The following is a 288,358-nucleotide window of genomic DNA, read 5'->3' on the forward strand; positions in this document are numbered from 1 at the left end:
AGTTTTATCATTTCAAACAATTTCAGATTCCCCACCCCTCTCTACCTGCTAAAAAGCCTTCTCTATTCTCTAAGCTATTTTATCTTAATTGCCCACAGTTTGGGCAGAAACTTTTAAGCAGTTTTACATTTTGCAAAGTCACACTTACATAGCTAAATAGCTAAATTTTATTTCATTTTCTATTTCAATATGAAGAAAAACTTCTTTTCTGTGTGGGTGGCTGAGCTCTGGAACAGGTTGTCCACAGAGGCTGTGGAGTCTCCCTCACTGGAGATGTTCAAGAACTATCTGGATGCAATCCTGTGCCATCTGCTCTAGGATGACACTGCTCAAGCAGGGAGGCTGGAAGAGATGTTCCATTGTGGTGCCTTCCACCCTCACCCATTCTGCGATTCTGTGCGAGTGCTGCAGGGCCTCGGCCGCTCTGGCCCCATATGTAGAGAACACCCTTCCAAAGGGCACACTGCAGGGATCCCACCACCTAGGCACAGCCGAGAGGGAGTCGGACAGTGGGGCAGTGTGTCCTTCTCCTAGGGCTGTCCTCGGCCACTCCTGCTCCAGGCACTTCCCCCCCAACCCCTCAACAGCCCCGTCCACAAAGGACTGCGGGCTCCTCACCCCGCTGCTCCTTTGGGAAACCCCTGCGCCCCGTCTCGGGTGCCCTCTCTGTGGTTTATAAACTGTGTGTGCTCTGCGCTTCGCCTCGCACCGAACGCCCCAGGTCTCGTTGTTCCCATACTTGACGCCTACACAGCCGCCGCTTTGGCCTTCCGAGGTCACAATCCCCGAGCAAACCCCGGGACCGGGCAACCGGGCGGGCTTTCGGCTCGTTCTCGCACCAGCCGGGGGTTCTGTGCCGAAGTTGCAGGAGGGGGCGGTGGCCGTGGGGCGCAGCCGGCAGGGAGCCCCGGGGTTTAGGTGACTCCCGAGGGCCAAAGTGGGGGAGCGGCACCCCCCGGCCCTTCTCGCGCGTTGCAGGGAGCGCGGGGCCGCCTCCGCAACGCCCGGACAGCGCCCGCCCGGCTGGACGCGGCTTCGAGCACCGGGCGTCAGGCGAGAGGCGTCAGGGAGTGGCGGCCCTGTTAGACGCGCCGTCCCTGGCCGCAGCCCTCGGGCGGGGCACCGTCCCATCCGCTCCCGCCTCCCGGCACCTGGCGGATCCGCAGCCCCGCCGGCGCCTCCCGGGTGCTGCCGCCGGGGACACCCCGCGGGCCGGGCCGGGGCGGGGCGGGTCCGTGCCGGCGCTAAGATGGCGGCCAAGGGCTCGCACTCGCACGTGAAGCTGGAGGCGGAGATCGAGCGGTGCCGAGCGGAGGGGCTCTGGGGGCGGCTCCGGCTCCTCGCACAGCAGCTGCTGCCGCCGCCGCCGGCGCGGCCCCCGCGCAAGGCGAAGGCGGCGAGGGACGCGCAGGACGCGGGTAAGCAGCGGCGGCGGCGGGGGGCGAGCGGGGCGGCCGCCGGTACCGACCCGCCCGGGCGCGGGGCGGCGGCGGGGCCGGCTGGTCGCTCTGTGCCGCCGCCCGGGCTCTGCAGCGCCGGCCCGGCGGGTTGACGTGGGCGGGAGCTGCGGCTGCCCCGCAGCTCCCGGGGTTGCGGGAGCGGGCTGAGGAGCGCTGAGGTGCGGGGTGTCGCCCGGTGTCCCGTGTCAGCGCCCCGGCTCCGCAGCGGGAGGGAAGGAGCGATGCCCGGGAGAGGCGGTGGAAGCTCAGGAAGCGGCGCTCGGGAAGATCACACCGCGCTTCCTCTTCGTGTCAGTGCTGCCGAGCCCTTCGGGCAGCGAGGAGCGGCTGTCGAGCGCTCGAGATGCCGCCCCCGCCGCGGTCAGCACCGGCCGCAGGTGGCGGCTGCCCCGCTCCGAGCCGGCCCTTGATGCAACCAGCCCGGCCGGGCCACCCTCCAAAACCTGCCCCGTTTGGAAATGTCCGTCTGCAGCTTCTCCATACGTGTCGTGCTCGTTCCCTCTTGCCCCCTGCCCAACCCTGTTCTGGATGCCCTCGTGTTACCTCCCTCCATTTCTGAAGGGCCCTGCTTTATTTAAAAGGCTTGGGCTTGTCCAAGTACCCTTTCACATATAAAACAGGTTTCATAAATAGCAAATGTTTCATAAATAGCAAATGTATTCTTCCCCCCCCCCCCCGTTACAACACACTACTTTGCTTCTTTTGTAAAATGAAATCACTTGCAATAAGTGAGGCAGCCTAACTTGGACATGTAAAAATCTGTGTTTGTGGTCAGCAAGTAAATTGCAAAGAGGACCTGGTCCTACCCGTGGCACTGATACAAAGGGTTCTGCCACTGAAGTCGCAGGAGCTACATCTATGAATAAAGCCCTTCTGTAGAGGAGTGTTCCTGGTATGTGGCCCTGGAGTTAATTGAAGCTTGCCAGGGGTTCCTTAAACTTCACGGTGGGAAGCATGGTGGGGGAGATGTTGGTAGCTTAATACGTGTTTATTTGTGAGGCTTTCCAAGTGTGTACATGATGCAGGTCGAACCCTGTGCTGAGAACCACAGGGCCAACCTTTGAACTTCAGTCGTGTTTCAGCAGTGCTTCACAGGTGCAGAGATCTCACTGCATTTTGGGGGCATTAATAGTTGAAAAGTTCATAGTAGTTTCTTCCCTTGTAATTAAGAGGCATAACAACAGTATGATTGCTGTAAAAACATGATTTGTTAATTTGCTGCTATGTCATCATAACTTGCTGGTTATGAAAGAGTAATGTTTTGTTATTGCTGCAGAACTTTTCTTTCAGCAAGGGACTGGGTACAGTTTTGTGCTTCTAGAAACCATTGTCTGCCTGGATTAGATTTTTTTAATAGTAGTGTTTGCATTGTGAGATTGTGTGTATTTATTTCTTAATTGTATGTAGTCTTACCTATGTCCTTAAGTTTGTTTTAAGATATTAAAGACTACCTGAAAGGTCTTTAGTGTGTAGAAATTATTGCATGCAAGTTTAGGGGAGAATATACTTGAACATTTATGCTTCCCGTTTTATGTACCTGTACGTTGTTTATGCAAGTTAGTTGCAGACCTGCAAATGAGCAGGAAGAGCTATCTTTATAATTTGATATGCAGCTGAACAGTTAGGCCACAACAACAAAAAAACCTAAAGCACCACCACTCCCACACACAGAGTTGATTATTAATGCTGTATGTAGTGTATAGGTGGAAAGTGGGGATAAACTGTCCCATGGCCTGAAAATATGAAAAATATGAAAATGTCATGTTTCCCATATTCTAGAATTCCAGACTTTGAAATGTGGAGTATATATGAAATGTAGGGCTTGGCTCTTTGATATGCAAAGATTTTGTTACCCTGCTTGACCCAGCAGTCCACTGATTGAGGTACTACTTTTATGAATAAGGTAACTGCAGAACTGGGCCCGTCATGCTAGAAATCAAAGTACTCTGACAGATGAAACTTTTTTTTTTTCAGCACATGATTGCTACTTTGCATGATGCTTCACGCTGTATCCAGTGCTGCTGCTTGTATTTGAGTTTCTCTTCTGTAGAACTGTGAACAGGAATGGATTTTAACGTACAAAGAATGTGGCACATTAGTTGTGGCAGAGGATCAAGCCTTGTGTGTCTTTAGTATCTAAATTGTCTTTTTTTCTGTGAACTTTCAGGTAAATTCATTACTGTTTTGCAGTGAAATTCATAGCTTTTGTATAGTCCAAAGTGTTCATTTCATGCTTGTACATTTGTAGATCTAAAGCATGCACTGATGTGTTTGCGAAGATTGGTCTTACACTTTTGAAAGTGAGTTTTGTGCTGAAAATTCTGAACTGTTGTATTAGTGCCAATGCAGGAATGAATGGTGCTGCCAAAATTAAAGGATTCTTTAGGGAAAAATCTTCAAGTTATAAGGAAGTGAAGTTTCATTTTTTCTTAGGCAACGTACTGTTTCCAATAGATAGAAGTTAATGGAACTTTTTTTTTGTGTCTGCCATTTCTTCCTTCTTCTCTCGTTTGAGTTGCCCTTTATGTGTCTCAAAGGTGCGTTTGTTTTTTTTGTAATTCTTTTTATCATCTACGGCACTAAGCAATGTTTCTTGTTGTTTGGTGTGTGCTTTCAGAGGACCACGGGAGTATGCTGCTAGCAGAGGTTCTGCTGGAAGAATGTTTGAAGGAAAACTTTGCCAAACTGAAGGACTCCATTCCACTGGCAGAGAAGAATGAACCAAAACTGAGTGAAGCTAAACAGTATCTGACCAATATCTTAAGCAGAGGAAAACTAAGAGTAAGTGGGCTCTGTCATCGTAATTCCTGCCAACTGGATGTTTCTTTCATTTGATTATTAGCCTGATACAGGGTGTGATTGTTGCCTGTTCATGTCCCTGAATGTACAGTGCTGTATTGTAGGCATTACTGAAGGACTGCTAATTCCCCTTGGCAGTATCTTCTGTTGTGAGACTTACTTTTTCATATACAAGTTTTGCATATGTTCTTTTTTTTCATATGTTCTTTTTTTTTTTTTTTCATTAGAAAGAACCAGGATAAATATTTAGGATTTCTCTGGGATGGGGGGTGTGACCACATAACATGACCTGCTGCTACTCCTGATCTGAGGGAGCTGTGTATACCTATTCAGCTCCAGATCAGAGAAGAATGCACTACAAGTTGCTCTCAGGAATTTAGGGTTGTGTTATGAGTCCAGGATTACAGCCTTGTACTACTTTCAGTCTCTGCCAGAGAAGTTATGCTTTTGTTTTATTTTGTGGTCTGGGTTCATAGTTGATGGCTGCTTGTCAACTCAATTGCAGAGCTTCAGGAGTGTTTTAATACTGTGCCTCAATGTCTGCTGCTGTTTTGGTGTCCTTGGACACAGTTTCATAACCGGGTTTAGAAGTAAATGAATTACAGGTCTGTTCTAGACTTGTATTACTTTTGGTTCAAAATTGCCAGGCTAGTTAGCCTGGAAATGTATATTATACTTTTAACATGTTAATTTCCAAGGAGAAAGTGTGCAGTCACTTTTCTGGAGGAGTTCCCTTTTCTTATCTTCTTGAAAGTCAACCTATTTAGAAGTAAAATGGAGCTAGTAAGGAAGGGGAGTCTGTCCAACCCTCTTTCTAGTTTAGCCCCATTAACAACCAGAACTACTGAGTTCTTCCAGGTCTTCATGTTTAGTTTGGCTGCATGAATTGCCATTACTGTTTCTTTGTTAACTGTGACTTAGCCACTCATGCAGCATTGACCCTGTGTTGATTACGTGTATTAAAAAAGGGGCAGGAAGGCTTAGGAACCTTTTCATGCTTTCCAAAGGGTCTGAACAGATGTATTTTACTGAGGTTTTTGTTAAATGTGTTTTCAGTCCTTCAAGGAAACAAATCTTAGAAATAGTGGATGTGCCTTCTGTTTTTTCTGCTGCTGCATGAAAATTCTTTGACAGCTTAAGAAAACTGGGGAGCTTTCTCACCGTCTAATTAAATATACAGAGGAGAGGGGAGCACTTGCCTAAAAAGTCATGCTTTCTGCTTAGTTTAAAAGCAGGAGGGTTTTTTTGTGTGTGTGCAGGTAGTTCTGACAATGCCAGCCTTTTATGTGATGTCCATCAATTCACTAACCACAGATCAGGTCAGCTGAAACCAAAGACGTGGCTTGGAACTGTGTGTTTGTAAATGAAACTATAAAGTGGTTGCCTGACCTTTGTTGCCTGCTGCTATCGTGAGCACAGCCCTAAGATGTCTAGACACTTAAATCCTTCCTACTCTGGCGTGTGGAGCTAGCAGTTGTGAGAGGAAAGCACTCTGAATGTGCTTAATTTGTTCTGGAGTACCTCATTTTTGCTGTCTGCTATTTTATCACGTAAACACTCTTTCTCTCCCTGCTCTGTTTCAGCCTAAGTATATGACTGAAGCTATGCTGATCCTAGGAAAGCTTCATTATGTGGAGGGATGCTACAGAGATGCCATCAGCATGTATGCGAGAGCAGGCATTGATGACCTCTCAACCAAAGATGAACCTCTGTACGTGCTGCGTTTGATAACTGAAGCCTTTGTTATTAAAGGTAAAGGACCATGTATGTGTACTTACATGCTGGTTTTAGGGTGAAGTTGAAGATATTTCTCCAAGTGATTTGATTGGAGCAGAGTTAGGGCAAAGATGTATGCTATGGAAAATCCTACTGGATATAGTCTGTGTAGTTTAAACTTAAAGGCATTATGGAATTTTAGTCCATGGTTTTTAAACTTGGCTGGCTTGTAAAGGAAAGCTTGAAATTGGAAATTTTGTGATAACTCTTGGCTGTAAGTCAGCAACATGCTTTAGCTGTGTGTCCATTTTGGGAAAATCTAAATCAAACATTTGGCAGAATTGGGGCCTGGACTTTATCTTACAAAGAGTTCCTTTACTTGTAAATTTCAGTGATTTATGTGAATTAAGCAAGGACAATGCCTCCAAGTTTTAAACTTTGGACTAACGGAATATGTGCTTTCAAAGTAGGTAGTATATTTTTGCAATGCATGTCACACAGTATTAGACCTTATGTACAAACAGGAGTCTCTCCGTCCCCTTGTAACTCTACAGACATTGCACTGTTTGAGAAATTCTAAATAAAACTACCTCTATGGGTAGTGAAATTGCATTTCCTTTTTGAGTTGGGGAGAGGAGGACCCTAGTCAGTTTTTGACTTGGGGGGAGAAAAAGATCAGTAATCTTCTCCTTCATTTGCTTTCAGTTCCTTTGTAAATGTTGCTCAAGTACTGCTACCTATCTACTGCTTTCTACTCTTTTCAGCATGTCCACCAGCTAATTAGGTGAATGAGAACTCTGATGATCAGATACCTTCAACTGGTATGTAAAATAGTGAAACCAAATCAACCCAAAATACTGTTTGATTGGGCTGCTAGTATTACTGATAATAATTTGAGTGTTTCGTGATCTCAGTGTCATTCTGCTTTTTTGAAACCCTACTTGTGCTGCTTTGCTTGCTTTGATTTTTGTTTTCTGTGGTACTGATTGAATCTGCTTCATTAATGAGCTTTTGTGGAGAAGAACTAATTTACCTGTAACTCATGCTCACACTTGCATGGCTCAGAGGAGCGAGTAACTGCCAGTGCATTCTTAGCAGTTTATTTGAGAGCAGCTGCTGGTGCACTCCAGTCTGAAGGACATACACTGTCCTCACTGGGAACTGGATAAGACCCTTGGTGAGGTGTGAGTGTAATGATAAGGGGTGTTAATAACACCTGTTATGGAATAACACCGTTCATATAAGACCTCTTGTATTGTAATGGCTGCCTAACTTGCATATGAAGATGTGGAGGTGTTTGCATCAAGAGCATCAGGCTGCACTTTTTTTTGGTTTTTCCCCATGTCATTTAGCATGGAATGTAAATACTGCATTGCTCCTATAAACTATGTGGAGCCTCTGCCATTGCAGAGCAACCTCTGTGCTGTCACTGTTCCACAGTCTTTATTCTTTCTCCATGATGATTATTTTCAGATTAGCCAGGATAGCAAGGGTATAGTAAGTCACTCAGGATTCTACCAAAGCTTCTGGCAGAGAAAAGTGCAGCAGAGTGGAGCTTGTCCAGCTGAGTCTGGAGAGGACACTCACAGCTAGGATCACTGTTCCCTCATGCCGTTTGCTCGACTTCCCAGTCTTAAAGAAATAATCCCTTATGTTAGAATTTTGTACAGGTAGCTATGGCAATAGCAGTGTAGATTTAAATTTTTATTTTAAAACGTGTTTCTGGGCTACCTCTGCAGGGCAATTAATAATGTGGTGCTGAATTGTTTAAAATTCATATATACTTTATGCTACAGATTTTTCTTATTTCTTTTTAATTTGGTATCTCTCCAGAAATTGTTGATCCATACTATATTATTGACTTTGATTGAACTATTGGTTACTTATGCAATCTGAAACCTTCTTTAAAGATGAAACCTGCTTTAAGGCTTCTTTAAAGATGCTCTTGAATGTCACTGGTAGTAAAATTTTTGCAGGGGTCATGTAGGCAAAAATCCAGAAAAGCTGTAGTCCTGTCTGTTTCAGGGCAGAAGTTAGGTTTCCTGCTTAATTTCTTATTCACGTTTTCAGAAATGGGAGAAAGCAGTTGGTTTAATAGAATATCCCTGTTCACCAGCATTAGTTGAACACTAGAACTTTGTATCACCTCATAGCAGTAACTTGAAACTACCTCGGTTTTGTGTAGTTAATACTGCTGTGTTGTGCCTGTATACAGAATGGCAGTGTAGGTTCTCAAGCACCAGGGATTAGGCTGGAAAGGTCACAGAAGAAAGAAAAGTCAAATCAAAGGCTTACTTTTTTTAATGCTGGCACTCTTAATGTTGGAAACAAACACAAATGTAACAAGAAAGATGTGAGATACACTGGGAGGAGCTGCATAGATGAAGTCAGTGGCAAAAATGAAATGTGAACCGGCAAAAACGAGTTTTCTTCTTTAGAGTACCTTTTAACCTCCACAGCACTGAAGGCTGGACATTGAGCTAAATCTCTGGAGTCTTCCTCTGAAGGTCCAGAGTATATAGTAAGTTCATATTATGGTAAGAAGCAATATGGATTTGCACCCTCGTGATTGAACTGCAGGTGCTGAACAGGGAAAAAGTTTCTCCCTTGCCTTGCTCAGTAGACTTCCACTCAAAGTGAGTATCAAGAAGTAAATATTAAAATTCTTTATAAATGTGGGGACAGGCACAGGAGAAATGGCAGAGAGGGCAAGGCTCTTCCAGTTTTTCAGCTGACTGCTGCTTCCTGTTCTGTTTCTAAATCCCCATATTGTGAGAAGTTCTGTAAGCATTGTGAGTGGAACTCTGACAACAGTTTGATTTTTCACTATGACTAATTTTACCATCTATGGTTAGTTAATAGGTGGTTGGTTCGTACTTGTCTCCTTCTTCCCCATCCTCCATGAAGTTAATCCCTCCTCAAAACCTCTGCTCAGTTCACAGTACTGCAGGTAATCTCTGATGCAAGCAACTCTCTGTGTTGCATAAAACAGTATTGAGAAAGCAAACTGTGCTTCTAATTCACTTGGGACACGTTGTAACTTTGTTACCTGGTGTTGTCCACTTGAAACGAGCAGGCAAAAAAGACTTCAGAACAACATGTGGAACTGTCAGAGCCCACTGTTTTCCCTCTGTCCCTGCTTGCTGCAGAAACCCTGCAGAGATCTCTCTCTGTTCCCAGTGAGTAAATCTTCCTGACAGTAGGGTAGGTCACTACTTAAGCCTTGCGAAGGACGGTACAGCTCTAGCCAGGGCCTCAGCATACCTAAGTTCCAAGAAAGAGGTTTCTATGATGTCGCAATGTTTTCTGTGCTGCCTGAGAGCATGACGAGACCTGCGTTAACTGAGTCTGGTGTTGCCAGCCTGAGTGATGGAGGCTCAGGCAGGGTTCACGTGACGTGTGGGTCTTATGTTTGTAATGACTGAGAGGGACTTTGCCTTATGGTCATGGATGTGTGGCATCAGAGCTGCTGTGCAGTGAGTCAGCTCTGCACTGAGGAGTTCCTGGTGTCTGCCAGACCAGCTGCCAGCCCAGGCAGTGGACTTCCTCTACTTGGAGTGGGGTAGCCTGGAAATAGGAAGCTATCTTAATCTGTACAGCAATGACATGGGATTGCAAATGGTAGTTAGTTTGCAAATGGGTTTCTAGTGAGTTAAAGTTTTAAATGTCCCACTGCCTATTTTTCTCTATTTTTCTCCTTTTCTCCCAGTCCATCTTGGAGTAATTTTTGTATTATTGGCCATTTGCAGATTGGGGTGGGTTAATTTGTGCGGCTTCAGTCTGAACTCTCTGTACAGTCAGAAGCTGGCTGTTCTGGGGTGATTTATCACCTCTTCCAATGACATCTCACGTGGATGAAGTGCATGGTATTGTACAATACAGCCTTCTCTCTAGTGACTGTGAGAAGAGGCTGTGGACAAATTGTAAATTTGTTTCTAAAAGTTTTTGGTGATTTGTTTTAGTTTTTTGTTTTGTTTTGGTTAGATTTGGTTTGTTTTGTTTTTTTTTTAACTTTAGAAAAGACATCCTTTGTATCAAAAGGCTGCAGTGTGAGCTTGGTTGTTTTAGATCTTAGAAAAATGCATATGGAAGAGAATGAGGTCATACTGCATCTCTAAGAAGCCTTGATCATAGTCTGTGTTTTATTATAACAACCCCAACCACAAGTCTTATGTATGAGGAAATGAGACTGCGTTAGTGCAGTGGCTTGGAGTAATATATATTTTGTTCTTGGATCCATTTTTGTCATTTTAAGGGGTTTAAGATCTGTGGTGTGACAAAAAGCCATAAGATTATGAGACAACAAACTGTGCTGGATTGAGTTACTGGTCTTAGAGCTCTCCTAAGAGCAGTGAGTGGTATTGCTGAATGCAAAACCCTCATTCGACCACGTGAAGGTTTTTCCTGAGCTTGAGAATAATAAACAGACTGGAACATGCTTCCAGGGTTCTGAGTTCAGTCCAGCTTGTTATGGATTATTTTGTGTTTGTTCATTCTTAGGACAAATTGCTGAGCTTACATGTGTTCCTGTTTCTTTTGTGATTGTATCTTTTAAAATTTCAGTGACAATGAGGTTGTATGCTTGGAAGTATATTACTCTGCTTTCTCCTCATATGAAATCTTTGTCTTGGGTTTGTAGTACTGGAAGTGGTTGTTTGGAGGTTAAGGTGGTGTTCTGGAAGGAAAATGGTGATATCACACAGAGACAATAAAACAGAAAACCTGACATTTTAGTCAGAAGGTTTGAAAACTACTTGCATAGTTTTAATCATGGTTTTAAATTGATCAGCTGAAGCCTCAAAATTTGAATAATCTGTTTTAAACTTCCTTTGTGATTGCGCTGCTTAATTAGTTTCTCATTTTGTTGGCTTGCACTACTGTTAAAAGCAGTAGGTTTGTATTCAGTAAATATAAGTTTGGTATTAAAGTTGTTCATTCTGGCTAATCAGGATGTATCACACACTTGTTCATACACTTCATTGGAGTCTTTAATTTTGACATATGCTTGTGTGTCATTTATTTTTCTAATATGGTTTTCTACATGCTGATGAATTTCCTAGGTGAGATTTTTATTCAGCTGCATTTGTTTGGAAATTAGAATAAAATGTACAGTTATTGCAAAGCTGTGTTCTTATAAATCTACTTTTCCCTCCTCACTAAAGAATTTGATTAAGAGTCTTTTCAGTTTAACAAATGAATTTTATTAACTTAGTGTTTCTGATGAGCGTTAAAGCTGATAGATTTCTTGTCATGTATGCATTTTTTTAATTTGTAGATTAAAATGTGAAAAAAAAAGCTTTCCTATTTGGTTTTATTTAGCCAAAGCTTTGTTGGCTCATTGAACTAAATTAGTGGAAAAAACTGAAAGGGAGAAAGGTAGGTTTTTTTTGTTTTTTGTTTTTTTTGTTTTTTTTTTCCTTGTTTTATTTTTTTCCTCTCTGGAAGAGAGCACCTCTATTTTAAGAGTTTGATGAAGTACTGAAATAGTCTTTATTTTAGATCCTAAACCACTAACTTTTCCAGTTCAGTTTTTTTACTAAATGCTACCAATCCCATAGTGCAAGGATATATTCCATTCAAATAATGTTAATAAGTTATTATGTGTTATCGGCTTAACTTAAGCAGCCTTACTTTTAATTAGAGTTTCCAGTTAGCTTCTCTGGGATGAGACTTTTGTCCACTTAGTTTTTGATAAGTGAGATGGTAATAAACTGTGGAGTGTTCTGGAATACAGACTGTGCAATGATTCTGAGTGCCAGCAGTTTGAACAATTCCAAGTGCAGATTAACTGAGTTTAGAAACATTGTGTAGTTTTGCAGGGTCATGATTTATTTCATAATCTTCTTTTGAAAGTGAATTTACACTTTTAACTTCCTTTAATGCAGGAAGCATTTTTAATTCAGGCCACGTATTATAAACCTCTTAGCCTGTTAACGGGCTGTACGTGCTCTTTCTGAGCCTGCTTCTCGTTTCAGATGGCATAACAGTTTTCAAGATGTCTTCTCCTTTTTCCAGACAAGTGTTTGGAATACTGTTCTGCTTTCTGTATGCCAAAAAATCCCCTCCCAGTGGTTATACACACTTTTTGTACTTGGAATCTTTACTGCAGGCTCATTTTTAAGAGTTCTTGACCTTCTTTAAGAAAAGCTTTATTGTAATACCTAGCTAGAGATGGTGTGTGTGTATCTTACTGTGTAAAAACATACCTTGTCTTGTCAACTGAGACAAGTGTAGAAAATGGATTAATGGAAGGTTGATGACATTTTTTACATGTTCAAGTAAGTAATTTGCTTTATGTTCTCTCTGGGCACAAATGGGGAAAAGTACAAAAGTCAAAGCAGGTTGTAATTGCACAAGTCAAGATAAAGATGGTTCATTTCTGTATTATAGTTTAGGAGCCACATAACTACAAGGAAAATACTCATATCTGCTAGTGGTAAAAAAAGAGGGAACCCAGAACTTCCTTCCCTCCTTCCAGTACAACTGATGCACCACCCCCACTCTCCTTAGAAGCTGAGTTTTCATCCTGCCTGCATTGCTATTACTGACTGACCTGAGGGCAACGTGCTATAATGTACCCTTTCAGCAGAAATGGGCAGTAGGTTCTAAGGTGCAGGGGAAAAAAATCCCGAGAGCTTCAGTTCTCTCCCTGTCTCTCCCCATTAGTTTCAGTGTCAAGTACGATGTTGTTTAGGCACTCTTGACATTATGGCATGTATACTTTAGGCTTTTACTTGAAAGTCTAAATCTTCTCTACCCTTATAATCCTGTTTAAACCAGAAGGGTTGTTATCTTAACATGTTCTGACTTCCCAGGAGTCCCAAGTCACTACTGTCTGGAACCTGTGCACCAGTGCTGGCTGAGGTGCTTGAATTCATCGCAGCGTTGAGAAGGGCAGCTAACACTTTCCTAAAGACAACACCAGTGTTCTTCATAGTCTTTAGGAAAGCTTGTTGATCGTGAAGAGCCAGAATTATATGGGGCATGAAGTTAAGATGAGAAAAACATAGGATTGGGTGACAGTTGAAGGAAAAGTGATCTAAAACTTTGATTTCAGTTTTTTCATACAAATATGTAGCTCTTCAGTGATAGTGGGCTTCATGAGGGTGATCAACACTTGCCAGTATGCAACTGTGTTAAGCTGTATACTGCTTTTGAGATGTTACATTGGCTTGCACTAGTCTCTGTTCGTTAACTTCTGTTTCCTCTACTGGCAGCTAGTTGGTGAGGTTACTTCCGTCAGTAATTTCAGCTGCTGCTGTGACTGAGTAGAACTTAGTGGGACACAGTGGAAGACAAAAATTATTTTGGTTTGGTTTTTTTGTTTTGTACTTTTTTTTTTTTTTTTAAAGGATCAGGCAGGGCAGGGCACAAATTCTTTTGTTGGTATCTTCTGATGACAACAAAGGGTTAAGAATCAGCTCTCTGAACACTGAAGATCTATGGGGAGATGGTTTCCTTTAAACAGAGCCTAAAAAATAAAATCAATTTTCTTTCCTGGCCATTAGAAAAATTGAGTCCCAGCCAAAAGGATGTGTGATTCAATAGGACATTAAAATGTGAGTAACTCAGGGTAGGACATTTTGTTGGCAAAACTTGTTTTCAGTTTTGCTTTGCAAAAGTTGCATCTTTTAAATGTTAATCCACATCAGAGAGAGAGAGGCTTTGTTCTATACCTGGTATGCACTTCAAAGTGCTAGTTTTCACAGTTCTGACAGTGAGACAGGAAGCATGCTGTTAATTCATGTTGGCATCAGAGTAGCTGTCTGATAGGCAAAATCCCCACTTTGTAGATATTGATGTCTTGATAAAAGGGCCTGGTATCAGCATGTCTTATTTGGGATTTCACAACAGGAGGGTAAGAGTTTGGAGTTGCTCTTCAGTTGTGACAGTGATGACCTTGAAAGTGTTGCATTTGGTGAATTGTATACCTTGGTGCCACTGCTTTCCAACTTGTATGTGATAGAGTTGCCAAGCCCAGCCCTGATGTTCTTGGTGCTCTTAGACTTTCCTATTACACTCCCTGAGCTCTTCTCTGCTGTTGGATCAGATATTTCACTTTTTTGGAAGTAGCTTGTTTAGCACAATCAGCTATGCACAAATGCAGCATGGGTGTGACTTTCGACTTCTGAGGAGAGTTAAGTTGCAGACCACTAAATGCAGATTACTGAAATTTGGAAAGTGGAAAAAGGAAATAACATCTGATGAATTCTGTTAATGTGATTTGGTTTCTGTGATGGTAAAGTTTTGTTATTCTCCGCAGAGTTGCAGGTGCTGGTTGCACACAATGCATAAAACCTTCTCCACCTTCTGCACTACAGTTTAGTTCTCTGAAACTGGGGGATTAGTGGCACCAGGAGGTACAAGACTATTTGCACATGCTTTTCTGAGGAAATGGTACAAGGAATGCACAGTGTTTATAAGGTTACATGAGGCAACATGCTATACTCTTACTTTCACTAAAAGAAAACAAATACAAATGTACTCTCAGATGGCCTAAGCCAGAGGTAGCTTTTAGATGGCTATGACGCCAGTGTCATGCTGGGGCTGTGTTGTGTAGCATGGCATGTGTCCAGTGGCTGTGGGAAAGTTCCATGTGCTGGTTTGCCCTGGAGTAAGCTTCAGATGTCTCTGACCGTCTTTTAAAGAGACAGGGCAACAAACCTGTTAGTCCTCACAGGCTCTATCAGTTCTAATAACTTTAAGTAGAGTTGGCCTGAGTGCTTGATATGAATCAGCACAGTAAAATAAGAATTACCCTTCTTTTTTCTCCCTCCTGTTCCCAAAATACACATATAATCATAGAATCATTTAGGTTGGAAAAGACCTCTAAGATCATAGAGTCCAATCATTAACCCAGCACTTCTGAGTTCACCACTAAAGTGAACACAGGGACCCAAAACAGAACGCAGGATTTGAGGGATAGTCTGACTCAGTGACTGCAGCTGGAAGAGAACTTTCTTACTGGTGATGCTGCCTGACTGTGATGCAGATAAGCTCAAGCTGAATGAATTCCAATACTTGGTCATCAGCACCATCTGACTCCCTTGTGCCTCTTCTACTTTTCATTTTTCCTCTTCTGCTTCTTCCTGTTGTATTTAGACCCTGAAAGTTTATAGATTTGGATGGTGTTGACCAAGTCTTTAGATGTGGGACTGTAAGAGATTGCTATGTTTGCTGTGCCTTAGAGCATTGCTCTAGTAGATGTATCTTCATGTCATGGAACAGAGGTGGCCTCTTGTGCCAGAACAATTAATATTTTATAGTAGTGATCCCCAAAGTGGAGTGTGTGTGACCCAGTGAGTGAGCATGATGATCCACTGAGGTGCAGGAGAAAAATACTGTATCTATTATTTTTTCTTAAAACAAACAAAACCCCACCACCACCACCACCAAAAAAAACCCCCAACACATTGAAATTAAGCGTTATTAATATATTTTATTGCCAGTGGCGCCCTCTCACAGTCTGTACATCAGAGGTTCCCATGTCATGTAGGTCCTATGAAAATATCTTGCAAAAGAGAAGGGTGTTCCACAGTGCAGAGGGGCTCACAAGGGCCTCCTCACTTGTTTGTTCACTTTCAGTGTATTACAGTTCACCTGTGCCTAGCTAAGTGGATTTATGTATTATATTGTTTAGTTTTAATTAAACTAACCCTTATGAAATAGACAAGTCACTTAAAAATTCCCTCAAAGAAACTGTGGATTTCAGGTAATACTAGTAATAGGAGCACAAGTGAACAGTAAGAAGATGGCAGAGCCTACACTACTCTTATTATGAGCTCTTTGATCAGGTAAAAACAATGACAGTCTAATTGGATGCAATCAATGATGTTTGAAGTCCAATTTACTCAATTCAGTACTTGTAAAAAATTCATTAAACTTAAATTTTTAGAAGCTTCTTTTGAGGTTTCTTATGCGAAAGCAGAATATGAAAACCCACATACCATTGGGGAAAACACTTGTTCTTCCTGCTGTGGAAAAACAGCTGAAATAATACACAAAAAGCAATATGGCAGCAAACTAAAATGCATTCCTTTGAAAGACTCACAGAAGACATTGCCAAAGACATGAAAAAACAGGTATTAGAAGACATTGCTCAGTGTGAGACGCTTGTATACAGTTGCATGGAAGTACAAATGTTTCTGACATGTCTCAGCTAAAGGAGTTTGCCAGATTCTGATCCAATACTGAAATACACTGAGAACTACTTGACAGCACAGTGGGACGCAGAAGTGCACGAAATGCTATAGGATATCATCAGTGGGGTTAACTTTGTAAACACAAGACTTTTAAATAGAATTTTTACAATAATATGAGATGGGGAGTGACCATGAAAATCTTTTGTACCACACCAAAGCTCAGTGGTTGTTTCGTGGAAAATGGTTTAAATAGTTGTCAAACTTCAAGGCGAATTATGCCTTTTTGCTTTTGCAAAAGGTCAAGTGTTTTGAATTTGCAGACCTTTTCTGTGATGACGTGTGGTTGTCAGTAGCATGTTACCTAGCAGGTATTGTTTAAAAAATAAACATAAATATAACCAATGTGTGTATATAACTATATGTGTAGCATGTTGGGTGTGCATGCTCAATATTTTTTTTTCCTTATAGGGTATATGATCAAAGAAGTTTGGAGATCAGTATATTACAGGTTAAAGCTAAGGTTTAAAGACATGCCGTGAAGCTTAAGAGCAGCTAGCTGATAGGCAGCAAGTCTGGATATGCTCTGAAAAATGAGTGTCTTTGGATTAAGACTGCTGATTTCTGCTATGCATAAGTGTGATGCAGAGCCTACGTGGCATTGATCAAGGGTAGGTGACTAAGGTTGCATGTCAGGGGAGTGCTGCTGCCTTTTGGCTTCACAGCCACTCCATCAAAACGCTGTCCTAGTTTTAGCCATCATCTTTAGCTGTAATTACAAGTCTAACCAGATAGAGTTCTTAATTGGAAAATAATTAGAGTAACATTGTTAGGGTTGGTTTATTGCAGGTAGCAGGGAGGCTGGGAGTAGGTAGGGGTCTTGAGTTCTGCATTGATGCAACTGAGCAGCTATGCACAGGTTACTGACATTTTCAGCTTCGTTCCCAGCTAACGGGCAGAAAGGTCTTCAGATAATTTTATTAGGGTTACTGGAATTTTCTAGCTTTCTACCTTTGAGACTTTTACATAAAAAGTACCTCAAGATTATAACAGATTGCTGAGAATATGCAATAATCCTATATAATAGGAAGCAGCAGTGAAAGAAGCATGTGCAGCTTTCTTGAAAAATAAAACTTGTCCTTTCCTCCTCACCTTTCATGGGGTACTGTATGAATGAATGTGTTCAAAACCAAGGGCTTCTAGGCCTTTCTTCCCTGTCTTCTTCTATTTGCATTGCAAATAAGCCCTGCTGAAAAAATCATAGCTTGATTGCTGGGGAGATGAGTGTCAAGACCAGGTTGTGAATTATTTAAACTACAGTGAATTGTGGCAGAAATAGTGTATTGGTCTTGCCTATGTCAACCTAATCTTGACTGCTGCCTTGGCTTACTGAGGTCCAGGCTATTTTGCTTTCCAAGACACCGTAATGAAGTGGCTTGGTTGAGGGCTGTGCTCTGAAGTTCAAACCTTAGCTGGTGGGGCAGGCTTGTTGTAATACCATCTCTAGAATAGTTTGGTTGTGCTTTTGAATTCTGACTTTGAAAAGTGTTTAGCATTCTGCTGGACTTTGATTAGTCAGCATGCATGTGTATATATTTGAGGAGCTAGTCTTAAAAATAGTCTTGTTTCAATTCTAATTGATTTCCTGGAGCAACACTTCTGAAGGCCACATGCCAGAAATGAAGTGCACTCTCTGCCTGGGAACAGTGACCCAGAATGACCTGGCGTTTGTCAGAGTGAGAACGTGCACACAACCAGTCTCCTTGCAGCAGTTACCATGCAGCATGTTCACGCATGGCTTACCTCAAGACAAATGAGTTAACCTTCCTGTAGCTAGAGTAAAACTACTGCATGCACTTAGCTTAGCATCGTGCTGGCTTCTGGCCAGGCTGGCCTGTCTGTGTGGCACAGGAGTTTAGATGCTGTAACCTTGCTCTGCAGACTGGGGCTGGTGCTGTTGGCAGGGCTGTAAGTTGTATCCTTTATGGTGAACTTACCACCTGCTGCCGCAAGAGAGGAGCCCCGAAGAGGAGATACAAGGACTCTGAAACAACATCTCAGCCTTGGCCATATTGATCAACATAACTGGTCTACTCTGGCCTCCAGTTGGGAGGTCTGGAGATACACTATCTATTACACTGATGATACCTTTGAGAAAGCACGCAGGAACACCCTTGAGGAGAAAAGGCAATGCAGAAAGACTTGTGTCTTGCAGAATTTACCACCTAAGGAGTCTTTCAGCTGTGCCTTTTGCAATCGGACGTGCCTGTCTCGTATTGGCCTTTTTAGCCACCAGTGCACTTGTGACAAATGTGGGTAGAGACCTTTCCCAAATCTTCGTTCACGAAGCCCAGCCATGATGATTGAAGTTGTATCCTAAGCTATCTTTTGTTTCAGGTTGCCATAGATGTGTTCAACACGAGTATAGCACTGGGGCACAGCACAAGAGGTTGTCTTCGTGCTCCTTGTGCTGTTGTGTTTCTTTGATTCCTTCTTTAGATTGCCAGGTAGCTCTCATGCTCCTTGGTTATGGGGTTTTCGCAGCTGCATGACTGTTGGTGAAAGTTGTGCACTGCTGCTGACCCGAAATTCTTACACCTATGAACCTACCATTCCCCAGTTGTTTAAATTCATCCAAATACAGGAGACTTGAAGTCCATGTAAAAAGGAATATTAAAAGAAACTGTGAGAGAATTGGCATATTCCTTCTATTTGGAAGGAGGAGTGCTGGTATTTGGTGAACTGGTTTATGAACCAGAGGAAAATAAAGCCACCTTAGCATCCTCTTCTCCCTAGTTGTTGTGCAATCTCCATGTATGCACTTTAGCTTTCAAGACCAGGCTGGGTAACACCCTGAGCTGGCCCTTCTTTGAGCAGAAAGTCAGACCACGAACTTTCTGGGATTCCTTCCAGTATAAATTTTCGTCTCATTTGTGTTGCTGAGAATCAGATACCACATGCCCATGTGCACATGGATGTTCCAGTTCTGGTCCAGTTCTGAACATCAGTTCAGAGCATTGGAGCTACATGATACGATGTCTTCCCATGGCAAGGACTGAGTGAGATTAATGTGGAAATAAGCCTTCATAAAATTTCCCCTTTCAGATTTCTATAAATGAGAACTGTGCATTTCAGCTCTAGGAAGAAATTAGTTCAGTGATAGGTCTTACAAACCCTATGGATTTGGGTTTCTTTCTGACATAAATGCAGCTTAAATTTGGGAGCAGAGAAGAAGGGGCAAAGATTACAGAAAGGTGAAGAGCCAGAGATGAATCTTTGGGAGAACTAGAGAAGGTGAATGAAAGCCTTATCGTTATGCAGGAAAGAAAAGCAGTGTTTCTATACATAGAAAGTTACTGCTTCTGAAGTGGGTAGAGTTTGTTCTTTTAAAGGATCATCTGGGAACATGTGTCTTTTGAAATCTTGGGCTTGGGCCATAGGCTATTAGAAATCTGTGTCTCCACTATATAAAAAATTACTAGGGTATGTATGTAATATATATTTAAATTTGGGCACCTCATTCATATGAAAAAAAATCTTAGCATAGATAAGTTTTAAGCTGGTATTCTCTTACCACAACTGGTTGTGAAAAATACCCCAGTACCTTTACCAACTACCAAGAAAGCATATGGCTTTATGCTTTACTTGGAAGCTAATTCTGTCTTAGCAATAGCTCCACTTTTCTCGCTAAATCTAGTGTGGAGGTAGCATGCATGGCTTTCATGCTTGGTTTCAAGCCATGGTTTCATGGCTTTCCTGGCTTTCTGACACTTTTTGGAAACTGAGTTGAATTTAAAATGTGTGTTGTGCTGCAAAATTTTTTCTGTGCTGATGTTCCCCAGTTATCAGGGGGATGGAGAAGAGTTAGTGGAATTTGTGCTCTCAGCACTGGAGGGCTTGTCAACAGTCTTATCCAGCTACACTCAAGCAAATCTGTAATTGTTGAGGCTTTGTATTGTGAGAACTGAATTGGTGGCTGCAAGAATAGGGAACTTACGTTGTTTTTCTTATGTTTTTTTTCCCCTTGTGTGCTGGATTTGCTGTCTGCTTGCTTTAATTTTTCTCTTCATTGCATTTCTGTGGTAGGGGAGAATAGCCCTGTTCACATTCTGTAGAATATTTTATACTTGAATGACATCAGGTCAGTGTGTATGGTATTAGCAGAAAGAACCATGACTAATGCCACATCATGTGGGTCATATTTCCTTCTCGCCCTTTCCAAGTGGTTGTGTAGCATAGTATCTGTTTTAATACACTGTATATTGCTGTATGCTTACTGTGGCAAGAACCCATTTAGAGATGTTTGTTCCCCTGTCTCTGATTAGCCCCAGCTTTGTTTTTCTGACTGCATGGATGGGCATGTTTGTTGTCAGTACTTGATGCTGGCAAAGGCTGCTTGCTTTCCTCCCCTGTGACAGAGCTTAGAGATAGTAACTCCTTGCAGTGGGCTGTACCATGTATGTAAATGGCTTTTTATCTGTTCTCTCTGTGTGACATCTCCCACGATAAACACCCCCATACAGACTGTGCTAGGATGGCTCTTGCAGTTTGATTAAATGCTGCATGTGTATGAATGTCAGTGGATTATACTGGATTTTTCTTCAGGGCCCTGAGCCTCACTTTGCACTTAGGGGGATGGTGGCTCTGAAATGGACACTTGTTAAAATTTATTTTCAGTTAAGGGGAATGACTAGAAATTTTGAGGTGGATAAAACTGAGACAGATCTAAGAAGAATATTTGTAGGCTATTTGTTCTAGCTGTAGCACTGGATACCTGTGGTTTGTTTTTTTCTACAAGGAGAGTTAACGTCCTCTTTTCCCCTTCATTCATTGCATAGCGACAGGGTTGGAAGATAGAAGCATTGAAATAATAGGAGAACAACCCATGATATAAAGGCAGAGACTTCATAGATGGACTTAGGACAAAATCTGTTATATCTGGATGCTGTCCAAGGTGTACGTCAGAAGAAAGTAGAGAACACAGAATGGGCATTAGTTAAAAGCGGTGAAATGATTGTCAACCCTGTCCCACACACAGTGTCATTTTGAAGTAAATTCAGTCCTCCTGCTCTACTCTGGTCCAGATTTTCAGAGGTGGAGGGTACTAACATGTTCCACCAAGATACAGGTTTTTGAGGGAACGTGGTGTGCACATCTGACTTGGGAGAAGGCAGGAGTGGGGAGCCACCTCCCGAGCTTGAAGCAGTGAGGCATCTTCTCTTCCCAGCCCACTGAACTGACTGCTCATGTCTGGCTCAAATGTAAGACATGAGAGAGGGAAACTCCTAGCAGAGTAACCAAGGGGACAAAACAAATGTTGAACATTAGAAGTAAATAAAGCTAAGACTGCCTAGGAACGTCAGGCTCCTCCAGCATGAGTGCCTGTACTGTAAACCTGGCTGCCTGTTCCTGCCTCACAGCAGTTTGTTGCCAAGACTCCTGAAATGAGCAGTGCTGAGGTGCTGTGCCTCCCGGGACTGCAGGAGCCCAGGCAAGTGTGGCTCCGGGTATGCGTGGTGGCTCCTCATGTGGGGCAGAATCCTTTACCACATGCTGTAGCAGTCGAAACAGATTCCTTGGAAAGGCTGTCTGGACAGCTGAACTCTCTTCTTCTTTTATCACCTCTGTGGATCTGTGTCAGGAACACATACTCTTTGTTGTCAGTGGTGTTGGATCATGACACAAGAAAGTTTTAGTAGTACAGAACCCAGGGTTTTTTCCTTTCTTTGGAAAAGAGGGTGATCTTGTGGTTAAGAGTCTCTTGTGCCTTGCCAAGAGCTTGCTGTGTGTCCATGAGCAGATTGCGTGTGCTCAGATTTTCCAAGAGAGGCCTCATATTTTCCAGCTTTGTTTCAGTATAATTTTCCAGTTGGTTTTTTGTTGTTTTTTCCCCCCTCCCTCTCAAAACTGGTCCTTATTGAAAGCTTCACTTGAAGTAGCAGATGCCTAGAAATTATCAGATTCAGTGCCAGGGTTTCACTGAATAGAAGCACCCAAAATCTATAACTGTCTTTGGAAATATAGGCCATAGTTTCTCTCTTTCCTTATTTCTACCAGAGGGACTATATGTCCTCTCTTCCTAAAGTGTTTGAAAGGCACTGTAGGAGTGTGCAGTGGCACTGTGTGTTCAAGCAGCATGACAAAGATGCCCTGCATGTGTAGGAATTGTATTTTCCTTGGGGGTATTGTCCTGAAAGTCATCAGAACAAGAGGGAAACCCACATATGGAAAAACTTTCCTGTCAGCTGATAAATTAAGAATAATATGGCCATACTGCTGTTGGTTGGCTTCAGTTAAAGGTGTTGACATTTTGCAGGTATGTCACTGGAGCGCTCAACCAACTCAATTGCCTCACGTGCTCGACTGTGTGAAAGGGAGGAGGAAGTCATGGCTTGTTTTGAGAGAGCATGTGTCATTGCCCAGGTGTACTTGCAGGAGCTTGAGAAGGTAAGAAGAAATGTGCTTAGGGTGTTGCCTGGTGGCCTGGGTGGAATTTTCAGGGGTTTGACAGCAAAAATGAAAAAATAATGGGGAAATGTCATGTGGTAGACAGTGATCATAGACAGTATGAGAACAAGCTGGAAGGAGTGAGATGTCTCGGTAAAATCAGCTGCAGAACAGCAGTTTAGCTGGTTTACCTGTGGTAAAACACCAAATGCTTCAGATATGCTTGGGTTGTATCTCAAATTTAGCTTATAATAAGGAGGGACTGCAAACTTGCATGGCAAGTGCTGGCATCAGTGTGTATCATTTACCTGCTGTATAAATGATATACGGTAGTGGATATAGCGATCCCTAACAAGCTGAAAGAAACCTTTTTGGGTCAGCCATAGCAGTTTAATTGCTGGTGCCTCACCTTCTTCAAGTGAACCAGGAGGAATCTAGATCATTTAGAACCTACATCCCCCATCCCTGAAAGTGTTCAAGGCTAGGCTGGTTGGGCTTCTGATCAACCTGATTTAGTGGAAGGTGTCACTGCCTATGGCAGGTGGGTTGGAGTTAGGTGATCTTTAAGGTCCCCTCCATCTCAAGCCATTCTATGATTCTATGATTAGTAGCAAGTGACTGCTTAGTCAGTGGTTGGCTGGGATGCTGAGCAAGATGAGTACTGTGAACCCTCCACTGAGCTGTGCAGGTAACATGAGCTGCTGATTTGCCGGGTGCATGCTTAGAGGTCTCTGACTCTGCAGCTTTGCCAAGCTGATTTTACAGGACATATCATATACTTCCATGCCATTCCTTTGCCACATGTTATGCTTGACATCAGCTGTATTGACAGCAATGCATGTTATCTGTTCTCTAACTTAAAGGCCTTTGGCCTTCTGACCAGATATTTCTGCTCTTCTCAGTAGCAAAGGTGTGTTTCTTTTTCAGGTTTTGTTTTTAACTGCATTGAAACAAGAAAAAATGAGCTTAGTGCATGTATAAAAATTCATTTAAAAAGTCAGCTACCAAATTGTCTAGTCTTGTTTCTTTGCAGGAAAAAAATGAATAGCTTTTTTATTTCAAATTAAGTAATGTCCTTCCATTGTTGGAAGGATGAGTTCTTGCCAGTACTGGACATTAAATTTTTTTACTGGCAGCTTGGTTCTGCAAAGAAGTGAAACAGTTTGAACTGTAATTCATTCACTTAGAGTCATAGAATCAGTAAGGTTGGAAAACACCTCTGAGATTACCAAGGTTAGTGATTAACCTAACACTCTCATGGTTCACCTCTAAACCATGTCCCCAGGTGTCATGACCATACGCCTTTTGAACACATCCAGGGGTGGTGATTCCACCAGTTCCCTGGAAAGCCTGTTCCAATGTCTAACCACCCTTTCAATGAAGAAATTTATCCTAATATCCAGTCTAATCTTCCTCTGGCACAACTCGAGGCCATTTCCTCTTATCCTGTCACTTGTTACCTGGGAGGAGACCAACCCCAACGTCTCTACAATCTCCTTTCATATGATTGTCTTCTAGACATGGAGACAAGGGTGCAGGAGTACTAATAGATGTAAAAGTTCATAGTCCTTCTCTAGTCCTAGATGTAAAACCCTGCTTTGGAGAGTTCACACAGGGCAACTTTAAGCAATGAAAGCTGCTTGTTACTAGTAAGGAAGCAAAAGCAAGAAGGATTTGATAGGAGAAACAGGAAAGGGTAAGATTCTTCCATCGGTACTCCTGATGGCTTACTTACAAATATTTATGTTACATAAAACTAGATATACCTACTCAAACATTGTGTTAATATTTCTGGACAAGAGGCTGGATCTCTGTAGTTTGAGTAGTACTTCTGAAGCTGTTGGTGTTAATGTGTGGCTTTGTACTTACTTTATTAAAGGTTGGAAAGTAATAAGTGATGGTGTTTCGAAACTCTTATTGCACGCAGAATATTTCATGGAAGTCATTGTGTAGTTTATTTTAAAATTGACTTTGAAAGGTTTTTGAATATTTGATGGAGGAAAGTTTTCAAGTAATCTGAAAGGAATCTGATGGCAGAAGCTAATGTTTTATTGTTGTAGATGTCACTGGCTCATGAGAACCTGACTAGTTCAAACAGTTGTCTGTAATGCCAGATGTCTCTCTCCTCCCCTCACAGACCTTAAACAACACACATTCAAGAAGTATGAAGGGCAGCAACATGACTTACTCCGAGTTTGAACTTTCCTACTTTCTGGAAGCAGCTCTACAGAGTGCCTACGTGACTCATTTAAAGAAGGGGTAGGTGGATGCAGATGTTAATAAAAATAGATAATATTGCACGTTTTGTCTCAGAACAGATGTAGACTTATTTTTTTCTTATATATTCTGTTATGACTTTTTTGCTGCTGACTCACCTAAAGCTCCCTCAGCATCCTTCCCTGTTCTCCTCCCTTAAGAGTCCTAAGCCTCTTTTCTCCAGATCCACAAGTAGGGTGGAGTAGAACAATTTTCTTGTCTTGCCTCAGCTTTGCTCCCTGTGGAGGTGATGGGAGTTAGACCGTAAAGAGAGAGTGGAATTTACACGGCTGTGTGCTCTTAAAATGTGCAGCCACAGGGCCTGATTTAGAGTTCAGTGAAGTCTTACAGGTAGTTTCTTTCATTTATTTGTGTGGTTGTTTAAGTTCTTAAATGACCCAATCAATACCCCAAATCTGTGAGGTTTTACTATGGAGAATACGTGTAGGAACAGTGTTGCTCTGTGGTATTTATTATGCATCTGAAATACATCTTCCAGTGAACTTCAGAAGGGCGAGAGGAGTTGGTTATCTGCAAGCCTACAATGAATTTCACCTGTGGAAAACCTTCTCAAGAACAGCAGAAAAGACATAGTAAATTGCCACTTCCAAAGGCCATCAGTGAGGATATGCTGTTCCCTAAACCGGGCCATGCATTTAAAACATAATCAGCTCTGGTTATCTGATGGAGAAATTGTCATGTGGGAGAGTGTCTCTTCCACGTGTTGTTGTGAGAGTCCATCCTTTCCTAGTCCTGGGGGTTGACCAGCTGTGGCACAGCATGTGCTTTCCTAACCTTTTGTTGTTCTCATGGCAAACAAAAAGCTCAGGTCTTGCCATTAAGCTCATTAACTATGTAATAAAATAAAATCTCATTTAGAACATATATGGCACTGATGTCCTCTAGGCACCTTTTGAATATCAGACTCACTCATGTTCATTTTAATCAGCACATTTTAAATTCAGTCTTCATCAGTGATGAGTTCAATATATCTAGTGGGATGTTTTAGCTACTACTGTAGGCCCCACTTGCTCCGTTCCTGTGTTATTTTAATGATAACCTTAAAAAAACCCAACAAATTCCCCCTCAGAAAAACCCTGAACATAAACAACCCACAAAAAACCGTACAGGAAAACAATTTGAAGCAAAATACAGATGTGAATTATGCAGGGCTTTGATTATAAGTTGAATTGCTGCAATAGCAGCAAAATGTTCTCTGTAGCTGTCTCCTGATGAAAGAGCATCCCAGTCAGCGCAATGGAGCTTCTGTGGCTGGGATGGAATGGAATCCCATGTGTTCATCACCTCCTGCAGTGCAAGTGAGAAGCACCAGCCAGGGATGGAAGGTTCAGTGGGATAAAAAGCCCGGTGGGACACCACAGCTTGTCTTTGCCACCACAGCTGATACTAATGTGTGGTTTCTGCCACGAGAGGGCATAAGCAGCACTGGGATATATTAAGAAAAGAGGATGGAAGTAGGAAGAAGCTTTTTAGGATGCTTCATGAGTATAATGAATTTCCCTAACCGATACTGAATAGCTCAAAGAAATGCTTTTGTCCTCCTTATTGCTTCCAACATGTTCTGGTAGGAAATAAGCCTTGGATGATGACTGCTTAAGCTGTTGGGGGGTAGGTCCTATCAGGTGGGATGTCCTTTCCCAGTGGCATGCATGTACAAAAGGAATGGTGAGTGCTTTATTCTTGTCTCAGCAAGTAGAAGAGCTGAGGGATATAAATGGTGGTGCTATGCTTTTGTTCCTGCTGGCAGGAACAGACATTACCTTCTCGGAACATGGTCAGGGATGCCCTTTTCTCTTGCAGTGTGCAGTGGAAAGAAGCCACTAGGATGAAAGAAAGGTCTGGTCTGCCCTTCAGGTGTTGAGCTGCCAGCTGTTAGGACCAAAAAGTGTTGAAACTTTACAAGTCCCAGATGCATTTAATAAGGTGTTAACTTAAAAACATTGTGTTGCTGAAGACACATTTCCTGCAGTTGTTGGCCTTGCTACAACCCAAAAATAGTTTTCTTTTATTCTTCCAGTGAGCAGTGTTGATACTGTAGATGCAGAATATAGGATGTCATACTGTAGGAGGCAGCCAGTTGTCTTCCATGTTAGCATATGCACTAGGTTTTGGTTTTTGATTGTTTGGTTGCTTGGTTTTTTTTCTGATGCACATATGTGAAGATTAGGCTAATTTCTTGCTGCTTTTTTTATCAGAGTATTGAACAGGTATTACCACTTCTTGCTGTTATGGGGTCTTTGGTCAAGATGCTTGTAGTATTTTTAAGCATGCTTCACCTATGTAAAGTAATGGATATGTATACTGCTATCGTAATTGCAGCTGAAGTATGTATGGAGTTCCACAAGCAAGACAAAGTCAGAGCTTTCTACAGGATGTGGTTGGTTTTGGAAGCTCTAGATGGGACACTTGAAGAAAAAGAATTTCTGAAAAATTATTATTAAGCATTTATTAGAGCTCGAGTTTCCATATGATCTCTCAAGTTAGGACCTAAATTACTTTGGAAAACCCTGGCAAAAATGCCTAATAGGGAAAACTTACATAGTTGTTTCTCTTCCCTTCTGTCAGTTTTCTAGAGTGCTTAGATCCCTTTTGGAAATTTTGTAGGCTTCTGTTGCAAGGACACTTTTCAGAGTAACTTCATATATGTGTAGTTTCACAGTAGTATCTAGTGTATAAAGACAGGTAGGACAGTCTCTGCTGGACTATTCATCTCTTCTGAGGAATTTATGTGTTCTTTCTTGATGTTTATCTCCTCTTTAGTCATCTCAATCTAGCACCTTATCCAGGACACTGCAGCTGGTAATTTGGAAGCGAGTCTTATTGTCTTCTGGGTGGATCTAGATAAGTGCTAAGCTTTTGTTTTGTATTGGGTTGGGGGTTTTTTTGAGCGCCCTTCTCTGTTAGACAGGCTGCCATTAGGAAACTAATGTGCTGTGTTGTACTTACTTGTTATGTCTTATTAGGAATCTGAGGCTCACTTCTTCAGGTGTGTTTTGTATCTATGCATGAGCAGCTGTTTAAGGAAAGGGTATGATTTTTTAGAAACCTGGGTGAGATGCAAAGATGCAAAAGGAGGTGGGCAGAGGAAATGGTGTTGCTGCTGTTTCTGTGCTTTGGGTACAGCTTTACCCTTGAGAGGTGACTCTACAAATTGCCATGTAATCTTCTCAAGATGGTCTGTTCCGTGTGTTAGCAACTAATTGTTTTAGCAGTAAATCAGTGGGGATAAGAACATGATCTTCTGGTATCTGTGTTGTTGGGAGACTGTCTTTGCAGACCTCTGTGCTCTCTGGTTTATTGTCAATATTCTTCCCCAGAAATTTGCATAGAAAACAGTGTATTTCTTTATTTCCTTGTATCTTAAAATGTTGTGTATAGTGTTAGCCAAACTATATGGCATAAATGCAGTATGACTGCATTGATTCATGAACTGTTAGTTAATTACTCTGTATTAACAGGGTACATGTACAAACAAAACATATTTTCATGCCAGGGTGGACTGACTGGACTCTCAGGGTGCTCTTTGTCACAGTTTTGGCCATGATTGTCTGTGTTGTTCTTTATTAGATTAACTGTGATTGAATACTAAACTGCATTTCATCATGGTTTTTCTAAATGGCGCTCTGGCCACTTCTGTGGCTAAACCAAAGCAGTTTAATGATCATGTGCTTTTCCCTTCCTGTTCTTCCTCATTTCTATTTCTGGCATCTTAGCAGTACAATAGGAGCCTATGGACTCTTCTAGCTCATTTTATTTCCATGATCTGATGTTCACTAATGCCATGGCTCGAGGCAGCAGTACCTGAGATTTCCAGGTAGTCCTCTATCCAGGTTCTGCAGTGGCTCAAGATTTTTAGTTTCTGAACTACATAAGATCAGATGGATTTCCCAGGAGTTGCCAGAGCTTTTATGTTTGAATCCTCATCCACTCATCTATGTACATGTATTTCTGTTCAAATAAATACTTTTTGTTAACCTCTTCAGGCCCTAATTAAAAAATTCTCTTCATGTGCACAGCTAGTATATAAAGGACATCCATTAATGGGACAGTAAGTTCCTTATTATAAGTAGAGCAATTCATTTGCTCAAAATGAAATGTATGCTCAGATGGTCTCCTGGCTTGGAACAGTTAAATGTAAAGACAAACTCCTGTAGTGAGGTATGTTTGCAGAATGCTGGCGGATGTGCTTTGTCTCTTGTCATGACTCAATAATGTTCGATAAAGTTCAAAACATAGAAGCTGCCACACTAAATCCTCAGTCCTGTAGAACTGATATTGTTGTCAGATGTTCTGCATGTTTCGGAATTGGGAACTCAGAGAATGGAGTGGTTGCTCTTTGATGGAACCTGACTACACGAGCATCTGTCTAGGAGGTGGTGAGTGCTGAGTGCTCCTCCTGTGCTGCCCATTTTGCTCTCCTAGCTTTTGTTGAAAGCATTCCTAGGCATTTGTCGTGTGCTTCATGGTTTCAACCCTGGCAATTTGCTATTCTTTCATTTACTTCAGTGTGTTAATATTCCTTCCTTTTCTTCTTTCCTTCCCTCCAGAGCAAGGTGTTTCTGCCACGAAGCTTAACTTGGTTTGTGGCCTTGTCTAAAAAGTGGAACTGTAATAGCAGTCTAGTTCTCTGGAAATGAAAATGTCTCTTTTTATCACATTCTGTAGGATTTTCATCTCTTTAGTATGTGCCAAATGTGAAATTAATTGGCTTTGCAAGTGATCACTAATCTTCTTTCTCATAGTACTTAATGCAATTCATAGGCATTTTATTAAGACAAATACCATTATGCTAACAAGAAATTTGAACATATGCATTTTTGAAAATGTTGTAAAACTGTTATACACCACAACTCTTCTGTCCACCCTCTTAAGGAGCCCATGGATGCACGGGAAATACTGGTAGTTTTCAATAACCAAGGAGAGCAGTTGGGAAGGTGTATTTTTTTGATATGGAGGAATTTATTGATTTTGTCTAATAGTAAATACCATGTGAATAGTTCCGTTGGGTTTGGTGTCACTACTCGTGCATAAATAACACCACATGCCTTATTGCTTTCCTCGGTTTAAAGTCCAGAACTGCATCTTTGTGGGTATATTCTACTCTAGACCCACTAAAAAGCGCATGGTATCTTGACCCTGTAATTGGGGAGCATGCTGAAGCATTAAAGTCCAACTTAGAAAAACTTCTTTGAGCTGTTTCCCCTTGATAATTTCAAAGTACATGTTTTACGTAGGAGAAAGTGAACGGGGGAAAAAAGACAACATCTGACTTTCTCTATAGGGGCAAGTCTCCAGTGTTTTTGCTCTTGCCTTACTTTCTTACTGGTATGTACATTGCCCACAATTAGGTAACCTACAGACTACGTCAGTTTAAAATTGAGATGAGTCTTGAAGTAAGGCCACATGCATTTGGATTCTGTGACTTGATGACCATAAGCTTTAAGGTGGCATTTTGTGTAGGCAAGATTCATGGTGATCATTTTTTATCCCCCTGCCACCCAAAATAATCACCTTTTATTTTCATCAAGTGTTTGCCACTGATTCTGGAGTGCAAGAAGGTTTGCAGTACATGAAAGTAGGCACAAATGCAGTCTGTACTGCTTACCTTCAAAATTTAATCAGTTTGACAGAAAAGATTGTTATGGCTTTTTTTAAATGAAATTTAGGTTTCTTCTGCACAGAAAATTCTCCTGGATAAGCTGAAGTGGCAGTTCATGTACCAGTACAACTGCTTATTTTGTTTTCTTGTCCAACATTACTCCTTTTCTGATAGCTTGTATTTCTTTGGGTAGCTTCCACCCTGCAATGAATGTGCATTGAACCATTTTGCAGTTACCATGGTGGTAGAGCCATGTCCTTAGCCTTGAACAGCTTATAGCCTGACAGTGTGTTAACTAGCGTGTACAGTGTTTAATCTTTCCTCCTTACATCTTCCTGAGTGCACAGATACATGATTAAGATACCATTTGGCAACTAGTCAGCTTTAATTGCTCATGGTGTATGCAGAGTAATGTGTTCTGGGTTTTTTTTAATTTTTTTTTTTTTTTAGCCTAACCCTCTTATTGCAGGTTAAGCTGTGCTTGCAGACAGTTACTGCAACTTAGCTGCCTTATAATAAACTGTTTAAACCACTGTAATTTCGTCATGTGGCTGGACCATCAGACATAAGGCGTTTAAGCACCACCTAAAAGGAATCGTCATTTAAAAGCATCACGTAAGCTCGATATAATTCAAACGAGTACAATCTGTGTGTGTGAAGAGGAGATGTGGATGCTTTTAAGGAGCAGCATCTGCTTTATAAATATGAGCTATGAAAGGCTTCCAAATGTCCCCTCTGTTCATCAAATGTGAATGTGATCTTCTCTTAGAAAGCCATCTGGAGTAGGCATGCTACAGTCGCTGCCTTGCTCTGTGCCATTGTCCTGTCTGTGCCTCAGAGTGACTTGTCTCGCTACTGCACACTCAGTATTAGTGATTGTTTCATGAGTTGTTTGAACATGGAGTTTATTGCCAAGCCTTGGCACATCATAAAAGCATTTTGTCTCCAATGTGCTGGTTTTGGGGGTTTTTCATGCTTTGGGGATTTTTTTCTGTCTTTCCCCATAGAAATATTGTGAAAGGAATGAGGAGTCTGCGAGAAATACTACGGACTGTGGAAACAAAAGCTACTCAGACCTTCAAAATGGTAAGGGGATGGGAGATGGGAAGGTGGGGCTGTCTGGTATGCAAGAATTCTCTCTACTGACCGTTGCAGTTGCAAAAAAATGTTTGCCCTCAATTTTTTTACTTTTGGAAGTGATGTGTCAAGTGATCCCCCAGAGAAATAGGGATGTATTTAGTTTTACAGTGCTGTCCTCAGGTGATGTTGTCTTGTTTTCTTTCTCAGTTTCAGTGTGTGCATGCACACCTTTCTGGATTTGCATGTGGAAACATTAATTACTTCTGACTTTTGCAGCAAGCGAGGCTTTGTTAGACTGAAGTTCTTCTGTAAAACCCTCTTCAATATAGTACAGAGTGATTTTAATAGTTTTAATTTGGTTTTGGTGTTGGCATTCTGCATGCATCCTTTTATTCTGAATGCCTCTGGTAAAGAAATCATGGAGTTATTTATATACCTGTTTAACTTCTTAAACCTGTAATGGCTTCTTCCCTGTCTCCCCTTTAAGATGTCTTGTCCTGAAGTTACTCAGGAGGTGACAAGGTCAACAGCATAGAGAATAACAGTCTTACTGAGAATGTGAATAAGAGCTCTGCAGCCCTAAAAGCGCTGATGTTCTTACAACTAAACTTGTGCTTGGTTCAGCATTGTGTTTTATGTAATTTCAAGAGAAGTTCAGCAAAGGAGGGGGCCATGGGTTTGCATAGCATTTTGGAGAATATAGATGCATGTGGAAGCTTGTGCAGGGAATTAGAAGAGGTGACTTCAATAATAGTCCACTCAGATGGTTGCATCCTTTTCCAAACTGAGATCAGGGCTCCGGGGTATTTTCACGCTTGCCTGTTTTGTCATTTTGGTGAGATGAGTCTAATCTGCTCCTGTATCATGACAGAATGTGGCTCAGTTGTTCCTGTCCCTGTGCGACTGGGGAGAGCTGTACAACACCCATGGGGGATTTTTCCCTAAGGGAAACTCTGAGAGTGTTCATTCAATAGTTTTTCTTGGGATTTCTATTTTACTGCAAGTTACATTTTCAGTTTTTTATTTCTTTTTAAAGAGCTGTCAAAAGGGCAGAGGGAGGAACGTTCTTAATTAAACAAGTTTTTCAAGCATGAAAGTAAAACACACGATTTATTTTTTTCCCTAATTTGTGGGATCACAGTGTTCTTCAAGCATAATGATGCTTTTTTTAGCCAAAGGCAGTAATAACATAAATCAGAGTCTTGGCCTGTTCTGGTTTGTTTGGTCTTATTCAAAACAAGAGTGAAGCTAATTTACACAGCTACTGTATTGTATGTTAAAATCAAAGACACTAGAAGTATTTGGTGCTTGCCTTTTGAAAGGCTTACCACAAACTGTACTCCTATTTCTGTGTGAACCAGTAGAGATCTTTCTATTGCTGGCATATTATTTTCCTTCCCCCCTAAGACTGTAGGAAAAAAATATAGGAGAGTTGACTCCTCGGGGTAAAACTGGCTGAATAATTACACATTGAGATGATAAAATGATACTGGCTAATGTTGCAGGGCCCTAGGCCATTTTGCTCATAGTTATTTGCTATAAAAAGCATAGAAAAGCTTAGTTAGAAACAGAGGGTTTTCTGTAACTTGTCGGTAGAAGTGCATGGAAAGTCTTGGGGTTTCCAGAGAGTTGTACGTGACAATATTTCTTTGAGACACGGTCGTACATTCAGATCACTGCCATTTGCTGGGTACATGTGTGAAACCTCCCTTTATGCTGTTAAGAAACTGGGCACACTAGTGTGGTTGCATTTTAGGTTAGTGCAGTGAATTCATGTGTGGTGGGTAAGGTGAATGAAAATCAAGAGCTTTGCATCAAAAGAAGTTATTTTTCTGAAACCGGATAACAGGAACTTTAACCTCAGTGTGATTTATTCGATCCTACTGATGTAGATTTCTAACATACCTGTCCTGGTATTTAAAAGAAAATGACTCTTGGTGGCCTTTTAACACATCTCAAAGTGTAAATTGCATATAAAATACATATGTGATAGTCAGAGAAGTTGCAAAATACTGTTTACAAGTATTAGGACAGAAAGGCTGAAGTTTCAGCCTGCCTCTGTTTTGTACAGTATTTACTTTACAGCTTACAGTGGGTATTCTGCTTAGAATTCACAGAAGATACCACAAATTTTGACGTCTCTGAGCTTGTTTGTATGCTAATATATTTATAATGCAGAAAATCTGAGATTTTTTGGGTGGCAGACAAGGACAAATGCCAAAGATAGTTTTAACTTGCCTTTGCAAAATTTGCCCCCTTTTGGGCCCAGTTTGCCAGTTTGTGTATGAACTGGAAAGCAAGTATTTAAAGATCCTTGGCCACTTATGGTCAAAAAAGTGCATGTGATGTCGCTGTCTCAATATAGAGTTCCTCCCTCCATTACTGCAACAGAAGGAGAGAAGCAGGACTGAGATGAACCTATAAAAGGCTACAGGAAGAGCAGTATTAACAGATAAAAGGTTGATCTTTTAAACCTAACATAAAAGTAACCTCTGGTCTGAGACTTGCATACAAAATTCTGAGCCTGAGAGTGCAGTGTAGTGTCATCATACTCTAATATAGTGACTTTAGTGAGATTGTCTCAGCAGTCCATGTGGTAGGAGATTGTCTTTGTTCACCAAAGCATCCCTTGCTGTCAGGCTTTCTTGATACTTTTTTCCCCTGGCATTGCAACTAGACCATGTAAATGCAGAAGTCTGACCTTTTCAGAGGAGGGAAGAAACTGCCACTTCTGTAGACTTTAGCAGCTGATTTAGCTTCTCTGGCCTTCTGAAAAGTGGTACTGTCATGCTAGTACATCTCCTTCCTAAGGTGGAACATGGAGAGGGGTGTATCTTTTGTGTTGGAGAAGGCTTCTCTGATATATGTCTTTTTCTATACTGTTCACTGATGTCTAGACTGCAGCTAAACAGCTAGCCCAAGTACTTCTCCATTCCCTCAGTGAAGACTGTTACTGGAGCCCTTTATCTGATCCGCTTCCTGAGTTCATGAACAAGGAATATCAGTCGTATGTTAGCAATCTTCTTTGTCGGAGGCCTGAGCTGTACACAGAAGAGAAGTAAGCACTCATTTTTATTTCAGTTTATTGTAAGGAGGAGGGTGTTTGAACACTTGTTGGTACTGCTGATTATGTCACTGATTCATGTAGTAGTTTTGTATCTTCTTGTTTTTTAGCATCGTGTCAAAAAGGCTGCTGGAAAAATAAAACTTAAACTTTGAGTGTTGGATTTTTTTTTTCACCAGGAAGAAGAAAATCCAATCAAATAGCTGTCTTTGCTGTGAAATTAAAGTAATCCATTTATGGTTCAGTATAGCTCATCTAAGATATATTTTAATTGTAAACCTGCAAAAGAAAGTATTGCCTAGCAAATGAATTATACATGAGATGTTTCAAGTTACCGCTTCTCCTGTGAAATGAGAAAGAGGCTGACAGGATAACTCTTGACCTTCCTCAGAAAAATGTGTTCTATCTTTCAGTGTGTACTGCCCTCAAGACAACGTAGAAGAGGCTCTTCTTCTCCTCTTAATCAGTGAATCCATGGTAAGCCAAAAATAAGCTTGTGATATTAATAGTGGAAAGTAATATCTGGCATTTCCATGTCAAGTCTTCTGGTTGGTTTTGTTTACAGTCTTCCCTGGATAAACAGAAGCAAAGGTTTGGATGCTGAATGGAAAATGCTATCTATTCTTTTATTAGTGACACCATTTTTATTAAGTGGAACATGAGAGGAGGGTTTTGGGAACTGTCTAGAAGAGGAAGTGACTGCATTCATCATAGCTGCATGCAGGTTCTGTCATCCAGATACATTGTCAGTAGACAGATGTTTCCATTCAAAACATCCATGTGGATTTATGGATCAAGAATGAGAGGAAGGGAGCCTTGCCTAAAGCCAGGAATGATGGTGGTACCCACTGTCCGGTATTGCAGGATACAGTACTGTGCTTACATGCCTTAGCCTGCAGTCCTTAGCTGTTTCAGTCCTGAGTGATCTTTGACAGTTTCTGATGCTGGTGATACAGGGAATTTTGTCACATGCAAAAACATTCATGATAAACTATACTGAAATAATTAGATTTCTTCTATTTATAACACTGGTGGCTTTAAAAAATCCATTTAAAAGCAGGCAAACTGCTTGGAAAACTGCATGGTAACCTTTGATAATTTTCATGTTCTGAGAAGACACAAACATAGAAAATGTGTAAGGAATGCTTTCTGAAAATATATGAGGAATGTATATTTTGCTTTAAATACAGTGTGGTCACTTGTAATTCAAAGTGAGATTTCAAAACCTTGGAGCATCAGTGACCCTCTTAAAAGCTTTTAAACAGCTTTCAAACAAGTTGAAGAGTGCTGTGGAAACTTCTTGGGTTTTGCTTCCTTCAGTTTTTGTCTGGTTCTTCTGGCTCAAGTCCTTCCCCATTCCTGCAACTTCTTCAGGACATGGCAATTTAATATTGTTTGCTTTTAAAATTTGGGGAGAAATTGAAGAAGCAGAACCACCCCAAAATATTAAGTTGAATTCATGTATCATGTACATCTGAGTATTACCGTGTGCTTTTTAATGCCTTCTAGATTAATCCTCTGCAGTACATCTGCTTTGTGTTTTCAAGGACTTTTCTTCAGTTAGAAGGGCTTTTCATAATTGCAAGTAGAGTGAGGGCTTGTAGAGTATCATAGGCACTTTATTAAAATCAAAAGGACTTGTGTCAGTGTGGCTTGTCAGGGTTGATCCAAGCAGAACGATGAGGGTCTGGAGCATCAACAGTACTGGCTGCTCCAGCCTTTTCCGGGACTAGACTTGCAGTCAGAAAGGCCTTGTAGGACCTTGAACTCTACAATCTTCTTCTGCTGAGGAGAATAAAAGTTATCCCTGTTTTATCCACTGGTGTGTAAAATGGTGAACTAACTGGTCCTTTATCTAAGTTATGGATAAAGCAGTGAAAAAATGCTATTGATAGAAACTAGACTACTGTGCTGACTTGGAGGTTAAATAAGCTTGTGTATGCCTAAGTGCGGTCTCCAGTATATAGGAACTCCAGTATATAGGTAGATGCAAGGCATTTTGATCTGCTGCATATGAAACACTTAAATAATCAAAGATCCTGTAGTAGAGCACTGCAGGAACCATGTAACTGTCTTTCTGATTTCGGGGAAATGGAACATTAGAGTCTTCCTCTTGCATTAGCAATAGCCTTGCCATGAGTTTATTGTTCTAAATAAAATTCAGACCAGTGTGTAGAAATACACTTAGGAACCACAGGAATGTGCTTCCTATGTGAAGAACAGAGGGAGCAATCTGATTCTTACATAAGTTTGCAATCCGTAAATATTTTCCTGTAGTTTTACTATTATGGTATGAAGAAGGGAAAATTTTGTTTAATTTATGACATAAGACATGTTTTCCATAACAGCATTGCTGTAGGCTAGTGATTTTTCTCATATACAAATGTGTTGTTTGTTTGAAATTTTGGTTTTTGTTTTGGTGGTTTTTCCGACAAAAACCAAACAACTTAGTGGAGCTCATGGAATGAGTTAATAAAGAAGCAGATTTCCAGTTGAGGCCTCTCCCTAATAATATAATGTTAGCAACTGAATAAAATATACTTTCCTTCCTGGAAAGAGTGTCAATGGCAAGTGATATGTTCCTGTAGGCCAGTAAGCAACATAGTTGGTGTTCGTGGATTTTGGCTGGATTAGGCATTCTCTCAGTATTTACAATTATGAGCCCCTTAAAATGAAACAGAAGTATGCAATTAAGTTGGCTTGCTGGGTGCTCTCCAGCCTCTCTGACACTGTGTTCTGTCAGAGCAAAACTCACCAGAACGGTACTTTGCCTGTCTGAGTTTAAAGAGACAAAGAGCAGCCATGCTGTAGTAACTCTTTTACAGAACCATAAAGCCAAAAAGCTGCTTCTCATGCCTGTTTGTGACTTCTGCCACTCCAAAATGACTTTGAGGGGGGAAAAATTAAGGGAGGGATGGATGGAAGAATTGCCAACCTGTGGAGGGGACACAGAGCAAAGCTGTATTGGGGAGGAGCATAAATCATCAGAGAACCTCAAAGCAAATATGTCATAAATTTAATGAAAAGGAAACATGGTAGCTCTTTCAAGTAGTATATACCTTGGACACCTTTGCTGCTGAAATTCACTCGATTTTTCTGTTTGACTTGCCTTCCTAAGGTGAAAGCTGACCTCTACTTTACCAGGATCTGTGTGACTCCCCAGAAGTTGTTATGGGGAGGTAGAACTGTTCCTGTAACGGGGAAAGGGGGAAATTGCCTTGTGGCTATTGTGAGACAGACCCTATTTCTCAGCAAGCCTTCTCTGGCTCTTAGTGGTGCAGGGTTCTGGCTCGTGATTTCTTCTTATCCCTTCCCCTGGCATTGCAAGGGAGCCATGCTGCATGTTCTAGTGGGATCAAATGAGAATATATTCTAAAGGGACAGTTAAGGGTTCCTTCAGTATTTCACTCATTCTGCCTCTGAGCCTAAGTATGTGAAAGGTTTTCAGATGACAAAATAACATGGTAGCTTCTTTCATAGCTTTGAAGATGCTTCTGTGGATATAATAACACTTACAGTGAAAGCTTGTAGCCTGTTTTGTCCTGGCACTCTACTGAGTTGCCTCCTGTGTTCTTTATGTCCTGTTAAAAATGGGAGCCTTATTCTTTGTGTCCTGTTAAAAATGGGAGCCTTTTTCGTAAACCAAGGCGTCTCAGTAAACAATGAAAATCATCCTGGTTGTTGAGCTTGGCAAATGTTCCTCTTCTGTACCAGCTGTTATTTAGTCACAGTCTGTGGCTGCAGAGTTCTCATGAAGGAATTTAGTGAAACAAATCAGGCAGCCTGAAGATTGCCACAGTTAGGGTGGTCTTTTAGGGGGGTTTGTGGCCTCTTTGCTACCATATCATTCATTTTGTATGGCCTAAGTTATGGTATGGATGGGCTATATTTGTGAGAGGATGAAAATGCTCTCCTTCAGACCGAGAAGGCCAGCTGGTGACAGCCTTTACAAACTCAGGCTGCGGTAGAATGATGCGTTCATATCACGTACTAGGAAAAAAATGGACTGGCCTATTTTTAAACCATTAGTCCTCTTTCTTACTGTATTTAACCCAGCTAAACAGTGATAACTGTGTTTGTGAGGAGAACTGAGGACATATCATGACCTGCTGGAGTGTGATTTCTCTGCATTACACTACCAGTGGCAATGGTACTGGTTCCTCCATCAGGGACTCTGGTGCTTTGAACTGCAGGGGGTAGACAGAGGAGGTTTGGCATGACTAACCCCTAGCTGCAGCTTTGTTTATTTTAATAGCTGTTCTCAAGAGTATTCAGAATTGACTGCACTGCCCTTAAAGTTAACCAGAAGTTTCTCAGAGCCAGGAATGGAACACTTTCTATTACTTTTTGTGTTTACTTTTGAGGTTAAACCCCCCCCCAAAAAAAAACTCACCAAAAAAAAAACCAAAAGAAAAAGTTCTTCGTTTATGTAAAAACCTTCCCCTCTTGAATCTGAGGTCCAGCGTACTGTCTGAAATTCCTTTATTCAGTGCTGTCTCTTACAACAGGGGATTTTGGATGATGCGATCCACCAAACATACCAGGTAACATGGATTATTTTTTTTGGCTCTGTATTCACTTCACTCATACTGGAAATGAAGCTCCTCGTATCCAAAACTAATAAATTCTGTGCCTGTGTAACAAAGATTAGAAATGTCATCCCCATCTTATCTCTGATTTGAATCCCTAAAGGCGATTTGACCTTGGAGAGCCTGAGAGCATGGAACAGATGGTGAGGGGGAAGTAAGATACTGGGACTTGTCCTGTTCTTTTTACTGGTGAGAGCAAACTCATGGCTGTGAGCATGCCTTTAATAGAATAAGATTAAACTCATGTATTTTTAAGCACAGAAATAATTAAAACCTGTTAGCTCTACATTTCCTAGTTTTATAGGAGAATAATCTTGGCAAAGGAGAATAATCTCTTGTAGCTTTTATAGGTTGTGGAGTTTCTTTGTTGTTTGTTTGTTTGTTATTTTTGAGTGGTGCCAAGCCCAGTGATGATACAACAGCTAGATGACCATCACTACTATTTTCTTGAGGGCTGTCAGATTATGGCAACTGAAAGAGACAACTGGGGATGGGATTGCCCCCTCCGTTGGTTCCTGCCAAATCACAGTTGTGCACTTACAATAGCAAATCTGACTGTCTCTTTAACTGGTTTGCAAGGCAAAGCTAAGTGTTTGGGACCAGCAGAGATGGATTGCAGGATGTTTCTGGTGGGAAATACACTACCTCTGTTAATTGCCTCTTGAATAAATAGTTCTAATGTGAGTTACTTGAGGCAGAGTAGAGAGCTTTTTTCTTCTGCTTTGCAGTAGGAAGTCTTGTTTCCAAACTTGCAAGGGGGATGTAAATTCTTGGAAGATAGCTCTCTAAATCCAGATGACTACAAAACAGTATCCATAAACAAACTTCCTTACTTTCTTTCTCTCTTCCTTGTGTGTAGAGTTGTTGGGTGCTTCTGGATGGGTGGATATGTCTGTCTTGCTTTCAGTGATGTTTCCAGAATTATTTCTGTTACAGTACAAGGCATTAAAATACACCTGAAACATAAAAGATATATCTATATGGTCATATTGGTTAAGCAATAATAATAGGCTGTTTTGCTGAGACATCTGCATTGGGCACCAGTAACTTGTGGTCTGTTGCTTATCAGAAATGAGACAGATGCCATATAGTTCACAAGGGCTACGTTTTCATTCACTGTGCTTCTGTCTTAAGTGGAACAAGTTGTGGTATCTCTGTGAGAGGAGTTTTGTTGAGTTCCTGGGGCATGGTGTGTCCTCCCTGTTCAGTCGACTTCCCATTTTCACAGCAGCTTTGCGGTCAACCCTGAATATGTTCTTTGCTTATATTGGTGAAGGAAGCCTTCAGGTGCTATGTGGAGGTGATCAGTAACCAAAGCAAGAAGTCCCTAGCTTCTTCCATTGCATAGGTTCTTGCCACTGTGAGGAATTAATTCATTTTGTTGGCAACACAGGCAGAACAGCCAGAACGGAGACCCAAAGGATATGGGCTAAATATTTTTCAGCTCTTAGCAGTAAAGACATCAATTGCATGATTTCAAAGGCCTGTTGTCAGTCTTACATGCATAGCATTTGTTTTTCTCTCTTAATGCTAGTATTGAATCACACCAATTACATTATTACAGTACACTGTGTAAAACATGCTGCCGTTCTGTATAGATGGGTTGCAGTGAATCTGGCAATTATGTCTATTATGGAAAGACACAAGTTAAACATTCGAATGCCCATGAATTAGGGGGCAGGCAGCAGGCACTCATTAAAGATTTTAATTGCTTTCGTTTTCTTCTCTGGAAGAAAGCAGGGGGAGCCATGTTTCAAAGTGAGCAATTAAAGGATACTTCATAGCTAATTGCTGTGAGAAGGGGCTGCTACATGGAATATGCTCTATTGTAATTCGTATGATTGCTTGACGTTTTATTAAGAAGCACATCTTTGTACTGTGGTAAAATTTAATTTTCTGCTGCGTAACTGCGTGCGTAATGACTGCTGGAGTAATGGCTGTTTGGATTTGCTGTGGCTCTTTTCCTTTCTTTGTGAAATAAACATGCCATAAATAAGGGTCGTTGATATACCGCAAATCCTCTGTGGATAGATGGCTTATTTAGTTTGCAGGTAGATATATTGCCTATGTGGATAGGAAGGTACACACTGTCTGTAGCTCTGCCGGGTTGTTCGTTATATTGCAGATGCCCAGAAAGTCAGGTCTCTTCTCTGCTTTCAGAGCCAGCATAGGTCTGAAAGTCCCATATGGTGGTATTGCTGCGGTTTGGAGCCAGACCTGAAAAGCCCTGCTAACTTCAGCTGATTCTGTGCCCTGTCAGGTTGAACACCTGAGCTGGGCATCTGGCACGGTGCAGACACAGTGGCTGAATGCTGCTTAGCTCAGGGGTACCAGCCTGGGCTGGAACCTTTTGGGGGTGTGTGGCCTGGAGATGGGTTGTGTCACTGGCCTGTGGAAAGGGAGGGCTGAAGATGCTCGCTGTTCTGTGTCAGGGCTGACTATGAAATGTGTCCAATCTCCCCAGATAGGACTGATGTGATGTCTGACCCACTACGTGCACAGCTAATTGTGCCTAATGCATCCCAAAATATACAAATGCGATTTGTCTCTGGGTTGCTTGATTACCTAGGAGTATCTCAAATAAAGGGGCATTGAGTGTATATTTTTGTTCCGTATAATGCAAGTAACACTATAACTCCCGATGGCAAAACTTATGTTGGTAGCGTTAGTGACCTTCTCCATCCCTCAAAAGAGTCTTGAAAAGAGGTTCTTTTGATGGTGTGACTCATCATCTCTCTCCATCCTGCTTTTGTGCTGTGAGGCATGTCTGCGTGACAATGGGAACAGCTTAAATGGAATAGTCATGCTGGGGGTGTTAAAAATGTGTTTGTAGCTGTGTTTTACTGCTGCTTATAGTGGAGGAGGAAGTAATGTGGTAGGACAAATTGAAATTGCTGCTTATGTTATTGATACACTGCTTGAGACCAGTGTTCTACAAATAACCTTTTTTCCATTTGTGTTCAGGAAAATTAGTGTCTGAAACAACAGAAACAGAGGTACTGAAAAAATGTTGGTGTAAATAGCTTAGAATTTTTGTATTCTCAAATGCAAAAGGAAGTATCTCTATACATTTCACTAAGTAAAATTCTCCATCCACCAGAATTGGTGTATGCTGTGTTGCAGTAACTCTACAAATCCTCTACACCAGCAACTGTCAGGATTTCTCACTGATAAAACTAACATTTACAAAAACATAAACATAGGTAAAGACAAAAAAAATCTCCCTTCTAATAGTTATCTGGGTTGCAGCATACTTCCTCCTGTGAGAGGCAGGCCACAGAAACATGCCAGTTTCCCTGAGTGGGTGTCAGGAAATAGTGATTCATATTCTCTTCTCTGCCCTCCTGTATGTAACACTGCAGTAGTAAATTATGCCTTGAGCTTTGGATTGGTATTTACATTATTGTGTTAGACACACTCCATATTCTTGCTACCATTCAGTTAGTTTCTTAGGAGGTTTGCACCTTTTGGTTTGTTTGGTTTTTTTTTTTTTGTGTGTGTCTCTGTGATAGTGGGGGCTCTTCTTGATTAATTTTTTTTTTTAGAGTAGCCGGAATTAGCGATTGTAAATAGAGTCAGCATTAAAAAAATTGTTGGAATAGAAGTAATGATGAATTTGCCAGTGGCAACTTTTATGCATGCAAGCATAGAGAGTGATAGTTTGCAGAGATGACCTATGGCTTTGAGATTTGAAAGCTTGAACAAAATCATCAGGTTTATGACCTTCATGGAAAGAATATTCATCATGCCCATGCATATGGTGTTTTTAACTGCTAACTGCTTGGGTGAAGTACGATATGTACACTATGTTCAGTATGACTGCAATTTTAGAATGTTTCATCCTTGTAATATGTCCTGTATTCCTGCTTTTGCAGGATTGAGGTGCGTTCTTCCCTCTAGTACCAGTATCTGTGGCAGAACTTAATGTGCAGTCATCGGTTCTGATCAATTTTCTGTCTGTGCTAATGTATCCACTTGAAAATCATAGCTTGGTACTAGATGGATACCCAAAAAGGCATCAGACTATAGCTGACTCTAATGGGAGGTTGATGATGAGCTTACAGAGCATGGGGGTGCTATCTCAGTAGCTGTTTTCTACAAACAATTGTCAGAAAAATGTAACCAGTGCAGAAAAAATTGTTAGTGCTATTGTATCTACGTAGGAGGATTCACTTGGCAATGAGGATCCTTTGGTATATGCCTTTACTTTAACTCCTTTTTTCCTTTTAAAGTAGCAGTCTTGTGTTAAATCCAAGCGGAGCTTAAACATCTATTTTTTTTTATTCTTATTTATTTCTGCTAATAAAGGTAGACAATCTGTGCTTCTGTAATGTGACAGCAGGATTATCTCTTTGAAGTTGGTTTCACCCTCTCATGCAACCTATTGTTCTGAACTATTTTTTTAATTACAAATTGTCTTTTGCAGTAGCATGAAAAAGAAAACTACTTTTGTGGCTGCAGGAGTTGGTGTAAGTTTATTTGTGCAAATACTAGACAGTCTGATCTGTCAGCTTGCCTTTAACTGCGGTCACCATTTAGCTCTTGGTTGTGATTGTGTTAGTTGTCAGTAATTGTGTTTGCAGTCTCAGCTAGAGGCTGTGATGAAGAGTGCTTGGAACTGGGGCATTACACAGATAAAATCATGATGAAACAGCTGCAGCTTAATCATAATGAAGTATGTGTGGGCTTTAAGGGCTGTATATTCTGGAAATTTTTATTACACTTAATTCCCATGTTTAACCTTTTTAGGAAAAAAACACCTCCCTACAATTAGAAAGAAATAGATGTAAGATTATAGTAGTAAATATTATAAAATAAATCTCATAACCTTTCTGTTTCAGGGAGGGAACATTTTGTTTTTCTTTGCCTGAGGTGAAACTGCTGGCAATTTTCTTAATTTTTCTGATCTTTTAGATGTCTAGACCTGAGTGTCTGATGTTGCACCCCTTTCAGTTGAGGAGCCCAGGGCAGTGTGTCTGTGCTATCAGTAGGTGCTAGGGCTCAGTGGCATCTAGCACTCCCTCTCTCAGAGGCTGGGCAGTCTGGGTGAGGTCCGCTGCATTTGGAAGTTAGAGGGGCATTTCAGTTTACTCTGGGATCGTAATCTTTTCCTTTGTGTTCTGAAAAGTGGAAAGGGCTGGGATCTTGAGTTAAATCTGAGTCTCTGGCATGTGGTATTTTGGGACATCCTCACAAATACCTAAACTGATTATTTTCTGTCAAAAGTAGTGTTTCTTCCTGATCTAGGCCAAGTAATGCACTGATAGGTTAGCAAAATTAGCACATATATTAAAAAAAATAATAAATTTGTTATTGCATTGCCTAAACCACTAATTGCTTTAAATTGATGACAAACAAATCTGATTACCAAGGCAACCTGCTCAAATTAAAAAACGAAAAGTGAGTAGCAGAAAAGAACAATGAAAACACATACAATTGTGAAGAAATCAAGTGTGGACACAGAAGATAAATTATCAACCATGGAAGCAGTTATTGCAGTTGCAGGCAATTGAAGTAATAAGGAAGATGGTTTAAGGATGGCCTTGAATTTCTAATTATTGAGGAAATAAGGAAGATGGTTTAAGGATGGCCTTGAATTTCTAATTATTGAGGAAATGGGATCTGGTAGGTCTGTTTCATAATGCTCTAATTCTGCGACACAACTCCAGATGAGGTATTCCTTACAGTTCCTTTCTGTACATACAGCTATCTTCTTGATTTTGCTTCATGTGGATATAAAGTACCTCTGTGGAAGCACCTTCCTTATGTTGGGATAAATTTAAAAAAAAAATAAATCTTGAGATGATATTAAACAAAATGTTATGAGTGATGGGTGTAGCTTGCTGTGGAGGAGTCAGTTCTCTTTTTCTCTTTTGGAGTCTGATGCTTCATTTGTGTCTGTGCCTAGGCAAACCGGGACGCAGTGATCAGCCGAGCCCCAGACCAGCAGGATGACCGAGCCGTCAGCCTCCAGGATGCCTCTGCAGTCTACGACCTCCTCAGCATCACGCTGGGCAGAAGAGGGCAGTATGTGATGCTGTCTGAGGTACTTCCTCCGCACTCTGCCTCAGCTGCCCCTTGAAACGTGCTGGCAAAGCCCCTCTTTGCAGCAACTTGATGGGGAATATGAAAATGAAGCACACCAATTGGCAATTAGTAGAAAAAGCTGCAGACCTGTGGCAGCACAGGCATGAAGTGCACACTGAACTTTTGAGATATTGACATAATTTGTGTGGGCACTTGAACAAAGTGGCTGCCATTCGAGGTGATGATGTATGCTAGCAAGTCCCATTAACTGAGAAGAGGAAAATGGTGTCTTAAAAAAACAAACAAAACAACAAACCCCCGAAAAACACCTGGGTCCTGAACCACAACAGATTGTTTCCTGACCCAAGCAGCAGTCTTGATGAAAGGTATACTGAGGAAAATAAATAAAGAAAATTCTGATATTTCTCCCGTCATTTCTTTCTCAGTGCTTGGAGAGAGCCATGAAGTTTGCATTTGATGAGTTTCACCTCTGGTACCAGCTTGCCCTGTCCATGGTAGCTTGTGGAAAGGTAAGGTTCAAACTGAAGGACTTACAAAGGGCACATTTTCCTCTGGCAGAGTGTATCTAGATTACTTGTTTGAATGTACAAATCCATGTATTTTGTGGGAGTAAGGGCCATCAGGCAACTATGTTGAAGGACAGTGCTCTCCTTTTAGTCTCCAATTGCACTTTGTGGTCAGGTGCATGCATTTGGTATTGAGTAGTGTTCTTTCCATGTCATATTTGTTTCTCATTATCAGGGAGAAAATGGGTTTTGTGCATCTGTGCAGGTTGCTAAGTGTTATACAGCTGTCTGTTCTCTGCAGGTTCAACATAAATGTGCTTCGTATAAGAAAGAACCGATGTCTAAAACTCAACTCACTCTGGGGAGTTGACTTAAGCTGCAGTTTCTCCATATGATCAAGGAAATGTTAATTTTTTGTCATAGAGAGCTTGCAAGGTTTAATATTTTTGAAATGCTCGGTACAAAATATACTTTAGAAAAAGAAAGCATGTGTGAATATTGGAATGGTCATGTGTTTTAGTATAAGTGTTGTTTTAAAATTAGTATATTTGTCAAAGTTATCAGTAAACCATTGAGATGGCTGAAATCTGGTTGTGAAAGGTAGGCAGTGGCAGCAGGAGCTGGTTTTTTATTAGTGTTAAAAGAGTGGACTTACTGTAGGAAATGTAGATGGTACAAAATGTAGCCTTTCTGGAGTCCCCACCTACACTTTTGAGAGGTGTGAGCGAATTGATGCTATGCACTGGTAGACCACTTAATGTGGTCATATATTCTGTGCCCATGGAGTGTACAGGAATCCATGGAGACCACCAACTGGCAGTCATCTGGCACATTGCAGGTACTACTGTCCTTTTATGCCTATAAGCTGAGCTGGAAACAGTGGCTTTGGCATGGGAATGGGAGATGAATCTGCAGTGGTATGCTTTTGTAAAGAAATTGTCATCTTGTGATGTATAAGTGGCTGCAAAACTTCGAAGATGTCTGAAGGGATTCCTTGACTTCTGTGAACATAGGCAAGGCCTTATATCTTGGAAGACTGTCAGTTGTTAAGCATTTGACTTCAAGAAAATGGCAGAAAACCAAGAGAAAGTCTAATAAAGAGTATCAAATATGGCTAAGGGTACAGTAAGAAGGACTGAGGAGAGACTGAAATGATTAAGAGAAACAAGTCTTCAAGAGCTCTTAAAAGAAGGGGTTAATCTTGTCTGTGGTGGTTAGGACAAGATGTGATGGCTTCCAGTTGCAGCAACACAAGTTCATGTGTCCTATTAAGAGGCAAAAAAGGATAGTGGAACACTGGAAAAAGATTGCCCCGTGGAGGTTGTGTGGAGGCTGCATCATTGGGTATCTGTGGAACACCCTGGGCAAGTAGTGCCACCTCTGTGAGGCACCAGGGGTGTACTCGGTGGGACCTTGCACACTCTTGACTCTGTTGTGGAACTCTACAGTTGTCTCTTTTTGAATAGAACAGATATAGGTGATTTATGAGATACTAAAGCTTTGGCAACACATATTAGATCAGCAGGGAGCTGAAGGGAGATACTTAGACAAAGAACCTTGCAGATTCCTACAGAAGTTCAGTACAAACATTTCAAAATCCAATTCCAAGTATGAAAACAATGGCTAGACTCAATCATATATAAGGAAACCTTAAGCTACTAATGGAATACTTAAACAATGAGCTTGGTGACATGGTGCTAATACCTTGCACTGGCCTATGTCAGGTCGGGGGTTTACAAGTCATGTCCAGCTCTCCTTGGCATTCAGCTGGAGTTAGCACAGTCCTACCCTCTATGTCTTTACAAATCCTCCGGATACCTGATCTCTTCATACTGAGGACAACAATGAGTACATAGGCTATGGTGGAAAGACACAGTATCTTCCCATAAACACAAGGCTTGTCTGGGAGCTTTATCGGCTTTTTACAAGTTGTGTGACCTGTTTCTCAACAGCAGATAATGCTGTAGCTCTAGTAATCTGCTGGAGAGCAAATCTAGATTTTTAACTGCCAATGGTTGAGAGTGAGTGTATGCAGAGAATAATTGTGGTTCAGTCGTAGGTTAGTATGATGATTAGAAATGCAACCTGATCTTTACCTTCTAATAACTTGCATGGCAATTCTGTCCCTGTCCCTATATGTTTGCATACTTCTTCACCTTCCTTAGAAATTACTGAATATTTGGTACTTAAAAAAAAAAAAATGGCAACACAAGTATCCATCTCTATAACTGCCCTGTCTTTTCACATTTTCGAGTATGTCATGTCTTTTTGCCTGTACTTTAAATATTTACAAGGTAAAATGTCCTAATCTTGCCTATTGATGTAAAAGCTCTAAATGTTCTGAGCCCTATATAGGTCAGAGGGAATTCCCTTACCCAGCAGTCCCATCTGTGCAGTATTTCGCTTCTAATCCCAAAGTATTCCCTGAGGATTCCTGTCGTATACTCTGCAATGCGTCATCTTGCTAATGGGAAATGTGGCATACATTTTTATGTTGCTTTGGAGCTTGATAACAGGACAGAGTTCATTTAAAAGTAAGTACTCCAGTGTTGCAGAAAGAACTGATGAGAAAACAGTGTGGTCTGTCTAGACTGCAGAATGCAGAGTACACTTGAGCTTTTATAGGTAAAGATCTGTTTTCACCTGTCTCAGTCACAGCCAATTCCTGATCTCATTTCTCGGTAATGAAATCTCACATCCTGCAGCATTACTCGTTCTGCAGTACAGCAAATCATGCTCATAAATCCTGGGCACAACAGGAACAGTTCTATCAAGTTGTAAATGCTGGAAACTTTGGTTTATCTTTTTTTTTTAATATGTTTTTAGGATTTTCAAACTTTGACCTTCTTGAAAGTGCTGTAAAATCCTATCTTGCCTTCTATTCTACACTGAATTCGACTAGTGTTACTTTTATTTTGTTTATTCATCTTCAGATTAAGTCAATCAAGTCGAGTTTCAAAGTCGTTTAGTCCTCTGCCAGTCAAAAATTGCCAAATGGTGATTGTCATTTTTCACAAGTGATCAGTCTGAATGTCAAGCCAGTCACCTAGGCTCATTACTGCATGTAGGCTTGAGTTTACACATTATTCTGAAAAGCATGTGTCTTAACAAAAATAGGCACATCACTTCAGTAAGTTCCTGCAGGCCTTGGGGCTTCTAAAACAGTGAATGAAAAAACTCAGAGAAACATAACCTTCCTGTCTGTCTTTTATCATTTAACTGTGGAAATAATGAAGTAACAGCAATTTCACTTCCCCGTGTTTCTCAGCAACTTTTATAATGAGAAAGATGGTGTGGTCTGGTTGTTTTTTAACCTGTTCTTAGAAATGCCTGTTATACTGGGCTGTATATTCTCTAAACAAAGAAGGCATGTATACTTAAATTACTGAAATCCACCATTACATTTGGAAGACTTATGTAGGCAATTTTAGATGAAATGCTGAGAAACCCTAGACAATGGCAAAGACATGGTGATAGTTGTCCTGTGTCACCAAGTGCAGTTCTGGATAGGCAAAAGAGGTTTAAATTAGTCTAATGCTGTACCCTTGTTCTTGTGGTGCTGGAAAACTGAATGATGAGTTCTTCAAAGATGCTTTAAGTTGCTTCTGCTGGTAATAACCTTGGCAATGTGGTAATACAACAGCTAGAGGCTGAGTGGGCATAGCAGCTTCCTGGCTCTGCTACCGTGCATGGACAGGCTGGAGCCTGATTGGCGAGTGGTATGATAGCCGGATGCCATCTGGCAGAGTCCTCAGGCAGTGAGATGAGCCACTGTCCTGCTACCAGAGTAAAATGAGTGCAGACAGTTGCATCTGTTTGTCTCAAGACTTTGAAAAAGTGGCCAGTATTCAGCAGCATGGGGAAAGGAAGGACCAAACTCTCATTTACAGAGTAGAGATGACTTTGTAGTCTTGACAGTGGTGAAGAGAGAGAGAGCTGCTTGGGGCAGACTTGTTCTCTGCTGCTGCTTTCCAGCTAAACATTTTCCACTGGAGGTCATGCAGGTTACCAGCACACAGCTCTCCTGCAGACTAGGGTAGCTCTACCGACATTTCTGAAGTTGGAGGCAAAATTGTCATGGTGCCTGGGTGATGTATTACAAGCACAAGGGATGTGAAATAGGGTCCTTGTGCACTCGCAAGCATTTCATTGGCCTTGGACCAGTTGGATCAGTTACATGTTCCTTGTTCAGATTTCTGTCCCCTTCCACACCTAATACCCTCACACAGGACCTAGCCTTGGTGTCCCAAAGTGTCACTGGAGCTCTCTGGGAGTAGAGACTCACGAGTGCATCGTGAGTGGGCTCTAGGTTAAATTTACAGTATTTAAGAAAGTCTTCTAGATCTGCATTGTGAGTGTCTTTTTTACCTGTCACACTGCTTAAGGGAAAGATAAACTGTGAAAATATGTGCCTTCAACAACATGAGGCAACACCAATGCCTCTCTTTTACCTACTACCCAAGGAGACGAGATTTGTATTTAGTGACAATGATTTACTGTTTTCCTAAGGGTAGTGAGGGAGAGATTCTTCAAGGATAGCTGTGAAATTATTCTGTGAACAATGAGTCTACTTTGTCTGAAAGTACTGGGTGCCCTGACTGAGCCATTCAACTCTCATGAGTCTTAATCTCTCATGTCCAGTGAATGTTTATTGTTGTTTGGTGTATGGAGTGCATAGAAACATTTTCACGCTCAAGTTTAATGTTTCTGCCCAAAAAAACCCCACAACACAACATGGTTAGTGAATTAAGAGCTTTAGGATGTGTGTTTTTTGAGATGAGAGGTGGGGAGCAATATAGCCTTAGCCAGCTGAAGGAAGCTTGGAGCATCTGCTAGGAGAGGATAATCTGCTTTTACCCCTCATACTGTATACTCATTGAGGGGATGAAGTGCATCAAAAAGTGACTAGAGAAGAGCTCAGGAACAATTAAAGGGTCTGTGGGGAAAAGCCTCTGTGAGAGCTCAGTGGAGCTGGAAGCGGGTACCTGGAGGCAGGGGCTGTGCTCAGCAGGCCTTGTATTGCTGATGTGTTCCTGGGGTGCCTGGCACGAAGCTCTCCAGCCCCTGGGAACATTGTCAGCTCAGTGCTTGCCTTGAGGACAGCAATTGTGTGACTTCAGAAACAACTGCATTGTTGCTCATCACCCCCAGCCCCTGATAGCCCATACTGAGGACACCATAGGAACAATGGTCAACATTACCACATAGATAGATAGATAGGCTTGGCAGTAGGGAATATAAGTTCCAAGCATGATACCTTGCAAAAGCAGGCAGATAAAGCAGCTTTCAACTACATGAAGTGCTCCTTTCTGCTCATACCCTTTTTGTTTGTTCATGTTTAAGACACAGAGGAAGAAATCGTCATACTTGTCTACCTGAATGGTTTTCTTAATCACATAACGATTCAAGAGGTGTCTTGTGTTATACAAGGGAAAATAATCGCATCCTCCTTGGCTTATGTCATTCAGCTGTGTTTCTGAGGGAGCAGGCTCCAGCTCTTCCCAGAGCTAATCTTGCAGTGTCACTGTGCTACCCTTGGCTGCTCAGCAGTTGGAGATGTTGCAGCCTTGCCCAGGGCTTGTTCTGGCAACATTTTTAGGGTTTTGAAACCAGTCTTACACAGCCATGAACTTTGATTTTGGAGCCCTTAGCAAGTTGGTAATACATACTGGTCATAGCCAAATAACGACAAGCTAATGTCTGAGCTGCTCATATCTGTGTTGCACCCAAAAAAAAGGAATCTTCCCCTTATTTAAACAGTGCTGCAAAAGCAGATGTCTCTAAGTGCTCTGAGGAGCTTCAAGTTTGACTCAGCCATGCCTGTACTGCCAACATACAGCTTTCCAGAAGGTTAGAAGGAAAGTTATAAATATATTTAATACATAATTCTGCAGCAACAGCAGACAAATTTTATGATTTAGGCTGTTCCTTCTGTTGGTTTCCTTGCAAAAGCTTAGGCTGGTTGCTAGGCAACTGGCATAAAAAAAAGTACATTTCTCTTTGTATTGCAGGCAGGAACCTTGGGAGCAACAGAGGCCTCAGATGGCTCCTTAAATAGCATTGCTGGGGAACGAAAGTTAAAATATTGAACATCCATTGGTTAAAGATCGTGTTACAAAGGTCAGCTATCTAGGGGATATTCAATAGTTTGGTTTCGTTTGGCGCAAAGGAAAGATTAGAAGGGAGTTTGCCTGTATGCTGTAGATAGTACGAAAAATGGAAATTTCCTAAGATGCCTGGCTGTCAAGCAGAATACCTAGGTGGGCTATATAATTACCTTCAGGCTTAACTCTCTTTCCTTGACAGAAAGTGTGAAGTGAGGTGTTTGTCACAATTAGCAAGGACAAATGTATGCTTATAGATCTTAGAATTTAAGAGGTACTTTTAAGAGGGAGTGTTGGAAGCTGCTTAACTCCAGTGCTGTAATTTGCTAAATATGAGGTAAAAGAAAAGGGAGAGAATTGGTCCTTGTGTTAAGAGAAGTAAATGTCTTAGGGGAATAATGTTAATGCTGAGGGATTCACAGAAATTTCTGAATTCAGTTGAAGGGTAACACCAAAACAACTAATTCCAGAGTTCTCAATTGCTGGCTCACACTGTCATCTTTCTGTGTTGGTTCAAGGTCATTTATAGTTAAATGTCTATGAATCCCAGGATACAGGGAATATTAATTCTTGCATAGTGATGAAAGATTTCCTCTCCTTCACCACAATCCCTTTGAAATAATGCAGTTTTTACAGTCAGATAGGATGATGCTAGAAATACAGCAGTACTGGTTGTGGAGATTCATCTCTGTACTAAACTGCCAGGTGAATTGGGAATGAGACTGTCTACCAAAACCACCACTGTGAGGTGAAAAGTTTTTTCCCTCTGGCTAAGACATATTGCCAAAGAAGGAAAAAAACTAGAAAAGTCTTTGGAACCTTTGCAAGAGGAGAGCAATTATTTATAGCGTGTCAAAGTTTGTCTGGCATGATTTACTGTCTGGGAATTTTTCTTTCTTTTACTTATATCTGTGGTTTCTTATCTTCTAAATATGAAACAAGTTCCTAACATCCTTCTTTTGTTGCTTTGGTATAGTGAGAGAGCAGAGGAGGGGAAAGAAAATTATGCTGGAGTAAGCTAGGAAAACCAGCATTTGGGCAGCATCTATGAGTTTATCATAACTGATGGCAAGACCTCATGTACAAGAATCTTTGAGGAGTATGTCTTCATGCTTCATTACTGAATTAGTAAATGAGGAATGAGAATTGTGTTCTGTATTTGGATAGTTGTTTTTCTTTACATTTTACTCCCTTAAAGAATTCAAAACCACGGCTGCTGTAATTACTTAGGGGAAGGTGTCTTCTCTTTGCTTCTCCTTCCCCATAGTTTCCTTGTGATTTCTTGCTGGAGATCAAGAAGTGCCCTTGCCCCCAAATTGCATGTGGTACATACAGCTCTTTCAGAAGCCTGTATCAAAAGCAGCCATTTTTATCAGTATTGCTTTCTACTTCCCAGAAACTGCCTAATTTTTTTCTCAGAAATTGTTGTAAAGGATGTTTGTGATCTCTGCAGAAGAAAAATATGGTATGTAAGTGGATTAGATAAGGGGAAAATTGACAAAGAAAACCAGGTTTGTACAGATCTTGGATTTAAATATGCAACAGTAGTGCCATGTTCATCTTTGTCTCCATTTTAAAAACCCTAAAGTTGTTGTTATGTGAAGGATGGAGATGCCCAATCAGGTATTTGAAATTCTTAAGTCCCTTACTCTTTTTGAAATTTCTTCGATGGCTGAACATTCTCATTAGAACAATATTTCCACTCCATAACCTGATTTGAACTGTGTGCTTTGTTGGTCATAACAAAGGGAGGACGGTCATGAATCTTAAATCTGATGAAGATCCCAAGGCTGAGAACTTCTACGTTAGACCTCCCATAAGCAAAATTGAAACCCCCATGAGGCAGCTGTCAGCAAGTTTGCCATTTTTTTAAACCACGTCTGTTTAACCGGTCTGTGTGTGTTTGAGGGAACATTAAAAGCCTTCTTCCCAGAGAGAGGCCAAATGAGACTCAGAGGCAAATCCCTAGTTTTCTGAAGTCCTTGGGAACTGGTTCCAGTGCAGTTATTATAATCCAGCAATTAGCAAGCTAAACAGAAAGAACTGAAATCCTGTCTTAAATTATGATGTGAGCCCCTCTAAAGCTCAGAATTATGAGTAGGAAGCATGCACTGAATTGGAGTTTAATTTCTGCTCTTCTCAAAACATTCCTCACCAATAAATCTAATTATTATTGCCTTGCAGCGAATCTCACAAACAATGTGCTTGGCTGCCTGGTCCACCCACACTAAGTGAAAGAATATGTACATTTTAATTATCAGATTATTTCAATGTTGTACAAACACTGTTTCATATTAAGTATTTTTACAAACCAATGACATCTGTATTCAGTAATGAGTGGATAATATTTTTCCCCTGGATATTAATGTCTGTAATTAGTATCTTTAAGAAACCTTGATACTATATGTCATGCCAGTCTCCCCTAAGTAAGGTCACTGTGGAAGTGGGATATTATTTCTCCTGTCATTCCTTGACTAACATTTTCATCATCTATATAAAATATCTGCTGAGTAAAGTTTTCAAGGTGAAATTATGTAATGGCTCTTGAATTTTTAAAATGCAGCTGGGGAGAAAGGCTTCATATCACCCTGTTTCTAAAACCCATTCTGCTCCATATGTTTAGTTGCAAATTTTATAAACCTCTTTAAAGTGACATAACTTTGTAAATGTTTAAGAAGCAGTGTGGAAACTGTGGCTCTCACTCTTGTAAACCCATGTTCAGAAGTTCCTGAGTGCATGTAATAAAGTGACTCCACGTGTGAGGTGTTTGGGTGTAGGCACAGGCTGGGACATTCTGCTTTGCAGCATTGAGTAGTCACTGTTTTGCAGTTGCCTCCTGAGCAGACTTGGGACTTGTATCACTTCTCTTCTGATGTAGACCTGGTGAAGTCCTACGGCTGTGGCCCAGATTAGGACAGGCCTGTCACTGCTTTGGTTTGTGCTAGTGCTGGTTGTGCTGACCCACAGGAGAGCTGTCACCAGCTCCCAGGTGCCTCCTGCTTTCCCTGCAGTCACGCTGCTGATGGGGAGCTGAAAAACCACCACTGGGTTCAGTTTGTGTCTGTTTCTGCAACCTTTGACTATGGACAATGTCTTTTACATATCTGGCCTTTTTAATTCACTTTTGTGTGGTGAGATGACAAGGATGGATGGAGTTCAGTTGCGGATATACTGACTGTCATGGTGCATGTTGTCCTGCTGGCACGTTTATTTTTTCTGGAAGCACCTGTGAGGTTGGAATATATGTACAAGAGCAAGATGATGATGTGCCAGGTAGGTTCCTTGTGGGGTTATGCTTGGATTTCCAACATGTCCAGTATACTACTGGGAATACCAGCTACTTGCAATGCAGGTAGCATTCTGTGAGAGAGAGGAGTAAGATGCCATTAAAACCTGAGATACCACTTGTTCTGAACAAATAGGTGTCAGAGAGGTTCATTCTGAGGGATGCTAGTCACCTTGTGACAGCAAAGCCCAGTGATGTGTTCCTTCCTGTATCTAAGAGCTGAATTACCCGTGTCTTTATTTCTGAGAGGGATGAGGTAATGGTTCAAGCTCCAGGACAAAGTTTATTGATTCCCATCTTTGCTCTGAGACAAGCTTCCTTCTGGCTTTAGGCAAATTGTGCGTTTTGAATTGTAAAATGGCAACTATTTCCTTACTTTTATTGATCATACCTGATGCTCTAGGTAAGGGGAAGCAAGAGGAAGAACATAGGGCGTGCCGTTGCTCTTCTTCAGACCACGCATCAGGGTGTGCTTTTCAAGCGGCAGGGTTTGCTCTCTGCTGCTGTGGAGCTCAGATCTTTGATTATGAAACCCCTCTTAGTATGAGCATGGCTGATGTACATCTGTTTTTCCATCTCTTCAGACTCCCTTCTAAGCAAATTCCTAAACCAGGCTTTTAAATGCAGTAGCAAGAGGTGGACCTTCAGTTCGGTGGAGAAAGGAGTCAGCAGGCGCAGCCCGATTTGGTGTGGCAGGAGGGAGGGGAAGTGCTGATGTCTGGTGGGAAGCTGCCATGCAGGGAATTGCAGCAGACACCAGACTCAGATGCCTGTGCTGGTCAGAATTCTGGTAGGGAGAGCCTCTGGGGGCCAGGAGGGAGATGCCTGGGACCCGATAAGAATAGCTGTTATTTTGACTTTACAAGCTTCTGTTGCCGCTCTCCCGTATTATGGAAAGGCCATGACTATTTAATGTGCTTCTGAGCAGGAACACTGAGTCAGAGAGGCCTGCATGTGTCTTGAGACTATGTGGAAGAGTTTAGGAGGAAAGGGGCATGCAAGGAGAAATTCTAAAAGAATAAAACTTCTCCTTTCTCAAGGATGAGAAAATTTGAATGGATCAGGGATCAGTAGTGAGGAAGGTTTAATCATGATAGAAACTGTGGTTCAGGTGGGATGGGCTGGGAGACTGTGATAGGGTAACTTCTTTTGCCTCCTCCTCAGCTGACTAGGTCTTCATACCGCCATCTCAGACCAGAGCTTTCCTTGTTCTCCTTTAAACCATCTGAAATGTGGCAGCCATGAGTATGTGCTGTAAAAAGCAATGTTTGCAGAGCACATTGAATCATAACAGCTGTGTAACTGCTGATCTTAATAAGTGTCCTCATTAATGGTAACCTAACACCAGGAAGACAGCAAGAGTTTTATGGGCTTTCTTTCTAAGAAGTATCTTGCTTGGACTGCCCACTGAACAGTGTATTCATCTGCAGTTGCTTGCTCCACCCTTTGTATGGTGGGGTCCCAATTGTATTCTTGTATGTCCTGGAATTGTAGAAGACATAAAACAACCTACCAGGCAGATTACTTTAGCTGCACAAACCTCTCTGAGTAGAGTTGGCCTAAAATGTTAATGTACTGGAGGATAAGCTCTTTATGATCTTTATGATCTGTCTTACTGGGACATGGTTATATGCAAAGAAAACTATAGCAGAATTCTTGTATATTGAGAGGGCAGAGTTAAAATAACCAGTGCATTAACAGCTAAGGAAAACTTTCTTGTGCACAGCCAGGGCTGGCTCTTTGGTGTGTTTCCTCTGAGCGTGGGAAGGGCATGTGTTTGTGAGCACATGTGCACACACATGTGTCTGTGTGTGGAGGTGGGAATAAAGTTGCTAACTTGTTGCTGACGTGATTCTTTTCTCCATAGTACTTCTTTGTACATGTCACTGAAATATCTTGCTTGGACTCTGTAACAGCATTGTCTAATCAGCCTTTTTTATTTCCTCCTTCTCTCTCCCACTTCTCTTCCAGTCGGCATATGCTGTGTCAGTGCTCAAAGAATGTGCTAAACTGCGACCTACGGATCCCACCGTTCCTCTTCTGGCTGCCAAGGTCTGCATTGGGTCGCTGCACTGGGTAAGCAAGCTGATGCAATTCTTATTATGTAACAGATCAGGTTCTGCAGTGGCAGTGCCATAGTGTAGTTGCAGTGGGAAGAAAGGGAATCCCTGCTAAAAATCATGCACATGTGTGCCTTTCAAAAAAAGTGTAAATCCCAGCAAGAAATTTTGCAGTGAGTCGTTGAAATGTGTTTTACTGGCATACTAAAAAAAGGAGGAGGGTGGAAAGCTGTAACAGCCATGCTGAGGACTGCTTCTTCAACTGAGTGTTGTGTTGAATTGGCTACTCTTGTAGCCCCTGGAAGAAAAAAGTTAATAGTTATAAGTGGACTGTTAGACAGTTTGAGTCCACTGGATAACTCAGTCCTGTGTTCTTGAAGTTGATGTGTCAGTGTTTTGTGCTCTGGATGTGTTAATGTATGCCCCAGAAGAAGAGTGGGAGTGGAAGTTGGTGCCCGTGATTATCCAAAGGAGCAGAAACATCTGTCACACTTTTGCTACTTGGTTTAATTAACTGAATAGCAGCCTGCTGTTCTCACCTGTCCTCACCACGAGGTGTCCCTACAGTCAGTGAAGGATTACAATTGCTAGTAGAAGTAAAACAAAGATGCAAGAAAACATGAAAGAAAACACTAAAAGAATCTGCCCAGATTTTGGTGAAAAGTTCTTTCACATTTGCTGTTGTTGTGCCCTCTTACCCCTGCCTCCCCATCCTCTCCATCCCTATGTGGTGAAAGCTGGTGTTCAGCTAAACTTGAGTTCTGTCAGTTGACACCACCATGAGGAAGGCCATCTGGTTATGTATGTTTTTGAATGAACTAAACTGTTCAGACTGTAATGGTTAAACTTATATATGAGTCAGCAAGAACTGGGCAGCATCTTGTTCTAGGAAAAATCTTCCAGGTCTGAGGGCCTTCAGGGAATCCTTCCTGAACTACCCAACCTACCTCTGCTCTACATATGAGCAATTTAGCTTTGTACCCATAGCTCAGTATCTAAATTTTGAGGGCTGAAAGTCATTCAGTGATATAAAATAACATTCACAGTGAATATTATTTTTTAAAATGAAGCAAATAAGGGTTTTTTCTGTTCTTAGAGATGTAAAACAGTGTGAAAGCCAGGCATTACAACTGTGTTGACCAGGCTTACTAGTGTCTCTGATGAAGTTTTCCAGACACAGCTAGCATATAAAAAATACCTTGTTATAAAGACACTTAGAAAAGACAGTGAGGCTGTAATTCAGTTCCACCTCTGTCCTTGGGCAATCCCATGTCTTCAGACTTCTCATATATGGCAGAGCTGGTAAAGCAAAAGGCGAACCCTAAAAAATAAGAAAGGGAAGAAGGGAAAAATGAGCTGTTTTTTTGACTATTGCAAAGCAAGAGGGCTTTTTCTTTTATCTACTGCTTTTTCAGTTTATCTACTGCTTTTTCAGTTACTTAATCAGACTGTGGCTTAGAACTGGAGTGCAGTATGAAATGAAAACATGATTTCACAAGAGGGTAATTTTACTGCAGTTATCTAGAGCACAACCTTATGAACTAAAACCAAATTAAAAATATTCCTCTCCCCTCTTCCTTTCAGTCACTGGCCTGTGATCTACCCTCATATGAAATTTGATGATGGAATAGAAGATTTTTAATTAAGGGGAGTCAGAGGGAAATCAGAGCATCTTTTAAAAGAACTGAAATGATAGGTTCCCACATCTCACAGTCAAAGGGATGCTTCTGATATTACTGCCAGACTCCTGTGACTAATAAAGACCTTCCTGCTTAGCAGAGCTGTTTTTCTAAATGTCATCCTTACAGTAATTATTTGCATTTAAATTACATGGCAATCAAATCAGAATTGAATAATTTAAACTGGAAGTGAACAAGTTGATCAATGCCAGTATAAATAGAAAGGAGGGATAGACATGGCACAGGAACTGTCTAATGGACAAATATTAACAGTTGCAGATACTCAAATACGTCTTGCTTTTCAGAACATATAAAACACGATTAATTTCTCAATTAGGAAATATATCTATGTATTTGATTGCTGGCTAGGCAGGAAAAGGGTGAAATCAGATCAACATTTATCCAAATTAAAGAGCTGATTTATGTCCTGCATCTGTCTACTATATGCTTTCGGTGCAGTATTATATCCAGTTTGTTTATAGCCCATGGGCAAACAGTACTTAGTCTTTTTTCAGTTACTAGCAATAAAGAAAACCCCAAAACACAACATTTATGCAGCTGGATAATTACAGAATGTCATAAGAAGCACAGAACAGTTTCTTTCATGATTAATCTAGTGATCACTTAACTCGTTTTGTTGGCTTTGTACGTGATGTCTCAGCACACTTTAAAAACCAGGGGAAAAAAAATTAATTGAAATGTAGTGTAGTGATTTACAACACTGAGGATGCTCAGATCACATCTATGAAATAATCCCTCAATGGAGAACAAATCAAAGTGAAAACATGCATACATTCATACAGTTCCATGCAAATCAATGTATAACAGAGCCTGATGCGGAAAAGAACTGAACCGCCTTCAGCTTCTGTTGTGACAGTATGACCAGATTATTAGCTGATGTAAGTTGGCACTACTCCACTGGCATATTACTGGCACCATGCTGGCTTACATCAGGAGATGATCTGCCCCATCAACCACTAGCTTTTAGGATGGGGCCTGCAGTAAACAACTGAATGGTATAAGCAGTGTTTTGGTTACCTTTTTCAGAATTACAGGTTTTCAAAATCTTTAAAAAAATAAAAAATAAAAAAAAAGGTGTAAACAATAAATCAATACTTGATTAATTCTAAAGCTTAAGCCAGTAGTCTTGGAGGACCAGAAAAGCTCCAAAACTAGTGCACTTATATAAACCACATTTGTATGGTCAGGGTGCAGTCAGGCCTGTACCTAATACAAATATGAAAGTTTTCAGCCAAGTTTGAATTTTTATATACTGTATCTAGCCCATTACACAGGTGTTACAAATGTGTTTGTAGTGGGCTCAGAATTACTTTTGAGGTGTCATGCTGCTGAGCCTTCCAGTTTGCTGGGTTTTCAGCATGCGGTTTGCTGAATTTGCATGTGGATGATTTCTGTCATGTGAACACAAAGCCCATTTGTGTTTAGCCAGCTGTCTTTTAGCTTTCTAGAATGCACTAGGAAGTCTTTGAGTATTGTAGTTCAGAGTATTGTTTTAAATTTTCATAGGAAAAAAGTCGAAGTAGCTTTTGTTGGAATATGTCCATACTGAGGTTGTCCTGCCTTGCTCCACTATAAATTCAGAGTTCCGCTTACTAAAAGGCTTCCTGCAATTTCCTCTTTCGCTCAGCCTTCCCTGGCGCGGCCTCAGCTGAATGCTCACTTGCCTATTTTGGCAGTGACTTTGAGTTGCAGCATGAGTTGTTGTTTTTAATATTTTAATAGTACAGAACTGTTAATTTCACTACTAATCTAGGTTCTCCAGGATCCTGTTATGCCAGGTCTTGTGAAAATACTAAAAAAGGAACTTCTGCCTACAAGCAAGTGTTAGATATTGAATTTCTCCATTTTAGGAGCCTTATTTAAAACATTTAGGATTACTGTGATACTTTCCTGTGTCTTTTACTCCATTGATTTCAATGGAGACACATTAAAAACCTTGTAAATACACACAGAGCAAAATGGACTGCAGTGCTAGGATAGGCTTGAATTTTCTGGAACTCTGCTCTGACAGAAACCAGGACAACATGAGGCATATTCTTGCTATTTTCATTGCACCACAATTGATACAATAGCAATAGTGGTGTTGTGTAGAACTTGCGTAGCACTGAATGATGCCAGAATTACCAGCTGGTATGAACTTTTGGAGGGACTTCCTCCCATGGCGAAAGCTGAAGCACAAGATGGTGCTGTGCCTGAGACTTTTCCCTCATTTCTTTCAACTGATATGCACAGCGAAGTGTTCTGCTCCAGCACTTTGCTGGGAAGACAGGGAATATCAGGGAAAGGGAGAAGTGTGGTGTTGGGCCAGGGCAGACCATGCATGGAGTTGTAAAAGCTGAGTAAGACATACCGTGAGGTCAGGACGTCACGGTGTGTGTGTGTGTCGGGGGAGGCTAGCAGGATATAGATTTAGAGCTGCATACTTCTGAGGTAATAACTTATCATTCGTTACTTTCAAAGACCACTTAATCAGAGAGTGCCTCTCTCTCCTTCCATCTGTTGTTGACCCTGCCACTGTAGATAATAAGTGCTGTGCATGTGCTTGTACCCAGTCACTTAGGAGCCCTGAAGTTGCCTGGAAATGCTTAGGTCTTATTGCAGTATGAATAGTATTGAAAGATCAAATCCAGTCCTGTTCCCAGATTTATTCTGCCTGCTGAGTGGACATTCTAGAGGATTGACATCCCTGGGATGAGAGGCTACTGAGAAAGCAATGAATGGCAAGGAGCTACTAGAGATTTCTTCCGTCTTTTAAAAGACATTCTTGCTTACATCACCGCTACTGTTACTGGGGCAATCCCATGAGTTTTAAATATTAAAAATGACCAAGAATTTTTCCTTCCATACATCTTCTTTATGAACAAACCGCTCTCACTACAGTGGAGGAAAGGCCTGAGTATTCCTAAGTGCTGAGGGCTGAGCTTAGACACAGAGTAAGTTGTTGGGCTTTACAGTGGTGACACAAAGAGAAAATGCTGACTGGACCAACCATAGAAAACACAGGATTTTTTTTTTTTCTGACACAGGTAACATGTTTACAGCTCTGTATGCTGTAAACATCTGTGGGACAAAACCTTTTCATTAGACTATGCCTTATTGACCACTTTCTTTCTATAATTTTTCCACTTAAAATTCTCTTTTCACAATATTTATTTTCTTCTCTTTGAATTATTCTCTATACCTACAACCCAGTGTCATGAAAATTAAAAGAAGAGGTCAATTCAACAAGGTAATATCGTGTAATTTTGCATAGATACCCTTTTCATAGGATTTGAGTTGCTTAAGTACTTGGATATCATTCAGTGTCACTGGTGTCCAAACTCACCTACTTCACTAACCTTGTCTGCTGTCCTAAGTCCAGTGTCATTTGATGTATTTCCTGCCTCTCCTCTTGTGTGCTCCTCTTTTGGCACAGCAGGTTGCCATTTTCATGCTGCTGTACATCATCAATTTGCTTGTCTTCAGTTATTCTAAATGTGTGCTGGTGAGAACTGCAGCTCTCACTTAGTCCTGGAGGGTGTTGATTCAGTGGGGTAGGGCTTGAGCTTTTCTAAAAACAAGCTGGGTGGCAGTTGGAAACCAGCTGGGTGGCACTAGGCCAGGGGACAGCACCTGCTGTTCTCCACTCCCTTGTCAGTATGCCCCTGGGCTTGGCTGAAGCACACACCAAAAGCTGCAGTCAAGTAACAAGGGTGGCTGGAACAGCCAGTCTCTGTACCAGAGGAAATAGCCCTCAGGGTAACACAGCTAGCAATTGTTCTTTTTCTATCAAACGTGATGGAGGCAGTAGAAGGGGAAAAAAACCAACCAGCCTCACAGTATTACCACCTCATTGGCGTGAGTTCAGTTTAGCAGTCTGTCTCTCTCCACGTACCAGGTGTCTGCCTGTTTCTGGTGTGGTGGAGACGTTGCTTAGCTAGTGCTTCCAGGTGCCTCCTGACAGTTTATACAGCTTGAGTTCAAAGTGCAAAAAGTTCCTCATAGGTTTTTTCCTCTGTGCGTGCTTTCTGAACTTTATTCCATGCAAGTCTTGGAGGCAGGGAACTTCTCCCTGCAACCTGGGATGCTACCCTACGCTCCATCAGCTTTTCAGTGCCAGGTATGCAGAAGAGTGTAAGAACAGTAAGGGCCAAATTGGAGGTATATCTGTATGGCTTTGAGACTTTGTTTCTTGCTTGCTTCTGAGAGAATAGAAGTAGTGACACTAAGGAAACTGAATTCTAGCTGTTACTGGCCCAAAAAAGTATCTTTTCTATGGTGTTGGGAGCTGCTAGCAACCAGGTAACAGTAGGACACTCTCTGTATTTCCTAATCACAAAGTGATGCTGTGCCATGCCTGCTGTGCAGAAGCTTACTGGCAAGGACCTGTAAATTGCAACAGGAAGTTTTGATGATTTTTCTTGCCCTTCCAATGCAGTATTATGTCACCTTAACATTGGAGTACTCTTCTGAAGTGAATGAATCACTTAGGTGTCCTTCATACTGAGGCTGGCTCCTGGCTGTGCAGCAGGAGTAGTAATGGACATTTTGATTCTCCTGATAAGCTTTTGCCACTCAGCTCACTTCTGTGTACCTTGAGCTCACAGCTTCTGTGAGTCCCATAGGGTGAGATTTTACATACCTGGCACCACATGGGGAGAGGAGAAAGAGGGAGCAGCTCCTGCTTCAGGTCATGTGGCAACATGGAGGAGAATGGTTCTATCTGATGTGTCACCACAGGGGTTGATGCCTCATTTGATGGCTTCCCCCTTCCCTTTTTCATCACTGCAATACAGAGTGGAGACATATCTTTAAGGATCCCCACAGACACAGCTTTACTGGCAGATCACAGCTCAGGCTCATTGCTGGTCCCTCACTTGGGGGTGTGGAGAGGGAGTTTTCATCCGGACTGCAATCTGGTATTCCTTGCAGTTTAGTTGGTAGCTCCAAGTGTGTCCCAAGGGGGTTATTCCTGTTTGAGATAGTAGCTTCCAGATTCCCAGTTGACTAGGCAATCAGCAAGAGTGATGCAGAGTTGAACCTCACAGTGGGTGATGTGAGTGAAAGGTTTGGCTTTTCACACTTGCCCAGGATGATTGAAGAGTAGGAAAATGGGAGAAGAGGGGGCAGATGGCTACCACAGCAGGGCTGGCGGGGTAAGTGTCTCAGTGCTGAAAGAAAGAAAAGTAAATGTTCTCATAAACAGAACCAGCTGTGCTGGAGTTTGCAAGGCCACTTATTTTCAAAGCAGACTTCAACTGACCTAAGTTTGCATTCATAAGAATCTTTGTGGCTAGTCAAAGTGCCATTAGTGTTTAATATGAGTAAATGTTTACAGGAATGTGCTGGAAGTGCTGTTTCAGCCATTCTGAAAAGTTGTAGTTTTAATTATTCAAACATTAGATTAATCTGACACTGACAGTTGGCCCTGGATAACTGGCAGGCAAGAAGGCTGAATGGTGTACTGCTGATTTATGTAGTATAGGCCATCAGTCAGAGGCTGGAAATACCATCAGGTGACCATTCAGAGAAACAATGGAGCAAAATCTCTCCAATTTAAATGTCTCCATTTCAGCTCCAAACCTGTCATTTAATCTTTTTCTTCATACACTCAACACACCCCTACCCTTGTTCACTAGTCATTAGAATTCCTTGTATAGTTCTTTTCTTCATTTAATGGAGACTTCTTGAATGAAAGTGTGTGTGGGGGAGAAAAGGATAAACAATGAAGAAAGACAGTGGGAATATAGCTGTTTATGGTGGCAAAGAGGTGCATCATGAATTTTTGGGCTGCAGAGATTTCATGTCTTACATAAAAGTTCCTGAGAGCTGAAGAATTCAGGGTTTTTTTCATAGAAGGGGTTTTTTTGTTGGTTTGTAGGTTTTGTTTTTTGGTTTGGTTTTTTTTCTGTGTGGGAAGTCATGGGACATTTTCTTCTCAATTGTCCTAGGCTCTGGTCCAGAACACACTTTCAGTTTGTGGCAGGGAAGTCAGTAGGGCTACTGACAATATTAAGAAATCGCTTGAAATGAATCTCTGTCTTCCTCATGTGATCAGAGTTTAAAGGGTCTCATCTGAACATCACTGATGTCAGTAGGACTATTTCTGTTGGTTTGGGTAGACTTCGGACTCAAAGACAGTCCTAGCAGTTTAGTTTGTAGCCCAGGTATTCCCCAAGAGGATGTTCTTGTTTCAGTTAGTAGTTTCCAGATTAATAGTTGACTGGGCAATGAGCAAGACTGTAATGATTTCAAAGTGCTTTCAGGAAAGAGTTTGATGATAACATTGGTTATTGGACTGACTGATCTGAGATTTCAGAAATTTGGGGACTTATCAGTCTACATCTAATTTGAATTGTATGGCCTCAAGGCGTTTAATAAATCCCAGCTCCTTTATTTATGAAACCATTAATGTTGTCACCTGAATGTCTTCAGGTGATGTGACTTGGAGGCCCATTGACAGGATATTATGTCAAGTCAAGTAGATTCTGTTCATAGGTAGCATATTAACAGATCTCTGTGGAAGGGAAATTTCTAGTCTGCTGGTACATTTTGATTCAAGTTTGTTATGGATGAGTCATTTGAGATGTTAAGGAGCCAATAGGTACTGAAGTCTGATGAAACTGAGTATCAAGAGGGCACACGACTGCAGGACTTGTGCCTAAACCACATGGCTTTCAAACAAAAAAGTACTTTCTCAAAATTAAACAACTCCATTCCTTGAAGTCAGTTGTCATGCAGTAAAAGTTTCCAAAAGGAGGATTTTTCCGATAGTGTAATGACATTTGCATCTTGATTAGGGTTGACTGTCATGGTTGACAGGAACTGCATACTGTCTTGTACAGAAAGGAGATCTTCCTGTGGGCTCTGTCTTTCAGGCATTACTTACAGCTTTGCCTGTACCTCTCCAACCTGCACATTTCTAGGTATGTACCATCTACAGGTCTTAGTCCTTTCTACTTATAACGAGTGAGTGATGGTAGTGAGACTCTAAAGTTAGAAATAAGAAACACTGTTCTGTAATAAAATAGTCAATTTATTCTTTTTGTTTAAAATTACCAGTAACTCAGATTTTACAGATGCTAATAAATCTGTGTGGACAGCTGGAAAGGAAAGTTGTGGGGAGGAAAATGTGCTGAAATTAGTGCTTTCTTGTTTTACTCTAGTAGCATTTTAAAAGGAGATAAAATTTACTAAGGTTTAAAAAAATCATAAATATAAAACTGGATGGTGTTTATTTTTAAGGAAGAGACCCATTAGACCTTTCAATGTACTGCTAGGATAGTCCAGCTAGTCCAACTTGTGTATTTAAGGTTGCATGATTGAAGTGTGTCTGAAGGGAACTATAAAAGTAAGATAGTGTCCTTGATTAATCTTAAACATCTGGAAATAGTTTGGGGTGCAAAACAAAAACTTTCCTCAAAACTGTGCATGTGCACCAAGGTCTGCTAATCTGACCTTCTACGTCGTCCTTTTTGTGACTGTTCACTGAGATCACTGAAAGCCTTGGTGTGAACGGCTCTCAGATCACTTACAGGTAAGTTTAGTGGTATAATCTTATTGCAGCAAGTATAGAGGAAATGCCTGTAAATCTCAACCTACCTCTTTTGCAGCTGGAAGAAGGAGAACACTTTGCTAAAATGGTGATAGACCTGGGTGAGGATGCCGGAGAGTCCCTAGCAAAGGGTTACTTGGCACTGGGCCTGACATACAGTCTTCAAGCTACTGATGGTGAGTTACCCTCTTTGTCAAGTGTGTTGTATGGAGAGCATTTGTTCAAAGTCTTCAGTGCAAGCAATGGAAATCTGTTAGAAAATCTGCTTTCAGTGCTGACTAGACATGAAAAACAATTAGATTGCAAGATAAGTGGAGATTGTTCACTTGCTCAGAGAACTGCAGTAGTAAAAGTGAAGTTTTTAGGTAAAGGAAGAAATGCAGATCAATACTTAGGTGATGATAATCTGAGTGTAGCTGCCAGTGCTTGGTGTGCTTTACTTGAATATTTGTAATACATTTCTTTCACTTATTTACACAACAAAAAGTCGGACTTTCCATCTATTTTCATATTTTTGTCACCCACCCATAAATCACAAAGAAATACAATCCAAGAACTGGAGTCAGAGATGCCTGACTTCAGTTCCTGGCATGATACTGATTCCCCACAGAGATTCAACCTCTCTGTGATGTCGTTTCTTTCTCTACTTAGAAGTAAACAAGATAAAAATATCTACCTCACTGCTAAGTGTGGATGTTGACTAGAAGCAGACCACTGAATGTAAAAAGTATTTTATTTAAATGCTGCTTGCTTGGGTCTTGAATGACTGGACAACAGGCTTCTGCAGATTTGGTCCTTGGTAGCCAGAAGGGCTTGAAGTCTCAGTGTTTAGGAGAGTTCTAGCTCTGACCTTCATCAAGGTCACAGGTGGGAACAGTCTTTGTTTATTCTATGACTTCTAACACAGGTAGAAGGCCTTATAACGTAGTTTCTTTGAATAATGACTGGGCTAGTGTGTTCCTTAATCAGTTTGGCAGTCCTGCCCTTGTGCAAACAATGGCTTTTCTGTCAGATGGGTTCCACAGAAACAAACCAACTTCTTCCAGCAAAGAAGCCTGAAACAAAGCTAAAATGACTGTATTATGGTGTCATGGAAGTATGCTGGCCTTGCAAGTTACACCAGAATTCTCCAAGACATGTACATGATAAAGGGGCTTGTGCTCTTCAGTAGTGCAAAGTTGGTGTAGTTTTTCAGGCAGCCATATCTGATCAGCTGTTCTGAGAACTGATTTTCATCCTGGAGGATAACAGGCACTCTACCTCTCTCCAGTTCCCCTTTTCTCTGCCTCAGAATAGTTCTCCTTAGAAAGTTCATGTCAAAAAATGCATCCTTCCTAGGCTGTACTTTCTCTTACATATTTTCAAGTTAATTAGAAATAGAGTTATGCTTAGCAGCCTATTATTTTAGGGCATTTTTTCTAGATTTTGTTTAAACTGTTCCTATAGCTATACAAGATTCCAATTACTATTTTCAGAGATATAGGAGGTTTTCTATGTTAGTCCCTTATGATCTATTTGTTATCCTCAGTATGAAAAGAAGGTGGTTTCTAAAGAATGGAGTTGTAGAGGCATGTGCTGTACTCTGGCTTTAAAAATACTTTGGTGTAGCAAAATTAGAGTTGGAAACTCTTCTGGTAGTCTCTGAGTTTTCAAGAGATTAGTTCAGTATTGTGTCCATTTTAATGTAAAAAAACCCCAGTCTTTACAACAACTGCCTTGGATTCTTTTCCAGATTAGCATCTGATTTGTGTTGTGAAACAGTGGAATATCTGTCTTCTCCTCATATCTCTAGCCTTTAAGTCAACAGGACCAGTCAGTTATTTGAGGGAAATAGGAAGAGTGTATTTCCATCTTTCAGATTATATTTAATAAAATGGATTAGGTCCTTCAAAAGCATACATGTGATGGTCATGAATATGGAATTAGAAAATGTCAAATTTGCACTAGCAAGACATTTTTCATTAGCATCGTTAGAAAAATAGCATATGACAATGAGGAAGCAAGGCTAGAACATACTGAAAGGAAGACAACAGCTCCTCTCCCATATGTAATCCTGCCTCATATTGTCAATCTTGTTTATCATTGTGTTTATACCAGTTCATAGTGACATATGCAGACACAGTCAAACATCTGTATGTACACATATGATTTCTATTAACTTTCCACTTGAGTTGACTTTCAGTGAATCAGCATTTTCAATGGTAGCTAAGTGTTTCGGAGACATTTGACCAATTGCCTTCTAAAGCTTACAACATTATATCAAGATGCCTTCCATCCAAGGTTAGACTTTCTTATTTAATATATCCTTTCAGTAATTATTTCTCCTCCTCTGTGACAAAGGCACTGAAGAGTTGTATTAAAGCCTTTTCTTTGTGACCTGCAAAATGCACTTGGTAAAAAACAGAGTCATAAGAGACAATCCTGCTGAATGACAATTCAAAGAACTTAGTGGGAGCATTTGATAAAAAGTCACTCTACAACTATTAGATTTACTCATAGAGCAAATAAGACTTCCTGAAGCTTATGCTGGGTAGCAGTATATAGTTTCCCTGTTTTTAATGTCTAATTACAGGTTTCTTGAAAAAAGTTGCATCAAAGTAGCTGAAAGATGTGTCCTCAGAGGAAGTCATTGGTGCTTTTGTCTCACTCTTAGAAGCATAAACCTCTGGTTTGTACTGAATGTCCATTTTCTGCAGATCTGTTCCCAATGGGTCAATACCAACAGCAAACCTTTCCTCTTCCTCTTGTAGTTCCAGTTCTGACATAAGCTGTATTACCAAGTTTGCCTCCCTTAGGTCTGGTGAAGAATCCCTTGAAGCCAGGGAAAAGTGAGAGGAAATTAACAAAGGCTATAGAGTAAAGATTGAGTTAAGGGTGTATTATGAAATACAAGTGCTCTTATCTCACATCACCACCTCACAAGTTGTGAAATCTTTGTAGATTTAACAGTCCCTCACTCTTTTTTCAGAGATGGACTGTGCTGTATATCTGTGTTCATTTAGAGTTTTGGTAGAAGGCCATGGATCAGGGACTAAATTGGAAACTGATATTCTATCAGTCCATGGGGATTTTACAAACAGCATACTGACAGCATTGGTTAATGTTAAAAGACCCTCATATTTGTTCACTAGAAAGTAAATAAATTGTTAGTGAACAAACTCATCATTTTTCCTTTTGGAGATAAGAGCACATACAATCTTTAATTATAATTCTGGGTGCTCAAACTGTGTGCCTTGCCGTATTTCTTAGGGGTCTTAACACAAGGGAATAGTTTTTGAAACCCACTGATATTTACAAAAGGGTGCATGCACATCGGTGTTTCAGTTTGGATCAGAAATGTATTTCTGAAGTCCCATCTGTCTGTCATCCCTGTTTCTTATGTTGTGATTCACATAATGGAACAGTTTTGCACGTTACAAGTTGAATTCTTTCCCATAAAACTAATATGTTACATAAATAGCTCTGATGATGCTTCAGCTGCTAATGGGTACTCAGTCCATTGGACAAGACTAGAAGATGCTTGTCCCCATGTTTGTAGTGTTGATACTGATCCTCAGCATTAAGTATTTCACTCAGAGCGTGGTAGATGTGAATGCACAACCTGCTTACCAGCACAAAAATTGTCCTCCTCTGTTTTCAAATGTGACTTTAGAGTTTCATATTTAAGTACCAATATTCAGTATCCTGTTGAATTTTTGTAAGGTTGAAGGTCCTTTAAAAACCCAGTGTGCTTTAGAAAATAAATCTTGGGCTGCTCAGGTGGCATTTGCAAAAGTACTGAGTCTTACGGGAGTACCTGCTGAAGTTTCAGAAACTTAAGCTCCCCTGTGCCATTCTCCCATTGGTCAGACTGTTTTGCAGGTTATTTTAATCAAAATAATAAGTCATACTGTGTTTCACTTGGTAGAACTTGCAGCAGCCATGCTCACAGTGGATAAAGTTGGGCTAGGGGCTGAAGAGTTCATTAGTGCTGTCAACCTCAGAGAATGGAGAGCAAATTTTAGAAGTTTAGTCAGACCCACCTAATTCTGTCTCCTTAGCAAGCTTTTCTGTGTCTGAAATGAGAGCTTTTCAGTGGTAGAATTGGGTTGCAGGTTTCTTTGGGTTGGGGGATCCACAGCATGTCTGGGCAATCCGTTCCAGTGTTTTGCCACCTTCATCATAAAGAACTTTTTTCCAATATCTAATCTAAATCTTTCTAGTTTAAAACTATTACCCCTTGTCCTATCCCTGTAGGCCCTGGTAAGAAAAACAAAGAAAAACAAACAAACAGAAAATATCCCCAAATCCCCTCTTTTTGTCTTTCTTATAAGTCAGTATTAAAAGGGTGCAGTAAGGCTTCCTGGAGCGTTCTCTTGGGCAGGCTGAAAACCCCCGACTCTTACCAGCTTTTCTGTGTAGGAGAGGTATTCCAGCCCTCTGACTGTTTCCATGGCCCTCTTTTGGACTCATTCCAATGGACCCATGTCTTTCTCATGTTGTGGGTCCCAGAGCTGGACACAGCACTCCAGGTGGAGTCTCATGAGAGCAGAGAGAGTGGGAAGATCACCTTAACCTGCTAGCCAAGCTTCTTTTTATGCATCTCTCCCCAAATCACTTTTCATTGCCTTTTTCTTTTTTCCTTATTTATCTCCTTTAGCTGTAAAGGCCCTGTAAATGGCATAGTTAACATGCAGCATCAGTGCTCAGTATTGTCAAACACAAATTTCAATGTGTTCATCCAAGTTAGACACCAATCCAAAGAAGGACAACCATATTTTCAACTTAGTGGTAGCTGAAGATGCAGTCCATATTGTAGGAGGTGGGAGTCACATGCTATTTCCCAGTAGTGCAGAGGCAAAGCTGACTAGTTGTGGAGTAATCACTTCATTTCCATAACATACTTTGTATTCTTTCTGACTACAAGCTGAACATTAGTCAAATGTCTTACCAATCAGAAGTTCTTACTTTTCCATGAGGGCAAATAATAACATTTCTTTCAGTCTTCCTTACTGTGTGACATCTCCAGAATTGCTCTGTAACTTAAGAAATCTTGTAGTTTGCATGAGAAACAGAACCTGACATATTTTTTCTGTATGGATGTTTATAGGTGTGATCAAATCCTTTCCAGTGTCTTCTCAAGCATTTTTGTTTACATCAATCTTCATTCTTTTAGGTTTTTTATCTAAATTTTCTTGCTTTGCTACCTTTTTGCAGTATTCTGTAGTGGCCTGATTTAAGGCTACTGAGAGCAAAGTATTTTTAATAAATGCTGCATTTTACATGAAAGTCCATGTCTTCAAATTTATTCTTAAAAATGCAAATTTTTGATCAGCTTTTAATACTTAGAGTAGGTTTTGCGGCCGAAGTAAATTATAATCCTTATTATTTGGGATATCCTGAAGATTACTGTTCCTTCCAAATGAACCTGGTATTTTGAAGAACTGTTGGAAGATGTAGGAATAAAAAAAGGTCTGATCGCTATAATTATTTCAGAAAAACAAGTTACTTTCAAAGTTTCACTTGCTTACATGTTGTAGAATCCCAAGAAACTGATTACCTTTTTAGGTCTCGTAGAAGAACACAAGTCTTTCTTCTTAATAACTTTCAAGAATGCTTGAATTTTATCTTTTTTTGTTGCTTAAGTATATACTACTTAGTAACTTTCTGTTTTGGAGCATACATTGAGTTGATGTATGAAATCAAATATATTCATAGGTAGATTGCTGATGGATTAACTACTTATCACTTCTTTGTGCTGTTGATCAGTCATTCTCAAATTCAGGATAGGCAGAACAAGAAACAATTGCTGTGCAAAATCTGAAAACTTAAGAACCAGCACAACACAGCCAGTGCGTTTCTGAAAACTATCACTAGGTTTCCAGATATTTTGGATCTGAGAAAGTGATGCTTCCCTAAACTCTTCCTCTGTTCCTGTTGATCTTGATGATGATATCCTGTGATACCCTGATATAACAAGAACTTGACTCTCCTCTTCCATTTTTGGTTTTGGCTAGAAATGAATTTATATGGTGAGGAGTGAGTATAGTGGGCAGGTTCTATTATTCAATCAATTAGAGGCACAAAGGAGGGAATTAGTGGCTAATGTCACACCTGAAGTAGCCTAAAAGTCTGTGGTCTCAAGGAATGTGGTGTGTTGTCACGGTTTTTGTCATAGAGCTGTAAGTTTGGCTCCTGGTGTTCCCTGTTCAACCTGTAGCACCTTCCTACATGAAGATGGTGGCGAAGGCAGTCTGTATCTGAGTCAGAATGTGATGCAGGTTACTGCTTTTAGCATTTACACCGGCCTGGCAGAGGGCCTGTTATACCCTTGGTATCTAGTTAGTGTATGGCCCATTCTCTTCCCAACCCCCTTCAGTGGCATATGTGAATAAAGAAATGCTTCAGCGTTTCAAACAAGGGAGTTAGAAGGATCTAATAAAAATGAATTTTAGAATTCACGTTAAAATGAACACATGCACACACCCCCCCGCCCAGACTTCCACAGGTTTTATGCTCCCATTTTGAAATACTCTATATATCTATTTAGGTAGTATGAAACATTGAATTCAACTTTTAAATGGCATTATATCTTTTTCTGCAGCTATTCTGAAGGGCACTCAGGATGAATTAAACAAGAAAGCACTTCAGACTCTGGAGAGGTGAGTAGGAATCTTGCAGATACTTGCATTGTGTATTTCTTTGCATGAATTCAGAATAATTGTTGTTTTTAATGTTTGAGGGTTTTTTCCTCTGTGTAAGACTTCCTTGCCTGAAAGTTTAAAAACAGTTCATTAGGTTTCAACAACAGTCTGTCAAAACCATTCTTGTAATGGTTAAAAGTGGTGATTATTCGATTGAATGTCCAAGGTAAGAGTACCTGTTCTGCTACTAAACAGAAATAACCTTAGGCCCAAATTAGTTGCAGTAAGATCTACAGTGCTGGGAGATGCAGCTTCCTCACATGATGCCAGCTGGCAAACATGGACAGCTAATTTTGTCTTAATTCCTGTGTGAAGCACTCTTAAACTCCTGTTTCCCTCATGGTGGGAAAGTACCTTCACCACCAGGATGTAGGCAGCTATGGGGTGACCTGGCACCAGTGCACTTACCAGGGAGGGGATAATTGCTGCTCTAATGAGCGTTTATATGAGCAGTTCTATGAGAAGGAGATACAGAGCTAGCATACAAAACATCACCACTCACCTGTTTTTCATCACACTGTTTTGTGGGGGTGACTGATCCAATGGCTCTGCCCTGAAGGTACCTGTGAATTAAGCTCTCTTGCAACTACAGTTACCTCAAGTAAAACTGCTTGGGTTCAACCCCTTTTTTGTCAGTTCTGTGAGGTAGAGAGATGAGGCGTGAACTTCCTGACCCTGTTATGACTAAGTTACATCACCCAAAATGCACAGGATGTTTGGGTAGTTATTTTAAGTGTAGATGTCTAAGACTTCAGATGGCAATTAAATAGAAGCTTATATGGTCTAAGTCTTAGGCTGAAGTATCTCATTCTGGGTTTGGTGTGATCATAAATACATCACAGAAGTGTAGAAAATTTGAGATCTGTGGTATCTCAAAGTACAGATTTAACAGGTTGAATGATGTTAATGGATCTTAGCTGTTTTTTCTGATGCTGAACGAGGAGTCCAGCATGTTTGTCTTGCACTGGTTTTGCAGTGATTGCAAGAGCTGAAACCACAGATGTAATTCTCTATATTTACCCTATGGAGATCTGGGAGAGAAAATTTTTAAAAGCCATTTATTTATTCACTATTTAGATCAGGATTATACTTCTAAGTCACACTAGTTCCTGCACTCCAGTGTAATACTTTCACTACTGACTAATTTTGGTGTAATTGTGGTGCTGCAGAGCTTTTAAACTGCATTTATTTTTATCCTTTGACCTTTCCCATTGGCTGTGACTTGTTTTCATGGTATCTTAACTCTAGCTAGGAAGCAGACAAGCTTTTAGCCAAGCGTTTGTTACTCAAACCTCAGCCAACAGGGATGTGATGGTGAGCTGATTACTAGTGTTCTTCTAAATGCCTGAGTTTGATTTCTTTCTTTTTTTAATCTTCCTTGTTTTTCCACCTGTTTTTGAAGTACATATATGATCTCTCAGGCCGTGGTTTGGCCTGTAGCCATCTTTGTAAGGACCCTTTTCAGCTGGAAGATTGCATCAAATATTTTTCTAATTCCTTCTGAGGAAATTGAGCAGTAAAGTAACAACCCTTTGTTTCTTTTCAAAAGCACCATTAATCTCTTCTGCTATGCTCTTGTGAACTTTTTCCTGGTATTTATTGCTGGAGAGGCTACTGAAGGTTTCATGGGAGTTGCTTTCTAAAGAGGTGGCTCACCCTGCTCCAACAGCAAAGAGTAAAACTGGGTTCTGTCTTGTGGAGTCTTATTGTTGTTTGGTTGGATTTTTTGGGGGAGTTGTTTTTGTTTTATTTTGGTTGGATTTTTTGTGGTTTTTGAAGTGGAAGTGACTTATCTTCACTAATTGCACTTGGATGTCTTTGGCATTGCTTCAGAATCACTGAGTGCTACCTTGACTTGCAAAATTACAGGACAGATTCAGTCCATACTAAACTATTTTGTTCTAGAGCCATTAGTTATAAAAGTCAAATCCAACAGCTTCTTGTTCACAGACCAAGATGGCAATTGAGAAGTGGCTATCCTGAAAGCTGTGTGTAGTTTGTTTCCTGAAGTAATTTTTTTATTCTTATTTGCTTATTTGTTTTATTATTAGCAAATTAATAGTTTTGTCAGGATTTTTAACCACCAGTGTTGTCAGCATGTCATTTCTCCCTCATAAGAACGTTAATTGTGCTTGCTTTGGTCAGGGCAATGCAGGTGCAGGCTTCCCTGGTGTTCTGGAATACAGCCCAGAAAGATGTCAGGAATGTCAGTTGGCTGCGAGGGACTTTCCTCTTCCCTATTTCTCCCATGTGAAGTTGCTTCCCTGTAATGCAGAGCTATAAGTGAGCTCTGTGAGTCAGAGAGGGTATAAACCACTAGTTCCTGGGCTGGGCTGCCAGTGTGGCATGAGCCAGTGCCCCACATTTCTTCTAGGTTCCTCAAAACACTATCCTCTCATTGACTTGGTTAATGGCTTCTCCATAGGCTAGCAAACTCAAGACTGCAGTTTCATGCTTAGCATAGTCTCAGAGGGGACAGTTCTGCCCAGGCTGTCCATCCCTGTTCCCTGCCTTGTACTGTTAAGGGCCTCCACATGTGGTTCTGGAGACACTGCAACCTTCACTAGTCGAGGGATCGCTGCAATGTACGCTGCCTGTTGTGGACTAGAAGATAATATCTCAGAGTCCAAGCTTGAGAAGTAAGAGCCTTGGTTTTGGTCCAGGCGCAGCTCCTGTCATCAAATCATTCCTCCCTCAGTGTCTTCCTTTTCCAAATTAGGAATCTACTGTCAACGATTAAACTAGAAGCTGCAGGATGGAGAATGTTCTGTGTATTTGAGCACCAGCTTCTGTCACAGGCTCCTGATCTTTAGTCCTCTACTCTGTTGTTCCTCTACATGCTCATGGTCACAATAGTGGCTACTTTTTCCCATGCTAATCTAACCCTCTTCTATTGTTTGAAAAGTGGCAGTGTAGGAACAAGTTGGACAACTATGTGCATCACCTATATATTACTTAACAGAATGCTCTGATGGGTTTGTTATGAGTTCAGAGCTACTTTTTCCTTATTAGTTATCCAAGTTCCAAAATATTAAGTGGCATTTAATGAAGGAGCATGTAAGTTGTATAACGTCCTGGCAGTTGAAGTATGTTCACAGGAACATACTTGTTCCTGTGACTCTAGCTTAGCCAGGACAACACTGTTCTGCTTTTTGTCTCCCCTGTTACTGGACTAGTTTCTGTGGGGGAAGCCTGCGTTTTGTTTTGTCCTTGTGTGTAGCTCATGGTGAAGAAAATCTGCAAAGTGCAATCTAACAGTCACTTTTCTTTTTGTGTTGTGTGGTCATCCTTAAAGAGCACGGGACTTGGCCCCAGAAGATCACCAAATCATCCTCTACCTATCTCTGCAGCTGGCTCTTGTCAGACAGGTATGTGCAATAATTGGAAATCACTTAGTTGTGACAGGGTGGAAGGACAGTACATTGGAAGGACAGTTGAACAAGACCCAGGCTTGCTGAATGGTGTCCCTTCCTTCCTACATTGTAATCAATCAAGCAATCAGAATATGCTTATGTAAAATATTTTTTAATTCGTATTTTTAAAATAGTAATTCTATAGCACATGGAATGACCTTCTCTAGGACACGTGTTCAGCTCCAACTTCTGAGCAGTCTTGGAGCAACTTTGTCTGTGTGGGTTGAGCGAGGTGTGTTTATTCCTGTTCCCTGGGTATCATGCTGTGTCCTGCTGCAGGCCGCTCCAAAGCCTCTCTCATTACTGCCCGATTCTATATCATGCCAGATCGCACACTCCCTGCACTGGGGATTGCTTTATTCCATACTTGGACACGTTTGACGTTAGGCTTTGACAAGCGTTGGAGCTCTGCAGTGAGTGGGATTAGTTGCCATTTGAATGCTGCTGCAGGTGTTAACTCATAAAAATTAAGCTGATAAGAAAATACTTTACACTGCCTTTCAGGAAAAAAACACAACCATTTAGGCTGTGCTTTATTTTTCTGCCCCTTTTTAAAATTTGGTTGTGTTTTATTTCTCTGTCCCTTCTGTTTAAAAGCCGAAGTCTTTATTGGAGCAGCCTCTATTTTTTAAATACCTCTCTAGCTAGATTTGAAATTTCTTCATCGTAGTTTCCTTCTTTGGCAGGCTTTCTGCTTGGTGCAGTTTTCTCTCCTTAGTCTATACTACAGAGCTGAACAGTTGGATCCTTACTTTCCTGAGCTAATTAGGGGAGTTGTGTGTTCATTAGGTTAAACTAATTGTTCCAAGAGAGCACCCTCTTGATAATGTCACTTTTGTAACCCTTTCATAATGAGAGCAGTGTGTTGTGAGAAAGCATGCAATAAGAAAGGATAATTAAAATGGCTTATTTAACTTTCTCATCTGCCTACTGGCTGCTTTATGATGCAGTTTGCTCAGGATCTTTCATTAAAAAATATCCAGCTACCCTTCTTTCTCTCACAGCTTTTGCCTCGTAGGGGAGATTGTCTGATCTGCTGATTCTTTTGCTTCTTGCCATGAGTAAAAGCATTACAGATTTTCAGCTGCTATCCTGAAAAATAAAATCAAGATTTTTGTGGTCCTTGGCTCTTTGTTGTTTTCACTGTTACTGGTCCACTGCCTTTTAAGTTGTTACCTTTTGTTTTTCTCTGGTTGCAGCCTGTCTTTGCAATGTTTTTTCATCTGTCTTATTTCTTCATTTCCGTTCCCTGCTGTTCTTACCATTAAGTCTCTTGTCCTCATGTTCACTTTTCTCTTTTGTCTACTTCACCTGTGTATTTTCATCCTTGATTTTCTGCCAGTTGCCTCTGTTAGCGTAGCTCTGTGATCTAAGTGTATTATGTAGTGTCAGCCTGACCCCTGCGATACTGCTCTTGCTCTTCTCCCATCAAGTGAGCTATAAATCTTTAACACATGCTTGGAGAGAGAGGAGATACCTGAGACATCCTTATTTTTAGACTGCTGTAAAATATCCTGCTCTTCTTTTGCCAGTTTACTTAATGATAAACATTTGGTAATGCATTTTTAATATCCTTAATTATTTAAAGTATCTAATATATTCTCTTTCTGATTAACTGAAAGATAAATGATACCTTTTTTGATAGATTGCATTAACTATTGAACATCACAGGGCTTTCATCAAGCAATGCTACAGTACCAACAAATCAGACCATTTCTACATAGTAGGTTATAGTATAATACCTGAATGTTTTTCTCAATGAATAGGCCTTTTTGTTTCTGTAGTCAGAATCAATAAAGGAGGTAACCTTACCCAGCACTGAAAAATCTAGGTATCAGCTTGCACAGATAAGAGAGTGTTTTCATGGAACAAAGCAAGGAAGGTAGCTGACCAGTAGAGTGCCAAGCAAAGCTGGAGCAATTCGTCTTCCTTGGAAGGCTGTAAAATATTTCCAGTAGTACTTGTCTCTGTCACCACTGGGCAAGGGAGAGGGGAAATGGAAAAACATAAGCTTCCCTCTGACATATGATGAGGATGTGACAAGAGGGGGAATGGTTATAAAAGGTTCCTGTGAAGTTGGCAGTTGAAACCAGCAGCAACCAAAATGAAAGATGATGATGATGATGTGCTTTGTGCTTATGTGTGTGTTGTGTGCGTCCGTATCTTAAAGACAGCTGGAGTCACTGGGAAGACTCCAGTGACTCCTGGAAGGTCTAGGTCAGCCACACAGTGTTTTAGGGTGGGTTTTTCAGCAAAATACGGAGTAAATACCCTCTTCTGTAAGGGAGGTCTCAGTCTGATTTTCCCCCAAAGTCGAAGTGCCATGAGGCCAAGGTCAGTGTCTGCTGCAGTGGATATCTCCACCTGCAGTGCCTGGCTGGCAGCCGGCCAAGCCGATCGACAAAAGAAACTTGTAACTCCCAACTCCTGGCGGCTGGTTCGGCTGCTTCTCCTGTTTCTGTGGTAACAGCATTTGGATCAGCAAAAACAAGGTAGAATGAACATTTAAAGCTCACTGATTTTAATGCATTGCCTTGTTTTTTAGCAGGCCAGTTTCTATGGAAATGACTCTAGAGAGTCAGCAGCGTTCTTGTTAATTTTAAATGTTGATTCCCTTTTCATTTTGGGGGTGGTGGTGTTTTTGACCTTGAATTCCATGTAAATCAGTATTGAATACAAAAAAACAACGTTTGTAGGTTTCATACCATTTTAATACTTGATCTGATTTGCCCTTTCTTTGCATGAAAATAGGAAGGGAAAGACAGCAAGGGGTCAGCAGCTGAGGATTGGAAGTCTCACCAATTTCATGTGGGCTTCCAACAGACCTCAAGTTTCAAGTGGCAATATCCAGAAAACACCTACTTCTTTCTAGAGTGTCTGGATCTAAAACTGAGATAAACATCAGTTAAGAGACCAGAGAAAATATTTCAGTTATTTTTTACAGGTTTTATTTTTGTTTCAAGAAGGAGACACCGCTGCCTTTGCCCCAGAAGGGGAACTCTATTTTAGTAGGTATCAAGAGATGCTTCTTTCAGTGACTGCTTGGATGTGGGTAGTTCTGGTCTCTGTCTTTCTTCTAGACCAGCTAGTGCCTCTTTGCTGAACAGCAACATGCTGCTTTTCTGCCTACATCCTAGCCTAGACTTTTCTGGTGATCAAAAATGGCTTGTAGTAAGAATTAAATAATAATGTGCAGATGCATCTACTCCTGTTTTCCTGAAGTTCTGGTGGACTGTAGCAAGTCTGTTTTCAGTGGAAGCTCTTGCTAGTCGATAAAGCTGTCTCCTTTCTGTAATCCCCGTGCTATAAAAAGAGATGGAGTAGGTTGTTTTAATGGTTAATTAAGTGTAACTGTCAACTGATGTGAAATTACAAGGCCTGAAAACTCCTCTTTACAAATTTCTATTTCATTTACCATTTTAAATATGCACGCACATTCTAGTGTTGGGAATTATTTTTAACACTCATGCTGTTTTCCTTTTTATACCTATAATTGTAACATCCTAACATTGTTTTTAAGGAAACATTAGCATTATTGAGATAAATCCTATTCTCTGAGAGGCAGCCTAAACAATCCATGTTGTGGCGTTATATTTGGTAGTGCTGCAAGTTGCTATTTATGGCCTACTGCAGCATCTTTGCTTCGTGATCGGTGTGATGTGAATTTACCTGTGTGCCATGCAAAACGTGTGGTATATTTGTTAACAGAAAGATAAATCAGGGAAGTGCAGCATCTTCTAATTGCAGGCCCCACTTGGACCTGGAGTCCAGCTGAAATAAGATTACTTTAAAGCTCAGCGTTTGTAAGGAATTTTAAACTGGCAGCCTACGTCTGATAAAGTCCTGAAGTTTCAGGGTGCCATCTGGGCTGCCAGCTTCCAGCTTTCTCATATTATACAGTTACTTAAATAAAAATACCTCTTTCAAAAGAAGTTCGCTTTGACTGCTGCCAGATATGTTGCTTTTGTTCATCTAGAAATTTAGTTTGTATTTCATTGCTTCTGGTCTGTTGCAAGTTGTTGTTTCATATAATGCTTCCCATAAAGGCGTAGAGTTCATATAATTAAAAGTTTTTGTCCAGTGTTTCTAATTATGCAGCAGAACGTTCTAGGCCACTAATGGTCTTAGAGCACTAAGGAACCTTTCTGTACTCAAGTTAAACAATTAGGTGCCAGGGAAGTGTAATTAAATTTCAAAACCAACCATTGCCTGTGAATCTGATGGTACTAGAGGGAAGCACTGAAATGAGATGTAACCATTGCAGACCCTATACTACAGAACAGGGGGAAATTATTTTAGATAATGTCTATTTCAGCAGTATATGACTGCCTGCCCAGCAGGCACAGGTTTGTAGGAGAGACCACAACTGACTTCTATGCAGCTTTATTTCATGTATGTTGCAACACAGTCAGAGAGTTTCTTGGATGGCAGGCCTCTGTTAGGGGTATGGACTTGCAGTTGTGTGGCTGTAAGTCCCTTGCAACTTTGTTCTATGTGAACAAAGTCTGTGACTCAGTTTGCATGTTCACATGCAGGTAAGGTCAAGTACTCTTACAATTTTGAAACCCCTCACTAAAGACACTAGTTGCAAGTATTATTCTTTGTCTGATTCATACTAGCAAATTAGGATCACCTTCCAAGTCTTGGAATCATAGAATAATCGGGTTTGGAGAGGACCTGTAGAGATCACTCAGATCAATGCCTGCTCGAAACAGGGTCAGCTGGAACAGGCTGTTCAAAGTCCCCTCCAGTTCTCTGGTTTACAGGTTTTCTTTTTCTTCTAATGAACTTACTTTTCTCCAACCTTATATCTTCTTTATGACTACTTGTGCAGGTCTGAGGCAGAGGAATAGAAAAAATAGGAGGTGTTTTTAGTCCTGAGTGTAAAAAGAGTTGATAGCAGCTTTGTTTTAGCAAGTCAATTTATATATCTCTGGTATATCTACTGAAGAGCTTTGTGGACAGCAGATCTGGGCCCACAATAGTTTTCATGCTTGTTGTCCTGGTTTCAAGTTGTCTTGTCATTGCTAGTATTTTTACATTGTATAAAAATGTATTCTAGTGAGCTGCTGGGAGAACACTGGTGATTTAAGCCAATGAATTTACCTTTGCAGTAAGCTATAATAACACATGTGGTTAAAGTAGCTCCACTGACAAGCAGTAATTCATTAAAGCTGAGCACTCAGTCATGTATCCCAACCTGAATCCAAGCCAGGACATTCAGCAGCTTTGACACTGTGGGCCAGATGCCAGTTTGGGGTTATGTCTGGAGCAGTCACACTGATCTCCAGGCTTGCATGGAGTCACCAGTAATAGGGTAGTTAAGTACTATGGCTCGTGTATGAACAGCAAGAGTGAAATGTCACTTGGACATTAGGATGATGTTGTCCCACGAACAGAATATATATACCGTGCTCCCAGAAGCATACCTGGGATCTAGATAATCAGCAACTTCTGTTGTAGCTGCAGGCAGTGTAATTGTTGCTTTCATTAGTTATGTGCTACTTGTTTCTGTGAGAGAGCTGTGGAGGCGGTGGGAATTTGGCACTGTTGATATGCCAGGGTAGAAAAATGTCTGCAAAACTTTGCTAGGTGGGAACTTCTCATAGGAGGGAAGAAGGAACTACATTCTCCATCCATTAAGAGAAGCAGTGGGAAAGCATACATGAGGAAAAGAAATGTACACATTTTCATGTTTTGTTTTCTGCAGATTTCCAGAGCCAAACACAGATCTGGAATAATGTATGTAATGATAATTTCAGGCACTGGAGAATCTTAAAAAAAATCCTCTGCATAAAACTTATTGGTAAACAAACAAAAGAGAATCTGCTAAGAAGTTCCCTTTTGAACAGATAGCCTAAAGTAGTGTACTGGATCACAAAGAGCATGTGATATACTTGCATTCATTATAGATGTTAAGTTTTCTGCCAAATGAGACTTGGTTCTAATGACATGCTACTGCTGTGAGTGTCAGGACTGCTCTTTACATCACTGCTTGTGAAGATATTTCTTCTGACAACATTTTAAATCTCAACTCTTTTACCCTTGAACATTCAAACTCAGTTTTTATGTTCTTGATCCAAATCATGAAAGGCTTTGTACAGCTAATACAAGAGACAAAATGCAGCAGAAATATGTAATGCTCTCCCCCGGGTGAAGAGCCAGCCACCCATCCTAGAAAATAGAGCTGAGAATTGGGCCTCTGTAGTGCATCTGTTTACAGCATAGAATCACCAAGCCAAAGAGGGGGTTGATTGGATCAGATCTGCTGCTCTTGTTTATAAGCAGTGATTTAGTAATGCTGCAGACTCCTTTCTCTAGAATGTTTGTTTTTTTCAAGCAGTGCAGTCTGTTAATTTTCCCAAACTGTTTGAATATTAGAAGGCGTCTAAGTAGAATTTCTTCAGAATTTGTATTTGTTCTTATCTTTGAGGTATAAATGTAGGACTGAAGGAGTACTGAGTTCTCTTATTATTTCTATGCCATCTCCTTCTAGATTTCAGATGCTATAGACCATCTTCAAGAAGCCCTGCAACTGTGCAAAGATGACATGAATTCACTTCATCTACTGGCCCTCCTCTTTTCAGCTCAGAAGCACTATCAGCATGCGCTGGATGTTATAAACATGGCTGTTGCTGAATACCCAGAAAGCTTTAGGTAAGAGTTACTGCCTCATAAGATACATCCAGTCAGGAATGATATCTGCTCACTAACTCTGTTGTTCTCAGTTATGCACAAGGAACCTGTTAAATTAGGCGTGCTACAGGTGTGCACTCTCGTCCTGGGTGTATGTACTGTGAAGCTAAAACATGTTCAGGGTATTCTTTTGACTTTGCCTTCATGGTCTTTCTGGTTTTGAAACTAATCCTTGTGCTTGTTTGCTTTTCCAGTATTTGTCTTTCTGTGTCCTACTGATGATATTGTCTCCCATGCATCTCCCTGTAGTTTTTATATTTCACTTTACACGTGGAGAAATGAGTGTGAGGCAACTATGATGATCTATGTTTCACAAATAACTTTATATTTGGTAAGTTCCTGGTTAAGAACAAACAAATTTTTCTTGCATTGACCATTGCTTTGATATTCATCTATGGCACAATTTGCTGCAATATCACAGCTGAGGAAAAAGATCAGTTGAAAATCACAAGCTGTAATAATGTAGAGCTGAAAGGATGGTTTGCCTGCCTAAGAGCAGGTCTGAATCAGCACAGACTTCTTGGAGCCAAAGGCTTCCACTGTTCTATGTTTGACTCAGACCTTCATCCATCTGAGGGAGGTAAATTGAATTCCATGCAATTTACTGTCATGACCTTTCAAAACAACGAATTTGTCTGTTCTGTACAAAAATTAAAGCTTCTGTAATATTTTCTGGTGATTGCATACCAGCTGAGTTTCTTAGCCAAACTGCAGAAAATCCTGTTGCACTGCTGGAAGACCAACTTCCATCCAGAATTGCCTGTATTTAAGTGACATTTTAAACCCATGAGCAATGTCTTTAGACAGCCTGCATTCTCAGTGGAGAGAGGGAACAATCTCCACAAGTGTAGTCCAGTAGTCAGGTGGGATATTTTCTGAACCAGAGCAAAGGAAGGTCACAAGTAAGATCAAGGCTGTCTAAATGTCAGCTTGAATGCTTTAGGATCTTTTAGAACTGTGGTGCTATATCAACATATAATGCTTTTCTTGTAAGCTGCATGTTGCCATTTAAAATAGCTTTGCTGCCTGTGTTTTTGAGGTTAGTAACTTTATGTACCTGAGGAGCTAAGACTGTCAGTGCACATCTTTGAGAATTAAATGAAAATTAGAAATGGAAAATCTCTTAAAATTATGCCAACATCTCTTTCAGAGTGTGAGCATAGGTGTAACTGAGGCAGGAAATAGCCCAGTGGGTGATAAATTGTATTTCAGCATTTGAAAGTACTAAAGATAGTGAAAAAACCCTCTTACAGTCCAAGGTGACATTGTGCAGTCAAGGATTAGATGTTCATTGAGGACTATAGACACTTAAGGAACATAAGACAGAGATGACTGAGGAAGAAGAGGTGGTATATGTCAGGAAAAGAGTATTCGCCATGTCCAGTTGACCAGCTGGTCCGTCAGATCCTACATCTTTCTTCCAGCAGTTATGATAATTTATGTTTCAGGGGAGGGCAAAACATAGAAAACATGGTATGCAAAGTACTTGGAGGATTACTGGGTTGGTTGCCTTTGTGCTGTCTGGTAATCTGATTTCCCCAAAGCTGAAAACAATATTATCTATCAGTGCCAGTCCTCATGTGCAGAAAGACCTTGCCAAGGAATAGCAGAATAGGCTGTTTTTGATAAAAACAATTAGTATTGGTAGTGAAGGCACAGGTTTATGCTTACTCCTAACACAGACTAGCTAAAGTGTGTGCCCTTGGAAGAGCCCCTCTTTGCTCCTTTCATGCGCAGTGGTGTGTGACACAGTTGACAGTGAGACTCATTCACAGATACACACAGGTGCAGGAGTAGGGGCTGGCTTCTTACCTCTGCTACTGTGACTACCCTCTGTCTGTATGGGTCTTTCTCTAAACCAGCCAGCAAATAACTCATGAGCGAAGGAACAGAGAAAGAATATAGATTTGCAAGGCAGGAAAAAAATATTAAAAAAAGAAAAAAGTGTTTCTGAAAAAAAGAATGTGACTCTAATGAGGAAGGGAAAAGCAAGAAGAGTATCAGACTACATCTATCATTTGTACCAAATCTGAAACCATTTCAGGCTTTCTAGTACAGTTTATGCTAGAAGGGCTTTACTGCTTCATAAAATCTCTTTGAAGGGAGAAAGACCTGATGCTATTGTGTATCTCCAGTTGTTACTGCCTTATAGAAAAATGCTAGTAAATTTTACTACTGTATGGAATGACTACAAGATGTTTCATATAAATAGTATAGGCAAGTTCAACTGCATGATTTAAAAGCTGTATTTAAAAGTGGTTGATTACTTTTCCCAATTCACATTTATATGAACCAGACTACTGTGTAATGTGGTGCCTGGGGGCTCCCTTCCTAATGACAACTCTTTTTGGAAATAGAGTTTGATGGCATGTATCAAGAAAGGATGATGAAAGCTGCATTAAGGGACCTTAGGGCTCTGTAGATGGCAAAAACCCCAGAAACATTGCCTAGATGTGTATCCTAAATAAAAGAAAGCATACTATGTAAAAAATTAAGGGCTAGCTGGCCCAAACGACAGACGTTTCATGCTGTTTCATTGGTCTCTGTATGTAATTAAGATGAGTTTGTTTTTATATCAAATTCTTTTGGGTTTTGTATTACATTCTTTCATTAAAAATTTTAAAGAAGAATTTGTTCAGGATAGTTCACGTGGTTGGCTAGTGGCTGAAGCAATTGAAAAAAATATACTGCCTTGCTCAGCTAACACACAACATCCTTTGGCATGGACCTCATAATACTGACCCAGATATATGTGAAAGTGTCCCTTGTTCATGTGTTTAGACTTAAACATTTTCTTGGCATTTCAGAGTTTGAAATGCATAGGGAGGAGGAATGCAAAACGTAGGCACTGAATTCAGAGAGATGCAGTGTTTTGGATTGAGCTGATGGAGAGCTGAATATCCAAAAAGCACAAAATGAACTTAGCAAGATCGCTTCTTGAAAGGTGGCATATAGTAACAAATCCATTATATTACAGTCAGTGAATGACTGAATTTGAACACTTGAATGTACTGTCAAGCAGTGACAAAAGAAGACTGCATAAAGGAAGAATGAGAGCTATCTGCATTGGACATATTGCAAGCTGGAGTGAACTGGAAGAAATACACTGCCTTGCTATTACTATATAAGATAGAAATAATAGCAACCTTTACATGGAATTTATTGTCTGAAGAATTGCTGACACCTATGGGGGGACACTGTCCAAGATAAAACTTAATGTTTTATCACACTGTCAATGATAGTGTGCTTTCAAAAGCAGTTAATGAATGCAGCACTAACAGTTGGTTTTGGTATGTATATTAAAGCACTGTCTTCAGCCCATTTGGGTGAGAAGATAGCATTAGGTGTCTCCCCTCAATTAGGTGTCAGTATTGTTAATCATAAGCCTTCCTTAAGATGGATTCCTTCAATTTTTTTCCAACTCAAAGGCCAGCCTTTTGGTCAGTGTTTTCCCTGAGTCTGGCAGTGATTACCTCCACAGGCTTGTCTCAGGGAAGAAACAATACTAGTGAGCATCCCTCTTGCCCTCCAGGAGATCTTCTTAAAATAATGCATTGTTTTTTTAGAAAGAATTTCCCTTTTTAAAGCCTGTATACACACCTCACAGTGTTCCAGGCAGAAGTCCCACGGTCTGGCAGCCTGCAAAACCCACCAAAGAGCCTGTCTAACATGGTCCTTTATCTTCAACTATTTCCTCCTTCCAATTTTGCTTGTGTAAAATTGACTTTGCCTCCCTGAGTCATCCACTCTTCCAGAGACGGTTTTGTTCTCTGGTCATCTTTTAGCTCTAATTGGTTAGCTTCCAGCACTGGAAAAAAATTAATGTCTGTATGAAGTCTAAAGTTGGAAATAGGATATCAATTTCATGGATACTCTATTGCTCCCAGACAGCTTATCAAAACTGTTCTGTTGTTCACCAGCTGGTTTGCTGCTTCTGGATGACTCCCCATTAAGATAGAACATACAATCCTCTGAGATAATGTGCAGCATCTTCTAATTGCTGCCCAATGTGAATGGTGAATGTTTTGTTAAATGATCACGTCTTTATATCTGTAGCAGTTCTGCATATTGCAGAGGAGTTGTAACTCTATTAAATGAACAGCTGCTAATATTCCTTCTCTTTCTAAACTGTAAGTCACTATTCTGTTGCTTTCAGAGTCTCAAAACTAGTTATAAAGAGAAATAACAGAACTTTCGGTAAGCACTGCTGTTCTGCACATAAAGACTCAAAAAAAAACAGGTGGGTTGGTGTTTTTGGAGCAACGTATTGTCAAATGCAAATGCTTTTGTTCTACAAAAATATTTGCTATCACAAAAGTAATTACTGTAAATGTAGTGCAAAAAAAGCTCAGAAGGCCAAGAAATATTAAATGTGTATCCTGGAGACTGTCTGTAAAAAAGGAAGTAAGTTTCTCATGGGGAATTGTGTATGTTGTCTTAGTGTTGTTGTTTTAGCAGAAATGTCTTTTTTGCTATAGCCAGTCCTCAAAATACGAAGTCCACTTCTAGATTAGACATGGTTTACTGACAAAAGATGTCCTTGACTTCATTGCTTCTACATTAATTTTATTAAGGACATATGAAGTAATCGTCTGGCAAGATTTATTTTTCATAGTCTGGTGCAGACTTACTGTGGGGAGAGCCATTCTGTGGTATATAAGCAATGTCATTTACCAGATGCTTCCACTCACCTCTAAAAAGCCTGATGTAAAATCTAGATCTCAAATGCATGATTAAACTGGCATTTCCAGTTTGAATTCTTTTTCCATTGCTTGTCAGGCTCTTTCTTGTATGTGGAAAATAAACAACTCGTGGTTTCTTTGAGCCATATCTTTATGGGCACTCCTAGAGTACTACAGTATTGTTAACAGCAGTAAAGTAGAACTGTCTTCTTGCCTATAATCTTCATGGTGAATAAAGAGTCTGTTGTCTCTCTCTTGATGGTTTGCACACCTTTGTGTTGTGGCTAGTCTCCACTGTAATTGTTGCATCGAGTTGTACCTCTGTCCCTCTCACCTCACCCCCAGGTAATACAGTTGCACATGCCACAGAATGGTTTTACCACTTTTCCCACAGAAATGGTGGTGGCCCCTCCTGGCTTTAGAAGTATGGCTTTAGAGAATGAGATCAGCCCATTTATATGATTCAAGTTCATCATTAGGCAAGAGGCAAGGAAGCCTGGTGCAACTTGTGAGCAGACTTGGTGATAGAACAGCTTGTTTAAATTCTCAGAATATTGTTTTGTTTGAATTCCTCGAGGGTGTAAGATATGAGGATCTAAAGCAGGGACAGATTAATGTTTTGGCTGTAGCATTTGATCATGCTAGACAACTTTTATAAATAGGATATTCAAAACTTGTAAGAGTGGAGCTTTTGTAAGCTGGCTTCTTGTAGTGGTGTCCACACTGGCTGCTGAGAGTGACCCAAAAATGATCTTATTTCTTTTATTGACACCCCAGACAATAATACAAAGTAATACAAAACAGAAGTATGTACCTGAGTGATATGGCAGTACTGCGCTACAAGAATACGAAATATGTTAGGCATCTATGATTCACTTAAGCAAGCGAGATGTGGAGTTAGAGGGGTTGAGCTGGGTTTTTTTACTTTATAATATTTGCTTCTGTTGGCATGTTATGATTCCTTGTTGTTTTTATAAAATTAATCTAAAAAACCCTTGATGAAATATGGCAGTAATCAGGACTATACTCTGTGGAACTAGTAATGATATTGGGTGTTTGTATGCCAAATATATAAAGGGAAAGCTTTAAGGTAGACTCCTGGCTCTTGTTAAAGATAACACAGATACTTAAAGGTAAAAAATACCTTGAAAATAGAAATCTGAGAGTGGTTTTTTTGGGTTAGGATTTATTTCCACACTTTTAGCTGTTTATTTTTTTCTTTTCTTTGTTCTCCTTCCCCCTGCCCCCAGTATGATGAAGAAACAACATGAGTTACAGTATCTAAGATTGGATTCCTGTTTTGGCAGATTCAAATTGACATATGCATGCTTTTCTAAGGGTCACAGTCTGATCTAAGACAAAAATTCAGCAGATGAGCATGATAGCACTCCATCTACGAGCTTAGTGCAGCAGGAAGGAATGTCCCCCTAGCTGTTTCATGTCTGTTTGTGCCAGGAATGGATTTGTATTAATGTACATATCAATCCATCTTAAAATTATAGGGATGGATTCAGTGGTACTTGGGAAGAATTCCATTCCCTCATAGCACAGAGTTCAGGATATGAATAAAAAGAGTTAAACGGAGCTTAAAGAGGAGCCTACTGCAGACTTCCTTTCTTTGTATCATATGAAAAGAAGGAACAGCTACATGGTTTTCCAACTTTAGCAGCAATAGTTCAAATCTTTCTTCTGGATGAAAAGTCAATTTTATTTCATAATAACTTTTTTCCCCCTACCACCTGAGTAAATGTCTACTGCCTCCATATATTAAGACCTTTATAGTCAACAGCAGTGCTTCTAGATGTTTGTTTTGATGTTGGGGAGGTAACACTAGTTATGCAAACGCATAGGCTTCACTTCAGAAATTTAAGAATAAATTCCAAAATGTGGGAATAGCATGGCTGATTTGAGTTACCAGCCACAGGTTCTGTACTTCAAAGCTCTGTATATCTGCTATAGCAATGAGTTGATCCCCCCAGCACTTACTTTTTTCCCTGCTACATGCCATTTGCTTTTGAACAGCTGCAATGTGTTCTGCTTTATAGTCAAAGGAAGTGTCTATGTTGAATGCCAGAATATACTGAAAAATAGCATGTGTGTATCATCTGGGCAACAAAGTCAGGTTATCAGTAGGACCTTTGTGAATGGGAGTTTAGCCATAGTACATGTGTGTTGAAGTTATCCAAGGTGAGGAGGGACTTAGTGATTGAGATCCCTGTGTTTCTACCAGGCAGTTTTGTGAACTCCAAGGGTAGACCTGTGTCATGGAGATCAGAAGGAGGACCTAAGGATGCTTGCTGCCTGGAAATCAAAAAGAGAACCAAGGGAGAAAGTAACCTGTGGGAAGCCTAGGTCTAAACTTCCCCTTCCTGCTATGGGAGAAAACTTTCCCTTCCCCACATGTATACAGCAGGTTCAATAGACTGCCATCTTTTATTAGCACCTTCAGACATTGGCTCTGCTAGAAAACATGATTAGAATCTTCTTGAACTGAAGTCCTTTGAGGCGCTCTCATATGGATAAAGGAAGGAAACAAAATGCCCTGCTTGTCTGTTTTTCATCTCTTTACATCTAGTGGAGGTGAAAGCTGTGGAAGATCTGCTGTTAAACATACATATCCAATAATCTGAAATTGTTTTCTGAGGCTCTCAGAAGCTGATCACTAGAGGAGTGGGGGGAAATAGTTTCTGGATTTTCTGAGACCCTTAAAAACCCTCAAATGCAAGGGTGATTGAGTCTCATTTTTTTTGGAGGGGAATTGATTTTTGAGAATGAAGAATATCAACTGTATTAGGATTCACTGAGAATTACAGGTGATAATCATTTCTGGAAAACACAGATCCTGAAATATGGAGAGGCATCGATGTTCAGACTTGAGTGACTTCTACTCTGAGATGCTAGGAATATTTATTTATCTAATGAGAAGAGCACAAAGTGTTTTGATTTATATTATTTTCTTCAAAAAGAAGAGAGAGGGGAATCGATTCAAATGTTCTGGAGAACTCACCAGGGAACAGAAGCAAGTATGGTAATTTTTCAACCACAAGTGTAGTTTTCACCTTCTGAGAACAGGAAAAGTCTTTACTCTTCACTTTCTTAGAAATACTAGTAATAATTGCCTCTTAGATGGTAAGTCAGCTTCTGTTGCCATTGTCATTAATATCTACAGAACCAGATATGTCATCAGGCACAGTCATACTATTTGATATTACTCAGTATTCATGTTATTTAATATTTTAGTCTCAGTAAAGGAAAGATAATGATAAATGGAGATGTTCTCATGGAGAGAGAGAGAGAGACTGTAACATTGAAGTTCTGTTACCAACGTGTCTTTGAAAATATCCTGACATATTTCCTAATATGCTAACATTTTTACAACGCAAAGCAGATATGAATCATTTTACTCACCTTTATTCAATTTTACCTTGACTTGAAGCTTTCTGTTATGTATATACCTTAGCAGTAAGTTTGTCATAAAGGCTGTATTTTACGAGGAAGGGGGAAGATGAGGATGGAGAGTTAAGTGGTCTCTTCAAGTGCTGCAGTCATTAGCAGAGTTTTTCCTACATACACCAACAGAAAATGCAACCCAGCATGAAGTAAGTATGACACAGAATTGTATTTCTGGGTGCTGTGGCTGGACATGTGAACTGCTGGAAATAAATGCACTGACCTCTATTCCATATGTCTCTATCAGCTGGAAAAGTGGCAGAAGGCTGATAACTAGCAACTCAAATGAAGTTCATTACAGTAAGCAGTTGAACTGAAATTCAAAGTGAAGAGACTCCTAGATATTTTATAATTTTTTTCTTTTATTTTTTTCCTCTCCTTAAGTCTGGCCATTTGTATCTACCATCTGAGCACTTGTGATGACTTGAAACTATTTTATAGTTTTACTTGTATTTTCTCCAGACAGCGTCAATGTCTTTCGTTGTTGGTAGGTTATATAGTACAGTGGGGTCTGAACTCAGCTGAAAGTATACATGTCACTGCAGTTTGTGTAGTAAAGAGGAGAGATGGCCAGTTGGCAAGGGAGCCACAAGGAGCTGTGCTGGGTGAAGGCGGAAGCCCCTGCCTCCCACCCCATGAGTTTCATCAACCAGTCATTTTGTATGATTCTTCAAAATGCAGGCACTCGTGTTGGGAGGAAAAGGGAAAAACTCTTTTGCTTGGCTTTCAGTAATGTTTAAGTGTGCAATATAATAAAGTAGGAATGACATAACTCAACATGAAACAAAAGAATGCTATATACGTCTGTGGATCATCTTTAGACTCTTCTCCAGCCCTGCCCCCACCACTACAGCAGAAGCGCTTTGAAAGGCCAACATGATGTGGCCTTGCAAAAATGGCACTTGAGGAGAAGGATGTACAGCATCTCCCACCCCAGCTGCGTATGGACAGCAGCTGTGGCCCCACCAAGAGGAGTGGTGCTCCCTGCCAGATAAGGATGCAGAATTGTTAGGTGTTGGCTGCTAGACCATCCTCACCAGTAGCAAGAAACAGCTGGTGCATACAAGGGAGCACCAGTTGCAAATGATTATGTCCATCCTGCCAGGGCTGCTCCACACAGAGACATGGCGGGGCTGGCTTCAGCCCAGCTCCTTGGGCTACTACTAACAGAGTCTCCATAGAGACGTGGATCTGTGTGGGCAAAGTGTGTGCCCAGCTGTTTGTGCTCACACCGCTGAGCCTTTGGGACCCAGGGGGCTGCCTTGAACCACGCAGCAGCAATTCAGCTGGGCACTGGTGAGCCCAACTGTATCCAGCTGCAGCAACTGCCAGCAAGGCAGGCAAAGCATCTGTGGTAACTAGCACTACTTAGCAGACAAGGACTCTGAGAGGAAAAGGGTGAGAGATTTTCCTGGTCTGCATAGAGCAGTCTCCAAGGTTTACATGTCCAATGTACTGTGTTAAAACAAAGTTACCAGTAACATGCACCTCGGGAAGCCACTGGTAGGTGGCATGGAGCCAGTGTTCGTTTGGGGTAGTTCATGTTGCTGCCATCCATCTGTACAGATCTCACCCCTGGAGGATTTTTAATCTATGTAGGATTGCTTTAATCTGTGCTCTTGCTACATCTCGAGAAGGAATGACTCCTGAGAGGGAGAGCACAGAGACTTTCTCTACCTTGAGCCACCACTATAGTGCTGTTTTATGGAAAGGTTTGTTCAGAGCTGTGCACAGTACATTGAGAGTTTATTATTTGGAAGGGTTTATGGTTTGTTTGGGGTTTTTTGCATCCAAAGTGCTTGTGTGAATTAATGCTTTTTCTTATGCAATTACATGTAGAAGTCAGGATATATATGCTAAATTATCTTTCAGTGGAAAACATTCTTTTGAAACTAAACTGGATGGTACATCTTCTTGTTTACTGCTCTGCTGTTGAAGCAGATGGAAATGTTTGGAGTCTCCTTTGTTGCCAGGAGTATAAACTATGTTCCATCTTAATCAAGAGCCTGCACACTGTCAGTTTGGAAATGCCAAATGGAAAAAGATTTTTGTTCTTCAAGTCTACTATAAAAAAAAAAAACCAATATATATGCATTCTTTGGAGCTTTCACACCAGATGATTTTCAAATATAATAGAGATTGAAGCCTGCTCTACCAGCAACTCTGGAATTATGTTGCTTCTTTCTCAGTGGCAAGCAGCAATTGCCTGTTGTTTCACTGGCCACCTGAAAATGTCCAGGTTTGCATAGTAGGGGCATAGTCTTTGATGGTCTTGGAGGTCTTTTCCAACCTGGTTGATTCTATGATTCTGTGAAAATGTCTGTGGGGAAGTGGAAGGGGGATCCCGCAGGATAATGATGTTAAAGTGTGTGTCGTGCACTATCTGTGGTTTTGCAGGGCGGGAAAACTTGCATTTGAAAGCCTATTGTCTTTGGTGTCATTTCCCTTCTCTGCACAGCCCTAGACAGGGTGTATTTCTTAGTTTTGCAGGCATATTTTATCCTACATATGTGAGATTGCTTTTTAGCAAAGCCCCATTACATTTCTTGCGATTTAAAAAAAACACAAAGAACTTTGCAGAAGCAAAATGCATGTGAATTAAACCTTCCCTGTTTTAGAAGAATGAACAGATATATAGAGAAAGGAAGACAGCAAAGCAAGCTTGACTTAAAACTTAGTCTTTCAGTTAATTTTTAGGGGGATGTAGAAACAAACATCTTAAACTTCTGCAGTGTTAGTTTATTGTTTAAGCCTTATGATGATATTGTGAAAGACAACATCTAAATAATCTGCTGCAGGGGGATTTTATTCAGCTCAGCAGCTGTGATAGCAACACTGAAAAATGTGTAGAGAGTGCTAGTACAGATTTTTTGATGTTCTAGAGGTCAATCTAGTCTTAAAAGAATAAAATAACTTCTTCAAGTGCCTTGCTGTCTCAAAACATGTCTAATCCTTGCAACGTTGTTTTTATCGGATGTTCAGTAGTTATTAACGTAGCCTTCACTAATTTCTCCACTTTGATCTCCTGCAAACTTCTGATCCAAAAGCTGTATTTTAGTGCAATATGGCAACATCTACTGATCTCATCTAATTGGCCTCTGCACCTGGCAGAGCCAGTGTCTCATTTCGTACAGTATAGCAACATACACCCTGAATCTGGGATTTCTGGGCATAAGCAATACTGTAGCTGAAGAACAATTTATTTTTTTTCTCTTACATGGTCTAAGCAACAGTACAGTGTAAAGTTGCAGCGCCACAAAAAGCTACAAGCTGCACTCACAAATTGCGTATTCCATCAGGTACTCATTATTTGCCTACAAAGACTAGGACATTAGTCTGGGATTAGTTGCCTGACTTGCAAGAGACAGGAATCATGGTTTTAGATGTCACTGTGAGCATTGTTATTACATGGAAGAACCAATGAAGCCATTCTGTTTCCAAACAGCACCTTAAGGAAATCATGTTTCTTATGCCTCAGGGTGGGCAGATTTGCTCTTAAGCGCTTACGAGGCTGTAATAAACTATAAGACTGGTTGCAGATAATGTCACATGTGTTGCTCAGTCATTAAGAACAAAGCCCTATAGAGGTTCTCACAAATGAATGAATAAATTCTAAATGCTTTCTCTGATGTGTGAACTCTGAAATTAACACCACTGATTTTTGCATGCTAAGAATAGTGCAGGGTGTCAGCACCAAGGGTGGAAGGGAAAGACAAGATACCTTTCCGGGCTTCAGTAGCATTCGAATTGCTTACAGCTTAAATATGTAGCATAAATGGCTACATCTGCCATTTCAGAAGTTAACTAAATAGCGCTGTAGTAGAAATATTCCTATCATTGACTTGACGCAAACCTTGAGCAATGCTTACTGCAGGAAAGCAAGTGTAGAAACGGAAGTATTTTCTGACCTCGGTACTTATTCATTGCTTATTGTCATTTGTGAGCAGGTTCTGTGTGGGCTGTTGACCTTTTAAGAAAAAGCTTAGTGTCTAGATTTTGTTCTGAAGAGAAGGAAAGCCACACTCTTTTCCCCTAACCAGGTAGGGGAAAAAACAGCTGAGAATGGTGCAGATGACCTGAAGCAGACTGGCGCATTGTACTGGAGTATCAGCATCAGATGACTACCTTAAAAAGTGAGGTTCTGTCATCTCCCTGTTTTCACTGGGGATCTCATAAGCTGCTTTTCCAAGATTATCCGTAATAGCAGTTTGTCTGGTTGAAAATATCCCCCAGAAGAACAAGAAAAAAAATTATGTGAAACCAGAATATATTAAAGGCCAAGGAAGAGAGTATAATTATTTTTTTTCTTCCTGATGTTAAATTTCATCAAACTAAGCAGATAAAAATATAATGAAACAAAAAAATTGCAGTGCTGCAGGATACGTGTTTTCTACATGGTGCTATTACTGACTACAAGCATTTTTTTTCCATCAAATTCAATGGCCTGTCAGCAAATTTTATTAAGGTTGATTGCCAGTTTCTCTTGCACCTCACAGGCACTGCTAAGAGTGTAATTCCCTGGGGAGGAAGTCACTGCTCCCCTGTGCTCATTGCACAGTTCATCTAAATTCCTTCACAGTTGTAGTGTGTGTTGTGAACGATGTGGATTATGTTCTCAGCACTTAAATAGTGCTATTAAACTGTTGCTCAAGAGTACACCCCACTCGGTATGAAAGCATTTTGAGTTTGGGCTTGGAATAGAATTTGCAAGGGGGACTGAGCACAGAGCTGGTACTTTCTGAAGTTTAAGGCTGCAGTTGCGTTGAGGTTTTATGTAACAAATACTTCATGCCTTAGTCAGGGCCACTTGTAGTGACAGTAACTATAGTAACAAAACAAAGTTTCTAGCTAATGAAGGAGTATTGCCAATGAGCAGGACATCAGTCTCTGATCCAGCCCCTGAAATATGCTTATTTATCAGTTTTGTGAGCAATGCTTTTTTAATAGCTACTACTATATTTTCAAAGCTATTTAGAAATTTTCATTTGTTTGCTTTTATGTTTTTTTTTCTTTTTCCTAAAACCTGTGGAGGGACTCACTCCTTTTGCCTTCAAATGGAAATGTTCTAATTATATTTCTGCTTTTTTAAGTTGTTTTCCTAAAGAAATGGGGATTATGCAGTTGGGCTTTTTATACCTTGAACACTTTTGAAAATGCTGGGTGATTTAAAAGAAGTTTTGACAGTGTGTTAGAAGTCCTGAAGATAAGTTTCTGCAAGTTTTCTAAAAGCAGCCTGCTGAGTCAAGGCTGGAGGGGGCAGGCAGAGCTGAGCCATGTGGTGCTGGGGTTGGCAACTGCCAGCAGGATGGTGAGCACTTGTGCAGTGGGTGCACCACACGGACATATGGCAGCAGCACTGCCATGAGGGTGGTGGCTCTGGGAGAAGGGATGGCTGGGGGGAACAGAGAGAGATTGCAATGGGGGACAGGTGCAGAGGATGCAAATCTGTAGGAAGTCTTATACCAACCCGGGAAGGGACAGTTTGTGGCATTTAAGTGAAGAGTACATAAACACATGCTGTTTGTTTCTGTGTCTTACGTGCTCATTTGCATGAGTAACAAGTGATAGCAGAATGAGTAAGGTAATGAGGGATGGTGCAAATAGTAATCAGCACAGCTTAACAAAACCTGCATGTGTGGGAAGTGGGGTAAAAAGCTGGGGTCTCACCATGGCCCACAGGAATCCACCTCCTTTGGAAACAAGGGAATTGCACCTCTTAGGTTTTTCTAACTTCAAAGTGACAGTCTGGTTAAATAACAGCAGAAAGAATTATTATTTGATTAATAAAAAGGTCTTTTAAAACTTCAGTGGACAGCTTTTGTGCTGCCAAACTGGTGTTTTATGAGGAGCAGGAAGATGTTTTTAAAGGAACCATGACATTTGCTGAAGCAAGCTGAAAGCACACAAATGGCCCCAAAGCTGTGACTGCGTTTGGACAGTCTGTGTATGAGTTTCCTTATCTTGACTTCATAAAAAAAAAGTGTTGGTCTTTTGAAGTGATCCCTGACCCTCTCTTCTATTGTCTGTGAATAATTGTCTTTTCTAAAGTTGAGTGGCTTTCTGTTCAAGTGGCTCGTGAGACGCAAATTCACATTATGAGCCTCCAATAAAACTAAATGTGTTACTGCACTGTATTTCCTCTTTCAAGCATCAGCTTCTTGCTCCTACTAATTCTCTAACCATTTGGTGGCAGAGTATTTGAAGCACCAGGCAAGGAAAGGGAGGTGTGGAAAAAAAAAGGGAAAAGAGAGTAAGAGAAAGCAAAAAGTATGTTCTTTTGAGTTGAGGGAAGGTAGAAAAATAAATCCGTCGGACTCTTCTATGTAGTTTTATGGGGCTGTTCCTGTAAATCAGAAGATTGAGTAATTCACCTCTTATGTGTAGTAAGAGGCTGTTTTTCCACCAGCAGACGAGGAGCAAAAAGCTGTTCTTTTGCAAAAGCACATTTCCTAGATGGTTCATAACTGTAGTAAACCATTTTGGCTCCAGACTCCTTGCAACAATATTCTTTTTGAATTTTGCAGCAACCTTGTGATGCATCAAATGTTTTGTAATCACTTTGTACATTGGTGAAATGCAGCTGTGGTCGGGGAAGAGTAGAACAGCTCTTTAACTGGGACTAACAATAGTATGTACCAGATTAGGCTGTGAAGTTAGGAAGAACAATCTGCCAGTTAAGTTGACGAGATGGTTGTAGAGGCAGAATGCAGAGAACAGAGCTGGAGTTTTACCATATCATGTGAGCTAAAAACTGTGTGAAAAATGTGATTTAGGCTCCTTAATATCTCCAGTTAATTAAAATTTGGGGTTTACATTTCATTTAAAATAAATTAATGATCCTAACAAGGTACGGGACAGGTATTAAAATGTTTGAATCTTAAGAGGACAAACGTAATCTTAAAAGCCCCAAATAAAAGCAATTTAGTTCAAAGTGTTAAGGAAAGCTGGCCATATATAAATGAATTCACCTCTTTCATTTGACGATTGGAAAGATTTTTTTCTTTTTACTTCCCCTAAATCAGCTACAGCACTAAATTCCATAATAGAACGTTCTAAAATTAGTACAACTGGCCGAGTTTTCTATCTTTGCTGCACAGTTCTGGTTAGGGTTATTAATGAAGAACTTAGCTTTTGCCTTTCTCTGTTTTAATAAATTGATTATAGGGTGAGTTAATGTAGGCAGGAAGTTTCAGGCTTCGTTCTACTGTGTTTTTCCAGGAGCATTTAACTTTGTGTTATGTAGCATCTGTAAGAGTACAGCAGTTTCTGCATGGTGTCTCCTGCATAACTGCACTTGTGATCTGTGGTCCACAAACTAAAGCTTAGGGATTGGACAGGTTCATCCCTTGGATTTTTCTGCAACAAACTTTCCAAAGCTGTAGATCACAGTTCCCTGCAGGATGGTGATGATGTTCAACATAGATAGCAATAGAACAGCTGATGTAACTCCATTCCATGGATACAGGAGCCTAAGATGCTACTGTAATCACTGCTTTTAGGGTTGTCCCTGCCTTCTTCTACCAGTCTACCATGCTTATAAAAATGTAGTCATAGATGCTTTGGGGTCAGTGCTCTAGAACTTAAGAAAAATTGTCTGAGGACCCATGTGGAAACACAATTTAGAGCAGTTATAGTATTTTTTCCACGCTTGTAATTTAGGTTTGCTTCCTGAGTAGCAATAATAAACCATGGAATGACTCATTTGACAAGGTAAGTTGCAGTTTAACTTTTATTTATGGCAGCAAAAGAAAAATTTGACAAGTGGATGTGTCCTGCCCATGGGAGAGGAGAGGAAGGGATGAGTCCAGTGCTCTGTCTTTTCTCAGTTACATAGGGAGTCTCACAGTTGTGTAGTTCAATCAGAGAGGGCTAATATAGCCAAATAGGGCCTCTGTGCTGCTGCAGATGCTGCCCACAGTGAAACATGGTGCCTTCAGTTGAGATGAAGCAGTTTGCAGTGGCGCAGAGCTGTACCAAGCCACACCAGGCTACCCTATCAGTGTGGTTAGCTGGTTTAACAAGAGGGAACACGCAGCTTACATGGAGGTGAAATGTTTCAGTGGATTAATTCATTTCCCTACATGGTCTTTGCTGGGTTAACTTCTATAGAATTGTATTACAGAGCAAACCAAGTAGATGATGTGTTCTACTGCTTAGTGTCTCATGGTAGTTTTTATGGACTTGGGCATTTATGCACTATGGTGTTTGTGATGCCATGGCTTTGCAACAGTAGTATTTTTGTACCTGAGGCTTCAGTTGTCCATTGGCTGTATTCCTGAATTTAAATACCAGAATTTGTATCCATTGGAAACAGCAGGCTGCTCAGAAGAGATGACAGTCTGAAGTATGTAGATCTGCAGGGTTTACTGAAGCAGACTTCAGCAGATTTGAGTGAATCAAGCACATTACATTTTTATTTAGTTTTCAGTGGAGACGCGAAACTGTTTGTGTAGCTGGAATCACAGGAGAAAATCTGCATTGAGGCTGACTGAATGGCAGGTATTACATGAAAAATACATTTGTACCTGGAGAGACCTGACAGATAGAGCGGCGATCTTGGCGTAGAATGGGAGGAGAAAGGGATTGGGGAAAATTTAATAGAAAGGCCTGTATCTATATCAAATCTGCCAAATGTTGCTACTGTAGAACCTCATTATAAATAAGGAACAAAGTGGAAGAAAAACATGCAGGGGGGAAAAAAATCAGTCATGCCATAAGCAATCACAAATCTCATGCATTAGGAATCTGTCAGCTTCCAGCAAAGCTGATGTTTCTCCAAATTAATTCCTTCTCTGTCTTATTCATGCTAAAACTGTACTGCAGCTCACATGTCTCTGCTTTAACTAAAGTCGGTAGAGCCTACAGGAAAAAGATGCCCACAAAGTTTATTGACTGAATACTCTGTACAGGAATTGACCTAAAGGATGTAATTCGCAGTACTATTTAGTCAGCATGTTGGATTTTATGTTGCCATTTCCGTTGGAGAGAATCATTTATGCAAGCTGGTGCAGGATTACCTTGACCCCTGGGTAGGAAACACTGCATTTATCTTGAGTAAGGATATAGTTGCACTGTCTTGGAATTGCACAAGTGAGATACTTGTACATGCCTCCTGAGGCAGGGTAGCACCAAGCTGTCCCAGCTCTTTGTGTCAGCCACTAACTTTCTCTTCTCTACAGGTTCATTTCCTGGGTAGCCACACAGAGCAACTCATGGCTGAGTCAAAACCACAAATTATGTGTGTGAAAGCATTAATTCACTGCTGTAGCTTTGAGAAGCTGCCTCATTCAGTCAGCATCCCTACCCAACCTTCACACATTTGTCTTCAAAGACCCTTTTGTATGGCTGATGGACTTTATACTTTCACATGCTCTTACTCTTCCTTTGCAGCGTTCTAATTTTAGCCTAATTCTGGCCTGTGACTTGACAAACACCTGCAAAGTGCTCTCATTGCCATTCAGATTGGTATGTCTATATACTGAGGCTTTCATAGCCAGTCTTTCCATTTCTCTTCTGCTTGGAGTTGTGCTGAAGACTGATGAACAGGGTAATTATTTGAAAAAAGATTGCAGTTCTGAATCTTTTCCACTAAGGCTGAAGGAAGCTATTACTTCGTCATGTATTAAATGGCACATGGTAATTTTAAACACCTTCTGGAATTCTAATGATTTAAATCAAATCTGTTCAAGAGCAAAGAACACTGATTTTTATCTGCATGTTTCAAGAGTTTCTGAGCCAGTTTCTTTATGACAGGATTTAGTTTATGCTATATATCTACAATCAAGGAAAATAAAAATATCAGCTCTTCCACACATGCATCCTGGTGTTGGGAGTCTGTTTCAAAATGTCAGATTTCAGGTGTGTGCTGTGTATTTGAACCATGCTTCCTCTGGATGTCATTCCCTGAGGGAATTAATTATGGTAGGATATATCACATACATAATGACAGGCTCTGTTGAGCTTTCCGGAGGCAAAACTACCAATCAGGTCAGCACAGAGCCTGAGCACTTCTGCTTGCCTTGGAGTACGGAGTTCTGCACAGTGGCTTTGGATATTCTTTCAGTAAGGTGCCTAAGGAGAGGTGTGGACATAATAATGCAAATACACTGCCCTCGGTGTGGTAGCAATGGAGAGGAACACCATACCTGTGTTTTGGACATACTGGCTTAGAAAGGAAATAAAACTTAGATTTTGAGCTCTGAATTCCAGTGGGCTTGCACCATGGCCTTTTAAGAAGAAAAAGTGAAGGCATACATAAATGGAAAGCATGGTAAATGGTAAACTGAGCAGTACTCATGCTTTCAGGTTGATATCTGTTTCTCCCATTCAGACTTCAAGGAAAAACTGGTACATGCTGCTAACTTATCAGAAGACGGATTATAAATAGACTCCTCTGATTTATCCTAGTGTACTCTGATTTCTTACTCTGCAGAGAGTTCTGTACTGAATTAAAAGAATACATGAAACAGGATAAACATGGAGATTTCATTGTGTTCTGTCGGCAGGAGCAGGTGTGAATGAGTTCAGCCCGGCCTCCTTCTGTCCCTCTTCTTGGCTGAGATGTAGAGGTGCAGAGTATGACCTCGGGTGCCTTGCTGCTCTGCTGCAGGGCTGCTCCATGATTGACGCTGGCAGCCTTGCAGAAGCCGAGCATTTCCACATGGGGTTCTCTCCACAAAGGAGAGAGTATAAAGCTTTTTCCTGTGAAAAGCTGGGGCTTGCTACGCATCATTGCTTCTGTTCCTTTCTTTTTTTAATTTGCAGAATCCTTCTGGAAGTATGGAAAGTTAGAATTGAGCAAATGAGTTGTTTATTTAAGGGGATAGGGAGTCAACTGATACAAGCTGATCAAACTGCACTGACTGCTCTTCATTTCTGTGTTTATCTGATGCATGCTCATTTTTAGGGAGTTGAAATTGCCTGAGCTTTTCTGACTTGAAGCTTGAGTGCCAGATCCTCAGTTAGTTTAAGAAGACAAAAATCCATTCATTTCACTTGAGCAGAGCTGATTGCCTTCAGCTTTCTGTCTGACTCTGAATGTTTAGTTCCTTTTACCTGTTTCATTACAGCTGCTAGCTCTAAATTTTGGAACAGAGTTTGGTTTTATAAAGCACTGTTGTGTAAAAATTTGTAAAGGTCAGTGGTTGCTAAGTACTGGACTGTGTCTCAAAAAAGAAAAACCCAACCAACCAACCAAAAAAACCCAAAACCAAACAAACAAAAAAAAAGAAGCACACATACACGCACAAAAAAACCCCAAACAAAAAACCCCCACAACCACACACGCACACAAAAACAAACAAACCAACCAAAAAACCAAAAAAACCCCACCTTCTGTGGGTGAAGAACCCAAAAGCAAAAAACTCAGTAATCTTGTCACCTGCACTGCTGTATAAATGAGACCTATTTTTCAGCAGTCAAGCTTGTTTAATTCCAACCGGCATTTAAATTGTTTTTGCAGTTTTACACTAAGATGTGTTTTCAGACTATTAATGCAAGATGGCCAAATATTGCTATTTTTGAATGTTTAAAATGCAATTACTATGCATGTTTTCTCAAAGGATTTTCTTTAATCACACATGCAGTGCTTTGGATTTATAATATTGTGTCATCTTTTGTCAGCACATCTAGAAGATCTGTCACATTGGGGTGTAACCGATATTGCAGAAAAATAATCCATTAATCTGATTTTAGGTTCAATCTGCCAGGGATTCTCTTTTTCCTTTTGTTTTGGTTTCTTCAGGTGTTTTTTTTTTACCATGCATATATTTCTCACCTTTCTCTCAAGGCGTTTATTTTTTGTTGGCAATTCTTATTGAAATTTGTTACTTATTTCTGACAGTTTGAGAGACTGCTGATTATTACTCATAAGCAGTGCCTGAGCTTACCCGTACAATGTAAGATGTACCTGCTGGAGTCATACATGCATCAGTGAAGTTCAAATTTACAGCAAGGCTAAGGAATGAAGCTTCGCATCTAATATACAGCTTTCTGCTAGGAAAACATTACACCGGAGTAGTAGTCAAGGATACAAGCTGTGGAACTGGGTTCTCTGGGTTGGCAGCGTCCTTGGGTTGATGTATATAGTTAGGAAATTGTTGGGAGGAAAAGAGCAGGAAACATACAGAGCTGTTCACTGTTATATCCTGAGTTTTTAACTCAGAGTAATGATTAAAAAGAGCTATCGCCTTATCATTTCAGTCAGCTGGCCTGACATCCATGGGGAGCCTGTATGGTGTGGGAGGGCAACAACATGACAAGAAGTGCCATTGTTGCTAAGGCCAGTCTGCATGGTCTCAAACCTGACAGGGATTAGGGACTACAAGTCCTGACTCTGCAGTTAGCTTTGTACAGGATGAAAAGGAACTGCAAAGGAACTTCATAAGAAAATTAAGTGCATCTCCAAAACACTATCTGTGGTGAAAAAGCAACCCAGCACTACCATGAATACATGCTGGTGAAGGATTGAATGAAGCTGCAGTAGTGCAAGCTTCAGCACACCTGTCTGTTGAATCACAGACCCAGGTCTGTAACGCTGATCGCTGCCTCTGCGTTAAAAGGTCACGCTCCTGTTGTCTCCATGCTGTGGTTACTGCACTAGCTGTGTTCAGCTGGCACTGGTGCTGACATAGGCTACAATTACATCATGGTTTTGCTTTGCAGGCTTAGACAAATATGATTCCTGCTGGTAGCAAAATAACCATTTATTTCTCTGGGATTTTCTTTGGTGAAACCAGCAGTTTTCTGTCTACTCAACACAACACAGATCTGTTCTAGATACTGTGGTTTTGTTTGTTTGGGTTTTTGTTGGTTTTGTTGTTGTTTGTTTTTTTCAGAAATGAAGAAGCTTTTGTCTGTCTTCTATAATTGTCACCTTTTAAGCACGTCTGTCCCTGTATTTTTTCAAGCTGGCGTAGAAACCTGCTCCTCCATATCTTACTAAACAAGCTCATCTTCTAAAAAGTACTGCCTCTAAACTGTCATATGGTGGGTTGTCTTATCCAGAACGTAAGTTAAAACCTGTACCCTGTAGTGAAATCCAGTGGTGTTTGACAGATTGATTTTTCACCTCTCCTGAGACGTGCAGACAGTGAGCTCTAAATAAGGGCAGATGCTGGCCCTCCTTGTGTTACTCACGTTAACACCTCGTCCTCTACGAGGTTAAGCAGTTAGGAGAGAAACTCATAAATTCTTCTCCTTATGAAGAGCTGGATCTACTAAGGTCCATAAGCACATGCTTAGTCTTAAGGAGAGGAATAATTGATTTCTTGTTGATTTCAGCCAGACTACTCATATGCTTAAAAGATGAAGACCTTTTATAAGTGCTTTACTGGAGTAGTGCCAAAGTGGCATAAATTACGTTGCCCCAAAATAAAATCATAGAAAGAGTGAGGTGTGTTTAACAACATTGCATAATGCAGTTTGAAAAAGAAGATCTTAATTTACACCTGTTATTTTTATAGCAAAGCCAAATTTTGTGTGGTTCTAATTTACTAATACAGTGGGGGGGCATGATGCACTTTCAGACTGTTGGCTCCAAGTATCAGTAGCATGCAAGATTTCATAAATGTGTCAAGTTGGGTAGAAATGTTTTATTAATCTTAAATGGGGTTCTGCTTTAGTGTATTTTGTTGCATAATTTATACATCAATAATATGAGTATGCTGTCACTTTTTATTACCTTGACACTAGGTTAATTAGAAGGTATTTCACTCTGTTTTAAATAGGTGAATCAAGATTCTGATATAACTTTCCAAACAGAAGGTGTGTTCTTGGTTGCAGACTGGGGTGACTTGGAGTTAATGTTGAGCATTGCTTCATTAGCCAGAGTCCTTTCCACTAAAAGCTGCCTAAACTGCACATAGTAGAAGCTTTTATGACAAATACAAAGTTTGTAAGTGAAGCATCCAGTTCTGCAGTCTTTGGGGATAGGAGGAAGCATTGGCAGCATGTTAAGAATTTCAACTTAGTACTGTTAATGCTCTTTTCTTGTCTGGCAGGATCTCAGCTCAGCAATTAGAGACCCTAGGTCTGGTTTCCTTTTCCATTTCTGTAAATCAAGAGTTATTCCAGTGGTTGTGGCAGCATGATAGTTCTCAGCTCTGCCCTTCCAAATGAATTCCTATTTAATCAGGGCTGGCTGAATTTATTTCGGAGCACATCTGATGAAATTCTGAAGAATCAGACCCAGCTGATGAGAAGGTATTTTAAAAGTGATGTCAGTTACAGAGGAACTCAGTGTGCTTTCCTTCCTATCCCCAAATAGCTCTGAAGTTGAGAGCACCAGTATTAAGAGATGAAATGTAAAGGATACGGGGAAGGTGATTATGAGGAACCTAGTTCTCCAAATGCTTTGCAAAGGTCATTCCCGTTATCTGCTCTGCAGTTAGAAGAGTTGAGGCACAGGGACCTGAAGCAACTTGCCCAACGCTGGGAAAGAAGCCATGCGAGAGAACAAGAAACGGAGCATGGCTCTCCCAGGTCCCCAGCCCAAGCTATAGGGTATTGGCCATGCTGCCCCCAGGGCTGATATACAGGGGACCAGGGTTTCCAGTGCGCCTCTGAGGTTGCACTGACATTTGCACATTGTCATGCGGGTGTCTGTTTCCACCTACAAATGAGATACTGCACCACAGAGTCACCCGAGAAAGTGCCAGGGTTTGGACCTGATGAATGGGGAAGCTGTGCATTGAACTCCAGCTGAATTCATGATTGAAATTAAATAGGTGTTGGACCTCTAAGCTCCTAGCCTTGAATACCTGAGACCTGGCCCTGATTTTCAAATGTGATCATACAGTGTCCAGCACAATGGGGAGTACTGCATGTAGGTTGAGTCAGAGAAGAAAGCTGATGTAAACACTTCATAGCAAAACCAGAAACTTTTATTTTCTAGGTTTTGCTGTAAGACTTGTAATTGTGAAAATTAATTTTGTCTTTATTCAGACAAGTTATGGACTGAAATACATGTGATTTATGATGGTACAAAATTATTTTGTTGGCAGTTCCTTATCAGGGTGAGAGGAAGATAAAAAAATCTTTTCAGGTGTATCACCCAAAGGATCCTATGTAACACAGAGTGAGGCAAGGGTTTTTATCAGCTCTGCTAATGATTTACCTGATTTCTACACTCTTAACAAAAAGCAAAATTCCACAAGTCTGGGATTGAAAATTAATGACTTAGCCAAAAGGAAAGGAGACAGTAATTCTGATCATTCTTTTTTGTGCCTTGTGTTCTTGGTTATGATTACATATGGCTTAATTCTGAAGACAGGTAAAGATAAAGAGGACTTTCAGTGCTTGGTTTTTGGTTTTGGTTTTGCGGTTGTTTTTTTTTCCCGGGAAATAAGCTTGCTTTTTCTTTCAGCAGACTATTATTTCCTTCAAGTGACAACCTTGAAGCCTGGGTTTAGCAGATAAAGGAGATTTGTTACAAGACCTCCTTCCAATGTAGGGGTCACTTTCTGGATGGATCACATAAATATTCATAGATTCATATTTGCCCTCTATATCACAAGCGAATCTGATGGACCTGAATGCTGAAATAAGTGCATGAGGTTGCTGGACTGGCTGCAGACATGTTTGTCTTGGGAAGTGACATCTGGGTCTGTGCAGAGATATGAAATGTAGTCCATGGGCAGGACCGTCACCTGACTGACAGGAGGCCCTTTTGCCTTCAGGTTCAAGCTGCAGCTCACAGGAGGAGGCAGTCCAAGAAAAAACACCCAGAGCTGGAGCCATACCAGTGGCTGCTCCTTTGGCTTTGCTGTGCAGTCTTGGACAGGTTGGGCTGCAATCTTGGCTTTTCTGATCATCTCTTCTTCTGTTTCTTTCCTTCTCTATGAGCGAGAACCTTCTAGGTGCCTTGTGTCATGAGGCTAAGCCTAGCAAGTTGCCTTCATCATGTAAAGTTTTAAATAGCCTAGAATCCACCACTCCGGAGGCTGTTTTCACCCCCTGCTGTTGCAGTTCGTGGAGAAACATTAGCTGAATGGCTAATTGTCATGCAAGACTGGGGCTCTAAGCATGGCATTCTTATAAGGTAGATGTCAGCTCTGAGTCTGCTAGATTTGCTGGGCTGGGAAGATGAAGCCAGCAGTTCTTTGGGCATGCTGACAGATTTCTTGGTTTTATTTTTTGTTCATATTTGGGGGCTAAATGGACAGGGAGCCATAAAAAATAGGAGAGTATGCCTGCAGAAGTATATAATCAATTTATTTTTGTAGGGAAAGTGATAGATAACATGGCGGAGCAGAAGTTATAAAAGGAGGTTGCAGTCAGAGTTGCTGGCATTAATTTAACTAGAGAATGTACCCTTAAATGTCAGGAGACTGCAAGAAGCACAGAGTTATTTGAGAAGACAGCAACTTTGATGTTGATTTTATCAACAAAAAATACAGGAGATTAAAAGCAGCTTTCCAATTTTGCCTACTTTTTTTCTTATTGTTAACGTGACTAGGGCTTTAGTAAGTGTTGTGGGAAGGTTAATGAAACCACAGTGGTTACGGTGAAAGAGTATACATTATCTAGTTGACTTGTATAGGTGACTCATCACTGAAGCTAAACTCGGCAGCTGATAAACTGGGCAACTGATTTTTCTGTGAAGATACTACAGTTCCACATACACTGTCCTCTCATACTGGCAGATAAAACAAGACCGGACAATCTGGGTTATAAAAAGCACAGGGCCTGCAATTGTGTTTCTGCTGTATCAAAATGTAAGAGTGGCCATTCTTGATCAAACTAAGGGCTTGTCTGGCTTCAGCAGGGCACGTGCTGAGTGCACAGGGAAAAGCATGTAGAAATGTGGCAGTAGGATGATCCTACCCCTCATATATCATCACCGCTTCTGTCAGCGGAGTGGTTCAGAGCTTTTGGAGCCAGAAGTTGCATTAGGTTGTCTTTAATGCCCCTGATGGCCCTGTCATCTGTGAATTTATCTAATCTCTTTTTGAACCTATTTATGTTTCTGCTCCAGAACATCCTGTAGCAATGGGTTTTGCACTTTACTTTTGTGTTGTATGGAAAAGCACTTTATTTGCTCATTTTAAATCCACTGCTTGATTGCTTTATTGGATATTCTTTCTTTCATTGAAACAGCACAGATTTGCTTTGCCTTCCTGATCTTCTTTGTGCTGTTAATGATTTTATACATGTCATCTCTTCTCTCAGTCTGTTTACTGTCTCCATATATCAAAAGCATTCCAAGACTTTGATCATTCTTCTTGTCTGCTACATCATCTTTTCAGTTCTGTTAGATCAGTTTATGTCCTGTATCCACCTGTATCTTCCTTCTGCATCCATTACCTTAAAGGAGAAGAAACCAATTCAAGAGTTCAGTGATTGAAGTGTTGGGGGTTTGAATCCATGCCTTGCAGTTCCTCAGGGGGCAGATTTGGGCCATCTACCCATCTGGGTTGTGACAGTCCCCTGCTTTTTATTGGAGCTGGTGTGGAATATTTATCTGGGGTTCAGAGAGGTAGTAGGGTGAGCTGGTTGCTGCTGTCCAGTGGCACTTGCATGCTGCTCCACACCCCATCAGTCACTGGATAAAGTGTATTTGCTGTTCTCGGAGCAGTCACAAGCATTCTGGTTTCTCTCTCCGGGCAAATGTCTGTACAAACAGCCACATGCATCCTGTCATTTAAAAAACAATGGAACAAAGTACACGTATTAGTTGCCGAAGGTCAGTATCTTCATGCTAATGCACACAATTGTCTCCATGAATTGAGATATACTGCTACAGGTTTTGGTGGTTTGTTTTCTTTCCTTTGTATTACAAATCCAAAATAACCCAGCAGCTGTGTGTGTAGGTAGACAAATCTGTGTAAATAATGAAAGACTTTGGGGAATGACACCACTGATCTGGTAAAGCTTGAAGACATGTAGATCTGTGAGCAGCTGCTCACAAGCTCAGAAGAACTGGAGGGGTTATAAGCAGACAGTGAATGGCAAAATATATAGATAAATGACTACATAATACTCATTAGTCCTAATTTAATCTCTCTACCTTGAAATGAGTGAAAGGTGTTATTTTTTGTTATAGTACCGGCATTATTTATTGCTTGTCAGATGATAACACACAGAGATCCCATTGTGATGCTGTGTAAATGTGTAGTTCAAGGGCTACATTGGAGACTAAAAACTCCATTTTAAAGCAGCTTTTAAAAGTCACAATAATTAACTGATTAATAAATCTTAATAGAGTCCTAGAGCATCCATAAAGTCGTCAATTAGTTATTGCTGTACATAGCAACTTACGACTTCCACAGATGTGCTCATAAGCATTTATAGTATACCATATGCACATGTGAAATCTTCTGATAATAAGTATTAGCTATTAAACCTCAGTAATTAGATTGGCAGTGATAGGAAGGAGCTGCCTCTTTTCTTCATGGGAAATATTAAAGAACTTAAAGGCTCAGCATTGAGCCATGTAGGATTAGAAGACTCTGCTAGGTAGGTGGCTGAAATCAGCCTTTATGAAGACAAATGTTGAATGCCTTCTGAAATCAACCGAAGTAGCCTTCCAGTATTCTGGTCTCGTGTCATATTGTAGTCATATTGTTATTTATACTATTGAAATTTTGATACTTGGGAAACCTGATTTTGCATTTTCAGAGCTTCAGATATCAGCAAATTTTTACAGATTTTAATTTGCCAGAGTTAATGTTACTGTGATAGATGTGTGTGTTTGCTTGTGGCAGTAGCTTGACATTACATCAGGGAATAAAAGCCTTTGCATACTGTCCACATACCCTATAAAAAACCCTCTTCTGATAGGGAGCTTAGAGTCTGTTATCAAGAATAAGTACTAGTTATTTTCCATTGTTACTTTCCCTGAAATCACACATGTTACAAGATTGATTTGTGGAGTTTTTGCTCTGTTTTCCTGTGCTTATGTAGTAGCAATTTATACGCTTGCTTTGTCCCAAATTTGTTTTCATATTCAGAGATTAAAAGAGTTATCAATAACTATATTGATAATCTTAGAACTATTTTTATATGTTGAATCTTTTTAAGAGTCTGTGCTGCTTAATACTACAAGTATCATACAAATGTACAATGGTATTAAGAAAATATAATGAGATCTGTGCATAAATAATTTTTATTTATGTCCATGAAATTGTGCACAGACACTGATAGGACACAATACTCGTTAGATTTATGTGTAGCAAGACTGCTGTCTCAGTAATAAAATTACAAGCTTAAGATAAGCGATACTTCTTCAGTGTTTTCTTTATGTATTTATTTGTCTGGTTTCACTGTTATAAAGCTTATAAGTAACAGAGAAAGACTGACAGCATATAGCACATGCAGCTTAATATCCTCATTGTATTTCCACCTTTTAGTTGTCATGTTTAATTGCATTGTTTACTGCTGCCATTGGTATGGTTTGATTCCTTTTGCCACTTACATTCTTCCCATTTGCCTTTTGGTTTGGTTCATTATATTGCTACACAGTAACGTGGATAATGCTATTCCAAAGGTGAATTACCACAACAGCTAACAGCTCATGGTATCTCCAAGATCTTGTAGTGTGCCCATGCCTTATGACTGGTGGTAGTATTGTGCTGAGGCTTCATTATGTTTTCGTGAGAGTTGCTTTTTTTTTCCTGTTTCACTAATTGTTCTCTCTACTGAGATAGCAGATTGCACTTTCATCTAAAGTAGTTGACATATATTCACTGTAAGCAGTAAACAGTAGAGTAATGAAGTACTTGGTTCGTCTTTTTAATGTTTAACTGCAGTGTTTAAATATACTATGTGGTGATTGTAATTGCTCGCTGATAACAAGCCATCTATGTCCCTACTAATGTGAAAGGGAGAAAGAATCCTTAATATAACCCTCCAGTACAGGAGTTTGACTGTTAATAGATTCTTCTATATAATGAATATTGAGTAGTGTGTTACTGTGTTCAAAAGCATGGTGTTATTCAGGAATGTAATACGACTGGTCTCTGGGCCATGATCTCCTTAACCACCATTCTTCTGCTGGAAGGAGGGTTGTACAGTGTTTCAGAAGGTCTTTCATTTTGCAAGTTTGTAGTGGTTTAAAAAATTATTCTCTATGATTAAAATAGCCTAGATTTTTTTATGTGCTTGTTTCTAGGACTAGAAGAATATTTTTAATAGTGTAATTTCCAGAAGGAGGTGATAACCCCTCTGCACAGAGCAGCCCAAAGAAACTTACTCACAAGCCTATGCATCAAACCCACAGCTTCTGTTTGTACAGTGCCATTGCTTTCCAGATGTTATCTTGTCTTGCTGAAAAGGCTTTAATGACTACAGAATTTACTGTGCACACATGTAGTTGCTGCAAAGACTATTTTCCTTAATAGTTACGCGAATGCATGTACTTATTCATTTCCATTTGACTAGTTTCAGCTTCCAGTGAATTCTTAGATTATCTGGTAGCTTTTCTTTTAGGTCCAGGACTCACAATGAGGTGCTTCTCCATGTAGGTGTTTGTAGGCTGAGGCAAAATAATTTCTTTGCTGCTTCTTAGTTAAACCAAATAAACTGATCTTCTTAAACCTCTGATGAAATATGTTTTTCTAGCCCTCAGATCACTTGCATAACCTTTTTCTTAACTTCATCCCATTTTCAGTCATGTCCTGGAGTTAAAAAGTAAGAACTAGAAACAGGATTGTTGTGTCTTGCTGATGCTGTGATCAGTAATAACCACATCTTTCAGCTCCTACTTGATTGTGCTTCCATATATGAATGCTGGGGGTTCTTGACAGAAAACTGCATTGTTGCTCAGGAACTTCACGTTCATGAAGCTGACTTTTATAATACCAGTACACTCCAGGGCATAGCCTCCCATCTTTCTAGTGTGATATATATTTCTTGCACTGAACTGATTGATTCTGTATTCTGTTGCAATGGAACAAGTGTTGTTCTTATGAGCCCAGTTCACTTACTGTATAGCAGTCCCCCTTGCCCTCTCTCCCCAAAAATGCACTAAAACCCAAATCCCCAGCCTGATGTTTATTAGTGCCAAATGGGACTGCGGTATTAGCACATTACTGTAGATAATACACCACAGTGTCTTGGCTGCAGATTTCTAATTATTCTAAGTGAAGGATCTCTTACTCAACTACAAAGTCTTCTCTAACATCCTATATGCAGTTGCTGTTGTCTCTTTCTGAAGTTGTTTAGATTCCTCAGGAGGCTGCAGGTCACATTCACAAAACTGATTTTAGGATTTTTAACATTCTGCTGTTGTTGCGAGCATGTGTGTACACATATGTGCATCCAGTGGTCTAATCGATAGCCATATTGAGCGCATTAAAAATGTGTTGATATTGGACTTTCTAGAAAAATTTAAAGGTGAGAAGTAAGTTTGCATTAGCAAATAAGAAATAAATCATATCATCTTGGCAATTAAAATAGAATGAGTGTTGTCAAGGATGGTGTTAAAATCCACGCTAGCAGCAAGTAAGTGGTAGGTTGTGTCATTGCCAAATCTGTCTTCTAACCTCTGCGTGACCCAATTCTGCTGAATTCCAGTGGTCTGTGCAAGTATGCCGTCTCTAGGTATAAGAATAGTAGCAGCAGTTACACTACCTAGAACAAGAATGTACAAGGCTATCAGCTGTCTTGCCTAGGGGCATGAAATGATTGCCAGCTGGGGTTAAGAAAAAGCATTTCCTTCTTGTGAGGCATTACATAATTATCTGTGTATATTAAGTGTGCTGGGTTTTTTGCCTGAAATTTATTATGTAAGCCAGTACTATAAGAAGATGCCAGACTAAGAAAACAGCCTGGCATATGTATTATAGCAATTACTTTTTGTTCTGTTTTCAGTACTGTCTAAAATAAAGTGAGATTCAGTGTATGTTTCACCTTGCTAGCCTTGCAATGCATTGCTTTTAACACTGTCCTGTCGGCTTTGTGACACAAATTTGACTGCAGCTGAGGAATATTGTTAATCCACTCATCTCCTTGTGGGAAATCTAAAGTTGAGCCAAATGAAATGTTTTGTGCTCTGATGTTTTCTTTTGTTGCTGCACATACAAAGGAAGTAAAAATGCCGCTTGCTAAGGTCTCACTAGGGTGATACTGATTCTCTACATTTATGAGATGCCAATAAAACAGGAGTTATTCTTTTTCATCTTGCAGCTTACTCTTCACCAAAGTAAAACTGGAATGGATACATAAAGGACCTGAAGAGGCTCTGATGACATGCAGACGTATGTTGCAGATGTGGCAGATGGTATATAATGTTTCACAGCACAGGTAGGCTTTCTCCACTGTAGGAAGTTCAGATTTGTTATTGGGGATGCAGTTATCTTCTTTAATTGTCTAGATACTTAAGGTTTTTTTGAAAAAAGAGTAATAAACACTACTGTTTGAAACATAAGTAATATTTCTAGCTGTGATAAAGAAAACAAAGGCAAGATTTTAATAGCTATTTAAAAAAAAAAAAAAAAAGGAAAAAAAAACCAACAAAAACAAGACCTCAGTATTTTAATATTGAAGAAGCAGTTTGAACCAAGAGTTTCTGATCCAAATGTCTAAACATCTCTATCCATATTTAGATGTCTAGAATAGAGGGCAGATTTTTTTTTTCTTCAGGAGTGCTGAGCATTCATCAGCTATTGTTCACAGTCTGCAGTAGTTGGCACCAGGAATGTGTGGGGGTGACAGTCCCGAAGTGAGTAAGCCAAGGAAAGGCACATTGCCAAACTCTATCATATGCTGTGCTGGTTGCACAGCCTGGTACTAACTGGGCAAGGAAGGAAGGGGAGAATGTAGCATCTTTCTCCCTTCCCTTGTCCTAGTAAATCTGTGTTTAAACAATGCTGCCTTCCCTGTTGGTTTCCTTCCTTTTATCTGCTGCTCCACCAAAAGGTAAAGTTTAGAAAGTGTGAAAGATACTTACTAGGGTTTTCTTCCTTCCCACACCCTTTGGATATTGTCCTAGTCAAGGTATCACTGTACAACTGTCTTGGGAATGTTACACCAAGACTGTACTTTTCTTTCACCAATAATGTCCGTAGAGGTTGTGTTTGATGAGGACAGCATGCTTGATGGCAACAGTCATGACAGCAGGCTGAGGTAGCTTGTGTTGTTCCCCAATCTCTGTATGTGTTTACATAAGCCTTATAAACAGCAGAAATATATGTACAGAATGATGTATGTCTATATAAAATTGTCCTTGAGGGATTATTAGTAATTCTTGTTGGTTTAGCTAATGAGAAGCAAACCAAACACAAAAATCAAGATATTTGCATAGCAGCAGAGAAATGGTCTCTTACAGACTGGAATCATTGATTTCCTTAGGCCTTAGTCTCTTTAGCTAAGGATTCAATCACGTACCTCTCATGTGAATAATCTTCATACACGAGTAGTCCTTGTGAAGCTGATCAAATCCATGCTAAACAATTATTACTGAGGAAGATTTTCTCTTGCAAGGGGGGGGCTGCAAGCCTGGGACTGTAGAGAGTACGTTGGAAAACAGACAAATAAATAGTTCAGCCATTCAGACTGCATTTGGATCCCAGGCTATGCTTTGGCAGTTATACTTATAAACTCAAGATGTGATAGCTTTAGGGCTTTCGATAAGCTTTAGCCGTGGAAGCCTAAACAAAACAAATTGGTTTTGCTTTTAGGAACCCCATGGTGTATTTCGCCTCTGTTCCCAGCAGGGCTTTTTTTTTTTTTTTAAATTTCTCAAAAAATACATCATAAAGTATTTTCTATTGGGAGGTACTAATTGAAAGGTAACTAGAATGAACTTGTTACCTGTGGTTCTAGACTGGATTTAGTTACACAGGAAGGCCCTTATATTAAGCAAATTACAGCACTATCAGCTAACAAATATGTAAAGTATTCTGGGTAGGGCTTGCAAAGGAACTTAAGGGGAATTCTTATCAGTGAGACTTGGATTCAGACATTCTTTAGGGCCTCTTGGAAAAAAAAAAGCTTGCATTTACAGAAAGATGAGAGCTGTTGCACCTAGTACTCTTTACTAGTTTAATTAGTAGATAACTGCCTACACACTAAATGGTGCTTTAGTTACGTTTAGTTACATTTGTCTGGCCTAAGCTTCCTGGCTTTGCAGTTTCACTGTGACTGACAGACTGAAGAGTCTTTCAGGGCCCAATATTTTACCCCTAGGCAGCTATTCGTATTCCATGCTTAATTCTCCTTTTGTCTTCTCTCTGACAAACTTGTGCCTCTGCATCACAATCAGGTGTTCCCTTCAGTATTTTTGTCACCATTTTGTCCACTGTCTCAACTACCTTTCAAAAACATGGGCAGTAAAGTGGCAAAATGTCCTGCTGTCAGCCTTTCCAGTGCTGTATGCAGAAGGCAAATCATCTGGCTACTGTCCCTTCCGTGGTGCATGGAAAGGCTTTCTTGGCTGAAGGCCTTTTACTGCAGCTGTTAAGGAGTAGTTAATTTTCAGCCCTTCTCCAGGATAACAGATTAAGCTGTTGGGAGTGGCTATTTTGCACAATGCATTCCACTTGGTTCTCAGCCTGGGATTTTCCAATCTCCTCACTGGTCCTTGGAGTAGGAGTACAGCGTATAAACCAGTGCTTCAGCATGTGCCTAAACAATGATCCTGTGGTGATGGCTGCTGCATCGAAGCAGCACTCACCTCATGGCAGTAATATTTAGAAGTGCAGCTGCCTTGTTCCTGCATACACAATGCACCAGTAAGACAGAGTTGCCCCTGCAGTTCCACCAGCAGCTCCCAGTCAGGGCACTTACACTTGGGTCAATCCTGGCTAGACAAGGCTGAGGCACAGGACAGAGAATTTAATTTTTCCTTCTATCTGTCACCACATGATAGTCTCAAATGAGGTGTCAGTGTGGAAACAAGTATGGAAGACAGGGAGGCCCATTCAGGGATGTAGTTTGGTGCAGTCAAAAGCCCAAGAATTCAGGATTCATTAACAGGAATCATTATGTTTGATCCCAAAGCCCAAGTAAAAGGTTAATTAGGTATTGTAAATATGATTTCCGCTATGACACTAAGTGGCTTTCAGTGGTTTCCCAGATTGTTAACTGCAAAGGACAAGATTTGGTTTATCTTTTGCTATTGTTTTCTGTGGTAACAGACTAATCGTGTTTAACACCAAATAGCAGTCCCAAGCTAATTTTTCTGCTAGATTAATGCAAATTCAAGGGAATTCTGTGCAGTCCCTACCAAAGGACTGATCAGACTGAAAGACGGGGGCATCCACAGTAATCATGACTCTCTGACAGCTTATTTTCTGAAAGGGATATTGTCCAAAGGCTGAGCTGCAGGCTTGGAAGTGTGCCAGAAAAAGTAGCCAGGGCAGTCACTTCTCCTTCTGATATTTTGCCCCTTAATAGATGATGAGAGGAGGTATCATCACCACTGATCCTTGGGGGATGGCAGACTATATGGTCACAGGAAGGCACATGACTTTTTTTTTTTTTGGTCCGAGTTTCCCTTTGGAAGGCCTCTCCTATGAGGACAGAAGTCTTGTAGAAGAGTAGACCAGATATTCACCCTTTCATAAAGCAGTGCTGTGTGGTAGCTTTTATCTTCTTCCTCTTTTTGAACAGAACAAAGGTGGAAAAGGAGAAAATAAGCCCTTTGAAATGAAAAAATGAAGAAATTAGCACCCAGGTGGAAGCTGGTAATTGGTCTGTTTCAAAAAGATTAATATAGGAGACCTGTGAACAAATTACTCTGCAGACAAGTCCAAGGGATGGTGATTCTTACTGGAAGAGGGTTTCCTGGTGGGCCTCCTCTGATCTGGCTTCTAGCTGCCAGTATGTTCCTTGTGGTTTGCAGAGACTTCCAACAGCCAAATAAACTATGTACCAGCCCATGCCCTGGAGCCCTTGCTGGTCACTGTGTCTCTGAGCTTCCTGTCCATTGGCAGATGTGTGTGTGTGGGGGGGGTGTTAATACATTCAAGAAACTGATTTCATGCAGCTGGTACCTTGGTTTTACAGTTCTAGTGGCAGCTAGACTATTGCCTGCTTTGAGGAGATGTTCTTCACTGAGAGATGGCCAGGTAACACAGTTTTGTTTCTTTACAGTGGCTCTGAGAAATGCAGTAGTGTGACCGAAACACCAGTGATCAAAAGGCATAATGGACTGCATCTCACTCTCCCAGATGCTCATGATATCGATTCTGGTGAGGAAGCAAGATTTGTGCTTTCCTGTGCTAAACACATGCATTTGTGAGAGATGAATGTTTTATTTTGTTTGGCAAGGGTGGCGGGGCTGCGCATATTCATGTTGGCCTGGTGGTCAGGAGGTCCAGATCTGTCTCCATGGCCAGCTCTGCTGCAGAAGCCACTGTGGTTTGCCTGTACCTTGGCTTCCCCATGCATAAAACAGAGATGAGTTTCTGCTTTCTATTACAAAACTGTCTGAGTCAAGCATGAAAAGTATTCAATGGGAGTTCACTACACTTTTACAAAAACTGTCTAATTCAGTCCTTTTTTTCCTCCTTTCCCCCCTCCCCCCACCATTTAATCCTTTTTAGATGTCCTGATCAAGCCAGCTGCTATTGTTGGTTTAGGAAAGCTGAATGAAAGTGTCGATTCCTATTAAATGGTGATTTGCTTTGGGATTTCTGCATAAACCTTGTGATGTTTTATTATATGGTAAATACATATTCACAGTAACAGATATAGTCAGATGGAAATAACTGAGGCATCAAAGCTAATCTTGGCAGAAGGGGAAAGGAAGCTTTCAGAGATTGCTGCCGACTTGTGATTTTTATTATAGGTCTCGTGATATTTGGTGCTTCCTTTGAAACCCTGATTCTCAAAATCAGATGATTATGTGAGAAACTTGACTTTAAACTTGAAGGGTTTTTTAGGAAAGCAAATTTCTATCCTTGTGAATGTAGAAGAAACACTTGCAAAAAAAAAAAGTGAGCCTCAAACTCAGAAATTGAAAAAGAAGAATATAGAAGGTTGATTAAAAAAAACTCCACATAACCAAGTCACATGCTTTGGGGCTGGGGAATTAGGGTTTGTCTGTGTCTTAAATCGTGAACACCTGGAATTCATAAAATTGAAATCACATGCTCAGCATATATGGCTGAGATGGACAACAAGTTCATATGTGTTAAGTGCATGTCTTTTATTAAATAATGTGTGCTTAATTCCCATTTACACCCACTAATGGTTAAAAAGCATCGCAAGGTTAGGTTTTGAGCATTCAAACATCAAAATATTATTCAGCATGTCTGTTCTCTTGTTTGTGGTGTTAAACCCTTAGGGTCTATATTTATGACATTGTTATCTTACTGATTCTGTGCACACATATTTATGTAATTTTTTAAATTCCATTTCTCTTTTCTTACTCTTTGCTGAGATGACTCTTTGTATTTTATATAGACCCTTTTTCTCATTGTTTATATGGCAGTATTCTAGAGTCTTTGGCTAAATTGAAAGGAACAGACCAAATTCAACACAGATGGATGAAGAGGATACACTAAATAAGTGTCTGCTGTTTGGCATATTAAAAATAAACAGGAAAAGAGAGTGGATATATCATGAAAACTTCCTGGTAATACAAAACCATTTAGGATAGTTGTCACTTGAAGATAATTCTGAAGATTTGTGAAATATATCCTCTCATCTCTGATGCTGGGTGATAAAATGAACTCTCATTTTCAGTGAATATGTGAAAACAGTTTGAAAAACACTGTAGGTAGTTTGCAGAATCCATCAGCCGCTAGGGATTACTGTGAAAGTAATAAAACCCCAAAAATAATATTTACTACAGTACTTTTGTTATTCATCCGGTTCTCACTCTGCTGCTAAAGCACTGAGTGGTTTGTGGTGTCTAGACTGTGAGCCCAGGTTGAGCCTGGACTTATCCCTATGTCTTCAGCTCTAGCTTGGAGCTTAACGGTGTAAAAGGTGTTCTGGGTGTGGATCCCATGTGCTTTTGGAGATCCCTTGCCTTGCTTTGTAATTGTTTGTAGAAAGTGTGGCCAGGTTTGGGCAGCACCCACTTACAGCATGGTTTGAGATTTTGAGTCCAAAATGTCACCAGTAGAGCCTGTAATATTTTGATGTGCTGGTGTATCACCCTTCAAAGACCTGACTCCTGCTCACTCTTCTGCTGCAGACCTGCAGCATCTTCTTCAGGGTCACAGCAAAGCTCAGGCATGTTTGGGCTCTTATATAGTGCCCTCCTCAAAAAGCACTTGGGTTGGGGATCTGTTCCAGCCTTCTCTTAGCCCAGTTCTAGCAGCCAGCCTGCAATAGAGCAGTTGTAGTTCAGCAGAAAATGCTGCATGCCACGGTGCTGCCTGCCAGGAAGAGCAAATTAATGTACAGTACAAGCTTTAAAACAGCTTTTCATGCACCTTAAGTGATTTGCACTGAATGCAGTTTGGTTTTAGCCAAGAAATGTATTCCTCCTCTACTTTGAGAATCCATGTTTCCATGCTAACATGGTTGCCCCCCCAATGGACATAAGGATGGAGCTCCTACTGAAATTACACCACCCACCTTAGTGCAGGACTGGCACTGACTGGTTTCAAAAGGGGTCTGTGGCTCCCTGTTCTGCAGGCTTTGGATGCTGCTGTTCTCCATCTGCAGAAAAGAGGCAGCTGAGGCTGCTGTCCTGGTTGGAAGCCTCTTTGAAGACAGTAGGAGGTGAGATTGGAGGGTACAGCTCTAGCCCCTCTCACCCTTGTGCTTCCCCAGAGCTGTGACTGTGTCTGGCTGTTTTGAAAGAGGGAGGAGGTCTGATATTTTTGCATCATTCTGGAACAGGCACTGGTCTCCATCGTGAAATCCCCCGGGAGCATGCAGCAGTATTGCTGTAATGCACAGGCACTCTTTGATCTCTGGACTCATCACTGAAGGGGGCAGGGGGTTACTGTGGCCAGGCTTGACATTGGCCTCTCCCTCAATTAGACCACAATGAGATTATTTCTTGTGCCAGAACTTTAGCTTTGCTGCTAGAAAGATTAATTCCACTTTATTGTCTTCATCTTCTCTTAACTGAAGCAATGTTTCTAACTAAATTCACTGATATCAGTCAGCTGCCTTGCTGTTTCATTCTTTTTCTGATTTAGTCTTATCTTATAATGCTCTTGCCTGAAGTGATTTAGGCTAGGGAATTCTGTGTTTCTTATAAGCCTAGTAAATCTACTGAGTTACATTTCTATTTTGATAGCAGTTTTTTCATAGATGCAAAATATTAAACTTGGTCTTTTCGGTCTTATAACAGTGGAACAGTGCTTTTAAATTATTTGGATAGATTTTGTATGGCTTATATGCAGAGCTCATCACCACAAAATCAGTTTTGTTATTTTTATGAGTTATTTCCCAAATGTGTGAAGGGCTTTATTGTAAAATGTGAAGTTTATATTCTGTCTAGTGGAGCTGTTAAATAGAGAAAGAGACTGCACTAAAATAACAAATTGATGTGATGTCTTCTTATGCCAACATTTGCATATATTTTGAGGCATGACATTACAATTCTGTGAGACAGGTTCTGTGGGGAGGTTTTTTTAGCCTGTAAAGATCTACATTTCTTTAGGAAGAATGAGACATTCAGATGCTTTTTTTTTTAATGTTGCTTGAAGTTTTTCCATCTCCCCCAGCTACCCTGAGGTCAGAGTCATGCCAGTGCAATACATGCTGACCTCCTCTCTCAGGAGAAGGTGTGTGTTAGGGGGATATTCTTTTGTGGGTCCAGTTGCCATCAGCCCACCTTCAGGATCACCATATTGCTTGCCTGAGATTCAGAGCTGTGGCTGAGCCCCTTTCAGTCCAGAAGGGCCAGGCTGGCTAAACCCTTCTCTTAAAGAGTTTATTTGGTCAGACAGAGGACCAAATTATGAGCAGCCCAGTAGTGATGGGCAAGAACAGCAGTGGCAAAAGTGGATGTATGGGCTGTGATGGACAGAGCCTTTTCACCTGGTGTTTATGTGTCTAGAACAAGGACCGTATCTGTGTCTGAGGCCTGGTAGGGATGGGAAGGGAAGAGATGGGATGGTCTCTGCCTAGTGTGCTTTGCTTTCTCATGTAGGCTGGAAGAGAAGGAAAAGAAAGTAAAGATTAAAAGACTTGAATGCCAAAGGCTGTTAAATGCAAAGAGCTTCTGCTGTAAATCTCTGAGTAACTTGTGTTCTTATTTTTATGGTTGTGCAGATGCCCACTGCACGGGGCAAGATCAGTCTCAATGTCAAATTTCCCTCTTAGCAACTACTGGGCTAATGAAAAGGAGAAAAGGAGCAAAGGAGCAGCTAACTTGTGTTCCTTTGTGTGCAATTAGCTCACTGTGATATTCCTGTAAAGCCTGCTTTGTGAGGGAAGGATGCTTTAGTCAATCCTAAGTGGATCTACTTAGGCAGTGTGTGAACCTCTTCAAAATGCATAAAGGTGCCTTACAGTGACAGTTTTCTCGGATTGACTTGCAAGGAAAAGAGGATTTCCCTGAGCTCTGGGAGGATGTGAATAAAACACCAGCCTATATGCCCACCCCATGCAAAGAGCCCAGCATCATATATGGGTGCTTGCAAGAAACACAGCTCTAGAAAGCCTCCTGGAAGAGGGCAGTCTTGGCAGAAAAATATGATTCTGAAAGTTGCTTTCAAAGCATGCTAATATTATCAGGAGTGCTAATATAAGAATCTGGTTAGGCTGACAGCACAATCCCCAAAGCACATGTAATTTTTTCCATATTTGCCAATCTAGAAGGCAAGAGGTCTGCCCTAATTTCAAAGTCCTCCTAATAACATCACTAGTTTGTTCATGTGTCCATTTTCTTGTCTTTGCACTTCAGAGAAACTGTCTGTGTTTTTGGATGGCTGGGAGTAAATGGTAGTTTTCCCTGTGTCAAACAGCTGTAGTCTGACTCGAATTTTTGGGAGTTTCGGTGGAATTTCTCCCAGGTGGGGGTTGGGATGAGGGAGAAGACTAAGCGGGCAGGGCAGGGGGAGGAATCTTGTGCAGTGGAACAGGCTGAAGACGGATCTGTTAAATAAACTGTTAAATATAATGAATTCTTCCTGCAAAGCTGAATGGCTTTTACCCTACTGCTGAAGTCAGCCGTAATTGCTACATTACTGCACTGTCATCTCTTGGAACATTAGATCAGGAGGAGCATTAGTAAAGGAATGTCTTTGAAAATATGTAGGAATTTTAGAAATGCAGCTAGGAAGAGCACATTTGCATTTTCCAAGGGAGCTGTGGGAGAGTCCTGCCCTTGCTTGCGGGACTGTTTTGACGTTCTCCTGTTTAAAATGAATGACATTAGTTAGCAGTGAGATAATGGGACAAGTATTTCCCGGAGCAATTTTGGGCTTGTGGTCTCTCCCAAGCCATGACAGTCTTGCTGCGGGTTTGGTAGAAGCTTCAGCCATGTCCTGCATCGCAATGCAAAGGTGTCTTGGCACAGGAGCATGGGGCAAAAAAGTGCCTCCCCTCATGCCTGGCAGGAGGCTGGGTCCCTGCTCATCATCCAGAGTGGTGATGGCCAGGAGACCATGGCTGGGGGTCCACACTGCTGTGCCTGCCAGCACCCTGGCCCGGGGTGATGTGTCAGCCTGCTGGTCAGGAGATGTGGTTTGGCAACCCCCTCTTCAGCACACTTCAGTGGGAAAAGCTGCTGTCTCTCTCAGAGAGAGCATTTAATGCATAGACCCTGTGATAGGGTTTTTTCCCTTCTCTCCCTTTCCTTGCCCAGAGCCATCTCAGCTTCCCCGAGTACCTGTTTCTGGGCTTTGCTGCTCCCTCAGGGTGGCTGCGGGAGTGAAAGCGGGATTTGAACTCCGTGATCTTGTGGTCTGTGAGGTCAATGTGTAAGGATTGATTCAAGAGTAATGCTAATCAGCACTAGTGTTTCAGGCACAGCAGCTCTCCAGAGAAGAGCTTATCAACCATAAGTCACATTAAATCTGTGTATATTAAAATATTTATTTCTCAAAACTTTACAAAGTCAACTCTGAAATCTCATTTTGTAGCTTCTTATTTTGCTATCATCCTCTTGGTACCCCTGTAAGAGATCAGTTCACCAGTATAATCCCACTTGCTGTACTGGAGAACATGGTCTCTGCCCAAGCACTCCTTCTGGGAGTAGCTTTTGATGTGATGTTTTGTCCCAGAGATGTGGGCGCCAAATACTTTATTCTTGCGTAAATGTTACAGTGCATACTAAAGGTTAATGTAGTCAAAGCTCTGAACTCTCTGCTCCCTAAGGTTAAATGAAAAACCACATTGCCTCTAAATCAGTAGAACAATACTGATGTCCCTTGAAACGTGTGTGCTGTGTGAATGGGGCTAAACTACCTTGTAATGATGTACTAAGTTTTTACATTAGTGGGGCACATTTTGGAATTGTATGGTGACTGTGCTTATAAAATGGATTATTAAAAGGTATTTGTGGGAAATATTTGATGGTAGACTTCTGCTTCCCAAATGAGCAAAATATGGTTGCTTCCTTAATGAATGCTAAGCAGACCTTTATAAAATTACTGTCTGTCTCTTAATTTGCTTATTTGAGCTGCAGCCCTTGAGTAATTTAGTAGGGTTTTTTCAGTAAATTAACCTTTTATAAAACATAGTTCTCCAGTTGGTCATGCCAGAATTCAGTAGAGCTCTTATTATATTGTGTGAAGGATCGGACCTGCTGCCTTACTGAGTCAAAGAAATATCCTTTTTTGTTCTTGTTTTGTTGGTCCGTAGGGTCACAACGAGCCTCTTCCCTTGCTGCATCGAGACTGGAACAGGCCATGTCTGAAATAACTATGCAGAGCAGCACAATGAAGCAGGGACCTATGCAATTGTGGACAACTCTTGAACAAATTTGGCTACAAGCTGGTAAGTCCTGGACCACCTGGGGTTCCTTTTTCCCTCCGGTGGTGAATAAGATGACCTAAGTATTAACCAAGTAGTTGAAACTGTAAGTTGAAAATCACTTTATTCCAGCAGAAAAATCTGCCTGTCTATCCCAGATGGTTTTTGAAATACCACTTATTTGATTTTGACAAAAAAATACTATAGTAGTATGATTTTTCATCTCACCTCTGTTTTTCCAAAACACACAGAAAACTTCAGTCATCGCTACAATATGCTTTTTAAAAAAAGAGGTTAGGTAGTTCATTAACAAATGGTAGTTGATAGGGACAATTATTTTTATTTGCTTTTTCCTACATGCTTCCCTGTAATAAGACTGGGTAAACCATGTATTAAATGTGATTTAGGCTGGGAACTTTCCACTCTTTGCTGTGGCTTAAGTGAAAATTTTTAAAAAGAGCAAGTCTTTCACTTCACTCACTCCTTGACTCTTTGAATCTCCCAAGGGCTTGTAGGTTGCTTATCAGTTTGAGACACTAGTGCAGAGATGCTACAGTAGAGTACATAAAGGGAAAAGAGAAGAGTGAGAAGAGACTCTGCCCAGAGGCGATCTCCAAACTCATAGAAGGGTTTCATGTAGGACATTTGATGAGTAACAGAGCTGCCCAACACATTCTGCCGTTTGCATTCCAGGGTTTTGGAACTGATAGAAGAAGTTCTGACCCTGCAATTTTGTTCTTATGAGATGCAGTTTTTCTTCCATAACTGGGCCCACAGTTGTGAGTCTGAAATTACCTTTGAGTGCTGTGGTTGCTTATTAGATGTCTCACCATTTGCAATGAAGAAAAAAAAGTAGGGCCCCCTGGAACCTTGCTGATAATTTCTTATTCTTTATGCAGGAGAACCTTTCAAATTCTCCTTTAGCTAACTTATGCAATTGACAGTTCTCAACCAAAACCTGGCAGTCTCACCGTACTTCTCAGCAAAGATTTTTTGTAGCTGTTTTTATGGGCTATTTCCTACCAACTGAACTTTAGTTCTAGAACAAAATATGTGCCATTGTTTTTATTACAATTTGACTAATGTTGAAGAATAAAAGAAGTCACCTTATGGAATGCATCATACTTGAAGTTAATCACATATGGCCACTTTTATGACTTGTGTGCATGTAAATTTCAGTCATGTGCTGTGGGCTTCAAAATCACCAGCAAGCTTTTGCTTTAGTCAGTTTATACTCCTGATTTAAGGCTGCAGAGAAGGCTGGTGGGGAGCAAAATAAATGGAGGTCATTGTGATGAGAAGTCAGGTGTCCGTGGTCCATCACCCTGCAAATAGCTCTAGGCAGTTTACATTTTCGCTGCTGTCTAAAAAGACAAAAAGCAATAAAGACCTAGTGCTTGCTGTGACCTAGCTGTGAATTGCCGTGATTGCTTTTCTGTGTGAATCGAGTGCCTTTCTCAAAGGTGTTAATTAATTCATTTAGATAGAATTTATTTTTATAGGCTGTAACTTTTCTGTCCTATCATTTTTTAAATCTTTGTTTTGCTTCATGCTTACTTTTAGCTGCACTTGAATCAGGATTGATATTTTCAAAACACACACTGTGACTGCTTTGTAATTTCATTACTGAAGTCAGTTATTGTTATGGATGCAGCTTAATGAGCTCTTGGTGAGGTACTGGCCATTCTCTTTGCACAGTAGTGTGGAAGTTGCTACATTCTGGTATCCTGAGGGACAAAGAGAGATGCAGGTATTTTGGGCTAGTCTTTACTCTCTATGGAGAAGGGCATTGTGCCTGAATAATTAGAACTTCTTGGAAGTGGCTTAATCTTACACTGGGCTTAGTGAATGTAACAGTCCAGAAGGGTATCACTGACCTTCAGTACTAGAATCTTTTCCATTTGGAAGGAGGGGAAAGGAGAAACAAGTACACTTGTAAGAAGGTAATAACTTCCAGAACAGAGATATTTCATAAACAACAAATTAAACAGAAACGCGTGGCTAATGGCAGTTGAGGTAGTCACATGCTTTTACATTACAGGTTACCCCAAAATTAACAGCTGTGGAAAGCAACAGGCTTTTAGTGTAATATTCTGATGGCTGCATACAGAGTCTCTTCATATTCATGGAAGAGCTGCATCAGTATGCTGTAGATTTTTATCAGGTTTAGCTTGCACTTGTCCTTTTTCAATCAATGACTCATCTTGTGACTCCAGGCAAGTTGCCTAACTTTTTCATACCTCAGTGTCCTGTCTCTAAAGGGAAAAAATGTTAGTCCGCCTTTGGGAAATGACTTGTGTGTTGTTGTTTTTGTTGTCATTAACACTTTGACCTTTTTAGCATGACTCATAAATCTTTAGATAAAATTATTACAATTTCCTAACCTCATACTACAGTAAATTTATAACAAAGCATCCATCCTTTTCAGACACTAACAGGACGCAGCTGGCTGCGTCTCTGTATGAGGGTATGGATTTAGAGTGCCAAGTTGCAATCTTGTCTGGGTTCCATTAGAGCCATTGCAGTTGCAATGCCCCTTCATATCCCAGGACATGAAAACTAATGGTGGCAACCAACTGATCCAGTAGAGCTTTCTGCACTGATATAGGAAAGAGGCACACAGAACCAGCTATCCCACAGCTATGGGAGGTTGTTCTTACAACCTTCCAGCAGCCAGGACAGGCCACAAAACTTGTGAAAGAGAGTGTTGGTGGTGGTTATACAGGGGAATCCTTACTGGATCATCCTCCACCTGCAGCTGCAATACAAGTTCCTGCCTTGTACAGAAGCATCCTCAGTCCTTCCAAGCTGAAAACCCCTTGTTCCCTAATGAGTTTCACAATTAGCTTATGAGAACGTGTGCTTCTTTAACAGTGGCTGAAGGCAATGCTGTGAACCCTATGCGAATAGTTAATCTCTTTTGTGCTGTGATAAAGATACTTATACTGCACGGAAGAGGGCAGAAACTTAGTGGTTTTATCTATAACTTTTCTGGGTTTGTGACCAGTGCAGTTATGCAGGAAAGGTAATAAAGCAGCAGCTTTGGATATGCAGCTGCTAAGTCCAAATGTGCTGCACTGTAACAGATGCTATACCTTGTCTTTCCCTGTAGCGATGCCTAGTGATCTTTGGCAAGATAGTTTTTTTGTAGCTTCCTGTAAACACCAAAGAGCTGCTTGATGGATCTGTGATCTCTAGAAAGTAATTTTCTCTTTTATGCATCAAAATAAAACTGTGAATTCTCATTGTTAATCTTGTGTCCAGCTATCTCTTATAGGACCACCTGGGAGTGCAGTCATGTGCAGCAGGGAACTTAAAACATTACTTTTGTAGCCTTCTGTATCTTCCTGTTTTTCCTGCAGGCAGTCACAGTTAGCTTTGGAAGAGTATGAGGTGTGCTGTCCCCAAGGACTAGAGAGGTTGTCTATCCCTGCAGCAGGCATATTAATAGGCATACTCTGTTTTCAAGTGTTCTGCAGCAAAGATTGTTAACACAGCTTGTCTGGTCCTTTTTAACAATAACCCCCCCTAGTTCTCCTGAAATGTAACGTAATGGCTTCTTAAAAAGAGTCATCTTGGAACACTTTAACATTTATAAGCCTAAACATTATTCTTGGCCCCAAATCTGAGAAACAACTCATTTCAGGGAGTACTTAGGAACGGTGCTACAGTGCACGTGCTGCGGTGGTGCAGCTCCAGGAGAGGTGGTCTTTATGTAATAAATATGCTCATTTCTCCTCTTTGTTCTACTTTTTGTGACTGAGAGCTTGAACTCAACTTCAAGAAGAGAGAATGAACTTCTGTGGCATTGGTAAAGCTTGTTAACTCCGCCGTCTTGCTGCAGGAAATGCTGCAAGGGGAATCCTAGAGATTACTGGTGCTAATACTTTTTAAAATCCTGCCAGTACGCCTCCTTTTTGTTTAGAAAATAGAGTCCTGCTGTTTGGCTAAGGAAAATATACTTGAAATCGTTCAAATTTATGACCAACATTTACCTTCATTCGACATTTTTATAAGATCACTTTTGACCCAGAGAGCAAAGCATGTCAGTATTGAAAAGAAATAGTGTTAATAGTTCAAAGCTCTTTGGGTAACTGGAGTGATTCCTTATCTGAAGTATATGTGGTTATATTTCCAGGCAGTAATAACCATATGCTCTATTTACACAGAGCATTTTAGAATGCTGCAAGCCAGTTTTAATAAGAGTTCTGATATTCCAGCTTCCGTTACTATATTATTTTAAGCTTTACTTTTAACTACGATGTCCACTTTGTTTGTCTTTACTAGTACTTTATATCTGACAATTTAGCTTCTTGACTAACCCAATACTTTACCAAATATGGCCACTCACAGCAAAGTAGGTCTGGTAATTTGATCTAAGTTTGGCTAAATGCCTGCTAAGCTCAGCCTGCGAACCTCACCAGGTAGACCCTAAGGCTAATTTAAAGGAGCATTTAGAGAAAAATAATGGGGGGCCTGGAGTGGGCTACCTGCTGTCTCAGTAACATGCTAAAGTTTACCCTAGGAAAAAAAAGGTTATAACGAACATGCCACAAACAAGAAATGCGAAGAGAGGCAGTGCAGCACAGAACAGTGAGCTAATGGAAAAACATCTGCTCCCCCGAGCTATGTACAGCAGGAACTTTCTTTTTTCCCCTTCACAAAACACTTGTGATTTATTTATTTTATTCGATGTGGGCCAGTTCCTGGGAAAAAGCTGTGTTAGAGGAGATGGGCTTTGTTCCACAAGAACAAGTCATTGGGGCCAGTGGGCTGGAATCTCCTACCCCAGCTGGCCAACAGCCACAGAGCTGGCATGCTGGCAGCAGCCAAGGGTGCAGCCAGGCCCTCCCCTGTGCCCCTCAGCTCACCCAGCATAGCTTGTGTTTGCACAGCTTGGGCATGGGCACTTAAACATTCTTCCTTCTCAAAGCTTTCCGTGATCCTAAGCCCCGACAAGTTATTAGCTCTGATATTAAAGGTGTTTATCAGGTTTGGGAGACATCTTTATTGACATTGCTAGAGTAGCTGGATCAGATACTGTCCTGTGATGCAGCACTCGTTGTTGATGCAATTCTAATATTTTTCTTTTTTTTTTTTTTTTTTAAGTGCTTTCAAATTTTAGAATTTTGGATGTAGAACTTCCCCATCCACGCTTGAGTTCTTGAGCTTCATAAACGCTGCTAATTTTTGTGTCTCTTTACAGTGACACAAAGCACTATGAAAAGCTGGAGCCCGGTGAGTGGGAGCAGGAGGGAGTCCTTTATTAGACACCTGTTACTGAGGAAAATAAAGGTGTGGCTCCTCTGCAGTATTTATGTAGTAGGATGGATTAGGAAAGCTTCACATTGGAAATAGAAATGGTTAAGTGAGCTGGTTTGGTCCCCTTTGAAATGCTATTAGTGAAGTCAAGAAGCCAGCAGTCATTCTGCTGAACCTCCTGGTTTAGCAAGCTGTGTTCTAGGCTTTTCTGGTGGAGGCTAAAGTCACCAAGTTCCCCATTTCTCTTCATCTGAACATCCTCAAGGGGGGATACTAGGTTTTGATCTACACTCTCCAGCTTGGTTTATTTTACTTTCTATCAACAATGAATTTAAAAAGTCAAAAGAATTCTTATAGCCTTATAGCAGCACAGGGCATTTTGGATTGCCTCCTCCCTTCATGAGGCTTCTGAATGTTTCTCATTGCTGGGGCGGGACATGAAACTTTGTGGACTGATAATGCTTTGGCATGGACAAGCTTCAAAGAGCACATACTATTTCTTTAAATTTGGGACATGCAAACATTCATGTGTGTCTCGAACACTTGCTCATGAAGGAAACAGGCAGCAGCTACCAATGCTTTCTATTAAGCATTCTGTGGATCCTTTGCCACGAGATGGAGAGGAACTTGTTGCACTGCCAGTCGTACCCAGAGAGTGAGTGAGGGTACCAAATACTAGCATTTCCTCAGCTGCTCAGTAAGTTTGGACAAATGATGAAGTGTACTCAGTCATGAAGAAGGAGGCAGGACATCTGTTCATAGGAATCCTAATAGGAATTTATACTTGACTGGGCTGAAATATGAAGGCTTAGAAGTCCTTTCTTTGGCAATAACCAGCAATGCATGTTTTGAGAGAGAGTGCAGAAGAGCCCAAAAAGTGCTCTTCCAACAGAAGCATTTTGATGTCATTCTTATCAATGGTGGCCTAATTACCAGGAAGATGATGGCTTACTTCTCCCTGCTGGGAAAGAGTGCACCAGTGAACCAGGCCCCATTTCACATAAAGGAACCAACTACCTTGTAATATTTCAAGTCACGTTTTGACTGTGCCATTTAGTACCGAAGGTAGCTTGTGGCAGTTCTGTGCTGCTTCCAAAAACTTTCAGTCTCATGCTGCATTTGTAAATAAAGAAGCTTGGACATTTCAGGCCCTGTGAGACACAAAGCCTTGGACTTTAAAGTGAGTCCCCAGACTTCAGTTACCAGTTTACATGCAAAGAGAGCCCTTGAGGATGTAAATCTATTGCCTCATTCAAAAGAGCAAGTGGCTGAGCTCAGGTGGATGGAAACACGTGGCAGGTTTTGTACTTTACTTCTGTATCAAACATTTACATCAAATGAAATTATTGTAGTCAGGATACAGCTTGAGGAATCTTCTGTCTAAGCTGCCACAAATTGTCAAGGTGCTGTATGCAGGGTGGTGTCATAGCATGGAACAATGACTAAACCTCACCTGCCAGAAAGGAAAGGCAGTGGGGGAACCCTTTGTCATGGTAATTTTCTGTAGTCACTGCTGAAGGCAGAGCTTCTCTCCGAGGAGTGGGTCTTTCCAACTGGCTAAGGGCTCCTGCAGTAAAGCTCCTGAAGGCAGATGATGTAGAACAGAATTCACCTTCTTACACATCCTCACAGATGCTCTCACCTTCTTAAGTATGAAGGGCTACTCCCCATTGTACCATCCTGCTGGGCATTTGGCTGTGTTACCCTGGCCGTGTCACTATGCAGTAACATTTTGGGGGAGAGTAGGGTGCTAAAGAGGTGTAAATCTGGCAGGCACACACAACCAAGTGATGTGAAGCAGTCTTCTTTGTGGGAGTTAAGTGCAGCATCTTGGATAACACCAAATGTTATTCACAAGGAATGAAATTTTAACTCTTGGGTTGTTCACAGTGCAGAAAAACATTTCAAATCTGATTTTTTTTTAGGCTAGAATTACAGTTGTTGCTGCAGTGACAAGCACTGTCACTCTTGACACTGCTTTGAAACACTCAGGAAATGGGAAATAGTGTCAGTGTTCAAGGTGATGTTAAGCAGCTCTGTTTCTCAGACTAGGACTGTGATGCAGACATGACTAAATTACGCTGTTGTTATGCCTCTGATGGACTACCTAACAGAACTCTGCAAATAATTTATCTTGGAGACAAAATAAGGCGGCCGACTGTAGGAGACCCAGCTTTGTCAGTGTTCTGGAAATTGCTCCTGGTCTGTGTGTTTGTTACTGCTCTTTGCAAAGCAAGTAGATGATACACTTCTGGCAATTTTCACTTGACTGAGGATCTTCACTATAGACGAGCTTCTAGCAGAAATGGCTGGAAGAACTAGGAGCTCATGCTAGGAGCTAACAATAATCTGAGTGGAGATGTGTGCCACTCTCAAGGACTGGACCAGCATTAAAACTGGTGTAGCAGTCTAGTTGCAAGTCAAGACAAAGGAGGCCGTAGCCATGAGAGGAGACAACAGTTGTTTGGAAGAACAGCAAAGTAGGCTGGACAGTACTAAAAGAGAGTGCAGATGGGAAGCATAAAAGTGGATTTGAGAAAGGAATGAATCTAGGCTGGATCTTGAAGTTAGGTGGATAGTTGCTTATGGTCTCAGTGCAGGCACAGGCTTCAATTGCTGAATGAAAGGAGATAGTACACGATTCAAACTGTCTTTGCCCAGCCATGCAGTGCATTGTCTCAGTCCATACCTGTAGGTAGAAGTGCTGAAATATTTCCTAATGTCATTCACACTCAGAGTTTCTAGCATTACTCCAGAGAGGCTAATAGAGGAGTGGTACTTCCAGGATCATCATCTCTCTGCTCAGTAGTATTCAGAGAGCTTTTGTTGGTACTTAGTTAAAAACAGAATGTAGATTTGTTTTAATTTTTATGAAAATGGTGTTAAGTGAGAGAGGCAAGGAAGCTTGGCTTTAGATTCAAAGCTTTGAAGAATGTCAGTACCACGAACAATGTAGTCTAGCAATTAGAGGTTCATAAATGGTTTCCCTGAAGCACTGACCCTTTTACAGGATAAGAATTATAGATCTTTGGTAGCTGTGTCAGCCTAAGAAGATATCCTCTGCTTTGGAGTGGAGCTGGGTGCCATGTCTCTATAATAGAACTTCCTCACAAGGGCTGCTAATTTTGTTGTGTGTTTATTTACTGCATAATTAGATTCTGTAAGGAGATAGGCTGATTAATCCAGTGGTCAGGAAACTGCTAACCCAGGTAGCACAAAAACAGGTGTTTCAGTACTTTCAGTACCACTGAGGGTATTACCATGAAAAATGTAATAGGTACTGTTTTTTGGGTTTGATTTCTGCCTCTAGCTATGTTTTTATTCCATGTTACATAAGCGTTATCTTGTTAATCTGTAAATAAAATGAGTGTGTAATAGAAGTGAAAAATGAGTTTGCAGAAAACACATTTTAATGAAGGCTTAAACAACGTCCTTTAATGTCTACTTTTAGCTCGGTAGCTAAAAATTTTAGCACTCCTTTCCTTTCATAACCAAAAGGCACCCCTCTCATTCTTTTCTATGCAAATTAGACCTCCCACACCATTAAATCATTTTTATTGACTATTGAGCCTGCAACGAAGTGGACTGAACTTTAATATGCTACATTACCATACCATAAAATACAATTTGTAGATCTTATTTAGATTCTGTGTTGCTGCACTTCCTCTAAATAATTGTTATTACTGAGGAAGATTTACAGGCACCATTGAAAGAATAAATACTCTCCATTTTGTATGCATTGAAACACCGGCTGTGCGTGATTTCACATCTAAACCCCTTTGCTCCCAATTCTTTTCTGAAATGAAACAAGTCACATGATGCCGTTAGTTACTAATAGAGTTTTTAATATGGCAGTATCCAGAACTTCTGGTGACTTCAAACAGTGCCAGGATTTCACCCCTTCTTTTGTGCTGTTAAGTTTGTGCTAACTTTGCAAATGAAGTGTTCATCTTCAGGTAGTGATTGCCTCTTTGCACATCACCATCCTCATTAATGCCACATGCACAGCGTCAGCTGCTATGCAGCACTTGGCAGGAAAATGCTCTGTTCCTTGGAAGTGCAAGGAAAATACTGTCCTCCCACAAATTTTTGCATAAGGCTGTGCAAATACTCAGCTTGACAAGGTACATGGCATTGCTTTCTATTATTATAGATAGCTGCAGCCTCTTGGAGCCAAGGGAAGGGATGCATGCAGAGATTTTATGATTAACCAGAGAGAAATGTATATGAGTCATTCTGAAAGAGTATTAGTTCCTCTTATGAAGGAACTAATATTATGCTCATGTTGACAGCCTTGGAGAATGACATTTATCTGTAGCATAACCTAGGGATGGCCAAGGAATATTGGAGCAATGTCTCACCCTTCTTCTAGGAGGACCACCTCAGAAGTGGAAGGGTGTTCAGCCATGTGGTCACTTCAGTACAGAATCGTTTTTAGTGTGCCAATAGAAATGCTATCTGTGGTCCCAGTCTCATGTCAGGTAGTCAAGGAGGAGCCTTTGGTCAGGCAGGACTGCCTTTGAGATGCTTTCCTGATCACCTCTTGCCAGTAAGCTTGATGTCATCATGCCAAGTCCCCACAGTCTTCTGGGTCTCCCAGTGTTTTGAAACTGGCAGAGTTTCTTAAATCTATTTAAGAGAAATTGTCACACTAATTTCCCTCCTCACAGAGACTTCATGAGAATATTCACTGCCTTTAAAAGTCAAGGCATTTAAGGTTGTGTCTAATTTCAGAATAGTTTTTTCTAAATCTGGAGCCTGAATTAGTAATTTTGAATTGGACTCTTGAACTGTCAATACTTACTGCATTACCACATCAGTTAAAAAAAAAAAAAAAGAGACCACTGATTTTTTGCAGTGAGAACACATAGAACACAAACAGGTTATGGACCAAAGAGTAATGCCTGCTGCATGAAGAAAGAGAATTATTTTATATACGTACATGCATACAGGTTTGTGTGTGTATATATATATATCTGTCTAAAAACACAGTTTCCCTTTTCAGTTATGTGTAGCAGTGAAAACTGAGTATCACTTCTGACCTTTTGAAAGAATTTAATATCTAATAAATCTAGAATTAGACTATTTCAGTGGAAGGAGACCTACAACGATCATCCATTCAGTCCAACACAACAATTGTCTAGTCAGACAACCATCTAGACCAAATCCTGAGAAATGTTAAAGTTCAACTACGAGATATGTTATGAAATTTAGGTTGATCATGAGAAATTATTTCATTAACAAGTTGACATTCAAGCACATGAGTATGCCTGTTACATTTTTTTACTAAAAAACCCACTAAGACAGTTGCTGATAGATCAAGAAAGTAAATGAGTGGTCTCTTCCAAGAGCTGTATTTCGTTTTTCTGTAAAGTATGAGGAAGTAAATGGGTGAATGCTCAATATAAATAGGTCTGTATTATAAAAGCCTTTTGATTTTAACAGTCTCTGAAAAGTTAAGAGGCAGCTATCTCATGAACTTGACAAATAAGCAGAGAGAAACACTTTTACCATATTTTTAAATGTGGAAATGCTCTTTTTAAGGTAAGTTATCTGATGTCCAACTCGGATGTATCGTATTACTCTGACATGTTTGAAGTTCTCAGTTGACAGTGATATCTTATTCTGTTCTTTTCCCCCCTCCCCAGATTATTTGGAAATACATATGATGATGCCAAGTAGCTACCAGCCTTGCTTCCTTAGGGCTTAGTTCAGCACTGTTTACATTCTCAATGGACAAATCCTTAAGGCTGTTCTCTGTCAGGACTCCACCTAAAGATGTCCATGAACATCTGTATAGAGCCCTTTGCATCAGGAAAAGATCCATTCAGTGAATCCTGTCATAATAGTAAGCACTAACCATAGTAGTAAGCATTGTGCCAGATCATGGCCTCATGTTTTAATATGCTTAAGGGAAATTATTTATAATTAATAAAAAGAAAAGGTCTCTGTTAGATTTCCTTTAATGGTAGGGTGTTTTTTACTTTATTTTTATGGTTTGCTGTTTTGGTTTTTTTAGCTGAACTCTTCATGGAACAGCAGCATCTCAAAGAAGCAGGCTTTTGTATCCAGGAGGCAGCTAGTCTTTTCCCCACGTCTCATGCTGTACTGTACATGCGTGGGAGGTTTGCAGAGATGAAAGGCAATTTGGAGGAGGCTAAGCAATTGTATGATGAAGCGCTCACAGTGAATCCAGCTGGAGTGGAAATTATGAACAGCCTGGTGAGTTTGCAGGGGCTCAGCTCCATTATAGTATTTATGTTCCTGATTAACTGTAATAAGAGGGGAGAGGGCACATGCTTGCTCTGGATGCCATTGTCTTCCTAATCCTGAGAGCAAGTGACTGTTCCAAGAATAAATTGGGTAGCTTGAACCTCTATTTTAAGACTGGATTGAATGTTTTTAACTAATTAGCACTTGTGTCAAAAGTAAATATTTTAATTGACAAAGGCTGATAGTTTTGGAAGTCAGTTCACTGCTTTTGTCTTTGCTGCTTTTTCTACTAACTGTTAACGCATTTTAAATTAGCAGTACACTGATGTTCGAAAGATCTGAACTAAATAACTCTAGAATATGGAGATATATATTGATATATAGATATATATATGTGGGGTTTGAAAACCTTGGGCTGGTGTCTTGTGTATACTCAAATCAAGATAAACTATGAGTTTACAACAAAATTAATCTGTTGCTCCCTTAAGCTGCAGCTTAGTTCAGCCTTGTGTAGGGGCAGTGACTCCATATTTGTGGAGTTTTTTTGGTAACGCTCCTACCCAGCAAGTTTTTCTTTTTTTCTGTGGCACCAAGCCCAAAACAAACTGTTTTCCAGACACAGGGCCTAGAGTTTAATAACAATAGTAGTAATACAGGGAGCTTTGTGGAAGACCAAAACCCACTTCTCTTGTGAAATCAGAACAGTAAATCAAATTTCATCAATTGTTTGTCTTTTTAACTGTAGCCCTTACTAGGTTTCTCTGGGATTTTAGAAGTCTGTCTTGACTAATTTATTTTTTACAGGAATTCTGTATCCATGTGACTGCTTAGTGTCTTTGTTAGCAGATTTGTATCTCCTGGCATAATGGTCCTGATGGGGTTTGCTGGTATCTCCAAAAGTGAAGGGGTATTAGTACACAAGAGGACAAATGTGAAGTTCTAACTGAGAGAAAATAGTAGAACTTACAGGCAAGGGATGAGATATTTGGTAATAATGAATGTTTAGTACAAAAATAGCAAATGAATAGCTGGTGCATATGTCAGGAGACATATGCTATACACATTTCAAGCTTATATGGGGTACTAATATTACTTTGATGTTCTAATATAGCCTTTACAAATTCAGTCATTAAAAACCTAGCTAGATGGAATTATATTCTTTGCTCAGTGTCATGATTTCAGATAAGTCACCGATACCAGAACAGCCATCAAGTTAGATTCCAACATGGTACTGACAGCTTTAATTTTTGTCTTATTTTGTGGACACAACCACATTCTGTGTCTTCCTATTTCAGTTGCTTGAAATTTTCTGAAACTACAGTAATTTGGAATAAAAATTTCTGAGATGCAAATCTGCTCTGGCCCGGTTGACTTCAGAAAATGTCATAACTGTTACTGAAAATGAGGCTACAGAAGAGACCTTAAAGGCTTCTGTGACATCTTCTTTACTGTGCCTTAGTGTCTCCAGGTTTTGCAAGGAATGAGTAACATATTAATGAGCTTTTTACCATCCCTAAGAAAATCCTTTCCAGGTTATCCAGGTTGTAACCTTTAAAAAACACATCTTGTATGTGCTTAGTAGATATGTATTTCTGAAAGCTCTGAAGAGTCTGTGAATGCACCTTCCCCTCAAACTCCAGTAATTTTCAACAAGGACAAGAGGGATGACTCTGGTAACTACAGGCCTGTCAGTCTCACTTCAGTGACTGGTAAAATTATAGAGATTATTCTGGGAGTTACTGAAAAACACCTGAAAGACAATGCTGTCATTGGTCACAGCCAGGGTGGATTTGTGAAGGCACATGCCCTGGGGCAACCCTGGGTGTACATACAGGGTGGGGGATGAGAGGCTGGAAAGCTGCTTCATAGAAAGGGACCTGGGGGTCCTGGCTGAGGGCAAGTTGAATATGAGTCAGCAGTGCCCTGGCAGCCAGGAGAGCCAACCATGTCCTGAGGGGCATCAGGCAAAGCATCGCCAGCCGGTCGAGGGAGGTGATTGTCCTGCTCTGCTCTGCACTGGGGCGGCCTCACCTTGAATATTGTGTGCGGTTTTGGGCGCCATAGTATAAGAAGGTCCAAAGGAGGGCCATGAATATGTTGAAGAATCTAGAGGAGAAGCCCTACCAGGAGCAGTTGAGATCACTTGACTTGTTCAGCTTAGAGAAGAGGAGACTGAGGGGAGACCTCATAGCTGTCTACAGCTTCCTCATGAGGGAACGCAGAGAGGTAGGAACTTACCTCTTTTATCTCTGGTGACCAGTGTTAGGATGTGAGGGAATGTCCTGAAGCTGTGTCAGGGGAGGCTTAAGTTGGATATTAGGAGAAGGTTTTTCAGCCAGGGGATGGTTGAGCACTGGAACAGGCTCCCTGTGGAAGTGGTCACAGCACCAAGTCTGCCAGAGTTCTGGAAGTGTTTGGACAATGCTCTCAGGTACATGGTGTGATTCTTGGGGCTATCTTGTGCAGTTTTGGGCCAGGAGACAGACTTTGATGATCCTTGTGGGTCCCTTCCAATTCAGAGTATTCTATGACGATGTCTTAGTCAAGGGATGGAAGTAAAATTTAGGAGAGTTGAAAAAGACAATGAGATGGGAAATTTGGGGGGAGAGACTCAGTCTGTAAGCAAATGGGGAGGAAGAAAGATAAACTCAATAACAAAGTGAGAGAAATAAGGATAGATGGAAAATAGGGTAAGATAGGTAAACTGGATAAGACTGGCTAGATAAGACACATGGGTTGAGAGGTGGGCTTGTTGGAAAGGGCAAATTAAAGAGACCAATCTTATAAGAGTGGCAAAGGAGCAGGAACCTGTACTTCCTTTCCATATCCTTCAGTCTCCTTAAGATTCTGATTCTTCCCATCCTGGTGCCAGCAAATATCAGTGAAAATCACTTGCTTAAGCATGTGCCTCATCTCCTTTATCTTGGCCATGCTGGCAGCCTGTGGTTTACACCTGTTAGCTAAGATAGCAAAGGTCTGGTCTATCCCTGCTGATATGAATCATGGCAGTAGTTATATGATGCCACATAATGGCACTCCTTTGTATGTTTTTCCAAAAGCTAGGAAATTGCACATAACAAGTTAGAAACATCTGATGAGCACTATAGAAAAGCCTGTAAAGAAATTAATCATTCTGCCTTCAGAATAGAGCTGGAATAATGTGCAGTAAACAAGGCTTTTAGGGCTATGCATCAAATGAAAAGGGCAAAAATAAAATATTGAATGGCTGCTAGCTAAGTGATTTTGTCCTGTGTACTGAATGAGACAGTGTCCCCATGGAGAACTTAAGACTGGGTTTATGCAGTTGAGGATGTAATGTAACAAGTGGTAAATTCTGAATCTCCTCAAGGCCATCAGAAGAAAACTGAATGCCTTTCTGAAATGTATGAATTAGCCAAGTACTAGCTGTACTTTTATTAAAAATACAAGTTTTTGAGCACAGTATGTTCAGTCCCCTACCAGAGGGAAATATATGCCTTGGCTTATGCAAGAGGCCAAAACAGATTATCACCTAGTTCCAAGGGGTTCAGAATTATGCAAGACACATACACAGGCAGCTGGAATTAAATTTGCACATGTTGTTTCAGTGCTGGTCCTCCCAAATTGAGTACATTGTTTTCCCACTGTAGTAATACTGTTGTGGATATGTAATAATTTAGAGAAAGATAGTCTGGTTATGAGAATTACTGTTTGACTTGGTGCCATCCAACTGACCTAGTCCACTTTAAGGAAAGACTCTGCTGCAGACAGTGCTGATCCTCCCTGGTGTATCAGCATCAATTAGCAGAGTAGTCATGTCTCTTCCCCTGGGCTCTCAGAAGTGGGTTGTCAAAGCTATATTTGGAAAGTTCCAACCTGAAGAGTGTTGCTGGCTTTAAATGAAGGGCACAGATCTAGCAATGAATGAGTCCACCGGGTGTCAGTAACTTCACCTTTACACAGAATACAGTCACCACCATAATGCACACAAGCTCTTTCTCTGCTTAGCTGAAAATGGCTGTGTTTTACTGTGACTGTAGAGTGTTTACAATAACTGTCAAATCAGTGAGCTTTCCATATAAAGCACGGTGCTGCATGGAAGAGCAGCGCTGTTTGGCAGGAGTGCCGTGCTGAGCACATCTGATGAAGTGGGTACATGCTCTGCTTCATCACAGGGGCCTTTGGCACTTGGTGTCAATACTGTGGTTAGGAAACCACAGGCACTTTGAAAATACCACATAGTTGTGCTGCTTCTTGTAACACTTGCAATTTCTGAGTGATGCCACAGGATCCTTAAGCTTGTATTAGCAATCCACCATTGGCATTTACAAAGTAAATACTACTGGCTAATACCTAATTTAAGGAGGCATATTTGTTGAGGAGTTCTGTTTTCACTTGGAAAAAACATACACAGTTAGTTTTTGAGGCTATTTGGAGCATACTTATGTACCAAAGAACTCCTGGTGAGGTGTGGAACTACTCCTTTGGCTGCCAGAAACAATTAGCTTGGCCTTTAAAAATTGTACATACTGTGAGACCACAGTTTTCTTTCATAAATACAACTTGCTAAGGTTCTTTTTCCACATATCTTCTGATTCTGTCTCACACATTTCTATTAGAACAGCCTTGTTTTTTCCTTCTTCCCTTTCACAGGCTCCTTCTGGGGCCTGCTTGCAAGGATCACAGAGCACTTCTTTCCCCCAGGGAGGCTGATGGAGTTTCTACTGAGCAAGTGTCTTCGCTGGTCTAGAAACAAGAGCTTAGTCCATATCCCCTTGTCTTACACTGTGACCTCTGACAGCACATTTCTACAACCAATAACTATAGCTTACATTTTGCAGTATGTATCAAATTTTGTTTATATAACATCATGCTATACACAGCTTTGGAACAGTGATAACAAAACTGACAAGTGCCCAACAAAGTCAGAAAATATAATACAAGCTGGGGCAGATGACACCTCCTTGTAAAGCGATACACAAATCCACCTACCTGTATGTAACCAGAGAATGACATTGAAATTTGCTAGTTCCAGCCACAGTGCATTCATTACCATTCCCACTTTTGATTCAGAGGAGGATAAAATCAATTCCAGCATGCTGGATTTGAGTCCTAAAGCTCCATAAGTAATATTGTAAGATAAACTAAAACCATACTGAGGTACTCAGAAGACATCCTTCCTAATGCATCCCAGGATGCTGTTAGCTGCCTTTGCTGCAAGAGCACATCACCGGCCCATGGCCAGCTGCTCTTTCACCAAGCCCTTTCCTGCAAAGCTACTTTCCATCCAGTCATCCCTTCCAAAGTGAATTTAAAGCTATTACCAGGAACTTTTTTCTGAAAGTAGATACTAAACATAACATTGGCATGACTGTACCAGGTCAGGCCAGAGGTTTATGTAAGTCATTCTCACCAACAGCATCAAAGAAGTGCCTAGGAAAGAATGAGGGCAGGGCAGGCATACGTGGTATTTCTAAGGTTATGACTTAGCTCAGGGACATCCTGAAGTAGAGTTAGATTCTACTTGCATAGTAATTCACAGTGCTTTTCTCCTTCATGACCTTGTCTTGAGCCTGTGTTAGAGCTTTCATCATTGACAATACCCTTTGGCAAGGAGGCCCACAGGTCTCCTTTCTGCTGTATAAAGAACTGCCACATTCTGTATGTTCTTGGCCATAGAGCTGCACCTTGTCCTTGTTTTGGAAGACACCCCACTGATTCTTATTCATCCCGCTCCCATTTTATAGGTATCTGTCACTGTTCCTTTCTTTTATTGCTACTACTTCTCTCTGAACTTCTTACAGTTCTTTTTAAGATAGGCAGGCTAGAGCAAATAATGCACTTACAAAAAATAGCTTAGCTTCAAAGGCAGTGTTGTGGACTCAGTGTTTAAAAAGCACCTCTCTGCCCATGGTCTTTTACTCGCATAATTATGTCTATGTACATTTTCATAGAAATACAATGTTCTATTTCAACTGTTTTGTATTAACCCAATTTTGTTATCAAAGGTCTGTTTCCATCTCCTCGTGCCTGTAGGGGCTGGATTTTATTTTCTGGATGGTCAGCATCTCTAATAAATACATGGTTATTTATAATAGCAGTAAGCAGTGTAATACTTGTCTCGGGACCTTGCAGAGATGTCCGTGTCCCATCTGTGAACACAACACAGCCAGGAAGTGTGTAGTTCTAGTATTTGATAAATATACTTCGTTTTGCTTGCCAGAGACATCCTTTTACCTGGTGGAACACAGATTTCTCTCTGCTGGTAATGCTAGAAGCTGAAGACCTTGATTAAGAACAGATTTTTGTATAGATTGTATAAGATAAGTACATTGCTCTTGATTAGATCTGAGCATTTAAAAACTATATGATGCTGTATTTAAAACTTCTTAATTGTTCAGTGGGATGCAAGGACTGAATAAAAAGAAAGAGCCTTTGCAAAGAGTCTTGGACTGTTTAATTTGGCCTTCATTGTGTACTTAGGATGCAATTTCATGTTCATTTTAGTAGGAGAGTCAACCTATTGTGTCCAGACTCACATTTGGTAGGATCAGGATAATTTGAAGACTACAGTTTCTGCTGATTAGAACATGGAAATGAATTATTTCTGTTCATTTATTTCATTTTACCTCACAGTATGGTGCATGCATCTTTGTTTTCAAAAGCATCCATTCACATAATAAAAACATGGTTTGATTGCTTAATATTTTCAAGGATGACATGTGTTACTTCCTTGGGGATTTGTTTCATGCTGCCTTGGAGTAATGATATAAATCACAGGGCAGATTCTCTGCGTGGGTAAATTATCATAGCTCCATCATACCAAGGTCTGTATGTCTTGTAAGGTAGCTAGGACCCTAATTAAAACCATTTTTACCTTGAAAACTAAATTAGAATGCTTTCTGTGCTTAAATGTGAGAACAAAAGAGTGTAATTTTCACATTATTTAATAGAGTTAGTTATCATCTGAGAAGCTGCTTTTTGTCTGTAGTTTATGCATTTTTTTGCTAGTTTGTAGATAGGTGTGCCATGATCTGTTTCCATTTACAGTGACATTTCTACCTCAGTTTTTCATATTTGTGTACAGAGAACTGAACATCATGATTAAAATTCATCCTCTAGTAGTTAGAACAACTGTACATTTGTCCTAAGTGTAATTAGGTGGATAATTGCATCTAGAGACACAGCAAGCAACCTGTTTTTATCTGTTCTGGAGATACTTCTTCCTGGCTGCATTTGATGCTCCCCCCACTCTTGTTTAGGCGAAGGTAATAAGCAGAGTTAAGGACTGGGCAATTTGATGAAGTGGACAGTTGTACTACTTTTGTGATGCTGAGAATAGTTTTCATTATCATAGCTACTGCCTAAACAAATACTTAAATGGAATCTTGGAGAAACTGCTGTCATAAGAATTCAAATTTCAGTAGATAATGTCTGCAAAATAAATTTTGTACTATTCTTTAACATACAAAACAATTGAAGTGTTACTAGTTTTTATCTTAATACATCTATTCCTTGTGTTCATTACTTTAAATATTTTTGGATGGTATCAGGTGTGTTTATTATTCAGAATTTCTGTATGTAAAACCTGCTTAAAGTGAGGGTTATTTTAAGGTTTTGATGTATGTATTGACTAGTTTTTTAATTACATTCTGTCTGTGTGACTCAAAGTTGGTGTGGCTTCCGAGTTAAAATATAGTAAAAATGCATAGAAATAGAAATATAAAAACCAGTATCAGTTACTAAAGTACTTCAGATACTCCGTATGCCATGTCCCTTAATCCTGAGAAGCCACAAGCCAAGCTATTAGGACTGTTTGTGGGGGGTGCTGCTGCAGAGGCAATCTTTTGGTGTTTTGGAAAGAGCAAGATAGAGCACCCAAAGCAAATGTATGAAAGCGAGCGAGCTCCAAGTTTCTCTTCCCAAACTAGGCACCATTTCATGGCATTTATCAAAGCACTTCAGGCTGGGACTTTGCTACTGTTGTGCAATAGGGTGGGTCCTTCCTCTTAGAGAGAGCAAAGAACTGCAACTCAGTCATTTTCCATTGAAGGCAATTCACTGAAGAGGCCAGAGAGGAGGTGGAGCCCTGGCTCTCACCATCCCTGGCATGGCCAGCTCTGCTGCACTTTCAGCTCTGATCATGTGTCACACTTTACTCTAAACCTCTGTAAAACAGGGATGAAGCTACTAATCTGCTTCATCTGGGGGTTGTGGAGCTTAATTAATATCTGCACGTACTTTCAGATGACAGGCGCTCTGTAAATGCAAAATCTTATTTATTCTGATTGTATGTCTTGATTCCCGTATTCATTTGGGATTTTGGGCCACAAATTATTTTGGACGAAGTACTGCAACTGTTCGGCACAAAAGATGTGCTTTAGAGCTCTGAGTACCCTTATGTCCCTAAATGTAAGTAGTGATGAAAACATTTTTGCAGTGGGAGCAGGATTTAGGAAGCAGACCTGCAAACGATTTCTTCCTCTAGCAAGGATTTGTTTTCATTAGAGGAATCTGCTGTGCCTGTGTGTCATGCCTTGCCCTCTACTGTATTGATGCATTGTTACAGCGGTGCTGTGAAGGACAGAGTAAAACAGAAGCAAATGTGAATCTGATGGCTTTCTAGCACAACCCTCTCCTCTTCCTGGGGATAAGATATGACAACGCCTGCAGAAAATAGCTTTTTGCAGGGGGGAGGGAGGGTGCTTCCTTTCTGTGACAGTGAATGTATTCTCCTGCTTTGCAAATTCAGTGCAAGCAGAACATCTTTGTACCAGTACAGTTCTGCAGTTTTTCCCTGGTGAGAAGGGGGCTGGATTTTTAAGAGAGAGATGACAGACCTAAAGGTAGGAAAAGCATTCAAGCAGACAGTCATTACAAGCCGTTCCAAAAATGGAGCAACCTTGAACGAAGTGCCTTTTTTTTCCCCCTTCCTTAAGTAAGTAATAGTGACAGTCAACAGGAGATTTGAGCCACCCAAAGGAAGACCAGTGACGTCTTCTCTGATGCAGCTTTGAGAGCTACACACACTGGGACTCTCTTAGGTCTACCTAATATGGAGTGCACAAGAAAACACTGCAAGGGTGAATTTGCAAAGTCCTAGTCTCCAGTAGGATATTTTTGGACTACTCTGATAGTACAAAACATTTAAACATTTCAGTCCACCCCATAAGTTTTCCCTCGATGAGGGGACTATGCTGTGAACAATTTTTCTCCCTTTTTTTTTTTTCTGTTTAGTGCACTGCATTTCTCCAGTACATTTGGAGAACAAGCAGATGATGATATATAGGTGTATAAGAGAAGGGGAGGGGAAAGAATTGACAGCAAAAAGCGTAGACTGCTACTTATTTTAAAAATACCAAGTTAAAGCATTGACTACTCAGAGACAGTTAAAATAATTTTTTTCTCTTCCATAACCTGTTCAGTTGCTTGTTTCTTCCTTTTTCATCTCTCTTCGCCTTGTAGATTTCTGCAGGACTTGAACCCAACCTTGTTTTGCCCCAGAAGGCTTTTTCAATGCTATTTATTTGCTATTTAATCCAAGAAAGGTAAAATTCACTACAAAGAATCTTAAAGTGCACTTAGGTCAGAAGCTTGTTCCAGTGGTTTTGAAGAAGTATTTGAAAACAACAGAACAAACAATCCAGGACCAAGAAATCAGGTGGAAGTCCTCAGTCCTTTGGAAAAATCAACTCCTGAGGCAGGAACTTAATATACGCTTTGTGTTTGTTCTTCATGACATCTAAACTTGTGTATTTTTTACATGTTGAAAACATTCCTCTTGCTCTTTTCCTCTTGTCCTTCCTCATGCTTCTATAAATCTCCAGTCTAGCAATGAGCTGCTGTTTAATATTGCTAATGTGACTCTTGCTTATCTTTTTGCAAAACGGGTCAAGAGAGAGAATCCCTGGCTGGAAAAAGATGAAGGCAGGGGAAAGCCTTAGGGGAAAAATGGCCTATGATCATCAGGGGTGGGATAGAGAGATCTCAACTTGTCGGGGTAGTAAAACGAAGACTGCGAAGAGATCTTCCTGCTCTCTGCAGGTACACATGGAAACAAATAGTGAATGCTGTGGGGGGAAAAAAGCTGCATCAGCTAAAGGAGGCAGCTTGATCTGCTATAAATGGCTGCTGGAGATTGAAGAGGGTTCTTGGCCATCAGTGCAGGGAGGTTCTGAAGCAGCCTTCTAGGTCATCTGATACTGCAGCTTGGTCAATTTATGAGGGAGAGTGGACAGCCCCGAAAGTACCTGTAAGTAGGACTTAACCAAACCCAAAACAGTGGTTGCCCATTCAGGCATGCAGGCTGCCCTGTCCAGGTCACCAGTGACTGAATTAATAATGTCCTCACCTGCGACCTAAAGCGCAGAGTATCCAGCTAAAATGTCTTGCAGGCCTACCTGTTGTCCTGCCTTCCTATTTCTGTTTTCTGCTGAAGAATGTCTATTCCCAGAAGCATTTTGTAATTATTTTGTTTATTATTTTTTAAATTAGAGGTGGAGTTTGAATGTCAGTAGGGCTTCCTTGGAATGCAGCCATGACTTCCATTTTTTTATCTGTATTCTTAATGAGTCGTCAAGTGGCTTATGTGTATCATGGAGTGGAATGATGGATGTAGCTGGACCCAGGAGAGTTGCACTGAGATTCTCTTAAAAATGAGCAGCATTGTGGCAGCTCAGCTCCATTGACAATAACATCAAGTCAGGTTTAATAGTGTAGTTCCTTATTGAATGAATCCACCCTGTAGGAAACAGTATGACCTTCCTGTGTGTGCGCTAGACAAAAAAAATCAATGTTAATCCCTTGGGAGGAAAAATACAAGATTAATGGAACAGTTGAGTGAGTCTAATGAGAATCAGATGGCAAGAATGTTAATTTGGAAAGAGATAGTCGTATAAGCTGTCTGAAGGTATAGTGTGGTAGTTTCCATATATCACCAAATGCCATGTATTCTTAGATACATGTCTGCCAGATGTGATTTAATGGATTTGCACTTCTTCTGTATGGCTTCCTGACAGAACAACAGGGGATTTTCAAGCTAATCACCTTTCAGTGGGGAGATTTATGACTACTGGCGTTAGCCAAGCCTTTCCACCATCAGGAAGGGCGTGGACTGGAGACCACCATTGGGTGCACCATACCAACTGGGAGCTGCTTGATCAGAAACGGGCTGGAGCATCTCTGTCTTGTGGTTGCTCTCTGGAGTCATGCAGTTCACTGGCATTGTCAAATACAATGCTTGCCTAAATCTGTCCTCATGACTAGTATTTTTGGAAGTTGGATGGGTAGTAATTTTTCTGTCATGCTTTATTTAATAGCCACTGGCTTTGTAAGAAATAAACAGAACAATGGACTTTTATACTTCCTCTTTGCTTCTCAGAGTCTGAGGTGGTAATTCCATTTTATGTGGGGAAAATTCACATTGCCTAGTTCTCAGCCTTTAGCTTAGGTAGATGAGTTGGTCATTCTTTCTACCTGTTGCCCAAAGAGAGGGGTATTCTCCAAGATTGGTGCAGAGCATCTTTTGTTGGGCTGCAGCTCTGCACTGCCTTGTGGAAGAGTCTCCCTCTGTTCTTGCCCTAAAGATATAGAGAGACTGTGCAATTAAAGTGGGTGCCTATGTTTGTATAGATCACGTACCTCTTTAAGTTATATCACATGAGGCAGTTGAGTATCTCCTAGTGCATGGCCTAAGGCAGGAAGGGGTAAAATTACACTGACTTGTTCCAGAGAAATTACTGCATTGATGTTTTTGTAATTAGCCCAGTTCTCTCTTTGCCTGCGATCACCTGTTCAGCATTCATTTAAATAAAAGGAGTAAACTCATAAAAACATCAGTTTTACAATTGCATCACTTACCAGGCTGTATCTGCTTTCCAAGATTGTCACCAACATAAGAGACTGCAAATAAAAATCAACTTGAACACAAATGGCAGCATCTCGGTAGTGCCAAGCTGTACTGTGGAGATTATTTGTTTATGCTTTTATTTGCCAGCATTGACTAAACAAAGATAAGAACATAAATGCTGTAGCAGAGCTTCCCAAACAGGATTACGGGGGTGACAGGAGCTAGCACTTAGCATTACAATAATAGATACCAATGTGGGAGAGACGTCACTGCCCTGCTGCTCCTCTTATATCCCAAGAGCAGAGCAATAAAAGAAGAGGCAGGTCTGTGGAGCTCTTATGTGAGGTTTACTGCTTTATGCAGGAACATTAATCTTGTAGAGTTTGATTCATTAGGTTTCTACTATGTGAGTTTTGCTTTGATCCCTCAAAACCCGGACCGTGGTTAATGTGACTCTGAAGGAGGGCCTTATTTTGTGAGCCTTAGTAAGATTTACAACAAAACAGGCAAGCTCCATATAAACTCTGAATTGAGTGGGTAACGGACCCCCCAAGTCAGCTAATTTTGAATGTCAGTGTGTATGGTACAAGGCTAATTAAGATACACAGAAACTGCCATGTGCCTTTTTAATTGCAGTTAGACAAGATGTACAGTATTTGAGTCAGCTCGGCAGTGTTCCAGCTGATGAAAGTGTTGATGATACCTGACACCAGTGATGATATATTAAGTGCTCTTAATATCTTAGCGCACATGTCATGGGGCACATTAGAATCATAGAAGAATTTAGGTGAGAAAGGACCTTTCCTCCAGAGGTCGTCTGGTCCCGCTTCTTGCTCACAGCAGGGCCACCTTCAAATATCTGTATTTGATACAGGTAGCTCAGGGCTGTGTCTAACTGAGCTTTGATTATTTCCAAGGGTGGCCTATTCTCCACCTCTCTGAGCCTGTGTTCTGATGCTGCACACTCCTTGTGAGGATTTTTTTCTAAATAGCTAATCAACCAGAACAAGGTTAAGGTCCAACCCTGCTGTACCTTAATCCATTACAACTGAGCACCTCTGAGAAAAGTTTTGTCCTGTCTTTTTTCCAGTCACCTATCAGGTAGCTGAAGGTAGCAATTGAATACATCCTTAGCCTGGAGGGGGAAAGGCTGAATAAATGTTCCTCTCGCAAGATTTTCGTAATATCATGGTCCCCCTAGCCATTTCAGTGGCCCTACACCTGTCCTTCTCCAGTTTGTCATCATCTTTTTGGTACAGAGGAACCCAAAACTGGTGACAGCACTCCAGATATTAAAAAAATAGAAGGAAATAATTACTGCCAGTCTGCTGTGAGGCATTACCTAATGCAGCACAGTATGACATTAGCCTTCAGCACTGCACGGGTGCCCTGCTAATTGGTGCTCAATTGTTGTCCACCAGCATCCCCAAGTTCTTTCCTGCCGAGCTACTTTTCCCCAGTTGGCTGGTACAGTTGCTTGGGGTTATTCCATCCCAGGTGCAAGAGGTCACTTTTCAGCAAATGCAGTTCCTCTTAAAGCTCCAGGGAGACTGTGGCACTGAAATGACAAACAAGACCTGTGTTGTTGAGGGCCAGAGGCAAATTGCACATAATGGTCACTTATGGCAAGTAAGATTTTTTTACACTCAGAATAAGTAAAAGATTAAGTTTGGTCAGTGCTATATTTAAAAATATAGAGCTACCATGTCTGAGTTATGCTCAGATTTTGGTATCAACACTGATTTTTTTTCATTAACTCACAGTCCCCTTCATACAGAAAACCACACAGTGTTCAAGACCTTTTTCCACACTGTAGACAGTAAGGAATGATATTGCTCAAGGCAACATTAGCAGAAGCAGAGCAATGTGAAAAAGTTAGGCCTGTTGGGAATTCACTAGTCCCTGGGAAGCTGTTGGAGGAAGACACCTTTGGTAGGAGGCTCCCTGGCGTGACCTTGTGATTTTATGCTTTCATTGTTTGTAGACAGGCGAGCTGCTGGAATGGTTCTTGCATCCTCTGTGGCCTACAGCAGGGGCACAAGTGTGTGCATCTCTGTGTACACACACATATTTGTGTACATCAGAGCTACAAGAAGCGTAGTGTCAGCTAGTTTTAGCAGGCTCAGATTTGGTTACGAAACCTTAGATGGAAGGAGCAGCTTCTGCATCCCCTGAGCAATCTTGACTGGTTGGGGTCTGCTGCTTTGGAAAGGGGACAGGTCCCCAAGGCCGTTTGGTAAGTGAGTTGTGCCCTAGGGCAGAGCAAAGTAAGAAAATAAAAAAGCCAGATTCTAAAGAAGACTTTCCTTGCAGAACTAGCCAGGTCAGGGCAGGAGGAGTCTAATTTGTTGAACAAGTGAAGTCTTGTGATCCTGAAGTGAGTAGAGTGGGAGGCTGAGTGAGGGCAGTGCTGGATACCTGAAATGGAGAGTGTGGTGAGTTGACCTCAACCACCCCTTTAGCCACTAAGCTACCAAAACCTCACCATGCAACCCAAATACAGAGAGCCACTGGGAAACAACCATTCATGCTTTGGCTCTCACATATCTGGGCCTGGACCCCTGAGGGTCAGGAAAAGTGCTCTTCCATATGTTAGTACAGCAAATGCTGTTGCTGTTCGGTGGTAAATTTATCCTTGTGGTCTCTGTCTCTCCTTGTGTTATAAGCAACAGTTTTCACTTTTTCTCCACAACCTGTCAAGTCAATCTGTGTATTGCAGGCTTTAACACCTACATTGAACATTACATGAACCAACACTAAAGAGGCAGTATATGGGTGAACCATGGAATTGTTTGGGTTGGAAAAGATGTCCAATATCATTGAGTCCAACCGTTAACCCAGCACTGTCAAGTCCACCACTAAAACATCTACACATCTTTTAAATATCTCCACGGATGGTGACTCCATCCTCTTCCCTGGGCAGCCTGTTTGTCATCCAATGCTTGGCAACCCTTTTGGTGAAGAAATTTTTCCTAACATCTGACCTAAACCTCCCATGGCACAACTTGATGCCACTTCCTCTTGTCCTTTTGCTTGTTACTCAGCAGAAGAGACACCTGGATACATCCTCCTTTTAGGTAGTTTTACAGAGTGATAAAGTCTTCTCTGAGCCTCCACATCTTCAGCCTAAACAACCCCAGGAACCTCACTTTAGGAACTCCTAGATTGCTTCCTGTTTGCTGTGTTGTATTTTCACCAGACATATGGTAAGTTGAAGTACCCCACAAGAACAAGGGCTAGTGATTGTAAGACTTAATCTTCCAGATGCTTATAGAATATTCTGTCTGCCTCTTCATCCTCATTGGGTGGTCTATAACAGACTCCCACAAGGATATCTGCCATGTTGGCCTTCCCCCTGATTCTTACCCATAAACAGGAAACCCTATCATCACTATCATTCAGCTCTGGACAATCAAAACTCTCCCTAATGTACAGATCTACCCTACTGCCTCTCTTTTCCTTGAAAAGTGAAATACATTCACTTGTTCAGCACATTTAGCATACCATACCAACCTGGCCAAACCTAATTGTTAGGTATTTACATTCTTATGTAAAATACTCCCCTGGGCAATGTTTTCCAAAGCATCTAATGATGAGCAGATTTGGCACTTCTGTGGGATTGTATGGATTTTAATAAGAGAGCAGTATTATTCCCTTGCATCTAAACAGAATATACAGAATTTCTGATCTGATTGGCCAGCAGAGGTATTTTCTCTTTGAGGCTGTCACTTGCAGCTCAGCAGAGTACAGGAGTGACTAATACAGACAAATGAAGCTAGGTCAAATTAAACAAATGCCACAGTGAAGCATTTCTAAAGTCCTGTATAATCGCTTACCACATTGTGAGGCTCAAAGCTTGATGTTGTAGGAGAGCTTATAGATTTGTTAACATACAGCCAGACCCCACAGCATTTAAATCTTTCCTGAACTGAGATTTTGTACATGAGGATAGTTCAGGACAGGCTTCTGCAGTACAAGCAGATACTCTTACTGAAGTCACAAGGCAAACCAGTAAGAGATTCTGTACATATTTCATGCACATTAAGAGCAAAATTGCCTGCAGTATCTTCAGCACCGGGTTCATGGACCATTTGGTATCCTGTTTGCTTGAAAAGTGTCTTGCCCTGAGAGCAAGAGAAGTAAATAAACGTAGAGAGACCAATAAAATCCACAAGCCCTGGAGAATTCCAGGCTTCAGGAGCAGAAACCCTCACCTTAGCACTCCTTGGTGTTGTTCCTAGAATACCACAAATATGTCAAATAAGCAACCTTGAAAGCTCAGGACTGCTTTTCACTAGTGATAAATGATTGTGCAAGTATTTGAGATAAGTGTTAATTTCACATTTCTGCTGCTTGAAATTATTTTTCTTTGAACCTCACCATAGTCACCAGTGGTTAGACAACTTTCTCAACTCATAGATTTTGCATTCCCTTAAAAATTCTGTATTATATATTATTTGCTGGCTGACACAGCAAATCAGACAAACTGGAAGCATATATGATTTTAACTTATCTGTTACTTTGAATAGTGAATGAAAAACAATCAAAGGAAGTGGTTTGCAACTAACCCATTGTTTGAAATTAGCTTTCCCAAACCAGAAAATATAAAACAGCGGCATCAAAAATAGCAGCATCACAAAGTAAAAATGGCATATATGTGAGATACTTGAGCCAAAAGACAGCCTATTTTTTATAAATTTATTTTTAGCTTGGTCAGCTATACTAAGTGATTTTATCAATGTAGCTAGTCTCTGGAATAAGAATGTTCACATAATGTAGTGTCAATGCAGGCAACAATGACAAGTCATGATATATACATGTAACACAAATTCTTTCAAATCAAATTCATATAATTAAAATTCTGTAAATTGATTGAATCTCAGTAGTTTTGGACTACGCATTTTCACTCCCACAAGCTGGCATCAAACAAGGACAGAAGAGCAGCCTTGTTGGAATTGCAGCCCTGCTGTTTTTGCATACTTTGAACTAGACAATTTGCAAACTTTTTCCATCTCAGTGGTCATAGAGCTTGTCACAGTTTGAGAAGAACCAGAAGGACTGCCTCTCTCCATCTCCTGTTAGAAGAGATCTCCCTTTAGAAGAGACTTCCTTTGCTCAGATACTGCAGAGCTGATGGTGAAAGGTGAAACCTTTCAAATTAAAAGGAATTTTGATGGCTTTTAGGTATCTATGGCAGAATATCCCAGTGCTTGGGGCAAGGAAGAAAAACCTATACTGTGTCTTTAACACTAACTAGGCTTGAGATGTTTTTGTCAAGGAAGGGGGTTAGAGAAGCAGCTGTGTAGGTGTGGATGCCACCCCCTTTTCCAGGTGATTAGCACTGCTCCATAGAGCTTTGACAAGCCTGAATAACTGTGCTTGAACATTACTGTCCCTCACTGCATACAACACAAGAATCTGATGCTTCCATAGCTCCCCCAGTATACTGGGAAATCAGCTTTTCAAGAGATAAACGAGGGAAAAGATAAAAGTAACTATCCCAAACAAAGCCGCTGGGCTTCCAGTAATCCCCACCCAAAGTAGAAGAGGCAAAGAAGGCCATGAATGTAACTGGCTTTCTGCAGTACTGTACATCTTAAATGCTGCTGCTTGTGCTTTTACACCACAAGTAACCAACTGACAGCAGTGTGGTCAGCAGCACTAGTATTGCAGCAAAGGATAGGGTATGGCCAAGGTTAGCAGGGACAACGTATTTTATAAAAAAATGAGTCTAGTGGTGAGGGAGGGCCATGGGAGGATTTTTTTATGTTACTGTCCAAAAACTTGGGGGTGATTTCAACACCCAGCCAGCATACAGACTGAAGAGCAAACAAATTTCAACTGGAGTAAAGTAGGTGGGCAATGTATAGCAGGTGTAAGGTTAATTTAAAAATAAAAGAGAGATTTTCTAAAAATGGAATGTAATTGTGCAGCAGGTACAATCCGAACATGACCTGCTGGGTCTTCCTTATGCATTGCGATATACTGCGTTCTGGGGCTGTTTATCAACAAGAGAGCATGAGTTTGTATTCAACATTATCCCTGTTATCCTCTATACCACAAGCGCCCCTAAATCAATATTCATGTAATCAACATCATGTGTTTGGCCCAAGCATCCTATGCTTAGTTCCATCTGGAGTTGTTTTGCTTCACAGGTGACCTTGTGAATGATTTTGCCCAACCTTTAGAAACCAAACCCTCAAGTATACCTTTGCAGTGTTTTTTCAGTTTGAGCAAAGCTAGTGCACAAGCAGGAGTGAAGAAAAAGAAAAAGGCCTATTTTCAGACTTTCCCTAAGTGCAGCAGTGTCACATAAATTTCTCCTTAAGAAACTCCTGCAACTGTCCATCAAAGCGAGCCAGCAGCAAATGCTGGAAGTAGAACAGGCCTGGGGGAGGGATTTCATTCTTGTACTGGGTCATATCCTTGGAACAATAAAGCCAAGTGGGTAAAAGCAAAAGACATGTTAACTGAAGCAAGCTGAACTGTTCCTTCATCAGTGCCTGAGGCTCTCTCAGTTTATACTGCATTTAATTCAGTCATTTTGGGCCCCAGTCCTGCACTGATGATAAGAGGGTGACTTTCTCCACCATTGCCACAGTCCATCAAAACCCCTAGATTTTAACATCATGAAAACTAACCTGGCTACTCTGAATTTTTGTTTAAACCAAGCCTGAACAAAGGTATTGTTATTTAACTTGAAGCTCTAATTTAAAAAAATAATGAAAATCCAGTGTTGCACATGATAAGCTCTAGATCCTAGTTAAGTTGTACCCTAAAAACCACAAAACAGAGATGATGTTGAAAATCCTCAACCAGCCTCACCCCAGTTAAAGCTACTGAAGTTTTGCCAGCATGTCCTCACTGGAGGTGTAGCCAAGGATTTAAGAGGTCTATGTTTGTTTAAAATTGTTTCCAGACTACCTGAAACTAGAGGCCTAGGATCTCTGTAGAGCCATTAGACATTGTTTTTATTTGTTTTCATCTGTGCATGAATTTCTTTGAAAATACCCAGCAGAGCAATAAGAGGGGATTGGTTTTAATCTTTAGAGATGATAGCATGCTGTTATGCATCAAGGACACTCAAAAACAAAGCATCAGATAAACTCTACCAGGGGATTTTATTTTTTTACCTCCAGGCTTTTCCAAGAATAAATATAATGTAAATATAAAATGTATTCTGCAAGGATCTTGTTGTTGATGAGACATCTCTGGGTTCAGTTTGTCATCCCAGAAGCATTTACACCACCACGTTCAGACAATTTACATGTATGCATGTGTGAAAATGCAGCTGGCTTCTGCCTGTGCCCAGCACCCCGAGGGAGAACGGTCATTATCACTACAGGGACAGCTGGGACCTGGCCTTGAGCCAAGACCTTGCTTAATGCAGTCATAAGATTTCAGTGATAGAGTGGATTTTACATCCTCTTCTCCGGGAGAGGGTAGCTGAACTCGGAGTTTCATGTCCTACTGCCACCTGAGTTTAAAACTGATACGTGCATTCTTTGCATGACGCTGGACAGCACAGTGGACAGAAGAGCTCCTTCTGTCCCCCAAGATTCAAATCATGTTAAAAACTATTTATGTAGCTGCAGATATATGATTTCTCTTGTTTGAGGTCCCTTCAGCAGTATCCTTCCCTGCCTGAATGAGCGAGGTTATGAAACACTGTAATTATAAACCTCATTGACTGCCTTGCATTCAAGGGCGTGTTCCCCCCAAGCACTGCTGTGAAGCATGTTACCCAGGAGACTGTCCTGTACAATCCAAAACAGAATTATTCTGACCCAGTGAGCTTGTTGGAGGGGAGAACATTTGGGATGCTGACCTGCTGCCTCGGCACAGTAAATGCATTTTTCTCATTTCACAGCAGGGCAACGCTGCAGTACAACAAGGCCATTACATTCAAGTATTCTTCTGAGGTATGACTTACATCTCACTGACAAGTGCTGGCTCCCTAAACATGCAGAAAGGGAGCCTTAGGACAGCAGTGTTAAACCAGAAGTCCTGCTGACTGTCCACACAGTTTTAGCAGCTTTCTCTGAAGGTTTAGTTGCCTCAGACCTTTCTGGTCAAAACCATAAATGCCTCAGACAATATAACACAGTATCAATAAAACTCTTTCTTAAAATGTACAAGTCAGGCTCATAAAACAGGCTGAGAAGTGTTTAGTGACAGCTGGCTATTCTGCTTTACACTATTAACCATGGCATGCTTCAATACCGTCCTTTCCCCTTCGATCTGATCACAGTCAGTATCTCTATGGGTACTTTCCTTGGTCCTGAGTGGTTTATTACCAGCATCAATTGGGATACCCTGCAGTCGGGAAACTGCTCAAAGCCCTGTCAGTCTCACAAAAGGGCTGTAAAACCTAAGAGTCTGATGCTCTGGAGGGGGAAAAAAAATAGAGAGAAAAATAAAGCACTTCCTAGAACAGTAGCAAACACAAAACAGGCAGTTGCCATCCATTTTCTCAATTACTGTCAGTGCACAAAAGGAACACAGTACTGTGTGGTAGCCTCAGCAGTTGCATCCTCTCTGCTCAAGTAGGAGAGGGGGATGAGGTGCAGAGCAGTCATTCCCAGCAGGTGTGCAAACCAATTGAGTTTAATGAGAAACATCCTGCTGAAAATGTAAATGTTTTACAAGTACATCATCCCCATCAGGGGCTGCTGCTGCTGGAGTCTGTGTTTTGTTGAGGCTTTGACACAACAACTGAAGATGCCCCTCTCCCTCATTTTCTGTCTGTAGTGCTCCCCAGACACCACGGGTCTTTTCCACATTGCTGCTTCCCCAGGCATCTCAAAGATGCAGGCTGGTTCATTTAACATACTCATGCCCATTCCTCCTAGGACAAAGGCAGACCAATCTCATAAAAATGAAAGGGCTTTGCTAGACCAGAGAGTGAATGCAGCACTATAGGCTGTATTGGTCTGTAAGAGTTCTGTTCACTCCATATGGATAAAAAAGACTTCATAATGTTTGGTATTTTATTTTTCTTGCTTAGGACTCTGGGCAGCGCTAAAATGTATCTTATGTGTATGTTTCTGTGCTATTGCAGCAGCTACCGTGTTCGTGAGGTTTAGTCAGTCGGGTTTTTTCCCTAGTTTGCTGAAAATCATGAGAGATTGATTTTACTGACTTTCCTGATGATCCAGCATTTCTCTCTGGCAGCTCTCAAGAAAATTCATTTTTCCCTTCTCCTTTGTATTTTCCCAAATACAGTGTATTCATCATTAGACTACTGCCAAACTACATAACCAGCAAAATAACTGGTCTGTGTAGTACAGGCACCTTTGGTGTCATCAAATCAAGAGAGACTCTACAGAAGTTTTAAGTCAGTTCAAACCTGGTTCAGGTTACTAGTCATTAAAGACATCCATTTGCCTGTTGTATCTGGAGAAGTTGCAACTATTTTTTCCATTCTGTTCAATTAAGTGATGGACTGATGAGCCCATGCTTGTGAGGGAGGTATGCAGATGCTTTAGGAAATTACATGTATGGTTTCTATAGTTGGCAGGCTGTCTAGAGTCAATCCTTTCATAAAAAGAGAATTAGCTATTCCTCCCCGCACATGGCTTTTAGACAGCATTGTACTGCTTTAACATTGTTCAGAGCTCATGTAGAGCCATGTAGCTGCCAAAGTGACAGCTCCTACAGTGCTTCTGTAGGAGCAAGGACTTCTCTGAATGAAGTGCAACTAAATAGTTCTGCTGCTGAACCAATTCTCTGCAAATCCCACATGCTTGTATTTATGTGAGATATTAGCACCTTTTCTCAGTACACCTACGTTGCTTCTAAAACTCAAATGCAAATATTAGAATATAAAGCTAAATACCTTAACCACATGCCAAGAAAAACAATAACTGACTGCTGTATTTTGGCTAAGTATTTTGATCTCAGGTATCCATCTATAAAAAAGCATCATATCATGTCTGACTTTTAAACAGTTACAGAAATGCAGCCAGATTCAGACAAAATATGCTTGGTGCTTGGATGAGTAACAGCTTTTTTCATGCTTGAATTCCAGAAAGATGACTGCTATGAAAGTGTCTGGTATGGTTATTACATGACAATTAGCAGTTGTTTCTCTGCTGACAGATGTCCACATCAAAAAGCACTGATTGTCTCTTTTGTTTGCAATTTTAGAGATACCATAATCAAGTAGCTTGTTCCATCTCCAAGAGATGTTGTTCTTTGCACCAGAAGCACAGCCTCATTGCCTAGGTTCAAACTCAGATTGTGAAATATTACAGCAGATGATTTATGTGGAAGTTTAGGCCCCTTCTCCCTGTACAGAATTAAAAATTGCAGTTATATCTGTGGATAGATCTCTTATCCAAGACAGATGAGCAAGCATTTTGTTTACTAAGCATTTTTCAGCATTTTGTTTACTAAGGAACTGTTTCAACAGTGGAGCAACATACACTATGCACACATCATATGGTTGGCATTGCTATCTGGGACTGCTAAGAAGCAAGAGAAGGGAAAGGAAAAATTTTAAAGAGAAAAACTTCATGTGAACAGATTCTAGTGAACAAAGTTCACAAATTCTCTTACTGCACAGATATAGCATGGAACACGTCTCAAAACAAAGCTTCTTAAAATGTCAGACAAAAGAGTATTATTCAGATATTTCACAGGAAAATAGCTATTTTACATTAGGGCTGAAAGGAATTCAGTGCAAGCCATGACCTAAATGAGTATTTCTGCCTCTTATCTAGAGGCTTGTCCTCTAGCCTTTCCCTCCTGCAGCCCACTGAAGTTGAGTCCTTGCATGAGGGTTTTTGCCTGAGGTAGGATTGTAGAATGATGTACTGTGCCTGGCAGTGTGATTTTGAAACATTTGCTGACAGGCAGAGGTCTCTGGGAGCAGACATGAGACTGGCAGGTGGGATTTAATAGCAGAAATTTTGTGCAGCTGCCAAAAAATCACAACCCAGATGCTGGAGCTGAACACATGCTGCCTGATAGGAATAATGTTCTGGGGAAAAGAGGAAGCCAGCAAGTATCTGTCAGAGAGAAGAATTTGATTCTAGAGTCCAACACTGCCTTTCCTTGTCCTTTTCACTGCACTGTCTGTGCATCAGCAACTGGCTGGGCATGGAGATGTACTGCATTTTTTCACTGTGCTGCACCCAAAAAGTGTCTCACCAAATCAGACTTCTCTTTGCCTCTCCAGAAGCTTATTTAAATCCTCTGCTTACTGTCTGCTTTTCCTTCTCTGTTTCTTCTCTGCATGAGCTATCGTCTCTGTGCTCCCTATTCCCCTCACACATTCATTCTGAAAGGTACATTTTTATTGTTGCTCCTCGGAGACCATAGTCTTCCCAACACATTGATCTTCCTTACTTTTTTCTCCATCCCTGCTCTGTTGGAGGTCAGTTCCCTCTCTGAAAAGCACCAGCAAAGAGAGAGAGCAAGCATTCATGCATTGAAACAAAGAAAAGCACAGCAGCAGACCACCTGTCTTTTACCCTTTCACAGCCACCCTGATCAGGAGGTGATTAGGACTGGCACTGTATCCAGGCTCTAAGAGCCTCCACAGATCGACTGGTGGCTGACCTGCTTCCACGTTCTAGTACAAAAGATCTGGGCAAAGCCAGCAGCCTGCAAACCAGGCCAAGCACTTCACCCTTTCTGCCCAAAGGAGGAATTTCCTAAAAATACATGTCCTGACATACCACTGAGCCACATGGCACACTGAGTGCAATCCTATTTTGAGCCTGCTCTGCAGGGTGACATAGCTAGTTACACCTCCTCCCAAAAATGGAACTTCAGCAGCGCAACACTTGCTGGTGGACCATCAGCGCAGTCTCCTGTGGGATGGTGCTTGCCACTGGAATTCCCCAGCAAGGGGTTGTGCTCTTGTTGTATATATGGCTGTGGTTGCAGGAAGCATCCCCAGTCATGCCGAGTGTAATCAGGACAGCTGCTTTATGCCAGTCAGTACAGCAGTGGTACTCTGCAAGTCCCAAATAGGTGGGCTATGGGCTGGAGTGGAGAGAACCATCAAAAGTAATTCTAATCTGACCCTAAGAGAAGCTCTCCCAATGGATATATGATGCCTGTCTGGCACATACCTTTTGCGTCTTCAGTAGGCAGGGCAACAGTAGAGCAACATTTGGCTTTTGGAGATGTTTGGTAGTCTCCTTCCATGGTAGTCTCCTAACCATGGCTGGTTAGCAGATTCTGTTTTCCCAACTCTGAAGCTTATTGCAGAATCCCAGGAATGTTCTTGCACTTCAGATATCCAAAAATAACTGCTCTAAGCCCTCCTTGGGGAAAAGCAATCCTTAGAGCAGCCTCTTAACTCAAATTTTTGTGTTGAAGCAGCTGAGCTTGAGGGAAAGAACTTGGCTTTGCCTCTAGTCACTGGCTCCCAGAGGAGAAATGAGCATTTTGGATGCTCACATTAATAAGTTTGTGTGTCAGCTCACTCACTGTCCAAGGAATTGCAAACACTTTGTTCTCCTCATTTCTGTTTGCTGCAGAAACGCCCCTCCCCCACTGCCATCCTCCCAGCAAATCCACTAGTTAGCTGGCAGCTTCTGTAGCCCAGCCATCAGAGCAAATCCCTGGCTCTGCAGCAGGATCATGGTTCCCGAGCACCAGTTAGGAGCTGACAGAGTTGTTTTGCTGGTTTGTTGCCTGCTCTTTTCCTCTGCAGTTGCTAGGCTTCCTTCCTCCATCCAGAGGAGACAGTGGAGCCATCACAAACAAGGTGATAAGTGATTTTCTGACACCAAAGCCATCACTTAGACACTATGAGTGGCCATTTCCTTTCCCGGGGGAACTGCACAGTTCCCGTATCAGCAAAAGACTGGACCTGCTGGGGCATTTGGGGTCGCTGGAAGCAAATCTGATCTACTGCACAGGACAGAGATTTCAGTCCATTAGCAGGGGGCTGGTGCTCTGCTTTTCAGAGGTGGATTATCCTGTTTCCAGAGAATCTGTGGCTGTTTTTTTCTATGCCAGTCACTTGTATTCCTCTGTTGTGGTAAGTTATTCTCCATATCCCTGAGGTGCTCATTACCACATTATTCAGGCTCTGTTTATATAACTTTAGGAACCAAAATAAAATCTTGAAAGACAAAACTGCCTAGCTCTTCTCTGATTTCTTCTCTAGTGTGTAACACCTTACAAGAGAAGAACCTGATACATTTCTTAAACCCATTGAGTTCCTGGGGTGGTTCAATGGTCTCTGGAGAATAAAACTTGCATCCGGGTCTAAAGACATAGTCCTTGGCCTGATCTCACCCTGCAGCAGATGCCTCTCCACTGAGCTCCAAACTGATCTTCCAGATGATTACTAGCTTAGTTGTGGTTTCCCATACACAGCCCTTGAGATACCACTGCAGCTTTACTAAGCAATATTGTCCTCATGCTGTGCTTTGCCCTGAGATCAAATTAAAGCTTAAGAATTGTAGTAGTCAAGTTGGTCTGGAGCTGAACTCATAAACAGTATTTCAGAAAGTGCTCAGAACTGTCAGAAGGGAGAAGGGATGGAATGACTATCCCCTTTATACTTCAACCTTCAAACATTGTTTTTCACAAACAAGGAAACCAGTTATAATTAGTTTAAATTCTGTGCTATTTAGGCTGCTTGTTATCACACCAAAGACAGGACAGAGTCATAGACTATAATAATATAGTATATAAAATAGTGTGTAGCACAATAACAGAATTTGTTGCCTCCTGGTACACAAGACACAGCTGCACAAACAGGGGCGTGGGAACTAGCAAGACTTCCAGGTTTTCAGCAAGCTCTCCTGATACACTGAGCTGGCAACAGTCAAGAAAAGGAAGCAGAAGTCCCTTCTTGCCAAACAAATGGGAAACATGAAAACATCACAGCTCTCCAGTGTTTCTGGAGTTTCCATTTACACTAATCTTATGTGAAGTATTTATCAAGTCTTATTCTTCTCAGTGAGTTTCTTCATTCATTTTCTTTTGAGCATGTAACAGAAAATGCTGTCTGTAATTCAGTAAAATCTCTTTGTACGTGGAGGTTCATGATCTAAGAGAGATTTTGCATTAAGACACAATAAGGAAACAGATTCCTTGCAGGATCAGAGGCACTGGAGCAGAAGCTGGAGGCATAGCTGTGTGCTCTTGCCCAGCTCTCTGTGTGTTTTCCCAGCAGCTCCACTAAGGTTAGTGCTCAGCTGTGATATTGCACTTGGAGACTCTTGCTCTGTAGTTGTGTGGAGGATGTCATTAATCATATGCTATCCTAGAGACTGCCAGTAGTGGAAAACTGAGCAAATTAAGATATTTTAAATATCTTAGCTCTCCTTTCAGAGGACATCTGCTGTAATCTACATTGGCATGCTGTGTCCTTCTGTCAGCCATGTCTTCAACTGCACTGCGCCCTTGCTCATCCACATACCAAATGCAGCACTTGTTCTGGTGATTGGTTCTGTGGGACTGAGGTTCCTAGAGACGCTTGGCAGAGCTAAAGCTATTATCTAGGAGAACCTGTTCATGACTCATACATTCAGACAAAATTTACTCTGTATGGAGAGGGGAGGATAACATGCTTGGGAAATGTGCATATCAACCCCTCCTTTGTTGCAAAGCGATGCGTTAAAAATTGGGGAAAGATCCAGCTCTGGCATTGAAGGATATTTAAGCAGACAGAAATTCCCTGTTCATCAGCCACTGCATACTGTGGGCACTTGAATTAATTGGGTGCCCAAGACTTAAGCCTAGACATTCCCCAGCTATATGCAGCAACAACTTGTTATGTGCAACAGAACATAGGCACCTGCTTACTATCAAAATATAGACAGAGGTTTTTCCGCCCCTGGAGGCAATGGGAGTGCTTAACAGCTGTCCTACCTTCTTAAAAACATTTGCTAGCAGTTAGCATGTACCCCCTGGGCACAAGAGAGGCAAGTTCTCAACTCTTCTTGTCTGAGGCCCTTGACCCCTGTCCCAGCTCTTTGAATTGTTCCTGAGTAATGACAGATTATTCAATGTGAAATGCATTAGCAGCCAATGAAGCCGAGCAACTGCTTTATAATCAGGTGCTTTAGCCAGGAGGTTACCTGCCACTCTTCAGCATCCCACATGTATGTTGCATGCCTTTTCTCTCTTTGCTGATGCTTATCAGTCTCAATTCTGCTTGGATTTTGGAATACTTGAAAATACCTAGGCTGAATCTCACTAGTTTCAACAAGGCTTTCTGCCAGGGAAGCCAGTACAATGCATAACAGAACTGGGACCTTAAATTATAAATTATGTGTTCTAAATTATTATTTATTATTAGTTTGGGACCTTCTTTTGGTGCATATGCAGACAACACCATGTGCTTGAATCCTAGTTGAAGCAACTGTGTCCTCTATTGCAACATTACTATGACAACTGCTAAGATCAGGACTGGGAGACATTTTGCCTTCCATAGGAAAAGAGAGTGTGAAACAAATACTGGATTTAGTTACTCTCAAACGTGTGGTTGAGGCGTCCTGGTAGGCTTCCTTGCTTCCTGCTTCATCTCCATGTAGGTCTCAGCAAAGGAATAACTGTCTAGAGAATATTCAGCATGCAGCAAATGATTCTGCTTTGCACAAAGCTTAAGTGACGACAGTCCAACAAGGCAGAAAAACTCTTCATTCTCCCTAGGCTTGTATGAGCCTCCCTGTGAAGAGATCAGAGCCTCCTGGTTTGAAATGCTGCCTTAGGGTTTGCTTTTTATGTCAATAAATGTTTTATCACATTTAAGCTTCAAACACGGTAGAAACATCCCTGCTAACATTTGATGAACTCAAATAGAGACAGCAAGCCTGGGCAGAGGGCAGTGTGCAGCATGACACAATGCTTCCCTTCTAGGGGGGGGGGCTTGCCTTGGACTCAGAGGGGCCTGGGCAAGATGCTGCTTTGCAATTATTCCCTGCCTTGAAAAACATATTGACAAGCTTATGAAAGGGATGGCCCTCTCTTCAAGTCTTCACCACTTTTGATCTTTCTTTCTTCTGCTTTTTATTCTCTCCCTGCCAGCGCTGCCTTAGGTGGTTTATAAAGCATATCCGTGTGCCCAAGTCTCTGGTGGGCTTCAGATGTCTCTATCTTCACACTCAACTAGTCTGTCTCTTCTGATACTTCCTTGCAGTCTCGTTTCTTCTCTTCCCTCACACTCCTCGGTAGCACACGAAGTTGCTGCAATGAAGTTTAAACAGCAAAGGCGAGGCTGCCTTTGGTGCCTGCAGTACTGGAGCTGAAGTCTCGAGGCTGAACCTACTGAATTGAAACCCACAGGCATTGGGGTACACGAGTGCTACAAATTGTGATGCAAACTCGGCTTTTTGCTTTTCCCAGCACTTGCCAGTGTCCCCCCTCTGGTGCCATTCTTTCATTTCTCCTTTCCACATGCTGCATTCTGCAGTGGCCCTGCTTGCCTTCCCTCTCCTCCCCTTTCCTTCCCCTCCTCTGCTTTATCAAATGTAGCACTTCAGCGTCACTGACTGACAGGGGATGCAGCAGCTTTGGCAGAGGAGATGGAAAGGGGGAAGGAAGAGAAGGAAAAGCTGCTCTCAACAAAGGAGGCAGCAGAAAAAACTGAAAGATGAGCTTTCTCCCAGAATTGTATGCCAGTCACCCTTTGTTAGGGCAGCAAATTAAGATATGGTCTCTAATTCAGTTTGGTGAGAGGAGCCTGACTGCTCCATGTACACCTACAGTGTATTTTCAGGGAACAAAGCTCAGATGTGTGGCTCAGATTCGCCACAACCTGGACTGAATCAGCAAAATGGATGATTAGCTACCCCCACACTGCCAGCCGCTGCGTGGCTAAGTGACAGCACAACAAAAACTCACTTCACTGCTCACAGCTAAAAAAATCCTGGCTCTTCAGAAATGCAAAGGTGATGAATGTAGGGGGAAAGAATCACAGAGCAATTGACTACTTGCATGTCTGTCTTTATTCTAGGAGACCTAGAATTTCCAGGGTTAATATTTGCCATTTTCCAAAAGGACACTCTGATATTTCATGGTTTATGCAACAGATTTTGCTTACAACTTATTCTGATTGCTAAATAATTACAGAAGTGTATGTTGCCCTGTAGCAGTGCGGATTTTTCTGTTACATGAGACTGTTATCACCAAGTGCCAAATGCATCTTGAAAGGCTTTTTGTAGGGTTCTGCTGAATAAGCACACTTTTGAACGAGCACTTTTCTGCAGCATGCCCTGCTCTTGCCAGCTGCTGATTACCCTCCTACTAACCACCAGTGACATGTCCGTATTACAGATTGGAGAAGATAGTAAGGATACTGCATCTACCTTGAAATTAATTAAATAATGCACTAAAGGAAGCCCAGCAGCAAAGTCTGATTTATTCTGGAAACATCCTAGGGTATTTAGACAATAGTAGGTGAAAATTCTCTGCTCAGTTGAGACAAGCATCAGAGACAACGTCACTTTCGAATTAGTCTCTCATGAAAAGACAGAGAGAGCTTACATTTTATGTAATTATTAAAATCCATTTGTAAAGGATAGAGTCTAGTCCACCTATACAGATCTCCAAGAATGAGATGACCATGCAAATACAACAAAAAGCAGCCATCCAGGAATGGAATAAAATGTTTGTCTGGACATCTCTTTACCAATGCAAGCCCCAAAGGAAAGAACAAGCAAATCTGTGCCACCTTAGTGCAAGGAGACAAGAATGCCGATTCAGGATAACTCCCTGCAGCTCATCAGGTGTTTGAACTAAACATTTGCAAAGGAAGTTTTGATTTTCATTACTAAAAATAAACTCCAGCCTCTATGTGAGGCTTATTTTCTAGTCTTCCGTAATGTCTTTTCTGCACCATTTTCTGGGAATTTTATGAGCTAACAACCTTTAAGGAAGTTTTGTTAAACTCTCAGGAAATAAAGGCACAGATCAGAAATTTCACAACCTTCTGAAAGTGGGACTTCAAGTGTGGTTTATGCTCACTTTTTTATTAGTGGAAATTGAAAATAAGTCACTTTTTTTCTCATCTAACTTAAATTGAAATATGGCTCTCCTATTTAAAACAAAAATAGCCTCACACAAGTATCAGTTACTAAGTATCACATCACTGAAGGCAAGGGAGTCCAGCCCAGTGTCACCATAGAAGTGGTTTAGGTTTTGTTTGTTTTGCATGCAGATGAGGTCAAAAATACTTTCCCATAGGCACCCTCTGTTCCCTGAACTTAAAAACCATCAATTCAGGAGTCCAACTGTCAGCAAAAGGCACCCTAAATCAGCAGACCAAATTCATTATCCCCCCTCAGCCTTCGTACACCGCTAGACTGTACCGGCCTTGCTGTGCCGCAGCCCTTCACCTCAAATTAATTTCTTCCAGTGCTCTGGCCTCACCAGTCTGCCTCTTTTTACAAGATCTAAAGAACATCTTCAGACCTAAAGAAGAAACTAAATTAATCTGTGCAAGTTACCCTCAGACCTTCTCAAGTGAGTGAGCGAGCATCCGAGCACTGTGCAGCTGTATTAGCACAAACGGGACATGAAATGCCTGTGTGCGTGGCTAGCACAGGCCTGGGGCGTGAGCCCTGGGGATGTGCTGCCCACAGGAGTTTGAAAGAAAAATTATTCCCACTCTCCTTTTGAGTTGGTTTGGGATTTTTTACTATTTATAATTTGCTAGAGTTTAAAAATAAGCCTGTCCTCATTGCTCCTTAGGGCCTGACTCAGTACCAACATCACTGACAGAGAAGGCCATACTTAGAGGTACTTGTCATCTTGGGGAGGAAAATCATCGGGCAAAACCAGAAGTGCCAGTGCTAGCCAGGAGGTGGCAGAGAAGCCAGGCTACCTTTTGCACCAGTTTCTGCAGTTAGTTTGGCAAAAACACAAATAGAAACCGAGGAAAGACAACAAAACCCAACCCCCACCCTCCATTTTCAGGAATAAGAGGATGAAACCCTTAATCACATTGCTGCTTGTATTTATACTAATTGCTCATCTTCCTGAGATCTGACTTTATGAAATTATGCATGCACACCAAGCAGATGAGTTTCCATAGAAACTCATGAGATGAACTTTCATTAGAAAAATCTCTTTTTAAAAAAAAATCTTCCAGATAAAAATGCAAATTGCCTGTCAGTGGGTGGCTTTCTGAATTTATACATAATTTTTTTTTCTGTTGCACTGTAGGCAGATTCCAACTGGACCTACATAGCAACAACATGCAGGCATTGTTTAGAGCAAGACAGACTCCATGGGGAAATAAGAAATTCAGTAGCAAGGAGAAGCTCTCAAGTGCAAATACCTCAGGGAAACAGAAACTCAAGTGCTCGGTGCTGCTTCTTCCTAAGGCTTGGGGTTTGTGCAGCCTCCAGCTCTCAGAAAATGCTTGTGGTTTGCAAGGGGAAGAGGAGAGAGAGGAAACCCAAAGCAAGAAACTCTCCTGCACACAGAATTAATGATGTTCAACCTGTCCTTTAAACATCCAGCAGCATATTTCTGTCGCTTCAGTTAAGCCTCACTGAAAAGGCTGACACCATCTGTCACAGCTCACTCTGGGGCAAAAAAATAGGTCTGTGTGCTGGGACTTGGGAATATTGGCAAGGATGGGGATTGCAGAGCGGGTTGGCCAAACCCTGACCTCCACCTGGGCTGAGGCCTGAAGCACAGCATCATGTGCCCACACTACATGGAAATCCAGGCAAGTGTGCAAGAAGAGGGCATAGGGGCTGTTCCTGATCAGAAGAGGGAAGCAGGATGGTGGGCATGCCGTGGAAGGGCCACAGACCTGGGCAGCCTTTGGTACCAACAGCCATGCATGTAAGAAAAGAGGAGGCAGGAAATCTTAAACTTGTTTAACAAATATTTCCATAACAAATATGGTTCTCTAGAACCGTACAGCAGTTTTTTGCTCATGCAGTATACTGCAGCGTCAACAGGAGGCCTCCCCTGGCTTTGAAGAGCCTGGAATTGCCCTTTTTGAGAGTTCACAGATCTTTTTTCAGCTAAACTGGCAAACTTGAAAGCACTGAATAGCTATGAGCAAATGTTCACATGTGCTGCACTTACTGGTGGGTGTCAGCTTCAGCATCTCCCCCAGGTGAATACAGTACCTGGGTTTGCATACAGCCTCCTCCAGTGCTGCAGAACAGCTGCAGGGACTTCAAGCATAGGCAGAGTAAACACCAGGAAGCCAGGCCAGTCTTTGGTTCTTGACCAGCAAGGGTGCTGGGGAGCACAAGGGAGCTGTGCTGCACGAGCAGTTTATGATGAGGTGGATTTCACTGCAGCATTGTTGAGAGGCGCGAGATGTCAACCAGGGAGGGAATTCAACCAGGGAGGGAATTCTCCTCCTCGTTGGAGAGGGTTGACAGGCAGCAGCTGCACAGGCTCGCTGGCCTCTGTGCCTCCAGGGCCAGCAGCCTCTGAGAGCACTGAGAAGCTGGATGCTGCTTAGTGTCAGGGCGAGGACAGCGATGGGTCCCCGGCCACCAGAGAGCACAATCGGCTCTGCTCGCTCAGTGCAACAAGAAGAGTTTTTAGAAAGAGTGAGTTTGTGGTTGAGGACAAACTTGAGCTGAGATAACTCCTGTCTATTCTTGGCTCAGCAGCAGATTTGCTATGGCCACACTACTTGCCCTTTCTATGCCTCATTATCCCTGTCAAGCGGGTGACTCAAATTATAATTGCACAAATTCCTTCCAGTCTGTCATTACGTGCCTGCAGTCATCTCCAGGCAGCTACCTCCAGGGGAACCAGCCTCTCCCACCAGGGTACCTCTGTGCCATGTGTGCCTGCTCCCAAGGCAGTGGTAAGATTAGACCCCGTTGCCTTGTTGTTTTCCTACACAGAGAGAAACCTAAAGAAAAAACACCCCCACTGCATCTCTAAATTATCAGATATGATTCTGAGTTGATTATTCAGGTCAAGGTTATGGGCAAGAAGGAGGCACTGAAACTTTTCATAGCACCACCAGTACTTGATTAAATGGGTGTTTCTTAATTTTTGTTTCAGGCAAATTAATGTGTTTCTGTGTACTATCACTGGCCTTAAGGTCTTAGTCATGCTGATGCACACTGTGTCTAATGGTACTTTTGGAAAATCAAAGAAAACAGGAAAGGAAAAATCTTAACTATTTCCAAAAGCGTCACCATTCTTTCATCAGAAATTTACTTGGGTTCTAGTTGCAAGAGATTTCAGGTTTCTTACATCTTTTCATGTGAACTAAAGGCAATTAGGCACATTAAAGATTAAGCTAATGATTTTCTTTATAAATATATGCATCCACCAACTATGTTTTCCCAGGCAAAGCATGAAGTGAGGTAATCATCCCACTTTCCAGCATTTCCATGGGTGAGTGCAGGCAGAGGCCATGCAGAGCTTGGCAGGCAACATGGCAGTCAGTGTTGGCTGCTTCTTTCAGAGGCCACCCCTGGGTGAAGCTGGTGGGAGGTTCATCCTGCTGTGTGCACCTTCAGGAGGAAGCAGAGAAGTGCCACTAATGTGTTGTGGCCTGCAAAGCCCTCATGACCCGTCGGGGCTCAGTGTGGTTGACTGCTGTATAATTAACATGGAGTCTGGCTCATTAGGTGCTTTGTGGGTTCAGATCCACATCCATGAGAGCCCTATAGGAAAACATGTTCTTCCTAACACTTCTTTCATCCTCCCCCTCCTGTTCCTTCCAGATGGTTACACCCACTTGTGTCTTTTCTTACCCTAAGGACAGCTTTTTAAACAAGATTCCTGCATCCTTCTCCTCCCCCACACTGCTTTAGGATCTACATTGGAGTGCAGGAGGACAGAGCTTACGTTCCATGCTGTTACATACAGCCTGCCCATAGAAGACTGGAAGGGTACCACATCCCTCTGCCCCCTATTTGTTAAGAAGAAAGATCTTTCTATATGCTTGAGATGTAGGAGATGAGAGACTTTACCTCAACCTCAGCTGGATGTTCCAGATGTGCAAGTTATGGGGTGTAATTGAACCTCTGTTTTCTGGGCAAGGAGAGAGGGATACTTAAAGGGCCTGTAACCTTTTTTCTGTATAGCACCAGTATATGCTCTCCCAGTAACACACAGCAGGAGCACTTGCTGAATCAGTGTCTGCTTAAAAAAAAAATTACTTTCACAATTATTATTTTAAATAACCCCTTCATAGGACTCATACGGCACCTCAGCTTTGTGGGAGCTGGGGGTGCTCCATTTCCTCCTCTGTTTTGTGCTGTTGTTAACTGTTCATCACTTTTTTGTTGACAGGGCCTGGTGCTGAGCAGACTTGGGCGGAGGGAACTGGCCCAGAAAGTCCTCAGAGATGCCATCCATATCCAGACCACCAGCCACATTGCCTGGAACAGCCTTGGAGAGGTCTTGCAAGCTCAGGGGAAAAACGAAGCAGCCATCGAGTGCTTCCTTACTGCACTGGACCTTGAATCCACCAGTCCTGTCATTCCATTCACTGTCATACCCAGGGAGCTCTGAAGCTTTTCCCTGCAGCTAAGCACCTTCGTTCCCTGGACAGACACCAAAACCAAATAAATAAACAAAGAAAAAGCCCAACAGAAAAGTGCCATTGTAACCTGGAAATGGGACAAGTAATTCCAGGATGGGGCTCAGGTCTACATGCTTAGCTGAGACAAGCTGAACTGTAGAAGAATTTGCAACACGCAGAAATAGAGAATGCCTTTTTCTTCACAGGTGCCTGGCTAACCTCCTGTTAAAGTTAGTATCAAGGCTTATTTCAAAGTTTTGGTTTAAGGTGACTGTAGAAAGATCATGCCAGGGTACAGCTGTTCAAAGCACTTGCACCTTCAGTGTTCATTAAAGATGATAAAACCCCAAGCCCTGAATTAAAGCCCAGACCTGCTCTAAACAGGAGTAAATGCACCAACTAATTTGACCATGTTGTGCTTAAACATGTGGCTGCTTCCCCACAGATCTGACAGGACAAGAATGACAATTGCACCAAATAGACATGTAGTATATGCTGTTCACAAAATTATTTCAGCTATTTTGATAATCCTTTTTCCTGCCTTGCTTTTATATGCTGCATATGCTCACTGTATTTAGTGTAGCACTTGCCTAGACCAATTTAAATTAAAAATACTTATTTTTTAGAAAAGCTAATATTGCAGTGTAATTCACAAAAGCAGAAAGACCAAAGACCAAATCAGTTCACACTTGAACTAGTATTAAAAACATATATGTATCTCCACTTACATATTTATTGAAAGGCTTTTACATGAAGTAGCTAACTCTAAACTTCATTCTTATTAATCACCTCTTGCATCACTTTTAGTGAGGAATATAGCGTTTACCATTATATAGTGACTGAACTCTGTACTCTACTGCATTACCATTCCTGGCACAAAACATTTTCATATCCATCTTTTCATGATACAAAAGATGCCAGCAGTCTCTTAAGGGAAAGTATGCTGAAGGCAGTGTGTGTATATATGAATTACTTCTTTCTTGAAACTAAATCTTTGGATTGTCCTTAGAAATTTCACATGAGAGGTATGGAGTTGAGCCTTCAGCGGAGCGGGATCAATTTGCGTATCGTATCAGATGTAAGAGTGAAGAGCTTCTAATCCGCACAGCCTCCCCATGGCTGGCACAGCCAGGGCAGGGGACACAGCTGGCAATACCCCCTGCTAAGCTGCTCCTTAGCTCTGCTTGACCTCCCTGGGGCCTTGGCAGCATGGTGGAGCTGTACCGTGCTGTCACACGACCCATGGGAGACAGCCCTGTCCAGACCAGTCCCAAGATAAAGATGATGCAGAAATTTGCTGCAGGCACTTTTCTACCAAAAAAAAAAAAAAAAAAAAGTTGGGGCTTTGCGCCTATTTTCATCCAAAGAAGATTTGTGACTATTTCATAAGTAAGTTTGCACTAAAACACACCTTGTACTATAATTCCGCCCAGTATTGTGATCCTTAACTAGTTCACTCTGGAAATAATAATATCCTTAGGCAATAAATGAATTAGGGTTATTTCTTAAAGAGCCTGAGGCTCTGGCAGCAGACTTGAAGTCAGCGTTGTTTACAATTATTTGGAAATCTGCGGGGTAATGGAGAGTTAGGCCCTTGCAGTACTCCCAGACCACAGCATGGCAGAGCTCCTGCCCCCAGCCTTCCCTCAAGATGCGCTCACCAAGGGAATTACACTGTTCTCAGGTTTCTCTCAGCAGCCTGGTGCAATGCCAGGCCAATATTTTTAGTTTTTCCCATTAAATCATCCTGGTGCAATAGCCCAGATTATTTATCTATTCATCGAGGGATTCCAGGTCTGATCTAGGCTGGTTTCAATCCAGGTGAAAGTAGCCCAGCCATGAAAAGGTGCTTGGCCCATGAGTTCTCTTGCTTTCCAGTACCACACAGGCACCAAAACTGACTTTTTTGGGCCAGAGGCAGGTTTCCAAGGAGACAGTGTTACCCGGACACATTTCTTGTTTGCAATAGCACCAGCAGCAGAGGAAAGAGTAGGTGTTAAAGTACCAGAATTTAATGATTTTCATGAAGACAAAAAGACACAGCCGAGACTTATTTTGGTGTGAAGGATGCTATGAGGTCGTCTTGCTCTGCACTGCAGGTGGGAAAGAGGGAAGGGGAGGGGTAGAGATGCTGCTGTTGGCATAATATGCAAATTGTTACCCAGGTGTTTTAAACCCACTTCCACAGTCAGATGCAATCTGACAATACACTTAAGTAGAGACAGATATAGATACATGTTATATTCTGGTATTTGTTCTGCTCCACAGTTTCCAGGGTGGAAGCAAACCTTTTGTGTAAGACAGAAAAAAAGAGTCAGTGTGGTCCAACATCACCGATCCGTTGTGCAATGTATATTTGTAAAGCACTGCCATAGCAACTCCTGTGTACTGGACAGCTATTTGAGTACAAAAAGCTATGCATCCATGACCAAGGAACTGCTTTAAGAGGTCTGTAACATAGCTGGTCTCTGACCTGGCAGGAGGGTGCCTGTTTCCCAGCAGCGGCTGAAAAGCAAACACTTATAGACCCATTTACTTCTGTATGTGTAGCTTGTAAACAGCCACCAGCCCATCATGTTTGTTGCTATCTGGCAAACTTCATTCTGGCAATAATCAGACTTGCCACAACAGTCATCTTCCTAGGAGAGGGGCAAACATTCACGAATACTTTGAGTGTGTCAACAACTCAGATGTTGCCAGTGTGGTCCCATCTTTCTCAAGTGCATTAACGAGTGTTACTGGCATTTGAATTGCAGTCCTGAGAGCCTCTGCTCCAGGAAGATGTACATGAGTAAAGGCCATCAGCATCAACAGGAATCACCATGGGTAAGGTACCCTTTACCAGCACACCACACCACAGCACCTGCAGACAAAGTGCTTTGCATGCATACTGACCTTAATCCCGAGATTTGCTGCGTGCTTCCCAGGGGATACAGAATGCCTGTTGGCTGGAGGGGTGTTGTATTGGCCTGAAATGCTCTGTACAGTGCAGGAAAGAAAGAGGTTGTTGCAGACTTACAAGTATTTTGGGGGTAAATCCTCTAGCTATCTTTGTTACTCGTGCTTACCAAAACAGAATTGTTCCCAAGCTTACATGCTACCTCTCTTATTCAGCATGGATTTTGCTCACACTTCCAGATACAGAAAAACAAAGACAACTATTTCAGACAAGCCTATGTATTGTGATATTTATTTAGATAGCAACATTGATAAATCTGATAGAATTACTTGTCTGAGCTCAGTAATACTTCTTTGTGTGGCAGGAAACCTGGCATGTTTAATACTCAGGGTTTGAAATTTAAGAACACAAGATTTACATGCCATCCCTCATGATTATTACAGTTCATAAGTAATGGAAGTTTGGGGAACAATAAGTTTGGGGAACCAATTCTCTGAGTTTTAGCACAGACTTGAATCCAACAGTTTTGTCATTCATTAGTTTTGAAAGAGGGAGATTAAAAAAACCACTGCCTAAAGGATCAGGTTCCTCTTGTTCCACCACAAAGTTATTTTCCTTTTTGTTGGCAGGGTGCATACAAAAAGAAAAATAATTACCTTCTATTTTCCTGTTGTGCAGTAAAGGAGTAGTATGTGCTGTTGCCTTTGGCCAACAAGAATATTGTAAAAAAAATTATTCTGCCTCCAGGATAACAGAAGGAGAAGCCAAACAGGACAGGGAACAGCTCCCCTGTAAAGTGGAGCTTTACACTGTGTAAAGTGTCATTAGCTCCATTGGAGCAGTTGGTAGTTAGGAGCATTTCCTCCAGCTGAGGATCTGCCCACCCATGTATTCATTCCGTACAGGGAGTACAACAGAGCTGCAAACTCCTGCGCCGCACAAGTACCCCAGTCCGTTTCTATTGGTAACAGTTCATGCTACTGATTATCACAATGCTTCAGAAGTGCTAATTATCTTTTCTTGGTAATGACTAATAAATCCAAACGGAGAACAGTCCTGGAGGGTGTTTCCTTTAAAATTCACTGGCTGGGTACCAAAGCAGGCACAGCACTGGCTGCTGTAGTTTGAATTACAGTTATTTTATCAAAAAAATGTTTCATTTTCAGAGAGTCTTGGTGAAGAATGAGTTTGGCTAGTTTATATATCGTTTTAATGACAGCAGAGTGGGAAATAATCCTTTTTAGTAAAAAGACATCACTACCATGATCCTTTTTCAGCCAAACCAACAGAGGTTTGATAGTTGCAGTTCAGCCTTGCAGAGGAAGGCTTCCCAAAGCAACCACACTGCAGCAGTAATTGCCTCTGAAGGAATTGTATTACAGGCATATTTGACAATTATGCAATGGGCATGTGTAGCTGAGACATCTTTCCCTCCTTTTTTTGGCTAAGGGGAGCTGCTTTATGCCCAAAGGGACAATTGCAGTGCCCATCTGGGTGCCTCTCAGCACTGCCTTGGTGCCAGCTTCACAGTCGTGTTCACCAACACCCCTTCACTCACGCTGGTTTAATGATGCTTAGACTGTTCCCTAAGCCTGGCTCTGGGCAATGGCCTCCCTGCTGCTGAGGTGTTGTTCAGTGCTGCAGGATGTCAGTGCGTGGTCAGATAGAAAGTTATTTTCTTAGAAATGAGAAGCAAAGTCATCCGTCAGTTGGTGACGTTGGCAGGAGGGCAGGTAAACACTGCCCCAGCAGCTGCCAAGATGGTTCCTCCAACTTTGCCTTTAATGAACTTGCTTGTGCCTTCAGCACCAGCAAACACGGCAGGTTCCCAAGTGACTGGGTACTAAAAGATCCAGCTGATTTTCCCACAGAAATACATGCCAGTCAGTAGCTAAAACCACTGTTAGGGATGCAACACTGTGCCATTGCATAGTGGCTCATGATGATACAAATAAGAACCTCCCTGAGCTGGTGCACAGAGACATGCTCAGCTTTTACACATAGAAAGTATGTCCTACACGCCACTCTAATATTGTTAACGTGGGTGTCAGTGTCAGTTTTCCATGTCACTTAACTTTTTCTTGTCATTGTAAGATGCTTTCACCAGATGAATAAAATTGACCCTGTGGAAAACAAAAAACACTGCGGATATTTCCTGCAAGTTTCAGGACTTTTAATACATTCATGCCATGGATACCTCAAGTATTATGAAACGTTCAGTTGTTATATTAACTGGAACCTAGTGTGCCTAGCAAGTTACCAGTTGCAAAGGGTATTTTGGCCTACACCCTGTAGTTCATGGGAAAAACGAGAGTGAGCATGCAAGCAGCATGCTTTCAGAGAGGAACAGAGCCAGGAAAAAGGAGTAATGTAGCTTCAGATGTTTGGATTTATGGAGATTTAAGCAAGCATCATGCTTTTCTTGTGCTTCTTCCAGTAAAAATAAACAAAGGTAGTGTGAGAAACTGTAACATTGAGGTAACATGCAAATACTATGCCATCAAGTTTAGGGACTCACCTTATTTTGGTGGCAATGCCATTAATCATTTTTTTGCTACAAACAGTTACTCCTGTGGTTATTTGGAAATAAAATGTCTCCATTCAAGAGCTTCCAGAGCATTCTTTGCATTTACCCATTAATCTTTTAGGCAGGTTTCAAGAGGGCCTTCTTAAAAAGTCAGCCCCTTAGTTTCATACTTAAATGAGATTAAGGATGGGGTTTTTGAACAACATTTCTTCATAACTGTGGCTGCTTTGGTTTATGAGTGTATTCAGCATAACTCAAGCAGAACGAGGTTCGTCTGCAGCAGTAACAGAATTAAGTCCTTCAGCTGTTTGTACAGTCTTAAAACTGGAAATCCAAGCAAACAAAATGCTTAGCTCTGACTCTCCCCCCGCCTTTATCTAACTTTTTCACAGAAAGGAAGTGAAACGCTGGTGTGGGAGATGGAGGGAGAAGGCTGCCATGGCCCCTCCAAGCAGGAGCCCGACTGGAGGCATGCACCTGAACTCCAGCAAAAGCTTGAGAATTTCATTGTTCAGTCCCCTCTGAGGGACACCACTCATCTTTGCTTCCATTCTAATGCTGGCACATTGTCTGTTATCCTCTCTGCATCACACAGGTGTTTAATATTCCCTTTCTGTTTAAATAAGCCTTTTCACCCCTTATTTTTGCTGGAAGGAGCTCCACCTTTAATACAGAATCACTTCTTCCCTTGCCGAGAGCCAAGTGGTAATTTTGACATAAAACTCTTGAAAGGTCATTAAGAATAATTTAATAATTTTTAATAATTTATTCTATATTTTATATAATTTAAAATAATTTATTCATACCTCCAGTTCTTTCTGCTGCATAATGGGTAAAACTAACTCAGATACATACAATATATTCCTGCTTCATGTGAGGTCCAGATATTTAGCAGTTCCTTACATTTAGCAGTCCCATAAACTTCCTAAAGGAAGAGATGAGAAGCATCGCTGCTGCCCAGATGCTCACTTCCGTGAGTCTCTGGCTATCAGATTTTTGTGGAGTCACCAAAGCAGCAGTGTTTACTTTGTCTGTCTTTAACCACATCCCTCAGGAGATGTCACATCCCAGTCAGACATGCCTGAACCAGTCCTTGGAACAAAGGAAAACTATACACATAACCTCCTGCTCTTTAAAGACTGCTGTTAGAGGAAGTAGACCTGGGTAACACTGACTTATTCTGTTGCCTTCAGCAGTCACCATAGCATTTAACTGAGCTGTGGCTGTCAAGCCAGATTCCTCTGCTATGTTGTCTCCAAAACAAAGAGCAATGTCTTACAGCCAAAACCATCCCTGCAGATCCACCAACTGAACAGCGTGATTCAATGGTTTTCTCAGTGCTCCAACTTCAGTAAGTGTTTAATAATGAGGGGAAAAGCCTTGCAGGTCATTGCCCTGAGTATCAGAGCTGCCACTTTCAGGTCTGATCCCATCTAAAACTGATGTAGCCACTGTGATCATCCAGCTGATGAAGGAGGAGAAGCAGGCGGACAGAACATCTGAATTTTATACAGCAAAAATGGCAGTCATTGTAACATGGCCTAAAACAGCAAAAGAGCAATGAAAACTGTAAAACAGGAAACATTTTCCTTACTGCAAAGCTCTTACAGAGGCAAAGCTCAGCTTCACTAGCTTTTCTGACAGAAACATGTAAAAACACCGGCCTGTGAGGGAGCCAATGTCAAGCAGCCCTTCCCCAGTCTCCTGACTCCAAAGGCCTCTCTGAACCTCTACCCTGCACCAGAGACTCGAGTCCAGCCTGAAGCACAGGACCTGGATCCTTCCACAGCATGCTTAGGGCAGATGCCAGTCCTGTGCCTCTCAAAGGACAGAACAGTCCTCAAAGCAAAAGCTTCATTACATTATGCATGGCAAGTCAAAGCATCTTTTTTATAATGCAGATGTTTATGATATTGTAATTAGGCCTGGAAATGGGGATGTTTGTAAATGAACCAGCAGTAAGTATCCCTGTATTTTGTTGCCCCATGAGAGGGGCTGACACACACAGCCTGAGTTTGCAATGCCCAGTACTGTTTTCAGAAGGATGGGAGTTCAAGAATACAACGATTTTATGGTCAGTGGAGGTTAGAGGTGATTTTGTGCTCAGTGTAAATGGCATTGTCTGGCAGAGACAATTAGCAAATGAAGCGCTGCCTCACCAGAAGCTTTGCAGCCTCTGAGTCTCTTCTTCTAGGCTGACAACAAACAGAAATTTGAGATGGTATCTTGGGTTTCCAAAACAGGAAGCTGCTAAATCCAGCAAGAGAGCAATTCATTTCCCACTTATAATGATGCTGCTCTTATATCTCCTTTGAGGATACTGAAGTGTTTTTCAAAGGATAGCAAGGGAGGTATTTCATCCCCATTTTTCACCAGATGAAAAACCAACTCAGTCAGGAGTGGAGCCAAGGGAGATGTGTTTTTCTGTGCAGAACGGGCCACTTCACTGTGTCTCGGGTACTGTTCCTTTCTGCAGTCTGCCTCCCACCCCTGACTACCATGTCCCCATCACTGCATGGCACGGTCCTCCTTTACACCCTTTTTTCTTTCAGGTCTCTTCTGTGGAGGGGGAGTTAATGGAAATTTCCACTCGTTATATAAATGCAGTATAAATGACTTCTATAAATCATCAGAGTGGCCCATATTAGACACATGTTGGTGCAAGTACAAGGTGTAGAAATGTACAGGTGCGTCTATACAAGTGGTCCAGGTCTGGTCTTGGAGTTCTGCTGTGCCAGAGGATGACTTATCACAACCAAGCTTTTTTTTTTTCTGTTCTCCCACTGTCCCCTCTTGGGTATTTGCAAATATCATGTTCTGTTCAGTCAGCTCACAGAGAAGTTGAAAACAAAAATTTGTTTCAAGCTACATTCCAAAGAAAAACTTCAGAGATTTTCAACTAAATAAAGAGCTTAAAAAAACCCCTCCAATTAAACAAAATATTGTTCTGACAGGACTCCTCAAGTAGTATCTTCAGTAACTCAAATTTATATGACCAGAATTTTTGAGAGAATTGCCAGAAGGGAGAGCATTTGAAACAAAAATTCAAGATATTTAATCCTGAAACAGTCAACACAAACCATTTAAATTTTCCTTTCTGTCTTCCAGCCAAGAACTATTCATCAAAGTTATCTGAAGTTTATATGTGGCTTCAGTTTTCTGGAACTTTACTTTTCAGCAAATGCCATACTTCTAAGAGTCTAGAAGTGTTTTCCAGTTCCACTTTTTGTTCCCCTACATGGCTAATGCTGAAGTTCCTGGTGTGAAAACATTCTCAAGTACTTCTGCACAACATTACCAAACATCGCAACCACAGTCCAGCAAGCACAGGTTGTTTCCTGGAGATTAGTACCAACTGCTGAGTAAACATCAGCACACGCTGCTCGGCACACCTGCACACGCACAAGGTGGGATTGTCCCCACTGAAATAAACAGAGACCAATCCCGAGCAGTTTTGGAAATCCCACCTATGTACACATCTGCAATTACTGAGCTGACTGCGAGCTGGGCTGAGTACCTTACACAAACTGTAGTTGGAGTTTGATACACAGACATTTCTGTGTGAGCCTGCTTCCATCTCAACAGTCTCTTGGTCACTACCCACTGCTCAACAGCAGCCTACTACAGAACTTCTCAGCTTTGTGTGATCCCTAGGAATTTTCCATGGGATGTCTGCATCTCTAAGATCCACTGACACAAATTTCTGCGTAGGATATAACCTTTCCACAAAGGACATGTTCAGGGGCTCGTACTAGTTGGACACAGACACCCCCGAGATCTCTAGCTCAGCCTGAAGACTGGGGACTTAGAAGTTTTCTCTGAGATTCTATTAGAGCTTCTTAATTAAAAGACCTCTTTGGGGACCTGAATTGAATTGGAAACCATGGTGATCACTTAGGTCAATCACGCACAGAGATGATTGCATTTGGAAGAGTGAGGTGGAAGATGGGAACGTGTGCATGTTGAAGAGCTTTAAGAAAAAAAACCAAAACCTCGAAACCTATGTAAAAACAATGAGCATGCATGATTTCCAATAGAGCAGTTAGAGGATTTATCATATACAACTCACCATTCACTACTGAATTAGAGGCGAACAGCTGTCTGTCTTACTGAATTGAAAAATATCTTCAGCTTTTATCTCTCTGAACATTTGACCAATGAATTTGACAGCCTATCCACTTTCTCAAATGCAGGTATGCACATTTTCACTCATGTTAATAACTATACCAGGAAAACCAAAATGCTGTGCTTCCAGTCATCCCACATGACAGAAACATGTTACCAACCTACTATGAAAACAGAAATGTTGATCCATATATAGTGGATAACTTCATTATGCAAAACCTAAAATATAAAGAGACACTCAGTATCCAGCAAGCATTTTTGTTCCAGAGTTGAATTTCACTTTTATAGTTAGAAAAGACTCATTTGTGACCAGATAATGCTGATAAGATTATCAGTTATGTCAGTTTATAACTAAAACAAAGTTATGCTTTTGTTTCAGCTTACAAATCATTATAATCTAGCTCCAGGATAATGAAGGTGCTTTCAAAATCAGAGCTGTTTTGGTATCGCTAGAAAGAACAGCTCTAAAATTCATTGCCTTTTCTTACAGAAGAGGACAACATACCACTAACTGACTTTAGCATCATCTTCTTCTCCCTTTGCTCTTATAGGAGAAAAATCTAAATAGTTACAAGGGATATTCTTCTTGTAAGTCTCCGCCAGAAATATGTAACCTTGCTTCACTTGTCTTTGTAAATTACTGTGTTTAGATCAGGAGCTTTTGCAGACTCGACACTTCAGTTGTTCAGCCCTTGTTTGTATTGCTCTTGAGAAATCTTACAGCCCCAATACGCAGGGTTAACCTCGTATAACCTCCAGCAATAAATAAGACTGTTCATGTAATTCATAGGAAACTGAAGTCTGTTGATCCATAACCTATCAGCATTAGCAGCCTCTCACAAGCTGCTTCCTTTTCTAAATGGAAGTGAAACACCAGAGCACCAGGGTTGCAGGAGTTCAGATCTTCCTCTCTCCATCCCACCGATTCCTCCCCTGTCCCCTTCCAGTTCTTCTACTTACTTTACAGGCAGTATCTGCAACACCCTCCCTACCCACACTCCTTCCCCTGCTGGCAACCATTCCATGCTGAATCCACAATGTGCAAAGGATAAAGCACTAGATGCCAATGTGCAGAAGCAGCAATTTTTTTAAAAAATTTATTTTTTTAATTCTTATTTCACAGTTAAGTGATTGCAAGACTCAGGTGTGCTGCCAGCTGGAGCATACACATCCTCAGGACTAACTTCCAGCCCACCCCAATGCCTTTGCAATCAGTTCCAGGGCTTCGGACCTCTAAGGAGGCTGGAGTTTCAATTAGGTTAATATTGCTTTTCAACTCATTTCAGGAAGACATGACCTGTATGATAGGTTTAATTATTCCAAGTAGCTTTCTGCTGGAGCTTTCCCCTCAAGGCCAAAGTTTTCTTCTATTTGTATTAATATCATCTGGAAGCTCTCATTGGAAGTCAATAACCTTTGCTCTCTACTGACTCAGTCTGCAGGGTTATTATTGTAGCTATATAAGATATAAGCACAGTGCAGCATGCATACAATGATGGGTATTCTCACAGCAAAGGCAGAAGCAACTCTGTGCCACAGAAGCAGCATCAAACCCCAAAAACACAACGGGTTCAAGGAACGTCAGTCTGCTCCAATAACCTCAATGTCACTACCTGCTTTCAGTTCCATAGTATGTTCTTGAAATAAGGCTACAGACTTAAAGCCTACTGAACCAAATCTTTCCATTGCCTTCCTTTCATAGTCCCATATATCCATGCAGTCAGCAGCATGACGGCAAGTAAGGACCCCTGATAGGTACTTGCAACAGCTTCTCCTCAGTTACCTGGGTCACAGCACTCCCAATAAACAAGACAGACCACAGGATGAGTCGGCAACCAGGTTACCAAGGCCACTTGAAATTTTCGGTGACTAATCACTAGCTTTTGTTATCACAAAGTTACTATATAAGACTTCAGTGATGCTTTGACACTGAAAATATCTACTGGAGCAGGTCTCCGTGCACACACAGCTTCCTGCAGCCGAGCATTTCGGTGCGAGTTATTCTGTACCCAGCGTGCTATTCCTGATACATCCTGTTTTTAGTACTTGTGAAATTACTAGAGTTGCCATATTCCTGCTAGCAGCCTTCCTGACAGAAACATGTGCATGTTGAGCATTGTTTTTCTGACTGAAGTAGACATTTTGCCAAAAAGTTAGTCTGCTATTATCCTTCATCTCCATTTGCTGTTGGAGAAATATTTTCCACAGCAGAACGTTAGCCACTGAGCCCAGTGATAAAGGCTATTCAGTGAAGCCTTCCGCTTGTAATTAACATTTGCCCATGGAAACCACAACCTTTTAGTCTTATTCTTTTTCTTTTCCTCCTCTGAAGGAGTTTAGCCTTGTATCACTTGATACACTTTCTGCTTTCAAAAGTCTTTGCACAGGTGGACACATCTGTACTCCTCTGTACACGGACACTGGAGCGCAGAATGAGACCTCACTACTTTTTGGTTTCAATATAATTAGTATATTCAGAGGAAATCTTCATGCTATACATTAATTTTCAAGTCTGGAGCATGTTTTCAGATAACACAGAGATATTATTTCAAAATAAAGCAAGGGCATTTATAAACACAGTACCAGGAAATCCACAAAGGTTAAGTGATTTTCTACAGAGCAATTCATTCTCCTAATGAGTTTGCTGCAGACATGTTCTTTGCAAGCAGTTACTGCGTATGTATCTTTAATTTGTGTGTTTATATAATTCATGGTAGTGCAAAATAAATTTCTATGTAAAGTGTCCTAATAAATGAAGTGAGGCTATAATATTCTTGCAGAGCTTGTTCATTACAATATGCCCTGGCACAGAGTCCAGAGGGAGAGGAAGCCATTAAACATTAAGCAAAACAATCGCTGTCATCCTCCAGAGGGACCGGCTTTGTAAATGCTTATGTTAATGATGTACAAAAGAGCTGAGTATTCTGGTAAAATTAGAATGGTAAAATGAGGCAAGCACCTCATCCTCAATTTCGTGAGATTTGGTTGGATAACTCACAGTATTTTTGACCTTTGTCGCAGACGCAGAGAGCTCATCCTGTCCTAGCCACAGACTGGGCACCCCTAAATGCTAACTGTCACCGGCAAACAGAAAAGACAAAACAAAGAAACTCCTGACGTTTCCAGTGTTTTCTATCCACAAAGCTGAAACGCTCCCCTGTGTGTATTTTCAATTTAACTAAAATAGATCGCTGTGTGTTAACAGCCACTCTATCTGCATCATTCATATTTGATGGACTAGTCAGTACAACAGATACTTTTATCCGTCCCGTAAAGTGATGAGAAACTAGATACTTCAGTGTCTTATGCTCCTCTCAGTTAACATGAGTGGCAGCAGCTGTTATTCGAGGCTCCCTAACATGTAACGTTTGATGTAGAGACAGGAAAATTGGAGATATATTTAGTGGAATTGGATATAACAAAAGTAACTTCCATGATCAAACCATTTCAGGAGAATACACTCTCACCATGTTTGTTAACAGCAGCCCAGGCATTTGTGTTGTTGGGCTTTGGAGGCTGTATGACAACAGTATTCTTATCAGGTTAAAAAGTTACTTGCAGGAAAGGTAGGGCATGATCTCAAGATGCCTTTGTTCACATTGGCATTAAAGCGTGAAGGTCATCCAGAACACCCTCACCAGAGACTGTAAAGGACATCCTAAGTAGATGAACCTGTGTGTTTTAAATTAGGCTCTGCACATACAACTTCACATGCTGTAAGAAACATGTAAGCAGACTTTAAATCTATTGGAAGCCAAGAGAAGATATTGCCATTTCTTTCTGCTTGAGAGAGATGAGGGTAGAAGGTTGACATGAGAACAAATGTAGCATCCCAGAAACAGCACACAGAGAAAGGCGATCCTTCCTTCTTTGAGCAGATACATGGAGGCAGGAACTCACACAAGGAGGTGTTGGTGGTGATAGAGAAATGCCAGAATTCCATTAAACATGAAACCAAACTTCTTTCAGTGAGGGTATCAAGCTGCCCAGGAATGGGTTCCCCAGAGAGGCTGTGGGCATACACCCTTGGACACAGGACAAAACCCCAACCTGCTCTGGTTAGAGGAAGGGGAAAGGGGATGAGACTAGATGGTTTCCAGACATGCCTTCAAACCTCAACCATGCTGTGATTCTGCGAAAGGGAAGCTCACCAAGCAAACCACAGGCAGAAAAAATTATTTTTCTGATTGTTTGGTTGCAGGTTTTGGAGGAACTATGTATATACCAAAGAAAAGACCTTATTTTCCTTCTTTCCAGCCAACCACACCCACCCCCACAACATGCCCTTCTGTGCTAGCACAGAGGGAGGGAGAAGATGAAAACCAATCTCGTGACCAGAGCTTTGGAGGTCTCAGACCTGGAAGAGCAGGTGAGAGGAAGACCTTTTACCTGCTTCAGAACATAACCCAGGGAAGCTCACTGACCTCGGCATTTTAGTGACCACCCTGCAGATTGAGGGGGCTAACATCTCCTGAGCTAAAATGCAGGTTGCTTCATTTGTGGCCTCACTGGAGAGGGCAGCTGCAGCCCAGTTTTTAAACCTCTGCTCTGAAGCAAGAGCCAATGGAAAGAAAATGGTAACTTCTGTCCTCCTCTGGGAAGGAGCTGGAGAAGGCTTGTCCGAAGGTAATTTTAATGTTAAGCCAAAGGTCCAAGAAGCACCAGACAAACAACTCTGTTTTTCCAAATAAAGAGTTAGTAACTACATGGATATAAAATTTTCTCCTCTCATTTTAACCAGGCTGGTACTTCCTTATTCCTGAGGGAACACAATCATTTCTTGGGCATGTTGTTATACGTGCCACTGAGAGGCAGGAACAGGAGATGGCATGTGCTCACTCATGGGCTTATGCATGGGGCCTCTGCACAGAGCAAAGCTGCAGGACACAGTCTGGCCATGTGGAATGGGGCCCTTGCAAACCCAGGCTTTGAAGACTTCTGGAACCAGCACTATCTCCAGCTCCTGAGAGCCTCTTTGCTGGGCGCTGTAACGTGCCTATAGTGAAGGTGGGAAGGTGGGAAGATCACTTCTCTCTGTTACTAAGAATATAGTCAGGGAAACACTACCCTGCAAATTGCTTTAATATGCATCACACTGCCACATATACTTTATGACTCTATTTGCACCCTGTGTGTCAGCTCAGCTCGTGTCCACTGCTACTGCCACTGCCAAGCTCCTGCAGCTACTCACTATTCCCTCACACACACTGGAGAAATGAGGAGAGCAGAAGACAAGTCTTTCCATGAGGCTTCTGCTGAAATGCAGGGATGGGGCTTGCCTCCTGCCCTACAGCATTGTTTGGATCCACCCATGGCAGGCCATAAAGCAGAGAAAACTGTTTGGGAGGTATGAGGTGAAAACTGGGTGACCTCAGAGCTATGGGCAGGTGAAGAATGCAGAAGCAGGCTCAGTTTCAGATGCAAACCGCCAAGTCTGTGACACGATCCATGAGATGCGAAGCAGCAGAGAACCCCACGGGAGAGTTCCCTTTGCTTATGAAGTGACTCACTGGCTGATGGGCACAAGGCAACATGGGTGACAGACATGCTACTGAGGTGACCTCTAGCTACAAGGGCCACATGGATGACATGAACAGAAGCAGAGAGAGAGAGATAAGAAGTGAAAGGCTCTGGCTCCCTCCCATCATCTGGTGGATGAAAGGTTGGATATGACCCAGCAATGTGTGCTGACAGCCCAGAAAGCCAATTGTATCTTGGGCTGCATCAAAAGCAGCTCGGCCAGTAGGTTGAGGGAGGTGATTCTGCCCCTCAACTCTGCTCTCATGAGACCCCACCTGGAGTGCCTGGAACCCCAACACAAGAAAGACCCTGGCCTGTTGGAGGGAATCCAGAGAAGGGCCACAAAGATGCTCAGAGGGCTGGAACACTTCTTCTATGAAGACAGGCTGAGAGAGTTGGGGTTCAGATTGGAGAAGAGAAGACTCCAGGGAGACCTTACAGCACCTTCCAGAGAGCTGGAGAGGGACTTTTTACAAGGGCATGGAGCGAAAGGATAAAGGAAATGGCTTTAAACTGATGAGGAGTAGGTTTAGATTAGATATAAGGAAGAAGTTTTTTTACGATGAGGGTGGTGAAACACTGGAACAGGTTGCCCAGAGAGGTGGTGGATGCCCTGTCCCTGCAAACCTTCAAGGTCAGGCTGAAGGGGCTTTGAGAAACCTGATCTGGTTGAAGATGTCCCTGCTCGCTGCAGGGAGGGTTGGACGAGAAGACTCTTAGAACTCCCTTCCAACCAAACTAATCTGTGATTCTACCACCTCCATGTGCAAAAGTCTGCCATAAATAAAGGCTCAAGGAGAAGGAGTTGCCCATTCTCTGTACCTTGTCACCTCAGATGAGAAGTAGAGCTGGTTACTCATCTGACCTGTTTATTCTGCTGTGCACTGCAGCTGGCTGCAGGAGGTGGAACACAGAGCAAATCCTTACATTTTAATGCTGTTCCCAGGCTAATGAAGATTAGCATTCCTTTTGGGGCTCTGGACAAAGGCAGGGTGTTGCTATACCTCTCTCATATGAGTACCTGAAGTCCTAAAAACTGAACATTTGGGGATTTGTATATATTCATTATCTTAAACTATTGCTTAGCAACAGACTTTAGCCAAGGGCATGTTTGTGAAACTGCCAGGTATATCCCTATCTGCTAAGTGCAAAGCAATAAACACACCTTTCCGAATTATCTCTGCTAGTATCACATATGTAGCAGATGATCTAACCGAGCAGAAGGGTTTGTTGTTTGAAGAGCTGTACAGGCTCTTAGCATTTTGCAATGCTAATAGAGCGTCTGGACCTGGGCAAATCAAAGCCTTTTCACTGCAGAAAAGGTATCTTTGCATACTAAGTAGGTTGCAGACGGAGGAGCACCCAGCAGGGCTCGGCATGATGCAGCTCTGTGGCTGCTCCTCCCACGTGGAGAGGAGCGATGTGTTTATCTAGCAAGTGTTAGGTGTTCCCCTGACACACTGCTACGTGTGCGCATACTGATGAAGAGCCCTGTTTTGGAAAAAACCACATACACAATCTTAAATATGATTTTTAGATACCATCTTGGTATCTATCAACCCACTGTTCTATCAAGCAGTTAATAGAGCAAAGCTTAATATACCTTGAACTGTGTTGCATCTGAGAGTCCAAGGTTTTACTTCTCAGTTACCTCACAGACAAATTTTTTCCCTTGCTATCACCAGGTTGTACTTTACCACTGTGAGCCATAACGTAAGCATAACACATATCTACACAGTAATTGGGCCTGGAAATATGTGTGAGCACATGGGCCCTTCTCACCTCCTTGAAGCCTTGAGCCCCAGCGGCTGGTGACTGTGCTTTGCAAGGAGGCTTCCATGGAGAGTTCACAGCAGCTTTCTGCAGCTAAACGAGCCTTTCCTTGGCTGCTTCTTTTAGGAAACAGGAAAGAGAGATGAATTTTACTTCATGTTTGGACTCAGGGGAGAAGAACCACTTTCCCGCTTAGTGCAGGGGTGAGATGCATTGAATAAAGGGGGGGTAGCAGCTGTGAAAAACCCAGTACTGTTGGACAGATACTGCAGCCCCTCCTGTCACAGGCTCTATGAAAACACAGAGCATGTGTGGCATATCACAACACAGCAAAACACACATGGCTCTGTTTCTTGCCTCTGTGCATGCCCTGTTCCCTGTGTACCAGCACCACAGTCGTATGTGTGCCTCACAAAAGGGGCAGCCTGAGAAGCAGAGACAGGCTGTTCATAGGTTCTCCGCCTAGTTTCACAGTAATTGCTGAATATGATGTTATAGGAGCTCACACTGTCACTCTGAAGGCTTGGGGAGGCAGAAGGGAGCCCTACACGAACCTTATCTCTGTTCACATAGCCTGTAACACAACCATTAACACAAAGGCCAGGCACACTGATGCTCTGCCTCGTTGCAGTGCTGGGTATTTCCAAATTTTATTTCCAGCAAAATTCTTAATGCCCACCTGGAGCTACAGCAAAGGAAGAGGAGATCTTCAGACTGGAGGAAAAATGAGACACTAATCAGCAGAGAGAAAGTTAAGGCAGTCCCTGTGGAAAGACCCATTGTAAACAGTATCAAACAGTGTCATCTCAGTGCTGACTTGAAAGTGAGCAGTATACCAGACTTGCAGCAGCTTTTGAGGTTTTAATCCAGGTTTTAAACTATTCATTTGAGACCCTTCATAAGTCATAAGCACTTGGAACTGAATATGCAGTCGGGTCTATGTCATGTTAATACATGCTCACGGTTAATGGCCATGCTGGCAAGAGGGAAATCAGCGCTCAGTGCCGGGATGTGCTGGACACCTACATCTTGCACTGGAGTCGAAACTTGTACATCTCCAGCTTTACTCATTTACTCACCAGTTAAAAGGGGAAGTGTAGGAACACAGAAAAGAAAAAGAAGCGAAAGACCAGGAGCCCCTGTTAGATCTCAGTGATTGTACCTTATAGCCCAGAAAAACATTACCAGTCAAGTTTCCAAAATATCGATATTTTCACAGTATTCTGCTCAGTCTGGCAAGTCCAAGTACATCCCTGCTGGGGGCAGCAAGGAAGAAGGAGAAGTGGTCCTGTGCCAGCAGGATCAAGCCACTTTTGTCAGGGCTGTGCAAGCAGCAGGAGCTCAGGGGATTAAAATCCTTTCTGAAATTCTGACGACAAGAGGAAACACAGCTCTCCCATTATCCTCCTGCAGATAAATATTTGAAAGCAACTATAAAGAAAACTCAGCCATGCGTTCCCTGCTACCTACCCGACAGCCACGTCAATACAATGGGAGCCACATTCAGACAAACAGCAACACAAGGAGGTTTATTGTACCAAGTTCACAGGCATTGATCTCTATCAATTTCTACTCAGCACTACCATCTTAGAGAGATATCTGTTTATTCTGAACTCATCAGAGGATGTATTTTCAGTACACAGTAGGAATATCAGTATCACAGTCCATGAGATTTGTTTTCAAAAGGAAGATGAGGGAACAGCAGAACCACCTCACACACTCAAAGGGGAACCCCAGGGTTACACCAACAGAAACATAGCTGATGGTTAAAAACCTACAGATCAGGTTGCAGGTTTGAGTTATTCATTGGCCTTTTCCTTCCATTCAAGGAAGGAGAGGGCAGTGTAACTGCTTCTCACAGACACTCATTAAATCAGGAATGGCAGATCTGTTCACAGTGAAGGTAACCCGAGAGCAAAGGCCAGCCCTTAACCTGGCACAAGTCAAGAGCTGTCTTCAGCTGACAATAGCTGAAGTGTTGGTGGCAAGGCACAAGCACGTAAGCTACTGACTTCTCCACAGTGAGGCAAGCAGGGTGGTGGGAGGGCTTCAGAACTGGGATCTTAGGATCTTTCCTAGAAAACTAAGTCAAGCCCAAGGACAGTTAGCAGGAAGGACAGCAGCTCCCCGGGCCATTGGATGTCCCACCAAGCAGAAGCAGGGCTCTTGCTGGTGCTATAGTGGTAACACTCTGCTGACCACAGTAAAGCCACACCTAATTAACACTGCTGCAAACAGGGAAAGGATCAGGTTGGTTACAGCATCCTGACTTAATTTCTTTCCTGGACTAGCAATTCTAAATGATTCTTGAAAGCTCTTTCAGGTCCTTCATGTACAAGAAGAGCAAGAGATCCTCTGGGCAGATGTGTCCTAACAGCAGCTCGGTTGGCAGGTCTGGCATGGTGCAATAAAGCAAGTCAAGAAACCTTTGACTTCCTGACAATAAGGAGTGGCATACAGTTTGTCTGCCCAGAAAGCCATGTAGGCATAATCAGACTCTTCTACATACACTTTGTCCCAGTCATGTACATGGAGCACAAAGTAATCTATTACTTACAAGGACTGACAAAAAGTGTGGTCGTGGGCAAACCTCCCTGTTAGGAGTCCTCACAACAGAGGAGCGGGCTGCCTAAGCTCTCCCTTTCCTTTGAGACCAAGTTTCTCCCAACCTCCACAGGAGTAGTGACCTTTAGAATTATTCAAATTTCAAGAAAGTCCAAAGTCTGATTAAGGATTGGATTCACCCTGAGCTAGGTGCTGTAAAGCCGCAGGGGCCTCTCTCTCAGTGTATACAGCCTAAGCAAATAATGCCTGGGCTTGCTAAAAGGGAATGGGAATGCAATTTGTTCGTAAGATAAACACCAGGGCATGGAGGGCAGGCTGAAATACAAGTTCTGTTTCATTAATACCAACACGGAACTGCAGGCAAGCTGGGAAGCATGCAGACCCAAGCAACAAGTCCCTTCCCTTGCCCCTTTAGGAACACCATGCTGTAGAAATGGCAGGCAGGGCACAGACAAAAATGGTTGATAAGTGCTAGACCACGCTATTGCCAGTATCTAAAATGTCTCCCATGTCCTTAAGTGCGGTAAGCCACTCTGTGCTATCACAAGGCTTTAGCTAGTTACTGATTACCAGAGCCAATAACACCACTACAAATACTTCACAGACTGCGAAGGCATCCTTCATCCCAGGGACAAGAACATTTACCAGGCCCATCTGATGCTGGGAGCAAGTCTGCTTAGGGTTGCTCCACTCTTCTGAAAGCTTCCTGTATCTTCCGGAAGATATTAAAGCTTTCTGCTTTGATGTGTCACAATGAAAGCAATTTATGATGCTTGATGAGGGTGGCTTTCCCACTCTCATGTTTCTCCATTTGTCCTTGCTCTCTTTCGAGGCAGTTACACCCATCTGCCCCACCCTCTTTCTGCCCTGTCTTTCCATATGAAAAAGACACACAACAGTATGTGTTTTCCCTCGGGTGTATCAGGTGAACCCACCTCCACTCCTGGCTAGGTGGAAAGCATCACACCAGCCAAGAGAAACTTCACAGGGAAGAAGATTTAGGAAAACTGTGAGAGACAAATGAAATGGGGAAAAAGCATTTCTGTGATGCTGTGGCTTTTTCACAGACCTTCCCTGGACAGGGTGGCAACCCCTGGCCATGCTCACCTTTCTGCTCCTAAGGAAGCATGGTGGCCTGAGGACACCACAGCATCCAAATTTCTTTTCTTTCTATTTCACACAGAGTACCAGGGCGATACAGGCTGTTCTCACCACTGCAAAGGAAACTGTGCCACCAGAGAAGGATGTAAAGGATCAGCTGAGAGAAGAAGGAATTTTCCCTCTCTCAGCAGCCAGGCACCTTCCTGGCATAGTACATCAGGACAGCACAGGCGCTGCTAACGCCAGTCAGCAGATGAGGCAGTCACACACAGGACAGCAAAGCTACCTTACAGATTCCACCATCAAATTAAGAGCAGAATATTTTACTGTCTTTTAAAAGCAATTCAGTGTTTTCTGAGTGAGCCTCAGCCACAGCACTGTATGGAAAGCTTTTCCTGCCTAAGGATCACCAGTGGCCACATAAATAAAACACCTTCAGGAAGGTTCTTGATTGCTTTTGCCTGTCATTGGCAAAGACATACCCTGTCTCACCAATCCCTCTCTGTTAATACAAAGTTTTCCAAGACTTTGCTCAGGCTCCCATAGAGAAGAATTACATTGATGTAACATTTTTTAATTTCAGCAAGAGCAATGGTGATGAATTTAATCCACTATGACTTTATATTCCACTTCAAGAAGGTTATTCTACAGTTTCCCTTGGCCGTGTCCCACTTGGCTTGTAGTATTAAGGCCCAGTTGGTTATTTCACTCACCTAAGCAGAAATCTAAAACTGCACCCACACTGGGAACATGGCACACTGTACCATCTTATGAACAATGCATGATGAATTTTTAGGACTACTTCAAGAAATTATTAAAAAAAAAAAAAGGTAAATCAAAAAGGTAAACTTTACATCCCTATGAAATGCTCAGTTTTATAAGTCTTAGGAGAGAGAGTCCTTACACCTTGCAAGGCTAACTCTAATTGGAAACTATATGGATTGGAAAGCATTTCTGAAATATTTAAAGCCAGTGCATGGAAATAAAGGCCATTCCTGCTTTTAAATGGCTGAACTGGTTTTCCTCTTGCCCACATGCATGAAACCAGTTTCAAAAGAAAACCATCTGGCAGAGTTCAGCTCAGTACATAAAGTTTCAGAAAATTATAAGCAATTGTAAGAACTGGAGAAGAAGTAAAAATAGAATTAAAAACATTTTAGCAGCCTTAACCAGCACAGAGAGCACCACTCTCGCCAGAGCCCCTGGCTCCAACAGATACAGAAAACACACACAGGGCTCTCAGAACACAAGTATTCCCACTAAAGTCAATACTTTAAATTATACATAGACCTAAGTACATCAGGCCAGAAAACAAAACTTGCAGAGTTTGCACCTTCTTCTATTACCATCAATAACAATATTCCCTTAAGTTTAGAGCCTTCTTTTCTTATTAACATTTACCTAATCGCAGTTTCTTGTCATTTCCTGTCAGGCTTATTTCTACTTGTCCTGCCAGAGGGCTGTTCAAGTTTTTTAGAAAATTTTTTCGATTGCCTTTCCTCCCACACCCCTGAATATTTTTCCTTCCCCTGAGCCTCATGGCCTACGGCTCCCTCTTGATTTACAGTTCCTCTGAACCACCTCCTAGGTTCTCCCAGGTAAGAAATTCTGTCTGCCGAGAGGCAGCATTGGCTTCCCCCTTGTATTCCTGATGCTGTTTTGCAAGCTGATGAAGATGATGTGCTCCTGACCCAAGCCTGCAATAGTTCATGGCTGCTTGGGAAACCGCCCTGTGGGTGTATAGCTTCTGGGCCCTGGTGTGCCCACACAAATGGCAAACAAATATCAGATTAAGGAGGGAAGAGCGAGCCGTGAACTCCCAGGGCTGTTAGAAAAGGGCTTCCTTTAGGAATACCATGTTGCAAATGGGTCTGAAAGACCGAAATAGCAGCCCAGCCTCTCTTGTGCCATGTCTTGCTCCACAACATCTAATGCCCTGGAATAGCCATTTTCACATGGAGAGCTCCAAAGTAAAGGTGCCATTATCTCCACAGATGGGTAGGGAGGCCAAAATACCAAAGATGAAATGACTTGTCCATGGTCTTCACAGACCTTCAGTCTCTGCTGCGTGCACACTGAGCCACACTGCCTCCAGCAAACAGAAAGCCCAGAAAACATGTCCAGGAAGTACTAACAAATTCTTATTTCATGTACTTATATTTTTAAACTTATTTTCTTTTACTCATTCCTCACTTCTGGCACACAGTGGGTCTGGGATTTCCAAACCAGATCCGGCATTTGCCAAGGCATCCATCACAGTACCAGGGCCGACATGTTAATGAGTCTGTGATAAAGACCAGGATTGATCAGCAGGCAGCAGTGATTTAAACAAATTCCAAAAGAAATTATATCTTCCAACAAAGAAATAAATTTTCTCCCCACAGGATTTGCAACCAGTGAACCACTGAAGAGCTGTGCTGGTGCGGAGGGAGCCTACAGTAAAATTCAATGTGAAATAATCATAAACCATCTAATTGGTATTACCCAAGCTGAAAAGTAATGCAAGTAAGCAAGCACAAATAAATGACAATGGATTTCTCTTTAAACTGTTTGGCTTTAAATGTACAAAGTCTTACATATAACACTTCTATATCCATATGGGTATATAAGCATTTTTTATGTTATTTTGAATTTTACAGGATTGCAAACTGAATGTAATTGGAATAGGACACCGAAATAAGATAATGATCTCCTGCAGCTTCAGAAATTAAGAAGAAAACAGAGCTGTGTATATATTTCCTTCTCCGAGGAAGAAATAAATGTACTGTGATGACTTTTGTCTCCAGAGAAAGAATCATTGTGTTGAGTTTTGTAGTTTTCTAAGTAACGTTCATCAGAGGAAGGGCTATTCAGGAGTGCAGAGTACAGCACATGCTAAGTGGCCCCAAGGCTACCTCAAGTATCCAGACACTGGTGAGAATTCAAGTCATAGCTGATAAGGAAGTCTTTCTTATGCTTATCCTTGGTTAAACTGAAAACAGTCTTGTCCTTGTTCATATTTCCTTCTCACGGTTGGCTAAGTAGACCTAAGCCCGTTGTCACAGAGGTTTATAATCTCTGGATGTATATTCTTATGGTTGTCACATTAATCAAGTTGCTTGTTCAGATACTTATCACAGAGGTTACATCAGACAAGTGATGAGGAGTAGAAAGTAGAGTAAATAGAGATCTTTTTTCTCCAAGTCTAGGTACATGGGAGTGACAGATCATAGGACTCACAAGTGCCAACCAGGTGACATACTACTCTGGAACTGAAATTCCACCATCCTACTGAAGGATTCTTCATCCACTAAACACACTAAATATTTTCCTAGCAGACAGAATTTTCAAGGTACCATGTCAAGATGTTGTGATATTTATAAATGTAAGTCAGTGAGGATCTGCATACAAGGAACAGAGGTTGATGCCCTCTTGGACTTTCCAGCTTATGATGGGTGTCATTTACCTTTTTGTCTCTCATATGTTTGAATTTTATCACTTCTCCAGCTCTCTAGTTGTGTGTCTTTCCCAATGTAGTGCTAGACCTGAAAGATGAGTGATTGTTTCTTCTGACTAATATGGTATCAGAATAAAAGCAAACCAGTGTTTTCAGATACATTTTAGAGAACAATTATCCCCATTTTGGAGGAGACAGAACTGAAGCACGTAGACGTTAAGTAATATGTTCACCTTTATGCATTTTGCCAGGAGGAAGAACACAGCCCATTACTCACACTGATGAGCATATTTCCTGCCTTCTGTATTCTTGTGTCAACTGACCTTGGCAATATGCAACAACATTTTCTCACTTGTGATTTTGGTTGGGGTTTTTTTCCCTTTTTTTTTTTTTTTAATCTCTTACTACCATAATCATTTACTTGAAGTGTTAGGTCTTAATTACAGTAAATATTTCTCCATTTCTGTACAGATTGGAAATGCACTGGAATAGAACTGGATGGTTTAAGTTCATCATCTGTTCATCTCTTGATAGAGATCAATATAGATTAGAGGTAAGTCTCTTTATCCATATTCATTTTCAAAACGCAAAATGATATGCAACAGATTTATAATTAAGCAGAAGTGGTGATGTTTTTGTACAGCTTACTTAAATGGATTTGCCACGATGCATTAGAGTAGAAGCTATAAAACCAGACCAGATGTTGTATTTCTCTCCCTGCTCTGTGCTACAATTTGCATAAGAGTCCTACAGCCTAAATAAAACATGAGGTCAAACTTTTCTAACCTGGGGCTCTATTATTAGTCTTTAAAAACCATGCTGACTACCCAAATAAGGTGGCTTTATTTACAGAGGGGGTGAACAACCCCTGCTAGGAGTAAAATCTGAATTAAATTTACTCAGAAATTTATGTGCCCAAACACAGTGGCAGCTTTGGGTTCCTAAGCCTGCTGAATGCAAAGCTTCTCATGTAGCTCTTGCCTTGCAGCCCAGACATTTACATTTCTGCCACAAATAAAACCAGCTGAGTCACAACACTGTGAGGCCTATCTTACAAGAGAGCTGCATCAGGGATCCTGCTCCAGGTGTTGCTCTGCCACATCAGCCCTCCCATGAGGAACACACAGCCCCCCTCACTGTACAGGGGACAGTCAGCCAGGCAAAATTTGGCACCACTTCTGCAAGTCTCAGTGCAGTGATTGCAAGATTTGCTTCCATAGCCCCATCCTGACAGATTTGAAACAGGGATTAGAGCTCGCAACGACTTTGTGGAAATACTTGGCTGAAGGCAGGATTCAGCCTGAAGTACCAAAAAGACAGATTGTGTAAGTCGATAGAAAGTACCTGAGACTCAAAGAGGTAAAGAAGTCTCTGAGGTTGAGACTGATACCAGCACAGTTGGCAAGCATTTCACCCTGTTCACTTAGTGAGGACATGAGAGGACACTGGCCCTGTGATTCTCATCTCAGTTGCCAGAGCTGGGCGGAGTGAGACCTTGCAGGTGAGATCTTGTCCTCACCGCAAGCAATGCAGGTTTTACCACTGTCTTTGGTGGAGTCAGGCTTTCACAACATTCTGTGTTTCATTTACAGTGAAGTCACTGGGGTTATTCATGAGGCAGAGACACTAGGAGATAGCCCTCACATCATAGAAAAGGGTAAGCTTGGGCAAGGGCCTATTAAAATCAACATTACACAACAGCTTCCATGGGGAGCTCCTTTTCTCTAATTATTAGCCACAGTGATTAAGTGCACCAGGTGACTCACAGACCTTACGTTACCCACCAACAGCAAAAGACATTTGAAGTTAGATAAATGCCCTCCAAATGTATTCTTTAACATATGTAGCTCACAATATCTTGAGCACCAGTAGCTGTGATGTGAATCATCTCAATGCACTTAAAAGTTTGTTTGTTGCTGCTTCATTTTTTTAAACAAACAACACTCCTAATAGCTCTTGGAAACTACAAGATCACCCCAATCAAGCAATAAAGAATGAGCGCTGATGTTGATGAGGAACTTTTGCTTTATGCATTTGCTTCGTAGCAGCCTGGCTTTACGCATCCTGCACATCCTCAGTGCAGCTCAGAGAATGAGCATGTAACCGAGGAAAAACATTCTGCAGTGTATATGCTAAATTATCATGTCCAGGAGTAAAAGGAGATCATTATTTCTCAGTTCAGGGGGATCTCTAATTTCCAAATAGCTCTTTAAAAGACTGTCCTAATTTTTGAGTCTTCCATACTATTTATAGTAGTTTTATTTATGCAAGCACTTTAATGGAAACCAATGCATAAGGAAGAAACTTTTTATGAGCACTGGTTTCAGAATAAGTGAGTATTTTGAAGAAATGCCAGGATTTAAAAGAAATTACTAAGAACATCATTAGCATCTCTAGGCAGCTATTTTTTTTTTTTAAACCTTGCCTTTAGTCTCTTGGATTGATTAATGGAACATTTCTTGTTGTGAATAACTCAATGCCATGGAACAGTATTCCAATCACAGTTGATTATAAATTAACACTCATTTTAACTGATGCAGATAATCACGCCAATGTCACAGCAAATACATTATCGAACATTACATATGGATGGTGCAATGTAAACAAGAAGCTGAGAAGTCCATTATCTGCCAGTACATCACTACCAACTAATTTCTAAATATTTCATCATTGTTCAGACCATATGCAGGTTGCACAGAATACCTTGCTACTTATAAACAGTAGATGCAACTGTTTTCTTAGGTATAGCAATAAAAAGGAGGAAGATTCCCTTTGTTATGAAACGCTTGCTCAGGGTATTGGAAAAGAAAATATCTTACCTGGACTCTCCATGATAGGCCATACTTCCCTCCTAAAAAGTAAAGAAGGGAGGGGAAAGGAGTAACAAAAGAGTGATAAATAAGCTCCTGGTTTTATATAGAATGAAAGGAAAATGTGGCTGCTCACAGCACTGCAGGCAATAACCCTTTGTCTCAGTTTCCCCTCCTTGGTGTTGTGAATGCCTGGCAGGGATATAAACACTTTTCATATTACTTCCTTGCTTCTCTCTTCCCAAGGAGTCAAACTCACATTTTGTGAGTTAACGCAGTCTCAGAGTAAGGCAGCAAATGCTGGTACATTCTTTTCCAGTCCTCAGAGCAAAACACTGCCTGTCATCTTTTTTTACCATAGTCCTCTTGCCTTTGTTTGCTGGACAGCCAGAGCTGCTGCTGCGCGGCTCCATGAGGCTCTCTGCTTGTTTCACTACAGCTTTTTCACCGGTGGGCTTTAGATGTGCAAATGAGAGCTACACCTTGCAGGGCAGAGCTACAAACAGATATTTCATTCTTGAGATACTCTGATCCCTGCTTTTCATTCACAGAATAAATGCAAGGTTTAAAATAAATGTAGACTCATCCCATTAAGCTGCAGTTCTTTTGAATATATAACAGATTCTGGCCTCACGTTTTTATTGCCAGTGACATGTTAAAGGCTTATTTCTTATTAGACTTCATAGACACTGGAATAAAACATTATTTCAGCATCTCCTGTTATTTTGAGGTTAGAGGAGAACTAACAGGGAACAGTATTTAGGGAAGTTCCTCCTAAAACAAAACTGAAATCCTATCCATATCACTTGTTTCTAGACATTGACAGCAAACTACACCATTACTCAAGCTTTCCTCTACATGTTCTTACCTCATTTTAAGCCCAAACTTGAGATTTCTGTAATCGGAGCAATTGAAAGCAATTCAGAAAAGGCATTCCTAGTTATATTTGGATCTCACCTTTTAAGAAAATATATAGCAACTCTGTGAAGAGAAAAAACAAGTGTTAAAATAGCCTTAGCATATTATGTAATGCATTTTTTTTGCATTTATATGTTTCTTTCTAATGGCTAAGTTATTGTTTTACTGTGAAATGAGCTGAACTATGTTTTTGAATAGATAATTCTATCCTCAATCCTGTTTCAAACCAAACCCAAATAATAGTTTTATAGCCGTATCATGTAGGTAATGCTGATCAGTTATTACAGCCATGCCAGCTTCTCCAGAAGTTTCAGGTCCATCTTAAATGAAAATATACATTTTGTTGTATCTGAGGTGATTTTGAAATAGTCATCTGAAAAAAACCCCAACAACTTCCACCAGCCAATTTTGAGTTATAATCTTCCATAAAAGGCTTTCATATTCATGTCCAGAAAAAAAATCTCACAACTTGGTCTTTAACAGCTGTGGTCCAGCCTGAGCCTGTTAATAACCATTAGGTAGGGGGATGTACATTTATTAATTCTCCCTGCTCCCGTCCCTTATTTTTTGATTGTCAGGTTTAGTCAGGCATAAAAATGAAGCTTTTGTGCAGTCAGAACATCTCATGATTTTTCATGTAGCACTTCATTTTGTTTGTCTACAGAAAATTATTTTGAAGTTAGGGTTTGTTCAGATAACGGGACGTTTCACTCAGCCATCACATTTTGACATTTGATAAGTAATTAAGTAAAGGAAAGAACAGCTGTTAAGAAAATGCTTAGTGACAGCATGTAGATGATTTAAGGGCAATTCAGGAACCACATAAGTCCCATTTGAATCTAAAATGTTATGAGATGCATGGTAAAAAAATTGCATGATGTCTTTCCTTTGCAGTCTAACAAAGAATTAGCCTTTATCAGCTTGAATAAATGAATGTGCCATCAAATACTCCTGTCATCTTAGTTGGAAAGCTTAGACTCCGGTATCCTAAAGACCAACGTTATGATAAATACTAAACAGAAAATACATTAAATACAAAAAAGGAGCTTACTGGATTTCTCTCTTAAACTTAGGCAGCATTTTCCCTAGATTTTGTGTCATAATTTTTCTCACGTTGATCATTTAGAATAAAAGATCAGATAGATTAAAGTTGGTATGTTTGAAATAAAAATTAGTGGGAAGCTAAGTATAATCCTATGGACGAGAGAGAGAAGAGGAAAGAGAATGAGCAATATGGGAAAAGTGTGACAGAAGTGGCAGGTTTATGAATGGAAAGCATTCCATCCAAAGCAGACCACAGTTTTGGCAGATTTCACATACACAGTTACTGATACTTGCACGGCAGATAAACCACGCTGATACTAATTCAGTGACCATTTAATGACTACCAATTAAAGTGGATTATTAGTTGTCATAATATAGATAAGAAATACAGAATTTTTGCTTCTCTAAGGATACCTTCCTGAGGCTCTCCTTACCTGGACTTTAGCCACAGCACTTAGAACAATATTAATAGATTTCTCTTGGCTCTTGAAGCATTTTGACCTCAGATGTCTGTAGTAGTAGGTAGAGTATGTGCCAACCTACAAGCTAGCCAGCATTCGCTGCACCCTGCCATTACAAATATGGCTGTTCTCATTCCACAACTGTTTCATTGATGGGTTATTATTCTAGGACAAGGATTCAATTGCTGCTGGTTAATAATAGCTATTATATATGCTTCAAAAGAGAAATAACAAAGAAGGTACAAGCACCTTAATACCACACCCAATAGCCACCAATTGAAACAGGCATGCAGCAGTCTCCCAGAGAAGTGGTGAGGCTTGCCGTGTTTCTCCTATGCTTGCAGAGACATTTCTATATACATTTGTCAGATTCAGATATCGTGGTCAGAGGGAGATAGGAACAAATTCTTTTGGCTGGATGTTGTTAAGCCATGTGGGAATGGTTCATAAATTATGTATGTTTTCTCGTTCATCCAAGAAAAGATAAATTGGTCAGGCAAGGCCAAGGGGGACAGAAGTTACCTTCTGCTTTTGGAATATGGAAGAGTAAGAAGGTTTCCTGCTAAGCAGAAGTTTCTGGTGTGCTGGGGAAAGCAAGCAGCAGAGCAACTGAGGAAAGACAGACATAGAAACAGTCCACAAGACAGGATGCCACTCAAATGGTAAAACAAACACTGCAGTGACCAAGCACTAGAAAAACAAGCTTAGAAACCTTGCAGAAAAGGACTAGAGAGCTTGAGGCACAAGCCTTACAAGTATGACAGTTGTAACTGAACTACAGAGAAGGGAAGAGCGTGCTGAATGGGGGAGATGAGCCTGTAGCCTGCTGGGTGGCAGCAGCCAGCACTGCCGGGGCAGCGCTGACCTGACCCTCAGCAGCAGCTGCAGGGCTGTCCTGAAACTACACAGCAGCTTCAGAGTCTTTTAGGCTTTCCATGATGGGCAGGAGGGAAGAGGAAAAACATAACCAAACCGGTTTTTGGAGGCCCATGATCCTTCTCACTGAGCTAAACCAGAAAGTGCTGCAACTTCCTTGGACAACAGCTAACAAAAGATTGGGCCCTTAATGTATAAGCTTAGCAAATTTCACTTGGGGATGATTAATTAAGCAAAGGTGACTAGTGGAAAGGCAATTCCTGGCACAGACAGGCCCCCAGGAAAAAAAAACCCAGAAGCCATTAATCCCGACAGTTACAGATCCTTGGGATCATGACTGTTAAAAGACTGGGGGTTTTTTTAATTAAAAGAATGCCAGCAATGTTGAAGTGACAAAAAAAAATATGTGGAAAAGCTGACATTTAGCAATAGACTTGAGACTGTTAATATCATAGAGCTTTCTCCTGACAGTTAATACCAGGATAAAAAAAAATCTGGAAAGTTGGACTTGTGTATATTCTGCTATGTTTATAATTCAGAATTAATATAGAACACAGAGCTATTGCTTCCCAAAATCCTTTTCCTGATAGTGACTGTATTTTAAGCCACTCCCAGGATGTTGCTATGCATTTATGAAATTGAAAAGCTAGCCTCCACAGATAGTGGCACAGCACTAACGCATCAGTTTGTGTCATTATGAAGAGGATGAAATTGAGAAGGGGAGCAGTTGCTTAGGAGATTACTTAGGGTATATGATCAAAAACAACATCAGGGATGCCATTTATAACTAGCTGTTAGCTTGAGGTCACATGAGAACGTTTCTGGCACAAAACAATTACACAGCAAAATAAACAGAAAGTGTAAAGGTGTTCTCCAAATCAGCAGCCAAGCAGCTCTGGTCTATCCATAAAACACACCAGATTCAGGCTGAAATTCCAAGGCTGAAAGGTGTTACAGATAATTTGTTGCAAACTATTTTATAATAGCAGCATCTGTAACTCATTTAAGAAGTTGCTGTTTACTCGGAATGGCTCTCCTACCACAATAGGTTACCCGGCATGGAGTAGATAATGAGATCCTAAAGGATTTTCATATAAAAAGTTAACATTTACTTAAATGAGAAAGTCTGTCCCATGATAACTGGTATTAATACAATTCTTTGCTGTACTTTCAAATAAACACTGAGGAACTGCAGTGCTATTTATTTCCTTTCTTAAGGATACTATTCTTTCTAAAACTATAAATATGACAAGGCATAGAATTTGTTTTGCAGGATAAACAAACAAACCAACCCTTTTTCTCATTTCCATCAGATATCTAGAAACTAATGGTAACCTAAGATTGTTTTTCAGCAAATAAATTCAGTCGCAAAAGGTAAAAGGGCCTCCCTGTGTACTGTGAGTAATACAGTCAAGACCATGGCTGAGTTAGGTATGACAGATACAGGGCAGAACATACACAAGCAATATTCTAATTTTAAAAAATGAATTAGTAGCTCTAATAAATTGCCCTTGCTTCTGTAGTTACAGCTGCATATGTAAATTTTCGCTGAGTACATGTCAAAGGCTCTCAGGAGGCACGTGTTAATAAATATTCTGCTCATAAATTGTAAGAGGGGTGCTTGGCTATAGCTGGAGTTCCCTCTGTCTCATTCCTGTAAACTTTTCCTAGTCAGAGATTACAGATCCTCAGATCTTATAAAAAGCCTTGGAAGAAGGGTGTTGTCCTTGAGATGTACCTGGTTATGCCAAGCTTGAGGAGGTCCCAAAGATGCAGACTTGTTGAAGGAAGCAGCACCCACATTTTCATATTTCAGCTGACATCCAGCTGAGTGATCTAAGCAGTGTTGATTTTGATTTTGGTTGTGCTGGGAGAAGAGCAATCTGCCAGGGCTCAGCCTACTCACTGCCTTCTCTCTGCCAAGTCTGTTCCACAGGGAGTATGTAGGCAGCAGCCCCTCAGCTGCCCAGGGGAGCAGGGCTGCAGTTCAGCCTTCCCTTACGTGCCCCTATCCTCAACAAGTGGCTGCATACAGGGCTCTTATGCCATAGACAAACCATTAATAACTATCAGGGAGTGGTTCTCACTACACTGTATTGATTTTTGAAGCACAGTAGGTCTTTTCAGCTTCAGAGCAAAGACAGCCAGTTTGGGTTGCCTAATCGTGAAGTAATTAGGAGAAGATGCCCAGTAAGTTTTGACATTTCACCCGCTCTATGAATTATCACCTTCCTTTATTTCCAGCAGCCAGCCAGAATCACTTGCTGTTAGACTGATGGTTTTCCTTTTATGGTTTACAGATTTTGTGGCTAATTGTGAAGAAAGCCATTTTTGGAAAGCCTGGGCAGTACAAGCGTGAATCACAGCAGCAAGCCATTGCTTCTGTCTCCCAACATGTATCATGGAACTATTTTCTTCCATCCCTTTTGTAGTACAGTACATTCTACATTATGAATCATTTTCAGGCAAAAATAGAAACAAGTGATGACTTCATGTTCACTTCACAACAGAGAAGCAAGAACAGGCATCCCATAATTAAAGTGCCAGGTTTAGTGGCGTTGTAACAAATAGCTGCACAGACGGCCTTGAGTGTCAGTTGTAGAGAGATTAATAGACCCCTGAACACGTTTCCTAACAAAATATGAATTTTTAAAAAGTCAAATTCTGGTCCTCAGGGAAGCTCCAGAATAACACATTGATATTTAGTGCCATCTTGGATGTTGTAACACTAATAATGCCATACCTAAACGCAAAATGAAATGCTGCCATTCACAACATGGAGGTGAGTGCCTGTCATCCCTCTGAAGTGAATGAGGGGAATTAAGCACCTGGGAATCGGATTTACAGTCTACAGTGTGCTGGGGCATGGGAGGCAAGATGCTTCAGTCAGGCAATATTTTGGCTGTCTCTTGCACTGATCCCACCTATGTCACACACTGGTTCTGCTGAACTGTGTCTCCTGGACATGAGCCACTTAGAGCCAGGAGCGTAGTTCTCATTAGTGGAGTGCCAAACGTGATCTAGTAATCCTGCTGGGAAGCTGGGAGTATTTAACTCACGCTTATGACCCCTTATCATAGTTGCTCAGCTTTTCTTCAGTCTGAAGCATGCACCTGCTTGGGGTGTGAGCAGAGAAAGCCCAAGTCTTCCTGCAGAAGATCATGTAGAGGTTCCCTTAGGTGCCTAATTCTGGCCATGACAGATGTCCATTTTGTGATACGTAGTAACGACTAGAGACTGCCATTTTCCATCTGCTCAGCATGGCCCATCATCTAGTTCTGTTGGAAGAAGAGACTGCAGTAATACTTGCATTTTCCATTTAGCCAGTTTAGCCAGGTAAACTGAAAATGCCAGCTTTTAAGTCTGAGTCCTTCCATCTGAAGTGATTGCCCCTCCTGTAATACTCCAGTGGTAGGGTAACTTGAGCATTCTTCAGAGGGAATACATCAAACTGGGGGGTTTTTTTCCCCTTTTTTTTATTTACTGGGAGTACTGTGGCTAGAAGGCTATTCAGTGGGGTGCCAGACCCACAGATGGGAAGTATAGTTACACGGGTTGGTCCTGCCTGTGCAGTGATAGCTGACAATTTAATGAACAACATACACAATATATTCAATGAAGTAGTAAAATGGAGTTGCAGTGGCCTTGAGTTTGATCTCTTGAAGCAAATTATGAATTGTATTACAGAGGTCAGAGAAGTCATGCTACTACTGAAGCAATTAGAATCAGCCTCAATACTAAAAGGCTTAAGGCATTTTTAAATTTTATGGAATTGTAATTAATCTAAAAAAAAGAACCTAGAAGACAAAAAAATGAGCCCACAAGACCATTTTTACAGATAATTTTTTTCTACACAGAAACATAATATGCATCCAATGCGCTCAGTCCTGTTTTCAACTGCAGAAATATTCACGCTTTGGCTCATCTACAATCTGAATTTGTCTTAGCCACACCGCCAAAATACACCTCCTTGTAAGTCTGGCAGATACTCCTAGTTCTTTTAAACCCTTACAAGGGAAGAAATAAAACACTGTTTATCCTGTCTTTTTTTTTTTTTTAGAGGATGGTTGGCATATATTGCTTTTCACTATGCCCCCCATAAAGGACCTTCACTATTGAATTATCACAAAAAGAAAGCTGAAGTATTTTATTAGCCACCTTAAGACATTTTGGCCAAAATCCTGTAAACATGAGTTGATGTGTTGCCTTTTTTCCAGCAGTTATCTCATTGCCATTAAAAAGACATTTTATTTTCCTGCAATACAGTTCTTTGCAAGCTTAAAAGACTGATGCCCTGGTGTGCCACAGAGTAGAAAAGGCCCAGGCCTAGGCTGTGAGGGTAACAGGACATCCCCCACCAGCTGAGATGAAAGTGCTGTTGATTGTTAGGGTATTAACAGATGAGCTTATTACACCTTTATGCAAAAATGTAAGGGGTTAATAATACTATATTTGCGGTTGTCATGCTCACAGTGAAGTCAAGAGAACGCAGTCAATGCCTTAACAGCTTCAATGTGAAGTCTTTTAGTTTAGCTAAAGTTTCACTTCACCTGCAGTTTAAAGAAAGGAGGAGACTGCAACTCCTGCAACTGAGGTGGGGCAGTTCTGCTAATTTTACTGTGGAAAGGGGCAACTTCTAAGACAGTACTACTGTCATAACTGGGGGAGGCAACTTCTTAGGCCACCACAGAGAGATTCACTGGATCTCATGCAGCAGTATCTCTAGTCTCTGGCAAGTGCAAGTTTAAATGAGGCACTCATAGCTCTCTAGATTGCCAGCTCAGCTAGTGCTAAGCTGATTTGAATTGCTTCTCATGTGCTCAGGTCACACATAGAGCTCTTATGCCTTAGCCAACATATGGCAATTTATGTACATGTTTTGCATTTCAGATGTTTGTGCATATTTTATTAGGAGAAAGATTTATTTGCATAGTATGTACTGGAGTGAAGTAAATTTTTGAGGGCTTCTGGACTGCAGAACAAAACAAACCACCTGGACTTTGTAAAAGAAGCAATTATGATGAGCTGAGGCACTGTTGTCACTGTTCCTATTTCTTTAATCGCTCCTACCAGTTTTTACTTCAAAATAACTGGTTTTCATTATGAATGCCCTCATGTAGCCGTATTTACTGTAAAAGGAAGGGCCCGTGTACATGACAGGGCACAAACAAGCCAGAGTGTTTTTCTTGGAAATGGTTGGATTTTAGATAGCTCTGTTTTGAAAAGATCTGTATCCACAGCAATATCTACCAGGGCTGTGTGTCTGCAGAAGCCCTATTTACCAGATGCTGGATGGGGATAGCCTGTAGTGTAAATTACTATTTAAGTCTCAGTTCAGCAGAGATCATACTTGACTTTCAGCACAGGCTTCAACCTCTTACTCAAGTTAATCACACACTTAATTGCTTTATTAAATGGGGATGGAATTAAACATATCCTTAAGAATATGCTGAACCAGGACCTACCACACAGATTGTCAAGACTGAGGGCTTGATCCAGAGACCACTGAAATTATCAGGAAACTCCAGTGGCCTTCAGTTGAAGCATACAAATGGGAGTCACAGGTGTGCTTCAGTGTTGAAATACATAAATCAGGTTCCCTATACATAATTTTCATCTGATTTACTTACTTGCATGTGAACCCAAGAGCTGGAAGAGAGCTGAGGACTCAATGTTCTGGTGTACTGTTAATATCCTGGAATAAAATGTCAGCACAGACAGGAGGATGACAGGACCTTCAAGCTACCGATTCTTCCCAGGCTTCCACACAACAGAGAAGAACAATATGGTGGAACTGAAGGTAGAAACTGGTTCACAAGTAGGTCCCATCATTTGCAGAGGTATCTTTCAAGGTTCTGATCTTGCTTAAGCACAGCTCCCCACAGAGCTGAAGTTCCAATGCTTTTCTAAAGCACTATTCATAATTAAACAATTGTACAAAACTGCTCTGTATAGTTGAGGATGCTTGGGGGAAAAATAAACACCTTAGGATAAAAATTAAATATGTAAGTCTTCAAGCAAAAATGACAGAACTATAAAAGGCAAATATCCAAACCTCTTTGGTAAGTTAATTTCAATTGAGCTGAGACTGTCAGACTCATTGCTGCAGGGTAGCTTGACGGAATGGCTCAAAATTCATATGCCACTTTTGTTTTCATCCCCACATTACTGAGATTGCTATGCTGTGCCAAAGAGCAAGTAAGCTGGGAAAAGAATTTCCTGGCTAGGATCTGCTTGGAGGCTGCAAGTCAGCAGAGGAGATGGGCCCTCCCCTGATGAGTGAGTTAGAATATACATGTATCATGAGCAACATTAAGGATCTGAACTGGGGCCATTTTCTGCCTGGTAACAGGTTTACACAGGATGTAATCAATGGTCCTCTGTAGGTGCCCTGAACAGCCTTCTAAGCTTCACTGAAGAGGTAAAATCTTTGTTCAAGAGGTAAAGAGCTTCGTTGCTCCATACCTTTCACACCAGTCTCCTGTTCCCTATGCTATCTCAGGCACAGAGATTCACGGCAAAAAAAAAAACAACCCACTGCTCACAAGGATAGACAACTTTTGAGCAGTGGAGTTAACTTCATCTTGCCAACAAACAGAGATACTTTTATCTCACAAGAATGGCTGTGTACCAGAAAAGGTCAGAATTGCTGGAGTTCATCAAACAATTAAACACACCTGCTCGATATTTGGAACAGAAAATAAGACCAAGAGGATGACTGGCAAGATAGAGTCTGCCTCTCCCCTTTGAGGAAACAAGGTGCAACTCAAGCGGAAGATACGATTTATATTACTCCTTTCATCCTACCAAGCCAACAGTGAATGGATATAACTATCAGCATTTGTGGTGAAAACATCCTACTCTGGCTGGGTGCAGAAGAGATGACTGGATGGGGGCTGAAGAAATAAACACACACATTTGAATACTGGATGTATTTTCCCCAGGCTTCTGATATAAAATGTAATTGCATCAGATGTTCTCTGAGAACTGCCAGTTTGCTTAAGACTGTTCAGCAAATTCCCTCAATAGCTGCTTGCCTACACTTCACAGACAGATTGCAAGGAGGTACTTTTCTCTCAGATGCAGATGAGCAATAACGTCTCAGGATTGATGTTGATACTTCCAAACTGCTTCATGAGCAAATGACTGCTTTTTATATTGTTTAACTGCTAGCATAGCCCACAGACTTATCTTTAGACAGAGGCAGCCAAGAAAGCAAGGGCCATGGATATGAAACCTCCCCTGTACTCCCCAATGTTCCCCAATTTCATTGCTTTTGTAGTGAAGATTGCTTTCTAACAAGAACAAAACAGCAAAAACATTTTATAAGTCTCTTCAGTAGCCAAAGGGAATTTATCAGAATTTTGCCAACAAAACCCATGCTCAAGTGTAATTTATGCCAGATAAATGGTGAATCTACACCACGGCAATTTGGACCATCCTGTGAGGGACCTCCAGCTTTTCTTTTTCAGGTAATATGAAGATTTCTTCAGGGTATGTGGAAATGGGTTTCCTTAGCTAATGCTGCTTTAGGGAAGGGCAGAATGTGGGCAAATTCAAGGGAAAGAAAAAGCTGCCAGAAGGAAATTATTTGGTAGCATTCCTCCCAAAGCCCAATAAAGAACCTCAAAAGGATTTTAAAGGCTTTTAGGGAAGCCACTGCCAGCAGAAACCCCACAGCATCAATCCAGTTATGCTGCTATAGCATGAGGGTGGGAGAGAATGGAAAAGCTAGCAGACAGGCGTAACTTCCCTGCATGATTAGCCTGGGCATCACAGCCCATTTCAGAAATGAAGAAAACTTGTCCTACTGGTAGAATAATGAATCATTAAAACAACAAAAATTGCTGAAAGTGTTCCTTCACTCTTGCTTTCAGATGATCCTGCAAAGTGGCTTGTTAACCTGTGTGGTGGGGATGGCTTCCACAGAGAGAGTCAACAGAAGACAATGCTCTAATAATTTTTATCTTGGCAGCCTTTTAAAGTGCAACATATGTATTATAAATAAATGCCAATATTAATTCCATGGAAAAATGCCTAGCGTTCTCCGGGTTGAAATTGCAAACCAATTGTGCAGTTCTGTCTTAATTCTACCAACTTTTAAAAAAGGAAAAATTCTAATCACATATTACACTGCTCTGTGAATCAATTCCAAATTACTGGAAACTGTCACATCCTGATCCATCAGCTGGCTTTATTTTTAAGCATATTCAAGACCTTCTGAATCACTGTAGACTGCACTGACCACAGAGCTTCAGAGTAGACCCTGACTTACAATTTTCCAGTCTGTGTGACTGATTTGGCTGCAACAAGACTCTGCATTTCCATTTCACACACAGGGAGCTTCAAAGTTATTTTGAAGGCCTCAGGTTTAGTAAATAGGAGAAAAAGAGTGTCTATTTAATAGAAAAAAGAATAATAGTAGTCAGAGGCTAGAAGACCTTAGAAACAGAGGAAACTGTGAAACACCCTAGTCTCCTGGGGTTGCAAATCTTCTGATTTTCACAATTTGTGACAGACTGGGAGGAGGGGAGACCACTGAACCTCTTTTCTTCCCCCTTTTATCTCCATCGCAGTGTCTTTTAGTAGTGTGGAAAAAACCTCTTAGTTTAAAAAAATTAGCTCTCGTCCCAGAAACAGATAACTTTTCTATAATCCCAGAGACATAAAAAGGTAGCAGAAATTCTCTTTCTCTTAAGGGCATTTTTCTGGCTGCCAAAAAGCATGTGCCTTTTAAGAAGGTACAACAGGACCAGGGATGTGCTGCTTTGACAATACAATCAGTGACTAATCCAAATTTAGAGCTTGTCAGACCTGGAAGGAAGGGGAATACCTCTGTGAGTTGCCTTGTCACAGAAGGAACCAGCCAGCACCACAAGCTGGTGATACCTAAATGACTAAGGGAGAGGTCTGAATGGAGAACTGATACTGTTTGCTGATCAAGGTGTCAATTCCTACCGATAGAAGTACTGTTTTACTAATAGGGAAGTTTAACTCCTGAGCAAGCACATGCCTACCCAAAGGTCTGATCTGCAAGATGACGATTATGCAACTGGAACAACCTAAATACTCTATTCCAGCTATGTGGGTTACTAGAAGTGTAACAACAAACCCAGCTACCACCCTTGCCGTTTGAGAACACTCTGCAGGGGTAAGGCAGGGGTTCTAGCCCTAGGGTGTTGCTATTGTTAAGAAAATAGCAGTGGACTTTGTCTTGCACCAATTATTAGATGTTGCATCAAACCTATTTTCTCTTCCTCCCATGCTATTCTCCTAATTTTACACTCTTTTATCGTCTTTCTTCCACTCTTGTCCCCTTCTTTCACTCTTATTTCCAGTTCAGCTCCTCCTAAAAAAAGCCAATTATCAGTGTGCAGTCACTATATGACACTGCATGACATCCTGTTTGTATGGCAGGATCTAAGAGCAGGAACTATCTGCTACTTTACATACACACAGCACGCAGACCCATTCTTCAATAGCCTGCTGAAACTTATCAATAATGTTATCAAGAGTTATTGTGTCACATCATCCAATCAGAATTTTGCAAGGAATACGCCTCATCTTTAGTCTACTGCCATTAAAGTCATCTTTACTCAATCTTCTACATCTGAAGGTATCCCAGTTGATCTTTGCACAATTTCTTGAACAGTATCTCGGGAATCTCAAGTTTAGGACGGCAAAATAAATTTCTTCTCCACAGTTCATATTGAAAAAAACACAGGAATTATTTTTAATATGGAGCAGCTAAAGGGAGTCATCGATTTCAAATACAAACTGCCATTTACATCATCTGAAGATGACACTATGACATCAGATTCACCCTTACGGGATACAGGAAAATTAAGGCCCTCAGAGTAAACAGATAACCTGACAGGCTGTGACTATCCTTGTAGGAACATTTTTCAAAACCAGAAACTGGTGCAGATGGTTATTCTCATTCCAATCACAAATCTGTACTGATGACATTGGTGTAAGTAGAAGAGATAGCTAGGGAGATGCTATTATATGATATACACTTACTTTAACAAACCTAAAGGTGATTCAATCTCTTCAAGGTTCTGTAAAAGCACAGGTTTAATATGCAGTACCCAAGTTTTTTTGGAACTGCCCCTTTTAGCTGAACATTTTTTCTTTGTATTCAGACTTCACACCCCAGCAATTCATCTTCACTGTCATCTCAAATACCTACTGTTCCCACTTGGTAAAAAAAGGATTACTTTTCAAGAGTCATTTTTACAGTAGTGTTGCTGAGCTGACCATTTTTAACTGAGAAGTCTGTCATTTGACAGAGTGACAAACTTCCTTAACTGTCCATTAGAGCATAAAGACTTCAACAAATGCCATTTTTAAACACAGTATTTCAAGGAGAAATTTTAAAGTGTCTACTATTTCCCACCCACCCTCATTGGAAATGGTGAGCAATGACGTTAATCCTGAATTATGGAACTCCCTTCACTTACTTAGTAAACCAGTTTAACACAGCTTTTCTTTTAAGTGGACTGAGTCACTGTCCAATAAACATGGTATAGTCATGGAGGTGATAAACATAAATACAAGCAAGCAGTAATTTGGCTTCTCATTGAGTCCAGGTTGTTAGCAAACAATTTCTGAGTGGGCCAGTGTGATAGGACATAAACACAGCTGCCTTGCTCCTGAGGGCCAAGTCTTTGGACACCAATGGCCAAAAGACTAAACAAATACTCCTGTGTACTGCCTGTAGCAGGTCCATCAGCTGCACTCCTGCATTACATGCTCATCTGCCTTCTGAGCTATAGTATCACTCAAATAATAAGACTGATCTTATTAGCAGGCCCTTAATCCTCACTTACCTTCTCCTTTAGCCATTAGCTATCATTAAGTTACTGGCAGTTATCTTAACACGATGCAAACTTGTCAGCTACTATTCCTCATCCAGTCACATATTTACCACTTCAAAACTCCACAGTCACAAGTGACTAGGGAAGTATTTTTTTTCAGGACAGCTTGCAACCTTGAGGTAGCGTGCCTTAGTTCTGTCTGTGACTCCTAGCACTACTAGGATGAGTTAAGAGACATACTCTAAAGCTTATCAGGCTGTAGCAAGCAATTGTGCATCTTCCCTCGCTGGGGAACACCACCATATGGAAGTAGGGTTAGATCATGGTAAGCCTAGGAAGCTAGCAGGGGCACTTTCACTTCTCAAGAGGTGTGTGCCAAGACAAATGATTCTCAGATTACCTACTACAACCCTCTGCTCAATGCAGAATCTGCTGGAGCCATTTGCCCAGCACCTCATCAGCTAGGTTTTAAATCTACACAGACTCCACAACCTAAGTTTTATCATTCATACTGTAAAAGTCTTTTCTCCTGTTCAGACAGAATTTGGTATTCAAATTTGTGCCCATTGCTCCTTGTCCTGCCAGTGGATGCTACTGAGATTATTCTGTCTTCATTCCCTCCCATCAGGGATCAATAGGATATCCCCCTAAGCTTACACATTAAGGGAACATTAGTCTTTAGGTCTAAGAACTCCCACCTCACTGCCCCGTTTAGAATAAAACACCAACAGCCATTTTACTGCAGTGTCATGCCGAAGATGGGGTTTTTTGCTAGTATACAGAACATAAGAACTTCCCACCATATTTATCAGACAGGATGAAGGATTGTCTCGTATAACTATCAGAAGCTGAACTTGGAACTTCAGTATTCCTACACATATATCCAGAAATCTGCCTAGAGTGAGCTAAGGATTACTGTTCCACAATCGCAAAAGGACATGGAAGTGCACCTCAGCCAAAAGGTTCATAACCAATGCCACTGGCTTCCATCGCACTTGGCCCACTGTACCTGAGAAGACATCCTTCCATTAGCAGCCAGTACTGAAATCTACCACTCCCATTCTGCAGCTTAAAAATTATGTAAACAGGGTTACAAGACTTCAATACAGACCTAGAAATCAGGCATTTCATTTACATAACAGCAACATGGACAACAAACTAAACAGAACCAGCAGCTTTGATCCCTGTGACTAAAACACTCCAGGCAGGGAGCAGCTAAAGTGGTCATAAATAAAGGTGGCCTTTTCACTTACTCTTCACCCACTCCTTTTACGAAAGGCAAATAACTTGGCCACGATAGTCTTTCATAATGGAGAGGGCCCTCTCCTTTTTACTGTAGATGCTTCCACAGGCATGTGGAGCTGTAGAAGCCTTGCATAGGTTGAACTGTGATCCTCAGTCTACTCTCAAAGTCAAGAAACCAGACTGGCAAAATCAAATTCTTGTCAGATCCCTGTTTGCGTTACTCACCTTTAAAAATGAGACTTCCAGTACTCCGGCAACTCAGAATCTCAAGTGGTTGTTCTGATGGTTCTGTCAAATTCTCCTTGACCTGTGCCAGCTTTAACACCTGTGTCTTGTCCCCAGGTTCCTAGACCATAAGCTGAAGACTGGGTGGGGAGTGTTGGTTCAGTCACTTCTTCTGTAGAAGGCAAACCCTAACTGCTAGAAAATTTAGACTGCATAAGTTTCCTGAATCAGATTGCCAGAGCACGAACAACAGTTCTAAGGAATTCTGATGCTGGCAACCTAAATACTTTTGACAAACCTCTTTGAAAAGCCAGTAGAGCTGTTCATAGTCCTTACAGAGCAGAGCTTTAAGATCAGTGACCATAAACATTTGATTAAGTGTTCCTGAATTCAGATTGAACAGTTGTCCTAATTTTACATGTTCACTGCAATCATAAATACATCAAAGATGACTGAAACGGTTTTAAAACATTAGGTAACTGCTCTGCTGGGACCAGTGAGGGTAACCAGATGCAAGGGCCAATGCTTTGTTTAAAGGCCACCAGAATCCCCAAACAAGATAACCATATAGCATATGTAAGGTCAAGTCAGTTCTTGCCAGGAGAGTAGAGAGGCAGTAGGCACGAGTAGCCTCTGGCATTGAGTTCTTGGATCTGTCCTTGGTCAAAACCAGGTTTGTTTTCTGCTTTAAAAAAAATTTAAACCTTGACAAGAAACTAGTGCAAGAAGCACAATTATGCTCATTAACAAATGAGTAAGAGAATGTTTTTCTTCTGTACTTTGAGCTGGCTGCATCCTGAATGGGAACTCAGATATGGCAGTTTTGGACATGCCCAAGTGTGAGACTAAGTTACCCCGATGTAGCAGCTGACAGGGAATAAACTCCAAAATAATTAAAAGAAAGCAAACAGGTTTAGTTGTCTGAACAAGGAATTTTAATTTTAGGTCAACTATTGAACTAGGTCAACATCCAGTTCACAATGTCTACAGATAGTGGGCATAGCCAGTCACTACGGTAAGTTTATTGAAGCACCAAGCTCCACACAAGACTGTAAAATACATTTTAAACTACTAGTAAGAAAGCTTCTTCAAGTCAACAATACTATTAAGGGCCAGAGTTTAAGGACTAAATTTTCACCTTCCAAGCTATTTTAAGACAGCCAATCCATTGCAAAAGCAAACCGAACTGCTACATACTGAAACATAGAGCAGCAACTGCATTGAACAATTCCTGTAAATAATTCAAGGATACATTGAAACAGTATGGGTAAATTGTAATTTTTTATTGGAAAACAAATATACAACTTGGAATGGATTTGAGGCAAATCGTGCCATAAGCAGATTTTTTTTAAAATAAGTGGCTAAACAAAGTTTAAAAAGCATAGTAACAAGAGGAGAAAATGTTTTCTGGTACAGGACCAGCAGTACAAAAAAAACTTGTGTACGAGTACCTGGATAAATCACCCGTTTTGCATTAGTGCAACTTAAGTTTCATATTGTTGACTGTCAATCGTCCACAACGTTAAGACTCCACATTTCAACAACATGTTACAGGTATGGCCACAAACAAGTTACTGTGAAGTAAGCTAGGAGAATGACTTTTACAGTGCATTAGCCACACAACAGATACTATTAACCTCATTTTACTGCAAGAGTCCTCCTCCATCACAGAAAGGGGAATAAACTCTTGTGTACTAGAGAAGGAGAGTCGACATGTTGCTTTAACTAAGGAACTGCTAATGCATGGTAAACCCTAGCTTACTTAATGTAACTTGTCACACTAGTCATACCTAAGTCTCCTAAAGAAAGCTACTTTAATAGACAATCCAGATGTTCCCTCAATTAACCAACTCCATCTAACTTTAGATGTGCAGAAGGGCTTAAATATCCAGAGTAAGCCACATGCAACATTTGTTACTTAGATCAATTTTCCAAAAATCAGAACAATGACAGTAAGATAAAGGAGAAAAACATGGAGGAATGGCCTTCTAATTACTATACATGCATATTCTTTTGACAGTAAGGGAAAAACCTTTTACAGATAAGTTACAAACAGAGAAAAGGCAAATAAACAATTTTGTACAAGAAATTTAACACATTCTGTACAACGTCTTCACTTCGCTGTCATCATTTGTACAAACTCTGTAAAAGGAAAGAGTTGTATGAGTTATTCAGAGAAAAAAACTGAATTGCAAGATCTGAAAAGTGACCATACTGGTGCTGAACATTTTGAAAACTATGTTTTCAGTTATAGCCAAATAAAAGCATTTTCAAGACAGTCCCCTTTTTCACCAATCACACCTAAACCCCATCTATTTTTAATAGACAAAAGGCCTCTACTTTTTTATTAAAGCTGGTCCCTCAGTTAACTAGGGAACAACCTTATTTCCAAAACAAAGCATTGCTCATGTCCACCGACTTACAGATAGGGACAAGATACCCAAGAATGACTAAGAGTAGAAATCACACTGAAGTGACAATCAGTTAAGTAGGTATATACAGTGTTGAATTTCTTGTTTTCCAAAGCAGAACAGCCCAAGTCGTGCTATTTTGCCTGTCTTTAAGCAACTGCTTTAATGCTTATTCAGGGCACATAGTAAATCAGAACCCACAAAATAGGATTCATTTACTGTGCTGGAACACAGTTTCAGATACAATAATGAGAAGAGACTCGGAACCTAAAAGGAGTTAATTGGCTGCTCAAGTTTCAGAAGAGCAACTGGAAACAAGAGGGATGATGATCCTCTCTAGTGCCAGTCTCTGAACAGTCTACCCATAAGCACAGTGATGAAACAGCAGCCTTGTACATAAAAATAACTCTTCACTCACAGATGAGTGCTCGTCCTTAGGCCACAACCAAAGAGGCCTTAAAGGAAAAGCACACCTACACCTCAGAAACAGTACAGGTATTATCTGAAAATACCCTCACTACTTCCTACAGCACATTTGGAAAGTTAAAACGAAAACAAGCTTAGCGTGTCTGAGCTGCAAACACCTGTCTGAAAAAGAACTCCTGCTTGCATTACTTCATTTAAGTTTCAATGCCAGAAAAAAAGGAGGAAAAAGAAATAAGTTACAGTTGATTTGCGTGAAATATATTGAAGAGGTCTTCTAAAGGTCTTGAAATTTCTGCATATTTGAGAGGCTTTCTCCCTTTGGTTAATAAGCAATTTTAAAAGCATTTATGACAAATGAGTGAATTCCTACAATCAGATCAACATTCGTTAGTGAGCAGAACAGTATGTGAACATCTGACAACTTGCTTATTCTAATGGTCATTAGACATCATTAGATTTAGGAAGTTAATTCTTATACTGCACAGCTGAATAGTCTTTTTCTGCCTTTGGCACAAAGGCAGCAATAACACTCAAACTTGAACCCATTGAGAGGTACACAATGTACATATTAATTGAACATTAGTTAAAGGAACACTGCGTATTCAGATGAACTTGTCTGAACACTACCCTACTTAAACTTTGTGTGGCTATAAGCAACCACACAAGCACCAGCATTAGAAGTACTACACAAAAAGAATCAGTTAACAACTCCTTACCTTCATAGTTTACTTGACCATCACCATCAATGTCTGCTTCCCTAATCATTTCATCAACTTCTTCATCTGTTAGCTTCTCCCCAAGATTTGTCATCACATGACGGAGTTCTGCAGCACTAATGTAACCATTGCCATCCTGGGAGGGATAAAAGGAACACTGGAATAGACTTGCCTAAGGCCTAGTGACTTAACTATAACTTAAGAACATTGCAGAGCAAACTGAACATTGAGAACTTAACACAGTTTTAACACTAGCATTTGCACAATGCAAATGAGAGCTGCAAATGTATCTTCAACATTGTCCAATCTCTTAGTCTTAAAAAGTCATTTTAAGATCAACTTATCCAATATAGTCTACTTTGGCTGTCCTATTCAGAGACATTTTTATACCACTGACAATGCAATCAGCACCTTTTACAACCATCTTAGGTGATAGATGTTTATTAAATTATGTGACTGTGGTTCAAGTGGTTCTTAAAACAAGCTACTTATCTGATTTGCCTATTTAACAGGATTCCAGCACAAAGCCACAAGGCCTTCAGAGACTACGTTTACATATTCCACGCTAGGTGGGACACCAAATATTGAAGTACTAGTGTACACTAACTCAACTGACTTTCCTCTCCAACACCCAGGGTACTTCACATCATATGTTTTTGGCTCAAAGGTGCATCTTAAGTAAATCAAGTAACTTTAGACTCTTTTAGCAATTCACTTAGCAAAGACTACATGAAAGATTTAAAACATTATTTTAAGTACTTAAAACAATTTCCCTGCCAGTTATGTACAAGTATTTTAGTACCATAACAAGCAGTACCTTAAACGGCGTCACCTGCTACTATCCTGAACACCTCATTTGACTTCCACCTACAGTACCACAGTAGACTGAACTTTAGGGTGACTGGTCAATCTAGAGGTTCCAGATAACAGGACTGCAAATACCCCTCAGCTTCATGAGGAAGGACATTAGAACTCAGACAGTTTTCTCGAAAGGAATATTTAAGGTAAACATTACAGTACCTTGTCAAAGACACGGAACGCTTCTCTAATTTCTTCTTCACTATCTGTATCTTTCATTTTTCTTGCCATCATTGTCAGAAACTCTGGAAAGTCAATTGTGCCATTGCCTGAAAGACAATCACTTTGTTAGAAAAATGTGTTTCATGCACTTTATTAAATTACTTATTAGTAAAGTCTTACCATCAGCATCTACTTCATTGATCATGTCCTGTAGCTCTGCTTCTGTGGGGTTTTGACCAAGCGATCTCATCACTGTCCCCAACTCCTTTGTAGTTATAGTACCATCCCCATCCTTGTCAAATAGTGAAAAAGCTTCTTTGAATTCTGTACAACAACAAAAAAGTTAATCCCTTCAGCTTTGAAAGGTTAACTTAATTCACTGCTGCCTATTGTTCTAAGTTACTTGATTTCATTCTTGTAAGAAAATTCTGGTATACTGCTCAGTCAGTATAACTGTAATGCCAATATCAAAGCACCAACATCTGAAAAACTACCCACCAGTCTACCTATCAACCACATTTTGACCTAAACTAAGATGGAAGGTCATCCATTTCAGAAGTACTCAGATGTTTGTTACTATCTATCTTGAAAAGGATTCCTAACAGAATCGAAATAGCTATCTGGAACTAGAATGATCCACATTCTTGGTAGGAACTGTATCTCAACAGAAAACAGCATGGAATTAAATGAGAAAATTGAAAATTGGTACTTAAAATATAAATGCTATAGCTTAACAGCACCTTTACTACTAATTGAGGAGATGAGCCAATGGAAAAAGACCAAACTAAAACCAAGTTTCTCATTATAACCCACTTCTGCTAGACACAGATGTCTGAACAATGCAATGCTACCACAGTTGTTCAAGGAGGAAAGTCACTGGAGTCTTCACTTCTGAAAAGCTGCTTAGAAAATTGCTTCGGCCCTACTGCATCCTGAAACAGCACTCACAGAAGTGTTTCTGACTAGTTCTAAGACTGCTTTCACTGTGCATCAACATTACCTCTTAACCCCCTACAATGGCTGTATTGTAGCCAGGAATATTAATACAAGCATAACATGTTTAATTGTCCAGTCCAAAATGGAGCTGTTTTAATCCATGCCATCTGTTTGTCTTTGGCCACAGACCTTAAATGAGCTCACTGGGCTGTAGAAGCTCATACACACGACAGTTAAACATGAGAATCTTAACTTCTAGAGTTCAGATCCCTTTTACAGCTTCCAAAGCACCTAAGATCATGCCTTCGGACAACTCGTCAGCTCAAGGGTACTCCTTCATCAGAATACTTCCAAGTATTATTTTTTTTTCAACATTTCCAAGCAGCCAGTATTACAGATGGTGGGTTTCCCAGATCAGAATTAGTCACAGTAAAAACTGTGTTTTCACATGACCTGCATGAAGTCTTACTTCATCCACTTCATACTCTGAAACCCTTGAGGTAAGTACAAGCTGCCAAGTGTTAAAAATGGAACTACAAAATAGGCTTTTTATAGTTCATGAATGCAGCTATAATCCAGAGTCACAATCAAGTCTCAGGAAAAAAGCCCTACTCTTCTACATCTAACAGTTTGAAGTGTTCCAAAAGCAACTCCCACTGTTTAGCCCATAAGAATTGGAGCAAGGCTACTACAGGACCAAACAAAACTGTATGAAGCCAGTATTGTATAATCACCAAGCACCTGTACCTACAGTCAGTCCCAAACAGTCTTTGGGACTAGTTTCAGTTATCTTAGAGGCAACAAATAGGTTTATGTTTTACACCAGGGAAGGAAAGGCTTTCAGGTCGAGGCTAGTACAGAAGTTCATAGTCAAACATGGAAGGACCTCAAAAGGGGAAAGTTGAAGAGTCAAGTGCTCAAGTGTTATTCAAAATGTTTAGCTGTTAACCACTTTGTCCTTCACATGAAGGTCAACCATCCCTAACCTAACCATGAAGCAGACTTCTCAGCACTGCAGTAACCTTGCTTAGAAGCAGTAATACTTTTTTTTTCCCACAAAATTTAAGTTTTCTTTCTACAAAAATAGGCTTTTCAGTGGTATGTTCTGAACACTTGAAAGGAACCACTCAAAAGAGGACAATTCTACTCTTCTTTTACTGTAGGCTAAGAAGTAACCAGCTACAACTCGTAAGCATAACCATAAAGAAAATAAAGCAAGTCAAAGATTAGCAGCATATTCCCATTTGAAATGCTGGATCAAGTTAGGAATACAATTAAAATACCTCTTTAACCACTTCTGGGAACCACCTCCAGTAATTAGAATAAAGGAGTAACAACCTACACAGATACAGTTCATATGAGAACAAGAGGAATGTAGCATAGCTTTGGAAGATTTGCAGCCATGGCTAGTGAAGGTAGCTATGACTAAAGTTTAGTGAGTAATTCAATTCTGGCTTCCTGCAACATAAGGTTATAAAACAGACCTCATACACTTTATGACTCCAAGTAGCATGCGAAGCAAATCCTCTCTATTCCACTTCTCCATACCAAATCGCAAACGAAAACTCTCTCGTAAGGCTACAAGGTCTCCTTCCTCTGAAAAGCATCCTGCAGCAAGAAAACACTACTTCCAGGTCCATGAAAGAAAAGCTAATCCAACAGAATGCCAACACCACCACCCTAGCTCAAAATGTTCTTTTTCACCATAGCTTCCGAAGCATCTCTGCACCACATCACCTTTCCAGATGAAGTAGCAGTCTTCAGTGACCTAATATGTTCAGTGAACCAGGACTACCATTCCCATTCTTGCACAGTTTAGCAAAGCTATGTCTGGAACTTTATAGGAGAATTTCAATTGTTCTCCTCACAGCTACCAGGAGCTCAACACTTAAACATGTCTATTTCTACTATGGCATCAATTTAAAATCACTGTTGTGGCCAGATCCCCAACAGAGAAGCCCAGCACAGTAAAGGAACAAGATATAACAAACACCATACATAGGCCTACTTGTTCAGAGCCCAGTTAGAACCCTGAGGTCTAATGGGAGGAGGGACAGCTCAGCAGACCAGTTGGCTTTGGGACAAAGGCATCTTCAGGCTGCTCCCCCACCCGACCACCCACATGAAGTGGTCCTGACCTACGTACCTTTTTAATACAACGCTTAACCAAAGGGATGGCCACTGGACTTAGCAACTTCAATTCTTACTGAATGTAACTGCAGCCAGTATTCACTTTTCGTACCTACTCAGCTTTCAAAATTCAGTCTTTCGTATGAACAAACTCTGGGAAGCTTCACCTCTTCTTACACTGATGAGGAGTTTCAGTCCTACATGATTAATGAGTTCCCTGGAAAATAACGTCTTGAATCTTTAACAACTCTATTCTGGTGCTTTGCAGCACAGGTGGAAGATTTTAAGCCCAGGAGAAGTGGCTGCATTAAGTATTCTGGCCTTTTATTTAGGAAAGGTAAAGTTGTCACTACCTTGCAGTGTACCATTTACTAAGTTCACCTTTAAATTAAAAGCTAGGTACCTTCAGAGAAGCTCAGTTACAGTGGCAGTGGCTCAAGTTTTCCAAGCCACAGTATGTAGAACACACAAATTTTACCTGGAAGTCTTCATGGGAAGACACTGGGCTTTAGCAGCAAAACTAAGCAGACTGCTTAGTCAGCTGCAGCCCTTCCTAAGCAGTACTGAGGACGGTTCCCTAACAGACCACCAGTGGGCTCATGTCTTCACCTCTGAGGTTCATGGTTTATGGTTTACTTGCAAACACATTTGCTTAATGAAATACCAGTAACTGAACTGAAAGCGGTAGGACATTTTACCCTGAATACTAACACTAAAGATATACTTTTATTCCTTCCAAGCAGATGAAAACCTCTGTTCCAGCATGACAGGCTTATCAATACTCACTTTTTGTTCCAAGAATTATATCATCATAAATGAATAGCTAAAATTTGCACTAATCCCAAGGTAACAAGCTTCCTGTTTATATTCCATAATCAACTACATCAACTAATAAAGCTTCTACAGTTAAGAACTGGAACAATGATGCATTACTGAAAAGACAGTAGTGACAATTGATAAATCCTGCTCCAACTAAACTGATCACAAAACTTTTAAGATATGTAGGTCAGTTCCAGAAAAAAAAAATAAAATCTTAAGTTGAACTAAATTTGGCTTGTGCTTACTCACAAGACAGTACCATGGAAACAAGTAAATAGACTAAGGATTTTCCATAAAACCATAATTAGTCCTCCTTTGAGTAAAAGCAAGCTTCTAAAGTATCAAAGCTACAGAAGAATGTTCTTACACTTCAGATTTGGCAATTATGGCAAAAACAAACCAGCTCAGGACACTTCTGTTTAATACAGTGTCTTTAAGAGATACACCACCGTTAAATAGCAGTATCTCTTAGAGGATGTTATTTGTATGCTTGACCTGGCACTATTAGATTAGCAGAACCCTAACATCCTCAAGAATAAATTCACATGACAGTTATGCACACTAAGACTTTCTAGTATTAACACTATACACTTGTCAGATCAAAACCCTTCTTTAATGTCTTTGGCAAAGCTGAATTCTGCATGACCAGCTTTAAGTCACATCAATTACTGAAGTTCAAATAAGTCTACAGAGAACAATAAGGAACACCCAAGTTTGTGCAGCCTGCATGAGCAGTAGACACGATAACGCAAAGTTTTTGTCATTAATAAGCAGTTGTAAGTGCACGTAACCCATAGTTAAGAGGCCAATACTAAGATATAAGAGATGCATATTTAAGCATTTCAGAGCAAGTGCCAGACCATCAGAACAGCACACACATAACACTTGTGTCCAAGCACAAAATGCAGTTCCAAATATGGAATATTAAGAGTTGTCATCTTGAAGCCAATCTCTGCTGTCATCAACAAGAGCCACTCTGAAACATCTCTGCTGACAGGAGACAGCACAGTACATTATTTTTGCCTTCTGTTACAAAAGTACTGCAGATTCCAAGCCTTCACCAAAGACCTGTCATTCTCCCCCTGCCCACCCCCTTTCAGTTCACACTTGGGACAATTCTGTAGTCATGAGACAAACATGAAGAGTCACAGGTCTATTAGCCAGTAAAGATGTGAGGATTGTTTTAACTACACTTCACATTCATTGTGTCCATGGTGCTTTTACAGTAGATGAGCCTTTAAAACTTAGGTAACATATCAAAACATTCCACCATATTACTTTAGTATCTAAGAAAGCAAAATATCTTGTGTAACACAAGACTGTCACTGGATTAAGAGATGTGCCAGGTCAACTAGGAGTAGCAACACAGCACAAAAGTCTCACCTGCAATCTGCTCTTCTGTCAGTTGATCAGCCTGCAATAAAAGAGAATATGATTATAGTTGTAGCAAAAGTTCAAGGTAAAATAAGACTTGTGGAAGCCTCTAATATGGTAGCTGCTCTTCATGACTTATCTATAGCATTCTGAAATAGTTCTAACTAATACAGCTCAAAAGTCATCAGGATTGCTTGCTAAGTAAAACTGGTAGCCTATCCTCATTTCCTGACCCTGAAATATCTGATAGACCCAAGTAATATATTACCACTTTTATCAATCAATTGCCCAAGCAACATTACCAAGCTCAGGGCACACAGGCCCCTCTCTATAGACTGGTTTTAAAAACCTCATTCACACAGCACACTACCATGCTCAGTTTCAAATGAAACACTTTAGGTCTAAGTAATGCAGCAGGAACTCCCAAATGCCAAATTTAAGGCAGACTAGTATCTTCTGCTAAGTTACAATGGTAAAATTAGAGAAATACACTCTTCACTAGAATTAAATAATCCCTTGATTAACATGTCCAAGCTTCATGTCCAAGACCTGGCTGTAAAACAAAAGACACCAGCTTCAGCCCAAACCAGTCATTTCAGTGACATGTGGCTGCCTAGACCTTTTCAGACCATTGTCTACACTGACTCAGCTACCAGGTAGTTAACAGGGCCAGTAGAGAGAGGTTTTGTGGTCTAGGGTGTAATTTCTGTATCAGTTGGGTAAACTCCAGTTTATACCTCTTCTGCATCTATCACCAGTTTTGAATCAACTGTATTTGACAGCAATAAAACCCCTCAGTCTTTGAGGCCAAACCCCAAATGGACTTCACTCCTGAAGGAGCACAAAGGTGTTTGAGGACTGTAGAAACACCTTCCCAGGGTCTCAAGTCAGCTTATTCTTCAAACAAATTCTGGACAGCTTCAACTCAATTGCACTAACAAGGCCACACATCTCCTTCAGGGAAGATTCTTGAACTCTTTACTTCATAGTACCCCACTGAAGAGTAAAACCCACAGTAAAATACAGAAAAGACACATTCACTGCCTAAGCGCAACAGTGCATTTTCAGTTTTGTTCCTGTTGTGACCATTTCAGCAACAACCCTTTTTGTAGTTAATGCAATACTGACAGAAAAATTTTCAGTCACTAGGTGTGCCCACCACACTCTCCCTACACATTAACCATCTGTCAAGGGAAGACTTAGAAAAAGGTATATGCACCACCTGTCAATTTTTATTTAAGTAATTACAATTTGAATTACATTCCTATATTGCATATAAACTTAGAAATTACCAGCTGCTGGTTATTCCTCCTATAACAGAAGGAAAGATAACTACTCAAGCAGTCATACAAGAGCTAAACTGCTTCCTCCCCCCAAAAAAATCTGCATACAATACAGCAACAGCCAAGACAAAGGCCTCGATCAGTTCCTTTCTCAGACTGCCTGGGGCTCACCTACTTTAAGAACCAAGACCTCCCTGCTGAGCAACTTTTAAACTAGCAGCCAACGGGTATTGGAAGCTACAGATTCCACTTGTCCAAATTTCAGCTGCTGTAGGAAGTATCCCCATGTAGGCTCCACTTTTTGTTAAAAAAAAAAAAACCAACAAAACCCCCTCAAAAAAACAACAAAACAAAAACAACAAACAGCGAACAAAAATCAGACTAGGGTGGCAGCAACACTGCTGAGAACATCACCGATTCGACTCTAGGCTTTGGGATGGAAGTATTCTGGCGGTCACCTGGCAGAAGCCTACCGGATTTTCGCTTGTCTGGAGAGTATCATTAACACAGGCTCCTACCTTTGCATGTTATTTACATTTTTACTGTTCGAGTGAGGAGAACGATGTGCTACATTTCCATAAGACATTTATATCCACAGAAAGGTGTAGATCAGATTTAAGCAACAAGAACCTAGTTTATTTAGGTCAGTACTTATGGGTTACCAAGTTGAGTCATGTACTGTTTTATACAAACAATTTTATATGAAGACGTGACATAGCAATGTGTGAGCTGTTAAGCGTTCTCAAGCTCTTCCTCCTCTCTAACTCTTCCAGAAACTTAAAACACCCTAACTATGAATTTGGATAAGCTCTGACAGTACCTGTAAGAGGTACACTGTTTGAGGAGAGCACAAACCTTATTAGAAGGCACAGGTATGGAGCAGTTGAAAGATAAGAGGGGAGGTGGGGCAAGGTTGAACAAACACCATCTGCACTCTGCAGTGCTGGGCTCTGCAGGGACTGCTGCGCAACAGCAGTAAAGGGCGGAGCCAGCAGCCTGCCAGATCCCTGCCTCCCGTGCCACCCAGGTGGAGGACTATCAGCCTGGAACCGTGCGCGCGGGTTACAGGCCACTGTGCCCTTCCGAGAGGGGCCTCCTGGAGTTCTATGCCCCGAATTTAATCTGGATTATCGTGCACCATACCTGTGACAGGGTGTGCACTTTGATCGAGGAAACGCAACTTCACATTCAAACGTTTTAAGTGCTGACTGTAACGTGCCTATGCTGAAGGTCTGACATGCCCTTTTCATCATGGCCAAGACCCACCTGCAAAACTCCTGATCCCATCATAGATTTGACACGGCATCCTGTGATTCACGTTGCAGTACTTTCATTTTCACTGCAGTAGCTCCCATCCCCCCACCCCCAGTTTGTGCGGAGGCCCTGACAAAGAATTTAAACCTCCTAGGAAAGCAGGGGAGCTGTTGTGTGTGCGGCGGTTTCTGTGGCACATACAGCCTCTAGAGGTAGTGTTTCATTACAGCCGTAGCTGCTCTGCAGTATTCAGTTTGGGAGATCCTCCACAGGGCTGACTAACACTGCCTGATAAAGAGCCACCAGCAAATGGCAAACACTGCTCCTCTCTGAAACTCGGCATTTCGGTGTTTTTCACAGGCATCGGATCTGAAGGGACAGTTCTGTTCTGGCAGGACGAACCGCGGAACAAGAACCAGACAGACTAGCATATACGGACTAAAATTAGGCTTATGGTAGGTTAGCTTATTCTAGGAGCAGATCATTCTGCCTTATCTAGCATGGGGAGTACTGGACAACATTCAGTCACAGGTTGAGCCAGTTTGGTCTGTCGGGATGAACTATAACCACATTCAGTGTCACTGTGCCTCCTGGACACACCCATTTTAACACAGACCTTGCTTGAAGATACTCCATTTTTGGTTCTCCACAGATGATGATTAAATGCAGCAAGTCTTTTGCTGCTAGATCCATTGCTTTTCCCCCCCTCCTTAATAGATGGTTTGCTGTATCGGTTCACGATTCAAGCAAAAGAACCAATTCAGGCTTCAATTCACCTAATTTCTTTGCTCAGAAAGAGCACTTCAAAGAACCTAAATTTTAAGTACCCATCGTTCACATTAGACATGACGAGCTGACAGTGATCTGATTCCTCAGAAGCACGTAATGAATGAAAAGACAATTCCACAATACTTAATGCAGAGATAGCCCTAAGTGATCACTGGTGCTGCTTTTGCAACGAAATTGATTTTTGTACGTTTCTCATTATCCACTTGTTTAAAAAAAAAACAAAACAAAACAAACAAAACCTAAATTCACATCGTCTAGACCGAATTTGAAACAATTCTCCGATCCCACAAAATGCGCTTTATTTCGACAGGGGATTAAAATCCTAAAGGCATCACTGAAAAAATTATAAACGCAAGACTGTCCTCTGCAGTGACCAAAACGGGAAGCCAAAATTGATTTAAAAAAAAAAAAAAGAGAACACAAATAATCCCTTGTCCAACAGAGCCGCCAACAGCAAGGCGCTACCACGGAATCGGCAGGGGCTCCAACGCGAGCTGACAACAGGTCTAGCGAGGAGGGCGATGGTGCAGTGAGGCACAGCCTGCCCCTCATCATCATGCTGCTCAGAAGCTGCAGGGCTCCGCAATGCATTATTATGCCCAGGCGCAGCACACCTCGCTAGCGAGCCGGACATCTTAGGCTGCCTCCCCAGGCACTCTCAGCCGCACACGCCAGGGACAGGGGAGGGGGAAAGCGATAAGAACGCGGAGCTGATGCCATCGTGGCAAGCTCCTTCCCCTGCTCCCAGAGCCCCAGGTCCCCTCCCAGGCGGGACCGCTATCCACCGCTCTCCCCCCCCGGCACGCGCCCAGCGCCGCCTCACGGCGCTCCCGCCGACCCCGGGGCCGTTTGGATTTGAATCCGCACCAACGCCCCAGGGCGGGAAAGGGACCCGGGCGGGACCCATCCGCCGCCACCACTTCCTCCCACGCACACGGCGCCTCCGAGCGGGACCATCCGCGCCCCCGTCGGCCGCAGCGAGGGACGCCTGCAACCCTACCTCCTCCCCGCCCTTCTGCAGGCGACCTCGCCCCACACCAGCCAACCTCCCCCCCCATCCGTACCCAATCCAGCCGCCCCCACCCCCCGCCTCACACGCCGAGCACCACAGCGGCGCCCGCCGAACCCTGCGGCTGCTCCGTGCCCAGGGACTCACCATGGTGGCCCGGCCTGGCTGCGGGGTGCGGTGGGAGCTGAAAGCTGCACGGGGCGCACGCTGCGCGACCTGCCCGCTGCACGGCTCGCCTCACACTGAGCCCTGCCCGCCCGCCGCCGGCGCCTCATAAACCGCCTCACCGCCCGCCCGGATCGCTCCGCGCCGCTCCCTCCCCCCTCCCCTTCCCTCGGCAGCGAGCGGAGCTGCGAAACGAGTCCCGGCCCTTCGCGCCCTTCTCGGCGGGGCCCCCCCGCGCCCGGAGCGCGGCCCCTCTACCCCTAAACTCCCGAGCCGAGGCGCACGAAAGGGTGACGTTCAGGAAAAACTGGGGTCTGCGCTTGTGAAACGGTGTGGAGAGGAGCAGGGGTGCGGAGGGGGGCAGGGCGAGGGACTATTTCCCTGGGCGGAAGGGGATCTTAGGAAAAAATGCCGAGGAGTGCAGGGACTCCGTAAGGAGGGCGCTGATTGGTGGGTTCGTACCTGCAATGCGTCACTCGGACATGCACAGTCTGGGCCGGGAACGCGGTTCCCCCTCCCCCCGCCCGCAGTGCGTGAGGGCCCGGCAGGGCCGGGGCCGGCCCGCCGCCCGTCAGCACCCACGGTGGCCGGGACACGGCCGCTGTCCCGCTCCCTGGGCACCGAGCGGGAACAGTATCCCTGGGACCGCGTTTGCTAGAATGTTTGGAGCCTTTATCTCGCTGTACCCCGGAAAGCCTCACCCACACAGAGTTACTAAATGAGACTCGCTCCGCAACCAACACAGTGCAGAAAAAAAATTCCCATCTCGCGCTGCAAGCCAGAGATGCTTCGTCGTTTGGTAGCGTTGTTTAAAAGGACAGATTTACCAGAATCGATTAGGTTGGAAATGACCCCTGAGATCATCGAGTCCAACCTTAGACCGAATACCACCAAGTGCCATCGTCCAGACTTTGCTGAAAGCAAACACCTCCAGGGACGGTGACTCCACCGCCTCCCTGGGCAGCCCATTCAAATGTCTAATCACCCTTTCTATGAAGAAATTCCCCTAAAGTCCAACCTAAACCTCCTCAATTAGACATTTTTCCTGTTTCTCCCTGTTAGGAACGGTGTACGCCCAAATCCTGTGCCTGAGAACAGGTGGCCAGAAATTCTGAGCTGAAATCTGGAGTCTTAGCACCATTTTCTGTAAGATGCATTTGGGCAAATGGCTCCAGACACAACTTTCAAACTTGCATGTATATTTTAAAAGACAATTTAGCAATGTCAGCTGAATTCAGTGAAAGCAGACCAACCTGCCATCTCTGAAAACCACAACACTCATTTTTGGGACGATAAATCCATTATTAAACTTTGGGGGCCTGAGTTACAGTTTTCTGACCTAAGTTTGAATACAAATTACCAATCACATTTCAATACAAATTACCTACTTCCATATCTACTGAAGGAATTATTTTGTTGGTATTTTATACCTATCTAATCACTGTTATTACAAAAACTAGAGCAATGGCTCTTACTTCGCACGCTAAAGAGGTTTCAGTCATCTCTGCTCTTTGCAGTCTCTTTGGTTTATAGGCCATAGAAATAGGATGTGCCTGGGAGGGGACTGGCATGAACCAACTCTTTAACAGAAACTTTGTGAGGTTTTTCCCCCTGAATATTAATGGAAATCCTCAGGCCTGATTTCTTTTCAGGATAATCTTGTGTTCACCAAATTCAGTAAAAAAGGGGGGAATAAAAAAACCCCCAAACCCAGAACACGATCTGATTTCTTAAAATAATTAGGGACCCCTTGACTGAGTCCAGTGGCTCTCATCTCTCTTCCTCACTTTGTGATCATAGGGAACACAGAAAACAACACTTAAATTTGGCCTTCACACTTGAAATCAATCTGCAGTTACTCTTTTGTGATGCACTAGTTTGTTAGGCCTCCTTTCCTCTTACTGTATAGTCCACAAATCATACACATTGAACTATTGTCTTTGTATACTCTGATAACATTTTTTATCTGATAACTCTGATAACCTAGGTAGTGCATACGTAGGTGAACAAATACTCTCCTGAGAAAGCAATGACTGACAAGGTTATTGTTACACATGCCCTCTCCAACCTCTGCCATAGGAAGCAGGAGCAAATCCCCACCTGTGGTCAGGCTATGCTCCACGCAGACAGATGAGCTTCAAGCGAGTTTTCCTCCTCTCCAATGCCTCCTTTGGTTCAGTTTTAAGGATTCCTTTGACATTCCCAAGTTCTTTACATTTCTAGAGGCGTGAATCACTGCAGACAAGTTCTTGACCAAAAAAATTCATCAACCGCTCTAGATTTGGGATAAAAGTGGCATAGCAGCACTCAGGGTGAGTGCATGTCACACCCTGAAATCTGGAGCAGAGCAGAGCAGCGTGCTGGCGTGTCTGCGTGGAGCAAAACCATCTCCTGTGGAGATGTTAGCTTGGGTCCTGGCAACAAAACGCCCACGGGTGCATGGTGCTGGGCCTGATATGCCAGGCCCTTTCCTCAGCATCTGTCCTTTATCCTCACAGTACCCTGGAGAGGCAAAACATTGTGACACCTGGGCTACTCAGGTGCCAAGTCTCAAGGGATCTATTAAAATGAGGTATATAAACATTTCTGAATGAAGCTGGTTCTGAGAGATTTGATGAAAAGTATGTGGCAGGGCTGTATTGAGACAGCAGGTTCTGCCTGAGTCCTGTTCCTGGAGTCTCAGGAGCATGGAGGCTGTAGAAAACATGAGGCCCACAGCATAAATAAAATGCAGGCTCTTTCACTATGGCCTAAGGGTTTGCTGAGGAGCAGGTACTTGAATGCAAGAATGTCTGGTCCCAGAGAATCTGACCACCATAGCATTTGGGTTTTTATAATGTCCATTTAAGTATTTGGTATCTGTAATTTATATTTAATTCTTCATATTCTTTTTGGTTGTGTTCAGTTTTCTCTAAAGTGGTCATTCAGAGCATCCTCCCTCTGCCATATGTTTCTTATGCCCCCTGGTTCCTTGATCTCTCTCTCTCCCCTTTCTCTGTTCTTATGTGTCTCCTTTTTTCCATCTGCGTTTTCCTCCAGCAGCACCCATTTCCTGTGGGTTTCATCACCACCCCCACCCTGCTTCCATCTGTTGAAGAGATCAGCCACGAAGTTAACTTGCAATTACACTACCCGTGAAATTACACCAACACTTCCAGCGGCATTACTAAGCATTAAAGTGAACAACCCAGTGAAATTAATGGGATGGGGGGAGTTCTCCCGTCTCACAAACGGGTTGTTGGCACTCTGAGGCAGGTAAACCAGCAGATTCTCAGGTATATTGAGGTCCTCTCCCAGTAGCCTAGAGAAGCAGAATCGCTTTCCAGCAGCCCAGCTGACGCTCTTCGCAGCCTGCATGTGCCACGAGAGGCAGGGAAATACATCAAATGACCGGCCGCGGGCGTGGGCTGCGACTGACACCTCTGACAGAGCAATAATGGGAATTGACGGTCATTTCTCTGTTGCAATGGTCAGGTATAGCTCTACTGACTTGGGCTTTTTAATGTGATAATTTCTTTTTCTGGTATGTAATTTAATAGATTTGTCAATGCTTGTCCGCTGTGCTTCTCCCCCTGTCCCCTCTCCCAACACAGAAATATAGTTTTACAGAAGTCTACTTTCAGGATCATGGCAGCAAATTAGAAAAGCAATTTGAGCTCCAAGGTTAGATGAGCTGCGTATGCCAGCAATTTTCACAGTTACTCTTTGTGGTATATTTAATATTGTGAAAATGCAATTTATTCTATCGTTTTAGTAATACTTTAATGGATCATTCGGACTGATGCATACAGACCACAGTGCAATGGCATAAAACGCTATAGCTGCTTCCTCAAGATTATATTTTGAACAACCTAATTAGAAATTAACTGTAAATTTTATGAGTGATTTTCTGAGATAAGAAGCAAAAGTTCTCTACCTAGAGTGGGTACTAACACAGCATTTAACTAACTGCTGCATACAGAAGGAAAATAGCTCATGGCTGTTTTTTGCATAATGGGTCTGATTTTTTCCTGCTTTGTCTGTAATAGAGAACTTGCCTCCCTGAGAAAGGCCTTTATCCTCAGTTCCAACTTCATGGGGATAAAACTAGGGTGTAAATCAATACTTAGCCACTTAGCCAATGGTAGGCCCATTCAGCCCTTAGCAAGGAAAAACTTAGTTGTGTGCAAATTTTAAGGTGCTAAATGAGACATCCCTGTTTCTGGTATCCTGAGATCATCTGTTGATCAAACAACCCAGAATGCTGAGAACTGGGAGGAGCTGGGGTGACTGCTCATCCAGGTACCCTCACCTCACGTGGATGACAGCAGCAGATATTAACAAACAGAGGTTTATGGATGGTGTTGGATGGAAGACACCTCCTCTAATATAAACATGCTTGTGGGAATAGCTGCATTTTTCCCTTGCATGTTGAAAACCTTACCCTGTCCTTTATGCCTGCTCCCTGAAGGACTCACATCTGGACTAAATAGTACCCAGCAATTATAGGGATGGCACTTCTTCCCCTACAGAATAGTACAGGAGATTCCTCCCACACTTCAGTTTCTGTAGGAAGTGCATAGATAAGAGCACTACATGGTCTGAGTTGCAGGCAAAAGGGACTGCATTACATTTTCAGAACATGCCCATAGCTGTGTCAATGCTGAAGGCAATGCAGGCATATCCCAATCAGCATTTGGTAACTCAGATATGGATAGCAAGGTAGCTCTAGAAGTGTAGTGCTTACCACAGACTGCCAGACCCTCTCAAGAAGCCATTCAGGTTTGAAGCCAGCAGATACAGAGCTCTATTGTGAGGATTACCTGGCTCCCCTACTTGAGGCTAGATGTTGTAAACCTGATTCAGGTGACCTAAAGCTGACTCTTTAACTATCTTGTGATCATTCACTGACATGAAACAAGACAGGAGAGTCCAAAAAAGTAGATGGGTGCACTCACATAAAACTGAGAGAGGCTGGAGGAAGATGCAAGATCTAATCACAGGCTCTAGACTAGGTTTAAGAGTAAAAAACCAGTGGGACTCAGAATCTTTTTTTTATTATTATTATTGTAAAGAGATAAACAACTGCTTCCATTTTATGAGGATTTCTGATGGAACACTGTCTATAAACCTGCAGTATTTTCTGTGCTCCTATGAGGAAAACCTAGCTGTAGGTCTTCGTTTCACAAGCATATCATTCTGGAAGATGAGAAGGCTGCCTGGGCAGAGGCAGTAGGAGATCCCCTTTCTAAACCATGTTCTTGAAGTACAAGAATAGATGGCCCTCAACACTATGAGGAGATCTTGCTTTTTCTGTGTTTCATTTTCTAAAATGCCTTAATAGGAAGGAAAGCATAAAACCTATATTTGCTCCAAGATAACAGAAATCCCACAGTCATCATCTATAGTACAGTTCTGTTTTCCAGGGACTGGAAATAATATCATAACACTTACAAGAGGTAGCATAAAGTCCAGGAAATTGCATAATGTATTCCAATGCCTTCAGATTCTTCAAAGACTTCTTTTTCTTTCATTTGATAGGCTGTAAGAGAAAGAGAAAGTTCTCAAGAGTTATCTGCTCTTCCACACATGGGGCAGAAGCCTTTGTCCATGAGAACCACCACCCAATGATTATCATCAGTGCTTACGCAGGAATGAACCTCAGTCTAGAATGGAGACTCTCTTTAGTTTGATGAATATGATGGAGAAAGCGCTAGCAAATGCTCAGTGGCCAGGATTTTGCCATTTTCAGTGGGAAAACACAGACAAAATATGTTTATTTCCCAACCAGACTATGCCACTGTTACGGGTTGGTTTCAGTTCATCCAAAACGAAGCCCACAATATATGGAGTGAAGTAGTAGTATAACGGAATTCATAAACTTGACAAAATGTATCCAAGCAACTGTTTAAACTTCCCCTCATGTGGAGATCTAGGAAGACAGTGGTCAAGGAAGAACTTGGTAATTCTCCATTTTGACAGGAAAAGATGGCTGGAAGAAAAATACGCTTTTCTATATCTGAAGACTCTTAGTTTTAGTGGCTTTCTACATGGAAGGTTCTCATCCTAACATATTTTTTCTTTATTAACAAGCAAAAATGACAGAATAATAGGCAACTGCAGTTAAAAAATTACCGGGGGAGGCAAAACAGTGCTTATAATAGAGTTATTGCTGCAACCTTAATTAAGGCATAGTGCCAAATACCTCTGTGATGAAAAGCAAATCGATGTAATGATGCTTTCCCATTACCTTTGTTTGGGGTAGTGAAATGTCACAAAATATTTTGCACACTTCCTACTGGAGATCAGAGCATATGGGACTGATATACAGCAGAAAGCAAAAGGATTTTGGTTAAAATCAGTGCAGCAGACAGCTGCTGGAACTGAGTGTTAAAATATATTTTAATTTTCTAATGACAGTACAAGATTAAGCATTTATTGACTATAAAACTTCAAATATAGTGTAGAATCTGACTAGATTAAACATAGTATATCTACTTCCCTTTTTCTCTCAAATAGACATTGTTTCACCTAAACGGAAACTGTTCTGTAAATTCAAGCCATGCCATTTAGTCTTGTGCTCTAAGGTCCTACATGTTTAAAGTGATTAAATCCACACACACTGGCAGCTGAAGAACCTATCTCTGTTGAATTCAGTAGGCTTTTCACTGGCTCTCTTTCAGCGGGTCACATCCTGAGCATCTTATTCATTTTTTCCTCTCTCTGTACTCAGGCACACTTTCAGAGGGGTTTATGCACACAAGGGCTGATTAAATACTGAGCAAACAGTTCAGAATTTGGCTGCTTTTATAAATAATGATTCAAAGGTTTGATTTAGCTACAGATGAGCCTGAGCCACAAAAAATTGCATCTGGATCCTAACTGTGTCAACTCCCATGGCAGAGATTTTTTTTTCCCAGCCAAAGCTTGGCCTGAAAGTTCATGCAGAAAGACAAACTGTGAATCAGAAGCCTGTATCAGTGCCCCGGGTGAAGTGCGTACCAAGATAGCCTGCAGCCACATGCCAGCTTGCCATTGACCTTTTATCTGCATAAATAGTCGTGACCTTTGGGCTGCTCAAATTAGTGCTAGCTGCTCGAGCAGTCAAGTATCACAGCCCTCTTCTGCTCAGGCTGCATCCCTTTGCCTCTAACCTCTCGTGCCATCTCCTTCACTGGGCAATGAAGGCAGGTGGGGGCATGAGATAGCTTTCTTACCTCTGGGAACATCCTCTGCCTGGAGGAAATCCACCACTTAGCTTCACTACATCAACTCAGTGACACCAAGAAGACTTTGGATTGATACTTTTCTATAGGACACAATAAATCTACTTCTTTCTGTGACTTATTATCCCCTCTCATTGTTTTTCATTATGTTTAAAGTAAGTCCTTAAAAGAGTTTTAAAATCAAAAGAGATAAGTTTTTACCAAAATAGTTATTCTTTTACTAAGTCTTGAAGTGAGTTGTTTTGCTTAAAAAGCAAAAGTAGATCCCTAAACCACAGACCTCTTTAAAATATAATCTACTTTTTATTCAGTGGACTGTATGCTGTATAGGGTTTAATGCCCATTATTTTCTCAGTAGACCAGACCTAACATGCTCTCTCATGTAAATAAACATTTAGTCCTATTTCAAAATGCATCACTTGTGTCCCTGAAACCACAGCAGTTTTAATTATTTTTGGAAATAGGTATTTGCGGAGTTTTACAAACACATTTTTTTCCATTGTTTAGAAGAGGCCCTTTGGTTGTTTAAATGACAACATTGACTAGGCCTGAGAGTGAAGGAAAAATTAGTGGGATATTTTTAAAGTTATAAAGCAAGAAAAAAATATACAAACATTTTCAAGGTTCTCCAAGACACTGAGTGCACAGACGCATTTCAAAGGGAGGTCACTATGCTTGAAATTCTCTCCAAAGCTCTTTTTTTTCTGATTTCTTTACCCAGAGCTTTTTTCTTTTTGTTTCAGTCATGGGCTACCATAGCCCAAGTGTATTTTTCCACATGATGTACATTGTCTACATGATGCTTTAAAAATTCAATTGACTCTTATTATGCATTCTGGAGACATTTTTAATTGCACCAAAGGAAACAGGCAGGCAGGTAGTGAGATAGCTAATAGGTAGTCGCTAATCCCTATGTTTTTAAAACTAAATTTGAGAGAGCCATCCCACAAGTAAGAGTGGGAGCTGCATGCTGAAGCACATGCCTGCTGCCTTTGGCAGATGTGTTGGAAGGGAACTAATTGTTCTGCTGCATCATGTCCTTCAGCTCTGCACCAAAGCCTAATCCATGGTGGTCTGGATGAGCTGAATTTCACCCCAAATTTCGGGAATATCTTCTTGCTGGAAGGGCTGAAACCTCACCCATATGGTTCTTGGCCAGCCACCCAAAAATCAAGCATCCCGCCTCTCTCCCAGAAGGATGGTTTGGACAAGGGTTACAAGCTCTGAGAATGAGTCGTGAGGGTGCAAGACCTGCAGATGCATCTTTATGCTGTGCAGTTGCAGTGGGTGCAAGAGAGGACAAGGGCTTCTGTCTCCTATTTCCATAGCAGTTGCACAGAAACAAGACCCTGTGACTTTCAAAGTCTATTTGCCAAATTACAGCACCTCCCTTTTTAATTACACCTGATAAAGGGCATTTATATTTCACCAGAGAAGCAAAGGAAGGGAGGGCCAAGAGGGCTGCTCTGTATCCTTCTCCTCTGGGGCCATGGAGCCCCTCACACACAAGCTGCACTACACACAGATGCAGAGAGGAAAGAAATTTGGGCTACCCTTGCTGAAACATTGGCAGCACATCACTGTTTACAACTGGAATTCTTGCTGCTGGCTTTTACCAATGACAACTTAGGACAGGAATAGGAAACTTCATATGATGATGAGGTCAACTTTTTTTCACTTTTCCAGTGCCCCCAGATGAGCACAAAGCTGCTGAAGTTAAGATTTATGATTGCTTGCAAAAAATTGAGCTTGAGCCACGACTGTTAGCTGGCCCTTTTGTGTTATCTTTTATAGCACTTCCAACAGCATACTCATTTGAGATTTTTAAAAGCAATTTGGGCTGCTTTCATTTGGTCCTCATTTCAGCTCTCCCACTTGATTATCTGTGCCCCTACCAGAAGCAATTTTAAGTTGACCCATTCTCGAGTAAAGGAGAGGGCACTGCATGTGTTTGCAAAGCATGTTTAACTTGTGTCTGTCATCTGTGATTAATATTAAATCTATTGAGCTACATAAATAAGTAATTCACCGACAAACCTGTCAAACTGATAGTAATTTCTTCCTCTCGGAGTTTACAGCTCATAGGTATCCCTTTTAATGGTTTCATTTCCTTTTGTGTACCTGGAGATAAAAACAGTGAGTTAGACAATCACGTGTGGAAGATGGAGGGCTGCTCAGCTGTTGTTCTCTGCCCCCCTCCCACTACACACAACGTACATAAATGTGCATAAAAAGGTAGAGTGGGAATAAAATAACCCCTTTGCATGTCACTTCTGCTGTGGTGGTTTGTGCATGAGAAGCAGACTCCTGCTCAGCCTTCTGGTTTGGATAACGGCCCTGTAAAATCATTTCTACCAAGAGACTAGGGGTCTGGTTTTGTTCTCCTGCAAATGAAATTAGTGGAATTATATAAGCGTAGAATCAGGGGCAAATGAAAGGAAACTCTTGTTTACTCTTTTGTATTTTTATGGAGTTGGGCTCCTTAAACACAAGTAAGGTGATACTCTCGTAAGAGATGGAAAGCGTGTCAACAGGCACCTGGCCTCAGGAGGACTAGCCATGGCACTTCAGACTTGCAAGTCACGCGATGCACACAGATAGCTGGGTGTTAGAGAGTGGTTTGAAACAAAATAAACTCCCCAAACTGGGAAGCCCCTTGGAGCTAAGCAAAAGGAAACACTGAGTGCAGGGGATCTAGATGAAATCCCATCCCCTCTTCACCTTGTCCAGGTGCCTATATCAAAGCTGTAGAGAAGGATCTCCTTCTAACCAGGGATCCTTTCCTAAAAATAATTGTGTAGGACCTCTCTTTGGAAGCAGTGATGGGATTGCTTTCTCTCAGAATCCACCCCAGCACCAATTCAAGCTGTGTGCTGTGCTGGTACTGGGCTAAAGCTCTTTATCCGTGGGAATTCTCCTCCCTCCACCATTAGCTGCATATGTAAAACCCTGCATAAGCCATTGTAGTCTCTGGGATCTGGGGGTGGAGAGTGGAATGGAAGAAATCTTGTAGCAGAATATATTTAGCTTCCATCTCTTCCAGGATGCTCCTTCACACCTCCTAGTTAAGTGCATCTAGCCCTGTACTGAGCTGTGGAAATGCAGAAGAACCAGCAGAGCTTTCTGCCTCGATGAAGGGGCTTGGATTTATACTTCAATAAAGCAGCCTCAGTACTGAAAACATAAAAGGCACCTCCCAAGTTATTTGAAAAAAAAGGTGTTTTAAACACAGTTCATGGGAGAGAACCTAAGTTGATTCCTAATGCTATTCAGTTACAATGAAAGGAAAGTAAAATTTTATGTCTGTGCAGAACTCAAAAATGGGATTGAGATTATTGTCTAAAAGGACAGAAATCACATTTGCTAAGCTGTCTTTTGCCTGTGATGTTTGGTCTTTGCTGTTTTTCACTTAACAAGGCTTCAGAACTTACTACTTGGCCTTAAGGAGTGCTACTGGAGGCAGGGAGTAACCAGCTCATGGTTATCTGCTGTGACTAAAACGCTGACAGTTTGAAATGAATGTTATTCATTGTAACTGCTTTGACTGAGGCCATTTCATAAGGAAACAATTAAGAGGCAGAAAACATATCATAACAAAGGAATGAGAAGAAAGATCAGGAAATACAAGCAGATTGGATCATTCTCTAAAAATGGATACAATATTTACTGTTGGTGATTATAACAAATCTAAGACTTGAATTACCAGCGTAGAGCTGACAGGACTCTGAATTGTAGATTCCTTTTATGCAGTGTAAGAGAAACAGTTCAGATTAATGGTGAGTGTAAAATTTAGGTCTAGCATAGAACAAAATCTTACTTATTTCATATGTGTGCAGAATGGAGTCTGAAAATAATGTGTTAAAAAAGTGGTCACAACGGGAAATTACAAAGAAATAAAAAGCAAAGAGGAAATAGAAAAATATGTGTGCATTTCCTTAAAAGCAAGAGGAAAATGTAAATGTACATTGAAGAGCACTCACAGTGATTTGCACATCTTCCTGAGACCAATCTAAATGCAACCTGAAACAAAAAAAGGCTAAAGAACAAAATCCATTTCTAAGAGTTGTGTAGTCTTACAAGCAGGAAATACCCAGGAGGAGGATTTTTTTCCCCACTGTGATCAGAGAATAAGTGAGGCAGTTACTGGAAAGCATATATCTTAATAAAGAATTCTGAAATGCCATTTAATACTTCTATCTGTCTGAGTAGTTAAATTAAGAGAATATCAGTGCTGAGTGATATGAGATAGCGAAGACACTGTCAGTCATGCACAGCTGGGAGCCAGGATGTCCATGTCCCTCAATTCCTAAAATAGTCATCTGTATCTGCAGGAAAGTCTGGAAATCACTTCCAGCAGCTACCAACACTAGGTCTCCTAGTGCCACACTGCCATGGCTTGGTGCTGTATGCACACTCACACACCAAGTTTCAATATGTCCCAAACTTGAGTGAATTTAACTTGAACTTGCACTGTTTGGCAGTAGCAAACTGCCATGCAACTCCTTCCTCTTCACCTCCACTTAGGAGACTAATGTCTATTGCTGCTGAAATCAATTTGAGTTTTATGACTGGCCTCACTGGAGCCAGAATTTGGCTTAATTTCTGGATGTACACAGCTAATGGTTTTTCTAACAACAGTTCGGAGCTGGTGTAAAGTCAGAGCAGAAATATTTAATGCCTTGAGACTGGCAGAACATCCCATTCATGCCCTTGGCTTACCTGGTGAAAGGGATATCAGATACTGATGCCTTCATTCCTGTTCAAACACCCTGCTTTCCTTAAATAACAGTAATGCAAAGTGGAAGTCATCTCACTTCTTCAGAAAGCTGAGAACTGTGCAAATGCCCACTAAAACTCACCAATATACGTTGAGCAAAGGGTTGGTCAAGGGGGCACCTGAACCTCTGAAGACCATTACAGGCCTAGTATAGTGCCTCCACTTTCATCTCCCACCATCCTGCCTTCCCTCCACTCCCCTTGCACCTCCACAACTCCTCACAATGTGATAATCTGCAACCGCGCTTGTCTGAAGCTATGAGAGCTCCAGAAAGCTGTGCTCCCAGGGTGGGTGGCATTTGTCCACGGCATTCTTTTTCCAGCTGCTTCTCCCTTTCTGGAGCATCCCTCTGAAGTAGTGATCACACTTCCTGCACCTCCTGCTGCTCATCCCCAGGCCACTGGCTTTGGTCACTCAGGGTAACCACTAAGGTTGCCAGCTGGAAACCCATGCAATTCCCAGTCCCTGGCAAATTGTTTTGCAAAGGAATAATGAAGCAGAGCATGGCAGGAGGCAGGCAGTTGAGAGAAGGGGGAGCTCCACACCAGATGTGAGCTTCATCCATCTGCTGGACACAGAAAGCAAAGGTTGCAGAACGAGTAATCCTGGGCATCACTGGCATTTTAGAAAGAGCTACATATTTGACATAGTTTCTCCAGAAGAACCCTTTAAATAGTAAAATCTTTGCACATTTGTATTCACAGCTCTTATGATTTTATTTTTAAAGGCAATGTAGGTGTTCATGAACAGTGGGTGTGAGACTGACAGCACTAGACCAGAGCTCTCCATTTGCAGAATAACTGCTGCATTGACTACTATGCTGCAAACTCCTGTAATGGCAATATCAAGGATTGAGAGGGTCTTTCCATCCATATGCTAATTTTGCCTTTGTCCTTGCTGCTGAAGCTCTAGCAACTAAGATGGCCTGTGGATGAGTGTGCTTGGTTGTTTAAACACTTGCTAGAACAGACACAAGATTATCAGTCCTTCCAGACAATAATTACTTTTAAGCTTTAGCAGCGCATTTGGATTTTGCACTCCATTGCCATAGAAGTAGCTTTTCACATGACATCATGAGTTCTCTGACACATCCTTAAACAACATGTTCAGGTCTATTTTTTCTTTATTTGCTGACTTTTTGTTCTTAAATATAAACAGTTCAGGCTCAGGTACTTGCACCTAACTTTGGAAATATCAAAGGTTCTTACCAGTTTTCCAAGAACTGGGGAGGCACTCATGAGAATGTATGCTGATGTGTCTTAAAGAAAACACACTTTTGTCCATAGCTGGAGTAGCTTATACCTCTAAGCATCATTTGGTAGGCAGTTCTGCAAATGAGAATGATCACATTGGGCTTCCAACCCTTTCTTGCACTCCAGCCCACTTAGAAACACCTTCTGAAAGAAAACTCCTTGGCAGAATCCCTCTGACCATTAAAAAAGCTGCCTCTTATTCCTTATCTGTTCCTTGAGCCATCTATTCTGCACATGATAAGGTCAAGAGTGGTGCTAATACAATGTAGAAACTTTCCCTTTCTTGAGGCATGCCAGGTATATTACTGAATTAAGTGAGTTCCTACATTTTCCTCCATGGCTATAGGAGTGCAATTCCCTTCCAGCGATTTCTCTGAACCTTCCAGTCCTCATATGTTAATATGCTTTGGCTTTTAGTTCCGGTTATTAGGAAGGATTCTTCTTTAGCCTATATTTTATTTCTTTGCTTCCTTTGAATAATTTAGGGTCAAGTTATAATTTTCTCTCACTGTCTCTAGGCTTGTGCAGAGAAGACCAAAATTCTTCTAATTTTTGTCATTCCCTGCCCCCACCTCCAGCTAATTGGAGTGGTTTTGTTAATGCGTTATGCTTATATGCTCAGTCCTCTGCTAACTGTCTTAAGAGTTGTTTTTTCCTTGCAAAATCAGCACCACAGCCTCTTGCTGTGAGGTCATCTAAGGCTCCTTGTGCGCTCTCCTGATTTTATGGTGGGATCTTTTGTGACGAGTTTTGGCCCTACCTTCCTTCAGTTCATGTTTTTAAAGTACTTCTGTGGCAGTCAGTTCTCTGAAGCACCGTTTTCTTTCCTTTGAATCGACTGAGAATCTGGGTTAAAGTGACTGACTGATGTGACAACAAAGGAGCAAATGTCATCAGGTCCAAAGGATTTGATACGCTGTTAGTTATAAAATGTACTCGGACAGCCCAAGTTCTGTGCCAGATTAATATTTGATGTCATGGGACTTGACTGGCTGTAACTGAAATAGTTGGGGCCATTGTTGGGAAAAGTTAGTGCTCATAGGAGCTGACAGCCTGATCTTCCATTCACCCAAAGGCACCAGTTGGAGTGAGCAGTGACAATGCAAGTTTCCCTATATTTGTAATCACTGATAGGTCAAATTCTCTTTGCAACATTGAAGAATTGTGTGCACTTTCTATTATCAGCCAGAACTTTCCTTCTTCCAACAGTTTAGAAGGTATCAGTGCTTGGCTCCTGTCAACAGTGGCTACTCCCTCTCTCTCCCTTCTCCCTCCTCCCTCCCCAGCCATCTCCACCTCTCCCAGTGCCTGTGGCAGCTGCAATAGCCTGCTTTCTCTGGGTGAGACAACACCTGTACCCTCCTGCCTGAGGCTTCTCTGCTCATTCAGTTGTGGCAGGCACTATTTAGTCATGGCCACAATCAATGACAGCAACCCATACACCAGCTAAACGGAAGCTGGAAGGGTGCATACCCAGTTGGTGTAAAGGCCCCAAACCAGGCTCTGAGGAGAGGATCCCAAACCAGGATCCACTCTTCAGCACCAGCCTTTCAACACCAGGAGGATTCTGGCTTGATGCTTTGCAGGACTGTGCTGAGCAGCACATAGTGCTAGGGGAGTGCAGGGAGAGTCACATGGGAGGACAGACTTCTCTCCAAATAAAAGTCATGCATTTGCTACCATTACTTGTTAAGAGTTATGAAAACAACACCTGGGATGCAGATGTGCAACTCTGGCCCTAAATGTGTATGTATGAGGCCTCCTTACATAGTCCATGCATCTATATAGTAGTCCAATATGCTCAGAAATCCTGAACTCTCTCACATAAGGAGAAAACAATTATGGCCTGCATCATCAGTGCTGTCCAAAATGGCCCTGTTTTGTTTGTCTGCTGATCCTTTGTCTTAAATTATTGAAAATCTCTCTCAACTAATGAGGACCACATGCCAGTGACAATTCATTTAAAAAGGAAAAAAAAGTTGGTGTTGTGGACATAGATATTAAAAAAATGAATAAAATAAAACTTGGTATTGTAAATGTAAATCAGTGGACTGCAAAATTGTATTTGTCCTAGCTGGATAGAGTACTTGATGAGTTCTAAGCTGTTTGCCCCTTTCTGAGGAGAGATGGGGTCTGCTCCACTTGTGCTGTAATTTCAAGGCTGTTGTGAAGCAGGACTTGGACCTCTCCACCTTCAAAACAGTTTATGCATGCAAGAAAAAATTAATCTCACAACATCTCACAAGACACAAATCCTAGCCCTCATTTACAGAGAGAATGAAGGGAGAGAGGATATTTTCTCTGAAGCCATGAAGCAAGTCTCTGTTAGAGGTGAAATGTTTGGCTCCTGGTCTTATACTGAGAAATTCTGACTATGTCCCTCTTAAAATTCTTTCAGTATCTACAAACTGCAGGCAACATAGTGTCTGAATAGTATTAATTCGTGATAAAGCACCGTAGTGGCTAGCAGGTACACAGTTGCCCTGTAACCACCTGAGATCTGGCTAGCTGTAACTTTCAGCTCAGGATACCTGAAGGTGTCACAGGGGACAGTGTTGCTTCTCATCTGCATTACACCCAACTGCTGCTTTTCTGCAAATCTGATTATTGTTCTTTTTATAGAAAGCTATATATGACCTAAAACTCTGCTCAATTGAAATATATTTACATATGACCACATGGAACACATAAATATATTCCTGCTATCAAACAGCCTATTATCATCAACATATCTACAATATCTGGTTTTTGTCTTCTTCCATATTCTGTAACATTGATAATGATGACCATTTATATTAGACATAGAAACAAATAGCATTTATTACACTTTCTCATTGACTCTAAGTGCATGTAATTACCATACAAAAGCGAAATAGTTTTAAGTAGTTTTATCATGCTCAATTGCATTGGCCAATAGCCCTCCAAGACTCCTTTCCCAGGTTTTTCACATGTACACTCCTGAGAACTGAAGATTTAACTTCATTTCTAGAGACTGTACTGTTTCAAACTCATCACCCATCAAATGGACTTTGCAAGGCAGAAGGAGGCTGTTTTCAGATTTGAGAAGGTACAACTGGACAGGAAGACTGGGAATCAAACTAAGACCTGTAGCCTCTGACAACAGGGTAAGGTGAAAACTAAAAAGAGCGAACAGGTATAATGAGCACATCTTTTTCTTAGAAGTCTGAACAGTTGATGCTCAAGATTAGAACAAGGCAGTAAAAGATCATTAGGACAAAATATAAAGAACCTGGAATTTGTGACTTTTAGCACTTTTCCAGCGCTCTGTGTGCAGGAGAAGCCTCTTCATGCCACCCACCAGGACTGTTCTACCAAAGAGCCATGCCTTCTAAAATCGTTCTCAAAGAAATTTTAACTGTATGGAGTATGCTATGCAAAGCAGTTATCAAAAAATAGATACCAGTTCTGTCCTTGATATTAAATAGGATCATTTGGATTACTGCAATCAAATATTAAAAAAAAAGCATTCATTATGAATGTGAATTTACATCCCTTCGGTTGTAGAAATGATCAGAAGAATATCTCATTTAAAATTAGCATTCTTTAAGTAAGACTTAAAAATTGAATTGATTGGAGAATAATAGCCTATCCAACTCTTTGCTATCTTCAACTCTCTTTAAAATAAGAACTTTTCTTAAGAAATATATAAATCATTATTATTTTCAGCCCATATCAGTTATGCAGCCCAAATCAGTTATTTTGGGTTGGTTCCATTGGGATAAGAATCCTGATGGAGTTGGTAATTCCTTACAACACTGCTCTTGATTAACACTGAATGCACAAAGCCCTTTGTCCTTGAACTTTTAAAATCAAGGCCAAACAAGAAGGAAGGAGTTTTGTTTGCAATTCTGTGTGTCTTTTGCTTGAAAGTACTGTGCCCAAAATCCCTCCCTCAGGTTTTGTTTGGGGTCACAAACATGTAGCCTCCTCCAGCTACATGTGAGCTTGCTTGGCTCTCTGTGCTATTTCTGTCTCTCTTCTACCCCCCAAGGAAATTGCTGCCTTCAAGTTAATCTCTACCTGAATGGGTAGATTAGTCCATAACCATACCACCCTGCCTCTGGGTTCACATTCCTAAAGAGCCTTATGGGGAGCCTGCCCAGCTCCAGTTGTTTAAGTGATCTGTTAAGACAAAGAACAGTTAATTATTCTGATCTCACTTGAATAGTTGACATCCATCAGCTCAAGCTGGCAGGATGTATCAAATCCTTTCTAAAACACTCTAACCTCAATCATCACTGTTGTAAATGCTGTCCCACCACTACTTCCCGAGACTGTAGCCTGAGAGCTGAGGCTCCAGTATCACCTAGCTCAGCACCAGAACTTACCCACACCCCTCTGGCATTTCCAGACACTGCTTTTCAGAACAAGAAGTATTAGGCCATGGAGAACTATTTGGGGCTTGCCTTTGCTGCTTCTGCTACGATCTTGACTTTGAACTAGTATTATCTGTGATGTCTTTCTGACTGTCTACGTCTTCCTGACATGCATAGCTAGATACTGCATTGGAAATGCTGTTAAATAGGAACCTAACTAAGGCTCCTGAGTTCCATCATGTCCAGATGCCATCTGCCATGAACTCAAGCAATCCTCAACACTGCCACCCTTGCACCATGCTGTTCAGGCTGGAGGCAAAGCCTTCAACTGCTCTATAGACAAAAAGGAATTCCTTTTCTTCTTCAGAGGCTACAGAGAGGGAAATATGTGTTATTATGGCAGAGGAAAAGGCTATCTGCAATGAATGGACAGGATCTGTCTGTCAGTATAAAACGTTCATAGAGTATATGCTGAAGGAAAGGCAGATTATTTTTTGGGGATCATAGCCCTTCTTGGTACAGTGGGTTTTTTTTACTCAGTTTCTTGTCCGCTGGGAAACTTATTTCCCTTATATTTCATAGGAAATGTGCTAAGTGGCAGATCACAGGCCAGTCACTGGACTAATGCCAACTGACATCTGTACATTAAGCGAAACCAAGTGATCTTTGGCCCTAAGAGAAGCAAAAGTCAACCATAGGTACACGATACATATGCACACAGAAAGCAGCAAAACAACCCCAAACCACAACCAAACCCAGGCCACACCACTCCAAAGATTATAAGTAACTAAGCAGAACAAAGGTCTATCCCTAAATGCTAAAGTTCAGTGTAAGGGCTTTTTTTATGGCTGATAACATACCGTGCCCCACTGTTAAGGACTTTTTATAGCTGAACAAAACCTAACAATCAGTTTTTATGTAGCACATCTCATAAAAAAAGTGAGAAAGTGCTCTACCAAAGAGGTCAATATTGTTATCTCCGTTTCTCGGAAAGCTGAGCAGCAGAGTGGAGGTAAGGTGCCTAAGGAGCCTTACTTAGAAGGCTATAGGAGTGCAGAAGACTTCTCCAGTCCAAAAGTCAGAAGTATAAAGGGGCCAGCTGTGCTTTACTCAGGTAGTTACACAGTACTCTGTTTGTAGTAGAAATGGAGCAGCTCCACCGACAGCTCTGGGAGTGCTTATTGGCAGCCAGGTCCACCCCTACGCTAGGGGACAGGCAGACGAACAAGTTCCTGCACCGTCAGCTGGAGTATGAAATTACAGCACTTCAGCTGCTTTGCAGAAGCGGCCACGCGCGCACTGGGCCGCCACCGCCGAGGCCAGGCCGCTCAGCCTTCAGTGAAGGCATGTAAACCACACCGGCTCAGGACGGAGCTGGGGAAAGGTTAGGAAGATAGCCCGGACGGGGGATTTACTGAATCTATCGCTGTTCAGCTACCCCAGCGGGTGCATCCTTACCACTCTTCTGAAACTCCTGCTCACCTGGGAGCTGGGACCCTGCAGCACCAGTGCCTAAGGCAGACCTGGCACGGTGTTTGCAGCTGCACAGGGTCACTCTATGCTCTGCAGAGCAGCCCAAAGGACAGAGCCAGTCTCCTGACCCCAAGGTCCTGCTCCTGGCTGCTCTGGGAAGCAAGTAAATGACACAGCAACGTTTATTTTTTGATTTAACATGAAACATACATGGCTCATTGACTCTGGTTTCCTGCACATTGCTGGTGAGTGGAAAGCAAACCTCTTGCCACAGAATTTAGAGTTCTCTACTAAGGAGAGAGGACTGAATCACTCTCTCTTTTCCTTCTACATGTGCAGGAAAAAAGCCCTCCCAGGATAACTTATTAACCCAAATTACCTTCCATTCTTATCTCATCCTGCTTGTGAGTCACACTGACGGGCTTTCAGCAAGACTTTCAGAGCCCTGCAAAAGTCCTCCATGTGAATTTTCAGACTTGGTGGAGACTTGCCAGTGCCCATTCCTTTACTCGACCAAGCAGCCTCAGCAAGGGAATCTGTAGTGCAAGGCTCACCTCTTCTGTAAGGGTTCTCCATTTGCCTCTGGTTTACCCTGCATGAAACATGATCTGTGGTTTCCACATTTAAACCCCAGCAACATCCTCTGCAGCCTGTTGGTCAGTCTGCCTTTCAACTCCTCGTGGGAAAAAATCTAGGAGCAGTCAGTCTCCCAGTAAGGATGTATATAGCAGACTATGCATCTATATGTTGTCATGGAGATGGCATGGGATTTGTCTGAGCGTTTTGCCAGTTGGGTTTCTTCTGCATCACACATTTGTACAGAAATTAGGTTTCCACAAAAATACAGTATCCAAAGTTTTCCAGAGCATAAGTGGAACATAGATCTGTGTCAGAGCAGATCAGGTCACCTTATTCATGATGACTTGCATGGGCCTTAATTTTTTATTTTCCACTTAAATTGCTCCTCATTTCATATCCACATAACATCACCGAGTTCAGAGAATTAAACTAGTGAAAAATAATCGAGGGGGGGAAAAAAGCAGGCCATATATTTCAAAAGAAAAATTTAAAAATGCAAGATGACAGAATATAGTAGTCTTCTGCAAATACAGTGGGACTCAAAGAACTGGTCAGGAAACTGGCCTTAACAGTTAACCTGAGACATCTGAAACCTTCATCATTTTCCACCTTTGCCTGATGTTTTTAAGGTAAGCAATTTTACCGTTTGTGTCCATCTCATTTTTTTTCTATTAATAGTCTCAAAAATTTAATAAAAGTTATTTTTAGTTAAACAGCAATTTTTTTTTATCTTTTAAAAGGAAAAAAATTAATCCCTTTCCAAATTGCACCTTATCCATAAAAGACAAATCATGCCCACGGACATCATATTCCAAATAGCAAAGTAAATGCCTGCAATCAAAGAGGCCAAGGACCTAACAGCTAATTATGTAATCAGAAGCAAACCTGAGAAGCCACCATCAGCTCACAACCTGCAGACCATCTTCAGTCTAAGCATTTAAAAAAAAAAATCACCCTAGTCTTTCTAGATGACATCCTTATGGTATAGCCTTTTCTATCTAGTTAAACCCCTCACCTTATCCAAGCTCTCATCTAGCTGTGCTAGATTAATTTTCTAGTTGTACTTGGAAATGACAGTCTGTTGCTGGCCTCCTTCTAAAGTTATTCAGATTTGAGATTACTGTAGAGAACCTGCTGCATTTTCATACCACTGCTGGTACAGATCCACTGAGTGAGAAAAGCTGCCTTGTGTCTGTTGACATGAATAATCCCCAACATTTTTAATATAGGCTGCCTTTGCCAGTTGGCTGACACTTGTGCTATGCCATGAATAAAAGCTATTTGATGACAGTTGAGAAATGGACTCAAGACACTTGGTGCTGTATTTCCTCTGTCCTATGGGAGCTGGTCCCCATTGTTTGTCATGTGCAGGAATGTAAAGATGTTAGAGGCAATTTGAACACAGCCAGTGGTGACGTGGTAGTGTAAGGCAATGTAGTACAGTGAGACCCCAAACCTCTTCTAATAGCCTGCTTCTTATTTATGTTCCTCAAATGGCTTTGCTGCCTATAGGAAATTTAAGTCACTGTAAGTTTAAATGCATTTTTATGCATTTATCTAGCTAAAGATCCAAACTGTGCCTTCACATCAACAGAGAAAAGATTCCTCTTATTACCCAGCTAGAGAGAGTTTAAAGTTTTCTGTGAATCATATAAGCAAGGGGATTAATAATACATAGTTACTTACTGGTGACTGCTGCTCTTCAAAAGACCCTCGCGTTTGTATCTGTGGGGTGTGCACTGTAGGAGAACTACAAATTCCTGATGTGAAGAACATGCACTCCAGGAAAACCACGTGGGACAACAGCTCAGGTGACTCTGCATAAGTGTATGTGGTGTGTTAGTGCTAGTAAGGAAGAAAAGATAGGAATTTAAGGTAGAGTTGACATAACAAGAGGAAAAATGTTTGTCTAACAGCAAATGGGAGATGGATTGAGGTGTCTGAGGAGTATGAAGAAAAAAAAGCAAGATTGAACCATCTAAGAACAAGATAAAATGAGCAGAAAGGAGGGATGACTGGGAGAATACAGGCAGAAGGAGGAGTGGGAGGAACAAGATTAAAGGCAAAGTAACATTACAGAGGGCCTTGAAGGGAAAGATAGGGAGATTTACATAGAGGCTGAGAGAGACATGAAATCAGTGGGATTTGAAAGATGGGCTGGTGTGTCACAGCTGTGTGTTTTTTAGCAGGAGAGCAAACAGGGAAAGTAAGTCAGAGGAGAGGAGTGGAAGGAGGACAGACTGCTGCAGCACAGACATCTATTGCATAGATAAGAGTCTTTTGAAGAGGGACAGTGAGGGAAAGGTAGATTTAAAGAACATTTAATACATCCCAATACTTAGGAGACAAAGCTTACAGATAACCCATTAAAACACTTTTATTAACAGAAAACCCCAACAGACATCATGAAGTTTAAAGGCCTGGCAGGAAGAGGCAACACATAATGTATTCAGCAGGCAAAAGTCCTTGAAAATATGGTCACTGGCCTGCAAAAAAAGCAACAAGGGCTGTTATCCTTAAACAGAGCATTCACTTGATTCCATTCCAAGCTGATGGGGTTTGCCCTCACCGATAAGTAATATTAAGCACATTTACAGGTTAGTCAAAGTTTTCTCTCCACATAAGTCCTTACCAGAGTTTTCTCTGCAAACTTGACCCAGCTGAGAGAGGCGTTACCCACTGCCCTCTCCCCTGTTGTCAGATCAGAGCTGGAGCTGACAAAATGCACCTGCTATAACGACTCACCACTAACGACCCTGCACCTTCGATATAAAGTTTCAAGCACCTGATATTAGTGTGACACTGGCGAGCTCTGCTGTCTCTGTCTGCAGGCCTGGAGCTTTGCAGAGCATTGAGCTTCTATAAGGCACCCAAGGTGGCAATGCTTCATAGCTGCCTCTGGGAAAGGAAGCCCTGTGCTCTCCAGCAAATGGCTGAGACAAGAATCTGCACAAAACCAGCTGAAACAGCACGAGTAAAATCAGAAGCCGGAGAGAATTATTTCCCCCCCAGAAGAGGGAAGAAATGGTGTGCATAGATAGTGTCCTGGGGGTTATAAGGCGAGACATGGTGACACGATGATGGCATAATTTCCAGATGATCTGTCAAGCAGAAGATGCTTCGGAAAGCTCTGTTAGCCAGATCAGTTTTTGGGATGTGTGACTAACAGCAATAGGCCATAATAATTATTTTTTAAATGTCACTTCAAGCACAGTTTTCTCCTGATTATCACTAGAGCACATTTCTGGCACAAAGTGCCTCTGTACAGTGTATCTTGCTAGTATCTGAAGCTAGCACTCAGCTTTAGGCAAAGATGTTAAAAACAGTATAGCATTTTGCTCTTGCAAGGGAGAAATCTCACAATTAGGCCATCTGCTACCTTGCACACCAGTGACAGCTTGTCCTCCTATTTGCTGATAGAACCAGGGCTGGCAATTAAATAGCAGCCCTTCCTCCCTACCCTCCTCCCAACCTCAACAGCTACACCCCTGCGCCACAGCTCCTCTTGTGCAGCACCTACCAGAGATTTCCTTCTTCTCCTGAAAACAGACAAGCTGCTGCACTCCCCTGCCAGGTACCTCCCTGCAGCCAGTCCCTGCCCCTCTCCTTTTGCACTGTCTTTGGCTCCCTTGAGCCACAGCACTAGGTGGGGACAGGCTGATGCTGATGTTGTAGAGGATGAAGTTACAGCTCCTAAATGGCATGATGCTTATTCCCACATCATATTAACCAGTCACAGTCAGGAGGGAGCTGCCTCTGCACCTGATGTGAGTGCTTTCATGTAGCTTGAGCCTCCTCGAGACAAATCTTCTGTTTCAGAGTAGACTGAGAAAATGACTGATAGGCCACACTAATTTCAGCCTTCCGGCAGCCAGGAAGTTATACTCTGTCTCTACAAATAACTGCACCCCAGCATAGAGGTACCCACCCCACCTTGCAAGGCAGCGATCAGCTGTGGTGGTGTGGAGCTCAGCACTGCTGGGCACCTTCGCACTTCTGTCAAACCCAGCTTCTCTCAGAGCCTGAGCAGCCCAAATCCACATCCCTGCTGTACACCACAGTCCCCTGGGCAAAGAGTTCACTACCTTCTTCTCCTGGGTGCTCCCTGCACAGCACTGGCATCATGTCATGGAGATCACAGCTCCTGTGTTCTCCCCTTCCATTTCCTCTGCCCTCGCCCTTGCTGCACTCATCAGGCATCCTCCCGTCCTCCACCTCCCTGCAGAAGACAACTCTCTTCAGTGGGCTGCTGGTAGATAATGTGCCTGACTCATAATGGCTTGCTTTCTTTTAAAGAAGGTGGATATCTCTGAAGTTGGTGGGTTTTGTGTCTCTCAAATTCATAATCCTGTGATTGTGATGAGGTTCAGCACTAGAGTTACTACAGCACAGAGGCTGGATGCAACAGCACGCTCGGGGCTGAGTGCTAAGCTGGGAGCAGAGAAACACACTGCACATGCTTTATAAGCCACAGAGACCTGTAGCAACGCCGTGCTCCTGATCAGATACCACACTTTGCCTTCTTTCTGCACATCAAGAACATTAGTGTGTTTTCAGCAGGACCCAAAAACCCAGACACAAAAAGGCAGATGTGGGGCTTAGCTTCACAGTTACTTTTCCTCTGACGGCTCTGTAGAAAGCTAAGTATTCATGCACCTAATTAGCATGTACTTCTTTAAGGGGGCTTGTCCTCTTAGTGCTAATCTGTGCTGAATGGCCGAGCACACAGAATTTTACTTATGGTGCTGGATGAATTCACCTGTGGGGCAGCTGATCAGTGCAAGGGGTCCCTGCATCGCTCCAGTGATGAAACGGGGCTTGCTCTACTCTGTTCGGTGAGCTACGTTGCCCCTAGCTGGGCTCTCCGGCATGGACAGACATTTGAAACGGGAGGTGGTCTGGGTCGATGGAGATGATGTTTGTCATGGGGAAGAGGACGCCTTCCTGCTGCCAGGCAACCAGCGCTGCAGCGCCTGTGCCAATGGCTGCAAACACCTCTGCAGAGGCAGGTCTACAGAAGGAGCGGCCAACCCGGGGCTGCTGAGGGGGCCCCATCACCCCACGGAGCCGGGGGGTGCCACAACTGCTCCCCCAGGGGACTCCTACAGAGGTAAAGTGGGGAGATGGGGCTGTACCCCCTTCCCTGCCCACTTGAGGGTCCCTATCCAGGAGTTAGGGCACTCAGGGAGCCCAGTGCCCACTGCATCAAAGGAGACTTTCTGCCCTGCATCCAGCTGCAGTTTTGGTCAGTGCTGCTCAGTGGGACATGCCTCTGCAGCCCAGACCCAGGTGAGAAGGTTTGCATGGTAGTGCTGCGGGGTCTGCAGGGCTGTCCACAGAGCCGCTCACCCTCCCTCAGCACTCATCCTTAGGTGCATGGGGGCATTTCACACCTTCTGCAGACAGCTTTCCACTCCTGCCCATTCGCCCCTCTCCATCCTGTGGCACAGCCTTACTGCAGGGCTGGCACAACCCAGGTTCTCCATCACTTGCCCAATGTTCACCGTATACCTGTGCCCCAAAGAAACAAACCCCTTCTCATCATCCTCTCTGCTGCATCTTCAGCCACTCTGGCATGGGGTAAAAGGAGCAAAGAGAAGAGGGACCCCAGACTGGTGTTGGTACCAGTGTGGGGAGGGGGTGCAATTGCTGTTCTGGCTGGTGAGCTCCAGAGGGAACTCCTATGCTCTACTCTTAGCCTGGGTCATGAATTTCTTTCCCCAAACCCTGCTGCAATCTGCCACACACAGCTTGTCAACTGAGGATGCAATAGATTTCACTCATGACAGATATGCATACACACATATGCATGAAAAGCTCATTCAGCAGGATTAGGCCAAATTACCATAGTGTGTGCAAAACAGCAGTGCCATCCACTGAAAGCATGCCCTTTGCTAGCTCTTTTTGATGAATGACTTTGGTTTCTTCCAGTCTCTCATCCCAGCAATATTATTGTGAATGCAACATGGAGACCTTTGTATTAAGTGTTTCAAGAAGTTTTCATATACTGATAGTTAGGCCTCTATGATCTAATATTTCCAGAGGAAATTTTTGTTCAGATTTTCATTTAGTTTTTATTTTACATTTTAGGGGCAAGATACCTGGAATGCCAAAGAACAGATCTTGTTCCATCCCACTTGGTCCTTCACAGACAGAGTTTGGCCATAAGTCCAGTGGGAAATGGAGATGACATGTACTTTTGCCACTTTGCACAGCTTAAACCCTAGAAATAGCAATGTGAGTTGAGAGCAGGTGAAGAGAAAGGTAAGATCAGATAATTTATTGCAGCTCCCCCCTATGGTAGTTACAGATAAATCTCCATGGATGAAATGTTACTTGCAGAAGTTTGAAGCTGGGGGATAGGAATCGTGTCCCTTTTGGATCCCGGGAGCAATTTACTTCCAGCATGGGCGCTGCAGCGAACAACAGAGCAGCAGTGATAGCGAAGGGCAGTTCAGAAACAGCATTTTCTCCTGAAGATCCTTCCCATTTTTCCCTGCATCTCATCACTTGTGCTTGTAGCAAGGCAGGTGGCATGGCTCCCCAGTGCAGATGGCTGTAAGAGATGGAGCACTGCCTCCTCCAGTGCCAGTGGGTGCAGGCGACCAAGTCTCTACCAGCCCAAGCAGCCTGGACTGGGAAGCAGACTCTGTTACAGTCGTGCGCAATGCTGCCTGATGATTCACTCCAACTAGCTTTTCATTCCCTTGGGAACACAGAAGGGAGGCAGGGAGAAGATCAGCACCCTGCAGACCCAGTTTCCCCATACCTAAGCGCTTACCTTTCTAGAGAGCCCATGCCCTTACTTAAGAGGACTATGGAAAATCTGTCAGAATAAACACCATTAAGGATTATTGTTAGAATATGTGAAGCAAGGACTTAACCTACTGCCTTGAACTCTCATCAGTCCTAATAAAAGGTGAGGGGTGAGCTTGAGGGCTATCCTGCAAACTGGGCAAGCCATGGTGATGCAGAGTTCTACCAGTAGGCCACTGGGCTGGCCTGGCAATAGTTTTTAGCAGAGTAAAAATACCTGACTTTGACAGCTAGCATGCTGGTTTGTGTGTGCATAATTTGCTGTGATCATGCTATAAATCAAGATGAGACTGCTAAAATTATGTATGACCTCATTTGATAGATTATCTAATAAGGAATTTGCTAATGCAGTTTATCACTTAAAAAGCCATACGACTGCTAAGGATGAGTACTTTGCTGCAGCACATTTAAACCTAATTGTCAGAGGAGAAAAGCAAGCGGATTTCAGAGGTGAGTTAGAAGAGCATCCTTATGAGGATGATGTCTTCACTAAATCAGTGGTGCAATGCAGCAAGCAGGGTGGAAAGGAGTCTCCTCTGGATAAAGGTACAGAAAGCTGCTAGACAAGGCTGTGCTGTGTGAGAATACTGCATGGACTCACTGATCAGTAGTGCCTTTATAAGTGTAAATAGTTGTATCCTAACGGGCATGCTTGCTTTTATTGTTTGATCTGGTGTTATCTTTTAATTTTTATGACATTTCAGTTCTATTTCACTGTCTTGCAAGCAGATCTAAAATCCCTGATATATGGAAAGAAAGTACCAGCCTAGACCTCTAGCTCTAACTTGCTATTCTGGTTATCATGCCTGTCAGAATGAAAAGAGTAATTGTTTTGCTGCTATATGTTACCATCAAATATTTTTGTTCTTCCAGTCCTGTGACTCATTTAAAAAGACTGAACATCACTTTGACGTACACAAACAGAACTAGAAAGCAGCTCAAGCCAATGAAACAAAGCTTGTTTTGCAGGTTTGTTAATCACATATTCTGTTCCAATCCTAAATTTATTATTAATATGATTAAAATATAAATGCTGTTTTCTTTACTGATGTTTTTTTAAAGCTCATTCTGGGGTCTAAATGCCTGTATACATTCCCTGGATGTATAATACTGTTCAAAGCCTCTGAGATAAACATTAAACCTTCTCACAACTCTATGTGTGTGTGTGGAGGGGGAGGTGTTAGAGAAGTGATGATTTTGAACTCCATTTTAGGATTGAGAAAAATGAGGTGGAAACATGAAAGAGTTTACAAAAGGCCATACAAAAAAATCATTGTCAGAGCCAAGGCTAAGCCTCTGACTTCCCATGATCCCCATCGCATCTCTTGACTGCCCAGAGCAAAACTTGCACATATCCCCTTTCTAGCCCCCACACCTTGAGCACATCTGGACTCATTTGTACCCTGCCCCAAAGGGGGAGTTTGTTCTTCTCCAGGGAAAATAATGCATTTTGGCAGGATGTTGCTGTACAGAAAGCAAGACATGACCATTGGCATAAGAAGGCAGGAGGTAATTTTACTGAGCACTGCTAAGTCAGTACAGTAGTTGATACCTCCACATTGACTTAGTCGTGTAACTAATGATTTGGGATTGTACAGGAGCTACTGGTGTCCCAAGAAAAGCAAAGGTACCTGTAAACCATATATAAAGGGCCTAGGATCAAGGAACTGAAGAAGGATATTTTGGTAGAGTCATAAATTAGAGTCACACAGGGGAACTCCCCATGACATTTGCATAGGAGGCCCACCTAAATATGATGATGCCTGTGTTGATAATGTAATCCCAGCTGAGTAGCTGGAACTGTTCCTGGGAGTCTGCGTTTCTGCATGAACACACAAAACAAAGCTGTGTGTATACATCTAACTGGAATGATTTATTTACAAAAGAGAAAAACGCAAAGTAATGGCAGTATCATCTACCTCATTTAATGGCCAGCTCTAAATGAGAGAAGCCACTTGAGGGGTAACAGCATAGTTCACCAGCATGCCACATCACCATTTGTGGTTTTCCCCACTGACATTAATTGATACAAACTGAGTTAGTGGATTTTACATTCAAGACACATCTCTACAACAAGGTGGACTCAGGGCACCTGCTCATTCACCCTAGACTGTCAAATAACTCCCTGGTGATAATTTTTGGTCACAGTTGACATGGCTTAGACAGAAGTTTCATCATAAAGTGTTCATTAGTCATTCCCTGAGTCATCCGGTTTCATGAGCTCTTACCCCTACCAAGATAAAATCTAGCTATCAGTAACAATTCTCAGAGACCTACCAGTCAGTGATTGTGTGATGCAACCTGTAGCAGCCAGGCAGAGTTTACTCCTCCGTATTTTATCTCCTGCCAGTTATCAGCAAGGCAAAGTAAAAACAGCTGCTCTGAGCCCACATTATTGCAGTGAGATTCCAAGGGAGAAAAGCTGAACCTCATTTAAAACCAAGGGAGAACCAAGAAGAGAAATAAGGGTCCTAAGCCTGTACCTTTGAAGCGGAATTTTTTTCCTCAATACATATCATTCAAAATAAATGCTTCTCATGCCTACTGGGCAGTAAACCTTGCAATGTAGCTGCATGTAGCGTGCTTGGCCATATGGTTAGTAATGCACCATGAAGTGATACATATTATAAAAATAGTACTGGTAGAATTATTCTTAAAACACCACTTATGGGCCAAAAATATCCTCTAGAAGAAACAGACTGTGAAAGTACATATTGAGGTTGTTATCTGGTACAACAGGCAAATTCTCCTGCTGTGCAAAATCAAAAGGTGGATTTTTTTTTCCCTAGGAAAACATTAGGTAAACATTCCTAGAAAGACAGAAGTGAAATGCCTGGCAGGAACTACAGCAAGCATCTGCTGCTCAGTGGTTAAAGATTGCCCAGCAAAGTCAAGGGGATGTGAGAAGAGAGCAAGGCTGAAGCTGAGGTCATACCCGAGGATCTTTCTACATTCCTCCAAAGGGTGGAAATCCCACCCTACCACACATTCTCCTAGATCATATGGGAGATCTTCAGCTGAGTCACTGTAGAAGAGCAATGTAGAAATTTCCAAAGCTGGAAGGAGCAAAGTTTTACAGACATCCTATTATGTTCAACTTACATAATCTCAGTATTTAGCTGCTTAGATAATATAGTGATAGAGCTTTATGGAATTAAAAGAGAAAAAGCTTCTCACAGATAATATTATAGCAAGAATGGAATTAGAGTGCTCAAAAAATCTGTAAAATAAGTCTCATTTTCTTTCTGGCTTTATTGGACATTTCCAAGAGGGACTTAATGCAACAAAGATGATACCTCAACACCTAAGAGTGATGACATAATTTATGCTGAACTGTGACTTCTCAAAGCATTGTTTTGCTTTTGGAAAGAGAAGTCTCTGGTGACTTAGACACAAAAAGGCAAAGATCAGGGTTCAGACAGTAGTATTAAGAGGATTGTTTTGGTCCTGTTGAACTGCAAAACTTGTACTAATTTCAGTGTGGATTCTTGCTTTCATCTGTACATAACGCTAACGTTTTGAAAAATACAAGCAACTCTTATCTCCATGTACAGTAAAGATAAGCACAAAAGTCTTGCACAAGTGGCTGCAGCAAAGGACTGTAACTAATGTGGAAGGGTAATGATGCAAGCATGTTACACCTAGAAATATTTCCTCTCTGATCACAATTTTTGGTGTTTATCTGTGTTACATAAAATACCGAGGAGTTAGATCCTCCACTGGTTTAAGTCATAGCTCTATGAAAGCACATGGAATTATGTTGATTTGTATAAGATGATCACATATTTGAAAAACATATTTTGGCCTAGATGGCTGACAGACTTTCAGCAGGGCTCTCTAGAGTAAGGGACTAGAAGGAAATAAGCCCTTTTAGAAAATAACACATACTTCAGTAATGTGAGTATGTCTTACCCAGTGAGAAATGTACCCTTTTTTCATATGTACAAGCCATGTTATCTCTAATAAAATAACAACACATTTTTTGTTGCAAAAACAGGATAGAGACATATATTGAACAATACCAGGGGGTGCTTACTCCAGAAGCGTTTCCTCTGCCTTGCTTCCGATACCTTCCTCTGCTTGCTTTTCCAAAGTAGCACCTCTGGTGGTTCAGCTTTTGTGCAGGTTATTCAAGGACTCTTTTTCAAGTACCAGTACACTTACAGGGATAAGGTTTATCTGAAAGGTAGACTATGCAAACGAACATACAATAAACTTATGCAGTTCCACATTTTTTCCACTCCAGAGATTGTTCTTCCATCACCTGACATTTTGGTGCAAAACGCATCAACAGCCTAGAAGCTGGTATGTAAACTTCACATGCCAAAGAGAGGGAATGCTAAGGACATCCATAGCTGAAGAGTTTCTGTGATGGGAGAAGACTATATTCATGTGAGAGTGGAAAACTTGGTTTACCAACAGTCAAGCCATTTGCTTTGGAACAATTTGATCACTACTGGCATTAGACCAATTACTACTTTAAATGGTGCAACTGTCCTTGGGAAAGCATAGGCTTCCAGCTTCCATGACCAAACAGAGGACCAAAAAGGGCAAGGAATGATAACAAAGGAATTCAAGCTATCTATTACCAGAAAGCAGACCTGATTTCCAACAAACATCTGCCATTAAAAACTGGTTTACAATAAAACCTGTATTTCCTTTGTGCAGTCTTATACCTAAGGTTAGCCAGACATGAGAGGTAAAATGCCAAACCATTCTGCTTATTGACAATAAAAGTCTGCCAGTTCTTTGCAGCAATAGTAAAAAAAAAATAAAGGTAGCTACCCGTGATGCTGCTCTTCCATCATTTTGAAGCTGTTGTTCAAGATATTGTATTACTTTTTGTCTTTATTTATTTCCAAGTGTTATTGTTTGGCAGGCAAAACTCTTGGACTGTATTATGTACCAATCCTTTCAGCATCTAGGTTTTCACAGTGATATTAATACTCAAGAATACTGGAACAGATCTAAAATAAATACACACTGTCTTCTTTGCTGGGTCCTATGCATCAACTACTGCTCTAGCATGAAGAAATGCTTGGTATTCCACAACTGGATGGAGAACAGAGAAGGGAGAGCTCACAGTGAAATGCTGGGAGCTCACTCACTGTACACAAACAGAATAGAAGATAAATCAAAGCTGTTCTTTGATCCTAACAGTCCAGGCCTTGTTCTGTTTGACTCCGCACGGGCAGCCTCCAGCCCCTTTGCTCTCGCACTCACACGGGCACCAGGCATTGTTTAGCCTCCCTGTCCTACAAAGCATCTGGGTTGATCCAGCATTAATCAACTTGGGATGAACCTGTGCAAGCCAAATAGGTGCAGGGCCCTTGCTCTATCCAGAAGATCAACACAGAAAACCTCTCATGAAGGAGCAGCCAGCTCTGCTGCTCAGTGCTTCCAGTGACCCAGGTGCCTCAAATCCAACACTCATCATGTTTCCCCCTCTGCTGCTCCCGGAGGACTTAAAGGTGTTCCCTCAGATGTAATAATTTAGCCCTTCCAGGCATCAGTCCTGTTCACCCATGCGAGGACAACAAAGTATTTAAAGCTGAAACATCCAAAGAATATATTCAAGAATCTATGATAAAAGCTACAATTTTATGCACCATGGAGCATCCATCAAGGAAATGCACAGAGTTAGTGCCACAAAATAATTACATGTGCAGAGTCCATTGTAAACACAGCTTTTATGTGCATCAGCACAGCTGGGGACAGTGTTTAAAAATATAATTATGTAATGCATTTTATGTAGTCTGTGAGCCATTCAAGTGATACCATCGGTTCAGCAAAATTGCATGCAGCAGGTCTGTATCTACTGGCCTGAGCAAAGAAACATTTTTCAAGAGCATTATTTTTTTTTTCTGACACAAAATAGATTTGTCTCCGATGCCTACAGGGGATTTGTGTCTCTGTCATTGGCCACTTTCTCTCTTACTTTCACCAATGAAGGAGAAAGAAATGGGGAGTTATTTTTGGCCTTGCAGCAGATTCCAGCATCTAAATCAGTTAGTTCTGAAACCACTTGGGGTGGTGCCGGTTCTGTTATAATGGCTTTAGAGGGAAGGAATTTGTGATGTCTGACTGTTAGTGAAAGGAAACAAAGCAGCTGTTGTGGGGTAGAAGGGCAAGGCAAGGTTAAGACACTGTGTAAGGAGGCAGGGTCCAGCCTTTAGTACTAGACATGCAGCAAATGAGTCGTGGCTAGAGCAGCACAGAGGAGGCTATTACTGAGCCACATACAGGCTTCAGTGTAGCAGGAGATCTCCATTAAAATGCACAAAGAAAACAGGCTTACAGCTATACTTACTGCTCACACCCTCATGCTCTCTCCCCACTCCCCCTCTCCATTTATTTTGTCCTTGTAATGATTATAGCATATGAGCTGCAAAACATGTAGAGAAAGCTTTGCTTTCCTTCTTGTTTAATCTGCAATTGCAGCTGAGTTGAGGTGATGCAACAGAAAAATTTCTGAGACAGTGCTTAACAGTGCTGCTAAATGATAAGAGCAGCAGCATGTACAGATATTTAGCTGAGACAAATATTGAGCTTTATAGATATTACTTAATGGTCATTTTAAGGCCCCAAAGCTTTCAACTACTTTGCAGACAGTAGATTATGTGTCTTGGACAAATCCTACATGGAAAATGACACCCAAGCTGTCAAAATCTTTCTAGGAGACCAAGCAGATTGTTTTTTCATTTAAAGAGACCATTTAAAGAAATCTGTACCTAGTTTCATCCCACAGGATCCACAGGTGGGAGTAGCAAGATTGGTTCTTCAGCTAGCCAGGAGCTGCTTGGCACAGAAACAGGACTTGATGCTAATTTCTAAATATGGAATCTGCTATCTGAAAAGAGATTTCCTTTTCCCTCTTAGGTCCTGGGTTATGTGTAGCATATTAAAAAGGATAGTGGAGACCAAAATCCTGGTGTCTGCATTCCTTCTTGCAGGCTACCATCATTGAGAAACAGAGACATAGCTCCTTGCTTACTCCCTTCCTATGAATACTGTATTTCTTTTTGCTTAGTGGAATGGCATTGATCAGGAAACAGAAGATATTACAGCCAGGAGAGTCCATCGCTGGCTGCGGCATGGCAGAGCCTGGCAAAGTGGGAGCTCTGCTTTTGGATCACAGCCAGCTGATCAGCAATGCTCAACAGAATAGCTGTTTGTCTGAATGATGGGCACAGGCTACATTTTCAAAAGGAAGCAAATACAGGACCATTTGAAAAATCTCAGAATTGCCATATATTTGATTGCAGAGCTCCTAAGGTATTTAGATGCTTCCTTCCCCATGGAAATCTCTGTAAAATACATTTAGTAGATGAAGCATTTTGTGCTCTGTGTGGCACAGCCTGCATAGGTTGTGCAGATGTAAATTAATATAGTGAATGCCACCTCAGATTTACAGGGAAAGCTAGGGCAGCTATCAATGCATTGCCTCCACTGCACAGCCTACTGGCATGTGTGCTAGTGACCATATTTCATGTCACATTTTGAAGATAAGGTTTTGCATGAACACTTTATGTAAGTTGATATAAACACACATATATGTGTAGTAGTAGTGCATAGTAGTGCATAGTAGTGAGCAGAATCTTTAAACATTATTAGGAAAGACTGATTTTCTGGAGGTCTAAGCAGTTAAATGGTTTCTGTAACTAAACTTGAGGAAAAGCAAACTTGCATTTTTAAAATCATTCAACATGATTTTTAAAGTTGCAAACAGTGGAATTTTTTCTGAGAAACTTTATCAACTCAATTACTACTTTGCAGCATAAGGCGTATGGTGGTACTCAGTCAAAATCAAACTGTTACCTTCTATTACGCAGACAAACAAGGCATAAATAAACAGCACTTCAACTTTCTAAGCAGAATTGATCAGTGGCTGACTAAGAAATCTTCAGAGTGAGCTATCAGTATCAAATGTAGGAGTTCTGTGGTAGTTTTTGTTCTGTAAGATGTAACATGCTCATGAATTTTATATTCTCATGGCAATTAGTAATTGTCCACTTGAATGAGTTTGATACTTTTGAGCAAGACATATTTAACACAATGCCTGAAGACAGTGAGCTGCATTTTCAAAACCCTACTGTTGAGCAAACACCCTCATGAGGTTATATGTCTGTGGCTTGTTTATGCAGGAGATCATTTCTTTGTAAGACTGGCTCAGGTTGTGTGATACCAACAGGTAAAGACCAAATTCTTCTTCATATGTCTTATCTAATCCAAATGGTATGAGTTGAAAAATGTGCAGGTTTGGACCATAAAATGCTATATTTACTACCTTCCAAAGGAAACATGTTAAGTAGAGTACTGTCAGCAGATGAGCCATGGGGAAGACACAGGAATGGACAAGCAATGTGACTTCCTTAGGATCACATAACAGCTTTGTAGAGGAATTCACAGCAGAGCATTGACTTGTGTTTCACAGATTGCTGACCACTCTGAGGTCCAAACTGCTTGCAGTTTGCCTTTCTGTAGAAAGTGTTCTCACAACACTGCACTACCACGGGAGCAGCAGAGAACATGTTCATTGAACATTTGTTAAGCAGATCTGATTTAAGGTTCTTAACACAAAAGTTACTTGAAAGGGTATGCTCTATCCAAGTGCATTCAGCACAACTGTATGGCTTAAATGCTAAAAGCAAATTTGATTATGAAAAACACTTTCAAATGGAGTATATTTTATATGATCACAGGGAACCTTCAAAACACAATATAAATAATTTATGTCAGTACCTCCTAGGTGAAGCCTCGCTGGGAATTCAGAGGTAGAAATGTGCAGACAGAATGTTGTGTCCTAGAAAGAGAAACAATGCCACTTCTACCTTTACCGGAGAACAGTGGATCCCAGTGCTGACATTAGCATGGAAAAAAAATGAGTTAAAAGTACAGAAAATCCTTCCGACTGTGTGTGCAGATATTTCTGAGTGTCCACAAAGAGGTTAGTGCTAAGTATATTTATTAGTTAACAGAATTACCTAGGTGTAACTAAAACTGATTCCTTGAAGCCAGTCAATCAATCTTAAAATATGGTACATATGCGCAACTGTTACCTCTTCCAAAAAAGACAACTGCCTTGGCACAGCAGAGTAAGTAATACTGCAGGGTAAATGGTGGGATTTGGTCACAGGTCTGAAGGAGTGTTGTAAGGAGAACTCATCAACCCTATGCCCTTAAATTCCTTCAGGGCTCTTTCTTTAATCCCTCATACTAATGTTATTTATACAGTGTTTATTAAAAGTGGTTTCTAATTTCAGGTGCCTCACTTAAACCACCCAACTGCTAGAAGTTTGCACACCTCCATCTCACTCCAACTGAAATAATGGAAGCAATGGGCAATATGTACTAATCCCATCTCCTTCTCCTTCCCTATGATTGCAGTAACACATTCCCGCTTTTTCAAACACCACTGCTCAGCACACATGGCTACTCAAGCTGTATTTCCTTAAAAAGGTGGGAGTTGGGGAAGCATTGGCTATTTGGGGACTTGCATGCAAAATACGTTTTTTAAGTAAGAAGATACCATAGCAGATAGATTTCATGAAGGAAAAACACTGAGCAAAATGCCATAGCCAGTCCAAATAGTTACAGCAAAGAAGAAATGTGAAATTGAAACCCAACTTGTAACCATATCTTGGCAGCATGCAGTTGCAGGTAATAATTGTCTTCACTGTCCAAATTCTCATGCTCTTTCCAGTCCATGAAATGGAAAGTTGAGAACATGATCATCTTGACTGGCAGACAGAGCAGGTGGATGGCAGCTTTGAACTACTTGGAAACTACAAAAGAGATTCTGCCTTTGGAACACATAGGTGCTAGTCAGCCTCTCCCATGGTGACCCTCCAAAGCACCTCATAATCATGATATTTCCTGTTACTCACTATGCACAACAATAGAAGTGGTGGTATGTCCTCATCAACAGGGATGACAACACAACAACAACTTTAAGGACAAGGAGAAGGTGATAGCCAACTTCTCTACCTGTGGCATCATGTAAGAGCACTGTAAATATTTCTTTCCCCTACAGAAAACGTAGGTAGATGTGGGGAAAGGTTCACAGGAATTCTTACCCTCCATCCTATCCTGAATTTTCTAGAATTCACAGCTGTTGGCTTAGATCTAAAGCCAGTTTTGGGGTTCCACTTATCTGGCACATGCAGGTCAGAAATTGGTCTGTTACAGATTCAGAGAGTTTAAGGCAAGAACGGACCATTACAATCACTCTTTCTAATCTCCAATGTATTTATTTTCAACTTAGTAACCCCATAAAGAATGCCATAACCATCTATTTGAATAAATATCTGACTAAAATGTGTCTCTAAAACGTTCCTGAGTCTTGTCTTAAAGAGGAGTATATGAACAATCACTCGTTAGGAGGTTTTTATCAGTAATAAAAATAATTTCAAAGTTAAGCCAAATTTCTAATTTGAAATTAGAATTACCCCTCAGGTTCCAGATGTCTGAGAGGTACTCCACCACTCTCCACACATTCTCTTGAGCCATTCAATCATTTTTTGGTGACCAATACCACCTTACCATGAGAGTACTTTATACTAAGCAAGATAACTTTTAATCTTCTTTCTGATAAAGCTAAACTGGCTCTGCACTGAAGCTCTCCACTAAAGATCTCAGGCCTCAAATCTGTTTGTGGCTTTCTGCACAAACAGACTTTAATCAATACCTAGGCAACTAATGTATCCATCATTGCATACCAAAAAATAAAGGATATTGAGACAGGAAAGGGACATACAAGGAGAAAGAGTGTGCACTCCACACAGGAAGTCTACAACATTACAAAAGACAGTGTTCAGTTCTGGACTTCATCTGTTTTACTTTGTTTCCTTATATTCAAACCTTACCTTTAGATCTCCTAGACATACAGGAACAACAAATTAGGGAAATCATTGTATTTCCATGGCTGAAGACAAAATTTAAACCCCCTGCATTATAGACAGAACTGCTTAGACACTGGGCAGGGCAGTGTTCAGGCAAAGGCTGGGACTAAGGAGGTGTGCAGACTATATTCAGGAGAGCACAGATCTGCCTGGGGAGCTGGCTGGAGGGGCGGGTGTGCAGTGCTCTGCCTCCTGCTGCCAAGTGCCAGCCGGGACTGCTTCCACTCAGCCCTGCTGTAGGTCATCTGTTTGGACCTGAACAGGGCACTGATATTTGGGCTCCAGGCCGTGGCTATTCAAGGACTGAATTCATGTTTGCTAAGCTGTTAATTACAGTGTAGGACTTAGTTTAATACCAGTGACACAGCAGGAAGTTCCAAAAGTCTGTACTTCGCCGTTCTCTACCAGTACCAAAAGGACTGCATACCACTTCTTACTCCACATTATTATGCCCTTAAAAATTATCAGATCGCAGTTTCAAGAAGGAGCCATCCTAGGAATGGCATATACTTAAAAGAAAGACAATTTCCAGTTACTAAAGTCTGTAAAAGCCAGAGATCAGATTCAATTACACTGCACTTTGCAATTTACAATCTGTTGGTGTTCATTCCAGCAGAGGCTTGTTAAATGCTCTCTTGCTGCAGACCTTCAAAATGTGCTTACCAACTAAAAAAGCAGAGGTTCTTAGCTCGGAGCCTCACCATATCTCAAGCCATCAAAACCCAGGCCAGACCATACCCTCTGCTCAGAAACTCCCCTTAAGCAAGGATGGCAAATGGCTGGATTTCAACCCAATAAAGATGGGCCTTTCAGCCCTGGAGGACTACTGAGCGATGTTAGTGTGAGTCAAAATTTAATATGTAAGTCACCAGAATACACAAATATGCTGTTCAGATTCTGACAGGCTCACTGACCTATTACTTACATGCTTCTAAACCCAGAATTTGAATGGCCTTCAATTTTCTTTTTTTGAGAAGAAGGCCCTCCTGGCTTCAGTTTGGTTGCTATTGCTGTGGCGCATAAATCTCCAGAGTTAACAACAGGCATGTGGTGAAGGTACTTGCCCTAATATTTCCTAATGCTCATTCAGCAGGTCATTAAGGGTAATACTCACAACCCAAGGGAGGTGGCAAAATCCATGGGAGGGACCAAAAAGGCAGTAAGATTCACAGGCAGGTGGCCTTCACCGCCAGCCTCTTCTCATAAGTACGATGCAAAATATCGCTTAGGTATGCTACTATAAAAATTAAGCAGCACTGGTTGAGCCAATGGAGTTGTATCGGATTAAAATCATCACACCAGATCAAAATTTGGTGCTCTCTAGGAAACTATATAATGGTGGTGTATAATGGATTAATTGGAGACACTAACACAGGTTTCCAAAGAATCCATGGCTCGGGCAAAATGCAAAGTGTCTCATGAACTGTTACAACAAAGCAGATTCAAAATATACCATTAAAGGTGATAGCAAAAATGTTCGCAAAAATGGAAAATGGATGAATTTCTAAACTCATCCCAGAGCTGAGTTAACCTACTCACAGATTTACTCCTTCCTCCCTTTTCTGCACATCTACTTGTATGGACCTTGTCAAACACCAGAAAACATGACACTAAAGCAGAGGAGAACAGCAACAGAAATAACAGCCCACATCTCTCTTAGTATTTAAAGATTAGACTAGATTTCAAACAAGAAAATTGCCAGAAACAATTAACTGATCCTCTTAACAAGGCAAATTAAAATTATTTAAGATTTGTTTAGAAGACTAGATACCATAGTACTAGTTACTTCCATTAAATCATGACACAGTCTGAAATTAGCATGCTCCTGAATGGGTCACTGACCTTAGGTCATGGTTATTTAACCTACAGTGTAATAGTGCAATGCAAAAAACGACAGTTCAAAGTGGGCAGCTGCCATTGCAGATTTAACTGTCATCCTGGGAAGAGATCGTTTCGTGTGTTCAATTTGAATTTATTTTAAATATTGTGACCTTTCTGATCCCCTTTCTGCATTTCATTCTTTCAGCTTGCCTTAAAAGTGGGTGTTAGTAAGTTTTCATTTTTGTATTGGTTTCAGGTATGGAAGCCAAACATACTTATCTGCTATTGTTCTACTAATACTGAACTACATTACCAGTGACACGGGCTAAAGGGGTTTTGTGTAATCAGGGTAAATCAGAATAATTTCAGAGAAACACATGGAGTCAAGCTCAGATTGCATAAATTACTCCAAAGTCACAGGAGGAACCAGGTCATATAGCAGACGGCAATCTAAAACCTAGATTTGAACAGGTGTCAGTTGACCCTCCTGCCATCAAGAACGATCAGAAAAAGCACAAGGGGAGGATGAACGGGAACGAATCCTGCAGGAGCAGCGGGCATGAGAGCCCTGGTTCTCCCAGAAGTCTGAGGACTGCAAAACCATGCAGCAGCCTGAAGGGCTGCTGGCTCTTACCGTGCCAGCCCTCTGGGGAGCACAGCCAGAGCTGCACTTGGGCAGCATCCAAGAAGAGGTTTTGTCCCTAAACAGTGGGGCTAAGGAGGTTCCAAGGAAGAGGTAAAATTGATTTTGGCAGCCTTGAGGAAAATCTCAAGGCGGTTTTTGAGGTAAAATGAGGGGAAAGCTAGGAGGCAGGCAAACTTGGAAATGCAGCAGCTGCAATATCCATCGAAATTTAAGTCACATATGGACTAAAAACGAAGACATAATTTCTGAGCTACGAGTACCACTGGGAAAAGGAGCCAAGCAATTCAGTACAAAGGGAGCTTCAAAGCTGCATGTTTTTAGCTAAACAAACTAAATGTTAACAGGAGACACTGACATGAAGTTGGCTTTTATAAGGAAGAACTTTCCCTTCCTCCTTCCAGCACGGCAGCAAGCCAAGCTGAAAGCCGATGATCAAAGGTCAGTCACCGCTCCTGAATCTCACTAGTTATCAGGATCTCCGCTGGAAACAAATGCTTTCACACTACAGTTGAGCACGTTTATAAGGGCTGCTGAAAGCTACATTTCAATTAATGCAGAGGTAATACACTTTGGGTTCTGGGCAACATCAGCATGCGAGATATTTCGAGTGGCAGTGAGTCAATACTCTATTACTTGCAGCTCGGCAGGCAAAGCGCCTGCTGGGAATAGGGAGGCAGCTATGCTCTCCCCTCCCAGGAGGGGTCTAGGGTAGGGAAGCATCCACTTTTGCTGTTTGTCCTGTGCTGGCTTTCTTGGGTAAGCTGAAATCTTGGTTACCAGGATTATCAGCTCAGCACCACTGTTAGAGCCCTACATTTACTGTAATAATATGTTTCAAAACCTGCCTCAGAAGAAAACCAAGCTTCTGCAGATGAAAAAGCTGATAACATGAATTTTGAAAGCCAGCTTTTGTCTGCACTACTCAAATAGGTCTTAGAGGCCTGCCTACCTACATTCCCCCAAAAGCTAGCATCTCATCACTTCTGTTGGAAAGTACTATATATATCTCTCACTTACAAGGGATCATGCAACTGGGGTTACAGAGATAATTATTTATACTTAGGGAAGGAAATGCAGCATTTCACATTTCCTGCACAAAAGACTCATTGGTTTCTCTCAGTTTGGGTCTTGGCCAAAAACTGGATTCCCCTTTCTGACCTTGAGCTGTTGGGAATTATTTTCTCCACTAGACAATTAAGAAGAAACTGGACCAGTATTTGAGTATTGGTGTGGGGTTGTGTACTTTTGAGCAGGGTGGCCTTGGCCCAGTGATGGCAGATAGGCCCTTCCACACCTACCTGGAATTTTCTGTCTCTCTCAGAATTGATCCTGGTATGAACAAGTTACTGAAGAAGAAATTTAGAAAAAAATACTTCAGGATCTCTCTGAATCCTGGTTAACAGGCAGGCAGGGAATTGGAGTTTTTTGCCCATGAGACTGTGCCTGGCAACTCCATCCTGCTCTGTCACATGCATACAACACAGTGCCTGGTGGAAGGAAAAATAAGGACTTAACAAGGGAAATGGCAAAATCATACATCTAATACGGGTGGGTCAAAATGGAGCTAAAGAGAAAATAAAAGATGATATATCCACAAACACTGATTAAGTTGTGGGTATTAACGAAGAAAAAAACTTTTCTTCATGGAGCTAAACAGTATTTGGGTCTGAACATTATCCAAACTTAATTTGCATAAAACAGAGAAATAAAGCTGTATTTTTTTAATTAATGAAATTCACTTGGGAGACAGTTGGTACAAAGTCTAAGCAGAAATGAAGACCCACTTCAAACCATAGACTAGGATTTAAAGCCATTGACTTCTCTTTTCACCAGGGCTCATTTCATCCTTCTGCAAGCAGAGAAAGGAACGAGAGAGGAAACCAATGCAACAGCTTCAGGAAAAAAAAATCTAACTCATAAGTTGGAAAATAGCAGCTCAGCACGCTTCGTGGGTTTTCTTCCCCCTTTGAAATTATTGCAGCATTTATTCCTCCGCTCTGTATTCAAGTTTCTTGAATTTGTGTGGATTGGGAATGCATAGTCAAGTATAGAAATTGGATTTACTTATGGCTTTCTCAAAAAATGCAGATTTATCTCTGTATCAGCTGATTTTGGAGATGTGCCAACTAAGAAGGTAACACACAAGAAAAGCAGCAGTTCCATTCTTTTCTTCTTAGCAATTACCTTTTCAGTTAAAGTTGGGAGCAATTTTTTTCAAGTCTGCCATATTGTTGAAACACACCGAAACACAAAACTGCTTGTTGTGAAGCAAATAATCTGTATGTCATGCAGTGTTTAAAACCTTACAGTGTCAGAGATCTCTGCATAGGACACTTCCACACTTGTATAGACATTTCTGTTTTCACTGTGGCTCACTGCACACACAGTCCACATCAGCAAGACCATCAGTAAAACTTAGTGTGTTACAGAAAGAACCCCAAACAAATTTCTGTGTACCTTCTTTGCCAAAGCAGTGCAACTGTGGAAAAACTGAAGTGAAGAGGGCAAAGTTTCCTTTCTTGTTCTGTATCAGAGCAAATTCAAACTGGCTTTCACTCGCTGCTTTTCTCCTAGGTCTGCCTGTTCCAGCTGGCCTTTGAGCAGGGCACAGATCATGGTGCAGAAAGCAGCATTGCCGTTCAGCTCCTTTGAATCACCTGCTTTCCATGTGGAGTTTAACTGCATTATCAACAACACTCACTGCCAAACTCAAAAATGGGCCCTTGACACCCATAGACTACAACTTAATCTGTGCTGCACCTCTCACAGAGCACTTAGTACTGAAACATGGATGACTGCCTTTCTTTGGAAGTTTGTCACATTTTATTCTGCAGATCAAAAAATTAAGATATCATACAAACCAAATTCACCCACTTCAGCTATTTTGCATATAAGTCTTGGTTTCATTATTTGTTCTGTATGTTGTATTCACTTTGAGCACAAAGACGAAAACCCCAGCCAGAGTCAGGTCCTGCTGAAAGCTATGACTCATTCTCATACTTTCTCTTCCTAACCTTTATATTCTTTCACTGTAAGAAAGACTAAGAAAAAAAAAATCTTTTCCTCTATTTACGGATGCTAGCGAGAGTAATGGGTTTTGTTCACAGTCTTAATATAGCATCATCACCATTCTCCTCCAGGTTTTCCAAGAAGCAGCCTACTTCATCTCATCAGTAGTCACCAAAATCAGTTGAAACGTTTCTATGGATTCCAATGGGCACTGAAATAAGCCCTTACAAAACCCAACTTGTGCAGTTTTACTAAGATCTACTTTATACTAGATGACTTTTTTTTAAGATAAGATTTTAATACTTGGGTCTATTGCATAAGTTACAGAACATCCCATAGGCCTACAGCTGCCAAAGTGAAAATAAATGGAAACACTCTGAATCACTGAATCATGCTTGCAACACATACAAGAGGTCTATATCTTCCAGTCTTCAACAACCATGGTGAGAAAGGACTTGTTGGGTTCAACAAATCAGTGACCAGCACCAAAAGCCTTCAGGTATTTCAGTTAATTTGCTGGGCAATCAGTCAGAAGGCAAAGGAGAAGACAGTCCTCTTACCAGCCTACTCTCTGTGGCGTTTGCTGTCATAGAGTGTAATTCTTGCTGACCTCTGACAGATGCACCAACAGTCCTCCTCCAAGTTATGTGGTTGCTCACCTTTGTTCTTGTTCACCCATTAACCTGTTCAAAGGACAATTGCAGCATTTCAGCTACAAGGTGCAAGAAGTACTAGTACATTATGAAGTTTGTAGCAGTTTGTAGCAAAAAGGGGGTTTAATTATCTCTGCTCTTTTAATACCTATTGCTTTTCATCCTGCAATCTCATGCAACACTTCTCACTCATGGTGTGCCTGTGAAGGAGAACACATTCAGCGTCTGGCACAGCCCTTCTTGCAAGTGTTCTTCTGAGGCTGCTCTTTCTTCTCCCACTTCTGAAAATATAATTACGATTTGAAACATGCAAAACACCTCAGCAGAAGATCAGCATTTCAAGGTGGCTTACATTTTTTTTTAGTGCTGTTTCCTCATCACATTTTGAAAATATTTTTGTTCCCACTTAGTTTGTCATAACTTTGGATATGTTAGATGGTGGGATAGTTCACACAGCAGTGAGTGCAGAGCAAGGTGACTACTTCCACTGGACTTAGTAAAACATAGCCTACTACTACTACACTGAACAGGAACAAGTTTTACTCAAGCAGGGGATTATTCAGTTTAGCCATAGGCTCATTTATATCAGATTCTGTCATCACAGGGTCATGAGATGAGTTAATATTGTTCCATAGCTTCCAGAACCAAAGTCCAAGAAAGAGAAAAAAACCCCCAACAAACCAACTCCTGAGTCTTCAACCCAGTTGAAGACTTTTCCCCCTTCCTGGCAAGAAAACCAGCATCAGCAGCATTATGTAACTCCCACACATTGCAGACCCTAGGAGCCATTGTTTCTAAAGCATCAGGCTCTGCAATTCCCATTTTCGCACTGTTCCCTAATGTCTCTCCCCAAAACTTCTACCTACAAGCAGCTTAAGGCTTGTAACAAAGGCCTCTCTTCCTTAACAGAGTCCTCACTATCAGATCTTTAGTCTTAATTCCTATGGATGTCCTGTATCTCCCAGCAAGACTATTTCCCTCCTCATGTGAGTTTGTGTCCACTCCCTTCACGTAGGATGAATAAAACAGAATTAAGGTTGAACTCCTGTTCCTCTGAGGGGTCCAGCTCACCACATGACAGGATGGTCAGCACATTTGCTGGTTTGGTCCATCGGCATAGAAATGCTCATTCCATTCAAGCTTCCAGGACATTGGCTGCAGCTCAGCAAAGCAGATAGACACACTTAACTTGAAACATGAGAACAGCCCCTAGGAATCAAAGTAGTGACATTGCCTACTCACCTACCTAAATGCTTAACTGCATCAGAGCTGATGTGACCTAGCTTTGGCTCTGGATTTAAATGCTGGAGGCTGAGTTTTTTGGTTGCTGCTTTAAAGGACCATGGCAAGCCGCCTTTTTCAGATACTGAACTCCAGCAGGTTTAGCTAATGTCAGGGGAAATCATGAGTCCTTTGGAAATGTCTGAAAATTTAGGCACATAATGTGTAAAGGAAGATTGTACAAAAAATGCAGCCAAATAACTAAATCTTGGCAATAAAACAGCCATTTACTGAGGAAACAGCATACAGAGAAGAGGAATTAACTGGGAAGTACTATTTTGTAAAATTATTTGTCCAATTTCCATGTTAGCTATCAGCAAATCTTGGAAATTGCCTTGGAGATTTCCAGTCACTGAAACATTGTTGCCAGTTCTCTATTTCCATTCCACAGAGATAACAGCTCCACTGAACAGTCCTCCCCTGCCTCCATGCTGCTTTTACTCAACTTTTCCGATATTTTCTACATGGTGACATTTTTAAACAATAAAAAACTTTCACCTGGCATGGGACACTGTCACTCTCCCTCTGTGCATTTCTGAAGCACAGTAGGATCTGTGATTCACCACTGCTATGTGTACAGAATGAAGGGGCTGCAGAATGGCTGCAGTAAAAAAAAATAAATGTACAAGACCACTACTGTGAGACATAAAGCCAACTCCACCAGCCCTGCACTGCCACTGCAGCACACACTTCTTGGTACAGAGAGAGTCATGAGGGCTTGAAAAGAGACCCTAGGAAGCTGCATTTCTGCCAGTCCTCCTGAGATTCACTGGAGCAAGATCATCAAGTTAGGTCGCTATTTATTACCACATTAAATCCCTCCACTGAATAAGAGTAGGCCAGGTACAAGCACTAAAACAAGAACAAGCCTGGCCTTTAATCCAAACCCTGAGACTTGACACAAGCATAAAAATGTAACAGTAAATATATTTTTTTAAAAGGTTCCATTTCCTTTAAATGCACTTATCTCTAGGGTTGCAGCTGCCAGCCAAAATCTCTCCATCTCCAGAGATAAATAGTGAGATCATGAGATCATATCCTCTGAAATTAATTCCCTGGTATTCAGTTTCTCCAGCTTCCATCCATGAATTCTGCAGAAGATGTTTCAGGAAACACACTCCATCTCAGCTAAAGATTACTTGTTAATAAACAAGATTATTTTATGAACATAGAAATTAGAGAAGGTCAATAAACAAACCCTATTTTAATAACTTCTTTTGCATTGTTCCCCCCAGAGAACCAGAGCAGCAAGTCAGTTTGTGTTTGTATGAATACTCCAGCTCCACATACTCTGCTGCTGTTAATCAGTGCTCTTAATTGCTCTGGGACAAGCCTCTTTGCATCAGCTGAGGATGAGGCCTCCCCTGGACTGGTGTCAAAGACAACTATGCTAAAATGAGCAATAGTAATACTGATACAAAACAGAAATAAGGTGCAGGAGAACATGGCGCTATCCAAGAAGGGCAGAGTGCATTTTAGGCAGAAAGGTTACATGTTTTTAGAAATAGGTTGCAATTAAATCATCCACCAGTAAGTGGGTAAATGGTCATTGTTTTGGCTGAGCAATAAAAGCAGGAAAGCTTAACAGTCTGTTAAAGCATTTTATCCCCTGCATGGCCATTTTTACCCTATCTATCTATGGCCTGCCTTTTGAGATATCACTGTATTAAAAACGTTCTTCACTGAAGGTACTTCCTCACTGCAGCAGATGTCACTGACTTGGCAGTATATGAAGGGTCTATTAAAAGTAATGCAATTAATTACTTGGGTTGTCATCACAGCACTGCTTTTGAGATATTTAAAATGGTTTATTATTGATAGCCTTATGCTGGAATGTGCTGAGCACCTTCCCACTCACCCATGGACATGGAGACAAGGGCCAGCGCAGGCCTCCCAGCCATGGAGCATCCTCATGTCTCCTCCTGACATTGCTGCTTTGTGTGGCACTCAGCAGTGTCACCACTTCTAGGAGACCTGACGCAGCAGCAGGCAAAGTGGTGAGCCCTGGGCGTTTGGAGTACCGAATCCTGTATCAGTTGATGATTTGGGGAAGCGATATTCATGGCAGCCTTGGTAGGACCTGCAGCAGAGTGGAGGACCATGACAAGAAGGGAGCAGCAGAGAGGAACTGCGATGTACTGACCCTAAGTCCACTCCCCTTTGCCTTGCTGAAGGGACTGATCACACACAACCTGTGGTGATAACAAGGGTGAAGAGAGGACTCAGGGTGAAGGAGCAAAACTGAGCCTGGGAAAGGGGGAAGAAAAGATGTTTTCTCGAAGTGTTTTAGTGTTTGTCTTTTTGCTTTCCAATACCCAAATCATTAAATACATAAATAATTGGCAATATATTAAGTCAATTTTCCTCAAGTCCAGCCTGTTTTGCCTGTGACGGTCACTGAAAGTGATCTCTCTGTCTTCATTTCAACACATAATCTTTCTCATTCTTGACCTTCCTATTCTCTACCCCTGTTGAGGAGGAGAGCGAGCCAGCAGCTGCTGGGAGTTTGGCTGCAAGCTATGGCCATTCCACCACACTTAGATACCAAATATCTCACATGGACAAATACTGAACCATGTGCAAGGAACTGGGAACTACAGCACCTATGGAAACCTCAATGAAAGGCAATGGCTCTTAGTGCTCTTTGAGCACTGAACTCAGCCAGAGCTAGACCACCACCTTTGCTAAGATGTCTGGCTGCATCTTATTTCTTCATGAGGAAGTGTCTCTTGGGTTTTCCTAAATTTCTGCCAGCACATTTGACTTCCATCTTGGGACAGAAAATGCAATATAGCAAAGCATCCTTGAAAAATTGCCGAGCTCTGCTCTGTGGCAGTAATGATGGCATCTATTGCCAATAAAATAAAAAGGAACAAATTCTGAGAGGCAAAAAAAGTACCTATAGGCATACAGAGAGAAGTAAGACTAATCTACTATTTGGGTCTCTAAAGCACAAATCTTTGGTTAATTTCAGTTGCTGATATTGCTGCTGTTTGTTTCATTTTAGACATACTCCCAGCAAACAAAAAAGAAGCATCAGGGTTAGATTACAGGAGATAATTTACACACAGCTTCCTCTCAAAATTGATTCAAAATGTCTCAGATATGAGGCAGGTCATGTGAACTAAGATCTCCCTAAACAGAGTATGAATAAATATGAATCTGAAATATGAAAAGAGGAGGACGTCTCCAGGTATCCTTCTCAGCATCCTCCCTTGGTGATATGTAAGACAGTCATCGACACAACAATGATGGTCATGTACAGTATTAAAGGGGAAGTTTTCTCAAGTGCTGCCAAGGGCCAAGAAATATTACAAGGGAAGTAATATAAGCATGGTCAAAGTAGAAAGAAAATTGAACACAAGCAGATTTAGGACCTCACCTGAAGTCTCTTGAATTCAGCGTAGAAAGCCCTTGACTCAGTGATGCTTTAGATATTTCTTAAGTGAGAAGTATTCAAACTAGCATTTTCTCTGCAGGAAACAAAGCTGCAGACACTCCTCTAAGCCCAGAAACAAATCAGAAAAACAACAGTAATGAAAATTAAGTAGAAGTGAAAGGAGGGAGCTAGCTAGGTATGACTATGTCATGCAGTTTGGCAGCTATGCCAGCTAATATATTTTGGGCTGCAAACACATATGCATACATGACGTGGTGCTGTGCCAAGTGATCCAGGCTAGCTCTAAAAGAGGTAGTTGTGTAACCAGAACCTCTATGGCCATGTTTGCTTGGCACCCCATTTGATCTCAGAGGAGTAGAATGTTTTACCTCAGTAGCAGGCAGCATCAGAGCAGCTTGCAAGTGTGGCCAGCAGAACTGCGTGCTGGCAAAACCCAGACTGACTGATTTTCAGCTACCATGCAGGTCTCCATAAGCTTTCCCAGCTGCTGAACGAAAGGCTGTGGGAAAAAACCCCCAACACCCAGGAATCATCTGTACAGACTGTCATGGGTGGTTGCACTCACTTGAAGAGCTGAAGTGTCCTTGGTAGCTGTTAGAAGATCTGCTAGATGCTGTCTGCTGGCCACAGCGGTGTTCTCAATGAGGTGAACTCTCTTCTTTGGAATATAAAAAGGCTGTGCTTGATCCCAAAGCAGAGACTGTGGATGAACAGGCTAAATTTACCTCTGTTTGAACTCTGAATTCACATGAGAAGTTCACCATTTGAGTGTCATTCTATTCTGCACAGATTTCTTTTTTTTCTCCCCCTCTTTCTGCCAGTTGAAAGAAATAGATTAACTGGAATTCAGTTGACCTTCTGTTGTTTAAGACTGAGTCTTACTTGTTATGTTCATACAAGGTGGCACAGAACTAAGCAGACATCTAACCTAGACAGGCAGGCTTTTATGTTATGTAAAGCATAAGCAGATTTCAAATAAAGCCACTATTAACCTCTGCCTAATTTTTTCTAAAAGGATTTTTTAAAGAATTTGGAAGTGGTGCAAAGCAAAAACTGTATTTCACAGTAAGGCCTGTTAATCAAATGCCAGTGAGATAATACATGACTCAAGCATACTGATATGCTTTCCTTCATCTGTCTTTCCATTTACAGAATCACAAAATCACAAAATGGGTAAGGTTGGAAGGCACTACGGTGGTTCAAACCTCCCTGTTCAAGCAGGGTCATCCTAAAGCACACTGCACAGAATTCTTGAGTATCTCCAGTGAGGGAGACTTCATAATCTCTTTGGGCAATCTGTTCCAGTGCATGGTCACCCACACAGTAAAGAAGTTCTTCCTTATTTTGAGGTGAAACTTCCTGTGTTCCTGTTTCTGCTCATTGCCTCTTGTCCTATTGCTTGGCACTTCTGAGAAGAGCCTGGATCCATCCTCTTGACACCCTCCCTTCAGACAGTTATACATATTGATGAGGTCCCCTCTCAGTTGCCTCTTCTCAAGGCTGAACAGGCCCAGCTTCCTCAGCCTTTCCTCGTAACAGAGATGCTCCAGATCCCTAATCATCTTTGTTGCCTTCCACTGGACCCACTCCAGGAGCTCCATGTCTCTCTTGTACTGAGGAGCCCAGCTGCTGGACACAGCACTCCAGTTGTGGTGTCACCAAGGCTGAGCAGAGGGGCAGGATCACCTCCTTCGACCTGCTGGCAATGCTCTTCCTAATGCACCACAGGACCCCATGGGCTTTATTGGCCCCAAAGGCACACTGCTAGCTCATGGACAGCTTGCTGTCCACCAGGACTCCCAGGTCCTTCTCCCAAGAGCTGCCTTCCAGCAGGTTGGCCCCCAGCCTGTACTGGTGCCTGGGGTTATTCCTCCCAAGGTGCAGGACCCTGCATTTCCCTTTGTTGAATTTCAGATAGTTCTTCTCTGCTCACCTATCCAACCTGCCAAGGTCCTTCTGAAGAGCTGAACAGCACTCTGGGATATTGGCCACTCCGTTTAGGTTGAATGTCTTATCATCAGGTGGCCCCTCTTGCTCTACAAGGTGCTGCACACCTTGATCCTCAGCACATCTATATATTCATGCAATAGTAATAATCATAACTATTCTGAGATAGCAGAGGGTGCTACTCCAGGGAAGATTAGCTCAAGGTGTAAGTCTGAAGAATTTACTACTTAGTTTGGGAAACAACAGTTGAATATAAAGAAGCAATTGTACTGCTGCTTTCTTCTCTCTTAATCGTGTGCTAGAAGCTTCTTATTAAGGATATTCAAGAGACCTGTGTGACAAATTACTGCCTCAATGCTTTTCCTTATGGGCACTGCCACAACTGTGTTGTCACAAATCCAGTCAGCAACATTTCAGCATTCTGCCAGGAGCAGACCAGAGAATGAACTAGGACACACAGTTTACTTTTTAGCAGTTTAGTCACCAAAGAGTGACAGTGCCCAAATTCCTCTCAATTCATGCTCAGTAGGAGAAATCAGGTAGTAGAAGAACCATTCCAGCTTTTCTCTTCCTTTTTCATCACCTGCCACTTTGAGGAGGGCTGACTGTGGATCTCAGACACTGAAAACCAGAAGACCTATAAGATAATAGAGCACTTCTCTCCTTTTGTAGAAACAGGATTATTTCCTGTAGGTTACTGTATTTTAAGCATATATAATGAAGCCAATACCATCATACTATCTGATGCTCAACAGTTGGGTCCTCTACTTCATCAAGTGCTTTTCCCTGTGTAGTGAATCAATCTTGTCTTTTTTGAAACCACTTTGAATCTTTCCTCAAATTTCTGTATTAGTAAAAGCTGATCAAAACTTCCATAATGTGGAGAAGTCTAATGATGATGGAGTCCTAAGACCCTAGACTAGGACTTTTAACATTTCTAACATCCCTCTGGTTCAGATGCAGCTAGAGGTAGTCACATTCAAACAGCCACCCATTAAAATCTAACCAAGCTTAAAATAGACAGGCTGTACAGCTTCGATGTGAATATTTGTTTCTCTGTTTTCTCTTAAGTCCTGCAATCTAATTCCTCCACCCAACTATGTAGGGTGCTTATCTCACATCTGCATAAGATACTGACCAACCTCAAGCAGTATCAACTTCAAAAATAGACTTTCCACCCTCTCTGGAAGATGTCAAAACATTCAAGTTTGCTTTAAAATTAAAAATACAAAAAATGGCAAAATAAAATACTGAAATTGTTTTTCAAAGTGCTTTGTACCAACTTAGATTGTATGCAACATCTAATATTATAATTGGAATGAGATGCTTTTGGCTTGTCAAATTTAAAAAAGGTTCAAAAGCTTTCCTTGAAATTTTAAACAGAATGTGTCTGTGTATGTGAAATACTTCTATTTTACTTAACCAGCAATTTCTAACACCAAACCTGTTTGCTTAAAAATTTTCAACTGTTTTGCTTTAGTACTTTTTCTCCTGTCCTCTGAATAGCTGATTGTTTTCGCAATTTTCAGTTAATAAGCAGTTAATTATTATTTAATAATACTTAAACAAGTTAACCACTGCAGCATGACTTGATGGAGAGGAGTTACTTCACTGGTACCACACAGCATATTGAGGGCTCTGAATTAGATAAGAATAGTGTGGTTTAGCTTCTCCACCCAGAGTTTCAGTGATTCTGGTTTCTCTCAAAAAGACATGAACTGGTGCAAGAGTTCACACTAAAAATCACATTGACAAAACAGCATGTTCAAATTTAAAGGGAAGTTTTATATTTAGCAGCTATGCTTTTTGTCTTTGTGGTCCTGGTACATTTTACATGACAAATCATTCAGCCTTCTGATGCCCACAGAAGAAAACAGCCTTTTGACACCAATCTGCCCAAGAGGCTGGGCTGAGAACAGAGGTTCAAGCTGCATTCTTCACATTTCATGGTGAAACTGTGATACTATATCACACAAGGCCTATTTAAGGACTTAATAAACTGTACAGGTCTGTTTTATGCCCTTTGATGTTCCTTCAGGTTTAAGTACTGAAATTTAAAATTACATATATTTTCAATACATGTTTATCTGTCCACCTGATTAAATTTTAGGGGAACAATCATTAAATGATTATCTATGTTCAATGATTGTGTGTAGGTCAATTTTGAGTGCTTTTTTTTTAATATAGTTTTGTAAAAACAATCTCTTTAGCTATGCATATTGAAACAAGCTTCTAAAAGGAATTTTGCAGGAATATTAAGCTTTGAAAGCATATATAGCCTAGAGAGAAGAGTGTTCCCCACCCAGTACCTAGCGGACGTTTCCTGTATCAGAGCAGGGCATAACTCTCTGAACATGGAGCTGCAATAATGCAATGCTAGAGTTAATGTGACAAGCTGCAGACATCACTAAAGCAAAATACTTTAATAACTCATTTCCCTGTCTCTCCTTCTGCTGCTTATCCTACAAGACAGGTCTCTGCCCAAAATGGATCTTCACCTGGTATGGGCTTAATCTGAGTAATAGGGAAAGAAAAGCACCAGAACAAGATATAAGAGATCTTTGGAAGTTGCAGCTCACCTCTATGGTTCCTTGTGTTTTCCATCCTTGAATGGCTCTGAACAACCATGCTGTGAGCAGCCTTTGTCCTTTACAGATGGGACTGGTCTGGCCTCAGAAGCAACCCACTTTGTGAATAGCTCTGCTACGTGAGTCCTGATTTCAACCTGTCCTTTACAGCATATAGGCAAACAAAGGAAGAGAAAAAAGGCAAACCCCCCCCCCAACTATCTAATATTGTCTCAGTTGAAAAAATGTGAGTGACTGCAAGAGCTAGGTACTTTTACAGCCAGCCACATTCCTAGTATCCCTATGCACAGTCTGTGTAATTTGTAGTATGTTTTATCCATCCTTCAGTAAATCCATCTGTACGCATGCTATAGTTACCACAGGAAAGTTAAAAATACATCTAGGTGTAGCAATACATAAGGCAGATCCTCACCAGTAAAACTAGGAAATGAGTAATCCCCCACTCTCCTGAACAATTCTTCACAATGACAACTCCCTCCTTCCCACACACCTACACTCTCACATGCCTGGAGAAGCCGGGGGTGGGGGAAAGCTGAGCTTTGCAATGTTGTCTGGAAGCTCATCGGATCCAGGCTACTTCCAAATAAAGGAGGGAGCAAGTTCAAAGCCTCTGCTGATCTGTGCTATGAACTGGCATAATGCTCAGAGATGACTGTGCTTGCTGCTGAGACACGAGTCTGCTGAGCCAGAGAAGAAGGTGTACGAGCATGCCCCCCTTCAGGAAATAAAAACAAGATGGGAGGGAACCCCCAAACCTACTCAAGTGGCTTGCAGTACTGGAACACTAACTCGAACTGACAGGAGACAATGGCAACCAAGCCCAAGTGAACTGCAGTGGCTTCCAAGCACTGGCAGAAGATGCTGAGGGGGAGCAAAGACTAAAGGAGGAGATGCACAGAGGGAGGTAATCCTGGCACTGCTGTTGACATCATCGTGCTTTGTGGATCTGAAAGGTGCCAAGCAGAAGCTGCTTTGTAGCATTGGCTTCTTCCCCCCTCCCTAAATGCATGCACTTTTAAAGTCTCTGGTACTCAGATCCTAGATATTGTACTGGGAAATTAAGGAAGAGCCTTCCAGGAGAAGATTAAGATATTTCAGCAACTATCAGGAAAACAGAGTTGAGGATAAGCTGTATAGTTTGCCACATCATTTCTCTTCTACAAACTGTTAGAGGATTCTGAATTGAGACAGAAACTGCTCAGTTTCTGCCACCAGCTTGGGCCTGGATTCTTTTGCATCGAATGTAGAGAATCAGTTCACTGACTAGAAATGGATCTACAAACACAGACCTTGCATTTGCTGTGACAACTACAGTGACAACAGTTGAGGCAGGTCCCCTCTGTAAGCTTTATCTGGTCCTTGAATATCATTGCAGCAGGGAAGAGGAATGAGGAGAAAACAGGTACTTGCATGCTTGAGATCCAAAACAACTTTAAGCAGAGATAGGTTCCTACTGCCCTCTGCTGTAACATGCTTATAGAATTCCTGAGAAGGAAGCACCAAGCACGACAGCTTGACGTGCACACTGGGTGTTACATTCAGACTGTATTAAAACTGCAGTGAGTGGAACAAGACAGCTAGAAACCATAGGCTTTGGTTTCTTTTTGCTGCTTTTAATTCTTTAAGTGGATACACACTGCCCATACACACACAGAAAATGGACCACAGGCTGATCAGTTCTTGGTATGTTTTTATGAGGCTCTGTATTCTGGATTATTATATATTATATTATTATTATATATATTTGCAGTTCCAATGGATAGCCTTCCCTGTACAATTTTTGGGATTTTTTTCTTCTACTTTAGAACTTCCCAGATGTTGACCTGGACTGTACTAAATTACTGGTAAGTCTCCCTAACAAAATGCTCCAGTGAAGCTGCCTGGAGCCTCTTTTGCACTGTACAATCACTACAGCACCAGAAACACACCAAATTTTTCTAGTAGCAAAAGGGTTTGCTTTGACTGTACAACCCAAGTGGTTTATATACATTTAAAAAGGAAAAAACAAAAATAGTCTTAATTCATTATCTCAGTGTAAGACAGCAATATCACTTAGATAACAAAGAATGCTGGTCACAATGCAATACTGATGTCTCTTTGCAAGTTGATCCATATACACAGAATTGCTTTCAGCTCTTTTTCCAGTAGTTCTTGATGTTCCTTTAAAGTTTTGTAACTTACAGATACTTATACAGAGCTACAGGCTTATACAGCAAAACTTGAACATTTTCCTTCATTCATTTTCTTCTGTGTTCTTTCCCTTTACTACTCAAACATCGACAAGACTAAATTTACTGAAGCTGGCTAAGACATACTGTTTCTTCTCTTGACTCTACTGTTGATGCAAACAAAATCACTTACTATAGAAAACAAGATATTTTCAGGGGCAATAAACAAGATGCGCCTATTTAGTTTGATACCACAGCCCTCCCCCCTCCCAAAATAAAACAAACATCACAATGATGGGAGTGAACAGTACTACAATTTGACAATTTTAGCTTGGCAACATGCACGTGTGAAAGACTGCATATGTAACACATATTGTCACACATACAGAGGCTACACGTAAATATAAACAGAGGCTGAGATTCTCAATGCCTCTTGGGTATACATGTACTTCCCATTAGAAAGGAGAAGAATTGGACATTCAAATCACTCCAAAGGACTTGAAAGCCTCCTCTGCGAACAGTTTGTGACACCAGCATTTACTATTGCTCCTAATTTCATTCTTAAAGTTTCTTCAATACCTCTGCATGCAGCTATATTTAAGGGACAGTAAAATTTAAGGGAGAGTAAAATTCTATGTTAAGGCTGCAACACACGGACACTGCATGGGCAAGGTGCTGACCCAGACATAAATCTGCACCTGCATATATCTCATACAATGCTAACAAGATTCCTCGCCTTTCTACCACCCTCTCTAAACTCTGGATCAAGTTTCCTGCATGAATTGCTATCCTTTCAAAGAAAGGAGAACATAATTACAGCTCTCAAATGGCCTGAGGCATTCAATTTCTTTTCTTTTTTTTTTTTTTTTTTTTTTAAGGTCTGCATTCAACTTATGAAACTCATGAAAATGACAAACAGCAACTTAATGAGGCATTTGAGTTATGGGAAATCCTGGGAAAAAAACTGCAGAACAGAGCCTGCAGGCAACTGCACAAATGCTAGTGAGAACCATGATTCTGTGAGATTTTCAGTATAATACCAAATTACTGGAGTAAATATGTTCAAGAAATGGTATAGGTCTTTTTTAAGACCTGCTTCTGATCTTAAACTGCATCTATAGTATACAGACATGCAGGTGGATGCCTGCTACTTACCCCAGTGTCAACTCTTTAGATATCAGTTGGGTTTAAGTTTTTGCAGGGTGACGTTTGTTGCCTTCTTAGCAAACAATCCCACTTCAACAATTTTTCTGGATGATGTTAAAAATGTATTTTGCCCACATAAAAAAAATCCTGTGAATAAGAACAGGCTTTGAAAATTGAAGAAAGTTTCTCTGGAGTCTGGGATGTGGCTCTGGGGAAAGAGTGCCCTAGCATGGGCGATTCTCCATCTCTTTGTGGAGGATTTGTCGCCTTGGCCCCAGGAGCTGGAGTTGGTGCCTGGATGGGCTGGCCACAGCTGCTTGGGCTCTGACATACTGTGGGACCATCTCTGCAATCTTCTTCCTTCCAATCACAACTTGTACAAATGTGGGAAATTATGTCAAAAGTTAGCATTAGGAAGGATTAAAAGATTGATCAGTTAGACAAATAATGGTCAGAAATGCACAGGGGTTACCCTCATTCATGTAAACTGATTTGGGGCACCGCAAAACATCCTGTCTTCAAATGCAGCATGAGATACACGATGCCAGACCACATCTGTTTAAAGGCTGGTCATCTTTGATACAATGGTGTTAGGTCTGTTTGGACTCCAGAGACCCACAACCACCTTGGGAACAGTAGCTAAAGTTAACAGTATGTGATTCCAGGGGCTCCCTGGTAACCATGACCTATGCTTCACTGGCAGCCAGGGCTCTATGTGTGCCAGCACTGCAAGAAGCTCATGTAAGAGATGCAGTATCCTACTCCTTTCTGAACGTGTTCAAGGCCAGGCTGAATGGGGCTTTGAGCAACCTGGACTAGTAGAAGGTGTCTCTGCCCATGGCAAGAGGGTTGAACTAGATCATCTTTAAGGTCCCTTCCAACCCAAACCATTCTGTGATTCTGAGAATATATGGGAAAGGACTGGGGAGACTTGTCTATAGAACACAGACGTCATAAGCTTTGGTGAACATCTGGTTCCTATTTATTGTTGATTCATAACTAAGGGCACACCAGATGGAAGAGCCTTCTACTCCTCTAGCACAGTATATACATGAAATTAAAACTAATGGCATAACTTGGGGGATGAAATAGTAGGTCAAAAGCCACATTCTGCTTTGAAATGCAACCATGTAATTTTGCTGAGGTTAAAGAACACTGGAAAAAAGATGGTTATTTACTTTTAATAAGTGTGGAATGCGTGACAAAACAGCGCTTTGCTAACCCTAAGGGACCAGGAAACTTCTCAAGATCAGACATGTAGAAGCTCTAGTTACTGACTGGAGAAAGCATGTGAAACAGTTAAGGCAAGATTAGAGTTGGCATTACTGTACTTTGCTCCTGTTTATGATCCTGATCTGGATAAGTGATTGAACACTTCCATAAAGTTCAGTACACAAATAGTCCTAATGACTGAAAGGGAACTAGCTCTGTGTTTAGTTAAATATACACTTAGGTTCTCCACAGAATCAGTGTTTAAAAGGATTAAGGAATGTTAATCCATACAAAAGCTTCCTTCTAGGTTACATACTTGAAGAATGTGATTGAATAAATTGATGTGAAAGGCTAATTTCTGTACACTACTTTTCAATAGTGCAAAACTACCAAAAGATAAAGCAAAACCAACTGAACCCTAACATGAGCAAGGCCTATTGGCTTTAAAAGCAGTACTCACATCACAGGATGGTAGTACCATGTGAAATGACAGATGTTTCTGGTTTCACTTTCATCTCCAGTTAATTCTCACATTTGCACAAAGCCTTCTTTTTTGTAATATCTTACACACTGGAGAAGAATACATATACAGCAATTCCTTAATGATATACTACTTCAAATCTTAAATTATATACTATTCCTCTTGGCATACAAATTATTTCATAGAGGTTGATTACCCAAGTGGAAGGAAAGGCCTGTCCTCTTGCTCGCACAAGCTAATCTGATTAAACAAATTTATCTGAACAAGTGATAGGTACTACTGTCTGCAGACTCTGCAAAGCCAAAGTCCATATGTGGAAAAGGCTACAATAGTTTTTCACCAACAGTTACAAAGTTCTAAAACCTGTGATTAGTGAAAGGCAGATGAAGAAGATCTGCCCTCTATTGGAAACATCATAAGGAGAGAGGAAGCAATATCACCTTATTTCGTCTTCAGCATAATTAAGCATCTTCCTGGGACAGGTCAGCAACTTGAAGGCAGTCAGGTTTATCACATGAGGTTTTTTTCTCTTCCTTAGAGAACAATCTTACAAGGGAGTAACCAGTTGACTGCTTGAGTGAGAATTCAGTTTCTTAAGGCTGCGTTGATGTGGAGCTCCCATGGCATAATCTTCCTCTTCCTCATACACCGTACACAGGTTCCAGCATCTAACACAGTCCCTGGAAATGCGAGCAGCTTATCTCAAGCACTTCCAAGCCACTTTCCTGAGAGATAAAGAGGCAGAGACTGCTCTTCCCATACCAGCAGAGGGTTAGAGAACATCATAGACACAATCTCCAAGTGCAGTTCCTACTTCCACTAGCTCAGCTCTATTGCATGGCACCTGTCCAAAGCCATTTTCCCTTCAATGAAGACCTTTTCCTCTCAGGAGGCAGCTGTCTCTGCCTTACTAACAGTCTTGAGATAAACCTAAATGAATCTTCAGGTTTCTGAGGTTTCTAGGTCACCTTTTTTCCATAAATATAGGATTAGGTTTTGGAGCAACTTTCCTGGAATTCAAGTTGTACAGTCATTAGATACTAAACAGGATGACTACAATGAGAGGAGCAATTGGAAAGGGCTTCATTGAGGTTGCAACTTATTGACAATTTATGACTAGAGAGGTTGCATAGGTCACATTATGCAGCTCCCTTCTGGATGCATTCATTAGTCTTGCAGAACTCACAGATATGTCTGTAGGAGTAAACAAGAGAGGGCCTGAGACTGGGTCCAAGCACTGTCATACAGTTGCTGTATTATTCAATTTTTAGCACAAATTTTGACACACTCATGTCAAAATGCCACTTACACACAACATCCAAATGTATCATTTCCATACTGCAGAAGAAAGATCTGGCAATGCACAAGAACTTTTATTATAAGAGTGAGAGGGCAGAAGATATCTGGACTTGCTACATCTCACTACAGAAATTCTTTTGTAAATACTTGACAAAACACCTAAGACAACAGAAACAGACTGAGGCGAGTGCTTGATCTGAAGAGACTTATTATGTACACATACATATTACAGGAACCAGCTAGTAAATTTAGTTTCTTATTTCATGGTTATGTGGAATCATAGAATCATTTAGATTGGAAAAGACCTCCAAGATCACCAAATCCAATCCTTAAGTAGTGTTAGCTCTTCTCTTAGATATGCTGTCTCACCAGAATGAGTGGGAGGTGAATATATGCAAGAGGACACTGACCTTTTCACCAGCAAGGTTATGTCTTGCATAACCTGATTTGCATCCCTGGAAACACAGACAGAAAGAACATAGCAAAAGGTAGCTGCAGCCTTGGGGTATGCAACAGTAGCTGTGGCAGAGAGGTAGCTCAGAAAGGAAGATGCTATTACCAGGGCAACAACAGAGTGCAAAGGCTCTGGGCATCATCTCCTGGACTCCCACAGAGCTGGGATTTGCTCTGGCTGAGCCAGGAGGAGGACAGGAGGTGCTACCACTGTGTGCCCTCCCACAGGGTGGAACTCTTCCTCTGGGACGTGGGGCTCAGCTGGCATAGGCAGTACAACACACATCTCATCAGCTGAAGCCAGCCAGACCTTGTTTCTGTTTAACAGAAGTTCCAGCTGCTTTCAGAAATCCCAATGTTAAAGTACAAGCCAAAAAAAAGAAATCCAGATCCTATCTTTTAGTTTAGTTTAGTTTCAAATTAGCAACTGTACATTGTTGCTTTTTTGCCATTATCCATGAGAAAAAACAGTTGTTTGTCATGCTTCAATTAATACAGGACCTGACAGGTTTTTTGTTGGGATCCAAGAAAAGACAATTTGCAGATATTAATCATCAGAGAAGCTTCAAATGAGACTTTTATGCTCAATAAAAGGCTGATTCCATGCAGTAGTAGATAAAACTTGAGCCCAAATAAACGGCTTTTGTACAATGTGAGATGAAACCTTTGCCCTCCTGGTTTTTTTGGATATTACTTGCTAATGATCCATGCAGCATTCTGGCCAGAAAAGCTGACTCACCAGGGCTGGCCTGCCTCAAAAATATAACTATCACAGCAATGAAAGCTTCACACTGGGAATGGCTGACATTGAAAACAAGCATTTTTCAGTGCCCAGGGCACCCTGTGCAGCATTCATTTCTCTTTAGCTATTTTCCAAGGCTTTCCATGTCCTTTCAATAATACACTTGGCTGTATGGTAAGGATCAAGAAGATTTAACAAGTTATATTTACTGTCACTCCTTTTCATGGAAGTGAGACTGATTTCTCATAACTGCAAGACTGCTGCTCTGAAATGAGCCGGACATGTATGTTCCATCTGCTTAAAAACTAATTACAGGGATCAACATAAGCTCCTTGCTTTTTATGGAACAACATTTGCTCTTATTAGTGAAATACCATTTCAAAAAAGTCGTAAACTACAGAAATACATTGGTTGTGGATACAGCTATATTCTGTAACTATGTGAGTTTTATGAATTTGAAATCAATGAACATTTAACATGCCTGGCAAAATACAAGTTTTTTGTCCAAAATATCTACTGTAACAATGGTTTGAGATAAAGCAGTATGTGATACAGGGAAATCTCCTTTTAATGCAAGACAATCACTTGCTTTAAAAAGATATTAATACACTAATGCTTTGTCGACAAACAGTTAAATCTCTCTACCTATCATACATGGGATACTGACACTGGGGACATTAGGAACATGTTCATATGCGCGACTGGCCGTGAGACAACAACAGATGGTACATGACTGCAGTTAATGTTCCAATCTGTGACAGTTTGGAGTTCTTAAAAAAAGACAGTCTCGTATTACCTTGTGTCCTAAACAGAGTGTGAACTGTTCCAACAGAAGCATGAGGGGTTAACATGCTAAAGAGTTCAACTCTTTGGAAGTCAAGGATGTTTAAAAATACACTAGGTTCAGGACACACAGACCAAAGTCTAGGTGTTTAGGCTTGTGGTTCAATCCTCCAGTCTCCTGCAGCATCTCCATAGTCCTTAAGAACATCATGTCAGGAGGAAAAGTGTTTGATATATGGATGCCCTGCCACTGAAAATGCCATTTTTCCATTTTTTTTCTGTTTCTAGACATTCTTATACAAGTGACTATTGTTGAAGGACACTGAATTCTTGGGAAGTACTAATTGGTAGTAAAAGAGGTCATCATTTTGCCAGATAAAGTCTTTCCCTGTGGTAAATGATCAATGAGGCATGATATAATTTCTATCACTATCTTTGCTGACGATTACAGAACTCAACTGGAGAATTCTTTTAGGTAGCAATAGAAACATCTAGATGCTTTTTTCCTAAATATCTGCAGATCAAATTCAAGAGAGTAAATGCATATTTCTAACTTTGTATGAAAGGCCACTTTGTCTACTCTTTTGGCCAGCAGCATCACACATTTCAAAGATGTATTTGTTCTTAGAGTCATTCACACTGAGCTGTATTGTTTATAAAACAGTATTACCAATCATAATCACCTGCAGCTGAAGAGTCATAAAATAGGTAGCCTGGATACCAGGAAAACATTTGCAAAAGCAGCACAGAACATGTGTCCTTCTGGACTGTTCAAGCACAGAGGGTTACAGTGTAAGGGGTGATACTAGACTGGCAACCTGTAACTACTGGGGTTCCACAGAGGTCCATCTTAGGCCCTGTGCTCTT

The 288,358-nt window shown here is 41.4% G+C and overlaps 2 protein-coding genes and 1 long non-coding RNA gene across 11 annotated transcripts; 2 read left to right on the forward strand and 1 right to left on the reverse strand.

The window, feature by feature from the left end:
• Window positions 1-1,142: 1,142 nt before the first annotated feature.
• On the forward strand, window positions 1,143-173,796 carry TTC7A (tetratricopeptide repeat domain 7A). Of its 6 annotated transcripts, none has more exons than XM_032684594.1 (20): window positions 1,143-1,418; window positions 4,078-4,241; window positions 5,843-6,011; window positions 22,431-22,561; window positions 24,699-24,820; window positions 31,445-31,523; window positions 34,415-34,575; window positions 34,995-35,058; window positions 45,079-45,216; window positions 45,644-45,727; window positions 57,086-57,190; window positions 66,467-66,584; window positions 72,992-73,049; window positions 76,387-76,459; window positions 83,001-83,161; window positions 113,458-113,574; window positions 117,367-117,464; window positions 123,994-124,128; window positions 135,386-135,588; window positions 169,613-173,796. In XM_032684594.1, the coding sequence occupies exons 1-20, from the start codon at window positions 1,250-1,252 to the stop codon at window positions 169,832-169,834; spliced, it is 2,571 nt and encodes an 856-aa protein (XP_032540485.1). In that variant the 5' UTR covers window positions 1,143-1,249; the 3' UTR covers window positions 169,835-173,796. The 6 variants fall into 6 exon arrangements, with proteins under 6 accessions (XP_032540485.1, XP_032540486.1, XP_032540490.1 ...); XM_032684595.1 differs by lacking the exon at window positions 1,143-1,418 and adding an exon at window positions 2,214-2,352; XM_032684596.1 differs by lacking the exons at window positions 1,143-1,418; window positions 4,078-4,241 and adding an exon at window positions 6,740-6,796 and having other exon boundaries at window positions 5,962-6,011.
• A 39,305-nt stretch (window positions 173,797-213,101) lies between these two features.
• On the reverse strand, window positions 213,102-252,447 carry CALM2 (calmodulin 2). 4 transcript variants are annotated; one of them, XM_032684605.1, is made up of 7 exons: window positions 252,247-252,447; window positions 248,931-249,105; window positions 247,832-247,962; window positions 237,707-237,746; window positions 235,764-235,847; window positions 231,955-232,042; window positions 231,638-231,836 (listed from the first exon to the last, which is right to left on the reverse strand). In XM_032684605.1, the coding sequence occupies exons 2-7, from the start codon at window positions 248,995-248,997 to the stop codon at window positions 231,821-231,823; spliced, it is 426 nt and encodes a 141-aa protein (XP_032540496.1). In that variant the 5' UTR covers window positions 248,998-249,105; window positions 252,247-252,447; the 3' UTR covers window positions 231,638-231,820. The 4 variants fall into 4 exon arrangements, with proteins under 4 accessions (XP_032540494.1, XP_032540495.1, XP_032540496.1 ...); XM_032684603.1 differs by lacking the exons at window positions 231,638-231,836; window positions 235,764-235,847; window positions 237,707-237,746; ... (1 more) ...; window positions 248,931-249,105; window positions 252,247-252,447 and adding exons at window positions 213,102-214,331; window positions 215,743-215,878; window positions 216,763-216,869; window positions 216,943-217,086; window positions 222,031-222,061 and having other exon boundaries at window positions 231,955-231,981; XM_032684604.1 differs by lacking the exons at window positions 231,638-231,836; window positions 231,955-232,042; window positions 235,764-235,847; ... (2 more) ...; window positions 248,931-249,105; window positions 252,247-252,447 and adding exons at window positions 213,102-214,331; window positions 215,743-215,878; window positions 216,763-216,869; ... (1 more) ...; window positions 222,031-222,061; window positions 226,504-226,654.
• Window positions 252,448-253,242: 795 nt separating this feature from the next.
• Window positions 253,243-255,933, forward strand: LOC116785290. Its single transcript, XR_004356461.1, has 3 exons — window positions 253,243-253,507; window positions 253,835-253,930; window positions 255,751-255,933. It is a non-coding gene; the product is annotated as an uncharacterized LOC116785290 (long non-coding RNA).
• The last annotated feature ends 32,425 nt before the right edge of the window (window positions 255,934-288,358 follow it).

The sequence above is a fragment of the Chiroxiphia lanceolata genome, chromosome 3 (assembly GCF_009829145.1).
Source record: "Chiroxiphia lanceolata isolate bChiLan1 chromosome 3, bChiLan1.pri, whole genome shotgun sequence".
NCBI classification, from domain to species: Eukaryota; Metazoa; Chordata; class Aves; order Passeriformes; family Pipridae; genus Chiroxiphia; species Chiroxiphia lanceolata.

Coding starts and splice junctions, on each gene's coding strand:
- TTC7A (XM_032684594.1), top strand. CDS start 1,250: ATGGCGGCCAAGGGCTCGCACTCGCACGTGAAGCTGGAGGCGGAGATC. Junction 4,242..5,842: donor TAAGCAGAGGAAAACTAAGA/GTAAGTGGGCTC, acceptor GCTCTGTTTCAG/CCTAAGTATATGACTGAAGC. Junction 135,589..169,612: donor TGGAAATTATGAACAGCCTG/GTGAGTTTGCAG, acceptor TTTTGTTGACAG/GGCCTGGTGCTGAGCAGACT.
- CALM2 (XM_032684602.1), bottom strand. CDS start 249,213: ATGTCTCGCCTTATAACCCCCAGGACACTATCTATGCACACCATTTCT. Junction 235,848..237,706: donor AGGAAGATGTGCAAATCACT/GTGAGTGCTCTT, acceptor TTTTATCTCCAG/GTACACAAAAGGAAATGAAA. Junction 232,043..235,763: donor AATTACTATCAGTTTGACAG/GTTTGTCGGTGA, acceptor TTTCTCTTACAG/CCTATCAAATGAAAGAAAAA.